The 272,018-nt window shown below is 43.7% G+C and overlaps 6 protein-coding genes and 2 long non-coding RNA genes across 14 annotated transcripts; 4 read left to right on the plus strand and 4 right to left on the minus strand.

The window, feature by feature from the left end:
• The first annotated feature begins 27,956 nt into the window (after window positions 1-27,956).
• CMTM8 (CKLF like MARVEL transmembrane domain containing 8) lies at window positions 27,957-64,162 on the plus strand. Its single transcript, XM_080975110.1, has 4 exons — window positions 27,957-28,379; window positions 58,311-58,484; window positions 63,298-63,414; window positions 64,052-64,162. The coding sequence occupies exons 1-4, from the start codon at window positions 28,194-28,196 to the stop codon at window positions 64,133-64,135; spliced, it is 561 nt and encodes a 186-aa protein (XP_080831236.1). The 5' UTR covers window positions 27,957-28,193; the 3' UTR covers window positions 64,136-64,162.
• On the minus strand, window positions 55,452-57,874 carry LOC308459629. The gene is made up of 3 exons (XR_013978241.1): window positions 57,742-57,874; window positions 57,148-57,268; window positions 55,452-56,331 (listed from the first exon to the last, which is right to left on the minus strand). It is a non-coding gene; the product is annotated as an uncharacterized lncRNA (long non-coding RNA).
• An 8,102-nt stretch (window positions 64,163-72,264) lies between the features above and the next one.
• Window positions 72,265-92,533, plus strand: CMTM7 (CKLF like MARVEL transmembrane domain containing 7). Its single transcript, XM_080975113.1, has 7 exons — window positions 72,265-72,499; window positions 76,395-76,568; window positions 79,140-79,238; window positions 80,715-80,796; window positions 82,659-83,944; window positions 86,955-88,163; window positions 88,421-92,533. The coding sequence occupies exons 1-5, from the start codon at window positions 72,338-72,340 to the stop codon at window positions 82,670-82,672; spliced, it is 531 nt and encodes a 176-aa protein (XP_080831239.1). The 5' UTR covers window positions 72,265-72,337; the 3' UTR covers window positions 82,673-83,944; window positions 86,955-88,163; window positions 88,421-92,533.
• Window positions 91,396-111,473, minus strand: CMTM6 (CKLF like MARVEL transmembrane domain containing 6). The gene is made up of 5 exons (XM_080975082.1): window positions 111,282-111,473; window positions 107,593-107,747; window positions 97,127-97,303; window positions 95,307-95,405; window positions 91,396-92,863 (listed from the first exon to the last, which is right to left on the minus strand). Exons 1-5 carry the CDS (start codon window positions 111,463-111,465, stop codon window positions 92,720-92,722), a joined length of 759 nt encoding a protein of 252 aa, XP_080831208.1. The 5' UTR covers window positions 111,466-111,473; the 3' UTR covers window positions 91,396-92,719.
• A 2,188-nt stretch (window positions 111,474-113,661) lies between these two features.
• DYNC1LI1 (dynein cytoplasmic 1 light intermediate chain 1) lies at window positions 113,662-137,443 on the minus strand. Its single transcript, XM_080974861.1, has 13 exons — window positions 137,088-137,443; window positions 136,133-136,206; window positions 129,124-129,240; window positions 127,422-127,652; window positions 123,497-123,666; window positions 121,796-121,889; window positions 119,823-119,958; window positions 119,242-119,353; window positions 117,741-117,800; window positions 117,582-117,626; window positions 116,630-116,750; window positions 115,643-115,804; window positions 113,662-114,272 (listed from the first exon to the last, which is right to left on the minus strand). Exons 1-13 carry the CDS (start codon window positions 137,249-137,251, stop codon window positions 114,160-114,162), a joined length of 1,599 nt encoding a protein of 532 aa, XP_080830987.1. The 5' UTR covers window positions 137,252-137,443; the 3' UTR covers window positions 113,662-114,159.
• Window positions 115,811-123,487, plus strand: LOC308459581. Its single transcript, XR_013978181.1, has 3 exons — window positions 115,811-116,270; window positions 120,294-120,449; window positions 122,806-123,487. It is a non-coding gene; the product is annotated as an uncharacterized lncRNA (long non-coding RNA).
• A 149-nt stretch (window positions 137,444-137,592) lies between the features above and the next one.
• CNOT10 (CCR4-NOT transcription complex subunit 10) lies at window positions 137,593-183,733 on the plus strand. 7 transcript variants are annotated; one of them, XM_080974734.1, is made up of 19 exons: window positions 137,593-137,758; window positions 162,453-162,547; window positions 163,021-163,182; window positions 163,539-163,689; window positions 164,162-164,304; window positions 164,734-164,820; window positions 165,566-165,649; window positions 166,594-166,711; window positions 167,098-167,247; window positions 168,126-168,328; window positions 171,464-171,585; window positions 172,560-172,736; window positions 173,178-173,255; window positions 179,476-179,589; window positions 180,541-180,671; window positions 181,149-181,184; window positions 182,641-182,768; window positions 183,143-183,218; window positions 183,491-183,733. In XM_080974734.1, the coding sequence occupies exons 1-19, from the start codon at window positions 137,608-137,610 to the stop codon at window positions 183,643-183,645; spliced, it is 2,361 nt and encodes a 786-aa protein (XP_080830860.1). In that variant the 5' UTR covers window positions 137,593-137,607; the 3' UTR covers window positions 183,646-183,733. The 7 variants fall into 7 exon arrangements, with proteins under 7 accessions (XP_080830860.1, XP_080830859.1, XP_080830863.1 ...); XM_080974733.1 differs by having other exon boundaries at window positions 172,560-172,735; window positions 173,174-173,255; XM_080974737.1 differs by lacking the exon at window positions 137,593-137,758 and adding an exon at window positions 158,659-158,883.
• A 1,552-nt stretch (window positions 183,734-185,285) lies between these two features.
• On the minus strand, window positions 185,286-242,023 carry TRIM71 (tripartite motif containing 71). The gene is made up of 4 exons (XM_080974659.1): window positions 239,858-242,023; window positions 203,404-203,571; window positions 196,897-197,031; window positions 185,286-192,594 (listed from the first exon to the last, which is right to left on the minus strand). The coding sequence occupies exons 1-4, from the start codon at window positions 240,812-240,814 to the stop codon at window positions 191,143-191,145; spliced, it is 2,712 nt and encodes a 903-aa protein (XP_080830785.1). The 5' UTR covers window positions 240,815-242,023; the 3' UTR covers window positions 185,286-191,142.
• Between the last annotated feature and the right edge of the window lie 29,995 nt (window positions 242,024-272,018).

The raw sequence follows: 272,018 nt of genomic DNA on the forward strand, positions 1-272,018 counted from the left end.
ATTTCCCATCAGCCCCAGCCAGCATGGCTGATGGTAAGGGATGATGGGAGTTGTAGTCCACAACATCTGGAGGGCTAGGTAATATACCAGGGGTTGCTCAGAATACCACACACCGATGAATGTGATGGCAATTCCCATTAGCACATGATTGTATAATAAGCGAACTGTGTTCAGTTATGACTGTGGTTTATTTCAGTGCCTGTTATGACTTCTCTGCCCAGCTGTTGAAATCTATTTAATAGTACCCGCTGACTTAAAATGAGAAATGTTTCTGGGCGTTCTTCCTCATCTAAACTGCCTTGACCTCCTTAAGCGTGTATAGGACTGTGGTCTTAAAGACTGAAATAATTACTTTATCTTGATTTAGAGCTGTTGAAGAATCTGATATGTCCCTCAATTCCCTTGTTATTTTTTGCTCTATAAGACTCACTTTTTCCCTCCTAAAAAGTAAGGGGAAATGTGTGTGCATCTTATGGAGCGAGTGCAACCCGCACAGCTATCCCAGAAGCCAGAACAGCAAGAGGGATCACTGCGTAGTGATCCCTCTTGCTGTTCTGGCTTCTCGGATTCAGAATATTTTTTTTCTTGTTTTCCTCCTCCAAAAACTAGGTGCGTCTTGTGGTCTGGTGCGTCTTATAGAGCGAAAAATACAGTAGTTCGCCTATTTATGTTGGAAGAAAAGATACCAAAAACCGGGGGGGGGATGTTGTCAGGTGTATTAATATGATTTCATAACCTGGAGATAAATGCAAGTATGTCAAGAACTAGAAGACAATCCTGTGCTGATTATGGAACTTTCAGCATGGAAGTTATTATGCGTTTATATCCCACTTTTCCTAAAAGGGATTGAAAGTGGTGTGTGTGGTCCTCAAGTTTAACTAACAACCCTGTGAAGTAGGTTAGGCTGAGATGCGATTTGCCTAAGGTCACCCAGTGAAGCTTCATGGCAGGATTTGAACTTGGGTCTCCCCAATTGTAGACCAGAATGCTCTCACCACTCCGGCACACTGGCTTTTTAGCTACCTTTACATACCCTCCTAGAGGGACGCGGGTGGCGCTGTGGGTTAAACCACAGAGCCTAGGACTTGCCGATCAGAAGGTCGGCGGTTCGAATCCGGGGTGAGCTCCTGTTGCTCGGTCCCTGCTCCTGCCAACCTAGCAGTTCGAAAGCACGTCAAAGTGCAAGTAGATAAAATGGTAAACGGCGTTTCCGTGCGCTGCTCTGGTTCGCCAGAAGCGGCTTAGTCATGCTGGCCACGACCCGGAAGCTGTATGCCTCAGCCAATAAAGCGAGATGAGTGCCGCAACCCCAGAGTTGGTCACGACTGGACCTAATGGTCAGGGGTCCCTTTACCTTTACCTTTTTACATACCCTCCTAGCCCTCAAAGGGATTGGGTATGGTTATTAAGGTTTTTCTTGTTGGAAGTTCAACTCCTATATGATTCAGAAGACCCAGAATAGTCCTGCCTTAAAGACTATGGAAGTGCCCCGAGCAGTTTTATTGTGCAGCCTTTTGAGGTTATATGTGTTATGACAAAATGGATGCATGGGAATGAATGCCTCACGTACAGTTATTTACACAGCTGAGATAGTGCTTAAAACCTGAGAATGGAGATACTTTCACACACCCCTCCCACCATGCAGGGATAAGGATGGAAACTAAAAATGCAGAGCATGATGTTTTTTGTTTGTGCTAATTGCATTTGCATGTATTTGCTACATAGGGAGCTTCTTTACACTGTGTTAGACCATTGATCCATCCAGTGCCGTAGTGTGGGGGGGGAGGCCACAGGGGCGCAAAATTGTTAGGGGCGCAAAATTTCAACACCCGGTGCTGCCTCGATACAGCTGTATGCTTCCATTACTGGGCTCCCCGTACAAACCAGGAAGTGACCTCTCCAGACAATGGAACGACCCTTCTTTTTTTATCTCTGCGGCTGCAATCTCCTGGGTGACACAGACGCTGTTAGGCAATTGAATGCACATGCATACTCCGTCCGTTTCCCTCCCACCCAGACCTGCCACGCGGCCCTAAACACTGGTAACCCATGTTACACCACTGGATCCATCTGGGTCAGAATTGCCAGGGGGTAGGGAACCTTTATTGCTCAGTGGGCCAGACCTTTATCTCTCCCTCCTTCTGCAGGCAAACTCTGCCAGGTGAGCGTGGTTTGGGGGAAATGATGTCACAGGCCAACTTGGACTCCCTGGTGAGCCATGATTGACCTGTGGGTCAACTAACTGGCAGACACTGTCCAGGATTTCTGGTAAGGGAGAGTCTTTCCCAGCCCTACCTTTAGATTCTAGGGATTGAACCTCTGACCTTCTGCAAGCAAACCAAATTCTCTACTGCTGAGCTATAGCCCCTTCCCCATAGTCACATAAGTGAATTGCACACCTTTCCCCCACCCACATGTAATAAAAGCACATGTGAAACAGCCTTTGCTATAGCAATTAAAAAAAAAACACGATTCTGTAAACATGTTTTGTTAACTCTCTACATCGCGAGTGTGCAGCTGCTAATTTTATGGGCTGCATTTTGCCTTCATTTTCTTGATTCCACTATTCTGTTGACTAGGAAAGATGGTCAGGACTTGAGTGGCTCAAATTTAATGTGGTACTGTGAGATTTGTTTAGAATCTCAGGAGAGCATGTTTGAAAGAATGGCTAATTCAACTGTTGGTGGTCTATATTGGGCAGAAAGCACACACTCCCCTATTGGGTCTTATGGGAAATTATGACATTTCTTTTTAATTTTTAATTATCTAGCTTAATAATGGACCTGCCTTTATTATTTTTTTAACATACAATGTGTATGTCCATTTATGTTTTGTGTAGTACATAAAGGGCTATGTAAGCTGAATGTAGCAAATTACATGTACTCTTGAATCACTTTAAAAGCTATTAACTCTGTTTAATGAATTGAATATTTGTTTTGTTTCTGTTAAGCCAGTTGGTTTTGAAATGCAATGGAAGTAACATTGAATGATTTCTCCAAGCTCCACTCATTATTGTTGTTGTTGTTATTGTTTTTTCAGTAAAACATAATAATCTATGCTTTGTGTTGTGTTTATTCCTGTAGGCATTTATTTGCCCAGCTAAATACTCCTATGTTACAAAGACTTTTTTCTTTCGTTGCTGTTTTCTGCTACACTTTAACAAGACAGAAGGAGGACAAAAGGTTAGAAAGGACTCGTTTCTTTCCCGTAGATTTCCTAAATTAGGCTGCAGTCCTTACGCCTCTAACTCTGGAGTAAACCCCATTGAATTCAATGGGACTTAACTTCCAGGCAGACATAGTTCGGATTGCCCACAGGTGGCACATTGGGGCAGTGCATCTGGCTGTTAACCAAAAGGTTGGTGGTTCGAGCCCACTGAGGGACAGCTGTGAGCAGGATTCCTGCATTGCAGGGGGGTTGGTCTAGATGACCCTTGGGGGGCCCTTCCAACTCCACAATTCTATACAGTGGTGCCCCGCAAGACGAAAAACTCGCTAGACGAAAGGGTTTTTCGGTTTTGCGTTGCTTCGCTAGACGAATTTCCCTATGGGCTTGCTTCGCAAGACGAAAACGTCTTGCGCTTTTTTCTTAAAGCCACTTGAAGAGGCGCAGTTGCGACGGACCGTGCTTCGCAAGACGAAAAACATCGCAAGATGAAAAGACTCGCGGAACGAATTATTTTCGTCTTGCGAGGCACCACTGTAATTCTAAAAGTTACACAACTAACGCACAAAATAATAGGTAGCTGCCTTGGTCGATTGAAGGGGAAGCGCAAAATCCAAAGTACAGCATGCCTTTATTAAGGTCAGACAAAATGACACAAAATAAGCAGCAATCATTTGAGTTCTTGAAAAGTCTCCTTTATGCAGCATATTAAGCAAAACAGTGGGGTGGGGGGAAGACAAAATTGGCATGATGTTAAAAGTCACCGAAGCCTGCAGTTTGAAGGAACACTATGCCTGCCACTAAGTATATTGGAATGTGCCTCTAAGGTTGCAATGCTAAGTATGCTTACAAGAAAGTGTTTGCTCCTACGTGAACTTGTTTAGGATTGAACTGCATGCTAGCCTTTATCAAAAAATGATACACTACAGCAAAGGGATAAACATTAAATTTTTTTAAAGGAAAAAAAAAGCTGGTGAACAGAGCTCTTTACCTTCAACCATGTAGTGTTATGTGGGTAGATATTTTCGTTAAGTCACAAATGAACAGCAATTCAGCCATTAAGAATTTTTATTTATTTACTTATTTTACTGTGGAATGGCTTTGCTGTCTAAATTCAATGTTGTTGTTTTTTGTTTGTTTTAAATGTGGCTTCCTCCACAATTAACAAAGCAGGATTCAGTATTGACTATGTGTATTTGGGGTGCAAAGGCTTTCAGTGAGCAGCCACTGCTGCCCTAATGCACAGCTCCATGTGCGCTTCAGTGTGCATATGAAGTTCCTGCACATAAGCCATTCTGTTTATTCCACATGTGAGAGCATCTGCCAAGATGAATGGGGCCCTGTGCAAGTGGTAGAGCTCCCACGTTGGTAGCAAAAAAATCAGAGCAACACTTACAATTATCTTTATGAAACGTAAGACTTTCACCTGTGGCATACCATCCAATTTCTATTCCTGTTTATTCAACCATTGCACAGATTACTGTACACCAACACATTTCATCGCAATAATGTGAAGCTCCACTAGAGGGCACTGCTGTGCAAATTGCTATGGTGGTGACCCTAGCATTTTCTCTGAAATAGTTGCTGGATTATAGAATTATAGAATAGTAGTTGGAAGGGACCACAGTAGGGTTGCTATGCGTCTGGACATAGCCAGAATACAGCAGTCGGAACCAGTGTCTGGGCGGAAATAGCTGGAATGTCCGGTTAAATCTGGACCCATGTCAGAAGTCTTGATTTTGGTGAAGTTCCTAAAAAATAACTCAAAACTTTTTTTCTTTTTCTTTTTTGAGATTTTGCTAGTGCTTTAGGACAGGGGTAGGCAACCTAAGGCCTGGGGGCTGGATGCGGTCCAATCGCCTTCTCAATCCAGCCTGCAGACGGTCCGGGAATCAGCGTGTTTTTACATGACAAGAATGTGTCCTTTTATTTAAAATGCACCTCTGGGTTATTTGTGGGGCCTGCCTAGTGTTTTTACATGAGTAGAATGTACAGTGGTACCTCGCAAGATGAATGCCTCGCAAGACGAAAAACGCACAAGACGAAAGAGATTTTCATTTTTTGAGTTGCTTCGCAAGACGAATTTCCCTATGGGCTTGCTTCGCAAGACGAAAAACGAAAACGTCTTGCAAGTTTGTTTCCTTTTTCTTAAAACTCTTAATACCCTATGGGAAACCGTGCTTCGCAAGACGAAAAATTCGCAAGACAAAAAAACTCGCAGAACGAATTAATTTCGTCTTGCGAGGCACCACAGTATCCTTTTATTTAAAATGCATCTCTGGGTTATTTGTGGGGCACAGGAATTCGTTTTTTTTTTTGTTTTTTTTTTGCTTTTGTTTTTTGCCAAAATAGTCCAGCCCACCACATGGTCTGAGGGACGGTGGACCAGCCCACAGCTGAAAAAGGTTGCTGACCCCTGTTCTTGACTGATAGGGCACGTGTGACAGGACCCCTGGTCTACCCAGTGGCGTAGCGTGGGTTGTCAGCACCCGGGGCAAGGCAAGTAATTTGCGCCCCCTAACCCGTGGATTTTAGTAGGGGCAGAGAGCTGTGAGTGCGAGTGTGCCCCCCCAGATGTTGCGCCCAGTGCGGCCGGCCCCCCCTGCACCCCCCCACGCTACGCCACTGGATCTACCTGGTGCTCAGAGGCATGACTGCATGCAGCTCATTGCGATGGAAGTGCTGAGTGCATGCAGGGTTGTCCTGTTAATTGGGACAGATAGACAGGTCACGCCCTGCTTCCTCAGTGTCATTCAGTAATCTTTTTTAAATAAAAAAAAATGGGCTAGGGTTGGTGTTCCTCCCATACACTTGCCTTAGAATCCAAATAACAGACTTTCAGAAACTAAAAAAGGTAAAGGACCCCTGGACAGTTAAGTCCAGTCGCAAACGACTCTGGGGTTGCGGCGCTCATCTCGCTTTACTGGCCGAGGGAGCTGACGTTTGTCCGCAGACAGTTTTTCCGGGTCATGTGGCCAGCTTCTGGCAAACCAGAGCAGGGCACGGAAACACCATTTACCTTCCTGCCACAGTGATACCTATTTATCTACTTGCACTGGCGTGCTTTTGAACTGCTAGGTTGGCAAGAGCTGGGATCGAGCAACAGGAAGTCATCTTGTTGCGGGGATTCAAACCACTGACCTTCCGACCAGCAAGCCCAAGACCCAGTGGTTTACATCACAGTGCCACCCAAGACCCCAATGATATATATACCGGTATATATAGAGAGAGAGGCAGCAAGCGAGAGCATAGTGTAGTTTTAGCTTTTTCAGTAGAAGTCCAAAGGGCGCCCACTCTATATAGGTGAGAAACAGCTGGAAAAGTCCTGCCCACAACTCCTGTTTTTTTTAACAAGGCAAGTTACATATATGCAATTAGGGAACTAATTGCATACATTGTAGCATTGTTATATGTATTATATATAATGATGGTTGAACAGCTTTTCATGTTCAAAGGACTAAATCCCAGTTTCCATTTGTTCCTTGTTAATTATAATTTCTATTAAACTCTTTAGTTAGCCCAAGACAACATCTTTATTCTAAAAGGAGCTGCGAGCATTGATTTCCTGTAGGTGCTACAAAGCACAGTTGTTAAGTTTTTAATTCAGCTCTAAGCTCTGTATTTGAGTGTATGTGTGTACTGTACTTGCAATTTTGAGGCTACTCTTTTGTAAGCAGTTCCTTAAAATCCAAGGTATTCAATCAACACAGAAAGAAAGGCAGAAATTATCCAACAAGCATGTATAAAACCAGAAGTTTGCCAAGGGTTCCTTTTTCAAAACAAAGTTACTCAATAATTTCATGCTAATAGGGCAACAGCAGAAAGGTTATGAAAAAGGCAGTGTTGGGGAACGCTGCCAGGACTTCTTAAAAAACAAACCCATAAGCTGCCACCTTCTGCTGCCCTGGAGAGATTATACCGCATGGTGGAAAACAGGCTCTTCGAATACAACCTTCATCAATTTATCCTTCAGCAGTATCTCCCCTTATCCTAGCGTACAAGGAGTTCACATTAGAGTGGTCCACACAACCTCCTTACGTGCGCATGGGATGAACAGAATTGCACCTGCAGCCAGCATGTTTGATGCGTGTGTGAAGGGGACAGGTCTGCATGATGACTGATCCTGAACTCTCCCAGGATTCCCACTCGTGTCAAGGATTCCTTCTGTGTGCAATTGTACACTTGCATGGCCCTTTCACACAGGTGCCAAGCATGCAGGCCGTCATGTGCAGGGCCGATGTGCATGTTGGTGCTTGGGGGAAGGGCCAGTAGTAAGTGCATTCCCACTCCTACATCACATACATGAACAGGTGAGTTTGGGTGGGGTGTGTGGGTGTGTGTGTGTGTGTGTGTGTGAACCTCCGTATAGTTTCTTAAAGTGGTAGGAACAAGCCACAAGCACAGTGGACACTCGGGTTGCGAACGTGATCTGTGTGGGATGCACGTTCGCAACCCGCAACATTCGCACCCCGTGTCTGCGCATGTGCGGGTTGCAATTCGGCGCTTCTGCGCATGCACAAAGCGCGATTTGGCGCTTTTGCGCATTTGCGACCGCCGAAACCCAGAAGCAACCCGTTCTGGTACTTCCGGGTTTCAGCAGTCCACAACCCGAAAAAATGCAACCTGAAGCGGCTGTAACATGAGGTATGACTGTACTGTACTTTTCCGTGTATAAGACAAGGGTTTTTTTTACTTTAAAATAAAGTTAAAAATCTGGGGGCATCTTATACATGGATAGTGCATATGCCCATTTTCTAAATTTGGGGTCCCTGAAAGTAGGGGGCGTCTTATACACGGAAAAATACGGTAAGTCGAGAACCTTGGAATATAAACAATGCAATGCAAACACTGAAAGCCAGCAGTTTTTCAAGTACAGGGGGAAACACACGTTCTCTTTCATGCTATAACTGGCTCTTATTCATTTTGTTCTTTGATGTTCATGGGGCAGGGGCAGGAGAGAGAGAAAAGGTAACTGAAGTCATTCCTGCATGAAACTCAAGAGTTGCCATATACTTGGTTCTGAGGAGAGATCTCTTTGAGAATTTCTGTCCCCCTTTTGCTCAGAAAGTAATCAAGCTAGAGCAGAAAGTGTATAATAAGCCATTCCATCTTGTTGATTCAGTTTCCTATACTGCAGACAGAAGGGGCTGCCAGTTCTAGCAAATATTCCGCCAAAGGAGATTGCAGGTAGCCCAGAGCTACTTTAGGATAGACAAATTATTCAAGCAAGCACATACAGTTCAGGGCTGCCACTGTGTTTTTGGCAGAGAGAAAAACCTTGTTCAAAAATATCTAATTAAAGCGGCCGAGTACCACCTGAACAATTTTATCTGAAGAAGTGTGCATGTACACGAAAGCTTATACCAAGAACTAACTTAGTTGGTCTCTAAGGTGCTACTGGACAATATATTGCATTTTATCTTCGTTTTTGTTGTAGCCTGGTTCAGGCTAAAACAGGGGTCAGCAACCTTACCTCGCCTCGGGCCAGTGTCTCCAGCGCTGATCACGCGGTGGGCTGGAGGGCAGGGGAGCGCGTGCCCATACGTGTGCACACACGCTATTTCTGGCACACTTCCAGGTTGGAGGAGCACTGGAAATAGCTTGTGCGCATGTGCACGGGCCTCCTCCGACCTGGATGTGCACCGGAAATAACGCTTGCGCATGTGCACAAGCTATTTCCAGTGCTCCTCTGACCCAGAAGTAGGCAGCTGTGCAGGACAGTGCCGGTAAGAGCGGGCGGCGGCAGCGGGCAGCGGGGATTGCCGCGGGCCGGATAAACGAGTCCCTTGGGCCTAATCCAGCCCTTAGTTTGGAGACCCCTGGGCTAAAACATGACCACACTTCATTCACCTGAATTTCTCTCTTTAAAATATTTAATATGCTGCCTTTCAGCCTGACACAACGTCTAAAGCTGCTGAAAAATCAAATTAATGCTATTCCACTGTTTAAAACACATGATTGTGTTCTAAAGTCTACTTTCTTAGACCCTCCAAGCGCCCCTATTTTCCAGGGACAGTCCCGGATTTACAGAAGCCGTCCTGGTTTCTGATTTCATCCTGGAATGTCCCGCTTTTCCTTAGGACACCCCTACAGTATTTCCATCGGAGAAATGTTGGAGGGTAAAATTATCATTAGAAACATGATTAAAAATGCTTTTGGGCTTCCCATCTGGTTAGCCACTGTGAGAACAGGACAGTGGACTAGATGGGTCCACTGGCCTGATGTAAAGATAAAATCAATAAAAGTTTTAAAACAAACAAAAGTTTTCAACAGGCATCTAAAACAATACAGCCAAGGCATCTGCAATGTAAATAGGCAAGACATAATAGAGACTTCTTAATCAAGTCTTAACAGAGATTTACTAGAAATAGCCAGATTATTTGTTTTTGCTTCTGACCGTTTGGATAATAAGTGGCTAGTCCTCATCACACTAAAAGGGCATTTAACCTGCTGCCTCTTTGCTTGCACACCAGATGTTACACCTTTCTTGTATTGACCTAGAGGCACGGACTTGTGGGAAAACTGGTGTAAACGCTAATGAATCATTCCTCAAATTGTAGCTCTCCTGTTGCTATAGCTCAGGCCTCAAACATGCCATCAGAAGTCACATGTGCACTTGACATGGTGATTTACTTGAGTTCCTGCATAGCACTTAGCTCTTCATATTAGTCCTGTTGCTAAGAGCTTTAATACAATGTTGGTTTGGTCAAAGTTTACATTACACAGTTGGAGCTATTCTTCTCGCTGATAATATTACAAGTGGATTAGTATTTGCTTCAGGCAAATTCCCGCCTTCCTATACCCGTACCTGCCATCTGTATGTCGCCCCCGGAATTCAAACACGTGAAGCAATAACATGGACATGCTAATCTATTGTAAATAAATACCTGCACAGGGTGGAGGTAAGAAGTACCTAGTAAATTAGGAACTGAGGTGTAAAATAGTGTATAAAGGTGCAATCTTGTGCATATCTAATCAGAAGTAAGCCCCACCTAGAAGTTTCATGGAGAGACTGGAAAGGCTGAGATGGAATCAGTGGCGTAGCGTGGGGGGTGCAGGGGGGGCCGGCCGCACCAGGCGCAACATCTGGGGGGGGCACGCTCGCACTCGCAGCTCTCTGCCCCTACTAAAATCCACGGGTTAGGGGGCGCAAATTACTTGCCTTGCCCCGGGTGCTGACAACCCACGCTACGCCACTGGATGGAATAATGCATTGCTCTTCAAATTCTCCCTTTGTAATATGTAAGTAAGAACAATGACACAAAGGTAAGGATGTATACCAGACCAATCAAACCAAATAGGACTGTTATATATTGCATTTTTAATATGTTGCCATCATATATGAAAAATATTAAGTTTTTTCCCCCAAAAGAGAAGTAAGCACCACTGGGTTGCTCCCAGGTTGGTAGGCACCATATAGGGAAAGGTAAAGGGACCCCTGACCATTAGGTCCAGTCGCAGACGACTCTGGGGTTGCAGCGCTCATCTCGCTTTACTGGCCAAGGGAGCCGGCGTACAGCTTCAGGGTCATGTGGCCAGCATGACTAAGCCACTTCTGGCAAACCAGAGCAGCACATGGAAACGCCGTTTACCTTCCCGCTGGAGTGGTACCTATTTATCTACTTGCACTTTGACGTGCTTTCGAACTGCTAGGTTGGCAGGAGCAGGGACCGAGCAACGGAAGCTCACCCCGTCGCTGGGATTTGAACCGCCGACCTTCTGATCGGCAAGCCCTAGGCTCTGTGGTTTAACCCACAGCACCACCCGCGTCCCTGGACACAGTATAGATTAAGAAAATTCCCCAACACCCTTAAGATTCCTGCAGGGGAAATAACTCTCTCCCTTCCAAATATCCCTTCCCTTCTCCCTCGCCCACAAAGCTTTAAATTAGGCTCTCTTGCTGATCAAGGGGCTCTCCATAGAAACAGTTAAAAGAGAACTCCATAGGAACAAATCAGCATTTCTATAAAGAGTTTAAAGAAAAGAGATTTGGAAAGATTTATTTAAAGGCGCCCCTTTTTGAATCATTCCAAGTGACATAAAGAACACAATGCTAATGAACACAGCTGTTTTCAAACTGTGAACAACCATTGCACATCCATTTATTTTAATTATTACACACACCTAAGAAACCCATTTTTTCCCTCTCTAACCTGGTCTTGATTAGGTTATTAGGATAATCGCTAAGATGAAGCATCTCTGGGAGAACTGTCTTTCTGACACAGGTCTTCCGTTCCTGTTCTAAAAGGCAGCAATAGTGAGCATTAGGAGCAGGAATATACTGCAGTGCAACTTCATAATGTGAGTGTTTGCAGTGTTCTTATAAGGTAAAGTTAAAGGGACCCCTGACCATTAGGTCCAGTCGTGGCCGACTCTGGGGTTGCGGCACTCATCTCGCTTTATTGGCCGAGGGAGCCGGCGTACAGCTTCTGGGTCATGTGGCCAGTATGACTAAGCCGCTTCTGGCGAACCAGAGCAGCGCACGGAAAGACCGTTTACCTGCCCACCGGAGCGGTACCTATTTATCTACTTGCACTTTGACGTGCTTTCAAACTGCTAGGTTTGCAGGAGCAGGGATCAACGGGAGCTCACCCCGTCGCAGGGATTTGAACCACCGACCTTCTGATGGGCAAGCCCTAGGCTCTGTGGTTTAACCCACAGCACCACCCGCGTCCCTAGTGTTCTTATAGGCAAGTGTAAATTTGAGGAATCCCCCTCTGTGTTACCTGCAATTTGTTGCCTTTAAAACAGTTAGGTAACTAGAACAGCTGTCATGCCAGTAGATATTTGATGCTATTGATGATAGCAACCCCAACGAATTCCAAGTAATGCAAAGGGGCTTGATAACAATAGGAATAAAACCACGAGATAAAACAATGGAATGACCTGTGTCAATAACAAGATATAGGGGCATTAAAACTATGGGGTTTACAGCAAAGATTCGAGGTAAAGGTTATTTTAAAGCTCTGGTTTAGACAAGTTGTCTATCTAAGGAAGTTCCAGATGTATTGGGGTTGCCCTGTAAAGGTCCATTTAGAGAAGGCTTCCTCAACCTCGGCCCTCCAGATGCCTCGAGACTACAATTCCCATCATCCCTGACCACTGGACCTGCTAGCTAGGGATCATGGGAGTTGTAGGCCAAAAACATCTGGGGGGCCAAGGTTGAGGAAGCCTGATTTAGAGGCATTAGTTGAAATAGCCTACAAACAGGAAGTAAAGCAGCTGTAGAATGGCATAGAAAGGAGAAACTGATACTGTAATGCAGAATTTTTGCAAGGTGTGCTAAGTCTAAACTGAGCTGCCATGCCCCAAGGCTCTTTGTTTTAGCAGCAACAGAGTAACACAGCGCCCTCCCCCACAATGTTTCTGTGTTTGCCATTGGGATTTGTCTTGAATAGGCTGCACAATTCTGAAGATAACTGGAAATAGCACTTGGTGCGATATGATGAGAAGCCCCTCTGATCTTGGAGTATTTACCTACAAACAAATGTGCAATTTTCAGCAGCTGAAAATAGATTCTCCACCCCCACAACCACACAGCTGCTTGATAAGCACCCAACCAACCAACCACTGTATGGTAAACATTAAAAATGACCTATTTATATATATAGCTATCGTGTGTGTGAGAGAGAGTCTGTGTAAGGAAATAAAGGAATAGGATGTTTCTATACCCAAACACTATACAGTGGTACCTCAGGTTAAGAACTTAATTCGTTCTGGAGGTCCGTTCTTAACCTGCAACTGTGCCACTTTAGCTAATGGAGCCTCCTGCTGCTGCTGCACCGCCGCCACGCGATTTCTGTTCTCATCCTGAAACAAAGTTCTTAACCCGAGGTACTATTTCTGGGTTAGCTGTGTCTGTAACCTGAAGTGTCTGTAAGATGAAGAGTCTGTAACCCGAGGTACCACTGTAAAGGTAAAGGGACCCCTAACCGTTAGGTCCAGTTGCAGATGACTCTGGGGTTGCGGCACTCATCTCGCTTTACTGGCCAAGGGAGCAGGCGTACAGCTTCCAGGTCATGTGGCCAGCATGACTAAGCTGCTTCTGGTGAACCAGAGCAACACACAGAAATGCCGTTTACCTTCCTGCCGGAGCGGTACCTATTTATCTACTTGCACTTTGTGCTTTCAAACTGCTAGGTTGGCAGGAGCAGGGACCGAGCAACGGGAGCTCACCCCGTCGTGGGGATTCGAACCGCCAACCTTCTGATCGGCAAGCCCAAGGCTCAGTGGTTTAACCCACAGCGCCACCCATGTCTCTATACCCAAACACTATCAATTAATTAACCAGATTTCTTACTCAGTGGGGCTGAAAGCACTACTTCACCCTACCTAAATCCCACATATTAGAAAACAACTGTTGTTTATAGCTATTGACTTCATGGTAACTAGCAAATACAAATTACTGTTCCCAGGATTCTGTTGGGGGAAGACATGTGATATAAGCACATGACATGGATGTGGCCCCCGTTGATGGGGATCAGGGACAAGGATGAGATAAGTAAGACTATAGAGTTGTACCCTGGTTGCCAAACGCCTTGGAACTCGTACGTTTCGGCTCCCGAATGATCGAAAACCAGAAGTGAGTGTTCCAGTTTCCAAACGATTTTTGGAAGCTGAACATCCAGCGTGGCTTCCTACAACCAATCAGAAACCATGTCTTGGTTTTCGAACAGTTCCAGAAGTCGAACGGACTCCCGGAACGCATTCTGTTTGAGAACCAAGGTACGACTGTATATGTGTGTGTACGACTGTACCTGGTAAATAAAGACATCTTTTTGGCATGCTTTTTCGGCTGTTCTCCCCCATACCAAGAACGGGATTTCCTTATCACTGTTTTGGTTTTGTCAAAAGCTGTTGTCAGGCTTCTATTCCACAATTTATTTCTACCTCATTATTTCAAAACAGAACCCGCGTCAGAGTTTCTGGGGGGGTTTTTTGAACCTTAGTAGATGCTTCTTTGCATAACCTTTGTTCCTGCCAGCTGAGGCTGGTTTTTTATCAAAAGACCACATCAGCTTGCTTGTTGTTAGAGAGTTATCAAAGCCCAGATCAGGCTCACATTAGCAAAGATAAGTTTCTGCATTGTACTACTGCAGTCTGTTTTAAGGCTCTGCTAGAAATCAGTGTGTCATATTAAATTACTTGGTTTGTTTAAGGGCTGCATTTAATGCTTTCACATCAACAGGAGCATACAATTAATGTATACTCTGTGAGTGTTTGTGTGTATACACACACACACACATATAAAGTGGAGGTACACAATGGGGTCCTAGGTGACACTCAGCAGATTCCATAGCCTGCTAGCATTTTGGACCTTAGCATGGGATAAGCATTTTGCTGAGTAGGTTGTAAAGCACTGGCTCATTGGAAATAGTGACTTGCACACGTTGTCTTCACAATGCAGGGACGTGGGCGGTGCTGTGGTCTAAACCAAAGCCTCTTGGGCTTGCCAATTGGAAGGTTGATGGTTCAAATCCCTGCAACGGAGTGAGCTCCCGTTGCTCTGTCCCAGCTCCTGACAACCTAGCAGTTTGAAAGCACGCCAGTGCAAGTAGATAAATAAGTACTGCTGTGGCGGGAAGGTAAACGACGTTTCCGTGCGTGCTCTGGTTTCAGTCACAGTGTTCCTTTGTGCCAGAAGCGGTTTAGTTATGCTGGCCACAAGACCCAGAAAGCTGTCTGTGGACAAACACCGGCTACCTCATCCTGAAAGTGAGATGAGTGCCACAACCCCATAGTTGCCTTTGACTGTTCAGGGGTCCTTTACCCATTTTTTTACCTTCACTATGTTCTCCTTCTGTGCTTGTTCTATCACAGAATGTGTGGACGGGAACAACTGTCAGAAGCTGCTAAGATTTTTATACTCTTCAGCAGCCTCTGTTACACCTAAAATATAGGCAGATATATGCTGGTTTTTCTCTTCCATCCAGCCATTGCATAATGCACTGGAAGCAAACATTTCATCCAGGCTTTTGCTAAAATAGGGTAATTGGTGGGGGAAGGACCAGTCAAGCCTCTGTTTGAGATGAAGATGAAGCAACAGACATATAACCAGGTGATGTACAGGCAGCCATAGAACTCTTGATGAGATTTTTATTTTTGGAAGCAAATATTATTATATACTTCAGGTGTACATGATGTATTGGTAATCATCTGGAAATAATGCTAAAGTGTACTGCTCATCAGAGTCAGTATGATAATTTTGCTGTTATTAAGATTACAACTGGGACAAATCCTTCCTTGGCATGGGATCCTTTGGCACAAAAATCCTTTGTGCACTTAGGCTCAGCTCAGTGCTGCAATTAGGTGATTTTAGACAGAGGACTGAAAAGTCTAGTGGGGACCTGCCTCTTTAGATAGCAATGGGTATTCATTACTTCTTGCAAAAGGTGGCAATCTGCGCTGCACTTGCTCTGCTCTCTTGCTGAATAGGGCCCTAGAGTGCTGCCCCCAAGTCCTATCCTGATTGCACCACTTGCCCCCATTTGTACAAAGGAAAAATAGTATGGTGTCGGAAATGACTGCAAAGCACTTTGTGCACTAATAATACTAACATTGCATTGTTCAGGAATCGCCTCTCTTATCTCCTGTGCTCTGGTAACTTGTTCTCATGCGTTAATCTGTCTGTAAACATTTCTAGTCTACAGATAGCAAATTCTCTATAAGTGACTCCAGAGTACAGTGGTACCTTGGTTTGCAACCGCTTTGGATTACAACCATGTCAAACCCGGAAGTGCGTGTCCCTTTTTTTGGATTGCAACCCATTTTTTATTGGATTACAACCAATTTTTGGGGGGAGGCCCCATTGGCGAAAGCGCGCCTTGGGTTACAACCTGTTTTGGTTTACAACTGGACCTCCTTAATGGAAATGGATTATGGTTGTAAACCAAGATACCACTGTACTTAACCATGCATATGGATTGCATCCTTCAGGGTTCAGAGTTATTCACCTGCACTCCATATTATTTATTAAAACCACGTGATGCTCTCATCCAGCCCTGGGTTAGAGCTCATAACCACCTAAGTCTCTATCAGCTGCAGCTTTCAGTGCCTCCTGTTATGCTTTATTTCCCTAAATTAGGAGTTGAGGCTATTGTCCTCTGCACTACCCTGGCCTGCTGGCGTAGCACATTAGATGAATCTGTAATTAGGGTGCATGATGAAGCACAGCTGTCAAACTCAGGTTCCAAGTGTTGACTGAAGTATCACAGTGACCTGGCTTGCACTCTTACTTGAAAAGTTCATTATAAAAAATAAGGTAAATGGGCTTCTTCTTCTGACTGCACAGCTATAGAAGGGTGATTGCATCTGCTCCATCCCCCCCCCCATTTTTTTGCAAGAATTGGTCTGCTGGGGGAAAGAACAACCCTGCAATTTAAGAATGCCAGATGGCTACCTAGAGGTACAATTTTAAAAGAACTGCAAGAGAGCTATAGTTCTTGTGTTGAATTTCAGCAAACTGAAATGCGGCACAGCGAAACGCTTCCTGCTGGAATAATTGTCTTGATATGTTTAAAGAAAGCTACATTAAGCCTCGTCAAGTTGAGAAAAGTGATGGCTATACAAATAATGTCTGAAATGTCCTAATGGGAGAAAACACAGGATAGCTCCTCCCCACTACTAACCCTCCCCACACCCCAAAGCAATTTATTTGTTGTTGTCTAAAAGTAAAGAGCCCTCAGCACTCGAATCACAAAGCACAGACTGTGGGAAGCACATTACTTCTGCAATGAAATTCTCGAGAGGGGGGCGGGGGAAAAACTCAAGGAGGTTGAGCTACGCTTTGAAAATGGGATTAAACCCCATCAGCTACCTTGCATAACCCTCCATCTGCTGTTGGGCTGCCAGTTCCCATGATCCCTGAGCGCTGCCCATTATGACTGGGACTGATGGAAGCTGCTGTGCAACAACTTTGGTTAGCCACCCCTTCGTTTTCGGACGTGCGGGTCCTAGCTCCTTCATCTCAAATACAGTGGTACCTCAGGATAACTACTTAATTCGTTCCGGAGGTCCGTTCTTAACCTGAAACTGTTCTTAACCTGAAGCACCACTTTAGCTAATGGGGCCTCCTGCTGCTGCCGCGCCGCCGGAGCACGATCTCTGTTCTCATCCTGAAGCAAAGTTCTTAACCTGAAGCACTATTTCTGGGTTAGCGGAGTCTGTAACCTGAAGCGTATGTGTCAGGGCTGCCTCAAGTCTCAGCTCACAAAAGACCAACGCCTTTCTTTTCTTATATACAAAAGTGTTTATTGCAGTTCATTGTTTGCTTCAGATCCGAGGCGCGCAGCCCTACGTCTGCTAGGCTTAGACCGCTGAAGTCCCTTCTGAATCTGTCCCCGCCCTGCACCAGTTTAAGAGGCTTGCGCTGCTCCACCTCTTTCTCTCTTTCCTTTTCCGCAGGGTCTTTCTGCCCGCTGGGGTTTCGCCCCTCCTGGATTCCTCCGACGCGGAATCAGACTGCTCTTGCCCCCTCCTGCGGGCTTTGGGACCTGGCCCCTCCTCCGGGCTCCCTGTACTTCCGCGCGCCTCTACATTTGAACTTGGCGCGCGCCCCCAACCTCTAACTTTCCTTTTGACAGCTACGCTACTCCCTTCACTACTCCCCTCCCCTTCCGGGAGGGTGGCTTGCTCCGACCTCCCTCCTTTCTCTACTGCCGGAGCCGCCTCCCCTGATACACTGGAACCTCCACCCCCTTCGCTGCACTCTGGCGGGGAGGCTGGTCCTGATGCCCAGCTGCCACTTTGGGATCCCCCGCTGGCCCCCTGCTCCTGACAAGTCCCCCCTGGGGCTCCCCTGGCCTTGACCACCGGCGCCCCCTTCTGGGAATCCTCTGATTCGCTGGAAAGACTCATGGAATCTCTAGAGTCATTGTCATCCTCTTCCTCGCTGTCCTGGGATTCATCCCCATCGCTCTCCATCTCCTGCCTACCCTGTGCCTCTGTCCCTGAACCCCTGACATCCATCCCCCCCTTGAAGCCCCCCCTTCCCCCCTCCCGCTGCTCGGGCGCAGGTTCCGGGAGCTCCGTTGTAGCGGGGGTAGACGCTGGATACAGTTCATCGACGTCGATCTCCTCTGCTTCCAGTTCAGTGTATGCGTGCTCGAAACCGGGGTCCTCCCCCAACACATCCAAACCCTTCCCTCCCCCTGTTACTTCAGGCGATGCTGCTTGCCAAGGCCCCCTTCGCCACCCCACTTCTGGTTGATCGTCCCACCAATAAGAGCGGTCCGTGTCCACCCCCGAGCACGATCCCCTTGGAGGGCTCGATTCCGGCGTGGTCTCCTCTGCGGAGGAGAACCCCCGGAAGGTGCTGCCTGAAAGTGTGGGCGTAAAAAGCCAGTCATCAAAATACTCCTCTGGCATGGGCCTGTGTGGGAAGAGTGCATGGAACTCGTCTTTAAGAAGAGGTTCCTCCAGAGCATAATCTGGCACCCAACTGTTGGCGCTGGCCGGGGTACCTTCCCTGGCGAGGAGGTATTCCACTCCCTCCTCCCCCCATCTCGAGTCCAGAATTTCCGTGACCTCGTTGAGTGTCGGGGTCCTCGGTGACTCCCCCCCCCCTGGTGATTCTCTACGTGGGTCTGGTGCCGTCCCTGGCTCCTGAAATCTGTGTGGGGCCTTGTAGGGTGTAAGCACCGACCTATGAAAGACCGGGTGCATTCGGGAACCTTCTGGGAGGGTCAACCGAAAAGCTACGGGATTGATCCTGCCCTCAACTTGGTATGGCCCTAGCTGTTTGTGTCCTAGCTTCTTCTTAGCTAACGACTTGGCCGGCACCGCCTGGGCTGCTAACCATACCCAGTCCCCCACCTGGATGTCTTCTCCTGCCCTCCTGTGCCTGTCTGCCTGCACTTTGTAGGCGTGTTTAGCTAGTTCCAAGTGCCGTCGTAGCTCCTCGTGGACCTCCTGCAATTCTGCTGCTAAATGCTCAGCTCCCTGCGACTCCCCCTGCGTCGTTGTCTCCAACGCCGGGAAGGTTCTGGGATGTCGCCCATTGTTGGCGAAGAACGGTGTCACCCCCGTTGACGCGTGCTTCGTGTTGTTGTAGGCAAACTCGGCCATCGGTAAGTAGTCCACCCAAGTTGCAGGCTTTTGATTGGCGTAACATCGCAGGTACTGCTGCATGATGGCGTTGACCCTCTCCGCTTGGCCGTTGGTTTGCGGGTGTCTCGCCGACGCTAAGTTGATCTTGACATTCAGGATGCCCAGGAGCTTCTGCCAGAAACTGGAAATGAATTGGCGACCCCGGTCGGACAGGATGGACCGCGGTAAGCCGTGCACCCGGAACACGTGGTCTATGAACAGCTTGGCGGTCTGTTCCGCTGTTGCCACCTTCGCGCAAGGAATGAAGTGCGCCATCTTGGTGAACAGGTCTACAACCACAAGCACCGCCGTCTTGCCCCACGAACTGGGCAGATCAGTAACAAAGTCCAGCGCCACCCGTTCCCACGGCTGTAGTGGCGTCTCCAGCGGTTCCAGCAATCCCGCTGGCTTCTTGTGCACTGGCTTGGACCTCTGACAAATGTCACACCTGGCGACGTAATCCGCGACCTCTCCCCGCATCTGGGGCCACCAAAAGTCTCTGGCTACTAAGTCCGCCGTCTTTTCTTTGCCGAAGTGACCCGCGCTGGGTGCGTCGTGTAACTGCTGTAAAACCTTCGCGCGGAGATCGTCTCCGGGCACGTAGAGAGCACCTTTGCGGGTCAGCAGACCGTCGCGTATCTGGAATTCGCCGTCCTTTGCTGTCCCCCTTCGCACCTCCTCCATCTTGGATTGTGCGAACGGATCCGTCTGTAGCGCGCGTCGTACCGCGTCCAGGTCCACGGCGGCGGAAGCGCACGCCCACGCTTGCGGTGCGAAAATGTGCCTGGCTGCCACTGGTGCCGCTTCCTCGAGATACTGCGGTTTCCTGGAGAGCGCATCCGCTATGACGTTGTTGTCTCCCGGGATATACTCTATCCGGAAATCGAAATCCGCAAAGAACTCCGCCCATCTCATGTGCCTCTGGCTCTGGAGCTTCGCCGTGCGCCAATACTCTAGGTTCTTGTGGTCCGTGCGGACCTGCACGGTGTGCTTGGCTCCGATAAGGAAGTGCCGCCACGCCTTGAAAGCCGCGTGGATGGCCAACAACTCCCTGTCCCAGATGGTGTAGTTCTGTTCCGACTTGCTGAGCTTCCGGGAATAGAAAGCGCAGGGCCTCCAGTTCCCTTGCGGATCTTCCTGCAAGAGGACGGCCCCCACTGCTCTGTCAGAGGCGTCAGTCTCAACCCGCATGGGCCTGCCGGGATTCACGTGTAGCAGCTGGTCTTCGGACGCGAAGAGACTCTTAAGTCTCCTGAAGGACTGCTCCACCTGGTCCGTCCAGGTGAACTTTTTCTTCTTGGAACTGAGGGTGTCCGTGATAGCTGCCGTCTCTTTCGCGAAACCCCTGATGAACTTGCGGTAAAAGTTGGCGAAACCGACGAACCTCTGGACCTCCTTCCGATTGCGCGGACTATTCCAGTCCAACACCGCGCGGACTTTGGCGCTGTCCATGGCTAGTCCCTTGTCGGACAGCCGGTAGCCCAGGAAATCCACCTCCGTCACGTCGAACTGGCACTTCTCCAGTTTGGCGTAGAGCCTGTGCTCCCGTAGCCTCTGCAGGACCTCCTTTACGTCTCTCTCGTGAGTCTCCTGCGATTCTGAGAAGATCAGAATGTCGTCGAGGAAGCATACGCACTTCTTGTAGAGGAGTCCTGCTAGCACGTGGTGCATGAATGCTTGGAAACAGTGGGAGCCATTTTGGAGACCAAACGGCATAACTCTGTATTCATAGGTGCCCAGCGGCGTGAACATGGCCGTCTTCCACTCGTCACCTTCCTTCATGCGTATTAGATTGTATGCTCCGCGTAGATCCAACTTGGTGAAGATCCTCCCCTTCCTCACCGTCGCGAGCAGGTCGTCAATCTTGGGCATGGGGAAGGCCTTGGGCTTTGTCATCGAGTTGATGGCCCTATAGTCCACAATGAGCCTTTTTTGGGGCGTGTCCTTCTTCTTCACGAAAAACACAGGACTGCCCCCCACGGCCTTGGATTCTCGGATGAATCCCCGCTTCAAATTGTGATCTATGAACTCCCGGAGTTCCTGCATTTCATCTTCAGACATGGAATACAGCTTCGCAGTCGGCAGCGTCGCCCCTGGTAAGAGGTCAATTGCACAGTCGTAGGGCCGGTGGGGTGGTAATTGGTCAGCTTCCTTTTCACAGAAGACCTCCAAAAACCCCTTGTACTTGTGGGGCACTGCCTGCACCATGCCTAGATGCAACTGCTGCCCTTCCTCCTGGCCCTCCTCCTCCTGGCCTGTCTGGATGCAATGTTGTGCGCAGTAGGACGAGCCAAAGGTGAGCTGCCGCTGGTACCACGCTAATGATGGGCTGTGTCTATCCAGCCAACTCATGCCTAACACTATAGGCGTGTCTGACAGTTGGGTGACATTGAAACTGATGACCTCGCGATGATTCCCAATTTTCAGCAGCATGGGTGGCGTCTGTTGTACCACTTGCCCACCCAGCAACTTTCTGCCATCTACCGTGACGACGTTCAGAGGCAGCGTGGCTGGTAGTAGCGCTATGCGATGCTGCTTGATGAACTGCATCCCCACGAAGTCTGCGTTGCTCCCTGAGTCAATCGTAATGGGGACTTCCAGGGTGAGTCCATTAGGTAGCTGGAGAGTAGCAGTGAGCTGCACCACTGGCTTGGGTGGTAAAGGGTCTGTAGGCTGCAAAAGCGCTGGGGACTGCTTCACTGACTTGCCTGGTGGAGCCCCAGCGTCTCTGCTTCCATCCAGGCATTCTCGTTTCCCTGAAACTGTTCTCCTTGGAACTCTTCCCCTGTTACTGTTGCTAAGGCTGCAGTGTGCTTCTGGAGCCTCTGGGGACACTCTTTAGCCATGTGCTGTGGGCTGTCACAGATGTAACACTTCCTGGTCCCTCTAGGAGGCTTCGCCTTGACTGCTCCGGACGCTGAGGCTCCGGCAGCTGACTGAGCCTTTGCACGACCCAGCTCCATTGGCTCCTCCCCTCCCTTCAGCATAGGCGAGGGATTTGTACGTCCCAGGTCCCTGGGAAGAAGAAAAGGAGGCGCTCTAGCTGGTGGGCGGACGTGACGCCCCTCCTCACTGTGCCAAGGGCGTTCTTCGTGGCGCACCCCTATCGTGAGTGCCCTCTGGACGACGTCTGCTAGGGTTTGAGGTCTGTCTCCCCTAGCCAGCTCATCTTTTACTGAGCCATGAAGCCCCTCCCAAAACAAGTCTCTCACTGCCAGGGAGTCTTTTTCCCAGCCCAGCACATTCAGCAATGCAAAAAAGCGAGAATGGTACTGACGCGCTGAAGTCCCTTCTGAATCTGTCCCCGCCCTGCACCAGTTTAAGAGGCTTGCGCTGCTCCACCTCTTTCTCTCTTTCCTTTTCCGCAGGGTCTTTCTGCCCGCTGGGGTTTCGCCCCTCCTGGATTCCTCCGACGCGGAATCAGACTGCTCTTGCCCCCTCCTGCGGGCTTTGGGACCTGGCCCCTCCTCCGGGCTCCCTGTACTTCCGCGCGCCTCTACATTTGAACTTGGCGCGCGCCCCCAACCTCTAACTTTCCTTTTGACAGCTACGCTACTCCCTTCACTACTCCCCTCCCCTTCCGGGAGGGTGGCTTGCTCCGACCTCCCTCCTTTCTCTACTGCCGGAGCCGCCTCCCCTGATACACTGGAACCTCCACCCCCTTCGCTGCACTCTGGCGGGGAGGCTGGTCCTGACGCCCAGCTGCCACTTTGGGATCCCCCGCTGGCCCCCTGCTCCTGACAAGTCCCCCCTGGGGCTCCCCTGGCCTTGACCACCGGCGCCCCCTTCTGGGAATCCTCTGATTCGCTGGAAAGACTCATGGAATCTCTAGAGTCATTGTCATCCTCTTCCTCGCTGTCCTGGGATTCATCCCCATCGCTCTCCATCTCCTGCCTACCCTGTGCCTCTGTCCCTGAACCCCTGACAGTATGTAACCCAAGGCACCACTGTACTGAGTGCGGCATTGCATGCCTAAACATTAAGGGGGGCAGATGCAGAACAGATGACAAGCAACAGATGGTCCAGAGCAGCGGTCGGCAAGGTTTACCTCACCTGGGCTGGTTCACTCCAGTAGAGATCCCTTCGTGGGCCAGATCGTGTGCACGCATGAGATTTCCGGCATCTGCGTCTGCGCAGACACGGTTTCCAGCAACTGCGCATGCGCAGATGTGATTTCCCGCACCACGGAAGCGAGTCCCTGCACTGCGCTGTGCCAGTTTAGAGCATGTGAGGACTTGCTGAGCGGGCAGTTCGGTTCGGGGGCAGCTCATGGGCCAGTTAAACAACCCTCGGGGACCGCTTGTGGCCTATGGGCCTTAGGTTGCTGACCCCTGGTTCAGAGGCTTTTATAGAATCTTAACTTCTGTGCTCACACATGCATGGAGAAGGACCACACCTTAGGCCCTTGGCATTGACAACATCCACATGCCATGTTGATGCACAAGCCTCTGAGCACAAGCCTATGAGTAGGTCCGCACTGCATCATCTATCATCTATGCCTTCCAGTGTTGCAATGATCCAACTTTAAGCATAGTTGGCCTATGCAATACAGATTCCTATGTAGATATAAAAGTCCAGAAAGGAAGTCTGGTACGGTGAAGATGTAAAAGCAGCAGCCACAAAGAAGTATAACCCCCTTCTTACAACAGTAAATAATTATTATTAATAATATAATTGTTATTGTTATTATAGCCCGCCTTTTCCCCAGACGGGGGACTCAAGGCGGCTTACTCAAAACAATGTAGATAAAATGCATAAAACTAAAAACATACAGAAACAAACTGTTAAAAAGGAATTAAACGGTAATAGGATCAAAACATAAAACAAATCCATTAAAACACAGTAAAAAAACATACACACTATGAAAAGCCCTTTCCTTAAAAAACAAGCAAACCAGTCAGTTCCCAAAAGCCTATCGGAATAAAACAGTCAATGGTTTCAAAACTGAGGCCAGGCTCTACACATTTAGAAAAAGCATGTGGCATAGCTCTCCCGGGGGCACTGTACCACTTCAGAATGCCAGCAAGGAAAAACCATGTTCAGCCCACCCATTCACACATTAAAGACTCCATGGGCACAGAAAATTAGTATGGGCAGGGAGAAATCTAGGTGTGAACCCTCCCCCATCATATGCTAGCTCCCAATAAGCAAAGGGGACCTGGTGTGATGAAGGTGACAGCCATGCAGACCTCTATCTGTATTCCAAAATTGTAAATCTCTGGAGGACTGCAACTGTGTGCGTGTGCTTGTTACTTAATGTAGATTAGCCCTGAGATGTAATTGTAGATGAACGCTTTTATGCAGACTCCATGCTGCCTTATGTTTCACATTTGCCTGACAGCATCCCCGTGCGAAAATTGCCACAATTATAAAATGCATTTGCCACATCAGTAAGAAGCCTTGGTTATTCATATGAACTTTGCCAGGGCAATCTTGCGACCAGAAATCCTCCTGGGTAGTCAGTCCTTGCCATTTACTCTCTCCCACCATGTGTGCTGTGCACGTACTGTTATTTTGCTGGCTTTGGAAGTGTGTTTTTCATGCAAAACAATGACATCCGCAGTCGTCGTTTTGCATGCGGGTGCTCCTTTACATTTCAAACTTGCATGTTAAAAAGCCAGTGACATGCTCCAGTTTCTTATACAGTGGTACCTCGGGTTAAGTACTTAATTCGTTCCGGAGGTCTGTTCTTAACCTGAAACTGTTCTTAACCTGAAGCACCACTTTAGCTAATGGGGCCTCCCGCTGCTTCCGTGCTGCCGGAGCACGATTTCTGTTCTCATCCTGAAGCAAAGTTCTTAACCTGAAGCACTATTTCTGGGTTAGCAGAGCGTGTAACCTGAAGAGTATGTAACCTGAAGCGTATGTAACCCGAGGTACCACTGTATTGAAATGTGCAACTTACCTTTCAAAAGAAAGAAACTAAATAGGTTCGAAATGGTTCAGATTATTTTAAACTAATACAATCTGATAAAAAAAGGGCTGCAGTTTCCTAAAAATGAGAATTGGCTAGTGTTTTCCAAGCAAGTGCTGCATTAATCCTTGGCCGACCCAGAAGTGGATCGGGTTGTTCTACAATCTTGCGCACACTCTCACACGCGTACACCAGATGTCATCAGCACATAGGCAGACAGCGAGGAGGGGTGGGGGATAATTGCCACCTCTGAGCTAATCAAATGCTCAATCTTATGACCAGGAAGATCAAGAACTGCTCCCTGCCTTGCAGGCCTTTTCCCACCTGGCCTGGGAGGGTTGGGCTCTGACTGACTCCAGCTACAAAAGCTGAGGTTGCTGAACAGATTCTTGGGCTGGGGTCTTGTTTGGGGGAGCAGGGTTGCTGCCATTTTTGATACTGTCCAGATCTTTAGATTATAATTTATGTGAAAATTGTTTAATGTGGTTGTGTACTTTTGGCTGTTTTATTTATTGCTTATGTAAGTTTGTAATTATGCAAAAAAAAAATTATGTTGTAATCTGCCTTAAGAATGGTTTTAACTATGGAAAGGCGGCGTACAAATAAAATTATGTATGTATCTAGATCAGGATTATGTGCTCTGCCCACCCCCGAATTGTGTGCACTTTTTTAAAAAAAGGTTGCCGCTGCCAGAATCACTAGAGTGGCATGGAGCACACCCATAGCCCAAATGAGGGGTTAGCTAGAAACAAATCCCATTGAAGTCAGGGGGGGCATACAGAATTGTACTATTAACCAAGTGAAACTTAAACACGGCACTGAGAAGCAGCTGTGTTATTCTTTTAAGCCTGTCACCAAAAATAGGCACTTTGCAAGTGCATCTAGACATTCTTGCTTTCCCTAGCACATGCTAAACTGCGCAAACTCCTGCATGGCGTCTGCACATCTGAAACACGCTGCTTTTTAACCAGTGCTGTTTTTTCTAGAAAAACAAAACAAGGTGTTGGAGCTCATCTCCCTTGTTCTCTTAGAATGGTAATGATGCCCATCTAAGAGGTGGCGGAGCTGAGCTCCGTCTGGGGAAAAAAAAACCCTTTAAAAATAATATTTATATTTGCTTGGTTTTGCTCATTACAGGGAGGTTCTGTAAGCTCAGTCGGTAGAGCATGAGGCTCCCAATTTCAGGGCTGTAGGTTCATTGGGGATTGGACTTGGTGACCCCCCATGGTCCCTTCCAAATCTATACAATTTAATGTTTCTTCGTTTTACTTTGAAGTAGCTCCAGCTGGCTTCGGTGGAACTTTACTCTTGGGTGGCGTGCGCATAGGACTGCAGCCTTCATGTCCCCTCAGAAGCAAGTCCCATTGAACTGAATGGCCCTCAGTCAAGGGCTGCAGCCTAAACCGCTCTTGTTACAGGGTAGTAATCTACATGCTCAGGGCAACATTTCCTGCCACGTCAGGCCAGGGGTGCCAACTTGAATAAAATATGGCGGGTGGGGGGTGGCAGGCAGTGCCGGATTACCGAATAGGCAGAGTAGGCATCGGCCTATGGGCCCCATGCCTTTCAGGGGGCCCTCGAAACAGATCAAGATAATATTGTGTAATAAAATTGGTGAGTTAAAATTCTTGGTTGGTAAATATCAAAAACGTATTAGGAGATCATTTGCGGGTAACATGCTGTGCATTTTAAATTACACGTTGAAAGAAAATTATATGAAAATGATGTACCGTTGGTATTTAACTCCTAGTAAATTAGCAAAAAAGGATAAAACGGGGTCAAATGTATGCTGGAAATGTAAGGAAAAAGAAGGCACCTTTTATCATATGTGGTGGGAATGTAAGGTAGTAAAACAATTTTGGGAAATGATATATAATGAGCTGGAAAAAATGTTTAAAATAACATTTTCTAAAAAAAACCCCAAAACCCAAAGCATTTCTTTTAGGAATTCTAGGTGCCAAAATCCCAAAGGAGCAAAACATATTATTTATGTATGTGACCACAGCTGCGAGGATGTTTTTGGCCCTGAGATGGAAAGAAGATAAAGTCCCTACCAGAGAAGAAAGGCAGATCAATTGATGGATTATGCCGAAATGGCCAAAATGATCAGAAGAATCAGAAATCAGAAAGAACAAAATTTTAATAAGGAATGGGGGGAAATTGTAACATCTTAACAACCATTGTAAACAGTTAAAAGTCGTTAGTAAGATTTGGAATGTCACTTGTCGTTTAATGGCGAATTTTGAAGAGGTAAAAAGATTTTGGATTATCATAAAAGATGCAGGAGGAAACGATTAACAATAGGACCCACATAGAGGAAGAGGGAAGTCCATGCCATTCTTTGGAATCTTGTTTTTTACGTGGCATGCTGGATATGTGACTATAAAATTTTAATCTGAAAAAAAATCAAATAAATAAATTTATTTTAAAAAGGAGACCATTCGCAAGATTTCGACTACCTAGGGGGGCCTCCACAGGGTTTAATCCGGTACTGTCCCGAGGTAAGCCCTGCCCCACAAGATGTGGCGCACACAACACACACAATTTGAATGGAAACGCTTATCAACTTTTTTTGGCGGGGGGGGGGGGTTCAAAATATTCCATAAGGGAACTCGCCCCCTAGTAACCGGGGGCAAAATCCTGAGGCGAAGAGGGAGCAGAGGACGCCACTTCAGGGCTTGGCGCGCGCTACCGGGTGTCTCCTTCCCTTCTCCCCAGCCAGCCCGCGCGCCCCGCGCCCCCCTCCAGGGACCCGGCTGCAGCCTCAGGCCTCGCCCCCTCCCCGCGCGCCCGGCTCCTTAGCTCTGCCCCCTGGAGTCCCGGCGACGGGCTTCCTCACAGGCGCCGCACAAAAGCCGCCGCTTCCCCCTCAGGCGCTTCGTCCCCGGGGCTGTTGCGCCGCCTTCGCCGCGCGCAGTCCGACTCAGGCGGGCAGCACCGAGTCCGGAGCGGGCTGGCCTGACTTTGCGGGGAGCGGAGGCGCCCTGGCTGGGGCGTCGGCCCTCCTCCTCCGGGAGCCGAAGCGACGATGGAGCAGCAGCAGCCGAACCACGAGCCGCACCGCCACCCGGCGCAGGAGCGCTCGCGCTCGCACACCGTCACCACCACCGCCAGCAGCTCCTTCATGGCCAACTGGTCGTCCGCTTCCAGCACGCTCGCCTACGACCGAGAGTTCCTCAGGACGCTGCCCGGGATCCTCATGGTGGCCGAGATTGTAAGTAGCCCAAGCTGAGGAGGAGCAGCAGCAGCGCGTCTCGCTTGCTCCCGAGGAAACGCGCGCCGCGCAGGAGCTGCTGCCGCCGCCGCCACAGCCCGCGCTCGCTGGGACCGATCACAACCCGGACCTCCCCGTTTATCCGGGAGGGAGCCCCACTGAGTTCAATAGCGCTTACTTCCGAGTAGACACGGTTGCGATTTCCGCTCTTCTTCTTGTCCGCACCCCCCTCGCCAGTGCATTTCTCTCTCTCTCTCTCTTAAAATAATAATTTTTATTAGTTTTCCAAATTTTAGCAAATCTATCCAAATTATTAAACTTAATACAATTTTTTTTGAAAAAAAATATAATTAGATTTCCGCTCCTGTTACAAATGCTTCCTGATGTTGCCACTTCATTCTTCTAGCCAGTGCATCGCTCTTTCCCCGCCCCCAGGCAGAAGGGTTCAGTTCCCAGGGCAGGTGTAAAGTAGAAAATGCAATAAAATCAAATATCTGAAGCCTCTCTCACATGGAATTGGCTTTGTTTTGGAGTGTTTTAGAACGGGATGTGTTTATAAAATAAAGCTTGGGTGCAAGGATCCATCCCTGCACTCCCCTGGAACTTGGAATATTTCATAGAATCTGAGTGGGAAGGGATCTCCGAGGGTCATCTAGTCCAACCCCCTGCAACGCAGGAATCTTTTCGCCCAATGTGGGGCTCGAACCCATAACCCTGAGATTAAGAGTTTCATGCTCTGCCGACTGAGCTATCCACGTGTGCGGCTTATAGTGGATGGAGGAAGAGAGAAGAAAATGACTTTATACATGCTCAGAGGCACACCCATTGCTTTAAAAGTGCCAAGACTTGAGCATTGTAAGCTAGTCACAAACCCTGCACCAGTTAATAAGAACTGATTTGGATATAACTGAACAGGTGTAGTGCTCCTTTGGAGATACCATTTGCAACATGGAAATAGGATATGACTCCCTGGGCGTTTCTTCATTGTAACTCCATGCTGTGAGCAACCTCCTAAAGGGTAGAAGAAAACAGGGGTGGGAGAAGGAGAGGGAGTCATTCATTAAGATCATTTTAACTGCTAAGTGACCTCAATTCCTTTATTTTGTTACGAGAGATCTGGAAGATACAGACGGTTGCCTTCAAATCTGCCAAAGAACGGTTTCCTCTCTCCATTTCTGTTTCTTACCTGAGATTTGCTCTCCACTGACTTCTTAACATATCTCTCCCAGCTTGTTGCAAATTCATTCGAGCCTGACAGATCACTTGGACAGCAGAGAGTTAGACAAAGAACCTATGCCCTGGAGTAAGGGGGGGCTCCTTTTTCCCAGCTATCTGAATAATAGGCTTTTTCGGAAGCTCCTTGGGGCCATTTCCTCTGGTTGTTTTTTTGTGTTGTTGAAATGGAGGCGCTAAAGTGGTTGTAGGCTGGACAGGTTATTGTTGCCCCTAATAGGTCACCTGAGGCGAGATTAGAATCCTGGTGTCAGGTGAATCCTGAATAACTCAAGCTGGGCTCATTCACAACAGTCTTTTATCTCCTGTAAGCACTTCAGTACCTATGGTCAGAATGGCATTCTGTTAAGCCTTTGGTAGTGAAGAGGAAGAAAGCTGCCCAGGAATGTGCCTAACAGCCTAGATATCCGCTCCCAAGAATGTGTGCTGTAGGAGAGCCCAGAGATGGGAGCCCAGAGGTGCCTTGAACAACTCCCATTATCAAGGTGTGTAGTATAGTATTATACTATAAAAGGTGAAGGTAAAAGTACCCTTGCCCGTTAGGTCCAGTTGCGGACGACTCTGGGGTTGTGGTGCTCATCTCGCTTTATTGGCTGAGGGAGCCGGTGTACAGCTTCTGGGTCATGTGGCAGCATGACTAAGCCACTTCTGATGAACCAGAGCAGTGCACAGAAATGCCGTTTACCTTCCCGCCAGAGTGGTACCTATTTATCTACTTGCACTTCGGGCTTTCAAACTGCTAGGTTGGCAGGAGCAGGGACCAAGCAACGGGAGCTCACCCCGTTGCGGGGATTCGAACCGGCAAGCTTCTGATTGGCAAGCCCTAGTCCAACCCCCTGCAACACAGGAATCTTTTCGCCCAATGTGGGACTCAAACCCATAACCCTGAGATTTATAGTTTCATGCTCAGCCGACTGAGCTATCCACCCACCCGTGCCCCTTATATACCTTATATACTATACTGTGGTCTAATCCACTGAGCCCCTTGGGCTTGGCGATTGGAAGGTCGGCGGTTCAAATCCCCGCATCGGGGTGAGCTCCCGTTACTTTGTCCCTGCTCCTGCCAACCTAGCAGTTTGAAAGCACACCTGTGCAAGTAGATAAATAGGTACTGCTGCAGTGAGAAGGTAAATGGCATTTCCGTGCACTCTGGTTTCTGTCACGATGTCCTGTTGCACCAGAAGCGGTTTAGTCACACTGGCCACATGACTCAGAAAGCTGTGGACAAACGCCGACTCCCTCGGCCTGAAAGCGAGATGAGCGCCGCAACCCCATAGTTGCCTTTGACTGGACATAACCATCCAGGAGTCTTTTACCTTTTACCTTAGTATAGTATAGTGAATTGGAAGTAGACTACAGCAGCAGGTGTTTATGTTACCCATCTTTTCTTTAATTTTTTTTAAAAGAAAAATATCTATATGCTGCCTTTCTGTATTGAGCAGGTAGCCTGAAGCACAACCCAACAATAGAAAGGTTTTTAAATTGTAATACAGTGGTACCTTGGTTTACGAACTTAATCTGTTCCGGAAGTCCATTCTTAAACCAAAGCATTCTTAAACCAAGGCGTACTTTCCCATAGCAGTGGGGGGCTCAGTTTACAAATGGAACACACTCAACATGTTCTGCTTCCAAGGCAAAGTTCACAAACCACAACGCCTACTTCTGGGTTTGCAGCGTTCTTATTCCAAGTTGTTTATAAACTAAGCTGTTTTTAAACTAAGGTACCACTGTACAGGCAACTCACCTTTGACGCGGGAGTTGCGTTCTGAGGCACCACATATTTTAAGTCAAATTGCCTATAATACAGTGGTACCTCGGGTTAAGAACTTAATTCGTTCTGGAGGTCTGTTCTTAACCTGAACTGTTCTTAACCTGGTTTTGTTTTGCATTAAAGTACGGTAGTTGAGAGGGATGCGGGTGGCGCTGTGGGTTAAACCACAGAGCCTAGGACTTGCCGATCAGAAGGTCGGCGGTTCGAATCCCCGCGACGGGGTGAGCTCCCATTGTTCGGTCCCTGCTCCTGCCAACCTAGCAGTTTGAAAGCACGTCAAAGTGCAAGTAGATAAATAGCTACCGCTCCCAGCGGGAAGGTAAACGGCATTTCCGTGCGCTGCTCTGGTTCACCAGAAGCGGCTTAGTCATGCTGGCCACATGATCCGGAAGCTGTATGCAGGCTCCCTTGGCCAATAAAGCGAGATGAGCGCCACAACCCCAGAGTCGGCCACGACTGGACCTAATGGTCAGAGGTCCCTTTACCTTTACCTGTAGTTGGTGCAAAAGGTTGAAGCACAGTATCTTTTTTGAGGACCATGTTGAAGGCAGAATAATGTTTGGTTTGGTTTCAGCATGCCTGATGGCATGGGAAAAGGGCTGCTTAAAGCCCAATGTTTTATTTCTTTAGAATAAATAAAGGCATTTAAATTTATCTGAAATGGTATCAAGAATGCTCCTGCAGGGGAAATGTTACTTCATGGGAACGCCGTGTGAGACTGAAGATCTGCCCACATGGATCAAGGAGTAACTGTAACTGTTCTGTTTTGTTTTCGTCCTGGGCCTTTGTTGAACAGGTTATTTACATATTCAGAGCCTCTCTTCTAAAGCCTGTTCCATAGTGTACTCAAGAGGTAGCTCTCTCTCTCTCCTGCCACACTTATTAGCTGCCACGCCTTCAGTGCTGCGTTCTGCCAAAGTTCCTGAAAGTTATTAGAGAGACCAGAGTGCTTTTTGTTCGAATGCTTTCAACATATACTGTACTTCTGACATCTCGCTACACAAAACGGAAATGTTCAGAATAGCAGAAAATGCTGTTATTTGCAAACAGCGATCCATAAGCTAGTTAAGTCAGGCTGTGTAAATATAAAGTCAGAAACATTCCTGCTATGATCTTGACCGTTGGTGCTTCAGCTCATTATAAAGAGTGCTGTGTGGGTTTTGGGTGCTCACCCCTAGCACAAATTAATTTTAAGTGGTTAATGATTAGGGGATCTAAAACCCTTTGTTCTGCTCCTCTCTCTTTTTTCTGCAAGTCCTCCTTTATAGCTTTTATGAATTGTTCTACTTGACTGTTTGGCTTTGATGATGTAAATAGGCTGTTTGCTTGATCACATATACCTTGATGCCTTGGGGGTGGAAAGCTGCTGTTGGCTTTGCAGATAAAACAATGGATTGGTGGACGGCTCAACTCACTTCCTCATGGCTTCCAAAACAAAAGCGTCCTGATAGGAAACAGAGGCATTTTAGAACTTTGGGAATAGGACGGGTGAAGAACTATGTTACAAAATGTTGACTAAAGCTGCAATTCTTATGCCACACAACCAGGGAACAAGTCTTGATAGAATTTACTTCTGAGTAGCGATGAACCGGATTGCACTGTAAAATGTGCTGTTAGCTGTAAGGAGTATTCATAGCTGGGGCTGTGTGTGTGTGTGTGTGTTCCTCGTCAAGTACACCTTTAAAATAGTTTAAAATAGTTCAGATACCAAGCTTTGTTGTTTTGTATTCCCCAAAGCACTCTCCTTCGAAGTGTTCTCCTAACTTACGGCTGAATTCTCAAAGTTGCTTTGCTCTTCTTTCATACCTGTTGTTTGCAGGTAGTTATTATTCATATTTGCAGCACATAATGGCTGCAATCTATAGGAATTGTTTGCAATATTTTGATTTGTCTGTGGGATTCTTTTGGAGCAGGAGTCCCATCTTCGCCAATTTGGTTATTTTGCATAGCTGCTTGAAAGGAAATCATAAGAAATGGATGGGTAAAGATTCTCCTTGATAATTACGGCAACAACAAAAAACAACAACAACAACAACAACACACATTTGATTCCTTGCAGCAAAATAGAAAATAGTCACAGAGAGTTAAGAGGGATGGTTGCTCTGAAATTTTGAGATAGCTCAGTTGATAGAGCATGTGACTCGGGATCATGGGTTTGAGTCACAAGTTGGAAAAAAGAATCTGGCATTGCAGGGGGTTGGACTAGATAGCCCTCGTGGTCCCTCCCAACTCTACAATTCTATGATTCCATGCCAGTGTTTGTGGTCACCTTCACTTTCAGGCCTCAATGAAAAAAATGACCTGAAGAGGGCTGAATATATGCTTCAACAGGCAGACAAACTGGGCTGCAAACAGTTTGTGACTCCTGCTGATGTGGTTGCAGGCAATCCTAAACTTAATGTAACAAACACTGATAGTGACATTAGAGAATGATGAATAATGCTCAATTATTTCATATTGGGATGTTCAGAATTTCCTTGATATTTAGCCAGTGTGGTGTAGTGGTTAAGAGCGGTAGTCTCGTAATCTGGTGAACCAGGTTCACGTCTCCGCTCCTCCACATGCAGCTGCTGGGTGACCTTGGGCTAGTCACGCTTCTCTGAAGTCTCTCAGCCCCACTCACCTCACAGAGTGTTTGTTGTGGGGGAGGAAGGGAAAGGAGATTGTTAGCCACTTTGAGACTTCTTTGGGTAGTGATAAAGCGGGATATCAAATCCAAACTACTCTTCTTCTTCTTCTTCTTCTTCTTCTTCTTCTTCTTCTTCTTCTTCACCACTATGCTCTTTCTTGCAGTTATTGCCTATCTCTTGTAAAGGATAGAACCATACACTAAGCTACCTTCAGCAACAGCATTCCTCTAGGTCAGGCCAGTCCAACTTTTCATACCAAGTGGACTGCAAGAATACTTAAACATGGAATTCATAGCTGGGGCTGTGCGTCTTCCTTGTCAAGTACACCTTTAAAATAGTGCCTTATAGTGAAGCTGAAAGGGAAATAGGTGTGAGGCTCTGGCAGGGTCCTAGAGCCCTCCTACCTTCTTCCCAAAGCTGGGAAAGTTCTAAACTTTGGCAAGGAGATAGGATGACTCTGGGACCCTGTTAGAGACCTCATGTCACCTTCTGAAAGCCCAGGAGGGCTGTTGGTGGGGAAGGGGGTATCAAATGTTGCTGAGAGCGCCAAAACAGTCCTTGAGGGATGTCTTGTTTGGTGCCATTATTGTACCTTTAGTAACATGTTGTTATCTTCTTAGTTAAAAGAGTGAAAGTTAATATAGAGCTAAGAGTAGTGTTCGAAATTCGCCAGGTGCCAGCTACATTTTGCATCTGGCTATTGGCCACTCGCAGCCAAGTGAAGATGTCTGGGCACCAGGATGTCACCGGACGCCTCCACCTTCTGGAGGTGTCATAGCTGAGGATCCTTGGATCTGGACTGTTTTAACACACTAATACCCCATCCTGTAGAATTCTATATTTTATCTGCAAAATCAGAATGAATTTCAGGAACCAAAAAGTCATGTTTTTCAATATGGCTTTCTAGCCGCCTGATCCCAAAATGGCAAGTAGGCATTTCTGTTTTGGTGGCTGCAACCCTCTTCCTACACTTGAGTAGGACCCTGGCAGAGACACATGCCTGACTGGCATGTTCTCTCCCTCCTGGTCTTCCTTCAAAAGCTTTCTTCAGCCCGAACATCACAGCGACCAATGCCAACAGACACCGGCACACTCGGGGATCCGCAGAGTCTACGCAGCTTGTGTAACAGACCTCAGCAACTCAGCATTTTGGCTAATCTACTTTATTTACATATAAGCACACATGGAGCACTGCAACATGGCTCCCTCTCTCTCTAGCATCAGACAGCAAAGAGAAAGGACAAAGGACAATAGTCCCACTTCACGGAACACAGTAACACAAACATCATGTCTCTGTCACTTCCCACTCTGTGGAATCAAAACATACACCGTCATGTGATAGACAACAATCCTATGACTGCAATCACGGAGCAGGAATTCTAACAGTTTATGCAGCCATTTGGCACCTAGCTTACATATCTGAGTTTCTAACACTGGCTAAGTGTGAAAATACTGTATTTTATTTTATTTTTTAAAAATTGGATCATTGCTACTGAACACAAATTAGGGATTTTTCTGAGGGCAGGGACTGTTTTACTCCTGATTTTTGTAATAAACTCTGGGGGCCTTTTGGATAAATGATTTGAATACTATATAGGGCAAGCTCTCTCCATCCCTCTGTCTATTCCCATAAAGCTTCCCTTGTTTATTTTTTCCTGTGATGCAGGTGGTGCCTCTCATAAGGCATTATGTTTTTCTTTCCAGTAATCTTATGATTAAATAATGAGACACTTCCAAGCTGTTACAGATCCTGTTGCAGAATGTTCAGGTTGCCAAGGATGTGGTCCATGTGTTTACTTTCTGTACAGGACGTTTGAGAGGACACACGTTTTACTAGTAAGCTTAATGTTCAGAGGCTACCAAAACCTGACTGTAGAATTGTTACAGGAAAAAGCAGAAGATAAACCTGAAGCTTGACTAATTTCTTGCCAGAGATTGCATTGGAGTTCCATTGCTACCCTTTTTAATGTGGAATTTTAAGATGAATTTTTCTTCTTATCTCAAAAGGGGAAATATTTACAGTGGTACCTCTGGTTACGTACTTAATTTGTTCTGGAGGTCCGTTTTTAACCTGAAACTGTTCTTAACGTGAAGTACCACTTAAGCTAATGGGGCCTCCCGCTGTGCCGCCGCCGTGCGATTTCTGTTCTCATCCTGAAGCAAAGTTCTTAACCCAAGGTACTATTTCTGGGTTAGCGGAGTCTGTAACCCAAAGCGTATGTAACCCAGGGTACCACTGTAATGGCATTTTGGGTGAAATCATGTGCCTTTTGCAAATCCTATCTGGTTTTTGTGGACCTCTCAAGGGGGAGCGCTGTGGAGACACGGGTGGCACTGTGGATTAAACCACAGAGCCTAGGGCTTGCTGATCAGAAGGTTGCGGTTCAAATCCCCGCAACGGGGTGAGCTCCCATTGCTCAGTCCCTGCTCCTGCCAACCTAGCAATTCGAAAGCCCGTCAAAGTGCAAGTATGTACCGCTCCAGCAGGAAGGTAAACGGTGTTTCCATGTGCTGCTCTGGTTCGCCAGAAGCGGCTTAGTCATGCTGGCCACATGACCCAGAAGCTGTATGCCGGCTCCCTTGGCCAATAAAGCGAGATGAGCGCCGCAACCCCAGAGTCATCCACGACTGGACCTAATGGTCAGGGGTCCCTTTACCTTTACCAAGGGGGATGCATGAGGGCAACTGAACTACTTCACTTGGCCCAAAAGAGCAAATAGCTGCAGCTCTTCCAGCAGTGAGACTAGTGTTTCAGCCATACTAGTGTTCCACCCCCAAACCAGTTTTATTGCTGAATGTGAACTGCAGATTTTAAGAAGTAAAATCTTCCCAAGAACATCTAGCAACAGAGTGTTGAGGACATCGACCTCCTGATTGCATCTGTCCTATACACTTAAGGTCACTTCATTTTTGAAATCTTTGTTTTATATACACTAAAAGTGGAGGAGGGGAGCAAAGTACTCTGTGAATATTTTACTTAGCATCTACTCTTCCTGTTCAGGTAAAATTCCCAGTGTAGTCAAATTTCAAAAGTTAGCAGATCTGTAAATTTTGGGTGAGTTGTTTGTTTCTTTTCTTAACAAGGTGGCTATTGGGTGGTATTTTAAAAGAAGTTACATTATTGTTATCTTTTCTTCATAATAATCAGAACTCTGCGTGAGCGTGTTCCATGTTGTGTTTGTGTGTGCATGTGTGCATACATATTAGGTTGCTTTGAAAATGTACAATTCTTTTAAACTCTGTCTTCTGACAGACCTATAACTGTCCAGTATGTTTCCTTGAGAAATATAATTTGCTGTGCTTTATTGTGGGCTGTGGTTTTTTTGGGTGTGGGTCATAAAAGCGGGAGGTTGGTGGTGTCAAAAACAGGGGAAAAATGAAAGGTGAGACATGGAATGAGCCCAGCACATCAAGAAAATGATGGAGAGATTGACAAGGGAATGAATGATCATTCAGTTCACATTTGGATTGAATGAAGGGCTAACGAAACAAAAAACACCAAGACAGCAATATGTACTCAGTGCTCATATGGAGGAAATTCTCTGGTCTTTTAAAAAAGGGTGTGTGTGTGTGTGTGTGTGTGTGTATGTGTGAACAACCCCTGACTTGCAGCGCCCACCTATGCAAGCTTATTTAAAGGTAAGCCCCAGTGTGTTCAGTGAGATTTATTCCTAAGCAGTGCTGTTTTTCTGGAAAAAAGGCGCGCTGGAACTCATCATGAATGCCTCCCTTGTTCTCTTATAATAGCAATGGCGCCCACCTGAGAGGTGCGGGAACTCAGTTCCAGTGAGTTTCGGCTGAAAAAAGAAGCCCTGCTGCTAAGTAAATGTGTAGTCTTAAAGTATTCTTCCTATTTTGTTTTTGGCTTCCGTCATATGCAGGTAGAGGCTGCTATAACTGAAACTAGCAAATGTCAGTTAGTGTGATGGATAATCCATCCTTTGATACGCATGACTGAGACCATAGAGACAGACAGCAGAAATAAATGAACAGTTGTTCTTAATACATTTTGTGAATCGGCACCTGTGATTGTTTGCCCGCCTCAAGCCTTCTGTTGAACAATCGGTGCCACATAATTGTGAATGACTAGTTTAATTATTAAAGGACATATAACCGCAAAACATGTTGCTACGTATAAGTGCACTTGTATAACTGTGTGCATAACTTGCTCAGTCAAGGGAATTGTACAGCAGTTAGGGTTACAAATCTCACAAAGTTGCTCCTTGTCTTGATCCCTGAGAAAGACGTTTCTGAATTCCTATCTGCTGATTAGTCAAGACATTTTAGCCAAAGGTAAAACCTATCTACCTCTTTAGAGATACTCATAAGCATGAGACTTTTAAAGTGGCCAGAGCTCTTGGCCTATTCTGTGCCTTTTTGTTTATTATTATTATTATTATTGTTGTTGTTGTTATTATTATTATTATTATTATTATTATTATTATCTGCAGTTGCACAGTTTTGATTAGATTCAAGCCATCCAACTTTGCATTAAATGCATTAAATGTACTAGGGGTACCTATGCATATGAATTTGTACTTACAAATTTTTTATATGTGCAAATTATTATTATTATTATTATTATTATTATTAAACAAATTGCTTCAAATTGCACTGTTTTTGTGAGATTCCAGCCATCCACCTATGCATTAAATGCGTAGGTACCAGAGGTATCTATGCATATAAATTTGTACAGTGGTACCTCAGGTTAAGTACTTAATTCATTCTGGAGGTCCGTTCTTAACCTGAAACTGTTCTTAAACTGAAGCACCACTTTAGCTAATGGGGCCTCCTGCTGCTGCTGCACCAACGGAGCACGATTTCTGTTCTCATCCTGAAGCAAAGTTCTTAACCCGAGGTACTATTTCTGGGTTAGTGGAGTCTGTAACCTGAAGCGTATGTAACCCAAGGTACCACTGTACATACAAATGCAAAATAGCATCATGGGCTGTGTGCCCCAACTCTTTCACCTATCTAGCAACTCCTCCACCCCACCCAGTGGGTGAGCAGCCAAGATTATTGGCATGTAATCTGATATTGATGGATAGTGTAATATCCTTACGAAACTTTATTTGGTTGTTTGATCTGTCGTAAGGCAACGTTGCTGTACAATAACGGCTTGATACAAATTCATTATTCCAGTGGGTAACAGTTATGATATGCAACAAAAGCCCAGGAAGTCTTTTGACACCTGGGAATTTTATTTGTTTATTTTTATTTTAAATCTTGTAGGATGGGCTTCCATGGGCCACAGCCCACTTCATTAAACACACTAAAGTCTTGCCCTCAGTCAGTCTGCATGGGAGAATGATGGAATAGGGAGCAAAATGTTATTACAAACGAGACCAGAGGGCCTAGCAGCCCCAGTGTGATGGCCTGGGATTTGGACTCAGAGGCTGAACCTGAGGAATCCCAGCCTGCACAGAAGTCCCCGCCTCCAGAACCAGCTGAGCCGGGGCTGGGGCCTGAGCCTGAAGAGTCCTCACCTTAGGTGCAGGCACCAGCTGAGTCTGCTCTGGCTCCTGAGGTGATGGAGGACCCATTGCCTGCAGGTGCTCCACTCTCAGCCCCATCAGGGGAAGAGGAGGTTGCTTCTGGGTCCGGTAACCCTCCAGCCTCTCCTGAGCTCCAGCCTCTCCAGAGGCTCAGGGCAGAGAGGCGGAGGGAACTAAGTTCCTACAGGAGGAGTGCTCACCTCCAGGCCAGGAGAGGCGAGTCACCTGTGGACTGGGGCCGCCCTATGCCTTGGGGCAGATAAAAGCCAGTCAGCCCCAGTCCCAGGTTGCGGGAGCAACATTGTTGGTAGCCATTGTTGTCCTGCTCCTCTGCCAGAGTTCCTGACCTCACCTGACTCCCTGCCTTGGACCCTGCCTTGCCTTTGATGGACAGCCTCCATACCGGACCCTTGATCTTGGACTGGACTCATACCTCGCCACACGGTTGACCCTCGGGACCAGCACACCTAGAGCTAGTAGCAGATGTGTCAAAGTATTATTTAGAGCACTAAGGACAAGGAGAATCAGTCAAAAAGAGTAAAAGATCCAATGTCCTGAGTCTTCGCCTTCCTGTTTATAAAATATCAGCTGTTAACCCCATGATATTTTATATAAAAGGGGTAGAGGGGTAGTTTTGCTGGGGTGGCAAGGCGGGATGAAAATGGTGAGATAGGGATTGAGAGAGAAGAGAGAAGGTGGGGGCAGAAATAGGGGGCTGCCCTCTGCCTGCCACCCCCATTTTTATAAGGACAAATTACCATTACAGATTATATCAATTGATGCATGTCTAAAGCTTATTTTCCCTTTCTCTTAATAGTAGAAATGTCTAAGAGCAAGAAGTCATTGATTCTTTCACCTGTTGGGAATGATCAAACCAGACAATATGCAGTGAGTCACACAATACTTTAATGAGCTTGTTGGGGATTTATTTCTAGAATCTGGTTATCATCAGACATGACCAGACGCATTGTGCAAAACCCATTGGCTTGTCTCTTTGTCCAACGGAAAAGGGCTGTAGTGGCAAATATTTGCAGAGCAAGATAATCTCTGGGAGGTAATGGCCCTGCTTTAGAAAGTGCCATTGTTGAGACCAGTCAAAACTCACTTCATCACTCACAAGTGATTAATGAAGCCAAATTCTTTAAGTTAGTTACATGTTGGCATTTATGTTCTCCTTATAAGATTACGTGAAGAAGTAGAGTTTCAGAGGTGATATGACTATGTACTGTCTTTTGTTTCAATGCTTGGTAAGATCTCAGAAGCCATAGGAATTTCTGGAGAAGTTTTGGAGTGGTTTGAAAGGATCACAGTGTTCAGGTAGCATATTGGGTCTTTCCAGAAGTAGGATAAATTAGGCAAAATAGTTAAAATGGCAGAATAAATTAGACAAATTTACCCAGGGAAAGTTAAGCACTTCTAAGACTTTGTGGTTTCAACAGAGCATTAAGCACATCCTTCAATTTCCCACAGGCTTTTAAACTTTTAACTTTGCATGAATTGTGTCCTTGGTTTCTAAAACTTGTAGAATTCAGTTCTTATTTTCACAATTTTGGGCATCTTTGGTGCAGAAACTAGATCTGAAAATAAGCAAGCAGATAAATTTTAATGGTTTCAATTTTAAATAGTAATAGAAAGTCTTACTTTGCTGTATCAGAACATAAGGAAAACTGAATGAGGAGAGATGAAATAGGGGAGAGTCCCTTTCTCATGGCTGTTCCAAACCTTCTCCAGGAATGCACAGTAGAGTTTGAGTTCCAGGAAAGATGGGGTCATGAAGGAAAGAGACCCCCATGTTCTAAAGCTCCCATAAATATTTCAGAGGTACTATAGCCAACTGGACGCGGGTGGCGCTGTGGGTTAAACCACAGAGCCTAGGACTTGCCGACTGGAAGGTTGGCGACGGGGTGAGCTCCCATTGTTCGGTCCCTGCTCCTGCCAACCTAGCAGTTCGAAAGCACGTCAAAGTGCAAGTAGATAAATAGGTACCGCTCCGGCGGGAAGGTAAACGGCATTTCCGTGTGCTGCTCTGGTTCGCCAGAAGTGGCTTAGTCATGCTGGCCACATGACCCGGAAGCTGTACGCCGGCTCCCTCGGCCAGTAAAGCGAGATGAGTGCCGCAACCCCAGAGTCGTCCACGACTGGACCTAATGGTCAGGGGTCCCTTCACCTTTACCTTACTATATTCAACACACATTGTGGACTTCCAAATGTTCCCAAAAACCTGGTTTATCTTTGAAAGCTTTAAAGGTTGGAAATGGGGGAAATCCTTGCATCTGCTCACTGGTCATAGTGGGGAGATAGAGGTTGTCGTCCTGCCACGACTTGGGAAGGCAGGTAATGTTTGCATGGTGATTAATGCAAAAGTACACTTTTTAAAGAAAGGGATGGGTTTTTGGTCATAGTTGGTATAACTAAATCATATTTGATCAGCATTGCAATTTCAATGCAATGATTAGAGAAAACCCTACAAAGCCAAGAAATGGGAAGCTAAGGCTGATGATGCCTTAACAAATGCAAATACCGTATTTTTCGCTCTATAACACGCACCCGACCATAACACGCACGTAGTTTTTAGAGGAGGAAAATCCGTAGGCATGCCACCCGTAGGCATTCCCTCCATAACACGCACAGACATTTCCCTTTACTTTTTAGGAGGAAAAAAGTGAGTGTTATGGTGCAAAAAATACGGTATATTTTGCAACGTTGTAATCACAAGCTGTGCTTAATTACAACTTAACCTTCCACAACAACTTTTCCTTGGTCTTTCAGACCCAAATCCAGATGAGGCAGATGAAATGTCAGGAACCAGCAAAGATGCACTATGTTGCTTTATGCAACATCTGCTGCTGTACTGTATTGCTAGAGGAAACCTCCTGTGTGTTGACTTATGTCTGTTTGTCATTTACATCAATAATTAACAGGATGGATTAAACAGAGGGGGGCAGGTGCCCTTCTGTCACTTTCCCCCCATGCTTATCCTGGCTCACGGCAGAGGATGTATTTGTGTGGCACCACGAATGTGTGGGGAACCTGTTCTGGTGGTGGCTAGAGGGCCACGTCTTTATTCCCCTCACCCATGATGGGCCAAAGTTAACAGGTGAGCAGGGCTGCCTACCTGCCAATCAACTGACATCATAGTGACGTTACCCCAGAGATGCTACCCGGTTGTCAGGACTTGAAAAGCCAACAGCAGGACTGTCAAGCGACCCTTTGAGAGCATACCAACACAGGGAAGTTTACAAAGAAGGGCCCCACATTGCTTCTTTAAACCATGGGTATTTTAAGAAGAGGGATGAGGGTGGCGCCGTGGGTTAAACCACAGAGCCTAGGACTTGCCGATCAGAAGGTCGGCGGTTCGAATCCCCGCAACGGGGTGAGCTCCCGTTGCTCTGTCCCTGCTCCTGCCAACCGAGCAGTTCGAAAGCACGTCAAAGTGCAAGTAGATAAATAGGTACCGCTCTGGCGGGAAGGTAAACAGCGTTTCTGTGCGCTGCTCTGGTTCGCCAGAAGTGGCTTAGTCATGCTGGCCACATGACCCGGAAGCTGTACGCTGGCTCCCCCGGCCAGTAAAGCAAGATGAGCGCCGCAACCCCAGAGTTGGCCACGACTGGACCTAATGGTCAGGGGTCCCTTTACCTTTACCTTTACCTTTATTTTAAGAAGAAGCCGGGAGAGTTTGAGGGATGCTCTCAGCTACCCATCAGTTGATGGGACAGAAGTGTGCCTTAAAACACCCTCTACAGTTCAAAGAAGAAGCAGGGAGTGAGGCTGGAGGCAGCAGCATGCCTTTCTTGATCAGTGGAACAACTTTTAAATCTCACTCTTGCCTTTCCCACACCTGGTGTCTTTTCTGACACCAGAGGGGTGTGTGTGTGTGTGTGTATGTATGAAGGCTACATTTGGTCCATGGGTCAGATGTTCCCGAGTCCCCCACTACAGGAAGATTAAATGTAACAAGAAGCTTCTTATTCTGGATTTGGAACTGCAGCACAGTGAAAAGAGAAATCTTCACCTGCTCGCATGTTGATATTTTTGCCAGCAGTTATATACTGCAAAGCATCTTTGGCAGCTGAGATTCTTGGTGGAAAGAAAACAGGCTGGGCAATAAAACCACCCTTTTCCAGCAATGCTGTTTCTTTATTTTAGACCGCACCTCCCAACACCACTTCACAACAGAAAATGTTTGTATGCCATGGTTTGTGAGCTTGGCTGTCTAAACCAGTGTTTTTCAACCACTGTTCCGCGGCACACTAGTGTGCCGCGAGATGTTGCCTGGTGTGCCGTGGGAAAAATTGAAAAATTCGAAAGATTTTAAAAAAAATAAAATTCAAATTTTCGCCCACTAGGCGGGGGCCGGACTGTGTCCTGGGTATGGGGGGGTGGGGTTTTTGACCCCACCCTTGGGCAGCAGGGGCGCTGATTGGCGCTCCTCAGGGGGACACCCTCCACTTTTCTGATGTCCGGGGTGTGATTGGTCCAGACTCCAGCCTGGACCTATCACAGTAGGACATCATCTTCCGACTTCCTTCCCGCCCGAACACAGTGTGTGTCTTTCTTCGATTCCAGCCAGAATATCAGCTTTGTGTTCAGCCAAACAGGCCCAGGTTTCGCACTGAATGAAGTATTTTATAATTTTTCATATTTGTGTTTACTTACTATTTCATAATAAAGTAATTATAAAATACTTTCTTTGTGTTTATTTGATTCCTATTCAAGAGAATTACTTTATATATAGTCAATATAGGCACAGAGTTAAATTTTTTAACATTTTCTAATGGTGGTGTGCCTCGTGATTTTTTTCATGAAACAAGTGTGCCTTTGCCCAAAAAAGGTTGAAAAACACTGGTCTAAACTATATGCAGGGGTGGTGAGCAGTGATTTTGAGCAAGTACAGGTTGCTTGGTTTATATTACAGTGCATTTGAAGGCCAGTACCTCTCCCCCCCCCAAAAAAAACCACCCACCCACCCAACACTCACAATAATTGTGGGATAAGAGAATAAATAATTCAAGCTCTGCGTAGTGTACTGTGCTGAACAATATTGGACTTGACAGTCTTGACATATAGTGGCTTTTAAATGCCAGAAAAGGTCTGCAGGTCTTGCAGTCAATGGAATTGCCTTTAGATTCTCTTGCCTTGCATTCCTTTTGCAATTTTCCTATCTCGGCACTGGAAACCTTCTCCAATGTAGATGGAGCTTCTTTAGCTCTGCATTTTCACAAGGTCCGCTGGAAGCAATTACAAAGCATTTCCATACAAACAACAACGCTAGTTTATGAGGTCTTCAGGTTGGAACTAAATTATCATGTTATTCTACTTAAGAGCTGGTTTGGGGTGTTGTCGCTAGCTCCCTTGTGCATTTAATAATAATAATAATAATAATAATAATAATAATAATAATAATATCTTTATTGTCATTGCCCCCTTCGGGGACAATGAAATTACTTGACTGCTCCATAAAAACTCTAATTAATCAATACAGTATAATACAGCAAGGGAGATTAGATGACTTTCAAAGTCCGGGCTTCCCATTCAGGGCCGAGATCGCTCTGGAGAAGAAGCTGTTCTTAAGACGGCTCGTTCTTGTCTTCATCGTCCTGTATCTCCGTCCCGACGGCAAGAGCTCGAAGAGACAGTGACCAGGATGCGATGGATCTTTTACTATGTCCAGTGCCTTCCTATGGCACCTTGTGGCATAAATCTGCTCTAAGGTGGAGAGTGGGCAGCCAACAATGCTCTCTGCTGCCTTAACAACCCTGCACAACCCTATCCTGTCCTGGGTAGTACAGCTTCTGTACTCCTCACATGAACAGCGTAACACAGGGGAACAGCGTAACACAGGGAAACAAAGGAGGATGTGTGCTATTTTGCAGATCTCCTTGGCTGAAGAGGATGTCCAGTGAAACAGCCGATTAAAGTTCTAAGAAGCTTGTCCACCAATGTTACATTGTTCATGGGAGTGGATAGAGGTGGACAACTATTTCATTCCATGAAGCCATATGTGATGGTGGGTGGGACTTGTACTGGGTGGGGGGTAAATTCATAGACATTCATATAGGCATACCTCCCCATTTGTGTACCATTTTCTCTTGACAAAATTACATTTCTCCAGTTTGCCAAACAGCTTTTGGGCAGGCTGTGGAGAACATAACTTTTTGTGGGTGCATTATTATTAATAATATTCCGCCTATCTAACTGGATTTCTCCAGCCACTCTGGGCGACTTCCAGCAGTTAAAACATTAAGCACAGTAAAATATCAAACATTAAAAACTTCCATATACAGGGCTGCCTTCAGATGTCTTCTAAAAGTCAGATAGTTGTTTATTTCCTTGACATCTGACTGGAAGGCGTTCCACAGGGCAGGGATGACTACTGTGAAGGCCCTCTGCCTGGTTCACTGTAACCTCACTTTTTGCCATGAGGGAACCGCCAGAAGGCCCTCGGAGCTGGACCTCAGTGTCTGGGCTGAATGATGGGGGTGGAGACGCTCCTTCAGGTATATTGGGCCAAGGCTGTTCAGGGCTGTAAAGGTCAGCACCAACACTTTGAATTGTGCTCGGAAACATACTGGGAACCAGTGTAGGACCGGTGTTATTCAGCCCTGGCAGCTGCTCATTCTCTGATGATCAAGCAAATATGTATTTATGGAGGCAGGCACCTGACCTTATAAAAAGCTGAATGAATGACTTAATGAACGATGTTTTGGCCGCTGTCAATATGTTGCCATTTGTTCAAGCAGATTGCTTGATGGCTGTTGTTAGGGATTTTTCTACCTGCCTGGTTTTAGGTGTTTAATTCTCGCTTGGTATTTTGGTCTCTCTTTTACTGTCGTCAGCCACCTTGAGCACCTTCTGGTGGGATTGAAACTGAAAAAGGAAACAGAGAATCCTGTGTGGGTGTGTATCAAGAGAGAGAGAGAGCTCTGTGCACAGGCCTCAATTATGGCTCCTCTTTTGACCTTCAAGGAATGCGTTTTACCTCTCCAAGGACTGTGCGATAAAATGACAAACAATGCTGGGAAAGCAGATGGGGAAAAGTGTTCGTTCCTCTTAAATATTAAAACTCAGTGGCATTAAACGAAGCTAAACTTTGGGAGACTCGGGACAGATGAAAGATGCACAGGACATAGTTGAACTATAGCATTTGCTCCCAGAAGAGGCAACGATGTCCACCATCTTGGCTGGGTCTAGAAGAGGATTAGACAGGGATAGTGGGTAAAGACCTGTAAAACATATTTTTATGTATGCGACAACGGCGGCAAGAGTCTTAATAGCACAAGGATGGAAGAATGAGGAAATCCCGACGAAAGAACTGTGGCAAGAAAAACTGATGGATTATGTGGAATTGGCAAAACTGACACACAAACTACGTGATAAGGATAACTGTTACTCCAAAGACGAATGGGAACCTTTTATGAAATATTTGAGGAAGCAACAAAATGAACTGGACTCTTTGGCAGGTTTTGAATAAACATTCGCAAACTGTTTATTGTAAGATATAGATAGACAACTTGAGGGTTTTTACAATTTTATAACATGCAGATAGAAATATGTGTTGAGAAACCAGAGAAAGGAGCTGAGGGAAGTCCGGGGCTGGGGTGGGAGGTTGGGGGGGGGTTGTTTTGTTTAGGGGGGGAGGGGGAAAATGGAGAGGAAAATAATAATAATGTGGATGATGTATTTTTGATAAAACTATTGTGTTGAAGGGACGCGGGTGGCGCTGTGGGTAAAACCTCAGTGCCTAGGACTTGCCGATCGTATGGTCGGTGGTTCGAACCCCCGCGGCGGGGTGAGCTCCCGTCTTTCGGTCCCAGCTCCTGCCCACCTAGCAGTTCGAAAGCACCCTTAAGTGCAAGTAGATAAATAGGGACCGCTTTATAGTGGGAAGGTAAACGGCGTTTCCGTGTGCTGCGCTGGTGCCGGCTCGCCAGAGCAGCTTTGTCACGCTGGCCACGTGACCCGGAAGTGTCTCCAGACAGCGCTGGCCCCCGGCCTCTTAAGTGAGATGGGCGCACAACCCTAGAGTCGGACACGACTGGTCCGTATGGGCAGGGGTACCTTTATTGTGTTGAAATTTCCAATAATTAAAAAATAGAAGAGGATTAGACAAATTCATGAAGGATATGTGTATCAGGGCTTCTAACTGATGACTATGCTTTACCTCTGCTACCTGAGGCAGTTGGCCTCTGAACACCCTGAATTCTGGGAACTGTAGATGGGAATAATGCTGTCCTGCTTGAGTCATGATTGAGGGCTTCTCATAGGCATGTGGTTGGCCTTATCAGCAGGCGTTTCTTATGTGTATCCTAGAGCAATATGAAGTCCATAATTTTTAGGGTTCATCGGAATTGCCTGGAAATTTGAGTTGAGGAAAACAGGAGAGCTGGACATAGATTGGCGCTCTTCTCTGACAGGCAGTGCCCAAATGCACGCTGCTTGTTCCATAGGCAAAGAATCTAAATAATTTGTTTGCTTGTTTTTAATTTATTTAATCATTTTTTCAACAACCGCAAAAGACACATACAACAGAAACCATAATAACACTACTAACACAATTTGACAATTCAACTTTGAATACTGATATACCTATGACTACACCTTTTAAACAATATTTCCCCAACTCTCCTCCTCCTATTTCCCACCATTGTCTGCCTTATCGCTTAAATATTCCTTCCAGATTTCTTCATATTTATACATTCTTAATTTGTGTTGACATGCAGTTCGTTCATATGTAGCTAGTCTGTCCATATTATCAATCCATGTGCTCAATGGAATCTTTTTGCGGCTCTTCCAATTCATCAAAACAAGTTTTTTTTGCTTCTATTATGGCACGGTACATACATTTTTTTGACCCCTTGTAATCTCCCACGTTTCCGGAATATAATTTAGAATTCAATTCAATTCCCCTAAATAACAATTTCTTTTTATTACTCTTGCTATAACTATCCTCACCTCACACCAAAATGATTTTATCATCGGACATTTAATCATCATACGTACTAAGTTCGCATTTTTACTCCCACATCTCCAGCAGTTGTCTGCACTTGTTATTTTCTTCAGGTATAGTTTTGCTGGAGTCCAGTGGACTCTGAATATTATTTTCTGTTGTATAAGTCTTATACTAAGAATCTAAATAATTTGTTTCCAAATTGGCCCATTGGGTTATTTGGAATAACAGGTCTGATGCAGCAGTGAAAAAGCTAATGCTATTCTAGGTGGCACCAACAGAAGGATAGCGTCCAGATCAAGGGAAGTAATAGTACCACTCTATTCTGCCTTACTCAGACCATACTTGGAATACTGTGTCCAATTCTGGGCACCATAATTTAAGAAGGATGTTGACAAGCTGGAACGTGTGCAACCAAGAAGATCAAGGGTCTGAAAACTAAGCCTTATGAAGAGCGCTTGAAGGAGCTGGGTATGTTAAGCCTGGAAAAGAGGAGACCAAGAGGAGATATGATAGCCATCTTCAACTATCTTAAGGGCTGCCACATGGAGGAGGCAGCATGCTTCTTTTCTCCTGCTCTGGAGGGTAGGACTCGAACCAGTGGCTTCATGTTACAAGAAAGCAGATTCCAACTAAACATTTGGGAAAACTTTCTGACAGTAAGAGCTGTTCGGCAGTGGAACAGACTCCCATGAGAGGTGGTGGGCTCTCCTTCCTTGGAGGTTTTTAAGCAGAGGCCGGATGGCCATCTTTCAGGGATGCTTTAGCTGAGATTCCTGCCTTGCAGGGGGTTGGACTAGATGACCCTTGGGTCCCTTCAAATGCTATGATTCTATGGAGTTTGAGAAGTTAATGTTTGCACTGCTTGATCTATATACCCTGAATGTGTTTTGCTGCAAATTGTCTAGAGAATGTTCACTCTTCTGTTGGATTATGCAGAGTAGCTGAAAGTACTTTACTTCACAAGCATAAATGAAGGTTCCAGTCTTCTGATTTAAAAACATGAATAGTCTTGCGGAAGGGATTTAGAATTTTGTTTTGTTTTGTTTTGTTTTTCACTTTGAGGTTATGGATTGAGTTTTGTTTTCTTGTTGCATTTATCTCACTTTTCAGTTTATGTATTCATGTTTCATTCAAATTGTTTTCATACTTATTTCTTGTAAGCTGCCAAGAGAACTTGTGGTGCAGCATGCAAATGTCATAAGTAAGATGTACAGTACAAAAATTTAGAATTGTTCTTAAATGGTTTCTTTGAGAATATGTTAATGCATCTGTTGTCTGGTTGGACCATGTTTCCATTCTGTCTCTGCCTTGTTTTGATGTTCAGCTTTTATTGCAACAGGAGTCAATGCAAATCTTGTTTCTAACAAGCGTTAGGGAAAGCTTTTTCTCATGTTAAAAACAGATTCACAGAACAATGATGGTGCCAGCTGTATATAGATGGCGTAGCAGGAAGGTGGAGATTCAAAAAACAACAAAAAGCTTGCCACTGTTAATGAAGCAGATGTATACAGCATTGTTCTTTTGCAATGGTTAGAAACTCTTTAAACAAACCAACCAATGTAAATAAATCTTTGGTCAGGAGTTGTTAACAGCCACTGTTAGACATTCCTCAACAGAAAAGAAATGGGGGGGGGGGGGAACGTCACTCAGATATTATTTAGGCATAGCACTGGCTCAGTAATACAATGGGATATTAAATCTGAAGCCATTAAAAAGACAACTCTTCATTACAGTGTATTTGCATTTAAACAATATCAATGTAAATAAAACCTTTTAATATTAAAGGGAAAATTTTAGGACTGAAGTAAAAAAAGAAAGTCCCAAGTTTCTTTTTCAAAGGGAATATTTTATGCAATTGCTTATACAAAGGGCATACTTAATCTAGTATTTTACATTCCACACATTTTTCCCCCATGTGAAATATGAAATGTTGAAAGTCTCTCATAGGTTGATGATCCTCATCCTGTTTAGTTGAAAGTGTAAGTCCCATGAATTGGAATTCATTTATTTATAAACTTTTTTATATGTACTGTACTGCTTTTTGGCTCTTGCAAAGGGGACCCTAAAGCCGCTCATTTAAAAGCAAAAGGGAAATGGAATGAAAACAATCAAAATACAATGAAACTGAGAAACAGGATGAGACGTGCATCCAAGTAAGTGTAGTTGGAGGTAAGATCAGAAAGAAGCTTGTAGCACAGTAGTTCTCAAACTTGTTTCTCTAGACCACAATTTCAGAATAAAAATCTGTTCGCGCCTCACCAATTTTTTTACTGATACAAAATACTGTATTTTTTTGTGTATAACACGCCTCCGTGTATAAGATGACCCCTATTTTGGGGGATACCAAATTAAGGAAATGGGGGGAGATTGCCCAGAGTTGTTGACCCATCGTCTGCCCGCTTGACGCAAACAGCCGCCAAAAATAATAATAATGAATAATTAAAAAAACACCGTCTTATTCATGGAAAAATATGACACGTTGGAAAACAAAGTAGAAGCAAGTTGAAACAGTGAAGGTCTTCATTTGTTTTTGTAAGTCTGTTCCCTGGTTTTATGAAGTTATGTACCCAATGTTGAGCCAGTTGACAAGATGCAGCCTAATTGATAAGTTTATGGTGGAATATGGCTGGTTCTCTGCAAGCTCCTTTGTTAGTGTGGAAGACGAGGGGGATAAACCTGGTGCCAGCTTCTGAGAAAAGTTATTCAGTATTTTAAAATTAGATTCAGTTGAGGAAAGAAATGTGGCATCAAAGTTGTTGTTTCGTACGAGTGCTTTTCAACCAGTGTGCCATGGCACCCTGGGGTGCCTTGAATGATGGTCAGGGGTGCCACGGGCAGCACTAGCCTCTCTGCTTCTTTCCTTCCCTCCCTCCTCTGATGCCCTCTCCTGTCTCTGCCTCCCAAAGGCTTGGACAACTGTTTGTTGCAGCAGCTGCTGCCCAGAGGACTCCCAAGGAAAGGGGAGAGGAGGCTGAGGGACCACTCCACAAGGGAGCGTGCGTGCTCAAAAAAGGGTGAGAGGCTGCCAGCTCTGCAGGCAAGGGGTGACGTAACTGGGCTCCTGAGCCCCACAGGGGTGCCGCAGAAAGAATGTAGTTGGTCAAGGGAGCCGTGGACTCAAAAAGGTTGAAAACCGCTGGTTTATACCATAAGAGTTCCCACAGCAGTGATCCACATTTTGTTAGCTTACCTATTAAAAGATCTGGCTCATGAAAGTGTCTCTTCCGCCTCTTTTTGTTTCAGAAAAATTGCAAGGGACAGTATTTCATTTAAAAATAATAATTGCTCTTTAAAAAACCCACAACATTTCCCTGGTTGTATGGTTGGGTAAAAGAGGCTTTTGCCAGATCTCTGAGAACAGACTTGTAAGTTCCTGTCTTGTATGTGTGTGTGTGTAGATATATACAGTGGTACCTCGGGTTAAGTACTTAATTTGTTCCGGAGGTCCATACTTAACCTGAAACTGTTCTTAACCTGAAGCACCACTTTAGCTAATGGGGCCTCCTGCTGCTGCCGCACCGCAATTTCTGTTCTTATCCTGAAGCAAAGTTCTTAACCCAAGGTACTATTTCTGGGTTAGCGGAGTCTGTAACCTGAAGCGTATGTAACCTGAAGCATATGTAACCTGAGGTACCACTGTAAACACATCAAAGTCGGAGCGGAATTACTTTCGCTCGCTTTCCAGAACAATAGCTGCATTGCTCTCTGGTACTGAAATAATTTTTTATCTACCCATTTGAGAGCAAATCTTCCAAACCTGGTGGGGCTTACTTCTGAATAAACTTGCATAAGCCTGGGAATTTTAATTTGAGGTTGTCATGATGAAGATTGAAGCATCCTTTATTTTGAATTAGTTTAATCCATAACACCTTTGCCTGTGGCTCTTCCCACCACCAGTATTCATCCCCTAACAGATTACTCTTGAGGGAATATAGCCCTCAGCAGAAAAAAATGTATATACTTCCCGATCCTGCAGTAGAGTTTTAGCTGTATTAACTGCTGGTGAACTCAGTTGTATTTGGACATGTCATCAGCCTAACAGCTGGAGATACTCAGAGTACCTTTGCCCAAGCGAGTTGCCATCTATTTGCATTTTGCACTAGCCGCTGCTACTTAGGGAGTCCAGATTTTATCTGCAGTTCAGTGAAATTCAGACCCATTTGTTCTCGTGAAACCTAAGTATGCTTTGGTGTGTACTGAAGAACAATACTGGTGCCAGTGAAGATTTCAAGGAGATTCATTTCAGCAAGGAGGATGGAAGAGGGGGGGAAAGGAGGAAAGCTGTGTTTCTTTGATCTGATTATGTCAAAACTGTAAGAGAGCAGAGCAGACAGTCCCTTTTGTGTAAGGTCAAGCGGAGATCCTTGCAAGGATGGAGGCCTTGGCTTTCTGAAATTCTGCCAGAAGCAAACTGGGACAAGGCTTGAAAAAGGAAAACCAGAGTCTTTTCTCCCCAATGGATCTGTGAGATCCTGTTGCATTGCACTCCGCTGTAGGAAACGAACATTCTTAATTGAGTAGGAAAAGTACTGGAACATTAAAAAAAACACTAATGTGTTACAGCTTTCCATTGAGAAATTTTGTTGTTTAGTTGTGTCCAACTAGGCACTCCTGTCCACTAGGCACTCCTGTCTTCTACTGCCTCCTGCAGTTTGGTCAAACTCATGTTGGTAGCTTCGAAAACACTATCCAACCATCTTGTCCTCTGTCGTCCCCTTCTCCTTCTACCCTCCATCTTTCCCATCATCAGTGTCTTTTCCAGGGAGTCTTCTCTTCTCATGAGGTGGCCAAAGTATTGGAGCCTCAGCTTCAGGATCTGTCCTTCCAGTGAGCACTCAGGGCTGATTTCCTTAAGAATGGATAGGTTTGATCTTCTTGCAGTCCATGGGACTCTCAAGAGTCTCCTCCAGCACCAGAATTCAAAAGCATCAATTCTTTGGCGATCAGCCTTCTTTATGTTCCAGCTCTCACTTCCATACATCACTACTGGGGAAAATTTCTCCATTGAGAAATAGGCATCTGTTTATTCTAGTTTAGAAGGGTGCAGTTTAAACCAGTGAAGAGTCTTCTTTGAGAAGGAAGAACCTTCCTTGGAAGTTTTTAAGCAAAAGTTGGATGGCCATCTGTTGTGGATGCTTTAGCTGAGATTCCTGCATTGCAGGAGGGTGGACTAGATGGCCCTTGGGGTCTGTTCCAACTCTATGGGTCTATGACATCTATAAGACTTAACAGTCTTATTGTGGCACATGCCATCCTGGGCCGGTGCCCACTTTGACAGTTGTATGACGTGTTCTTAGTTGACGGGTTAAGTACAGTATATTCATGAGTACTAAACAAAGCAGAGCAGAAGGTGGAGAAAAATTATTACAAGCCAGGAGGCCCAGCAAAGCAATGAGGTGCATGTGTCTTTTACTTTATTGTGCAGGGCATAAATGATAAGGAGAACTAGTCAAAATGAATAGAAGCCAAGTTGGTGCAGCCCACCATCCAACCAGCGATGAATTTGCAAAGCCAGATAAATATTGTGTGAACAAGTCTAGATTGAGACAATTGCTTCCTGCTCCCTGCATTGAGCCTAAGTCTGATAGTGCACATGAATTCCAACTTTGGAGCTTAGCTTCCTTAAATACCCTTGTGTTGAAGCACAGCTGCTTTCAAGTCTGTTACAGCATGTCATAGAATTGAGGAGTCGGAAAGGGCACCGCGGGTCATCTAGTCCAAACCTCTGCAATGCTGGAATATCAACACATGGTCCCCCATCCAATTTGAATCCATACTGAACCCTGCTTAGCTCTGCAAATGTGCTAGCAGTTTTATTTCTGCGCCACTAGGTTTTTGAGCTTTGCCATATGTAATACCTGATTTTTGTCCATTTATTCTGTTGCACAAAGATGTTCCTATTTCATCAATATGTGCATTGCTGGCAACAAAGTGATTGCACAGAGCTATTTTTCACAATGGATCTCTGAAATATAGTCCACATGTATTTGATTATCCAAGTTCTATGTTAGAGTCTGAAAACATAAACCTTTTGGGGTGTTTATGGTTTTTTTTTTGTGGGGGAGAGTTATGTCTTAACAGGATCCAACACTGCTATAATAAATCAAGGTTTAGAAACTATCACACCAGCAATAGATTTGCATGCATCATATCCTTTATACGCTGCTACAGACTTGCTCTTTCCTTCATAAAGAAGTATCTCGGCAGAGGTTCAAGAATTGCAGGTTTATGGACACGAAAGTTCTTTATTGTGTTACTAACTTTCTCCTACTTGTTATTGTGATAACTTCTGAGATCCTTCAGTAAACAAACTTGGCTTGACTGTTCATCCCTCCACCTAAGAAATTGCAGAGGAGCCTATAGGATGTATTCCCATTTTATCATTGTAGTAGCTTTATGAAGCAGATTAGATCAAGAGATAGCAAGTTGCATCTTGTTGCTTCTGAAGACAGGGTCTTTCATAGATGCAATGACCTGCTGCGTCTGAAACGTACTTGGCCCAACAAATGGTGATGTCCAAAACCCAGCACTGCAAACCATTGTTTGCAGGAACCATGGGAAACTGTAGTTTAAACAACCAGAAAGTATCCTCTCAAGGCAGGTGTGTGAGAGAAGGGGGAGCACCTCAGCTCATGACTCGCTCCCATTCCAACAAACCACAATTATTGAACTGGGGACATTTGAAATCTGTACCAGGCCATTATGTGAATGAGACCACACTCTCTATTGAACCAGGCAAAAAGTCTATGATCTCTGGGCACATCAGCAGGAGGGGCTATGGATATGCAGAATGCAAAACCCCTCCTCTGTTCTTCTGACATCACACCATGAAAGATAGCAATAGCAAGGGTTGCACCAGTTGACATACTGTACTTACTTTCAATACTTACAAATGGTGACCGATGTCTCTTTAAAAGGGAGAAGAAAGGAAAGATTCCTCCCCCATGTGTGAGGCTGGCAGTGCTTTTGATTGAGGTTTCTATGCCACCCCCCTTCCATCTAGGATTGCTCTTTTAGTTACATTGCAAATCACTTTGAGATGCCTAATGGGAAAAGATTAATAAAAGCTCTGGGATAGCTCAGTTGGTAGAACGTGAGGCTTTTAATCTCAAGGTTGTGGGTTCAAGCCCCATGTTGGGCAAAAGATTCCTGCATTGCAGGGGGTTGGACTAGATGATCACAGAGGTCCCTTCCAACTCTACCATTTTATGATTCTCTGAAATAAAGAAGGAATATTTCTAGTCTTCATCCATAACAAAAACATTTATTTCCTGATAAAGATGATCAACAAGATGTTCTTCTAGGCTCCGTGTGAGCTTTGAGGCTCACTTCATTAATTTTGGTCTCAGCTTTGAGATATAATGGGTTCAGGGGTGTTTGACATTTTCAGCTGTTTCAGGAAAGCTGAACACTGTATTTTATTGAGCCTGACAAAACTCCAAAACAACATTACACATTTCTTGATTACAATTTTGAAAAGGTCAGGCTGGCTGTTGGCTGATGACTTATGCTCAATCCATATCTGTATACTTGTGTGAAATACAGCATTTCCACAGTGTTAAAAATGTCTCTTGCAAATTGATTTAAATATTCACAGGCCCAGCCAGCTAAGAAAATATATGAGGCTGTAACACACACACACACACACACACACACACACACACACACACCGAGAGACATCTAGCGGACTTATCAGAATAACCCATTCATTATTTGCTAGTTTGGTGTGTCAAAAAAGTTGACTACCACAATTAGGCAAGCCTGCCTCATAATATCCTGTTTGCCCTGTGTGTTACAAGCCCTTTGCCCCTTTCGTGGTTTGTAGAATATGTTATGATTTCTTCTTGTCGCCTTGCTTGCTGGATACTCAAGCCTAAAATAAATAATGAACACTTATTAGCCTATGTGGACAGGTTACCTCTAAGCAATGGTTAAGATAAACAGCAGAAGGGAGAGCAAAACGTGTCTGGCTGCCAACTTGCAAAGCATCATTTTATTATTTAGGAAGCCAGTGTTAAAATCTGCAACTGGACCAATGAGAAAACTAGACCAGGGAAAGCAAAGCTAGCACCATGGGAAAGGAAAGGCTACAATAAAGCTCACAACTGTTTTTAATGCAAGAGAAAAGAAAAAAGAAAAGCAGTTGCACCCTTATGTGGCTGTGGCAGTTAGAAGTACTTTAAGTAGATACTATTATAGATTCATTAAGGACGCAGGTGGCACTGTAGTCTAAACCACAGAGCCTAAGGCTTGCTGATCAGAAGGTCAGTGGTTCGAATCCCCGCGATGGGGTGAGCTCCCATTGTTTGGTCCCAGCTCTTGTGCACCTAGCAGTTCGAAAGCACATCAGAGTGCAAGTAGATAAATAGGTACCACTCTGGCGGGAAGGTAAACTGTGTTTCCGTGTGCTGTTCTGATTTCGCCAGATGCCGGCCACATGACCCGGAAGCTGTCTGCGAACAAACGCCGGCTCCCTCGGCCTGTAGAGCGAGATGAGCGCACAACCCCAGAGTTGTCCGTGACTGGACCTAATGGTCAGGGGTACCTTTACCTTTATTATAGATCAATTAGAAATTATAGTTATTGATCATTAATGGAGATTTGAAGAACTGGATAACTCAGTGATTACCACTGGTTATTTCAGAACTGGAGGTTGATCAAGGCAAAAATCACAACCAAATTCTATCACCTGTTTTTTAGAAACTGCTTTAATACCGCAGAAGACACATTTCTATGTAGAACAATGGTGACCTCCAGTGGCAGAAGCAGCTGACTGGTACTAGAAATGATAGTCTGCAACTGATGACAACCTGTATAAAAATATAACAATGAATATTAATATGGCCTGTTACTAAATTAAAGAAATCACGCGTCAATTATTTAACACGCTTTTCATTTGCATAAAATATTCCTACATATAAATGAACAAATATAAGATTTAAGGGTTTGGATAAGCGTGCCCGAAATTATAGTAGCCCCTTTCTCTTGTTCCTCTTAAGCGTTAATTACAATTAAGAAAAATGAACATGTATGTAAGATGTGAAATATTCCTAAAATTCTATGATTGCGGTTTAAGTTAGCATTGCATTGGGATATATCCTGAGCAACGCTCAGGAAAATATAATAGTAGGTCCTTAAAAAAGCCAAAGTAAAACGGCTTACCCTCTTTCTATAATATGAAAGTGTATGTAAGTTTTGGTTTTAAGGCCTGTTAAATATGGGCATTTGGAACTGATATAATCCTAATGATTTGGAAAGATAGATTAAAGCTATTCAGACTTACATTTTCCTCAAGGTCATAGCCAGGGAGAGAGTAGACGATTCCATACATTACTTTGAATGTAGAGTCTCTGCTGAGTTGACAAAATGAAACTCTCACTAAAGGATTCCAATCTTTTTTTTGTCATCCTACCTTACTATAGAGCTGTTTACCTGATGTTACACATTTTGCCTAGCTTTCATTATTTTAGATTGTACAAGCAGTCTGTCTACTGAAATTGCCTCTTGTTTAACCATGGATGTTTTTGGGCTGTGAAATATTATTTAAATTGCTTTGGAAACAAATCTGTTGCGCTAACATTTGTACAAATCCTTTTCATATAGAAATGCCTCTTACGACAGACCTAGATGTGGTAAAATCCTGACTACGCCAAAGTCAAACCTTATTCCCATTAACTGTGATAGGATAGGAGCTCTATCCCATTCTGTGATTTCTGTGCCAGCAAATAATTGCTTAGAGTTGGCCTTCTATTCCAGTAACCCATTTTCATGAAGCAGAACAATACTTTGTGCATGTACATATCATGCCTTTCTTCTGGGTAACACTATTCTGTTTTCTTTGCATATTTGCAGGTCTTGGGGTTGTTGGTATGGACGCTGATTGCTGGAACAGAATATTTCCTATATCCTGTCTTTGGCTGGGTAATGTTTGTAGCTGTGTTTTACTGGGTCCTTACGCTGTTCTTCCTAATCATCTACATGACAATGACATACACTCGGATTCCCCAAGTGCCATGGACCACTGTAGTGAGTATCAGCTTTCATCTAATTTGGAACATGGGAATGTCATGATAACAGCATACAGTGGTACCTCAGGTTACATACGCTTCAGGTTACACACACTTCAGGTTACATACACTTCAGGTTAAAGACTCTGCTAACCCAGAAATAGTGCTTCAGGTTAAGAAGTTTGCTTCAGGATGAGAACAGAAATCGTGCTCCGGCGGTGCGGCAACAGCAGGAAGCCCCATTAGCTAAAGTGGTGCTTCAGGTTAAGAACAGTTTCAAGTTAAGTACGGACTCCTGAACGAATTAAGTACTTAACCTGAGGTACCACTGTATCCTTGTGCATTTAGGAAATTCCTGTGGGTGTACTAAGCTCCCCACCCTCAAAAGAACTTTCCATTCATTTCATTGGAGGGCCTATTGTTACAGAATACTGAGGACCATGCAGGGTTTTCTCCTCGACCTCTCAACCTCGACCTCTACCTCTTTCCTTTAAAAAGTCCAAAAGCCAGAAAGAGTCAATATTTCTGCCACTGCGACAGGTGTTTGAGCCCCTATACAAATGTAGAAGTTCTCTTTTTACAAGAATCCCTTCAATTTTTCAGTATTGGATGGTAATAATGATAATCATTATCATCATCACCATCATTTTTTATTTGTATCCTGGCCGAGACCGGGCTCAGGGCGGCTAACATCAAATATAAACATTGATATAAAATCAACAATAATCAAATCACCTCTTAAAAACAAGTCAGGATAAAATTAAAATCTGAATGGCCGTATTTTTCGCCCTATAGTACGCACTTTTTCCCCTCCAAAAATGAAGGGGAAATGTGTGTGCGTCCTATGGGGCGAATGCAGGTTTTCGCTGAAGCTCTCTGCAAGCCTTGGGAGCCCGCGGGAGTTCCTGTCGGGCTCCCAAGGCTTGTGGATAGCAGCCTGCATCCCGAAGCCTGGGGCGCACTGCACAGCGCGCCCCGGGCTTCGTACAGATATTGGGCAGCCCCACAAGCTCGGGGGACAGCGGGGAGGCGCAGCGCCGCCATCCCACTGTTCCCCGACCTGGTTTGGAGGCTGGTGCTGGGGAGAAGCGCACTTCTCCCCACTGCCAGCCCCACAAGCTCGGGGGACAGATATCCGCAAGCCTGGGGAGACTGGCGCTACTTCCCGCCAGGCTCCCTAGGCTTGCGGAGAGCAGCCTGTTCTGGGGGCTGGGGTCGGGGGAAGCTTGGGCATCCCCCGCCCCAGCCCCGCGCCTGGGGGGGGAAATAAATTCCCCCCCCCTTTATTTCCCCCCAAAAAAACTAGGTGCGACCTATGGGCCGGTGCGACCTATGGGGCGAAAAATACGGTAGATGGCTTTCTGCAAGATTTTGGTTGGGAACAGTAAATGCTCATCCCAACTGTGTACGCTGATCTTATAAGGACCTGTGAGAATGCTGGGACGCCTCTTTCGTACTAGTTCTTATACAAAAAGGGAAGGGGAGTCATGCTGAACCCTGACCAAAAGCCTGGCACAATAACTCTGTCTTACAGGCCCTGTGGAAAGATGTCAAATCCTGCAGGGCCCTGATCTCTTGTGGCAGAGCGTTCCACCAGGCCGGGGCCAAGGCCAAAAAAGCCAGCCTAATCTCCCTGAGGCCCAGGATCTCCAGGATGTTATTGTTTGCAGACTGTAATTTATTATTTATACCTCGCCCATCAGGTTTGTTTCCCCAGCCACCCAACAGAATATTAAAAGCAGGATAAAACATCAAACATTAAAAACTTCCCTAAACAGGGCTGCTTTCAGATGTCTTCTAAAAGTCAGTTGTTTATTTCCTTGACATCTGATGGGAGGGCGTTCCACAGGGCAGGCGCCACTGCTGAGAGGGCTCTTTGCCTGGTTCCCTGTAACATCACTTCTCGCAGGGAGGGAACCGCCAGAAGGCCCTCGGAGCTGGACCTCAGTGTCCGGGCAGAGCGATCGGGGTGAAGACGCTCCTTCAGGTATACTGGGCCGAGGCAATAGCAAGTTTGTTGAGAACAGACAAAGGATAGAAATAAAGGAACAGTCCTGCACTGAAAAAAGGACATGGGTTTATTCAGTGCTATTTTTCTCGAAAAAGAGGTGCCAGAACTCACCATGAACGCTTCCCTTGTTCTCTTATAATGGCAATGGAGCCCAGGTGAGAGGTGCTGGAACTGAGTTCCTGTGAGTTCTGGCTTTAAAAAAAGCCTTGGGTTTATTTCAAACGAAAATAGAGATGGTAATGTCTCTCTATAAATAACTCAAAGCGGATAGGGGGAATTAAAAAAAAAAAGTTTCAAAATGGGTAATAAAAAAAGGAAGCTTTAATAGTAACCCATGAAATAATTAAAACAGAAAACGTTACCAGCAGGAGCGAAAATGAAAAAGAATACTAAAATGCTCCACAAATCAGAAGCCAAGTATGTACATAAGCAGAGATAATCAAGCTCAAAGACCTTCTTAAAAGAAGATAGATATAAAGTGTTTGGAATTTGGGGAGGACATTTCTTCCTTTACTAGCTGGCAGAAATGGGGTAGCAGGCAGGGCTCCCAGAACTCATGTGTCTCAAAAACCCTCTTGATTTCAAGCCACTTCAAAGGGGAAGAAGCCTTAGCCATCCTTGTGTGGATGGAATATTAATCTCTGACTGAAGCATGAAGAAGAAGGGGCAGGAGGGTTAACCCAGTTTGCAGTTCTAATTGCAAAATCTTCCTTGAGTTCTTGGAAGAGTGCAGTAGAAGGGATGAGCCCTTTGTCTTTAAAGCCCTATGCGGCCTAGGACCCACATACCTACCGGGCCGCCTCTCCTGGTATGCCCCGCAGAGGACCTTAAGGTCCACAAATGACAACACTTTGGAGGTCCCAAGTTGCAAGTGGTTAGATTGGTCTCAACTAGGGCCAGGGCCTTTTCAGTACTGGCCCCGACTTGGTGGAACGCTCTGTTACAAGAGACTAGGGCCCTGTGGGACTTGACATCTTTCCGCAGGGCCTGCAAGACAGAGCTGTTCCGCCTGGCCTTTGGTTTGGACTCAGTCTGACCCTTATGTTTCCCTCCCCTTATGGTTTTGATTTATGGGCTATTTTTAAAAGGAAGCTGCATTTTAAATTGCATTTTAACCTGTATTTTAAATTGGGGGTTTTTTCCTATTTATGTTTTTACTGTAATTTTACTGGTGTTAGCCGCCCTGAGCCTGGCTCTGGCTGGGGAGGGTGGGGTATAAATAAAATTATTATTATTATTATTATTATTATTATGCCTATGAATTCAAGTGATGAACAGCTGACGTACAAAATCAAACACAAAGCATACCATAGAGAGGCTTCTTGAGAGTGGGAGCTCTGACGTCCTTGAAAGAATGGATACGGTTGTGTTCAGTTGGCCACACTCGAGAAATCCAGCCAGCACACAGTGGTGTATGTGTAAAACTGCCGCTCTTACCTAAGTGAACAGGAAAGCCAGTGTGAATTACAAACATTTGATTTTTCTGGAATGTACAGTAATAACTTGTTCCCATCACACTTACTTTAAGGAGGAGGAGTGTGACATTCTTCCTCGTCCATTCTCCTTGCAGAACATTCTTTGTTACTCTTAGGCCTTGCGGACCTTCATTGAAGGTTTAAAACCTTCATTGGTAAGTTTTTAAGCAGAGGTTGGAAGGCCTTCTGCATTGCGGGGGATTGGATTAGATCAGGCATAGGCAAACTCGGCCCTCCAGATGTTTTGGGGCTACAACTCCCATCATCCCTAGCTAACAGGACCAGTGGTCAGGGATGATGGGAGTTGTCGTCCCAAAACATCTGGACTAGATGATCCTCGGGGTCTCTTTCCAACTCTACAATTCTATGATTCTGCGAAATGTGTGTCCAGAAACTGGAGCACGAGAAGCATGTGGAAGCACCCCAGTCTTGTGAACCAACAAATTGGGATTTCTGCTTATTGGTGCATCTGCAGGCAGAATGCTCCACAGCTTGCTAATGGGGAGTCTTTTTCCTGGAGCTCTTCATTTCAAGCAGCAGACTTGGAGCCTTTTCCCGCCAACTCACTTAATCCTGAGAAAATGGGCAGTGTTCCTTGAGATGTCCCATTAAGGCGCTTTGAGGAGCATCAAAAAGAAGTTAAGTCTTTCATAATGCGGTACAGTCATACCTCGGGTTGAATGTGCTTCGGGATGAGCGTGTTCAAGTTGCGCTCTGCAGCAACCCGGAAGTAACCGAGCACGTTACTTCTGGGTTTCGCCGCTTGCGCATGCGCAGACGCTCAAAATGACATCACGTGCATGCGCAGAAGCGGCGAAAAGTAGCGCGTGCGTGCGCAGACATGCCGACGCTGGTTACGTTTGCTTCTAGATGCAAACGGGGCTCCGGAACGGATCCCGTTCGCATCTAGAGGTACCACTGTACTTGCTTTTCCACCCAAAAAAATAATGCAGAACTGGAGCATTAACCAGCGACACCACCCAAGGTATTGGGGGGGGGGGGTCAAATAGGTCCTTCCTAACACCGGTTGTTACTGACCCAAATTTTGAAGACAGTGCATTAGTTGGCAGACTTAAAACAACGATGATTGTATGGAATTGTTCCTGGGGCACAGATCTTTTGACAACAGTTGTTGTAAAAGCAGAAGCTTCAGCTAGATGTCAGCAAACCTAGATGAGTTTTCAGTAGAGAAGTCCGGCAATAACATCAAGTCTAGGATTGTGGCCACAGGAGTAAGCTCTCATCTCTTGTTATTCACATTGCTTCCAGTTGATTAGGAAGCATCTATGGAACACTGTACATGGGGGGAAACCCTACCCTTTTGTCTTTCTTTGCCCTCCCTACAGGGCCTGTGTTTTAACGGGAGTGCATTTCTTTTGTACTTCATTGCTGCCATCGTAGACGCATGTGCCGTCACCAAGGAATTGGACAGCCACAACTACAACAGCTGGGCGGCTTCTTCAGTAAGTTAATTTTTAATCTTTGAATCATGAATAGTACTTGAAATATGGAAGTGGGTGGAGGAAGTTGTTTATGTGTTCCAACAAATTGGTATTAAATTGGTGCAGGTTGAAAGAGGGGTAATCTAGATACGTAATTATTGTTGAGACCATATTAAGAGACTGGCGCAGCATCTTCCTTATTTTTATTTATTTATTTCTTCTACACGAGATTTCAAAACCTCATGGGTTTATTAAAACACACTTTTATTCACCCCTGAAGACATCCCCTACATTGTCTCCCAAGACAGACAGGTGCCAATTTTCTTGCTACATCCAAAGAGGGAAATTGTGGTTTAAGCTCTGCTTACAAACCAGGATATGAAACCAAGTGGTTTCATTAAACTGAGACCATTAAAGCAGTGAAGGATGCTGAACTACCAGCACATTTTAACCACATGTGAACTGAAACCAAAAGAATTCCTTACATGGCAAGCTGAACAGAACAGGGGTGCTCAAGACAGAGTCCCGAAGGACAATAAAACAATGAGTGGTTATTTTAAAATCCTTTTCTTGTACCCCATGAATGATCTGGGAATACAAATAAATCTGCGAAATGGTTTTTACTATTTCCTAACAGCTGTTTTCTTTTTCCCCACAGTTCTTTGCATTCGTTGTAACTTCCTGCTACGGTGGAAATGCCTACTTTAGTTTTGTATCTTGGAGATCACGGAACTTGCAATAAATGTCCTCTTTAAGTTAAGAAAAAACACATTTGGGTATAATGCATCGTTTTTAAATTATCAGTTCCTGCAGTGGTTTTTCTTAATGCTCAGGCAGAGCATTTTACTCAAGAGAACTTCAATGGCTCATGGCTCACATTATGGCCAAACCATAGTTGACTGTCAGGAGGATGCTGTGGATTTTCATGCCTCTTCCTGTCTCTCCCTCATACAAGCTAATTCCATCTTCTTACTTCCTGAATTGTGGTAACCATTGTTTCCTGTGACTTCCAAATTGCAGGATACCATAAATGAAGAAACTGATTATGGGATTAGCATGAGGGATGGTGAGAAGAAAGCATGGAAGCTCATAGCATGTTCCCGATGGCCAAACCCACGGTATGGCTACGATACCTAAACTCAACCAGTTATCATGTTAGCATCTAATACTGAACCAAGATGAAGTACAATGCACTCTCCCTTTCTCCTGTGCGAGTTGGAGAAAGACATCAGAAAGTTTTACTTAATTTTCTTTAAGCAAGGCTTGTAGCATCTGGATTAGGGTTTACGCTAGAACAGTAACTCTGGCCAGTTTCAGAACAAGCAAACTTCAAACCATGGTTTATGAAGCTGTCTTGTTTAAACTAACCATAGTTGATATAAACTACAAACCCCAATTAAGTGTGATGTGACAAGCTGTGTTTGAGGGGAAACTAAAGCAGAGGTTTCTGAAGTCATCCTGGCCATGCAGGAGGAGATGAGAACATGTGAGGCCAAGGGGAGTCTTTGATCCGGAAACCAAGCCTTATGAAGAACAGTTGAAGGAATTTGGTATGTTTAGCCTAGTAAAGTACTGAGAGGAGTTATGATAGCCATCTTCGAATAGGGCTGTCACAGGGAAGATGTAGCAAGCTTGTTTTCTCCTGCTCTGGAGGCTAGGCCCCGAACCAATGGCTTCAAGTTACAAGAAAGGAGATTCCGACTAAACATCAGGAATAACTTTCTGACAGTAAGAGCTGTTTGACAGTGGAACAGACTCCCTCAAGACTCTCCTTCTTTGGAAGTTTTGAAGCAGAGGTTGGGTGGCTTATCTGTCATTCATGAACTAGCTGAGATTCCTGCATCACAGGTGGTGACTCTTGGGATCTCTTCCAACTCTACAAATCTATTATTCTAGTGTGAACCAGACTAATGAGTTTGATGGTGCCTACTTCCAAGTAAATATGCATAAAGCCCTAAATGGCCTTAGCCCCGTATAGCTGAAGGAGTGTTTCCACCTCCATCGTCCAGCCTGAGGTTCAGCTCCGACGGCCTTTGGGCGCTTCTCTCACTGTGAGACAGGGAACTGGGCAGAGGGCCTTCTTGGTAGTGGCGCCCATCCTGTGGAACACCCTCTGATCAGATGTCAAACAAATGAACAACTAAAAAATTGTCCTGTAGCACCTTAGAGACCAACTAAGTTCATTCTGGGTACAGTATAAGCGTTTGTGTGCATGCACACTTCTTCAGATACACTGAAATAGAAGTCCAGTGTTTCAGTGTATCTGAAGTCCTTCTGTTTCAGTGTATCTGAAGAAGGGTGCATGCACATGAAAGCTTATACCCAGAACAAACTTAGTTGGTCTCTAAGGTGGTACTGGACAATTTTTTTTTTATTTCGACTGCATCAGACCAAGATGGCTACCTACCTCAAATGAATAAATATTTGACTTTTAGAAGACACCCGAAGGCAGCCCTGTTCTGGGAATTTCTTAATGGTTGATGTTTTGTAGTTCTTTTAATATTTTGTTGAGAGCCACCCAGAGTGGATAGGACAGTCAGATGGACAGCATATAAATAATAAAATTATTATTATTATTATTATTATTATTATTATTATTATTAAGCAGCCTTAGTTAGATTTGATGGAAAATATAAGGGATTAAGACTGGAAACCTCCACCACCACCCCTTATGCTGGACTGGGGAGGATTTGTAGGGAGTGAAGACATTTCTCTCTCGCCTCTGCCGGTTCATCTCATCTCCTGCTGACTGATGCCAGTGGGGTGGTGTTTCTGCTATTCTGCCAGCACAGACCTCCCTCTTCTGCACATTGAAAGTATTCCACCCACTGGTTTCTCATCATTCTGGAAGAAAGCTCTGAATAGGGTGTTTCAAGGATAGGACTGAGCCAGCTTGGAATCTTACCCCAGTGGCGTAGCGTGGGTTGTCAGCACCCGGGGCAAGGCAAGTAATTTGCGCCCCCTAAACCGTGGATTTGTGCCCCCTAACCCTAACCCCCAGATTTTGGGCCCGGTGAGGCCGGGCCCCCCTGCACCCCCCACGCTACGCCACTGTCTTAGCCTGTGCTGGCCAGTCATGGGTGTGATCTGGGCCCAGTTCCTGCACCAGCCTAAAGCCCTATCTTCCTGTCCCCACACCAATGCCTCTGTGAATGTGTCTCATTTTTAGCAAAGAGCAATAGTGTCCTCTGCCTAATTAAGAAGTATTGTGAATAAATTTACATCAATTAATATGTTTCAGAAGGCAGTGTATGTATTCTGTTGTAGCGAAATGTGCCTCCCTTTATTTTTTTACTTTGTACATATAACTGTCACAGTCCGATTCTATATATATTGACTCAGATACACATAGGACTGCAGCTTTTAGAATAGGTGATGAGATATATATTAGAATAATTTATAATATTTTTATACATGTTTACTTTCTGTGTTTAGGAAAACTTTCCTGCTTAAATGCTACTGTACACAGTCTTGAAGATTTAGAGGTATAAATGAGATTCTCCTTGGAGCGCTAATGTTTTCTAAATTGGCCTGGAAGAAAATATTCAGCCTCTGGTTATTGTAACAAGACACATTCTGGCAATTGCTTACAAGAGTTAACCATCTAATGGTGCCAAAGGCCAAAGTTAATGAACTAATCTGAAGCTGCTGCAGTGTAAACATATGACTAGAATGGGAAATCTACAAGACTGTAGAGTAGATCCTTTTCAAATTAATATGGGTAGGCCAATCAGCTTTCATTGCTGGTAGATTGTTAGAAGCAGTGGGAACATTGTAAATTCACAGCTCAATTTTATATGTGTCTACTCAGAAGTAAGTCCAACTGAGTTCAGTGCGACTTATTCCCAAGGAAGATGTGTCTAGGATTGCAGCCTTAAAGAAATTACTTTCCAAGTAACTGGCTCATATTGGGTGGCTTATGTGGAAGAAACCGAAAAACATCCTCTGGAAGTTCACATTTTGTACATTCTGATCTCAGACATAAGTTCTTTTTCATTTGATTGCTGACAAACAAGTTCTTCCTTGATTATGGATTTGTCCAATAGCAATATCGGTGCTATGATATTACAGCAGAATCTATGTTGGAGATGATTCGATTTTTTTTTTTTATCTTTCAATCTGCGTATTACGATTACCAAGCTATTTTTTATATATATAAAAAGCATACCATTTCCAATCTGTGTGGTGCCATGATCTTCTCCTCCTCCTTCGTTGCACATTTTGTAAAGTATTGGATTTGTATTCCCTCGAACCATTTCAATGTACATAAAAACGAAAGTGTGTTTTTTTAAAAAAATTGTTGCAGTGTTCTTTAATTCACTTACTAATTCAAAAATTGTGGAATGTCAATCCAAGGAGAATTATTTATACCTTGATCTTTGACTCGGTAAGCAGGCCTTCTTCCTGTCAAAGGTCTCATTTCTTCAGAAGAAGAGTTTGGATTTGATATCCAGCTTTATCACTACCCTAAGGAGTCTCAAAGCGGCTAACATTCTCCTTTCCCTTCCTCCCCCACAACAAACACTCTGTGAGGTGAGTGGGGCTGAGAGACTTCAGAGAAGTGTGACTGGCCCAAGGTCACCCAGCAGCTGCATGTGGAGGAGCGGGGAAGCGAACCCGGTTCACCAGATTATGAGACTACCACTCTTAACCGCTACACCACGCTGGCTCTCTCAGGACCAATCTGTCCAGAACCAGCATGCTGGGCAGGCCTGAGAGCTCCAAACAAGGCAGAGCCACCCCTTCTTCTCTCTCTTGCTGTGAGACATGGAGTCACTATCCTTTTTGGGCCTCTGGGCACACTTGCAAACAATAGGTCCTGTCATCCACAACAGAATAATAGAATTGTAGAGTTGGAAGCAACCCCAAGAGTCATCTAGTCGAATCCCCCGCAACGCACACACACTCTACAAACAAGCATGCCCCACAACATATTATGTTAACTACAGCAGAAACCTTTCATGCCTAATTTCAGCAGGTGCAACGGACTGTTGGGGTATCAGGGAAAGCCTCTTGCAGCTGCATGTACATTGGCAATGCTCCAGTTTGGTCACTTGTTACAGAGCACAGGCTCTGGTGGGTTGAGTGGACGAGACCAATAGAGGATCCAACAGTCAAGGCAGTGATTTCTACACGTGCTATAGAGGGAAGGGAGGGGCAGATGGGGCTTGTCAACCTGGGAAGGTTGCCCTTCAAGAAGGAAAACTGATGCCTTGCAGTTACAATCATAAAGGTAAAGGGACCCCTGACCATTAGGTCCAGTCATGACCGACTCTGGGGTTGCGGTGCTCATCTCACTTTATTGGCTGAGGGAGCTGGCGTACAGCTTCCGGGTCATGTGGCCAGCATGACTAAGCCACTTCTGGTGAACCAGAGCAGCGCACGGAAATGCCTTGGGTTAAATATACCTTGGGTTAAATATGCTTCAGGTTGAGCATTTTCAGGTTACGCTCTGCAGCGACCCGGAAGTAACGGAACATGTTACTTTTGGGTTTCACCGCTCGCGCATGCGCAGATGCTCAAAATGACGTCATGCGCAGAAGTGCGACCCACGCAGACACGGGTTGCGTTCTACTCAGGATGCGAACGGGGCTCCTGAACGGATCGCGTTTGCATCCAGAGGTACCACTGTATACTCATTCATGAGAAAGAGGTTTCAGGAGTAAATCCTGAAGAAAAATCCATACCCTCTGCCTCGCAGGATACCTTCAGGGGAAGAAAAGGCAAACCCCTTCCTCCATTTCAGCAGGGGTTTCAATCACCCCTCCTGGACAGGAGAACCAAGTCACCTTCTGGACAGGTGGTAGAGGAAGGTGATTGATGGATAAGGACCTGGCCTGTGAAGCCAAAATACTTCTCTCCTGATTTAAAGGGGGGAAATGGTATAATGGTCTGGTAGGCTACCGTATTTTTCGCTCCATAAGACACACTTCTTCCCTACTAAAAAGTAAGGGGAAATGTCTGTGTGTCTTATGGAGCGAATGTGTGGTCGATCACTGGCTCCCTTTCTGGCCCCGCCCCCTTGCCCAGGCCTCCATTTTTTAATGTTCTGCAGATGGAGGCTGTTTGTTTCCCCAGCGACATGTGACTGGCTGATTAGATTATCTGTCTGGAAACTGTAGAAACGGCTCCCTTTCCTAAAGCTGCAGAACTGTGAGTTGAACCCCATAAAAACCCTTTGAAAGTAAGCGCAACAACTTTGAACTGATCCTCAGAAAAGGGGCTTTTCTCCCTTGCAAAAGAAGCTGCACAACTGAGCTGATCCCCCAAAAACGGGGCTTTTCCCCTTTCCTCCTCTAAAAACTAGGTGCGTCTTATGGAGCAAAAAATACGGTAACTCTTTTCTCAGTCTGGTCTCTGGGCTTGCTGTGTTACAATACTCCCACCCCCCATACATTTGAATAAGAGATTAATGAACCTCCATTGTGGTCCCTTGGAATGTTACGGTGAAGGTAAGATTTTTGTGGAGACCATGTGCACTATCTCTTTTTATATAATACATCCCTGCACACAGAAATTAGATAAACTACACCACGAAGAGAGGAAGAAATGCATAATACGGTCCTTTATTCACACTAGCAGGGACAAGTATTACGTATTCCTCCTGTGTATTTGGGGTGAAGCTGAAATTTCTGCTGATCTCAGCAAGCCCCTTTGAACTTTGACAGGTGGGCACTCTTGTTCCAACCTGTCAAAATTGGCCCATGGGGTATGGGCAAAATAAGGATAGAAGTTCAATTCCTGACATACAAAGCTATGGCTGCAAAGATCTCTGCCTGAATTCCTGGAGAGGTGCTGCTCACCATTGTTGTCAGAGGGTGGCCATCAAAGTTCTGGAAACCAAGCCTTATGAGGAACCGTTGAGGGAACTGGGTATGTTTAGCCTGGAAAAGACGAGACCTGAGAGGAAATATGATAGCCATCTTCAGATATCTAAAGGGCTGCCACGTGGAGGGTGGAGCAAGCTTGTTTTCTCCTAGCTAGGACCAGAACCAATAGATTCAAGCTAGAAAAAGGGTAGATTGCAACTAAGCATCAGGAAGAACTTTCCAACAATAAAGAGGTGTTGGGCAGTGGAACAGACTCCCAAGAGAGGTGGTGGACTCTTCCTTCCTTAGAGCAGAGGCTGGATGGCCATCTGTTACTTATGATCTAGTTGAGATTCCTGCATTGGAGGGGGTTGGACTAGATGACCCTTGGGGTCCCTTCCAGCTCTACAATTCTGATTCTTTGTGAGTACCAAGCCAAACAGACCAATGTTCTGACTAGCTTTAGGGCAGCACCTGTTTCCCAATGACATGCTGAGCCCATCTAAGTAGGCTGTGACAGCAAACTCCTTAAATTTAAAGCAGAGCTTAGGACTTGCTGATCAGAAGGTTGGCGGTTTGAATCCCCGCGATGGGGTGAGCTCCTGTTGCTCAGTCCCTGTTTCCTGCCAACCTAGCAGTTCGAAAGCACACAGTGCAAGTAGATAAATAGGTACCACTCCGGCGGGAAGGTAAATGGTGTTTCCGTGCGCTGCTCTGGTTTGCCAGAAGCGGCTTAGTCATGCTGGCCACATAACCCGGAAGCTGTACGCCGGCTCCCTTGGCCAATAAAGCGAGATGAGCGCCGCAACCCCAGAGTCGGCCACAACTGGACCTAATGGTCAGGGGTCCCTTTTTAAGTATTCATCAATGAAAGCTTATGCCATAATAAAATTCGCTGGTCTTGTAAGGCGCTGCAAGGCTCCCTGCTGATTTTGCTGTAACAGACTAACATGGCTCTCCCCCTGTAGAAACGATAAAGGGAAGTTGACATTCCTGAATTGTTGCCTACATTATCACTCACCTCAATTATATTCCTTATTGGGGAAAGTTGGCAATAATGAGTAAAAACTTCAGTTGAAACAATTGAGCAGTCTTTAAAAAAAATAAAATAGTGCCTTATAAAAGGAGAAGTTGACTAAAATGCTGAACTATTATCCCACTGTTTTTGCACAAGCAGCAGGAGACAAATAGGGAAGCGTTTTGGTTTTTCCCACCAGAACCTCCTGTTAGCATATTTTGTTCACAATCTACAGTTTTATTTGCTGCCTATTAAGATCTAATTAAAACAAAAAACAGTCCAGAGCTTAACCTTTGGAGAGAAAGTTGGCAGCATAGAATGGAAAGCCCATCACTTGCACCTCCGTGTAATTAACCACCTACTTTTATTAAGCAGAAGAGTGAACCCTGAGAGACCTTTCGGAAAGGAAGTTGCAAAGCTAAAAGACGACTTTCCAAAACACTGCCGGATATTGGGGGGGGGGGGAGGAAGAGAAAGACACCGTCATTGTTTTTAAAGCTTCTAAAAATGAACAGCCCAGCAGTCTTACGACACCTCGACGACTGAAATATTTATTGTGGACTTAAGTTTTCTAGAAAGCGTTTCCCTCAGTGACGGAAAAGGAGAGTCGGCCCCGCCGCCTGAGGCGGGATGGGCAAATAAAAGCGTTCGCCAGAGAGGCCTCAGGCCCGGGAGTCTCGTGTGAACTCTCGCACCGTGTAAACTCAAGTTTTTAAGAGTTCTTGTTAAAGAGGATGAGGGTCCCCTCCTCGTCCCCTGCAGCCGAGCCCCGCTGTCCCGGCTAAAGCTCTGGCTTGACACCCCCGCCGTCACTTTAGGAAAAGGTTCCTGTGTCAGGCGGCCGCCGCTGAGGCCCACCTTCCCTCTTCAGGACGCGCGCCACAGATTTCCACCAGGCCGCCTGGTGGAAGAGACTCAGGGGCGCCGGAGCCTCGCTCGTCCTCTCCGCCCCGCTCCAGCTGTGCAGAGAGGCGCTGCAGCCATCCAGCCAGCCAACCAACCCAGCCCGCCCCGCCCTGTCCCGCCTCCCGGAGCCCCATAGCGGTCCCAGCAGCGCTGAGGAGGAAGAAGAGCGCGCGAGGGAAGGGCCGGCCGCGCCGTCTCCTCGCCCGCCAAGATGTCTCGCGGGCTGCAGGTGGTCCGCACCGACGCCAGCAGCGGCAGCGGGGGCGCCGCGTCGACGTCCTCGGCGGCGCTTTCGGCCTCGGGGCCGGACTCCGGGCTGCTGGACAGAGGCTACGCGGGCTCGTGCTCCGCCTTGCTCAAAGGGGCCCAGATGGTAAGGGGGCGAGGCGGGCGGTCCAGGGATTCCGGGGCTCCGGGTTCCTTCTCCAAAGTTTTGGAGCTTGTTTTGCCGCGCGCCTTTTTCTTCCCCCTCAAGGGAGGACGACGTGGCCTAAATCTGGCGCTCCAATGAGAGGCAGAAGGCTTCTTGCACGTGTTGCTCTCTCTCCAGGAATAGCGGGCGCCACATTGCGCCGTCGAGCGCGCGAAGGAGAAGCGCGAAGGAGAAGCGCGGCTCTTCGCGCTGTTATCGCTCCACGCCGCCTTTGGACAACCCTGTTTGGGTGTTGGGAGGGAAGCTGAGCTGACTGCTGGTTTCAAAGTCTATGGCCTAGCAACTGTGACTGGCTATATTTACGCAGAGGCGTACCTAGGCTCCCTCGTGCGTCCGTGGCGCGGAGCTGTATCTGCGCCTCCGAAGGCGGGAGAGACCATGGACTCAAAAAAAGTTTGCTTTCCGTCGTCTTTCGCGCTCCGCCAGCGACTTCCTCCGCGGCCATGGGGTCGGCTCTGCTCTGCTCAGCCTTTCCGACGGCCCAGCTGCCTGCCTGCCTGCCTGCCTGCCTCCCTCCACTTACTGCTTTCCCTTCTGCCTCCTTCCTTCCTTCCCGTTTTCCTCGTCTTGCAACTCTCGCCTGCTCTCTGCATCTTTCTTCCCTCCCCGCGCACTTCTAATAGCGCCGCTTAGATGCCCTGGAAGAACTACAAAGGACTGAGACATAGAAGCTTGCCGTAACTGTTTGATAAATTAAGTACCTTGGGGCACAGGTGGGGCAGCTACACTTGTTAGGGTTTCTCCCAGAAACAAGCCTCCTTCGTGAGTGGAGGAGTATTTCCACTAGTGGATCCAGCCCTTTACCATTGTTTTGTGTTTGTTGTGTATGGTTCTCTTCTAGATCTGAAGAAAAAATAATAAGGGGAAGCTTTGCATCTGCATATAAATTGAAAACATGTCAACTAAAGATTTCTTTAGGACAGGACAGGATTAAAGCTCAAGATTGTTAAACCCTTTGTCTTTTTTAGCTTGGAGGCTAGCTCTGGAAAGACTGCATTAAAAATCATCACTTGCTAGAAAGAGAAACATTTTTGCTGTAATCTTTTTCCCATGTGAAGGCTCTCTATTTCAGCTGCAGCTGAATTTCCTCCGATGTTTCAAAATGTAAAACCAATTCAGTATGGCATTTTTGTTTGCTTGTTTTTTAAAAAAGGCGGGCTCTATAAATATTGAAAGATTAGCTGTGATTTGAGGAGCATTGTAAAGAACTAGTAATAGCAGATTCAGCTGAGTCAAAACAGGAAGACACAAAAAATGTGTTTCCTGTTCAAAGAAGACCCTGGGAATTGAGGTGTTTTACTGTCAACTACTTTCTCTAATCTTGAAAAAAAAAAAGCTAGAGAAAGTATTGCACATGGTAACCCCGACATCTGAGATTTAGAAAGGGAATTCTGCTCAAATGTGTAACTCAAGTTACGGCTTATTGTATCAAATCTCTTATCTTGCACACACTTGTTGCATTGCACAGTGGGGACTGGAATCCATCTTTCACTGAAGAAGGTGCATGAGTTTTCCAGGATCCCTTCCCTATCCCTTTCCTTACTATTTTTTGATGATTTATCAAGTGGAATTGCATTACCCCCCTAACAGAGAGAGGGGGGGGAAATGTGGTCTCTGAACTTTTACCTAGAAGGAATACTCTTTTTTTACAGATTATTAATTCAAAAATACATATTGATTGAGAACTGGTAGACTGGTGTGCTCTGGGAGATCAAGGTTTTGTATGCACTTCAATGAAGACAAGAGACACGGGTGGTGCTGTGGGTTAAACCACAGAGCCTAGGACTTGCCAATCAGAAGGTCGGCGGTTCAAATCCTCGTGACGGGGTGAGCTCCCATTGCTTGGTCCCAGCGCCTGCCAACCTAGCAGTTCAAATGCACGCCAGTGCAAGTAGATAAATAGGTACCGCTCCGGTGGGAAGGTAAATGGCGTTTCCATGTGCTACTCTGGTTCGCCAGAAGCAGCTTAGTCATGCTGGCCACATGACCCGGAAGCTGTATGCCAGCTCCCTCGGCCAATAAAATGAGATGAGCGCTGCAACCCCAGAGTCGTCCACCACTGGACCTAATGGTCAGGGGTCCCTTTACCTTTACAATGAAGATAGCCACTTTTTCTGGAGTTTCCTTTTTTGCATGAAGAGCTACCCTTCATGGAAGCGAAGGTTCTGAAATCTGCATCTGTGCAGTGGAATTGTTTATCTCCATGAGGGGTTGCTGAATTGGTTTGAAAGAGCAGTTCAATTCGGGCATTATATGGATGAGTAAGTAGAATATGTGGATGGGGAGGAAAGTGCTACTTCTGTTCCACCTGTCCCTGTCACCTTGCACGAGTTGAAGGACAACCATCTGCAGTGAGGGACCTCTGGTGCTTAATGGAAACTTCCCATGGCAGTGTAGAGCCAGGATTTCTCCAGTATTCTGCATCTTGTGGGGAATCTATAGGAGCACAATGCCTTCGCTGCAGACACTCTGCCTTCCAGCTCTTGTACAGTGATGGGGGCAGAGGTAGCCTGCTCGTCCCTGTTTGCATATTGTATGTAATGTTGAGTTGTATAAAGCCAGAATGCAGCTAATCAGAAGCACCTTCATTGGTTGTAGAGCTTCCTAACCTTCCCAGTATCTAATCCAAATGCCTTCCCCAGCACCTATGGGGTCCTGTCCTCCCCCACCTTCCATGCTGAGATTAGTTTTGAAAGACATAGTCTTTTGCAGCTGTTAAATGGAATGTCTGGCAGGGGAAGAATAAGTGTATTTGTGTGTTGCGTCTGTGTTCTGATTATGTACATGGTGCCCAGAACAGTTTCTCTGGTTTGCAAATGTACTCACAGGCCCAGAAAGATTGGCGGCCTCTGAAGTGTGTAAATAAGGCTGGACGTCTCTAAATGTGGAGGATCTTGGAATTTCGAAGCTTAAGGAGTCTTATGTGTACTGTACTTCCTTAAGTACTGAAGGTCGTGGGTGTTTGGATATAATTTGCTGGGTAGCACAAGAGGAAGGGAAGGTGCTATTGAGTTCTGGTACACGTTGCAGGCTTCTTACAGGCAATCTAGTTTGCTCTTGTGGGGAGAGGATACAAGACTAAATGTGGTGTTTTCATATTTAAAACAACTGTAAATTATTCTTAAATGCAAGGTTTTCCTCTTTTAGTCTAGAATTAGAGAGTGTTATCATACAGCATGGGTAGGCAAACTAAGCCCGGGGGCCGGATCAGGCCCAATTGCCTTCTCAATCCGGCCTGTGGACGGTCCAGGAATCAGCATGTTTTTACATGAGTAGAATGTGTCCTTTTATTTAAAATGCATCTCTGGGTTATTTGTGGGGCATAGGAATTCATTCATTTTTTATTTATTTTTTCCAAAATATAGTCCGGGCCCCCACAAGGTCTCAGGGACAGTGGACCGGCCCCCTGCTGAAAAAAATTGCTGACCCCTGGCATACAGTCATTGTGTTCTGGATCTCTGTTTGCTGATGACCTAAGCCCCCACTTAGCAAAACAGTAGTAACTGTTGCTGTCCTTAGAAACCTGCCCTCTTGGCAGCTTGAACCCAACTAAACATTTACACCGAAGTTCCACTGACTTCAAACTGAGTTGCATGCTGTAAGTTTGCTTAGGTTTGTACCCCAGTGTATTCCCTCCCCCAATATACTTTTGTAATCTAAACTTTTAAGTTTTATTATCGTTACTTTAGTTGGAATTGTTTTCCTCTGTTTGACTCTTCAAGAAGTGGTTTTTCCTTTTCTTTTCATTTTGAGCATTTTACTGCGAGTTGGAACTTGGGAGTTTGTTTCTTTTGCTTTCCTATTCACTCACGCTCTTTTGTCTCTTGCCTTTCAGCTATTGCTCCTGATCGGATTTATTTGCATCATTGCTTCGCCAGTGGCCGGTCACAGTACATATACCTACTTCAAAATTGTCTCCATGTTTGACTTAGTTATGATCTTCATTTTCTACGTCGTCTATATCTTCAGAATTTACCGAATGCTGACTTGCATCAACTGGCCACTTGCAGTAAGTTCCTGCTCATAGTTAAAATCGCTTTTGTTTTTAATTTCGGGGGGGGACGACAAATTACTTTTAATAAATTGCCCCATGGCACTTGTAAAGACAAACAAAAGCTCCCCCCCCCCCCAAAAAAACGTTAGTAAGACAGTGGGACCAAAAAGCCATAAAATGTGACAGTGAGATCTAGGCAAAGTCCAAACGTAAAGAGAATTAAATCTTAAGTGATCAGCTCCCAGTCATCAGTTTTCACAGTAAGAAAACTTACATTATCAGAACATAAAGAGGAACCTCAGGGTTTCCCCCAGCACACTTTCAGGCCCTTTTGAAACAGCAGGATTCCTGTGACTCCTAAGGTAAAGGTAAAGGGACCCCTGACCATTAGGTCCAGTCGTGGCCGACTCTGGGGTTGCGGCGCTCCTCTCGCTTTATTGGCCGAGGGAGCCAGCGTACAGTGGCCGGCATGACTAAACCGCTTCTGGCGAACTAGAGCAGGGCACGGAAACGCCGTTTACCTTCCGCCGGAGCAGTACCTATTTATCTGCTTGCACTTTGACGTGCTTTTGAACTGCTAGGTTGGCAGGAGCAGGGACCGAGCAACGGGAGCTCACCCCGTCGTGGGGATTCGAACCACCGACCTTCCGATCGGCAAGTCCTAGGCTCTGTGGTTTAACCCACAGCGCCACCCACGTCCCCTCCCGTGACTCCTAGCTATCCTAAAATGTGATGGGCTCTGCAATCTGCATTTGCAACAAGCAAGTTAGAGGGGATGCATGTGTGTCGGCTGTGCTGCTCAGCTGCCAGGATGTTTCAGTTTCTGCAGATGGTTGAAGACTATACTGTAGTACTTGCATGACAATGGCATTTCCCCACTCCTGATTTGACCTAGCCTTCTCTGCTGCTATCGCTGCATACAGCATCCACAGGAGAGATGAGTCTGCTCTGTCTCTCTGACTTGCTATTCAGGGACAAGAGTCAACTGCTGCAGGCCCTCTCCCACGGGGAAGGTCAGACAGTTGGAAAATTTGCTGCAGAATGTTCATAGCCCATGGAGGGGCAAAGGAGTGCAAAGTAGCAGAGCAAACTCTGTGTTGGAGTTTGCTCTAATTAGTACCCAAGAGAATAAAAACAACATCTTATGCAGTTCGGGTCTTCCTGGGAAAGACAGAGAGAGGTGTATAGGTGACATTATCACTTTCCTATTGTACTGTAAAGTCCCGGTTTCAGAAATATCACGTAGTTCAAACCTCCTGGGACCACCACTGTACCACTTTAGAAATGCTTATCAGTTTTGAAATGCTTCTTCTTTGCAGATCAAAAAGTAGGATGGGTGTGTGGAGACTAGACCCACCTCTGTGATATGCTAACTTTCCGCAGTAGCCTTAAGACATGTGATTCTATAATCTGCTTTTTAGTGGCACTGTGGGTTAAACCACAGAGCCTAGGACTTGCTGATCAGAAGGTCGGCGGTTCGAATCCCCGTGACGAGGTGAGCTCCCGTTGCTCAGTCCCTGCTCCTGCCAGCCTAGCAGTTCGAAAGCATGTCATGTGCAAGTAGATAAATAGGTACTGCTCTGGCGGGAAGGTAAACAGTGTTTCCTTGTGCTGCTCTGGTTTGCCAGAAGTGGCTTAGTCATGCTGGCCACATGACCCGGAAGCTGTCTGAGGACAAACACTGGCTCCCTCGGCCTATAGAGCGAGATGAGCGCGAAACCCCAGAGTCGGTCACGACTGGACCTAATGGTCAGGGGTTCCTTTACCTTTACCTTTATCCCTCGTTTGGAAATGTAGTTGCAGCATCTCTGTTAAAGGCTTTAAAATCAGGTGTATGTATTATTATAGTTTTATATGCCACTTTTCCTCGCAGGAGCTCAAAGTGGCATTGAATCCACGTGCAGGTGTCTTCCTATGCACAGCCCCAGTATTAAGCTGAGAGTTAGAACATGCATCTGTTGTGAATTTATTTATCCTTAACCTTATGCCCCTAGAAGCTCACACCAGAGGAATAAAGAAAAGTTGGTTCATTTCTTGAAACGGAAGTGATAGCGGATATGAATGCTGCTTCGGAAAGCAAAGTTGCAAATATAAACGGGCAGCAAATCATGCCGCATTCACACTATGATTTAAGGAGCAAAAAGGGATCCCTGTGTATTCCAAAGCCTAAAGAGAGAATGGCAATTTGGCCACAGATGCACACTAAAAGTGAGGAAGGGAAGCAAGCAGAACCCTCAGAGATCAATAGGGCTTTGCCTTTCTGTTTGGGAGTTACGCTCTCCTCATTAATACATGCACCAGCAAGTCTACAGCATCTCTCTTACAGTTAACTATTGTGCAATCTCGAAAAGAACTTGTTTGTTTGTTTGTTTTGGCGGGGAGTGGGAAAAGCAAGGGACAGCAACCGTATCTGTTTCAGCAGAACAGTGTCTTTCCTCCAGGAAATGTGATTTGGCAGTCCCATGTTTCCTTTTTCACAGGTGATTTAAAGCAAAAGAATCTCATTGGCTGGCAGTGTTGTGCCACATTGAAATGCTCCTTTTATTGGGTTGTCTTCAAAGTTGTTCTGTGCTTGTTTCTTTTCAGGAGTTTCTCCATTACCTAATAGGTACCACCCTTCTTCTCATTGGATCTGTGGTGGTGGTGGCCAGAAGCTCTGGGTCAGCAAGTCTTACAGCTGGAGCGGTGAGGCTACTCCCCCCCCCCATATCAACAAGGAATTGCTTTTACATCGTTACTGCTGGGGCCTGATTTTAGTGCAGATTCCAAGTTTTTTCTGCATAATTACTCTTTGTATGCATGTAAGGTAGAGCTGCATGTAAAGTAGAGCTGCAGTCTATACCACAAGTCAGGATTTGTCCCTTGTGTGTGCTCTGTACCCTGGTTGGGTTGAGTGTTGGAGGGCCTTTGACAAAACCTTGTATACATACAGTGGTACCTTGGAAGTCGAATGAAATCCGTTCCGGAAGTCCGTTCAACTTCCAAAATGTCTGGAAACCAAGGCGCGGCTTCTGATTGGCTGCAGGAAGCTCCTGCAGCCAATCAGAAGCCATGTAAACCATGTCAGACGTTCAGGTTCCAAAGAATGTTTGTAACCAGAACACTCACTTCTGGGTTTGCTGCATTCGGAGCCAAAACGTTCGACTCGCAAGGCGTTTGCTTTCTGAGGTACTTGGCTTGGCTCCCGAACAAATCAGCTCCTGAACTCCGCAAACCCGGAAGTGAGTGTTCCGGTCTGCAAACGTTTTTTGGAAGCCGAACGTCTGATGCGGCTTCCTTAATCAGAAGCTGCGCCTTGGTTTTCGAATGGTTTCAGGCATCAAATGGACTCCCAGAATGGATTAAGTTTGACAACCAAGGTACCACTGTACTAGACTTTCCCCTGCAATAACAAGGGCTGTGTAAGCTTTGCCCACTTTAAATTATAATTAGGTTCTCTAAAACTCTGCCTCTGCAGCCAGATTCCATACTATATGGCTACATCATGCGGCCATTGGGGTCATGCAGATTTCAGAGTTTCTGGGTTGTAGCTGCTAATGGTCACTCTTTTGGCTGCATAATAAGCTGGCAACATCGAGTATGTTAGTCCAACAGAGTTCATGAAACAGCACTTTAAACTAGAAGCCTAATTTATCCTGAATAAAGGTAAAGGGGTAAAGGGACCCCTGACAGTTAAGGCCAGTCACAGACGTCTCTGGGGTTGTGGCGCTCATCTCGCTTTATTGGCCAAGGGAGCCAGCGTACAGCTTCTGGGTCATGTGGCCAGCATGACTAAGCCGCTTCTGGCGAACCAGAGCAGCGCACGGAAATGCCGTTTACCTTCCCGCCAGAGTGGTACCTATTTATCTACTTGCACTTTGACATGCTTTCTAACTGCTAGGTTGGCAGGAGCTGGGACCAAGCAACGGGAGCTCACTCCGTTGGGGGGATTCAAACCACCGACCTTCTGATTGGCAAGCCCTAGGCTCTGTGGTTTAACCCACAGCGCCACCCGCGTCCATTTTTTTTTTTTAAATCCTGGATAGGATCTGTCAACTGGATGCATGCAGGTGAACAGAATCCTTAGTGGATAAATCTTAAATGTTGGTATAGGGTATATTGGATTCTCTATAGTAGAAGGTTTAGTTATGACATGGCTCTTTTTGTTTTGTTTTTAAACAGGTATTTGGCTTCTTAGCTTCATTTCTGTGTCTCTTAAGTATATGGCTATCCTACAAAGTATCTTGTGTCACTCAGTCAACAGGTAAGTATCTAATCAATTAAACTGCACCGACCATAGCTAGCTTGCATTATTTAAACATGGAATGAACAATTGGTGGTCCATCGGCAGAACTGTCTGAGCGTAGGTGAGGATGACAAGCAAGAGCCTCTTGGACAAGAAAGATAAAGTGATTCTACCCAAGACATTGTCCTCCCCCAACCTGTCAGTAGCATCATGGATTGTCTCGGACATAAGAAACAGCCTTGTTCACTTGTGTTCTCTGACTCTTGCAACCTAGATTGTAAACTGCATTATAAAGCCGGAGGGACCAAGATACTCCATTCCTGTTGTAGCTGCAAGGTTCAGCAAATAACTCAGCAATATGTTTGACCCAAGCCAGCTCACATTTACGTAAATTATACTGCAGACTGACACCACTAGAGCTTCCTCCATTGGCTCCCTTCATTGTAAGATATTCTTGGCCTGCTAAGCATAAGCTTGGTACCTATAAAATTCCATCTCATGTGCAGACACCTCTGATTTTATTCATGCCATCCCTTCAATAAATGACTCATTATATAAAGGAGTGGATTAAAAAAAAGGTGTACCTGCTCATTAGCTGCTTTGAGCAGATGGAATAAAATATTTTAAATAAATACAGTTAACTATAATTTAGCTGGTGACCTTTATCAAGGATAAAAACATTTGAACACACTTGCTTACATTAAAAAAAAAAAAATTATTCATGCCTGAACATTTGCACTCTCATTCCGTATTAATTTCTCCCTGTTCATGTCTATATTTAAAAAAAATTAAGACAAAAATCTTCTGGTTTGGTACTGTTTGTATATACCGTATTTTTCGCTCTATAAGATGCACTTTTCCCTCCTAAAAAGTAAGGGGAAATGTGTGTGCGTCTTATGCAGCAAATGTAGGCGGGAGGCTCTGCGCAGTGCTCCCTTTAAAGAGCCCCATGGAGTGTGTGTGCGGCTCTTGGGGGCTTTTCCCTGAGGAGCCTTTATCCTGCTGCCCGGAAGAGGCTACGTGCGGCTATCCCATAAGCCAGGACAGTAAGAGGGATCACTGCGCAGCGAATAATTTTTTTTCTTGTTTTCCTTCTCCAAAAACTAGGTGTGTCTTATGGTCTGGTGCATCCTATAGAGCTAAAATATGGTCATTCAGCATTTAAAAATATTTATTAGAAGCTCCTGCACCTGTTCGCTCCATGTGCCACCCCTACCTGCCAATCCCTTTGCTCACCTCTTTCTCCCACACACCAATACCATCTATGCATCAACTCTTTTGTTTACCAATGTACCCCTTCACCTATTTCCTCACAGCTCACCCAAACATGCCCCTTTCCTTCTAGGTTGCCCAAACACCTGCCCTCTTTTAAAGGAGGGGAGAAGCATTTCAGAATATGGTTTGGCCAACTGCTCTCTGCATCATCTCCCACCTTCTGTTTAAACAGCTTGACTTGGCCTCTCGCCACCTGCATTGCTTCCTCACTCATCTGCCTGCCTACTCTTCTGTTGCCACACTGGAATTAGCATAGTTGCCTGCTGAAGGTCACGCAAACTGCAGTGTGATGACAGCCTTACATTTTTATGTATATAGGATGATATCACATCTACACTGAGAGATGGGGTCTTGCTGTAGAGGCATCAATGCAGACAGAATGGATATTGGGTGGTTCCAAGTCACCCCTTGCCCTCTTAAGTATGTGACAAATCTACCATTACATCTTCATGTCCCAAACACTTACAAAGCTCTCTCCTCTTTCATCGGATGAAATTGTTTTGTGAGCTTGCCTAGAAAATTCATGTTTTGGAGCAGCTATATAAATTGTGTCTGTAATTTGCTTGACAAGTTTATTCTAGTCATTCTCTCTGTTTCTTTTTCAGATGCTGCTGTGTGAAACTTTTGGCACTTACAATGCACACACCAAACTGAGGATTTCATAGGCTAACAGACAGCAAATGTATGTAAGATGGAATTTTGTTCTGGTGATGTTCTTGAGGACTTGCTTTTGTAATGACTCCTGAAACCTCTTACTAAGTGAGCTGACCACCAGATGGCTCTGGTCTTACACTCCTCATATTCATTTGTCCAGATTGTTAGTACCAGCAGTCTCTATTCTGCATTGTCTTAATACCAAGATTCTTGTATTAGGGAATCTGTTTTTTCTTTCTTTCTGCAAACAAAGGGAAACCAGGATTGAAATTCTTAGCCATGATCTGGGTGACCAGATGTTTTCCCTCAGCCTAACCTACCTCACAGGATTGTTGAGGATAAAATGCAGAGGTTGATGGAGAACTGTGTATTCTGCATTGAGCTCCTTGAAGGAAAAGTGGGGTGTAAATGTAAAAATGAGTATTCTATGTCACGATTTGGTAGGAGCTAGCTCCCCTCTCTTCATGTTGTTATCATTCAAGCTACCTGAGTGATCTGAACTGGGACCTGCATATAAAGGTTGAAGGTGGGAAATTTACTGTGTTTCCTTTCATCTGCAGCTGGAAAATGCTACATTTTACCATGGACCAGCAGCTGCTTTATATTAAGTTATACATGCAAAGTCTCTTGCTTAGCTCTGCCTTTCCTGGCTTTTGGCTCCCGGTGCGAGAAAAGGCATTTGATAATTTATGTTTTTACTGGCTTACTGTGAATATGTCTTCAGAAGTGAAACAGAGTTTCCTTTGTGTCCTAGTGTTTCTTCTGTTTTTAAGTATTTTTATTCATGACAAAATAATTTTAAATAAATTTTATACCTCAAAAACACCACTCACTTCCATATCCATACCTGTTAGACAAAACCAACTCCCCTAAGTTTTCAGTTTTGATAGTATGTTGCTTGGCATTATTAATAGTTAACTTTGGTCTCTGTGAAGATCAGCTCTTTTGGCTGGAACACCCCAGTTAAATACAATCAAATCTTATTTTGTGTTGCAAATGAGCAGTTCATGGGGAATTCTTATGGCAGCTATGTAAAAAAAAGAAGCAGCAAGTTTTCTTGTTTCATTATTTCAGTGTTCAACATGCTATTTCGGTTTATAGGGATTCTATTGCTGATGGTTTGTTGTTTTGTATTCCCCTGTTGTCTGACTGCAATACATTGGACAGTATTTTCATTCTAAGGTAGCAGCAAGCTAATAGAATGCCCCTCTGTGAGGATTAACTTCATGACCTTCAGGTACCAATTTAGGAAAATTCACTTCCAGAGCACTTTTGAGTCCTAGATGGTCTTAACATTATCATTGCAGGTTATTCTCCCGGTTTATGTGAAATTGTGTGTTTTATTTTGTTTCATTGTGCTTTTAATGTTTTTAGCCACTTTGCAAATCTACAGGAAACAGTGGAGTGGAAACATTTGAATAAACAAATCTACAAAAGGGTTGGAGCCTTTCCACAAGATAATCTAAAACAGTTTAGCTGAGAGCAAGTCCTGTATAACTCAGTGGGGCTTGCAGCAAAATCCTATGCTTGCCTACTTGGAAGTAAGCATTTAACCCAGTGCTTTCATTTCACAGCCTGACAGCGTCTCATTGCTGTTTCAGGATAACAAGGTGGGCAGTTTGGGGTGGGGATTCTGTAATGTTTAGTTAAAGATCAGTCAAGTAATTTATGCTGTTAAGTTGCTAGCACTATTAGTGAGAAAAAAACAGGACAATGCATGAATAGAAGTACGCCTTTCAAAAAGGCTCTAGGTAACCAGAGATGGTTCATGTGATATGCTGTCTGTTGGTGACTTGCTTTTGCATGATCAGAGGCCAGAGCAAGGGTGCAGAAGACTGGCCATTAGTGCTACAGGCTCACGGAAAACCGTCATTAATACTGCATGCACAGCAGTTTATCATGCATGACATCAAAGTAATTATGCTCTTGGCAGACTCGGGCTACACAAACTGTAAGCAAAAACAACCCCATTTCCCCTCAAAGCAAGGGTTTAATTTATCATCGTTATCTTCATCTTTTATATTAAAAATTACTTAAAAAGAAGCAGAACATGCAAGCGAGATAATAGGACATGGCGAGAAAAAGCTGGTTAATGGAGAAAAACAAAACAAGGTAGAGAAAAGTAAAGGGGAAATTCAACAGCCGTTGAACTTGGAGAATATGTGGAATCAGTAGTCTCTGAGAGCCTTGCAGTCAGACCTGTAGCTAGGTGATCTTGCACCCCTGGCAGAACCGTCCAGATTGCACCCCCAGCAACAGACAAATTATTTCTTCTTTCTGCCTCTCCTCCACCCCGACCCTCCAATTCAATTCATCCTCTAAAACCATTTCTTATGAAGCAACAATCAATATTTATATTTATAAACTTGTTTTTAGCAGATTTTGTGCCCCCCCAACGCCTGCGCCCCTGTTGGGGGCCCACCTCACCACCCCCTAGCTACGGCCCTGCTTGCAGTATTCCAGTAAAGGTGTCAGGGATATCCTGCAAATAAGTGCCTCCCTGCTTTAGCTCAAAGACGCAGCATATAGCTAACTCTAGGCTCTACTAAGGTGGGGAACATGAGACTTCTGAGTACGGCTGCCAAAGCAGCTCTGAATCCATATGACATATTTAGGGAATGGCCAAAGAACTGATGACTATTCCAGAGTTTAAAGTACTGGTTCAGTAGGGAAGTCAAGATTAATCCTAGCTCCCACATCTCACCCAAATCATCTAATTGTGCATCATCCCAAAAATATCACACGCCAAATTGGCATTGGGTTCACAGCAATGTCAACAGGTGGTCTTGCTTACAAGAATAATCCAACAGGCTTCCAAACCGTATATTAAACTTAGAAATGGACAAAAATGCAGTGCTGAGCAAATTAATACTGAATGAAGAACACAATGGTTATAAATTAAACCTGCACTTTACACCTTTCCTGTTTTACCTGAGCAAGGTGGCTTACAAAGATACCAACGTAACACAACAATTCACAGTGAAGACTGTCTAATTGCTTTAAACAACAGCAGAATACTTTAGAAAAATCACTTGAGCCAATGGAGTAGAATGTCTGACTTAGACCAGGAAGAGCCAGATGGAAATCCAAGTTTAGCCATGATGCACACTGGGTGAACTTGGGCCAACCCTCCTATCTAACCTACCTTGTTGTTGTGAGGATAGACAGGGGTGGCAGAACCTTATGTGCACTCCTTGGAAAAACAGAATGTAATTAGTAATTTTTTTCAATAAAAATAAAATGTACCAACAGCAGGAATGTACAGTGGTACCTCGGGTTACAAACGCTTCAGGTTACATACGCTTCAGGTTACAGACTCCACTAACCCAGAAATAGTGCTTCAGGTTAAGAACTTTGCTTCAGGATAAGAACAGAAATTGGGCTCCGGTGGCGTGGCGGCAGCAGGAGGCCCCATTAGCTAAAGTGGTGCTTCAGGTTAAGAACAGTTTCAGGTTAAGAACGGACCTCCGGAACGAATTAAGTACTTAACCCGAGGTACCACTGTATCTTTTTTGAGGACCACGTTGAAGGCAGAATAACTTTTGGTTTGGTTTCAGCATGCCTGATGGCATGGGAAAAGGGCTGCTTAAAGCCCAATGTTTTATTTCTTTAGAATAAATAAAGGCATTTAAATTTATCTGAAATGGTATCAAGAATGCTCCTGCAGGGGAAATGTTACTTCATGGGAACGCCGTGTGAGACTGAAGATCTGCCCACATAGATCAAGGAGTAACTGTAACTGTTCTGTTTTGTTTTCGTCCTGGGCCTTTGTTGAACAGGTTATTTACACATTCAGAGCCTCTCTTCTAAAGCTGTTCCATAGTGTACTCAAGAGGTAGCTCTCTCTCCTGCCACACTTATTAGCTGCCATGCCTTCAGTGCTGCGTTCTGCCAAAGTTCCTGAAAGTTATTAGAGAGACCAGAGTGCTTTTTGTTCGAATGCTTTCAACATATACTGTACTTCTGACATCTCGCTACACAAAACGGAAATGTTCAGAATAGCAGAAAATGCTGTTATTGCTTGGTTGAAGGGGGGGGGGGAATAATCCATAGAGCAAGAACAACAAGCAGTGTACGAAGCACTATGCAGGGATTACATCAAAATGCAGGCTGCACTATAGCTGGTGGAGCATACCTAGAAAACAGATTACGTCCTGAGTGCCTGGAAGTTTTAATGACTTGTTTCTGTCAAGCATACTTTTTTTGCTCTGCATGCTTAGAAATCACCCACATTTTTCTTTGCATAGGATGCACCAGAAATACAACCTTGAAGCTTCCAGTCAAGAATCCTGCTCTAACACTTTTTGTGGCCCTAAAGAATGTAATATATAGCAAAACAAGTCTTGCGTTGTGATCTGTAGGAAGGGTTGCATCAGGAAGAGTTTAGTGCACCATGGGATATTTTCAGGATGGTTCATGAGAGATTTCTCTGAGAAAACGCATCGGAAAAGGAAGGCTCCAGAGTGCTCCCTTGTAACACAGGTCAATGGTTCAGCCCTCGGGGGGGGGGGGAGGACATTACCATTTATCCCTGTTTCTTCAGGAATAAGAGGGTTCTTGCTGCCCAGTTACCAACAGCAGAAAAGAGACATACTCCAAAGCAACATGCTTTCTACAACTTTTTAATAAAAACATAATCATTTCGTAATCAAGTGATTCCAATGAAGATAAAAAATAGGTAGTAAAAAGGCCAGGCTACAATAGAGAAGGTAAAAAAGTTGACATAGCATACAGTTTACAATAAGAATCTATACAGTAACAGTTTAGGCAACAGTTGGTTTGTCATTACACATTTCCAAAGTGAAGACAATGCTATAATTCACAGTTCAAAATCACCCAAACCTTTTTCACGAAGCATATGCTGTTAGAAAAGTTGGCGCCTAGCCTACATTTAAAAACCCCATTATAAATAATTTCTCAAAACCGCTGAGTGTCTTCCCATCTTCACAGTGGGCCATTCTTCAAAGCGTTTCCTGTATTATGGATGGAATGCATGTGATTATACAGGGGCTGAGATCCAAAGAACAGCACCCTTCTGTGTGTCCTAGGCACCATTAAGCTTATCCAAACAGTGGCTCTCCGTGTCATGTGGGAAACCACTTCCGAAACTAAGGGGACTTTCCTACTTTCTCTCCTGGGAGAATGGGGATCTGCTGTATGAAACAGGGAAAGTTAAAAAACAATCCCACCAAGTGAGCTCATACACTTGGCGGTGCCACAAGTAGTTGTTTCGATCTTGACCTGTGCCCCTTCTACTCAAGGACACCGCAAACACAATGGGTTGGATCCAGTCAGCCAGCCTTCCTTTAGGCGAGGGGCAGCTGACATTTTTTGGGGGCTGACGGCTGCACTGAGCCAAGATTAATTTTTTAAGTGAAAATGTTTTGGAGGGGTCTAGAGGCCACCAAAAAACCTTTTGATGTCATGGCGTCATAGAGGTGGGTCCGTAGGTAAAGGTAAAGGGACCCCTGACCATCAGGTCCAGTCGTGGCCGACTCTGGGGTTGCGGCACTCATCTCGCTTTACTGGCCAAGGGAGCCGGCGTACAGCCGGTCATGTGGCCAGCATGACTAAGCCGCTTCTGGCAAAGCAGAGCAGTGCACGGAAATGCCGTTTACCTTCCCGCTGGAGCGGTACCTATTTATCTACTTGCACTTTGACGTGCTTTTGAACTGCTAGGCTGACAGGAGCTGGGACTGAGCAACGGGAGAAGTCAATTTTTAATTTTTTAAAAAAATAATTAAAAGGGTTAATATTTGGTGGATCCTAGGGGATCACAAAAGACAGCTTGGGAGAGGCTGGAAACAGCCCATGAGATAGCTACCCCTGCTTTAGTCCTACGTAAATCTATGCAACAAGTTACTCACTACTTAACAAGTCATTTGATTTAAATGGGACTAAAGTGTGGCAAGCAGTCTGGATCAAACACAGTATGTTCAAAGGCTTTCGGTCTTATGGCGCTGAACTATTGGTATAAAAAGGAGACCATTGAATGGGGGGAGTGATTCTTCTGAGCCACCAAGGAGTGTGTTGTGTGCACATGCACATTAAGGACGGAAACTTAGAAGGCCGCATGATCAAAATCTGCATAAGATTTTGAAGCAGAAAGTGCAATAATAATAATAAAAACTGGCAATTCCAATTTAATCCCAAAACAGCTTCACGCACACTGGAAATAAGCTAGTGTATTTCCAGAGACACCACAGTAAGTTGCTTAGCGGTGCAACCTTCAACAGATTTACTTGAAATTAAGACCCACTGGATCCATTCACATGAGCAAGATTTCAGCAAGTCTAATATAGTATCTGGATTCTTTAAGCAGCAACAAAATTAAGAATGATAAAATGTTCTAAACTTGGAATGAATATGATATGGGGGCAATGGGGGAGGGGACGGGAACACAGAGGGGTTTTTTTTTGGGGGGGGGACCTAGGTCATTACCATTTGTGCTGAAGGAAGTGAGAACAGTCCCGTAAATAAATATCTCTTTAGTTCACCTCTTAATAGTTCATCTATCCACAGATATTTTAAAGTTCTAACACTCACAACTTGGGGGAGCGGGGGGGGGGGGGCGGGTGACACTAGCTTTCTGTCTACAAGAGCTTTCCTGCCAGATCACTTTGAGGCTATCATTACTCTCCATGGAAAACCAGGCAAGGGAATATTTCCAAACTTACATTGTTAAGCAATAGCTGCTGTGTACCTTTTCTTCTATGCGAATTCAGCCTGAACAAGCAAGAGGCTCTAAGCTGTCGCATTTTCTGGCATTGCCCAGCTATGTGGAAAGATTACCAGTCTAGCTTGCTTGAGGTGGTGTCAATTAGGGCATCTCATATTTCACTGTTTTGCAGAAACTTACTATGACAGCAAACAGAAATCTACAGCACAACCCTATGCAAATTTACTCAGAAGCAGGCTCCACTGCGTTCAGTAGGGTTTACTCCCAGGTAATTGGGTACAGAATTGCAGCCCTAGTTTCCCTTTATATGCTTAGTAGAAACAAGCTGCCTCCTAATAGCTTTCACAATTCTTCCCCCAAAAAACCCATAGTTTAGGGCACCAGGGAACTATATAAAGGAAACGGCATATTTGCATCCCAGCCCCTCAAGATAACTCCCAACAACACAAGCGTCGGAAAGGGAATATTTGACAAATGAAGCTTGAGGTCAGTTGCCTGTAACTCTTTGCTCAAAGACAATTCCAATTTATACATGAGAGATTGTGCAGGACAGAGCTATCAATGGCTACCAACTGTGACAGTTAAGTTCTCCCTCCACTGTCAGAGGTATTTTGCATCTTTATACCAGTTGCTGGAAACAGAAGGGGAGAGAGCTGTAATGCTCAGATCCTGCTTGTGGGCTTCTCACTGGTAAAAAGGTAAAGGACCCCTGGACAGTTAAGCCCAGTCAAATGTGACTATGGGGTGCAGCGCTCATCTCGCTTTCGGGCCAAGGGAGCCGGCGTTTGTCCACAGACAGTTTTCCGGGTCATGTGGCCAGCATGACTAAGCCGCTACTGGCGCACAGAGGGCCGTGACGAGTGCCAGAGTGCACGGAAACGCCATTCACCTTCCTGCCACAGCCATACCTATTTATCTACTTGCACTACTTGTGCTTTCGAACTGCTAGGTTGGCAGGAGCTGGGACAGAGCAACGGGCGCTCGCTCCGTCATGGGGATTCGAACTGCCGACCTTCCAATTGGCAAGCCCAAGAGGCTCAGTGGTTTAGACCACAGTGCCACCTGTGTCTAGTTGCTACTGTGAGAACAGGATGCTGGACTAGATGGGCTACTGGTCTGATCCAGAAGGTGGTTCTTATATGCTCCTATTTCACTGTACAACGCAAATACTCTTCCTTTAAAAACAAGAAGTCCTATTCTATTCAAAAAATACCACAAATATGTCACAACGGCATCCCTTTTCTACTTTCAAGGCTGCATCAATGTGCAAAACATGCAGGCTCTGTCCTGGCAGAGTAGGGTGTGTGGGGGAGGAGTTGTATTAGCATTTCACACCGGGAAGATGTGGAAACCTCACCAGGTTACAGTCATACCTTCAAAGTCGAACGGAATCAGTTCCAGAAGTCAGTTTGACTTCCAAAACATTTGAAAACCAAAGTGAGGCTTCTGATTGGCTGCAGGAAGCTCCTGCAACCAATCTGAAGCTGCGGCAGCCCCATTGGAAGTTTGGCTTCCAAAAGAACATTTGAAAACCGGAACAGTCACTTCCAGGTTTCGATTGTTTGGGAGCCAAAACGTTCGAGAACTAGGCTATTCGACTTCCAAGGTACGACTGCATTGCCTCGCTAGCTGTCACATGTAGGCTGATTTTTATTATTATTACTTGCAAAACAAACAAAAGCCAGGACGCCTCAGAACATTTCACTGCATTCTTATCCCTATATGGGCATTATGTGTGGCCTGCTCGGAGACTCCCTAAATGAAGTCACATTTCTGGGCTTTGATCATCATGCACCACCTTGACTATGATTCCTTCTACACATCAATGAAACTCTTGGGAGTCAATGTGGGCTGCAACACCTTGAGCAGCAGCTATTGGTTAACTTCCTGTCACCAACAGCACACCCACCCCTGCCCCAAAGTCTTCCACAGTCTGCAATATTTCATTCATAAACAGAAGAAGCTGCACACGCAATTGACTACACAAAATAAATAGCCCGAAAGCATCACACTATTAAATGTTTTATGAATAAGATTGGAGGCGACAAGTGTTGCTCTTTATACTTCCTCAACACATGAGCCAGCCAAGCCCTTTTTATATTAATACAATCTCCTTTTAAAATTTCAGGCAGCTTGTTACAGTTTTAAAGTTGTTTCCTCTTGGCTGACTGCTTCTTTGTGTCTGCTTAAAATTGTAACAGCTCTTTCAGAGTCCTGAACACACAGCGAATGCAGATGCCTACATACTGCATTGTACATAATTTAAACCTGGACTTAAAAGACACACAGACAGACAGAAATAAAATAAGCTGTATGTACTGCTATGTTACAAAATGGTATAAGACCATATGGACAGTATTGATTATTACTATCATGAAAAATCATATACATCAATAGCAACATGAATTAGGCAGTCAGAAAAAAAACCACCCACACATGCCAGGGAATCCCATGATTTTCACATGTATAAAAAAAATATTTAGAGGGGAAAAACCTTCAGTAGAGAATGCTACTCCCCAATGGGGTCAGAATGCTGATTAACTATTGGGGTGGGAATAAAATCAAACAACTGTAATCCTGAATAGAGGACACTCTATGTTGCAACACTACGTTGATGAACATATGTTGCAACACTATGTTGATGAACTATGAGATGAACATGATTTTAAGAGGGGGAAACAATGATCCCCTAGGTAAAGAATTGGGACCACATCCTGGGGTGTGTGTGTGTGTGTGTGTGTGTGTGTGTGTGTAAGAGAGAGAGCCTACTGATTTTCACACGAGGCTACTCCATAGGCCACACAATATCTAATTTCCTGTCTTTATTTCTCAATTTCCTATTTTTTCCTATATAAAAACATGAAATGTATCCCTTCTGCAATTAATACGGGGAGAAACCTCCCACTGTCCCTTTCTCTTCAGCTATTATCCCATCCCCTTCATTACCGGGGCCTTTTCCATACGAAACTAATTTTATTCTGAACTTGAACCGTTTTTCACCTGTCGAAAATTTTCTTCTGGAAGAAGCAAAACCCAATTATTTCATGATCCTATCACAAGTTTCCCTTGCTTACCAGTGATGTACAGTCACATACAAATGAGTGTGCAATTGCATAAAATCGAGTGCTTATTGGAGTGTGTGGGGGGGGGAAAGAAGCCCACAATTCTCGAACTATTTATGTGTGGGAACTGTGCAAAGACGCAGCACTAGGACGGCGAGTTGAAAACTGAAACGAAATTTAACTATCTGGGCATTCTTTAAAAGGCGGAATCATTCCAGCTTCACTCGGCATCTGATAATAACAATAAGGGATGGTTTAAACCTCAGACTTGCTAGTTATTCAGTGGCTGATTCTCTGTCGGATTCAGCGTATTGGCTGGGTTTTCTGTCTTCCTCTCTTCTTTTGCCTTACGCCTCTTCAGATACATCAGAACAGCGTCCACACAAAACGTTATCGTTGCGAGAAAGCCAAATACCTGTTAAAGTGTGAGAAGAGTCTATATAAACAAACTTCAACTGAGATTCAAAAGTATACAAGAATAGTCTGATTATCTCCAGGTACATTTTCCTGTTGGTCTCTATAAAAAAAGGGGTGGGATTCTGGCCCTGATGACTCTTCCCCTGCTCAGCCACACCCCTCCCTGGCCCCTCTTTGCACCCTCCTTAAGTGCTTTTGCCTGGCTGGATTGTGCCCTTCAACTCTGATAATGCTTGCCTAAATGAAGGATAGAGAGGGATGTGTGAGTTTCTACCAGTCACCTGTGCAAAACATAAAGCATTCATTGCTCCACCCACTTTGGCTCTGGCTCCACCCACCACGGACACATGGGCCACCAAAACGTTGCCCAGAAAAGGATGTAGCCCTTTTCCCATCCCTGCTATAAAACTTGCCAATGACGAATGCTGAAAGGCACTTTGCGGCTTTTGAAAAACGGAAGTGTTTGGAACTACTGCCAATAGGCAGTGCAAACTAAGAGAATGAGATGAGAGCAGGAGGCCCGGTAAGACATCCAGGAACAAAACAAGAGGAAACCAGCTGGTCCTAATAAAAGGATCATAAATGTAAGCTGGTGCCATTTTAACTGGATTTTTTTTTTTTTTACAAGACCACCTGCAATGAAGGTAGATCTCCCACACAGTGAGCCCCAAGTACGGCACAGGTTTCTCCCCTTAGATTCAGAGACGACATGCTTGCCCCATCTCACTGAAATTTATTAGGCCTACTAAGTCACAGTTTTGTGGCAGCCCCAGCTTTGGCAATCCCTGCACAGCCATATGTTGCACTGTCTGATGAAGTGTGAGCTGCAGAAAAGTGTTGTTATCTCTATGCTGCCGTAAAGACATTGTGCGATTTGGAAGCTCTTGATCATTAGGTCCAGTCGTGACTGATTCTGGGGTTGCGGCGCTCATCTCGCTTTATTGGCCGAGGGAGCCGGGTCATGTGGCCAGCATGACTAAGCCACTTCTGGCAAACCAGAGCAGCACACGGAAACGCCATTTACCTTCCCGCTGGAGCGGTACCTATTTATCTACTTGCACTTTGACGTGCTTTCGAACTGCTAGGTTGGCAGGAGCAGGAATTGAGCAACGGGAGCTCACTCCGTCGCGAGGATTCGAACTGCTGACCTTCTGATCGGCAAGTCCTAGGCTCTGTGGTTTAACCCACAGCGCCACCCGTGTCCCTAATGCAAACACTACTAACTTCCTAAAGCAGCGTACCAACCCTCCAACTCACCAGCACAGTGCGTCTGGCGTATGTTGAGCTAGTCTGAAAGCATTGGGGTTTTTTTTTTGCTACTGCAGTGCTGCATTTCCACTTGTATTTATTTCCACAAGTGCATTCTGTGCTTCTGCCAGTGTACCTCCCTTCAACACATTGTTTCATTTGGTTTATTTCCTGGCTTTTCACAGTGCAGCACCTGTCAAAAGCTTTGTGCATCCTGTCTGCATTATCATCTTCTCATGATGATATGCACTTTGGGGGCAAGCTTAGATTTAAAAGCGTGGTGCAGCAGTCTGGCACACAGCCAGATGGGTGTGCACTGGTTGTGGGCTGTGGGCAATTATTAAGAAAAAGAAAGGGGAAGAACCATTAAAAGGAAAGTGCATAAGAACATCAAGGCTAAACATTTTATTTAAATGGCAAGAGGAACTAGGAGGGAATGACCTAGTAGAAAATTTATAACTAGCACAACCTTTGTTCAAATGGGAACCATCAGTAGCACTGAAGGGAAATCATGGCAATTGTAATAACTATTCTCAGAGGTCCTCATTTTAGCACAAGAAAACAACTGGGATCAGACATGATGTTGCGGTGCAGGCTGTACAAAACAGCTAGGGGTATTCATCATTTCACACACAAAATCCAGATGGGGTGAATTTTCCCCTAGCATCAACAAGCCCCAATCTAGACTTTAGGATGTCTGAAGAAATCCCTGCCCAAATCTTAAGTTGTCAGCCCTGGATAACATAACTCATAAAATGACCTGAGGCACTGATATTTTTCTTTTGTTACTAGATCCCCTGTAGAAAGAAAGGCTGCAGAGAGCAAGAATAACCCGTCTTTATCAAAAGACAAGTATGTAGTGAACACCAAATTTAAAAATAACACCCAGACTACCCAGATAGACAAGATGCACAAGAGGTTTTCTTCCCAAATGGGCTAATAATCAAAGGCTTCGGGCAGAGGGGAAGCCACATGCGAGGAATGAAGCAATTTTCAATTGACTCTTAAAAGTTATTCCGCAGCAACTTTTTCACTAGGTCTTAACAGCCCCAGTAGCAGCAGCATCCTACTGCGTTCTTTTTGCATCACCTGTGCCACATCTTCCTATACATACAGAAGGGAAGGCCTGAAAATGCAAAACTGATTCCACACATGAGATATTGAACACAAATAATGAGGAGAAAAGTACTTACAATAGCAGCGGTTTCAGGGGGTGTATTATCGTTGGTTGCAGCAAACACAATTGAAGCTAGTAGGAAAAAGACCGCCACTATTGAAACAATCAAGAAATCCTACAAAAGAAAAAAAAGTGAAAGGTAACTTCAGAATTATTATTTATTCTTTGTTTTTTTGCTCCTTTTTCCTAGCACACAATAAAAATTATAACGCATAAAAATATTTCTATAATCTAGTACTACTGCACTTTTGATGCACGAAATGCCTCATCCTTTACCTTGTTGTCCCTCAAAGATACCTGCCAAGGGAGATCACCAATATTCCCATTTTACAGATGGAAAGTGAAGTTGGGAGCTAATGGCTTGCTCCGGGCAACTCAGTACATTTGTGGCTGAGTGGAATTTGAAACTGCATTCAGCCAGCTCAAAGTGTGCCACTGTGACCAGTTTGCCATGCTTGCTTTCAAAGTGAAGCCCCTCTTGCCCTCCAACTATTTTAACTATAAATGCTCAACATAATTTCTTCTACCAACTTCAAAGGTAAATATAGACACCAAAACCAAGCTGAGAAAATTAGGAAGCAAAAACTTCAGTGCTGATGGTATTCATTAGGAAAATGTCAAAAGGAAGCTTGGATGTGAAAAATGTGTACTAGTGATGCATGGTAGTAAAGCATACTACTAAAGGCTACTAAGATGCTTTAAATGCATCTTAACTGGTAACCTCTGGAGATATAAAAAGCTTTTGCAAACCCATGCAAACAAAGGAACATGACACATGCTTGGCTTGTAAAGCAGAGAGTAGAGAACCTTAGGTACGGGTCGTGAAATGAAATGCCTGCTTCCCAGACCATACCCCCTGTCCTCTCTAGTTTTCCTGCCCGCCTTTGGGGCTTTTGCCTGGTTGGAATGTGTTTTTGAACTGTAACAATAATGCTTCTTGCTTGTAGGAATGAAGGGTGGCGGTGTGTGCATTAGAAGCCCCTGGAATGTCGCCAACTGTGCAAAGGCCACATTGGTTGCTCCACCCACGGTTGTCTCTAGCCACGCCATCCACTAACATGTAACCCCTGGAAGATTAACCAAGAAAGCGAAGTGGTCCTTGATTTGAAAAAGGACCCCCACCCTTAATATAGGCACTGCTACACATCTTGCCTGGGACGCAGGTGGTGCTGTGATCTAAACCACTGAGCCTAGAGCTTGCTGATCAGAAGGTTGGCGGTTCGAATCCCCGTGACGGGGTGAATTCCCATTGCTCGGTCCCAGCTCCTGCCAACCTAGCAGTTCGAAAGCATGCCAAAAAGTGCAAGTAGATAAATAGGTACCGCCCCGATGGGAAGGTAAATGGTGTTTCTGTGCACTGCTCTGGTTTCACCAGAAGTGGCTTAGTCATGCTGGCCACATGACCCGGAAAAACTGTCTGCGGACAAATGTCGGCTCCCTCGGCCAGTAAAGCGAGATGAGCGCCGCAACCCCAGAGTCGTTCTCGACTGGACTTAACTGTCAGGGGTCCTTTACCTTTACCATCTCGCCTACTCGTCCTAGCAGCGTCATTGTTCCACAGGCAACCCCCTGGGGTGGTGGCAATAGACCCTGTAAACATGAGCTGCCATCACTGTTCCTTGTCGGACAGGTTCTATGCCCTGCCAACCAGCTGACATTCTCAGTAAATTAGCATGACATGTTTAAGTTGCCAATACACGTTTGGATTTTCCTAACTGCAACTTTTCCAGACTCCTCTAAGTGCTGAGGCAAGGCCATGTTGACTAATCCTGAGCATGCCTATGGCTGTTAAAAATTATGATATTCATAACATATATAAAAAGCGGCTCCCTTTACCACAGTTGCTACTTTCTCCTTCCCTGTCCTCTCGTACAAAGAAGTGCAATATGTAACCAGAATCGGGATACTCAAGAGGAAGGCACTGCAGCTGACAAATTCGAAGAAGTAAAGGCCACCGCAACTGCTGCAATGTTGCACGATTTCTTCACACAAGAAGGCTAGGAAGGACAGGACCTGTTGGAGAAGAAGAAGAAGAAAACCACTGGCTGTTAGAACATCCCTTCAGCAGGAAGGCAGTTACCATGACTCAAGCACTATGTTTATGAAAGCACTTTTAAGATCTAGAATGCTTTATAATCTTATCTCCTGCAACCTTGTGAGAAATGTTCTTTAAAAGTTCCCATTTCACAGGACTTTAGCTGAACCAGAGACATTTGAGTCACACACGCTAGCATGCTTCTCGTTTGCATTAAAGCGTCCATTTCCCCGGCAACTGTAGGGGCAAACTGCAAAGTACCTCAAAGGTGCAGAAAACTAAATATGATGGCATGTGATTGCCAGCCAGTTTTGCAATGCATGTTCTTGGGAATAAGAATCTCCACTGCAGGCAATTCTTGGTCTGAAGACTATTTTGACAATATTTATAAGTCACGGGAGAGTTTCTAAGATTCCCTGCTTTATCTGAAAACAAAGGAAAATGACGTTCATGTGTCTTTCCAAGAACACTTGGGTAATGCCACACTGCTCCAGATTCTCATTTCCAGAAGTCAGCTGCATATGAATTCTTCCACTTATTGTCTATCTCACTGCAGTCCATTTCCTGACTGCCTCTTGCCTTTGTTTCTCAATTGCTGAGGGAACAGGGGACAATATGACTCCTGCTTTGTTTTACTTTCAGTTTTTGCACTCTTTGTTTAAATACCAGCAATCACTGCTGCACAACAACAAAAAGAAGCACGTATAAATTGTCCAACAGCTCTGCCTCAAAACAGATTTACTGTAGGTGATTAAATCCAAGCCTTACACAGAAATAACATCAATTGGCCTTGCACAATAAATGTGCAAAGTAATCTGGAATCTGGTGAAATTCTAGAATGGATCAATTCCTTCTACTTGACACATATTTCAATGGCACAGAAGAGGACATGAAAATATCCATATCCAATTTCTACTAAGCATCAAGTTTGTAGTATCAAAGTAAAATACTCCAGCATAGGACTGACATTTTCCCAGCCCTGATTAGTGATGCTATGACTGAAGCAACAGCAGATATTCTCAAGAAATCAATGCACATGGATGATTGCTCTCAACTGTTCTTCCTAGAATGCAAGCTTCCAATTTCTTGTTCGTTAATGTGGCTGAAAATTAGCAGCAGCAGTGATATAATTAATACACCTTTGTCCATGTAGATAGAAATGGAACTGATGAAGAAGCCTCGTGCATCAGTACAGATCCTTCCTCCAGCAGTATACTTGGAGGCTGCCAAAACTACCTGCCAACTGTAAGCTCAATTAAGCTTGTGAAAAGCACAGATGCTGACTACTAGGCTCTTCCAGCTAAAAACTCAGCTGTCATGTATATTATCCACCTACCAGCTGAGCACTGCCTCACAAAGAGCCAGGGCTCAGTTGTAAAGTACAAGCTTGAAATGCAAAAGGTCAAAGCTTCAATCTCTGGTATGCCCATGTAGGGCTGGGAGAGGTGCTGGCCATACCCTGGTGAGGTGTTGCCAGTCCATGTGAATGATACAATGCTAGATAGACCAGTGGCTTGACCTCATATGGCACAGCTTCCTATATTCCTCTCCAGTATGCCAAGCCCATGCTTGATGTACAGTTCTCTGTAGTCAAGTTTTGGCTTTGGAAGGGCTAGTGAGAAGTACAATACCTACCAATTCCTGCTAGGAAGCACTGATATGGCCACACATCACCATACACCCATGTGTATGATGCAGAAAATTTATTTCCTGGTGATATGCAAACAGTATTGGTTACAGAAATGCATTTGCATGTACCACGGCTGTACCGTGTGCAAAACCAGTAACACTTTCATACCACCAGATAAGAAGTGATTACACCATATACAGTGTCAATGGCTTTTCCTCCCCGGTAGTATTCAGTCTTGCAATTTAGAACAGAATTTATGCTTGTGAAAGCAAAGCAAAAACCCAATAAGTCATCAACAACCAAAGATTGTTGGGAGACAGTCCTGTTGACAGATAGTGTCACCCAATGTAGAGTCAACGTAGAATCACAGAATCGTAGAGTTGGAAAGGACCATGAGGGTCGTCTTGTCCAGCCCCCTGAAATGCAGGAATCTCAGCTAAAGCATCCATGGCTTAAAAACCTTGATGCAGCATCCTGTAGCGACAAAGAAATATAGGGACAATATTCCACATTTAGGAAGTTTGCACCTAGGAGGCCTTGAGTGACAAACTGCCCAGTGTAACTAATTGGCTGAGTTGCTGCTAGTTAGGAAGGTGTTCTTTAGGAGCCAGGAGATTAGGCTGGGTAGGTGTTAATTTTAAAAAATTGCTTGGTCTATTGCTGCTAGCTGGAGTATGGTCTGCTCAGAGCATTGTGAACTGTGGGGCGAGTTCTGTAGTTTGGTTGCTTGGAAGTAAGGGCAACCAGAGAGGCTGTAAGTTTTAAAGTGACATACCCTGGAAGGTGGGGATGCAGGTGGCGCTGTGGGTTAAACCACAGAGCCTAGGACTTGCTGATCAGAAGGTCAGCGGTTCGAATCCCTGCGACGGGGTGAGCTCCCGTTGCTCAGTCCCTGCTCCTGCCAACCTAGCAGTTCGAAAGCACGTCAAAGTGCAAGTAGATAAATAAGTACTGCTCCGGCGGGAAGGTAAACAGCGTTTCCGTGCGCTGCTCTGGTTCGCCAGAAGCGGCTTAGTCATGCTGGCCACATGACCCGGAAGCTGTACGCCGGCTCCCTCGGCCAGTAAAGCGAGATGAGCGCCGCAACCCCAGAGTCGTCCGCGACTGGACCTAATGGTCAGGGGTCCCTTTACCTTTACCCTGGAAGGTAGATATACACTGCTTTATACAGTGTATATGTCATGGAAAACAAAGAATATTTTTCCTTACAGTCTGTGTCCAAAGGTAGCAAATACTTTGCATTTCATGGTGAAATGACCGCGGCTTACCTGCACTAAATAAAAAAATCAAAGTGAACACAAAGTTTAAATCTGAAACCACCACAGTATTGTGGGATTATTGGTTTCTTAAGTCATTTTGATTCTGGTATCTTACTGTAATGGGAAATATTCCATTCTCTCAAATGTGATTTAAAAAACACACAAAATCTAACAGATGGGTTTCCCCTTTCAAAGTGGACTGTTGGCTTTCATTTATTTACCTTGTAAGTCCTCACATTTGGAAAATGACCTCCATCTACCAATTTCCTCAAAAAGGCAGCTATATTGAGACCATGCAAGTTTATTTAATATTTAAGCCACAGAAAGAGGGACATGCAGAAACACCACGGCTGTGTGGAGGCAAATGCACTAAGCAAGACCAGGAAGCAGGGGTGTGGGGTGGGAGGAAAAAAGAGATGCATTGTGTAAGCCGATTAGTTAGAAAACACCAGAATGAACTGGTCTCTTAAATTGCCTAATAACCACATTGCAAAATGAACCACATGCCAACACTATTTATCTACAAACAATTGCTGGTGGACAAAACAGGGCAGCAAAGAGTCACCAGCAACCAATTGTTCAGAAGCCAACAAACCAAATTCAAGTTATGAACACTGCACAGAGCTGAAGAAGCAGTTCAAATTTTTAGGCACCAGAACCACATTTTTAGGAGGCAAGTAGGTCAGGCACTTAGCATATTTCGACACTGGGGGACAAGGGTGGGCTGCATTTGCCCTGTACATAAAAGGGTTTATGTTAATATATTTAGGGTGGGGAACCTCAAGAGAAAAGGGTCATAGCTTTCGTCAGAGCTCCTGAAATGTTAACGTATGGTATTAAGTTGCTTCACACAGGTAAAACGACTAGCTTCTTCATCACAAAAGCGGAACAAGTCACTTGGAGGAATATTCCTGGAATATGTGGGGTTGGATTTGCCTAGCTTTGGGGTGCATGGGAGCTTGGTGTTTTGAAGTTTAAAAGAAGTGTCCTTGGAGACACACCTGAAATCCCCAGAGCTGGAAACTTTGTCATTTGTACCGCACTGTGTAGCCTAGTGCTTCATGACAACTGCGAATTTCCCAGATGATATCCAATCCCTACCCTCCCAGCTGTGGTCTCGAGGGTGGGGTCTTGCTGCAGAGGAACATAATCATGTGGTAGAGTAATAGCCTTCCTATTATTTCCAATATTCACTTATGGAAGCCTTCTAATCTAGCCTGGTTTCAGAACTAGATCAGTCTTAGTGCAGCACTTCTTTATCCTTTTGATACCACTGACCCTGGTATCTTACTGAACCAGCTTCTTGATCAGGCATAGGCAAACTCTGGCCCTCCAGATGTTTGGGACTACAATTCCCATAATCCCTAACCACTGGGCCTGTTAGATAGGGATGGCGGGAGTTGTAGTCCCAAACATCTGGAGGGCCAGAGTTTGTCTATGCCTGTTCTAGATCTATCACTGTGACCAGAGGCCCAAGTGGCCATGGTGACTAAAAGCGTCTTCCCTCAGCTTCAGTTGGTGGGATAACCTGGCACCGGTGGCCCAAGCACTGGTTACCAGTTGGGATTGCTCAGTCAGTAGAGCATGCGTCTCTTAATCCTGCATTGCACGGGGTTGGACCAGATTACCCTTGTGGTCCCTTCCAACACTAGAATTCTATGAAGACTAGATTACTGTAACATACTCTGTGTGGAGCTGCCCTTAAAAGTAGATTTGGAAGCTGCAGGAACTGCAAAACGCAGTAGATGAGGAGGGCCATCTTAATGCAAGCATGCATTATCACTTCTGAAAGAACTGCACCAGCTGCCAATTTATCACCAAGCCAAAGTATGAGGTTCTTTTGTTTAAAGCCGTAAACAATTTGGGAGCTGGATATTTGAAAGAACAACTTCTCCTATACAGACCTGTCCTTATTGATTTACAAAGCATACTTAACATATCACGATTTCGGGGTGGGGAGAATATTAGAGCAGTTCACAACAATTATATATACAATAAAAACCACATAAAGCTATTGTTGCAGATTACCAGCTAGCTATTACAGAATTATTATTTTTTCCTTAATTGATGGTGGTATTAAAAAGTTTTCATCAAATATTTAAGATGAATGCAGAAGCCGTGTACTTAATCTCTCCTGGAATAGCATTCCACACAAATATGCCAAGATCTCTGCATGAGGCCCTCTTGGTAGAAAACCCTGGGGAGGAGCTGTTCCACTTTGGTGCTCCCAGCCTTTGTTGGATCACCTCCCCTCTAAAATAAGCATTTTGATGTGCTTTGGATGATTGCTAAAGACCCTTCTGTTCACCCAGGTATTTGCAGGCTGTGTAGTATCTGGGTGGTCTGCTGTAGATTGTAGTGGATCAATTAAGGCTGGTATCAAAATGTTTTAAATTCATAGAATCTTAGAACCTTCTTATGGTTCCCTTGCTGCGAGAAGCCAAGTTACAGGGAACCTTTCTCAGTAGTTGCACCCGCCCTGTGGAACGCCCTCCCACTAGATGTTCAAGAGAAAAACAACTACTAGACTTTTAGAAGACATCTGAAGGCAGCCCTGTTTAGGGAAACTTTTAATGTTTAACAGACCACTGTATTTTAATACTTTGTTGGAAGCCACCCAGAGTGGCTGGAGAAACCCAGCCAGATGGGTGGGGTATAAATAATAAATTTATTATCATCATCATCATCATTATTGAATTTGAGGGTCATCTAGTTCAATGTCCTGAAATGCAGTAATCTTTTGCCCAACATGAGGCTCGAAGCCCCGACCCAGTGATTAATAGTATCATGCTCTACTGACTAAGCTATATCTGTATAAAATACAGAAGTTACTGTGCTGGCCTGGAGTTGAAGCAGAATGAATTTCCCCTGTGACAAAAGGTGTATCAAGTGATGAGGAAATCTGCTTTACTTGTATCAGAAGTGCTGCCTTGAAAAGAAACTTCTCACTTCCAATTTAGATACTAATTTTAATAAAGACAAAAACTGTACTAAGTAGCAACTTCCAAAGGGTGTAGCCATATTAGTTGGTAGCCATGAAAACAATGTAGAGATTTGTGGCAATTTAAAGGCTAATGGATTCATTATAGCATAAAAGTCTGTAGAACAGAGAGGACTTCATTCGATACAAGAGGTGTTATCTTTAGGTGGCAGGTGCATTAGGCATGCTTGTGTGCATATATAATATGCACCCACATGGGCATGCGGGGGGGGGGGACGACGACAACAATGTACAGTCGTACCTTGGTTGTCGAATGCCCCAGAACTCATACATTTCAGCTCCCGAACGATCGAAAACCGGAAGTGAGTGTTGCGCTTTTTGAACGATTTTTGGAAGCCGAACATCCGGCGCGGCTTCCCATTGGCTGCAGGACGATCCTGCAGTCAATCGGAAGCCGCGTCTTGGTTTTCGAACAGCTCTGGAAGTCGAACGGACTCCCAAAACGCACTCTGTTCAAGAACCGAAGTACGGCTGTATATGTGTGTGTTATTACCTGCCATCTGATGAAAACAGTTCCTGCATCTGATGAAGGGGATGGGCTCACTCTAGTCCACAGAAGCTTATGCCATCATAAATGAGCCTTCAAGGTGCCACAAGGCATTGCTGCGCATAGGAAGAGTAGCAATTAAGAAGTCAAGCACTACTGCGAGAACAAAAAATTTTTTTTGTTGTGGCTTTCATACAGACCATGCTACATGTCTACCAGACATTTCAGGTGGGGAAATGCATGCTAGTGGGGAGGGCTGTAAAAATCTCCCAGCTTTCCATGCTGTGCTTTGAACAGCATACCACTCTCTGAAATTCAGCTAGGGACGGAGCAAGCAATCCTAAGCAGGCAAATATGTCAGGGGCTGCTTTACCCCCGTATCTCCTGCGTAAATTAAGCTGCAGCCTAACTGCTTCTGGTGAGGGTGTATTCATTGGGGAGGGGGCAGTGTAAACCTTCATTTCCTGCCCTTCCACTGACTCCTATGGGGCGAATATAGTTATACCTGCATTCCTGAGCTCTGTGTGTAATGGGTTAGGATGCAGCAGAACTTTGCTTATCCCTCTCCCTGCCCACAATATGCCAATTCCCTGGCTCTTGATATACACCTTATTGCATAACTTCCACTGGTTTAACTTCCATCAGCAGGGTTTCCTCTCACCCAGTGTAAGTAGATACACCATGGTAAGTAATTTATTATTGAGGTCAACTCGGCCAGGGCAGGGGGGAACGGACGGGCACCATATCTTAAACTCTCCAGCCACCATATATGGGGGTTACAATTCCTCTGCAAGGCTGCAGCCGGCGCATAAGCTTATGTAAGAGTACAGGTGAAACTCAGAAAATCAGAGTATCGTGCAAAAGTTCATTTATTTCAGTAATTCAGCTTAAAAGGTGAAACTAATATATGAGATAGACTCATGACATGCAAAGCAAGATATGTCGAGCTTTTATTTGTCATAATTGTGATGATCAGGGCATACAGCTGATGAAAACCCCAAATTAACAATCCCAGAAAATTAGAATATTAAATGAAATCAGCAAAACAAGGACTGCAAAACATGGCTCCCCAAATCTCTTTTCTGATGAGAGCAGCTTTTGCATCTCATTTGGAAACCAAGGACCCAGAGTCTGGAGGAAGAATGGGGAAGCACACAAGCCAGATGCTTGAAGTCCAGTGTGAAGTTTCCATAGTCTGTGTTGATTTGAGGAGCCGTGTCATCAGCTGGTGTTTGTCCACTGTGCTTCATTAAGTCCAGAGTCAACACAGCCATCTACCAGAAGATTTTGGAGCACTTCATGCTTCCTTCTGCAGATGAGCTTTATGGAGATGCTGACTTCATTTTCCAGCAGGACTTTGGCACCTGCCCACACTGCCAAAAGTACCAAAACCTGGTTCAATACCTATGGGATTACTGTGGTTGATTGGCCAGCAAACTCGCCTGACCTGAACCCCATAGAGAATCTATGGGGCATTGCCAAGAGAAAGATGAGAGACATGAGACCGAACAATGCAGAAGAGCTGAAGGCTACTATTGAAGCTTCCTGGTCTTCCATAACACCTCAGCAGTGCCACAGGCTGATAGCATCCATGCCACGCCGCACTGAGGCAGTAATTGATGCAAAAGGGGCCCAAACCAAGCACTGAGTACATATGCATGCTTCTACTTCTCAGAGGTCCAATATTGCTCTATTTGCAGTCCTTGTTTTGCTGATTTCATTTAATATTCTAATTTTCTGAGATTGTTAATTTGGGGTTTTCATCAGCTGTATGCCATGATCATCACAATTATAACAAATAAAAGCTTGACAAAGAGTAGCGCTCTGTAATACTATTGTTTTTGGATATGTAAGCCAGGCATAGGCAAACTCCGGCCCTCCAGATGTTTGGGACTACAATTCCCATCATACCTAGCTAACAAGACCAGTGGTCAGGGATGATGGGAACTGTAGTCCCAAACATTTGGAGGGCCGGAGTTTGCCTATGCCTGATGTAAGCTATTTCTAGAATCACTTTATTATAGGAGTACCATGATAAATGTAAAAGACACACACACATTGGACATAATACTCCCATATTTGGGGGAGTTTTTTTGCTGTGATCCTACTGTATGTGCATTCAATTACAAAGGCAGTGCAAACAAAGAGAATTTAAGTCAAAATGATATTTTGAATCCACCTGCCTAGAAGGATATAAGCCTCAGTTCCCACACATTTTAAACTGTGTTATAGATATTCACACTTGCATACCAAGGAGCATGAGAATTAAGGGTTTCTGGTAAGGAAAGAACACACTGTATCTCTATGTTAGAAGACCTGCTTTGCATGCAGAAAGACCCCAGGTTCATCCCTGGTATTTCCATGTGGGGCTAGACAAAACACTTTTTCTGAATCCCTTCAGAGCCACTACTGATCAGCAAAGAACAATGAGATACATACCAAGCCAGAGCAATGGGCCCAAGGCAGTTTCTTCTGCTCTTAAAAAGCCCCAAATTAAGCCACCTGCATTTAGGTGACAAATATAACTTCTGCTCATACAGCCGTGTTTCCTCATTATCAAATCAACAACACACTTACACGTGAACCCTATACGAAAGGTGCCGAGGCTAGCTCAGTTGGTCAGAGCATGGTGCTGATAAAGTCAAGGTTGCAGGTTTGATTCCTGTATGGAACAGCTGCATATTCCTGCATTGCAGGCGGTTGGACTAGATGATCCTCAGGGTTCCTTCCAACCCTACAATTCTATGACTGTGATTCTACTGCTGCTGAAGTTGGTAGAGCATGCGACTCTTAACCTAAGGGACGCGAGTTCAAGCCCCACGTTGGGCAAAAGATTCCTGCATTGAAGGGTTAGATTCCTGGGTTAGATGGCCCTTGAGGTCCCTACCAACACTGCAATTCTATGACCCTATAGATGTGTGTTTGTATGAAAGGTGCCACACTACACTCCTCCCTGGGCATAACCGGGCGGGGCAGCTGCCCCTCCCCAATTCAATAAATAAAAATACTTAACTAACTGACCAATCACATCACAGATAGCTCCATTCTGCTCTCCCTAACATAAATCGAGGCTGTGCCCATGCATTTCCGCCCCCCCAGCCCCGTGCCACAATAGGAGAGTTTGCCCAGTGTTTCTCAAACCTGGGTGTTGTTGGACTACAATTCCCATCATCCCTAGCCAGCGGTCAGGGATGGTGGAAGTTGTAGTCCAACAACGGGAGGACACCCCCCCCTTTAAGAAACACCGGGCCAACAATGTTGCACTACAACTCCCATCATCCCTAGCTAGCAGGTCCAGCGGTAAGGGATGATGGGAGTTGTAGTCCAACAACGGCAGAAGACTCCCTTTGAGAAAACCCTGTTGCACTACAACTCCCATCATCCCTAGCTAGCGGGCCCAGCGGCCGGGGATGATGGGAGTTGTAGTCCAACGACAGCCGGCGCCCTGAGCTGAGAAACAATGGCATGAGCGTTTGCGGGTTCCCCTTCCAAGCACGCCCCGAGGACCCTAAAACGCCGGCAGCGAGCGAGCCAAGGGCGGAGCTCGGAGGACGCCAAGCGCCAGGGCCGCTCTCCCTTCCTCGTCCGAGGCGAAGAAAGCGGCACCTGCTGCTGCTGCTGCTGCAGCGCCGCCATGAGGCCGGGCGGACTCTCCTCTCGGCTCCGCCGCAAGACCCGAGCTTGGGAGGCGGGCTGAGAGGCCGGCTAGTAGTCCCAAAGCACCTCACGGAGGCTGCTGTGGGCCTGGCCGTGCTCGGCTCCCTCCCTTTCCCCAGCGTGTTGTGTGTGTTTAATCCCTCCCTCCCTCAGCCTCGGCTAGGCGGGAAAGAAGCCCTGGCTGAGGGGAAAGGGAAGAGGAGGGCCGCCATCCCGCCCTCCCTCCGACTCACCAGCTGCGAGGCCTTCAGCGCCAGCCGCCGCGCTCCCAAGTTGTCGGCGGTGCAGCCGGTGCAGCGGGGGCCCTTCCCCGGCGGCTGCTCGGCGGGGACGGTGGTGTCGGCGTAGACCGGCGCCCCGTTCTCCATGGCCGCGAAGGGAGTAGGCCCTGCGAGGAAAACGAAAGGGAAAGGCGGCCTCCGCTTCAGCTTCAGGGGGGAGTTGTCCCCAGACAGGGCCGGGCGCCAAGGCCTCGAGGAAGGAGGAGGAGGAGGGCCGTCGAAGTTTCCCCGCCTTTTTTCTTCTCCTCTTGCGGAAGGAGGTGAATCCGGTCGCCTATCAGGAGAAACGGGGCCTTTGCCTCAGACCCGGCGGCCAAATTCACCTCACGCCGTTTCACCTTCTTTATTTATTGCCCAGAAGCATTGAGGAGCAGGCTCCAAGCGCCGCCCTCTTGCCGTTGGCAAGCCCTCCCTGCATTGCCGAATAAATTGGCTTTTTTTTTCTTTCCTAAGAGACGAACCCGCCAAATAAGTTGCATTATTAACATAAAACTGCAAAGCCCAGCTGCCACATAATAGGCAGTTTTTCTTAGTTCCTCTGAACTCTTCATCAGGCTGGATGTTAAGCAAAGGGAGGGGGGGAGAGAGGAAAAGGCTGGATTTTGGTATTGAGGCCATTATAGCTGTTTTGGTCAAAAAATCATTTTTGTTGCTTAGTCTTAGAAGGGGTGTGGCTTGTGTTCAAGAAGCCCCACACTTAAGAATTCTCCCACTACATTTATTGCTTGTAATTATCAGTTTCCAACCCACACTGACCCCCCAGAGCAAAGGTATTTTTAAAATGGATAGAGCAGGTTATGTAAGCAATGGCAAAGTGTGTTTCAGAGGACAGACGGTACGCACCGCTAAAAAAACAGGGTGTTGTTAATAATAATAATAATAATAATAATAACAATAATTATTTATACCTCACCCATCTGGCTGGGTTTCCCCAGCCACTCTGGGTGGCTCCCAACCGAAAATTAAAAGCACGGTAAAATATCAAACATTAAAAACGTTTGAAGAGGTTTGAGCCCCTGCATTTGGCAAAATAGAGCTCTATCCCCACAGTACCCACAAAAAAAGTTAAGCAGCAAATGTCTCCAATGAAACAGCAACAATTCTATATTTTTAGCCTCTATCAGAACTTATGCCTGATACTGACATTGCAGTTTAACATGACTCTTCCTCTTTCCATTTCATAGAATCGTTGAATCTGAAGGGATCCCGAGGGCCATCTAGTCCAGCCCCCCCCCCCCCCCGCAGTGCAGGAATCTTTATGCCCAATGTGTGGCTCAAACCCAAGACCCTGAGATTAAGAGTCTCTTTAAGGGACCCCCTCAGGCAATGGCTATTTCTGCCAGTGTAGCTAAGCCTCATGCACAGAAAACCTGGGTGGGAAGCCTGGGCCCTCCATATGTTGTGATCTCCAACTCCCATAATCATCCTGGAACATTGACCATGCTAGTTGAGGCTGACAGGGTGAGAAAGTCCAATAACCAGTGTTTCCCCCTCCTGCTTTAAGAGGTGGCACAGATGTTAAAGAGGGTAAGGGCTCCAGATGACCTGTTTATTGTGTGTACTTCTGTACAATAGAGTGTTGAACTTTTGGAGCTGGCAGACTTGGATTTTAGTTCTACTGGTTCACCTTGAGCAAAGCGCTCTTGCACTTATTACTCAAACCAAAAGCCTCATTAATTTCAATGTGATTTACTTTCAGGTAAATATGTGCAGAACTGTAGCACTAGAAGATTAGTGGCATACATCACAAAGCTACGGGGATCAATGCATCCTTCCAACTCTCACAATTATATTTGAATCCTGAAAACATGCTACAGGAAACCTAATCTACATTATTTGACCTTTACTATTTTTTTCTTTAAGCCTACTCAAAAGTGTGCTACCTCCCCCTTGTGGACATCTATATGAAGTACCAACACATTTTCTTTCCATATTTTAATGTATGTCAATTGATACCCTAGGGCAGGGGTTGTCAACCTGGTCCCTACCATCCACTAGTGGGTGTTTCAGGATTCTAGGTGGGCAGTAGGGGATTCTACGGCACAAGCTGAATCCTCCTTCCATCGAGCACTGGTGGGCGTTAAGGAAATTTTACCATCAAGAAAAATGCATTAGTGGGCAGTAGGTATAAAAAGGTTGAGTACCCCTGCCCTAAGGGGTATGGGGCACCAGGCCAAAATGTACAAGAGAAGACTGAACTTGTACATAAAGAGAGTAAAGCAAGTGGTAACACCTTCCGTGTAGTTATCTCTCATACTATCTGAGCAGCTTATTTTTGTGTGGAAGTTGTTGCAACATTGGGTCAAAACGGAAATCGCAGGATGTTTAAGAAATAAATGCAGAAACTTGCTGCAAACAGAGGGAAAAGTTGTTTAACACACACCCCCCGTGAGTGGGGGATGTGTGTGCATGGGTTTCCTCCAGCTTAAATACTAGGTGAAAAACTCTTGTTTAGCATTATTTTAAATTTACATTTAAATAATAAAGCTTCCCTTTCTTGATAGGGTGTAGTGTAAACAAGGAGATGACAAGTGTGTGAGAGAAGAATAAAATATTAAGTCATGATATCTGCCAGAGAGCTCAAATTAATGTTAGAGTCATTACATGATTTAGGAATATAAACTAATGACTAAGGCTGTAATCCTATACCTTAGCAGTGGGCCTCCAGCCCATGGGTCTAATTAAGTCTGCCAGCCCATTTCCACCAAACCACACTAGCTGCCTTACATTTGATGCCATATATGATGATAGCAATGAGACAGGAAAAGATGCAGCTGGACCAAAACTTCAGGCACAGCTGACCCGCAGTGGCTACAAAGCCCTGTGCAAAGCAGATTGTCAGGTCTTGTGGAGCTCCATGCACAGTGCTTTGCAAGACTCAACAATTTGCAGGCTGTACCTTTGCCTGCATGGCTTGATTTCAAACCATAAACAGTAATTGGGCACTGCAGGTATTTCTAAGAAAACGTCATTCTGAGTACAGGAATATGCTTTGGGGAAAATTCCAGTAGTTAAAAGAAATACTAATTTAGATGTTATTTGTCGAGTGCATTTTCTGTTACTAAGTAGTATGTCACACTGTTTCTGAATTTATGTGTATATTTATGCAACAACTATGGTTTAATGCAAATTATTAGTGTGCCAGTTCATGGTGCTCAATAGGGTAATATTCCCCACTCCTCCTCCTGCTGTGCCATAGACAAAACAAGCCAGGTCTGCTTATCATGTCATTCAAACCCAAGCTAGTTTGTTTTCCCGAAATAAATCATGAGCAGCAAGCTAATAACAAACCTTGTTTACTTCTCATGACTTCTTGGGGCGGGGGGGGGGGGGAAACAGAACTCAAGCCCAAGATCAGACAAGTCAGACACCTGCTTGTTTTGTCCACAGTGCAACAGGAGAAAGAGATGAGTTATGGGAATTTCTGAGCAGTGTGCACATTAAGCTATGGTTTAATGTTATGTACAAAAAGTTGGAAGGGAGTTTCGTGTCAGTACATGAATAAGGGGGGGGGGACCACTGTATGTTTTTCACCTTGCAAAATATGGACCTAAATTTTCCTGTACTTTTTCTACAATGCAAGATGCTAATGATAATGAGTAAAAAAAAACACTGAATGCAACAGTTAGACTCCAGCCTACCTGAAAAGATGCTTCTGCCATTATATCTCACTGTGATCTTTGATTCTGAACTATTTGACACAAACCACGTGCAAAATTCAAATGAAGAGGGAATGGATAATGACATTTTCAGTGATGGTTCCACAATTATATTTTCCCCTGGTAACTCCACAATCATCTCTTTCCCTGGTAGCTCCACAATCATCTCTTTCTCTGGAAGGCAGATAGAGCACATTCTAAAACTATGCTAGGGTTGACCAGCACTTAGTGTAGACAGCTAAGCTTAATCTAGTTTACATTTGTATGCTACCCATTTTTTTACTCATTTCATGATGTTGCTATCTGCATCATGCTCCCTCATATTTCCTCCCCTCCAGCTTCTTGTGTAGGATTGGTAGCTGACAAAGTAAAAGTGCTTCTGGCACCTTTTTGTCCTTTCAAAGCTTTTATTGCTATTAAAAAAGCACTTTACACCAGCAGAGAGAAATATATCTGCCTATACTTTTGTGTGCAAGAGGGATACTTTCTTATGAACTCCACAGTGTGTAATATATATCTTAAATCATTTGTTTAGTGTCTTTAGATAAGCCATTTCATATATTATTATGTGAACAGTAAAGATACCTTCTACAACGTGTAAGAATTACAAATATATTAAACAAACAATTCAACTCTAGGATACAAAGTAACTGAAATAAAGATACGTTACTTACCGCATCAGTAGCATATACTCATGCACATCTTAAATACACTCAAATAGTTCGCTGTGTTACATAGTAGTAATCTGTTCAAAAGTAAAATTTGTGCCATGCATGTGATTGGAAATGAAAAGCTTTGTAGAGTTGCTCCTTTCATACAGTTGCTCCTCGTCATGTTAAGCATTCAGTCAAGAAAGTTAGATCTAAATGATGTAAAATACTACAACCATCAAGTAGTTGTGGAATTCCTTAAGGTCTCAGAAAGGAACTTTTTTTGAGGGGGGGCAGAATTTCAATCCAGAGCGCTTTACATTGATAAAACTATTCTTTAAAAAAAAAAACAATAATATGGGAAATGCAAAGAAGAATGCCCCAAAGTAGACTACTAACTTTTCAAGCAACGTTGGCCCAAGAATGTAGACGTTCTACACTAGAGAAGTTTTCTATTTTCTGGAAGTTTTAAAAGCAGCACTTTCAAGTTTGCTATACTGTTCACATATTCATGTTTATTTTCTGTTCAGAGAAACAAGCCCAAAGTATTCATAAACACATGGATCTACTTACAGATCATTGTTAGTCTATGTGCAAGAGTGTTTTGGACTTGTTTCTTTGTTCAGCATCCTTACATGCTACATGGCTTTTGAAAGTGAGGGGAATTGCAAAAGCTGTTGCATATGCCATCATGGCTGAGTATTTGAAGGAGGGGGTGGAATCTACTGAGGACACACAAGACTGTGGACAATTCTAAAGTAGCTGTATGGCTCCCAACCCATGTATATCTATATGAAAACTACCAGTTAACTGCTCATTGTCATAAAGTGTAGGGTCTTGTGGCAAAGGTTCCTCTCTGAAAGCAAACAGAATCTAACCTTTATGAATTACAGCATTTCATTTGCAATTACATCTATGCATTTGACAGGCGTTTGTTAGAAATTCTGGTTTGGAGTCCAATGATTGGCCTGGAAGCGTCAAAGGCTGCAGAATCATTAAGGATAAGCAGGTACTAACCTAATCAGTTTCTTGGTGTGAGACAATTGGGAGTCCTATAAGAGAACAGTTTTGTTTTGTTAAAGGAAGAAATATTACTTTGAGCAAGAAACAGTGAATACAGCACTGTCTTACAGAAGTATTAACACTTATTTAACTGATCCGGAAGACAGTTATTTAAGAGGTACGTGTGAAACAGATGTAGGCTTTATCAAAGGCAAAAATCAGCACAGCCTTTTGTTAAATGTATTGAGAAACAACTTAGATCTTTGTAAGCCACTTTGAGGGTTTTTTTTTTTACAATCAAGTAGTGTATAAATTTTATGAAATAAATAAAAATATATGTTGAGAAGAAATTGCTTGATTATGGATAACTAATATACCCTTAAAAATGAAAAGTATGGTAGGTCTATTGTACATATATATCTGCAGGTGATTATACTGTTTAATTTGAGAGCAACCTTTGCTATTTTCAACATACATCCATGCTCCAAAAAGGTTTTCCAGCAAATTTAGTTTCAGGACCTTCTCCAGTTAGACTGGAAACATTTATTATTAAATTCCAAAATTTATTCAGCTTTAAGCCTAGTAATATAAAGACCACACTGAGCTTGGTAGGAAATCCTCAATAGAACAATATGTTCTTGTTTAAGAGTTCACGTTTGTTCAATACAGTTTAGATTTCAAATGAGACCAGCACAGTCTGAAGTCATATTCAAATGAAGTGTTAAATTTTATTTGAGTTAGTTTATTGATGATGCACAAAAGAACAACAGTTGATCCATCTCTTTCCAACAAAAACTAGTAAATCCTCTCGAGGTTAATTTGCAAAATTGCATTAAACTAAAAAGTTTGGGTGATCAATATAAATTAAGTGCCCATGTTGAGTATCACCATTCCAACTCTTCAAGCAGCCTTTTGCATTACAAATGATTAAGTGGACACTTTCAATTTTACAGAATTACACTGACTTAAACAAAATTCAGAATTCGATATTTCTGAATGCCACATTGTACTGTGAACAGCAGTCTTACATTGTGTGATAATTTTCCATCTGTACAGTTCCCTTTTACAAAGTTGGGCAACACGAAAGACATCAACTGCTTGTCCTTCTCTGAACGTGTTCAGCTCCCTAGTCCCAGTCACAGAAGGAAGAGGCAGAGGCAAGTTTAAATTATCCCAGAAAATCGAATAAATGGCTATATTTGGTGTCTTCAAGATGTTTCACCTTCTGTGGGGGATGTAGGTGTTGTTGGAGAGGCCAGATCTGGTTTTCGTGACATTCTGTCCAGTTCAGCTTGAACATCCGTTAAGACAGGCTTCTGGCCTATACATAAAGGAGGGCACATAACACAAAATTTTAAGTTAAATGTTTTTCACAAGTAGCGCACACAAAGGCAGGCCAAAACTAAGGTGAAACACAACACAACAGGTTCAGTCCCACTGTGGGAGGTCATGTAATTCCAACATTAATTACTACAGTACTCTACATTCAAGGCTCTTGCTACCATTAGCTAGATTGTCTTAGGATAAGTTTGATAGGAAAGTGTATTTGCTTACAAGTCTGCAAAACAAGTGTCACAATCAAATGGATCTACACCAACACATGAGACAAAAGCAGTTTTGGAGGGTATAACCCCCCACATTTAGCCACCGTGTATGCAGACACAGTGTACCTACAATATATGTGAACAGCCATATGTTCTGTGTGTGTGTCATCAGCTCATACAGGTACAATGCCATGAATGCAGGACAGAATTTGAGCTGAACAATGATGTGACATCCATGGCTTTCACCTCTGGATCTGCTTCACCTTCCTTACTTAAAGGCCCCTAGCTTGTTCCTCATAGCATACAGAAAGGACAGTAAGGAAGACCAATATATCCCATATATATGATATGCAAGTAAAACTTTAGAGTTTGTGAAAGGTCCAGGTTTTTACAATGGTAAACCTAAGGTTTTTCCTGGCTACCCATTATGTGCCTTGTGCATACCTCAGTGCCACAACTCTATCCAGGGGTTACGTGATGCTCAGGTTGTGTATTCCAAACCCTGGTGCAATACGAGACAGTTTCACCCCAAGTTCTCTAGCAACCACAGAGGACTCGAGAAAGGTGCAGGTTCAGAGATTGCCAAGGCAAACATTTGTGAATGCTTTCCCTTAGGCATATAATCAACTTGCTCCTTGATCAAACAAGGGCTATCTGCACACAGATATCATTACAAAGGGGCCACACATGCAAACGAAGGATAATGTATTTCGTATGCAGGACTGCTCACATAGTGATCCTTCTTTATCAGGTTCACACACACACACATCCAAAATGGTTTTGACAGGATCCATCATTTGTTTTGGGAAAATGACAAAACTCAATCCAGTCCTGCGCCCACCCACTCCCCCATAGCTGAGTGAGACTGTCAAAGGGGAACAGCACCATCTATCTCTGGAATTCAGAAACAGTACACAGAATACCACACAATCCAACACGCACAGGAATGTATGGATCCTGGATCCTACCCAGCACCTAACATTATAAGGTGAGAGCAGATAAATTACAGTAAGTAATATTTTAAATGATTTTTTTATGTCATACATTTGGCAGTACTGTATAAAGACTCTTGCTTCAGCAAAAAATTGCATCTAGCTTGGAGTGTCCATTCTGTGTAATACCAAAATGTTTTATATACTGTTCTTACCTGACTTTTTTGCAGATGGTGGCAAGTTGCTGCCACCCCCACCTCCAGGACTCCCTACTCCTCCAGGACTACCAACACTACCAGGTCCACCAGGTGAGCCAGTTTTCTTACTCAGCAAACTGTTGAAAAAGTTAGCCAGCACTCCTTCGCTTGTGGCTCCAGCTGAAAAGAAGTTACCGCCCAGATATTTTGATAATGCATATTAATTGTATTTGAGTTCTTAAAACATGAAATGGCAATACTAAACACACAGAGTTGGATTCAGATGTAAATCAACATCTGTTACATTTGATTTCAGTGGGATCCAAAGAAGAAGAAGAAGAAGAAGAGTTTGGACTTGATATCCCGCCTTTCACTCCCCATAAGGAGTTTTAAAGTGGCTAACAATTTCCTTTCCCTTCCTCCCCCACAACAAACACTCTATGAGGTGAGTGAGGCTGAGAAACGTCAGAGAAGTGTGACTAGCCCAAGGTCACCCATAAATATGACTATCTGGTCTCACGTTTTTAGGGGACTCCAGTTCAATTAACTTAGTCTGGATCTAACCCACTGAGGAAGTCAACTACATCAAAGTGATTACCTTGCATGCTGAACATAAATGTCAACATCCCGGAGTACATTAGAAACAGTGAGTCACTGCTTAACTACCAGAACAGTTTTTCTTCAACAGACCACATTTCTAGTGTTTACTTAATAGATCAAGCTATTTCTTGCAAAATCTTAAATAGGGGAAATACGCAATGAACTAGAACTTCTGTTTCGTTCAATTCACAAGAACGCTTCCTATTTTTAAAAAGAAATCCTCAAAATTTCAGCAAATTTAATCCAATTAAAGTATAAGTAATTGCTTCCCTTAGTTTGAAACTTAAAAGTTATCAATACTCCATAGAGTAAAATTATTTTAGAAAGGGGGAAGTATGCAACACTTTGCTACTAGGATGTCAATGTTTAGAATATTTAGGTTGCAAAACTATTATTATGTTTTACCTTTCATACTAGGATCTATTTTTTTGGATCCGGCAGGGATGGTTGTAACACTGGCAACATTGGAAGTAACCGATCTGTTTGGTGTCCTAGGGGATCCTCCAGGGACTCTCGGTGAGGTATCCTACATAGAATTAGAAAATACAATGAAATACTTAGACTGAAATGCTGAGCTGTCAGTTCCATTTTGAGAGGGACATTTCTGAATTATGAGATATTCATAGCAAATAAAAAAATTAATTAGCTTTAGATTAAGAAGTGTCTGGTAAAAAGAAAGCAGTTATAGACTACTTAGTCTATAAAAGCAACTATAAAAATACTTATTTAAAAGATTATGGAAAAATGCCATGCCACTGCCCCAAACACCCCAGTTTTATCAGATGAAGGGCATTACACAAAAGGCAGGCACAGCCTATGGCAGGCTTTTAAGAAACATTTTCTAGGCTAGGAAAATACGTAATAATTTCTATTGGGAAAGAAACAATCCCCAAATTTACTTCATGGCATTCACATTTAGAAATTGGCAAAGTTTTGAAATGCACACTTAACAAACAAAACAATGTTGACTAGCACTGTTTTCCATGTCCCCAGAGAGTAACTTGAAAAGTCTGCACATTATAATATATGTTTTGGGAATTTTTTCTGCAAAACACTCTTAATACGAAAAGCTGATAAAGGCACTGAACTGTACCCGGCAAAGTCGTGCAAACAGGATGACTTCACTGGATACAACCCATTATCAGCCCAACCTTGTACATATCTGAGACGTAAGCCCCATTTTGTTCAGTGGGGCTTGTTGCCAGGTAAGTAGGTACAGGACTGAAGCCTAATAGCAGCAAGCAAGCTTTCAGCTACAGATATCAAAGTATTAAATACTTCACCAAAAAAGAGCACCAAAATTGGATCCAAATAAATGTACTGCTAAGTTATTAGTATTTAAGTATTTACTACTAACCACTGGTCTTCCAGCTGCAGTAGGTGGCTGTTTTGCTAACAGAGACTGAAAAACAAAATGAAAGAGAAATTTTGGAACAAAAAGTTGTTGGCAAATTCCATCACAAATTTAATTTTAGTTTAAATGAAATTAGATTAAATGAATATGCAGAATATACACCTGTTGCTTCATAAGAAATACTTGGTCATCTTCTGCTACTATCTCTTTCTCATGTACAAACTGCAATAAAGGGGGGAAAGCCATTAAGAGATGTCCAACTAATTTTTTTTTTCAAAATAACACAATCACAAATATTTACTGGAACAAATGGATGAAAAGCTCATGAAGATGGTTCAAATGTTGCAGCTAGTGCACAATGCAGCAGCCCATTCATTTGGCTACAAAGGACACATTAGTTGGCTCACCTGGGCTGGCTGCCTATGAGCTACCAATCCCAGTTTCCAAGTATTGATTATGACCTTCAAAGCCTTGTACAGCTTGGACCCAGTCTATCTCTGAGAGTGTCTCTACCCATGTGAATAATACATTTTTCTTGAGATCTGCTAGGGAAGCCTTGCTCTTATTCTATAATAATAATAATAATAATAATAATAATAAATTTTATTTATACCCCGCCCTCCCCATTATAAAATGCTCTTGAGTCAGGATAGGTCTTGTCAGGACTGGTCTCTTCCCTGACAGGTCTCCACCTCACAATGGTGATTTAGCTGTTGAGATGCTTATCAAGCTCTGCCATTCAGCTTGATTACTAAAGAGATCTCCTATGTTCAAGATATTATGTCTGAATATGCAGCACCACCACAAATAGGGTTCACAGGCATATGCACTGTCCCTGCCTCCAATATCGCTGTCCCATATTGAGTGGGAAGTCTGAAGGGGGTTTCAAAACACATTCAGCAGAATGCACTTAGAGACCTCTGTGATCAAGAAACCTGTGTTTTCATGATTCCTGATCACAGGGAGGCTTCTAAGCATGTTCAACAAAATGCACTTAGGAGCTCCTTTCAGACCTCCTTATTCAAGGCAGGAAAGTCAGGGACTGGGCAGGTGGGTCTGGCACATGCAGACTCACACCCCCTACTTGTTTTCTCTTCAAACACAATGTCTGATTGTGGACCGTAACACTGAATACCCAGCTGCTGGAGACAAATGAGGGTGAACTATTGCTTTTATTCCTGTTGAGCTTCCCTGGAAAATGGTTGGCTATTGTATAAAAAAAGATGGAACAGATGGACTACTGATCTGATCAGCAGGACTGTTCTTATGTCTGTAATTCAAGATCTTTGCACTGAGGCTCATTATAATATATTATTAGGCAATGGCATTTTGCCTGCTTTATTGTGTGCAGATTTTTTTTTAGCTGGCACAACTCCTTAAAAACTGCATCTTTGTTGTCATGTAGTGTGAAGGCACATAATAAATGACCCTAATTTATTTGACAACCCTTATTACACATTTAGATCAGCTATGTAGACTAAATTAATATAGAGATGGCCAGTTTATAGTTAGTAGTTACGATGTTGTTATCAGTGATAAGCTTCCTTGAGTTGTTGTCACTGCACTGAGCAATCAGTGTTAGAAATTCCCGCCACCCCACCAATCACTAACAAGGCAATGTGTTAAATTAAAGGTATTTCTTCTAAACACAGGAAACAGTTACCTTTCTGACCGGAGGCTTTGTTATTATATCCTCAAAATTGTCACCCACTTTTAAAGTCTGGAAGTTCTCATGTAATATTCCTATCTTCTTTTCATTGTCCCATCCTGCAGGACTGAAAGCAAACACAGTGTCACATCTTGAATTTCAGTTGTTCAAGGTTTGGTTCACCTTCTGTCCAATCCCATCTTATACAAAGAACCCTGTTTCTTAAGGCAGAGCAGGAATTTTATTTTTCATTTTAAGTCCAAGATGGATGCTCACCATGAGGTTAAAAAAAATTCCTCCTGAAACATAGGAAGAGGTTTCTTTTCTTTTTGCAAACCTCACCCAAAATATAATAATAAAGCACTTTAGTTTGGAATTGAAAGTCCTTAGCACAGCAGGGAAGAAAAAAATAAAACAAGTCATTTTTCCTCTTCCACCTCCTGAAATTTTACCATACCATTGAACTACAAACATTGTTACAATACTCTTATTTCAGACACGCTTGGTTCCTGAACAGAAGCACTCTTATTAGGGGTTAGGGATACAATGAAACACATTTTTTATAATGCAAGACACCCAATAACTAAGTAACTTACATAAATACTGCATCTTTTTCCACAACAGAAGCAGATATATTGAAGGGGAATCCATATAATTTCTGGACAATAAATTTATACACGTAATCAATATTCTTATTTTCCTTTACTGAAGTGTAAATAAGTGCTGCACCATCTGAGTTATTTGTTAAAGAAAACGTGGGTGTATTTTTCTGCTCGGCAGTGGCAAGAAACTATTCGTGATACTTTAATACTTCTGTAACATTCACCCAGCGGCAAAGTGTTATAACATTAAGTGTGTGATGACATACTTTAAAATATCTGTGTGTATTACCTCCTCTTGTAAAACATGCACCAGAGTATAGAAGCCAAACATTGACACATAAACTGTTAGGGGAAAGCAGGCTTGCCCAAACTCTCAAGCGGAAGAGCAAATTCATTTCATCAACAATTTCTGTTAAAAGACAAATTGGGTGCCTTCCTAATTTTTGTTCTGTTTTCCTACACAAGCCGCACTTCCATGTAGGTATGAAGGCTTCACACCTACACCACATTAGCAGTGGGAACTACTGGCGGCCCCCAGTCATCTTCCGGGCCCTAAAGCCTCTCCACATCTGACCCACCAATGGCCCACTTTGTCTTCAAAGCCCAGCCCCAAAAGGAGAGGTGAGGAAAGGAACTTTGTTGAAATTGCTGGTTTTGTGATGTTCTACTACTTGAGAGTCTTCTTCCCCTCCCCGTAGCTCCATGTTGCCTTTTCTCATTGGGAGGAGCTAAGGACAAGAAAAGCCAGTTCTCTTAAGGGTTTTCAGGTGGTTCTTAACAGACTTTTGAGATGGAGAGGGGAGGGCAGAATTGGTTGTTTGCATTTGTTTGCGTCTGATAGTCAGCTCTACCTACCTAAATGCAAGGGGTTAGTCATAAGCTGAAAAATGTTCAATCACCCCTGTGATGGACAAACATGCTGCTATCTACATGGGATACAGCTTTTCCTTCACTTTGATATCCTTTGCATAAAGCACCCATCTTAACTTTCAAATAACTAGGCGCTATCCAGCTTCCCATCTCGACTTATAAGGCACATGCCTAGCTGTGTTTATTTCCCTGAGAGTCTTGGAAGCAGAACAGGATACCAGTAATTATTGCTGTGCTTAATACTGTAATCACCATGTTTCAGTTCTGGTGTGAATGCCAATTACTGAAGAACAGCATTTGTATTTGCTTTGTCAAAACTAACTTTGAACGATATAATTGCTATGAAATGGTAGTAACAGGGTCAGACTCCAAAGAACAGTAAAGCTTATTCTGCATGCCCAGGGGATGCTTTTGCATTGCATTTCTCAAACAGCAGCTCTTCATACCACACAGATAGCCACTTTGGAAATAGACTATTTAAAATGCAGTTTCTGATATAGTTTCTGATATAGATCAGTTTCTGATATTTGAAGTAAAAAATTCCCCTAGGCATGGCCAGGTCCTTGGGCATCCCTGAAATAATTCTGGGCCATGGCACATAAGTGCACCACCAAATATGCTTTGCTTATCAACTCTCAGAGCCATTGGTTCAGACATTATAACCAGGCTTTGTGAGCTGAGATAGGAAGTTTTTGCCTGTATATTAAACTCCTACACTACTCTAACAACCAAACCAGGAAGCCTTTAACTAACCAGTTTGCAAAATGGGATATTATGGGTTCAAGAACAAACCAAGATATTAAACCAATTCAAACTGTACTTTAACCTAGTTTCTTGGTTTGGATGAAATTGGAAACTATGGTTGATTAGAGGTTTATTGGTGCAATTACAGAGGGTCTGTAAAGGCCATTCATATCTTAGTTTAGTAAACAGAGGGATGATCATCTAAACTCAGCACTTATCACTATCATTCAGATTACATGAGAGTCCAAGGCTTGCAGTGACTTGATAAAAGATGACCCAGCAAATCATGGGGCTTCTCAGATTATCTGAATCCAGTTGTAATTTTAATAATAAATCTACATTTTAAAGGATACATTGTAAACAAAACCGTCGGATGTGCGACTGAATGAAGTCAAAGTGCTCATCTCTGTAATCATGCTCTTTTTCCAGCAGGCTAATGGCATCACACTGTGGAGTAATAATAATAATGATAATGATGATGATGATAATAAATAATAATAATAATAATAATAATAATAATAATGCAATTTTGATCATGATTGCATCTGTAACTTACCATCACTGCAATTATAGAAATTCCCACTGTTCATATTAGCTATGAAATATATAATCTTTGCATTTTACTACCTCCAATGTGAAAAACTTCTATAGAGATATCTTAATATTTCTCTTTTTCTGGAATCTATTCATGAAGGCCAGGATCCAAAGAGCTACTGCAGCACATTCCAGGCTACAATGCACTCAGCAGCATTTTTCATTCTTTCTTTTTAATGGCAATCTCTCACACACTGTTGCCTTGATGCTACATTAGAAACTGAAAGTCTCCTCGGGATGGCTTTAGGAATTCAGGCTTCTTGGGACCTGTGGAACTAATTTATGGTTCTTGGGAACTTAGCCCATTAAGATTTAGAACATAAAAATTTGAAATACAAGAGATATAAATAAAAACCTGAACCAATATTCGGCATTTGGTAAAACTTGTTAAAATATTTATAGGATAAAATATATTCTAAAGAATTTGTTTAGTATGCATTTTCTTACTGCATGGGAAGATTGATCACCCTTCTCTGATATTGAGAAGACAGGTGATAAGATATAGAGAATAAACAACAGAATATTGAGGGGGGTTTTCCTCCCGAAAAATTCCAACGAAGTTTTTAGTTTAAATAATAACTTAGCTGCACTCCTTGACCCACTTACTAGAGACTGATGGTTCTTCCAGACAACTTTACTCAAACCTCTATCATAGCTTAAAACTGCCATTTTCCTCCCAGTGCCTTTCCATAACTGCTTTACTTCAACCTCTGACACTGTTTAAAATTATAGCTAATTTTAACTTTTCAGTGTCCTTCCCTCCTTGCAGAACTCAAACTTCTCCCTCCTTCATTCCTCAGCTGCCTCATGTAAGAGAGATAAAGAATGTGGAGCCCTCAAGTATTCCAGTTTACGCAAACCTCTGCCATTTTCCTCAGTTCCTTCTATCCCTGCTTCACTCAAACTTCTGCCATTATTTTAAACCATGAGTTTTCCCCTCTCAGTGGTCCTCCCTTCTCACTTCCATGCCATTGTCTTGCAACTGTGCAACCTGCCTTCACTTTTGTTCCCCTACTCCACCCACGATTATGATGTGGCACTACAACTCCTCCAATGGATGCTACGCAATGACATTGTTACATTTTTGTTATATGGCAAAAAATGGTTAAAATAACTTTATAATTTTTAATATAAAGGCTGCCATCCATTATACAGTCTTGCGGAATTCAGGCTATTAATTAAAATCTATACCTGCAGTACAAAGCATCTCTGTTCAGTTGCTCAAACAATGTGTTAAATATTACACTTGAGAAAGTGAAGAATACTTAAGCTGATGGAAAACCAATATGCAGTATTCAAAATGGTTTTATTTAATAGAAGCTTTCCCACCCCCACCCCATTTGAAAAAATATTCTGTAAGCTCTGTTTTCCTTGTATAGCTATGTCTTGTTACTTGAAATTTAAAATCATTTTTAAAAAATATTCTGATGTACAAACATAATCTGAAACATGAAACAAACCTTTGTACAAACTACTACTACAGGAATGCCTAAGTTGCATGTTAGTGTATCGGCACCCAGCGGTAAAATGACACTGTCATCTTTGTCCTCCTGTAATGAAGTATTTCTCCTCTGTGGAGAAGCTGGAAAGTCTTCCCCTGGTTCTGTGTATTCCTGAAAATCTCTTACAACTGAAATAAGAAAGAAAAAAATGAATCAAGCAAGTACTTCGTTCCTGGGAGTCTGTATTTGTACCAAATATTTTTTATTCTATTTAGCTTTGCTAGTTTTAAGATGTCAATTTATGTTTTCCTAAGTACTCAAAGAAGTATTATTATTATTATTATTATTATTATTATTATCATCTGTATACCACCCTTCATCCAAAGTCCACATGGTGGTTCACAACATAAAAATACAAAATGAATACACAAAGTACATAATAAAAACAAAAACAAATCAATAACCCCTCCCACAAACACAATTAAAAGGACATAGGGATAGACAAACAAACAAACAAACAAACAGGGATTCAAGGAAGCTGCAAAATTTAAAAATCAGTCTTTCAAAAGAACAATGTTAATTCAATTAATAGTTCTAAACATTTTGAAATATACTCTACTTGTAACTAAGTTCTTCGGCACAAGTTTATACTGCACAATAGACAGCAAAAGTTAAGAACTAAGGCAAGCTAGTTAATAGATAAGACATATATAAATATAAGTAGATATAAAGCGGCAAACCCAAACATTTTAGGGTTTTGTTTTGTTTTTTTAACCATGAGGGCAGCAGTAGTTATTTTATTTAACCCAAATTCTGTAAGGTTTATGTCAAATACAGGATGTAATAGGTTATCGAATTTATATTCCAAATGTTTCAGTGAAGACTGGTAAATCTAGAGTCTGGCATTTTAAAAAGATGCTAAGTTACCCAAAAAACAAAACTCTCAACAATACTGGAATTAACTTACTTCTGGACCCCAAACTAAAGATACATACAGCAAAAAAATCCTCCCATGCAGATCTTTTAGGCACCTTAAACTCCCTAAATGCCAGCTTTATTACTAATTTGTTTGGCTTTAAGCCAATATTGTTTTGTGCTGGAAATTCCAGAATTTAGATTGTATTCAAGAAAGAAGTGACAAAAGCTGTTGTTTTGTTGTTGCTGATTTGTACGTTTGTCAACAACGCCTATTAGTTTCAGTGGATGGTATATTGATTGGTAAGTGAAAAGTAGATGGTAAAAAGACAATAGAAGCATATGGAAGGGAAGACAATGGGAGCATTTTGCAGCAAAGATGCAACGCTTATAAGACCTCATAAGGCCTCTTCTGACAACACATGCAAGCTTCCACTATCATACCACCACAATCTTCTTTTGGGACTAATCTAAGAAGGATTTGTTTGTTTTTTAACTTTAGAAAGCCAACTTCTTCTCAGCAGCTGGAATGTTAAAAATATTTGTATTACAGTTTCATACAAATTATCAAAGCAGTTTGCAACAATTAAAATACAGGAAGAACACAAAAAGAGATCATATTTATGAAATGTGTACAGATAGTAGGGCCATATAGTAGAGCCCATATAGTAATTACAAGGAACTGACTAGTTACATTAAGAGGCTCAGTACACGTTATGGGCCAAAGGTACATGTCAAAGCACAAACAACATTTTATGAACCACCTCAGAAAGGTGTGATTTGGGAAAAGGAGCTGGTGGGGACAAAGCACCTATTCCTTCCTAGTATTTATCCAAGTCTGAGTAATCTTCTCTTGAAGCTGCTTTGCTTTAAAATTAAAACAGAGGGGTGAAAAGACGAGAAACTCCGTTTTGGTACTCTTATATGCATATTTGTATGTAACATTTAAACCCCCCAAAATATTTATTTCAAAGATCACTCCTTTCACTAGCTTGCAATGAGGGCTGTGCTAATGCAATGTGTACTTCAGATACCTGCTAGATAATGCAGAATGTGTACAGCAGGGGCAAGGAACCCTCACCCATCAACAGAATTTCAGCTGGCCCTCTAAATATCCTCCTAATCATCAGCTGTTGAGTAGGGAAGTAAAGGGGCTGTGTTGTGATGGTGTGTAAAACATACAAACAGTTCCTTCCTCTGCAAGAACATCAGCTGCAGAAGGGAAAACATATTGAGAGAGTGAGTGACGGGCTTCCTGCAAATATACAAAAAGTGCCCAAGTAATTTGCAATTGGATGCAATTTTTGTGATGCAAGAGCATATTGAAGTTGGTGACTCTGAACAGTTCACAGTTCAACTGTATTTTGATGTTATTTTAATTCTTGTGTTGCAACTGTGCCTTAGGTAAAGTCAGAACAGAAAAAAGCTCACCAGCACACTTTAGCAAACGTTATAAAAACAAAAGTCTATGGAGAAAATTGAAAATGAAACCCGAGTAAATACTAAAAATTAAATATATACTTCCATCTCCAAGAAGAAAGACTTTTGTGTGTGAATGTTATGGTGTGTTAACAATGTGTAGGTCTCATTAAAAACACTATTGAGGCTGGAATGCAGTTCCTGTCAGCTTTCCACTAGAGTAATGTGGTCCTTGGCCTGAATTTAGTTCTTCACCCCTGCGTGTACAGGGTACACTGAATTTAGAAGGCAAAGCATTTCTATTTTTTTTTATACAGGAAATTTCTATCCTAGGAAGCTGCTTAGAAGAGTATGAAAAAGGTATGAAAGCAGAGCCTTCCGAAAAGTCAAAGCAAAGGTGACAGTGGTAAGACCTCTGCTAAATAAAACTGCTCTTCTTACTAATGCATAGAACTTATTCTTCTCCTTCACCATTTTCTACAAAAATAAACAAATACCCTGAACTATATGAGAAATAACTATATGAGAAATAAAAATATTGCACTCAAAATGATTAAATTGAGTTACTATAAAATTTGTTGAGCACAGGTTTTGATCTTCTAGGTGAAGAATTTGCATTCCACAGAACAGAGAACACCCCCGCAATGCATCCCTTCCAAGCCCACTAAACTTAAGCATTACATCTTCACAGTTCATTCTTCCAGCTGTTGTTTATCATTTTAAGAATTGTTTATCAATTTAAGAATTGTTGTTAAATACCATTGATGTGCATTGCACTTTATACCTCCAGGTATAGGGCGGTAAAGAAATTCTAACAACAACAACAACAACAATGATAACAACAACAACAATAATAATACACAATATGGCAGGGCCCTGTCTCAAGGAGCTTACAATCTAAACGTTGGCACAGGAGACTAGACTACAAAAGAAAAAAAGAAAAAAATGGGATCAATTTCCATAGATATAGCAAGCCACTGTTCATGATTCTGCATGAGTAAGGACTTCTCTTTTATTTGTGTATCAAAAACTATATAGAGAAGCTCTCAACAGCTCCATGCATGCACAAAATGAGCTGCTGTAGCAGAATAGATTTTAGTAATATTTGCTTTCAGAAGTTTTGAGCCTACCGAATCACCCTATCCACATGACTAACATTTTAGTGCATCCAAGCCCAGATAACATTTCCGCATTATTAAAGCTAAAAGCTAAAAACTATCAGAATTAAAAGGATGTAACTAACTTTTTTGCTCTGGCACTGAATTTCATATAACAAAGTTTTACAATGGATTAAAAAATCTTATGTTGACAACAAATATTCAACAGAATCTATTATCATGTGCTAAACCATGACATTCCCAAGACAGGTTGCAAAGATAATGCTACATACATTAGATACTATAGTTATATTATAATGAGAATTCACATGGTCAAGAGAAACTCCTTATAAAACTGTTATAAAGCATAAGAGTGAATATAGTTAAATCTGCTGACAAACATGTTGGCATTACATTTCCTGTAATAGACAAACATATCACAAAAGCGTACATTTACACAAAGATGAATTCAATAAATATTTTTCTAGCATCTATAAAGTGTATGTACTCACTTTTTTGCTCCATTTCTTTCATTTCTTCAGGAGGGATTTTTAGTTTGTCAATATGCTCCCTTACAACACTTGCCCATTTTTGTAAAGAGTCTAAAGCAGCCCATGGCTTAGACATGTCCACCACCAACATAATCAAAGTGTCCTTTAGAGAGATAGCTTCCAATGCAAATTTAAGTAGACCTTTATGATAGAGGTCACCATCCAGTATCCATACATTACATCGTGTCTGATCTGTAAAAAAACATAAATAAGGTGTTCTTAACATGTACCATAGTTTATTATCAGTGGACAATATCCAAATGAGTTATTTTCACTCATTAAAAACAATGAACCGATTTAAATGGCTCTTCTTGAAATATGACTACCATTGGTACTCACTGCTAGTATTTATAAATATACTATTAGAATGATAATGGTTAAAGGTCAAAACTCTTGAATGAATTTGGATAGCAGATAGTTCTCAAGCACGGTTTTTAAATCTTTTGACTAGCAATATGCCCGGTGAGACAATTTTGATGTTGATCAGGTTTCTAAAGCTTGCAGTATTCTAAGCTACACAATATGGATTCTTATGTGTATTTCAGAGCACAAAAAAAGAAATTTTAGAGTGGAGAAAGGAGGGCGAGAAGAAGAAATATAAAAGGAAAAGGCAGGAAAACTAAAGGAAAAATAGGTTGGGAAGATTTAGGATAAAAGGGGAGAAGGGAAATGGGAAGTAGAAGGTGAGAGACCAGAGGCAAAATTAAGGAAATATTACAAATTGAGGGCTTTTTTAATTTAGAAAAGGCAAGTAAGGGAAAGGATATACAGTGGTACCTTGGGTTACATACGCTTCAGGTTACATTCACTTCAGGTTACAGACTCCGCTAACCCAGAAATAGTACCTCGGGTTAAGAACTTTGCTTCAGGATGAGAACAGAAATCGTGCTCCGGCGGCGTGGCGGCAGCAGGAGGCCCCATTAGCTAAAGTGGTGCTTCAGGTTAAGAACAGTTTCAGGTTAAGAACGGACCTCTGGAACGAATTAAGTACTTAACCTGAGGTACCACTGTAATAGAAGTGTGCAAGTATGGAGAAAGTCAATAGACAGTTTTCCTTCCTTATCTCATAACACTAGAGCTAGGGATCATCAAATTAAATTGAAGAACTTCACACATTGTGTAGTTAAACGATGGAATTCGCTCCTAGAAGATGCTCTGATGGACCGCTTTAAGGGAAGGTTATACAAATTCATGGGTATCTAGTCCTGATGACTATGCTACTTCCTATATCAAAAGCAACATGCCTCCAAGTGATAGTTGCTGGGCTTCACAAGCAGGTGAATGTTATGCTGTTTGTGATCTTACCACAGACATCTGGTTGGCCACTGTGAGAACAGAATGCTGGACTAGGTGGGCTTTTGGCCCGATCTAGCAGGGTCCTCTTTCAGTTCTTATTCCACTCTGGTATTGTTAACATCACTCACCACCACCACCCAAAACCCCCCACTCATTCTCCCTGAAGGCACCCTCCCCATACCATTCATTCTCCTTTGCCTGCAAACTCCCTTCCCTGAACAGAAAACAAGGAAATGAAGTGATAATCAATTGGAGATAGAATCTGGAAGTTGCTGACTAGTGAAAATGCCATACATTTTTAAAATCTGGAATATTCCCAAGCAATGAATAATTACTCACTGTTGTTGTTATCAGAACTGGTACTTACCATCTCTGTCTTCATCGTGTACATTTAAGTACAAATATTCCATTCCTCTTCCTTTCTTGTATTCAGCAATTCTCTGAAGTTTTCCAATTAAACTTGTTTTACCTGCACCATCTTCCCCTGGAAAAAAGTTTAAAAGTGGACTTTATTAATAACATATATGAAATATATTTCTTGTAATATTTCCATTTCAATCTATGAAACTTACCGGTATTTTGTTTTAGGACACTTGACCCAAATAGTAGTCTGTAGCAAACATTGCCATGTAGACTCAAGCTTCTGTCATGCGTACTGCATTATTAGCAAGAAAAGCACATGAACAAGTCCTGTTGCTGCTATCTTATTTGTAGTTTTAATCATTCATATGGGGAGGTATGGTGGGCCCCTCTGCTGCCACGGGGAGGTACAGCAAGGCCCTCTGCTGTTTTGGGGAAGCACAGTGCACCCTCCACCACCACAGGGAAGTATGGCAGGATCCCCTGCGGCTGCAGGAAGGCATGGCAAAGCCCTCTGCTGCTATGGGGAAGCGCAGCGCACTCTCTGTCACTGTGGGGATGTACGGCCCCGTCTGCTGCCATGGCGGGGCACGGCACACCCTCCACCGCTGCAGGGAGGTATGGCTGGACCCTCTGCCCCCGCAGGGAGGCCCAGCAAGGCCTTCCACCCCCGTAGATATATATCATGATATATTGAGATATTGTGATATTTTGGTGGTAATATGTCTAAGAAATGTGGGTTTTTGGAAGGCAAGCAGTCAGTTTCTGAGTGGTCAGAGAAGTCTGGCAAAGTTTCCAGAAGCTTCACTGTCATCCCCACATTTCAGATCTTTTACACATTATATATGCAAATCTTCTGTTTTCTAGGTGCTTTTTGCATATATTTTCTATAACATTAGTAGGAACATACAACCCTTAGAAGACACTGACTTTAACCTTTCCCTACCCCCCAAAAAATCTCTATCAAGTTAGTCTGTATTGCCCAATTGGGAGGTGTCACTAACCTAGAAGCAGAGCAACAGACACTTTTGAATATATTTTATAAGGTATTCTCCACAAAATATGCAATTCCTAGTGTTTTTAAAACAAATTTGCACCAGTAAATTTCAGATAATAAAGTTTTAGTATCACAAATATTGATACAATGTTTTGGGTACATAACATTTAAATAAAAACAAAGAATCATTTTTAAAGCTAGCTGCAAGGCATCTCTGCTCAGCTGAGATGTAAGCAATTTAGGCTGCTAAACCACCGTTTATTGGCCCAAGAACACATACATTCCTGCATGTTCCCTTCTAACCCCTTGCCTCAGTTCAATGCCATGTTAGGAAGCAGGGATAAAATCACAGTTTCTCAGTTAAGATGTAATGGGAAACAGTGGCTTAAATAAACCAAAATGTCAGCACTGAATCTTGGAACACAAAGAACATGCAGCCATATAATTAATTCTTGGACAGATAAAACCATGGTTGATCAGTTTGAGATTGTTACATCTGTGCTAGCCATGAACAGATTTCCAGTCTGTGCCAATTTTACATGTGTTTATTCATGAGTCCGATCTGTCCCATATCATCTTTGACCTGCATTTTTTAAGGTCTGTGCAAAAGATTGCATTTAAATTGTACTTAAATACATAATTTATCTTAATGTACATATTTCATGCTAAACTATGCATTTAGGTACTTTTTTGAGCTGAGAACTAGAGAAAAGCAAACTCTGAAGGATAACTATGGTCTAATTTATTTATTAATCCAGGATGTGTGAATTGGGTCAATTCATTTAAAAATGCAAACCCAATGAAAATCTCCTCCATCCCTACTCTGCCCTAGGCCTTAGTGTGTAAAAGAAACTTAAATATCAATGGCTATCCATGGCTACTAGTGTCTCCACCCCCATCGTTCAGCCTGGACACTGAGATCCAGCGCTGAGGGCCTTCTGGCGGTTCCCTCATTGTGATAAGTGAGGTTACAGGGAACCAGGCAGAGGGCCTTCTAGGTAGTGGCGCCTGCCCTGTGGAACACCCTCCCATCAGATGTCAAGGAAATAAGCAGCTATCTTATTTTTAAAAGACATCTGAAGGCAGCCCTGTTTAGGGAAGTTTTTAATACAGTGGTACCTCGGGTTAAGTACTTAATTCGTTCCAGAGGTCCGTTCTTAACCTGAAACTGTTCTTAACCTGAAGCACCACTTTAGCTAATGGGGCCTCCTGCTGCTGCCACGTCGCCAGAGCACGATTTCTGTTTTCATCCTGAAGCAAACTTCTTAACCCGAGGTACTATTTCTGGGTTAGAGGAGTCTGTAACCTGAAGTGTATGTAACCTGAAGCGTATGTAACCCGAGGTACCACTGTATTTAATGTTGTATTGTTTTTAACACAAGACTGGGAGCAGCCCAGAGTGACTGGGGAAACTCAGCCAGATGGGCGGGGTATAAATTATTATTATTATTATTATTATTATTATTATTATTAGGTGGCTGTGCTCCACCTCCACAGTTGGAGGCAGCATGTTTCTGAATATCAGTTGCTGGACATCAAAGGGGGGAGAGCGCTCTTGTGCTCAGGTCCCACTTGTGGGTTTCCGACAGGCATCTGGGAGAACAGGATGTTGGATCATTGGCCCAATCCAGCAGGCTCTTCTTATGTTTTTATGTCATAAGAGTAGCAGCAGAAGATATGCCTGCTGGTATTATGTAGTGCTTATAACAACCTAACCTATCCTCATGTAAATAAAAATTTCAGTATAATCAGATGCTAAGGGGAAAAAGAAGTCAAGATAAAATGCCTTTTAACAAAACAGGTTCAATTCTGAGGCACATACACTTCAAAAATAAACTTTGTGCTCTCCTATAATACATCATCTTATTAAAAAAACAACAACCCAATACAATTTGATGAGCATGAATCAAAAGAAAGAACAATCATAAGTGCCAGTGTAGACATGCTTTTCTACTTCACAAGCACAGTTAAGTGATTGGGAATGAGCCATGAAATTGCATACTCCACCACCAGATCCCTCTCTATCACTTCATTCCACTTCTCTTTATTATGGTGAAGCTTTGCACCGCCGCCAAAACTAAGCACAAGGATAGCTAGAGTTCCCTGTTAATACAACTAGGGTAAAGTGGGAACCCTGACAAGCCCCCCAAAGTGGCTTGCCTGGTGGGGTGGAGGTGCAGCAATAGCCTCCTGTGTCAGCAGAGTTGCTGCCACTTACCAGGCCAGAGAAGGGAAGGGGCAAGATGGCAGCAAGGTTGGGCCACACTGGCCAACCTCATCCAGTACTGCCTCCAGTGCATCCACACAGCCCAAACTACACCTTTCCTTCTGGTAACGGCAGTGACATCGCTGCTGGGAGGCTACTGTTCTGGTTGCACCTGACAAGCTCCATAGTTAATATTGCTGCCAATAAAATACTTAACTGAGGGGTATGGATAGAGAAAGAAAATGCTCCCAATACAAGAGGAGCCTTGGATGACCAGTTTTTGAGCATGCTTGCAATAGTGAACATTTTGACTACACCAGACCCTGGTTAACTAAAGCAGGCAATGCTACCATCACATTGCATTTTACAACTTCACTGGCCATCCTATAGTCATGCATATCTAACAAGGATCTATAATGATAAAAATAATTAGTACCTTTCTCATAGAAAAGATCTTAATTTAAAATTTAAGACAAAATAATGGTCAAGTAAATGGTTTAATAAAGTTAAACGTAAGGTAAAGAACCCCTGGACAGTTAAGTCCAGTCAAAGGCAACTATGGGGTACGGCGCTCATCTTGTTTTTCAAGCCAAGGGAGCTGGTGTTTGTCCACAGACAGCTTTCTGGGTCATATGTTCAGCATGACTAAACTGCTTCTGGTGCAACGGGACACCGTGACGAGTGCCAGAGCGCATGGAAATGTTGTTTACCTTCCTGCCACAGCGGTACCTATTTATCTACTTGTGGTGGTTTGCTTTCAAACTGCTACGTTGGCAGTAGCTGGGACAGAGCTACAGAAACTCATCACCATCATGTGGATTCGAACTGCTGACCTTCCAATCGGCAAGCCCAAGAGACTCAGTGGTTTAGACCACAGCGCCACCCACCTCGCATAAGTTATAAATAAACATTAAATGGCTTAATAAAGTTATAAATTACTGAGAGTATAAATATAAAACTTAGGATGCTCAGAACTAAATTTCCAATGAACTGACAACCCTGCTTGACCAGACCTATTTAGTCCAGCTTCCTGTTTCTCATAGTGGTCAATCACATGCCTTTAAGAAGCCCATAGGCAAGACACGAGTGTGATAGCCCTCTACTGCTATTGTTTATCAGTGATTGGTATTCAGCAGCATATTGTCGCGGGTGGCTATATACTATCTCCTCAATCAAACTACTGCCCATTTATAGTCTTATCCCCAATGAATTTGTTTAATCCCCTTTTAAATTATGCAAGCTGGTGGACATCACTACATCTTGTGGTAGCAAATTCCATAGTCAACCATGCTCACTTTTTTCCTAGACTAAAAAGTCCCAAATGCTGTCACCTTTCCTCATAGGAGAGTTGCTCCAACACCTTGATACTTTTGGTTGCCCTTTTCTGCACTTTTTCCTGCTCTTCAATATCCTTTCTGAGGTGCAGTGACTAGACTATTCTAAGTGTGGTTGTGCCACATATTTATATAAAGGCATTATAAGATACAGTAATTAGATTCCTTTACCTAATGGATAATTTGCCCTTTTCACAATGGGTAAAGGCGAGCTACTTACCATGACGCCCCAAATCCCTTTCCTGGTAAATCATTGCCTGCCTCCCCATCAGTGTATGTGACATTATAGTTTTTTGCTCCAATGTGCATCACTATACACTGAACTGCATTTTCCATTTTAATGCCCATTCACCTGGTCTGGAGATGTCCTCATGGAGCTCTTTGCTATCCCTTTTTGCTTTTACAGAATAATGCTGTGACATCAGCAAACCTGGTGACCCCACTGCTCACCCCTAATATATCATGTATGAACTTACTAAAAAGCACTGGTCCCAATACAGATGCTTGTGGGGCTCCACTTCTTATATCCTTCCATTGGAGCACTATTCATTTATTTCTGTTCTCTGCTTCCTATTCTTTAATCAGTTACCAACCCATAAGATATAGCTGTGGGGTGACATCATATCTTATCCCATGGTTGTTTATGCATAACTAACTCATTGAATTCACTGCCGCATAAAAAACTAGCACAAAAACCAGTATTTTAAAAAAGTTAAGTTTATGGGAACATCAGTCTGTCAATGGTTACAGCAAGGCATGATAGTTACAAGTGCAATATCAATATAAATCCAGTGTATTATCATGCTTTTCCACTATGTTCTTTTTGCAAGTTTCCCAGAAGCACTTGACCAGCCAGTGTTGAATACAAACCAGTAGAATGTTTGGATCTTTGATCTAACTCTAAAAAAAAAGAGAGTTCATACTATGTTTTTTATGAATGAAATAATGTAAATAATCCATGCTAAATATCTGTCATTTTGATTTTTAAAAATCTCTCTGCCACAAAAAACTTGTAGTGCAAAGTAAGAGGGCTATAGCATGTTATTATGATTATGAAACTTTATGTATTTTTAGCTCTCTCTATGGCCTTGTCTACAGTCCTTTCACATTCTATACTCCATGTTTTGCAGAACCATGTGTTTCTCTCAGTTTTTAACTTTATTATTTACCTTCATAAATTGCCCCCCTTTTCTCCCATAGAACCTCAGGGCAGTAAAGACACATAATGAAACTATGAAACAATTAATTTAAACTTCATTAAACCAATGAAGTGCTCTGCAGCAGCATAAAAAAGTTATGCCCACTCAACAGATTTTCCTCAAATGCCTGTGCGAAAGTATGTGTTTCAAGCGGTTATATAAAAACTATCCTTGAGGGTAACAGCTTTTTCTCAATAAGAGAAGATCCTACCTCTGTATCACCTCTCCTTCCTAAGTTTTTCTAGTAAACTAAGAGGTAAATTCCTCCTTGTCTTTGTACACTGCTGTTCTGTAATATCTAGTAGTACAGTAGTGTGTTTATTTACAACCAGGACTGCAAGTACGTAGAATTTCAAGTGTTACAGTATTCTCATCAACGTCACTCCCAAAGTGTGAAAACTAAACCAGGAGTTGCTTGAAAAAGCCAGCTGGAAGGATTACCCACATGTGGGTCTACTCATAAACATTTTAAGATTACTGTTTCAAGCAACAAGCTTATTGAGAGCACCATGTTGCAGGGGAAGCTAGTAAGAGAACTAACTTCCCCAACAACAAAACCCAGAACCTATTCAGGGGCACCAGTCAGTACAAGATGCAGATAGCACAATACATCCCATCAAAGAAACAAAAATAAACCAGCTGATGCAGCAGATGTACCCTAACACACCCAATTTTCCGTTTCTCCCAAGCACCCCAATGAAAGCAACACCTCTAAGTGCCAAGAAAGAAAAAAACAGAAGGAGGTGCTATCCATATCAAATGGGTGGAGCCATGAGGGTATAAGGCAAGCCAGCAACAGAGAGGCAGGCTGATGCTGACACATAATGTGACAACAATGCCTTTGGCAGGCCTTATGCATATGGGCAGAGCTCATTCCCCTAGCCTGCCAGCCAACAAACAGTAGAGGCCTCTATGGATTTTGGAAGTCAGGCTTGAAGTACCACACAGCATGCAGCTGCAACCAGAAACAATAAGCAGAAAAGGGATTTAAGCCCTGTGCCGATAGTGCATTTCCAGTTCTGCGGAAGGGAACTGCCAGTTTCTGCACAAGGCTGGGGGTGGGTGGGAAGGCAACAGTGCGATCAATGAACCACTGCGGATGCCCCTCCCTCCTGCACAGCTTACAAACACAACGAGGTCCATGGCCAGCAATTCGGCGCGCACACCCTCCGCCCTCATTAACAACAAGTGAAAACGATCGCAAACGGGAAACGAGACGTGCAGGCAAAAAAAACCCAAACAGAACAGAAACAAGGCGAGGAGAAGAAAGGGCCGCTTACCCAGCAGCACGACGTTTTTCCCCGGCGGCAATTTAGACCTGGAACGAGTCGACACCTCGCTGAGGATGCAGGACCTGCAGGGGCAAACAAGAGAAACGAGGAAGGCAGTGAGGAGGCAGGAGGGAAGGTCCAGCAGGAGAGAAACAAGCTCCTGTCAAGCGGAGGCGAGGAGAAGCAGCGGGAGAAGAGGATGGGGGAGAAATTGAGGAAATGGGGATAGGGAAGTGGGGAGAATTAGGGGGAGATGGGAATAGGGGGAGAGATGTGGGGGGTGTTGGGGGAAGATGGGGGAGAAATGGAGGAAATGGGAGTGGGGGGGAAGATGGATTAATTGAGGAGGTGGGGAAAAGGGGGGGGGTTGAGATGGGGATGGGGTGCAGGGGGAAGATGGGGAGAGATGAAGGAAATGGTGGTGGGTAGAATTAGGGGGAGATGTGGGGAATAGGGGGAGAGATGTGGGGGATGGGGTGTAGGGGGAAGATCGGGGAGAAATGGGGGTGCGGGAGACATGGAGGAGATGGGGAGGTGAGGGAAATAGGGGGAGATGTGGGGGGAAAGAGGGGGAGAGATGTGGAGGATGGGGCGTGAGAGATGTGGGGAAAGAGGGAGGAAATGGGGAGGTGGGGGGGAGGAAGAAGAGACAAACCTCCCCCGCCCACCTCAGAGAGGGAGGACCAGCAACATGGCGGAGGGGGCATTAGAAGGTTTTTTTTTTCCTTCCCCCGTTCACGGGACGCCCCACTTAAAAACAAACAAAAGGCGGGGTGTGAAGGGAAGGGATTCGGGAATCCGCCAGGTGCGGGAAGGAGGGCGAGGAAAGCACCTTTGCCCGCAAGGACTGGAGTGCAGGTGGGAGGGGGGGATAAGAGGAATGGGGAGGAGCTACCAGGTAGTAACGGTCCCTCTCTGAGGAGGCGAGGCGACCGGGTGCGGGGGGGGGGGCGTCCTCAATTACCAGAGATTCTGCCCGTCGTCCTCGTCGCCACCCGCTCGCGAGTCCGCGCCGCCTCCGCCGCTACTCGTGGCGTTGAAAGCGGCCGCAGCCCCGTAGCCTGAGCCCAGCCCCGGCGAGGAAGAGGAACCGTAGGAGCCGGCTCGCCCTCCTATCGCCGCCGCCATCTTCGCTGTACACACGCGCGCGCGCACACACACACACACAGAGTCGCAAGAGCGCGCAGAGGGCAGGCGCGCGCCCCTCCCGAGGAAAGCTGACGCCGCCCGACGCCTTCCCTTTCTCTTCAATGAGGGAGAAAGAGGAGCGGGGCTGGGCGGCCGACACCCGGCGTTGCCGAGGGACCCGGATGTAGGCGGGCCTGCGAGGCGCGAGGGAGAAGCGGCGGCGGCCGCCCCCACCCCACTCCGGCTGCCTCTGCGCAGCCCACCCCCCTGACTGGGACGTTGTTGTTTGTTGTTGTTGACGTTGACTTGGCGCGTGACGAAACCCCCCCCAAAAAAAAACCCCGGAAAAGGCGCGCATGGCACGTTGGGCGGAGCTCACAGTCGCCTCAGCGACCTGCCACACACACCTTTTCAGGTGTCTTCGAGCGGCCTTGCTTTTCGGCCAGGTGAGGGCTAACGCCGCTGTCAAAGCATCCCCTGAAGTAGCTGCTACGGCGGGAAGCGAAGGTATCGATTCCGGCGCCTGAAAATGGCCTTGAGAAGGGTTGGGCTAGATGACCCCCGGGGGTCCCTTCCCTACTGTGATTCTGAGAGAGGCGCCACCAATGACCAAGCCCTGCCCTCTATGGAAACCCGCCGCCTCTAGCCTGAAAACACAGGAATCTTGGAAGCAGTGCTTTTTTCCCTAAAATAAATAAAATGTTTAGGGGTACTCTCATTTTCCTACTCATATTGAAATACTGCCCCTCAATGAGGCCAAACCTCGATTCACAAAATGTTTAGGGGTATGCGTATCCCCAGAAAAAAGCACTGCTTGGAAGTACCTTCCATCCTGTTTCCAGAGAGGAAGCTGTGCCAAGTCTCCTTTGCAGCAAAAGCAAGGAAGAGTCTTTTTGGCTCCTTTCTGACAGATTCATTACCGCATGATCTTTTGTGGAACAGATTCCAATTCATCAGATGCATGTGTTTGAGATTACACTCCCTGGTCCACAGACACGTATGTCCGTAATGAAATTTGTGAGTCTTTAATGTGCAGAGGGACTCTTTGTTTTCACGATACCTTAAGCTCAGCAGGTTGCTTGTGGCACATTTCAACCAACACACTAAATATTTGCATGGGTGAAATGGGCTTTAGCGTATGCTACAATAAATCTGTTTGTCTTTAAGGTGCCATCCACAAGACTCTTAAATATTTGCTGTAACAACTGCTGCCCAACTGGAATTTATAATCATCCAAACCTGAAAGTCTGCCTCTCCTCTAATATGTGAACCTTGCCATTAGCCTGAACCTGAAACATGTTGATGTCAGAGGTGAAAAACCCAAATGGACCAAACTAATAATTCTCAAGGGTCCCATGCTCTACCACAACTCATGTTTAATAGATCCACGTTCCCACCCTTAATGACAGCGAAAAACTACTATGTAATAAAGCTGTCTCGCCTTGCCTCATGGAAGGACTGCTGCTCTGACAGACTAGATTTGGTTATTCAAGAACAGTTACGGTACACATGTACTGTATCTTGATTACCAAATTGACTACTGACTTAGATTCATAGAATTGCAGAGTTGGAATGGTCATTTAGTCCAACGCCTCTGTGATGCGGAAATCTCTTGTTCAGGGCATGCACACATGTGAGTGCAGTTCTGGTGCTTTTTTCACAGTTGGAACACTGGCATCTGCTGGAGCGGTGTTTGCCAGTGGCATAAATTTGGAGGGTGAAGGAAGTTCAGGTCCAGCGCATGATCTTTTTGTTAGGCTAAGACGGTGGCTGGTTCAAGCTGATCAGCAATATGAACCCAGGTCCCCTCAGCCAAAGTCCGACAAACTAACCAATACCCTACACTTTTCCAGTTCACTATTCTACTGTCAGCTGACACTAAAGCAGGAGTGGGTCAACACAAGACAATAAATGGGTTAACACAACTGTCTCCATTCTTGCACTGTGCTTGGGGGCATAACTATAGACTCTATGGTGGTGTGACTATGGGGCCTGTCATGATGAGTTCCTACACTTTAAAATGCACCACTATGCCACTGGGGATGTATATAAATTAAAATATCCACAGAGAGAACCTTCCTGTCATGTTAAACACAGTACCATCGCATATATATAGTTTGTGCCGCACTGTAAGTTTTAAACTATTCATTTATTAAAATTGTATGTATTTCTTTAATTAAATTTATATCCAACCCTTTCTCCCAAAGGACCCTAGAGTAGCAATCTCAAATGGGAACCCTATGTTACTGCTTTCAGCAGATAAAATGACATGGAGAGATGCACAATTAGTTTGATCCTCACTCTGCTCAGGATTGGGCAAAGCAACTACCGTATTTTTCGCACCATAGGACGCACTTTTTTCCCTCCTAAAAAGCAAGGGAAAATGTGTGTGCGTCCTATGGAGCGAATGCAGGGGGGAGGCAGGCGGGAAAAGCCCCCAAGAGCCGCACACAAGCTCCGTGCGCTCTTGCGGGCTTTTCCACAAGAGGGAGAAGGGACTGACTGGCCCATCAGTCCCTTCTCCCACCTCCCAGGAAAGCCAGGAGAAGCCGCGATCTCTTTAAAGGGGCTGCGCGGCTTCTGCGGGCTTTTGCGAGAGGTGAGGGAATTCTCCCACCTCCCAGGAAAGCCAGGAGAAGCCATGTAGCCCTTTTAAAGTGTGCACGGCTTCTGCCGGTTTTGCGGGAGGTGGGGGAATTCCCCCACTTCCCAGGAAAGCCAGGAGAAGCCGCGATCTCTTTAAAGGGGTTGCGCGGCTTCTGCGAGCTTTTGGGAGAGGTGAGGGAATCCCTCCACCTCCCAGTAAAGCCAGGAAAGCCCTGCGCAGCATCTCCCGGCAAGGAGAGGCTGCACGGGGCTATGGATTCTTTAGCCCTGCGCAGCGTCTCCTGGCAAGGAGAGGTTGTGCAGGGCTAAAGAGGAAGCCAAAACAGCGAGCGGGATCCATCCTGCTTGCTGCCTTGGCTTGTGCCATAGCCCCGCTCAACCCCTCCGGCAGGGAGAGGTTGTGCGCAGCCTGTACGCTGCTCTTTGGGGCTGGGGGGGAAATATTTTTTTTCTTGATTTCCCCCCCTAAAAACTGGGTGCGCCCTATGGTCCGGTGCACCCTATAGTGCGAAAAATATGGTATGTCCAACTTCATGCATAGAGAAAGTATTGGAGGGTGAAAGCTGAAAATAATTGTGGATTTGAGAGCAGGGATCCTATTCTGACAAATTTTGAAATATGCTGTGATTGTGCATGCTTCAGTATGCTGACTCAGGATTGTCAAGAGATATTTTTGGACACATTCCAAAATATGCCAACACGTTAAGAAATTTATAGTCTCAGCAGCCATTCTGTCCTTCATTATGGAATTGCAACATTGCTAATCCATATTGTAAGATGCTCTTTATATGGTCTTCCCTAAATGAATGTGCATCACAGAAGACTTCTGTGTTTTCAGGTCTAGTTTGAAAATGGTAAGCAATGTTACACATTATTGTAGAGTTTTATAGTTAAAAGCCTCTAAACTGCATGTTATTTCATATACTCTAATCGGGGGGTGGGTGAAAAAATTATGCTGAGGGCCAGGATTCTGTGACAAGGTGCTCAGTTTAAATAGAATCAGTAGCTTTATTAAATTAAATGTGATTAATTTTAATTTGTGTTGCTCTGCCGTAGTCAAAATAAATTAAAACAATTCTTTAAAAAGATAGTTTAAAAGACTCTTCTTTAAAACCTAAAAACTCCCTTAAAAGAATCAAGTCTTCAGAAAAGTTATATGATCTAAGAAAGTCTTTAAAAGAATCCTTCCTTTTGGATTTTTTTTTAAAGTCCTTTTTAAAGACTTTCTTAGATCATATAACTTTTTTGAAGACTTTATTCTTTTAAGATTGGCCCCGGTCAATATTTATTTGCATCTGTAGTGTTTATTATGAGTTTGACCAAACTGCGGGAGGCAGTGGAAGACAGGAGTGCCTGGCGTGCTCTGGTCCATGGGGTCATGAAGAGTCGGACATGACTAAATAACTAAACAACAACAACAACAAGTGTTTATTATTTGCAGCATATGGGTTAGATCCCCCATCCATGTTGCCCTTTTGGGAACCTCATAAAAATGAAAAATGTATCTGGTGAGGCCACTATAAGAAGCAACTTTAAAAATAAATGAATAGCTAAATCAGGGTGGAGGCAAAGTATGACGGATGTAGAAACCTTTGGCTGCCTGAAGTAAAGACATATAAATATGCCTGGAACAGCACATGATGATAATAAAAGAATCACTGGAGGAAAGAGCTGTGCAGAGAAATGCTGTTTCTAGACTCTTGTATCCTTACAGGCCATTATTCCTTCCTGAAAATATATAGCTAGTGACAGACCTGCCAGATTTCATTCGTTTTGCTAGAGGCATTATCCCTTTTCTCGCCTTTCCTTCTGCATCTATTTATGCTATATTTTAAAAGTTATTTTTAATTGCTTGGCCTTTTTGCAATGGAAGATTTTGCTGCGGTTATCACCGATTCCTCTTGGCTATTTATATATCCTGTCACACTGTTGTTCAGATGGTCATAGCCTTGAAATGTCACTGTTTGCCATTAATGCTTCGGCTTCCCACACACAATCTACTCCCAGCAGAAGCCGAAAAGGGAAAAGGTTTGGCCATTTGTGCTGATTTAGGAACCACCGCACAGGCTCAGAATCAGCAGAAAGCAGTAAAGGAAAGCAGTGCCTTTGCTGCACATACATTTGTGTCAGAGAGAAAAATGATAACAGTACTCATAATGTTCCTTCTGTGTGGTACGGAAGTGCTATACTAAAAAAGCAATGGTGGAGGAGGGCAGCCACACTTGGAAAAAAGGCAGGCAACTACCTACAGTTTAATCCTTACCTTACCCATATTCAGCATGTCTACATTTAAGAGAGACTTAGTAACCAAGCAATTCCATATGCACTTTCCTAAAAGTAACCCCAATGAATACAAGGGGATTTATTTTGAATAAGAATACATAGGATTTTTTGGTTAACAGCACCATCATATACATGCCTACCCAAAATAAGTGTAATTGAGCAGGATTATAGCCTAATAGTCATTGCATCTCTCTAGAGGCTTTTGGAAACTATAGTTATGTGAGGCGAGGGGTGCCTTTTTTATTATTTTAAGGATCTCTAAAAGAATACACACACACAGAGAGAGAGAGAGAGAGTAGTACCTTGGGTTAAGAACTTAATTCGTTCTGGAGGTCCGTTCTTAACCTGAAACTGTTCTTAACCTGATGTACCACTTTAGCTAATGGGGCCTCCCGCTGCCACTGCGCGATTTCTGTTCTCGTCCTGAAGCAAAGTTCTTAACCTGAGGTACTATTTCTGGGTTAGCGGAGTCTGTAACTTGAAGCGTATGTAACCCGAGGTACCACTGTGTATATATATAAAATTCTCACAACCCCACAATCTTTATATGTGCAAGGCTCTGTGTTCAGTCCTTGAACACTACCAAGTGAATTAGGGATTGATGGATTGAGTTTACTTACCATATATGCCCCTTTTCCACAAAACGCTGTGCCCAAAGCGGCTTAAAGCAAACATTCAAAACTTTGAAATACAGAGTATTGGAAATACAAATATACAAAATATATGTCGGTAAATTCAGAAATGACAAAACCCAACAATTTGGCAAACACAAAATTCAGTATTACAAAAAAATTATTATCTAGGCTTAATTACATAAATACAAAGCAAAATAAGTGTTAACTTGCAACATTTTTGGATGGAGAGCCGCAGGCCCAACCAGGCCTCCCAATTTGGCTTGCAAAGCCATTTTGTCCAAGCCACACCCACCTGCTGCACACCTGATATGACATCAGATGTGGGGCGGATAAAGACCTGGCTCAGCCAATCGGTGGCACCTGCAAAACCCTGTACAAAGTGCTTTGCAAAGACCAGTGATCAGCTGATTGTTCGGTCTTGCAATGCCCCTTGCAACTCCTGTGTTTTGAAAGGTGCTTCCCAGGCTGTGCCTTCAATGGCAGTGTTTGGTTCCTGTTCATACTAGGGGGCAGGAGGATCACTAGACATCATTGTGACACCAGGTGATAGACAGGTGGCAGCCCGACCCACCTGTCAAATTAGGCTGGCCAGATCTAGTTCTCCATCCCTGAATTAGATCCTGGGTAAGTGTGATGGAAAATAAGTTACTACCCAATACCTTGAAGGGCTGTTTCTAGCCAGGAGAAGCCAATATGCTGTTCTCCAGTTGCTGTTGGACTCTGGTTCTGATCAGCCCTAGGCAGCATGGTTAATGAGTAGGAATTATGGGAGTTGGAGTCCAGCAATATTTGGAGGCACCATGTTGGCTGCTCTTCTGCTAGACTGTACTGGGCTAGGTAGGACCATCTGAATCTGCAAGTGGTTGCTTGCCACCAATTTAATTTAACCAAGAAATATTTATTTTACGGTTTAGTATTGTTTTTATTTAGAGTTACATATGTTGGGGGCACAACACCACAATATTTTCAAGTGCTTAGGGCCTCTAAAGGTCTTAAGATGGCTTTGGGCTAAACAGCTACCAGTGGACCAGCCTATCATATATGTACCTATCAGCTGCAGTCTTCTAATACAGAATTTGTGGAAGTGTTTCAGAGACAGTACTATATGAGCACATATAGTGAGCTGCGGTTTCCTGAATCTCTTAATTCTCCCTACCCCTCCCAAGCTTAATCAGAGAATCATAGAGAAGCTTATTTACTGAACACTGTTTAAAGTGCCCTGTAAATAGAGAAGTAAGAGCACAACTCAGGTTTCAGAATCCTAAATAAAAGCAAACATTTTAGAAAATTGATTGCCAGGAGGTGGATGTACCTCAATAAGTTAATGATCTGTGAGATATAAAATGATGTGTATGCTTGCATTGACCAGTCCTAACAGTCCAGTGATTTATTTGCATAGATGAAGAGGTAAATTAACTACTAGACACTTAATACAAACACTCCACTTATAAACATGAAGAGATAAACCAAAGACAACCCATTGAATTTGCACTCTGACTAGTCTGAATAACTGGTTGTCAATTAGCTCTTTATAACTTTATATGGTTGTATACCAGCGCAATTAGTCCTCTGTGTTGAGAACTTTTCTATGTTACACCAATAAGCTCATTCACACACCTCATCCTTAACCTCTCTTATACAAAGCAAGTTCCTAGCCAAAATCAATGACTGAAGGAGCATCAGTTCTATCAGTGTCAGGACACCTGAGGCATATTCTCAGTGTGTTGTTGTATATAGCATCTTGTGTAATGTGCTTGTGTAACACACACTCAAGATACACAGCATTGATGAGAAACAGCTTTCCTGACTGCATCGGGATTTTAAAAAGGAAGTGTGAATGAGGGTAGCTAAAAGTTGTGTATAAAGAAGGAAGTAACTGAGAAATCAAACAACAGAAACCAAGAGGTTGTGGGTGTTAGCTCTTCCTTGCTCTTGCTCTTGCTCTTGCTCTTGCTCTTGCTCTTCCTCATCCCATTTTCTCCTTTAGTTAAACTAAGGTATTTGAAGCTGAACACAATTACAATAAATTGGCCCCAAGTACTGAAATATCATCCCCACCAACTAGGCACCAGCCAAACGTGTTGCGCAAAACATAGACAATTATTTTCTGCTTCAGTCAGCTTTTCTTTCATGACCTCACCTTTTAAAATCCTGACTCCACCCTTGGAAAAAAAGAGCACTTCTCATTCTATAACTGTGTTCTTGCCTGTTACTATTTAATTGGCTGAAAGTACAGAACTGTTTACAGATCCCAGCTCTTGCTCTTAGGCATTTTCTCTCTTTTTTCATTCTCTTCTGCATGAACCACATTTGTACAAGACACACATACACAAAATGAGAGCTGGTTCAAACATGCTTCGAAGTGCCACGTATGAAAGTAGCTTTGGAGACTTTGGTCCTAGAGCTCTGTGAGGAGCTCAGAATCCAGGGCCGGCCCACTCATGAGGCTGGGTGAGGCAGTCGCCTCAGGCGGCAGGCTGCGGACAGCTGGGAGAGGTGGCAGATTTGGGGTCCCCAGGACAACACCACTCCCTGCCTCCTGAACTTGTCTCTCCCTGCTGCAGCCATTGTGAAAACAGGGTGCTGGACTAAATGGGCCATTGGCCTGATGCAGCAAGCTCTTCTTATGTTCTTAAATAAATTATTCAGACCAGAACGAATGCTTTGTTGTATATTTTTGCATTAATTAGATTATTTTCACTCCACTTGTCATTTTACCTACCACTAAAGCATGGCATGTTTTTATTAGCCCAGCCGGTTCAGTTTTAGTCAGGGGCAACTAAAAATTGGTGGCGCTGGCTGCCCATGTGCATCTCTGTTTGTGTCAAACAATATAGTCAGACATCGGCTTGGATGAGCATCGCAGTGCAAAACGGATGCTCGTGGAGAAGGATGTCTGCCTTCACAGCACACGTTGGAAGCTAATGACGCACACAGATTTCTCTGGGTCACTAGGTGTCTGCTGCCAAGAGGACAAAAAAAGGCTGAGATGGTTTCAATGGTGTTTGCTCCTGAAGCATGTTTCTTGGAAATGTGAAGAAGATGCAAGTGGAATTGCCTGCTCAAAAAGATAAAAAACATCAAGTGTGTTCGTGTTTTTTTAAAATATGTAGAGCAGGGTTCTTTTAAAAGTGTGTCAGTAGAATCAGTCTCCAGCTATTTTTAACAGCCTCTGAAAGCTTATCAGGCAGATACAGTTAATCCATTAAAGGATTTCCAGGTATTCATAGCTTAATAAGTGAGCATGATGGAATTTAACCAATAGAAGATTGCTTTTACTTTGTGTACACTGTAGCAAAAATCTCCATATTTTAATGACTTCTGACAATCAGGTTCATGTCGTGGGTGACAACTTAATATTAAAGTGTTATGATTAAATAGGTTTACTATACTTAAGATGTATTTTTAACTGGAAACATTGTCTTCAGTACTAAAATACATTTTCTTCCCTCCCCCTCACTAACTACTTTCCATTCTCACAAGATGCTAAATGGGGTCTAACTAACAGGAGGAAAAGAAGATTGTAAATAAGTTGAGTGGATTCGTTGCATCTGTCTTCATTCACTATGGAAGAGGTAGGGCAGATACCTTTTCCTGAACAAACTCCCTTAGGAAGGGAGCCTGACAAATAGAAGCACAGTGGCGTAGCGTGGGGGGTGCCAGGGGTGCCAGCCGCACCGGGCGCAACACCTGGGGGGGCGCGAGTCCAGAGGGAAGGGACATGCAATCGAGGCTTGGTTGGGGTGGGGGGTCGTCGTCTCCGCCACTGCTTCTGTTTTCCGCTGCGCTGAGGCGAGCTGGGCGCGGCCAGGCATGCAAGCGCAGCGCCTGGCCAAGCGCTGCAGCCTGGGGAGCCTTAGCGCCTCGCCGTCGGCGGCGCAGCCGTTGCCCAAGCTCGACAACTCGTGGAGGGCGCCTCTCTCTCTCTCTCTCTCTCTCTCTCTCTCTCTCTCTCTCTCTCTCTGCCTGGAGGGGAGGGGCTTTCCCTGCTCTTTGTTCCGTTTGAGCAAACACAGCAACGAAACAGAGCTGGGTGGGCAGTAAGACCATGAGGCAGAATGCAGGAAAGCAGCCACTTCCTCTTTTCAGGTTTCCCTTCTCTGGTACCTACCCACCCACGTTTATTGCGAGGGAAATCTAGCTGACTGCAGGGAAGGGGTTGGGTGCATGTAATGTGTGACAAAGGCATCAGGTGTACGTCTTGGGTGGAAAGGGTATAAGGGTGGGGAGGTAGAGTGCATTTAAAAAAACCAAAACATTGTGGATTTAAACAAGGAAAATGTAGCATAATCTACTGTTTGTAAGGGCCCTTTGGGATTGGTTTTACCCATCTCAGACAGTTAGCTCATAGTGTAAATAAAGATGGCTGTTGTTTACATTTTTTTAATAAAAGCATCAACAACGATCCTTTTGCACGGTCTGTTGTGCTGTGTTGCAGAACTTTTTGCAGTTGCAGGATTAGGGATGGTGTTCTGTGCTACAGTGGCGTAGCGTGGGGGGTGCAGGCTGGGCTGGCCACACCGGGCGCAACATCTGGGGGGCCGCGCTCCACGGGTTAGGGGGCTCAAAATCCACGGGTTAGGGGGCGCAAATTACTTGCCTTGCCCCGGGTGCTGACAATCCACGCTACGCCACTGTAGAAGCAGACAGTGGTGACAATAAGTTTTTAATGTTTGATGTTTTATGATGTTTTCAATATTCTATTGGGAGCCGCCCAGAGTGGCTTGGGGAAACCCAGCCAGATGGGTGGGGTATAAATAATAAATTATTATTATTATATTATTATTACAAAATTCTAGGCCTCACTGACAAATTTAAAACTAACAGATTGCTGGGTCCTGATGGCATCCCCCCAAGGGTTGTTAAATAAATGAGTTGTAAAATTGCTGGACTTCTAACAAACTATGTAACTTATCCCTAAGATCAGCCTCCATACCTGAGGACTGGAGAGCCCAGAAGGTAATATAGCCGTTGGTCTGAAAAAGGTTCCCAAACCCAGCTCTACAATTCCACCTTTTCCAGGCCACCTGTGCTGTGTTGTTCAGCTATGACTTTAACAGTTTACAGCCTTGAACAATTTCTCCTGGTTAACTAAATCATCATGGGTTCAGATGGAGTGTACTGTTGGACGATAAGTAGATTTGAACAAAACCAAACAAATATGATTTTGTTATTATGACATTTCTATACTGCCCTTCATCCAAAGATTACAGGGTGGTTTACAACATAAAAACACAAAAACACATACCATAATGACAGACAAACAACAATAACCCCCACGTCACACACAGTTTAAAAGGCCATACGTTTAATTAGCCAAAGGCCTGGGAGAAGAGGAAAGGTTTCGCCTAGCACCTAAAGATATGCAACGAAGGCACCAGGTGAGTCTCCCTGGGGAGAGCATTCCATAACCACGGAGCCACTGCAGAAAAGGCCCATTTTTGTGTTCCCACCCTCTGAACCTATCGTCTCAGATAATGATTGCTGGGTCCATATTGTTTTTGTTTTTGTTTTAAATAATTTTTATTAAAGTTTCAATCAAAAATTGAACAACGAAGAAAAAAAAACATAAAAAAGATGCACAAATACACAATACAGATCCCAGAAGGGGGAAAAAAAAAACACAAAGAACAAGAATCAACAATAAAAAGAAACATAACAATTAAAAACAATATCTCTTTTCCATTTCCGTTTTTGAATTTACTTATTTTCTAGACTTCCTCATACCTCCCTCTTTTGTATTCCAATCCAAATTGTTTGTCCAGCAATTTCTTTTCCACTTTTTTAATCCCAATCTTTAATTTTAATATAATATATAACTTCAACTTCTTTAAACCTAATCTTTGATCTTAATGTAATATAACATTGAAATTTTACCTCTTAATTGTCTTAATTGTCAAATTTCCATTTCCTTAAACATCTTTAACCTAATCTTTAATCTTAGTCTATCATTAGCTTTAACCTGTGCAGCTGGAAACCGCTTATAAACAGTCCAACATCACTCTAACATTCTTTAATTTTGCAATGTTTCTGAAGATAGTCTTTGAATTTCTTCCAATCTTCCTCCACCAACTCTTCTCCCTGGTCACGGATTCTACCAGTCATTTCCGCCAGTTCCATATAGTCCATTAATTTCATCTGCCATTCCTCCAGCGTGGGAAGTTCTTGTGTCTTCCAATACTTTGCGATGAGTATTCTTGCTGCTGTTGTTGCATACATAAAGAAAGTTCTATCCTTTTTTAACACCATTTGGCCGACTATGCCCAGGAGAAAGGCCTCTGGTTTCTTAGGGAAGGTATATTTAAATACCTTTTTTAATTCATTATATATCATTTCCCAGAAAGCCTTGATCTTTGGGCACGTCCACCAAAGGTGAAAAAATGTACCTTCAATTTCTTTACATTTCCAACATTTGTTATCGGGCAAATGATAAATTTTTGCAAGCTTGACTGGGGTTATGTACCACCCGTATATCATTTTCATAATATTCTCTCTTAAGGCATTACATGCCGTAAATTTCATACCTGTGGTTCACAACTGTTCCCAGTCAGCAAACATAATGTTATGTCCAACGTCCTGTGCCCATTTAATCATAGCCGATTTTACCGTTTCATCCTGAGTATTCCATTTCAGCAGCAAGTTATACATTCTTGACAAATTCTTAGTTTTGGGTTCTAACAGTTCTGTTTCTAATGGGGAGAGGTGGTCCTTGAGGTATTGCGGTCCTGAGGTGTTTAAGGCTTTATAGGTCAAAACCAGCACTTTGAATTGGGCTCAGAAAGCAGATTGCAGGTAGTGCAGTCTGCTCAAAAATCCGCCTTGCCTCTGGCTGCTGAACTTTGCACTACCTGAAGTTTCCAAACTGTATTCAGGGACAGCTCCACATATAATGTGCTGCAGTAATCTAGCGTAGAGGTTGCCAGAGCATAGATGACAGAAGTCAGCTGAAGCTGGTGGAAGGCACTCTGCACCACTGAGGCCAGCTGATCCTCAAGCGACGGCAATGGATCACTGCAGGCCCAGTTCCCTGCACGTAGGAAACATTTGCAGTTTAATCCTTTGTGATGTGATAGTGAGTTCTGATTAGTACTCCCATTTCACGTGGAGATATTCTTTCCCTGTTGCACTTGCAGCAGCAAAATATATTGATGAGCCCCAGCACTGTGGAGATCATGCTTAGGGAGAGGATAAAGGAACAACTATTTCAGGGCTCCAGATCCTAAGCTGGATGCCATTTTTATGTTATTCTTAAACTCGTGATACAGTAATTGCTGTTTTATATAACAGTCATGCCACTTAGAATGATAGCCCTAAAATGTTATAAAAGTTGTGTTGTTGTGAGAGAGAAGCCTTGTTTATTTTTAGCCTAAGGATAAAATACCACCATTTGGTAAAATTTATGTTTTGTTTGATGACATATGTGCAATGCAACAAGGAATTAAAAACTTTACTATCTGAATATCTTTGGATTCTTAACTAGGGTAGGGCAGGAGGAGAAACCTCTGGCTGGACACTCGTGGTCATAGCTGATGCCCAGCAGGTTCTCCACTTGTGACTAGAGCTTCTATTAAAAGTTGTTTTAAACTAAGTTACCAGCTTAGTCATAATGATTGTGTTCCATAATTTGATTAGCCATTATTGAGAAAGAGGTATTTGTTATTTCTTATGGCATGAAAAAGGGACACGGGTGGCGCTGTGGGTTAAACCACAGAGCCTGGGACTTGCCGATCAGAAGGTCGGTGGTTTGAATCCCCATGACGGGGTGAGCTCCTGTTGCTCGGTCCCTGCTCCTGCCAACCTAGCAGTTCGAAAGCACGTCAAAGTGCAAGTAGATAAATAGGTACCGCTCTGGCAGGAAGGTAAACGGCGTTTCCGTGCGCTGCTCTGGTTCACCAGAAGCGGCTTAGTCATGCCGGCCACATGACCTGGAAGCTGTACGCCGGCTCCCTCAGCCAATAAAGCGAGATGAGTGCCGCAACCCCAGAGTTGGTCACGACTGGACCTAATGGTCAGGGGTCCCTTTACCTTTACCTTTACCTATGGCATGAAAATACAACTGAGAAAGCCAATTTGATATTTATGTTGTAAATTTGTGGGTAGCTCTACAATCCCATACTCAAATCACACTGGCTGATGAGCTATAGGATTTGCATCAGCAGGTACACCCTCACTATAATGACATATAGGGAGCAAGTTCAGGATTTTCCAAATGGTGGGTTTCTTCTCCCATCCTGGGCTGAAGGAGCATAGGATATGGCAGCCATTCTGCTGGTGTAGAGGTATTATGTCTCCCCACCTGCTCCCAGTGTAACTGGTGTTCTGGGTTTTTTGGTAACCCTTTTATTAGAATAAGTGGAACACAAGCATGCTTAATGGGGTGGGATTGTGCTGTTTGTGTTTTTTATATACGTTAGCAAGTTTATTTTAGAGCCATATAAAATTTTACACTTGTATAAATATAGTTTTATAGGGTTACATTTATTATTACGGGCTGGAGCAGAACAACTTTAGGCTTTTATATCCAGGTTTTTCATTACATTTCTGTCCAGTGTTATTCGAGCAATAAACAGCCTGTTTTGTAGGCTTTCAAATAAGGTGAGCAGAAGGGTTTTATACACACACACAGGTGCCCCAATACATTACTTCTCAATTTCTACATTTATTTACTTGCCTCTTCAGCAGGCCCACAAGTACTGAATAAAGTCGCATATTTTCCTACAACATTTCCAGTATTTATCGCTGACATTTCCATAAGAGTGTTGAAAGCCGATACCTGTATTATACCATTGGACAACCTTTTTGCAGCAAAGAAGCTATAGCTCAGTGGCAGAGCACATATCTTAGATGAAGGTCTCTGATGAATTCCCTGGCATCTCCATATAAGACTGGGATTGGGAAAGATCTTGTATAAAACTGTAAAACTATACTGCCAGTCGGTATACTACAGTTAGATGGTTCAATATTCCCTGAGGGTATAGGGCAGTATATAAAATCAATCAATCAATCAATAGTCTGAATCTCTATATGGCTGCCTCCTTGTTTATCCAGAGGCTCCTCATTCAAAACCTGTTAACTAATTTAGTAAATTGTACACAGGTTCTTGTTTCTGTTTAATAAATAGCACCATGCATTGAGCTCATTAAGTCATCCAAGGAGGACTTGGTTTTCAGCCAGCTCTGGAATATGCTTTGTGTGGCGCCATTTAACCCTGCATTTCTGAGGACTGACTATGCTTGTGGAGATTGATAGGAGCTGGATACCAACAGCATCAGGAGGCCCACAGGCTATTCTGTTGGTGCTATAAATGTATGAGAGAATTCCTGGATGTCAAGATGCAGGGGCAAGCATTCTTCGGTGAGAAAGCCCTAGCAGAGATTTAAAGTCACAAAACATGAAACAAAGAAAAGAATGGAAACGTAGGCCACTTTAGACCTTTATAATATACCGTTCCAAGTGAGCACCAAAATGTCCCCTTAAATAGTTTCTTTCCAAACTTTCCCTCTTATCCCAGTATAGGAAAATACCACGTTTGGTAAGTTAAAAAATGGTTTACTTACAAACTCTACAAATATCAGATTCATGTGCTTCAGAATAGTTGCACAGGCAGTAAAGCACAGCTTAGTTACAGAGTGGTGAAAGTTCCTAAATTATTGGTGTAGGACAGTGACTCCCAATTAGGGGTCTGGGGACCCCTGGTGGTCTGTGGAATGTACCCAAGGGGTCCACTGCCCCATTCCTTGCCTCCCTCCAACTATTTTTTTTGTCATTTTTGCATGGTGATATCACAAATTTTATGGTCTGTTTTAGCGCTGTGTGAGTTTTCAATATATTGGCCAAAATTGGTTTTGAAATCACACCATGATAACGATTTTGACCTGGCAATACGCAGCAATATATGACTCCTCTTGTGAGGGAGAACAGGGCAGCCGATTTCAATGCACTGCTGATCTCAGCTGATAATGCTGCTGATCTGGGCTGCCTTCCCTCATGCTGAAGGAGACCAGGGTAGCTGATCGCTCTCACTTCATGGCACCGTGTTAGTACCTTCCCTTGGCACTGAGACAGAGCAGCTTTTCCTCTCCTCCTCCTACCCATCTGAACTCTGCAGCTGCTTCTTCCCTCATCCCCACACCTGATCTCTATTATTATTATTATTATTATTATTATTATTATTATTTCCAATTTCAGACATTGTGATATATTGCAATATCGCGATGTTTAGCTGCTGATACATCACAATGTTGAAAGACAGATATCGCTCAGCCCTAGTTTTTTAGTATACCTAAAATCCTTTGCTTATTAGGGGCTACCCCACATTTTGTTCAAAAAATTGTTTTGCAGAGGTAGGGGGTCCATGGCTTGGCTTTTGAAAAAGAGGGAGTCCTCAGTAATTAGCTAATTGGGAACCACTGGTGTAGGAACTTGAGTGACTTGTGAGAGCCATGCTGTTGAGCTGGTTGTTCCAACCAGCTTAAACCTCTTCGCACGCTGAGCTTCTCAGGTAAAAAAGAGAGGTGGAACAAATTACGTAGAAATTGATTACTTAGTTCCATGGAGAGGGGAAGTGGACATAGCTAAGCCTGGCAGGACAGCTTACTCTATAGTATTAACCCCTTCATGTGTTAATTAGACTTAATCATGTTGTTTATATGCGGAGGGTTATTCCACATACTCCAGCTGAACAACTTTGAGAGTACCACTGAGCATGTGCAGAGAGACTTTTACTCACCGCTGATTATTTTGAGACCAAACACATCTGGGATTAAGAGATCACAGGGTTCCGCTGTCTGGCGCTTCAGTATGTCAAGCAAAAGCTCATGAGCAAAATTTAATTGTCCATTATACCAAAACCTAACCCACATTCTACTCTGCTGGCATGCACTGACAATTTACCATGCAGAAAGTTACCGTGAGGTTTTTTTTTAACTCACTCCTTGCCTCAGCTTGCAACGCTTATAAAACAAGGAATTTCATGATTCAGTTGCCTTGTTTCCATCAGTCCTGACATAAGACATCTTTGGGAAAAGGAAGAGGGAAGCTTATTGGTTGTCTGAATCAGACACAGAGCCCAGGAGAATTCCTTCTTCAAGACCCATTAGCTGAGCTTTGCTTAAAGCTGCCTTAAAGCTTTGCTTGGAGCTGTCTTGTGGTTACTGTTGACTACTACTCAAGTGCTAATTGTGCTTTCTGGCTCATTTGCAACTTGAATGGGTATTTTGTTTTTTTTGTGTGATGGCTAGAATTACCTGCTACTTATGCTCTGAAACAGCAACTGAACTGGCAAACTGGTATCCCAGGCTTCATATAAAGGGAACCCTGATAAGGAACAGTAAACCAAATAATCTGGTGTCCCTCTCTCTTTGTTCAGGTGGTCTCCTGCCTTCTCTAGTGAAATTTGAAGCACAAAGCTGCTTTCAGGCAACATGGCTCAGTAGCTCACTTGACTTTACTACCCTTGTCACAGTTAACGGGATTTGTGACATCATCCGATGTTTATTTCTTGACTCCTCTTTCCCAACCCCACCCTTCTGTAATAAACATATATTCAGGAAACCCAGAGCCTGACACCCCAAAATCACAGGTGTTTTAGAACACATATTTGTGTGTGGCATGTGTAGGTTGTCTTAGTACACATGCCACGCACAAATATGTACGAATGAGCCGTTAAAATACAAGTACAGTTAGTTGCATATTTGATATGTTATGTTCAGCTATAATAATAAAAAGCTTTTATTTACCTGTTGGTTGTTACAATTTAATATATTTTTTTTAAATCATATTTATTAGAGTTTCCAATAATATAGAAATATAACAGAAAAGAAAAGATAGAATATATTTAGAGCCTTACTTTCGTTATCTTCTTTCTAGGACTCCCTCCTCCCCCTCCCGACTATATTCCCCTTTCATTAATTTGGTTCCACAAGCTCTCACTCCCAGTTTAAAACTTAATATGTTTGACCCATTAACCAATTTAAATTATACAATCTTACCATCATCCCTCATCATTAACAGAAAAAGAAAAAAGATTTTTCCCCAAGATCTACCCCAATTTCCTTCCACGAATTCCCTTTTTTTAAACATGCCAAATCAAAATACCATGATATACAAAAGTTATATAAAGAAATAGAAGATAAAAAATATAAGAAGGTTCAAAAAGATGGTTACATAGCCTTTGGATTCCAAAACTCCCCCCTCCCTTCCCCGGTTTGAATTCCCCATGTCCATCAGTCTATATGTTGTCAGCCTGGAGGTCTCAAGTCCATGGCCAGATTTTTCCCATTCCACCTTGCCGGTTTTCTTTTAATTTATTTATTTTAATAATGTTTAACTTCAAAAATCCAGTCTAATAGAGGCCTTTAATTTCCTTGGTCTTTGCTGCTCCTCCCATTGTTCTTTCCGTGTCGTAGTTAGTCCTTTGTTCTTTTTATTCCTTACCTTCTCAGGTTTCTTGTCTTGTTCAGCTGCTAAAACGTTCTTATTCCGAGATCTGGTATCTCTACAGAGGTTTGTTGTTCAGGAACAAAAACTTACGTCCAGTCCCTTCCTTTCTTCAATAGAAAATTCTATTGTCTCCTTTTAATGTAAACACCTCTGTAGACAAAATACTGTTACAGTTTTGCAGCTTTCCCAGAAGATAAGTCCTGTGCAAATCCCAGAGTGATTTTCCACGTACGACCACTTGTAATGTCCCGAAACCCCTCTAGGGGGATTGTAGTAACTTTATATCCTCTAATCCAAAAGTCAAATTGTTGTTCCTTATTTTCCGACAGTTGGTTGTTACAGTTTAAATGGTATGTTAGTTATTTCGCAGTCCGAAGCATGCACCTTGACAAAAAAAGTATTGGAATAAATATGTGAGGGGTAGATCTTACATTTTCGGGATATACAGTACATATAAAACAGAGGCTCAGCTCACATGCACACACCATCCATTTAAAGCATTTGGCTGTTCCTAATGAATCCTGGGAATGATACTTTACTCCTTTCAAAGTTACAGTTCCCAGCACCCTTAACAAATCACGGTTCCAATTATTATTTGGGGGAAGCCATGTGTGTTAAATGTATGGTTTAGATGGGAGAGGCGCTATGAGAAAGTGAGAGGAAGGATAAGGTGGTAAGCAGAGGAGTGACAGTCACTTTACTACCATGCTGGTTATGCACCTGTGTGTTCCGTATGGAACTAGGAACCAATAACTAGCATTGCATTACAGACCGTGTTTGGTGGAACATATTTCCCCTCCCCCCATATACATTACTGTTCACATGGGTGGACCTACATAAACATGGACTATGATTGATCCATCTGGGAGTGGGAAGAAAGATGAGCTACTGGAACCCTGTTGTATAAGTGGTTCTTCACGAAAAGACCTTTGACACACTTCCAGTGTTGGATTGCCAAAACATGTTATGCTCCCACTTTTGTTTCGGCGGCATGGTTTCTATATTGGAAGTGAATTCTGTGTCTACACATGCAGGATTTCTCAGCAGTCACATGGTGTGGGATTTCAACTCTGCAGCAGCCTAGATGCCAGTTATCCTGTTCAATTTTATAGACACCATTGGACACAGGGGGTTGGGTTGGGTTTTTTTTGCACCTACCCATGTATGTCTTTTAAGACAAGCAGATAAATGCCATTGGCTACAAATGACGTTCAGATAACATTCAGATAGCATTCAAATTCATACCGATGTTAACATTAAAAAGGGTTGTTGCAGTGCATTAAGCTGCAGCACAATGCCACCTAGTGGCAATAGTCTTTAATAAAACGTTGCAAATGCGCAGTTCAATACAGTGGTACCTTTGCTTACGTACTTAATTCGTTCCGGAGGTCCGTTCTTAACCTGAAACTGTTCTTAACCTGAAGCTCCACTTTAGCAAATGGAGCCTCCTGCTGCTGCCGCGTCGCCAGAGCACGATTTCTGTTCTCATCCTGAATCAAAGTTCTTAACCCAAGGTAATATTTATAGATTAGCGGAGTCTGTAACCTGAAGCGTATGTAACCCAAGGTACCACTGTAATTTATTCATGGTTTTGTAAGCCATGAAGATAATATTATCTGAATAAAGCACTGTGTATCAAAAAACTGACTGAATCATTTCAGTTAAGATTTTGAGTTTGGGGTCTCTGGTAATGTATCCTAGAAGTAAAGTGTCAGTTCAGATGCAGATTTAACCACAAGTACAGCTGTTTTTGCAGTTACACTGTACACAGTTTTAGTGTGTACAGACAACACACACTGAGACCATCTTGCTGCTGGGGCTCAACCCTACCTTAAAAGCTATATGCTCTGTTTGGGGTCAGGACTAATACTAATAGTGGGAGGCATCTAAATAAACCGGTGTGGCTGCATAAGGAGCTTAAAGATGAGATGAGATGTAAGAAGGGTGTGTATAAGAAATGGAAGGGGAAATCACAGAGGAGGAATATACCCGAGTAGCCAACAGTTGCAGGGTGAATGTGAGGTGGACTAAAGCTCAGAATGAGCTCAGGCTTGCTAGAGAGGTTAAAAATAATGTTTCTTTGGCTATGTTCGAAGCAAGAGGAAGAAAAAGCAAATCGTCTGCATGGAGAAGATAGAGAAATGCTATTGGATAGAATTGCTCAACACCCACTTTGCCTCTTTCTTCACCCAAAAGGAAAGCAACGCCCAATCTGGTGATAACATAATAAATTATGTAAATTGGGAGTTGCAGCCCAAGATAGGAAAAGAGGTAGTAAGGGAACACCTAACTACTTTAAATGAATTCAGATCTCCCAAGGTCTGATGAGCTGCACCCAAGGGTACACTAAAGGAGCTTGCGGATGTAATCTCAGAGCCTGTCTATAATCTTTAATAATTCCTGAACAGGTGAGGTCCCTGCAGACTGGAGGCAGACACAATGTCCCCATCTTCAAAAGGGGGGGGGGGGAGAAAGACTTGGGTGACTACTGACTGGTGAGCTTGGCATCGATACCTACCAGAAAGATCCTAGAACAGAAAATTCAACAGTCTGTGAGCATTTAGAAAAGGATGCTGTGATTACTAAAACTCAGCATCACTGGGCTTCACTGGATGTGCTTGGTCTCACTTGTCCTCTTGTGTCCCAGGTAGGGTTGTCACTTGCCACCATTATTCTGGCAAGATACAGGGCAGGGTGGGGCAGTTGGTGGAATTTTTTTTTAATCCGGTTCTGAAGTGACTTCAAAGCAATCCATAAGGGATCTATTGCAGCCTAACAGGGTGGCCCCTCTGGACTTGCTACGCACGTGCACATACAAATGAAATTTGTAAATCTGTCTACCCAGAGCTTAAATACCCTTTCAAACACATGCATTTGGAGAGGGTCCCTAACGGGCGGCAACCCTAGCCCAGGCGTGAAGAAGTCAGGCTACGATTGTGAGATTGTTACAGGAGGAGAGTGAGTGCTTTTCACGGAAACTCGGGCCTGCCAATGCGTCCCATAGAATTGGGAGGGACCCCAAGAGTCATCTAGTCCATCCCCTTGCCATGCAGGAATCCTGCCCACAGCTGGCCAGGGGTGGACTCGAACCAGCACCAACCTCCTGGTTGTGACCCACTGCGCCACTGATGGAGTAATTTAGAGCAAAAGAGAGTCAGGAGGTAGGGCTAAACTCTGGCTCGAATTTCCTGGACACGGCCGCCATATTGACTCTTGCGCGCCCACAACCAGATGAGTCACCGCCCCTCCTCCTCCTCCTCCCTCCCCATGGCCCCACCCTCTTATGCTCCTGCCCGCCAGGAGACGTCGCAGGCGTGCGTGCGTGACGCCACCAAGCCGCGGCAAACGAGAAGACGCCACTGGCCTAGAAAGGCCCCCTCCGCCTCACCCGGAAGCGGAGAGGAAGAGAGCGAGCGCTGCTCGGCGGAACCTGAGGTGGGGAGTATAAAATAGACTCGCCCCCCCCCTCCCCTCCGCTCCTCTTCTTCTAGCCCGGCGGTGCTGTCGCAGGAGGCGGTCGAGTCCACCTGAGACTGCGGGGGTGGAGAGAGAGAGAGAGAGAGAGAGAGAGAGAGAGAGAAAAGACGGCGTCTTTTTCCTTCCCCGCCTTTTAATAAGCCGCGCGCGAGTCTTGAGCAGCATCCATGGCAGCGGACAAAGGCGGAGGTGAGGACAAAGCAGGCGCGGGCTGCCTCTTCGGGGCTGCCTCGGTTGTTTGCGGGGCTACTTGTTCTTCCTCAGGCGGAGGGGGGGGGAGGGAGAATAACCTCCTTTGCGTGGTCGTGGCGGAATGATTCCCCTTTCAGCCGCGGTTCCTCTGCCCTCATTGGATGGGGCGGGAGGGGTGCTGTGTGTACCTCCGCGCGGTTCTGGAATGTAGGGCCGGCGGACGGGGTGAGGCGTCGCCTTCTCAGGAGCGGGGATGCGAGGGGCAGCTTCGCCTAGTGGTCGCTGCCGCCTGGGGAAGAGGCTCAAGTTGCGGGTTTTATCCCGCCTCCTCTTCCCCAGCCCACAAGGGGAGTAAACAACAACTAAAACATGAGGGGGCCCAACCTGACAGTTGAGGTTCCTGCATTGCGGGGGGTTGGGGGGGTTGGACTAGGCGACCCTCTGTGGTTCTGTACTGTTACAGAGGGTCCCTGCTGTGTGGCCTAATGGTTAGAGTACAGCCTTGGGAGGACAAATGCCTCACTCGGCCACAAAGCTCTCTGGGGTGAGGCTGGAGGCCTAGCCTACCTCGCCGGGTTGTTGAAAGGATGAAACGGAGAGGAGGGGCACCGTGCGCACCACCTTGAGGTCCTTGGAGGGTAAAGGTGGTATGTAAACGTAGTAAATAAAACAGAAATAAATGAAAGAGCTCCTTGTGAGAGGGTGCTGGCAGGTGCGCTTGATTGCATTTATATTCTGCTTTTCTTCCACTATGGATGTTCAGGGGGCAACTAAAAGGGCTTCTCAGGCCCATACTCCAAAAGAACCTGCTGCCGGGGGCTATGCTGCTGCCCCTTCCCAGAGAAGTTGTGTCAGCTGGTGGTCAGCAGCTATTTCTGATACAGTGGTACCTTGGGTTCCATACGCTTCAGGTTACAGACTCCGTTAACCTAGAAATATTACCTCGGGTTAAGAACTTTGCTTCAGGATGAGAACAGAAATCGGGCTCTGGCGGCGCGGCAGCAGCGGGAGGCCCCATTAGCTAAAGTGGTGCTCCAGGTTAAGAACAGTTTCAGGTTAAGAATGGACCTCCGGAACGAATTAAGTACTTAACCCGAGGTACCACTGTACATATATATATGTATGTGTGTGTGTATAAAACATGTTTGTTTTGAACTGCATTGCATATCGAATTATGGTTGGTTTGTTTTTCGCTTCATATGCTCTTGTGTTTTGTATATATTGTATTGGTAGAAATCTCATTTGCTCATTTTTAATTATTATGAGCTGCTTTGAGCTCAGTGTTGCTGGAAAAGCAGCATGCGGGCATTCAATCAAATCAAAACAAAACATGCCCTGGGAGTTTCCCTGTACATCCTCTGTGCAGTGCAGCACTCTTGTACCTTGGGGGGCATAATGTAAGGAACACAATGAATTAGCCTGGGCTCCAGTGCTGTTTCTCTTGTGGCTAGTCAGCTCTCTATCTGAACTGATAAACGTGCCTGAGAATCCTCTGACAGTGCAGTGAGGTCAGTCCCTAGACCCAGTTTGAGGACTCGGTTGAGGTAGTGACAAGATGTAATAGGGAACAGGGTATTCTGGCAGGTGCCATCTTCCAGAGCTATTGTGCTATAATAAAACAATCATTTATTTTTTTAAAAAACTACTACAGTGCTGCCTCGCAAGACGAAATTAATCCGTTCCGCGAGTCTCTTCGTCTAGCGGTTTTTTCGTCTTGCGAAGCAACCCGATTAGCGGATTAGCGCTATTAGCAGTTTAGCGGCTATTAAAGGCTTAGCGGCTTAGAAAAAGGGGGGGAGCGAAAAAATCTCAAGACTCGCAAGACATTTTCGTCTTGCGAAGCAAGCCCATAGGGAAATTTGTCCTGCGAAGCGCATCGAAAAACGGAAAACCCTTTCGTCTAGCGGGTTTTTCGTCTTGCGAGGCATTCGTCTTGCGGGGCACCACTGTAATAGCAAAACAGCCTCTGGGAAACCAGTGAAATGGCATCAAAACCAGTGAAATGGCATCAACATGGGCAATCAAATACTGTATTTTATTTATACCCCAGGTTTCATCACCAAAAGATCCACAAAAAGGTACAATATAGTAAGAAGAGGCTTGGGATTCAAGCTTTTTTTCCTGCAGGTGAAAGATACGAGCTGCAGTTGGAATGGGACTGACCAATCTACAGAAGCAGCTGTTTCAATGATCTATAATAGAGAGAAGAGTTCTCTGTGACCACACAGTTCAAACAACTTTCAAAACAATAACATATTGATCTGGCACCTACAGGCTGGCATAAGAGGAATCTAGACAAGTTTTCTTAAAGCCTGGATAGAAGCACTGTTACACCACTATTTGATATGCAATGTGGTAACACAGAGGAGAGCCTCAGCTGAAGACTTAAGTATGCAAGTAGGTCCCAACTAGGATTTGGGAGGAGGTGATCCCTTAGATATTCACATCCTAAAACTTTTAGGTCTGTAAAGGCCAAAACCAGGGTTTTGTATTTGAAGCTAATGAAGCTGGTATAATATCAGTATACAAAAATAAAATAAAATTGCTAATATGCTTTCCATCAGTTGGAAGTGTCAGAACACTTCAAAGGCAGCCCCAAATAGAACACATTGAAGTAATCTAATCTGGTTGTAACCAAGGAATGTGTAATAGAAGCCAGAATGGCCTTTTTCATCAGAGTTCAACCTAAACTGGGCAAAAACGCTGTAAAGGTGAACTTGGATTTTCTTGTGGACTTTGTAAGGGAAGAAATGTCAGACTTCACTTTTTATTAGAACTCTGAGGTCCACGAACTCGAGTCTTTTGCAAAATACAGGCTCAGGTGTATGCATGTGTGCTAGGAATTAAGGAACAGGGTTCCTCTTTGCACATGTCGTAACAAAATAATAAAATTCCTTCCAGTAGCACCTTAGAGACCAACTAAGTTTGTTATTGGTATGAGCTTTCATGTGTATGCACACTTCTTCAGAATACAGTAACAAACCTAGTTGGTCTCTAAGGTAGTACTGGAAGGATTTTTTTTATTTTGTTTCGACTACAGCAGACCAACACGGCTACCTACCTGTAACTAGATCTTTGCATATGCTTACTCCAGAAATTTGTGATCCCTACCAGAACCAAGCTGACAAGTGCTTTCACTTAGGGAAAACTAGGAGTGTATTTCTAAGTTTTCATTTTCAGCAGTCTATTGCAAATAGCTTTTTCGTTGTTTCGGCTGTTGATGTGTTGGGAGTTCGATATGCTTCTCATCTTAACTGCAAATCACCCATACATCTCCCAGCAAATCTGATCTACATTCCACCAAACCCTTCTGTAAGGTGCCAAGCAAGCCGCACTGTTTACCCACATACTTAAGTTTCTCATTGACTTATTTATTTCAACCTGCTGTTCTTAATGACATATACCTGAACCTTTAAAAGCAAGGATTCAAAATTACAGAATTCAGTATTCTCTCAGAAAAAATATGCTTGGAGCACGAGCATGAACACAATATGATTTAAGCTTTGCTTAGAATGGTTTGAAACTATGCTTGGAGTTAGCTGTTGTTTGAAACACTTGTGTTGCAGATCAGGGAGCAGAAAAACATGAAGCAGCAGGGACATCATCTGGGATTACTGATCAAGAGAAGGAGCTCTCAAACAGTGCTCTGCAAGCATTCATGGTAAGGCAATTCTTGAGATAGCAAATATGTATGTCATACACATGTAGTGTGATAGATAGTTTTTGGAAGCAAAGTGTGGAGCTAGTATGATTTTGAGGAGCAGCTTATTTCACATCATAGGCACTGCTTCTTGTAAAGAATAAATTCAGACATCCCAAAAGGTATAGAATACCTCCAGCCTTTAGTCTGACGTTTTTGCAGGGGAAATTTGATAGATCTTTCCACTCTAGCAATCCTTTTAATATTTTGGTTTCTGCATAGTTCAGGCTGCTAGCTAGGCAAATATTTCCCACTGAGGTAGGAAAAGGAGACGGGCGGAGGGATTGCACACATGACTTGTTCCAGATTGGAAAATGTGACATCTGCCTGTTCTCCTCTGTAAATTAGAAGCAGTGTTTTGGAATTCTAAGTTGGGTTTTGATTTTTAAAATGTGTCTATTTAAACATTGCCTTTTCAACTGTGATCCTTGCAGGCTGGCAACTATGAAGCTTGTCTACAACACCTTAGCTGCTTGCAAGAAATTAACAAGGATGATTACAAAATAGTTTTGAACATGGCAGTAGCAGAGTTCTGTAAAAGTAATCAGACGACAACTGACAACTTGAAACAAACACTTAATCAGCTGAAAAACCAGGTATTGCTTGCTTGCTTGTTTGTTGTTTCCGCCCTCTTTTTTGTAAAGGGTTCCTTGTGATTTGCACAGATATTTCTCGTCCTTCCATAATCCTGCAAAAAGTCATTTCCAAAAGGCAATGGAATCTTGAAGACCAGAGTAGGTACTGCAGGAAGTTCTTTCTGTTCTTATTTCTGTTTGTAAGTAAACTATCATCTTGTATTTGGTACACTCTGGGGTGCTTTGGGAAATGGCAATAGCAAGTTACATTTTCACGTAGACCAGTCTGTAGCACATACTGATTTAACAGTAGTTTTTTTTATTTGGTCATAAATGGAGGAGTGGGTAAAAAAAAGGGCTGTGTTTTTATCCCCCAGGTTCATTCAGCTGTTGAGGAAATGGATGGATTAGATGATGTTGAAAACAGCATGCTTTACTACAATCAAGCTGTTATTTTGTACCATCTTCGGCAGTATACTGAAGCAATAATAGTTGGAGAGAAGCTTTATCAATTCATAGAACCTTTTGGTAAGTTGACAGAGGTAAAAGGCGCCTGTTCCTAGTCTCCCCTATCTCAGATTTCATGCAACTTTTGCTTGAGAAAGCTAATTTGTATTCATTATATTTAAAATTACATACCTAGTCAAGAAAATAGTTCAAAACCAATTGAACATATTTTTCTCTTATGCATATAACAATAGTATAATCACAGGAGCAAATATGTAGCTGCCTGTGTTCAGATACCTCTTCATATGCACAACTTCAGAAGTTTGCAGAAGCTGCTGTCTAATTATGTGCACTTGTATGACTAGCTTTAAACTGAAAGCATTAACAAAGTCAGTATTTAAATCAGAAAAGTATTGTGGTGGTTGGTTTTCATAAGTAATCCTTACTGTAAATGTGAAAATCACCTGCATTTGGGACAGGTTTAGTATCCTTGAACTAGTTTTAGCGAACACGATCAAGGAGAGGACTAAATGTTTGTTATTTTGTCTTCTAGAGGAGAGATTTGCCCAGGCAGTGTGCTTCCTGCTTGTAGACTTATACCTGCTGACTTGCCAAGCTGAAAAAGCCTTGCATCTGCTTGCTGTATTGGAAAAAATGATTTTACAAGGTGGCAACAACAAAAATGGGAAAAATGAGGTAGGTCTAGGAGAATATAGAGGAAATGTAGTAATTTAAGAATGCTTGTCCAGCTAAACCTTAATTGGCCTTTTGAAACGATAGTGGAATTTCATATAGTTCGGATTTGGAAATGTTCACATTAATAAGTAAACTTATTTTTAACAGCATAGGAATCCTTTATTGTAGCCAAACTGTTTTCTGGTGGCCTCTTAACAATTTGTGTTTTGTTTTATTTTCACACAGGTGTTGCTTTTGAGAGTCACAGCTGCCATCTCATAGGCTTTTCTCTGTGACTGTTTTTGTGGCAATGCCTTCATTAGGTTGATTTGGGTTGGAGGGCTACTCCTTCATGAGATGCTTCAGGAATTATGAACTATGTGTCATGTAACACCCACAATCATCTGCTTTAAAATCTGACAATTGTTTCATCTCTCAATTTGTGATCAGACAGGTAATAACACTAGTAAGGAAACTTCCAATCACAAAGCTGAAAGTGGAACCCTGACAGAAGCTGCTAAGTCTAAAATTCATCAGGTAAGACTAAATATAGGGCTTTTTTTATTCTATATGACACTTTAGAAGGTACTACATGCTGTTTTGCATTTTTCAAGTGACCCAAGGCTAGGACATATGTGTAATTATTTCCATTCCACAGTCACTCCAATGTATATAACTGTAAGAGTAGCTTTGTTGTGTACTGGCCTGTGTTAGATACAGCTCACAGCAACTATTTTTTTCTGGCAAACATTGTGCTCAATCTAGTCACTCTGATTGTGGAAATAGTTGCTGTCCTTCGTTATCAATATCCATGTGCGGGTCAGTTCACAGCAAGTTTCTCGGCATAATTATGTACCCAGAAGGTATTATTACGTGGACAAAATAGGCAGCCACTTAGATGTGTGAATTAGTCTTTAGTTTCAGTATTTCAAATCGTTACGCCTATTTTGCAAGCATATAATACAGTTCTAACCTTTTGCTTTGTATATCCTTTACTAATGAAATATACTAAAGTGTAGTATGGATTTTCTGATGACCCTTAAACAATGTTGGTGGGCTATTTTAATTAGCAATTTAGTTTAGTACACAATTCCTCAACTGTGTTAAGGCTTCAATTTATCTTCAAATATTCAATTTTGAACATAAACATGTTTTAACCTTTGTTCAGCAAATTGTGTATCATGGCATGTCACTGTATATTGTTCCCCAAATACAATAATTAATTTCTGAGTAGCAGTCGTAGTTTTATTTCAGTTTCATGAGATCACTTATTCATTAACAGTATAAGGTGCGAGCCTATATTCAGATGAAGTCTCTGAAAGCATGCAAGAGGGAGATAAAGTCCGTTATGAACACCGCTGGAAATGTAAGTAACCATAACTGTTGGTTTAAGTCACATGTTTGTATTTTTAAAGAATCATTCATTCATCATAGCATTTGATGGACAGATTGTAATGTGGAAGGGAGACATTGAAAATAAAGATTCTCTTTTAGGATTTGAGAAAATGACATAGTTGGGACTTCTAGAGTCCCAACCTGATTCTGGATTGTTAATGATATAACTATTCATCTAGTTTATACATCTGTGATAGGACTTGGCAGTTTAAGATACCGTAGCTTTATAGGTGATGATTGATTTTGTAGATTCTAATGTTTCATTTAAAGATTTGAACTTGTACTCGGTTGGGTTTTAGCAGCAGAATAAGAGTTCTAAAAGCCCCCCCCCCAATCACATTTCTTCAAAGAGGTCAGTGCCCCAAATACCTTCCGTCCCAGTTCTTCCATTACTACCAGCCAAGAAGGGGTCGGGGCACCAATACAGGACTGGTCTCCTGGTGCCATTGTCACTGCTGCTTAGCAGGGCAGAGCAACAACAAGGTTGGGTGGTATGAGTAAACCAATGAGAGCACCTGATTGGCTCAGCTGGTCCCCCTTCCCTTGCAGCCTCCCTGCCTTGCACCCATAGTGGTGCTGCTTGGGGGACATGACCTTGCAGCTGTCTCTCCCCACTGGCTGCTCTTGCTTCCAGCTTCACTTCCCTGCACTTCTGAATTCCTTTGGAGTAAGTTTCTCTGTTGTAGCTATTTCTCTTAAGCAGCCTCTCAGTTTTATGACCCCCTGCTTATGTCAGCAGTCCTTCAGGCCACACTGCAAGTCCTGCTTGGACTGGTAAGTGATGGCTTTCTGGCTGATGGATGTGCAGTCACTTCTGAGCATACTGTTTCTCTCATGTAGATAACTGGAGTATCCAGCCACACTAAATTTCTCCCTTCAAAGTACGAGTAACCATGGATATTGTTCTCTTTACAGTCTGCTCCTTCTCTCTTTCTGAAAAGCAATTTTGAGTATTTAAGAGGCAATTATCGGAAAGCAGTAAAGCTGCTGAACAGCTCAAACATCGCAGAACATCCGGGATTTATGAAAACAGGTACCTTAAACTTATATGTTTGCAAAAACGGGGCTTCATTTCACATTATAATTCCCTTTCCTTGAATTGGTGTAAAATGCTTGTGTGGACAGGAGTATCTCTAGTAGATTTCTTCCTATATACATAAAAATGCAAGGCTGTCATCACACAGCCCCCATTGGAAAATTTGCATAAACTCATAGGAGGGGAGCAAAAGAGAGTGCGGGTTTTAAAATGGCAGTTTTGAACAACAGCAGAGGTTTCAATAAAGCAGGACTAGAAGGATACAAAGGTGCTATGAGGAAATGAGGGCATTGGCGAGCAAAATGAGCAGCGGTGGCAGTCCCTGTGGGCCTTAAAAAAAAAAAATCAAAATCCAGAATTTCATTTATTTATTTTTTTCTTAGGTGAATGCTTACGGTGCATGTTCTGGAATAACCTTGGGTGCATCCATTTTGCTATGGGGAAACACAACTTGGGAATTTTCTATTTCAAAAAGGCCTTGCAGGAGAATGACAACGCCTGTGCACAGCTTGGAACAGGTGGCTCCGACACAGGTAAGGTCGACTAGTAATAAAACACGCTGCAGCATTGGCAAATTGTATTTTTATGGGCCTATAATATAAGCATGAAATGGCTCCCTCCCACAATTGAAATACTTCAGTATCGAAAAACTACTTAATATGTGACTTCTTAATATGTAGAATTGTATTTTCCAACCTATTTTTCCAGCTAGACCACATAATGCAAAAAGCAGAGCCTCAGCTCTTCCAAATGTTTAAATAGTAATCAATTTAGTGCATCACCTAAATTTATAAAGGAGTTAGCCAGACTTTATATGTATTTTAAGTACCAGATAGACTCCTTACAAGAACTGCATGAGGAAAGTGGGAGGTTGCACTCATTGGCCTCACCTCTCTCATATCTCTGGTGGTCATGCTACTGTTGCACATGCAAGCTGCTCCCTAACATTTTGAGCCCTTATCTAAAGTTCTCCCTCCAGCAATCCTGCTTACCATAAGTGAATAACTTTGAGAGATGCAAAGCTAGTATGTATAGAGTGCACAAGATATATTGGGTTCCTTGAATTGGAAAATTGTCATGGCATGAAGAATTGACCACATTAGTGCAGCCTCAACTCAAATAAAAAAGAGGGGTTTTTTGGGAGGGGGGAGAATTTGACTTGGTCTTAAGTGACAGGATTCAGATCCCTACTTTCGCTATAAAGTAATTTGTGCATCCAAGTGCAAGTCACTCGTTAAAATATGATTATCTATGTCATGAAGAGGTTAGTGGCCGCGGTAAAGCAGTGATTATATTAATTCTAGTTTTGGTTAGCTCCAGCGTGACTTGTCTTTGGATACAGGTTAATTAACCTATTCCTTTTCCAGCAGTGTCCTTTTTGCACTTAATGTTATCTGATTCTTTTTCACAGGTAAAAAGTTCTCAGGACGACCAATGTGCACCTTGTTAACTAACAAGCGTTATGAGTTGCTGTATAACTGTGGCATTCAGCTCTTGCATATTGGGAGACCGCTAGCTGCTTTTGAATGCCTGATAGAAGCCGTCCAAGTTTATCATTCGAACCCTCGTCTCTGGCTGAGGATAGCCGAATGCTGTATAGCTGCCAATAAAGGAGTAAGATGAATCCTACAATTTTTTTTTCTAATCAGAAATAGTTTAATAGCACATACATACAAAAATGCAGTTCTGGGAGTTTAATATTTTTTTAACCCTGCAGTCCTTTGTTACGTCCACAGTATTGTCAGCTGCTTCAGTATCTTTGTGGAACAACCTGAAAATCCTAGTGAGGAGCCAGGTCTTTAAATACTCTGGGAAACTATTAAAGAGAGTTATCACCATTTTCTTCAGGTTGTTGAAAGGAGCCATTTTTGATTACAGTGGTACCCCGCAAGACGAACGCCTCGCAAGACGGAAAACCCGCTAGACGAAAGGGTTTTCCGTTTTGGAGGCGCTTCGCAAAACGAATTTCCCTATGGGCTTGCTTCGCAAGACGAAAGCCCATAGGGAAATCTCCGGGACAGCGGGGAAGCGCAGCGCGTCTTCCCCACTGTCCTCGGACCTCCTCCCCCCGCCCGGCATCGGAACGAAGCTCCGATGCCGGGCGGGGGGAGGGGGAACACTTCCTCCCCCCCCCCCGGCATCGGAACGAAGCTCCGATGCGGGGGGGGGGGGAACGCCTCCTCCCGCCGCCCGGCATCGGAACGAAGCTCCGATGCCGGGCGGGGGGGGAACGCCTCCTCCCCCCCCGCCCGGCATCGGAACGAAGCTCCGATGCCGGGCGGGGGGGGGGAAACGCCTCCTCCCGCCGCCCGGCATCGGAACGAAGCTCCGATGCCGGGCGGGGGGGGAACGCCTCCCCCCCCCGCCCGGCATCGGAACGAAGCTCCGATGCCGGGCGGGGGGGGGAAACGCCTCCTCCCCCCGCCCGGCATCGGAACGAAGCTCCGATGCCGGGCGGGGGGGGAACGCCTCCTCCCCCCCGCCCGGCATCGGAACGAAGCTCCGATGCCGGGCGGGGGGGGGGAACGCTTCCTCCCCCCCCCGCCCGGCATCGGAACGAAGCTCCGATGCCGGGCGGGGGGGGAACGCCTCCTCCCCCCCGCCCAGCATCGGAACGAAGCTCCGATGCCGGGCGGGGGGGGGGAATGCCTCCTCCCGCCGCCCGGCATCGGAACAAAGCTCCGATGCCGGGCGGGGGGGGGACGCCTCCTCCCGCCGCCCGGCATCGGAACGAAGCTCCGATGCCGGGCGGGGGGGGGGGACACCTTCTCCCGCCGCCCGGCATCGGATGGCTTTCCTGAAGACTTGGGGTGGGAGGAGGGTTTTCCTTCCCACCGCCAACATTCAGAATGCTGTTCTGAATGTTGGCGGTGGGGAGGAAAAACCCTCCTCCCACGCAAGCCCCGGGAACAGAGGGAAAGCGCTGCGCGCCTTCCCCTCTGTTCCCGTACCTGTCCTGAAGGCTTGCGGTGGGGAGAAAAGCCCTTCTCCGCACCGCCAGCCTGGCAAGCGGTTTCCCTAGGAACGCATTAATTGATTTTCAATGCATTCCTATGGGAAACTGTGCATCGCAAGACGAAAAACTCGCAAGAAGAAAAAACTTGCGGAACGAATTAATTTCGTCTTGCTAGGCACCACTGTATAGGAAAACAACTGCACTTCCATTTTGTTCCTTGTGAGCCTCTTTGGTTGATTTGCATCATCTGCATATTTCAGTTTCTGATTTTAGAAACAGCTTCTGTGTTGTGCTGTATGGTATGCTAGGCTTGGTTTGGACATAATTCTGGACAATTGCTTACCATTACATCCATGAGCAGCAGCAAAGTTTAGTATCACATGGTTCTCTCTTCCCCTTGCATACCCATGAAGAGATTATAAGCTTCCACTTTTAAGCTGACCAGTTACTCTTTATATCCGAACTATGGGAATGATGGTTTGCTAATATGCAAGGATCATGGGCTAAGGTTTGGTGTGTTTGAACAAACCATAGTTTAACCTAGTTTCAGTTTCCGAAACTTAGTTTAAATGCAGAAGTGTAAGCATTTAATATTGCAGCAGTGGTGGAAGAGAGGGAAGTGGAAAGTTGACGAGCCCACAACACTGAAACGTAGTTTAACGTGATGTCGAAAAAGGATGTTGGTGTTAATGCCCAATTAGGTGGGTGTTTAAATAAGAGTGGTTGAATTTGGTCGGTGAGCTAGCAATCAATCCTGGAATAATCTTTGTATTATTCAGGTTTAGATTCTGTGTCTGCAGAGTTGGCTTTCTGAAAGTGGGCAGAGACCATCTACTGAGTTGCAGCCTGACCTAAATTGGTTCACAACAGCAGTACTACCATCATACAGTAGCAAATAATAATTAAGAACGGGGGGTTAACACTTTTGGTTTTGAGAGATGGAGTGTTATTCATGCTTCATCTCTGAAATGTAGCATGAGGTCAGGGAGAAGCAGGAGGGCCTTTGCCATATCCTCCAGCTTAAAGCTTGTGAGCGTAATAGCGGTGTGCTGTTGTTTTTTTCTGCTCTGGTTTCTGTTGGCTGCCTGCTTTCATTCAGCAAGCATAGAGCTAAAACAAATCACAGGCTCCCTCCCATGGCCGGCTCATGGAGAAGGTGGAGATCAAGACTGTTGGACCCTGATTAAGGTGGGACCCCAAATATATGTTGAGAAAAGTGGCTAGCTGGTGTATATCATATTTCCACTTAAGTTAATATAGTGTTTCAGACCCGTTAAAAACAAATATTTTCTAATAACACAATGGAAACCATTCAGCATGCTCAAAAGAGCCTGGTAGAATGATGGCGATATAGGAGTACAACTTAACACCTTGAGTTGAATCAGGCTGGTGGTGCAAGTGCAAACAAGAGTTTTATGGGCTTTTATCTTTTTCTTTAAAAAGAGACTTAGATTTCCAGGCAGGAAAGGACATTGTTTGCTCTTCCTGGGACCATGTTAAATTGGTTTGGGACTGATTGCTTTTAATGCCTGCGTAGATTCCTGCAATGAATTCCTGAGTTGAGGTCTGACCTTAGTATTGGCAATCTTTTTTGTGGGTGTAGTCTGCATGTAAACTGGCTTGTAATAAGTACAATTGAAATTGCTATTGTGCCTAGAAAAATGGGAATATAATGCAGAGTATAAAGATGCTATGGAAAGAAGGAACAGAATACTGAATAGCAGCAGCTAGAGAAAATGCCAGCCTTTATCTAATAAATATTCCTCTTGATGCCTTAAATGTTTGTTCCCTAGAGTTCAGAACAAGAAACAAAAGGACTTCCAAGCAAAAAGGGCATTGTACAGTCCATTGTAGGTCAAGGATATCATCGTAAAATAGTATTGGCATCCCAGTCTGTACAGAACATTGTTTATAAGTAAGTTGTGCAATTTTACATTGCTGTTATCTGAAAGGGAAGTTGCTGGTTGGCTGAAAACATTTCCAAAGTGCCCTTTCTTGGTGCTATTCTTTTATTTCTTTAAGTATTAATTTTCAGCCAATCATGTGAATGGAAATGCTTTGCATTGCAACGTTTACAAGGCTGCTTTGTGTATGAGAAAAGTTATGTTGGCTGGCCCTCTTTGCATGTCACAGTAAACCGCAGTTAATGATTTCCCATGAATACGCAGGTCCCTCCCACTTTGCTCCTGTAGGGTGAGTGAGAGCAACAAACAGCAATCCCTGTGTTTTGTCCAAACTGGGGGCTGTGATTGAACACTATTGTGTTTTGTTGCTTCCACTTGTGCAGCATGGGTGAAGCAGGAGCAATCTGTATGCTCATGGGAAACCATGAACTATGGTTTGCTGTAGTGTGCAAATGCTGTGCGCTATGCCTCAAATTTGAGTTCCTCTTGCTTACGGAACACACTTCTTTATAATTGGCTATGTGGCATGAAGTGGAACCTGGACGGGGAATCTAGTCAGATGGGTTTAGTAAACACTTTAGCACAATTTGTATAGCTTTGTTCTCCAAGGGCGCAAAAAAAGCAAAATTACTACTTTGCTAGGTTATGGGATTTAAGGGACCATCTTAAATTTAGTGGTAATAATCCTGTACACCTGTACTGTACTGTAAACCTTCAAAAAACGAGCTTGATGCTTTTTTTCTTGACTTTAAATCATCTGGGAGTTTATTTACACAGGATTCTTGAAACTTCTCTAAGACATAATTGTGTTTATTTCTTTATAATATAGTTTATTCAGAAACAACTTAAAACAGGAATACAGTATTTCATGTAAACCCAAGATGCTGTAGATTAAGAAGAAGATTTTGACTTCCTGACTCATAATCCTTGCCTATATTAATGTAGTACAAAGAGCATCAATATACTTTTTTTTCCTGTTTTCAAGTGATGGCCAGTCTTCAGCTATTCCTGTAGCTAGTATGGAGTTTGCAGCAATTTGTCTAAGAAATGCCTTGCTGCTGCTTCCTGAAGACCAGCAGGAGCCAAAGCAGGAAAATGGATCTAAAATTGGCAACCAGTTAGGAGGTAATAATGAGAACAGCGAGAACAATGAAGCTTGCAGGTGAGTGCTGCGTCAGATGTTTCTATTGCTTGTTTCACTAAGTGTCTTGCCCACAACTCTAAAAAGAAATTTTGTGGCTGCTAACAGAGTTAGGATAATTGAATACGGAGAAAAATGGGGGTAGTGAAAAGTGGTTTGAAAACAAATGTGTTGCACGTAAATAAAATCTAGCAAACCTAAGGTGTTGCTGAAGGTGTTGTAACTATACTATTACTCTTCCTTTTTTTATGTTTCTATTGGTGTGTATTCCAGATACTGGCCTTTTCCCCCAGATATTAGCCTTTTTTCCATGGAGGCCCTCAATAGCAGCCCCTTTCCTGTTCCTCTTTTTTCCTAAGGCCTAAGCAAATGTTACTGGCTGTTAACTTTCCAAGCCTCTCATCATTTCACATTTCTCAAGCTGTTAGCATTGCTACTCACTCTCTGTCTTTGTTTCCGTAGCAAAAGCCACGAAGGAGACAAATTCGTTCCTGCTCCACCATCTTCTCCACTGAAGAAGCAAGAACTAGAAAATTTAAGGTAGGTGCTAAGATTTCTGGATGTGCTGCCAGACAGCGCAGTTACAGTATTCTATGGACTTTGTTTCTGAAAGAAAGCAATCTAAGTTTGCTTTCCCTAATATAAGAGAAATCTCGAGTACAAATTATTTTAATGACATTTTATATGAACGTATGCTAACAATACCTTAATGGAGGTTCTATACTTAATTTAGACCGTTTATACAGATTCCTGGCTCCATATATATCCACCATAAAAGTTTTTTCATGTAGCTATTAATAAGCAGTAAATTGATTGAGCAGCCTCAGCCTAACTTCATGCTGTGGAAAAAAGGGGAAGCCTGGGGTGGCCCCCACTATGGACTCTGGCCCGCCGGTGTGTGGCCTCTCAACAGATAATCCCACTCTAAAGAAAAAAGCTCAGAAGAAGAAAACTTCCCCACCCTTGCAGTAAGTTGTGTCACCTCCTAGAAGCTGGAAAGCGCTAATTAAATTTAAACTAATTATAATTGGGAGAAATGTACTTTTTTCTAGTATGTTCCCACAATGCAAAACAAGAAGAACAACAAACCTGTAGTTATGTGAAACATACTCAATAAGCACACAAGACGTAACCGGCTGTAATTTTTGTTACAGTTCCATACAGTCCTTTCACAGGACCACTACTATGCTGTAAGATCCACTGTCCTGTAATATTACATATGAGCCTGTTCTACTGAAGAAGCCTAGGATGGTGAAACAAGGCTAATATTCTGGAAATCCTTGTCTTAGACTCTGTGAAAGGATTCCGTGGAACTGTAACAACCCTTCATGTGGATAATCGGACTCTATGAACAGACAGGTGGAATAGACACTTATACATGTATGGACCTTATGCATGAACTGACTAGAGAATGAACTGATCTACTAGGTCTTCTGCTTTTTTCATTGAACTTTCTGAAACTTCCGTTGAAATCTACAATTTGATACAATGAATACCTTATTTATTCAAAAATACATCCAGTCACGTCTTGTGTGTTTATTGAGTATGTTCCTATAATGCAGGCATAGGCAAACTCAGCCCTCCTGATGTTTTGAGACTACAATTCCCACCATCCCTGACCACTGGTCCTGTTAGCTAGGGTTGCAACTGCAGAAACTCCCCCTCTCATTCTGTAATTGGTGTTTGGCAGTGTTGATAAAGATGTTAAACCTGGGTCTCCTCCCAGCACTAGCATCCTCTCCACTTTCTCCCCAAAATATTTTCATTGTGGTGGGCGTGCATGCAGGTGGAATCTAGTAATCCTGAGTACTAGTTAGAATGCTCAGACCCAGATAGTCATCGGGACAAAACTTCTGCATTGCGGGATAATTGGTGGCATGAGATTCAAAGGAAAGCAAGCTACCTATGAAACATTACTGTGGTAGGTTTCCACTGGTGTTCACATGCAGTTAAATATTTCACTGGAAATGGTGATTATCTGAGAGGCGCAAGAGAGAGGAAGTTAAAATTTCATTATGCCAACGTAGTACTCCTTTTGTCCTAGCTTATTATATAGGCACAAGTTTCATCATACTGAGCATCCATATATAGGGGAATCATGTATATGCTGCATTTCCTTGCAAAGAGGTACATCCTCCTACATAAATCCATGCACTTTCCTAAATGTGGGAATAGCTGCATTGGTGTGTTTCCAGTTTGTTTTTTGCTTTGATCCATTCATTTTGGGTACATGTATGGGAATTAACTTCTGCATGGAAATACCAGGCATGGCCATTCTCACACTATAGCGGATGTGTGCCCTTGAATGTGAATTCAGACTGGCATATCTAGAAATGTAATGTGGATATGAATTCTTCTTGCAGCATTTAAAGGAAACTGTATTTGGACTAAGTTTTTTCTCAGTTACCTAAACCAGGGGCGAAACTAGGCTTTAATTTACCCACGTCAAAGACCCAGTTTGGCACCCCTCTGGAGGTTTCACCCAGAGCAGAAAAACAGGCTAGCCCCCCCCACCCCACCCCCAGTTACGGCTCTGCTTAAACATTACTAATTGGTAGTTACTATGAATGCCATTAAACCAAGTTTTACTAAAGAGTAGGCCTATTGAAATCAGTGAGCCTAGCATAGATGTGTTCATTAATTTTAGTGGGCCCCTCTGAGTGAAACTTAATTGAATGCCACCCCACAATCCCGCAAGTGGAAGGTTTTGGTGTAAAGGAAGTATACAGTGCCAAGGCTGTGAAAACAATCTCACATTTGACATTTCTTGTGCTGTAAAGGAAGGAAAATAATCTTTCACAATCCACTGTTGTTCTCAATTGATGAAACTTGACAGCCTGTCAAGAAAATCCTGTCATTATAACAAAAATGATTGTACTTCTACTAGAAAGGGGGGGCGGGGAGTGGGAAGCGTGACAGGAGGGAAGAGAAACATTGATTTTAGCTTCTGTAAGGCTAGCTCCAGATAGTTAGGCTCCCTCCGTTTTTTCTTTATATCTCTCTGTTTTTAATCTTCTGCACAAGATGACTGAGAATAGAAGTGTGTTGTTGTTTCATGGGAAATAATAATTTTATCACTCATGCAGGCTATCCATGCCCTTTGGCAGAAAGGAGTTTTATCTGAACGTGACCTGTGAACCAAATTTTACCTTCAGTTGATGTTGTCAGCATGTTAAAAATTCTATACAGAGTGGTTGTCATGGCCATACATCAAAAACTTGTAATGGCAGAGAGTAGCAGTCCCAGTGTCAATGGATTCTCTTGTTCCATATCTTGAACCCGGCTTAGTGGCTCACCTGTCTGTCCCATACTTCTCCTAGTCTCTGTCCTCAGCAAGTGTCCTTGGAGGGGTGGCTGGTAGTAAACTCCTGCAAATTGTTTCACCTGGTCTCATCCTGTGTAAGCAGTATTGCTTGCAAATTATACATTATTATTAGTCATCACTTACACTTGGGAGTTCAGTTTTGAGCTTCTCTAGTATTTCGAAAGCACATTTGTTTCGGGGAGGGAATATGGGTCATGTAAAGTGTTTCAGATTAGGACTGTAATCCAAAAGTACCCCTTTAAAGGTAAAGGGATCCCTGACCGTTAGCTCCAGTCGCGAATGACTCTGGGGTTGCGGTGCTCATCTCGCTTTACTGGCCGAGGGAGCCAAACAGTTTTTCCGGGTCATGTGGCCAGCATGACTAAGCCACTTCTGGTGAACCAGAGCAGCACACAGAAACGCCGTTTACCTTCCCACCGGAGCGGTACCTATTTATCTACTTGCACTTTGATGTTTTCGAACTGCTAGGTTGGCAGGAGCAGGGACCGAGCAACGGGAGCTCACTCCGTCACGGGGATTCGAACTGCCGACCTTCTGATCAGCAAGCCCTAGGCTCTGTGGTTTAGACCACAGGGCCACCCGTGTCCCAAGTACCCGTTTAGGCTCCTGCAAAGTTTTGATGCATAGTAAAGGGTGCCAATTCTTTGCTTTATATCTTTTAACAGCTGCCAGTCATGCTGAAGTATAGCAACTGTAAAGATTCCCTTGCTGGAAAAGTTTCTTAATACTAGTACACTGAGCTTTCTTAGTCCCTCCCTCCCTCCTGCAATCGCTGCCCCTGTGGCAACCATTCCTTGTGCTTTATTGGAGACTACTTCCAAATTTCTAGAGCTCATAGTCTCTGCCCAGCTGCATGTGGAATCATAGAAAACACTGTAAAACTGCAAAGGCATTAGAACTGTGAATTTGAGGAGTTCAGGTCACACTGAAGTATTAAAGCATTTTGCCCCTTTGGTTTTGATCCTGGTAATTGCCAGAAAAGAATACTTCTAAAGAAAATTGCAGCTTGGTTTCAAAGCTTTATGATAAAACTATTTCCCCCTCCCCCTGCCAAGTCACTTCAAATTCACAACTAAACTTAATTCACTTTCAGTCTTGCGCAGAAAATTGTCAGCTTGGGGGTGCCATTCATTTGTTTTAGGTACCTTCTGCATTTAAAGTTGTACCACAGTGAAACAAAGTGTTACTTCTTAGTGATCGATTACTGTATTTTTTGCTCTATAAGACTCACTTTTTCCCTTCTAAAAAGTAAGGGGAAATGTGTGTGCGTCTGATGGAGCGAATGCAGGCTGCGCAGCTACCCCAGAAGCCAGAACAGCAAGAGAGATTGCTGCTTTCACTGCATAGCAATCCCTCTTGCTGTTCTGGCTTCTATGATTCAGAATATTTTTTTTTCTTGTTTTCCTCCTCCCAAAACTAGGTGCGTCTTGTGGTCTGGTGCGTCTTATAGAGCGAAAAATACAGTACATTGATATCTTTCATGTGGTGCAGGCTTAATTCATTGTGTAGATGAGAGTGAGTAAACTTTGTGGACTAATAGATCTTGTAAGAAAACTGAACAGGCTGGTTGATATAAAAAGGCAGCTTTTTCTTTTTTAAAAAAAAGCTTTTTCAGACAAAAGGGAGGAAAAGAAGCTCAAGAATACAGAGTCATTAAAAGGCAGTCTGTGGAGATGTGTCAAAATTCTAAAGTGGGGTTGGGGACAGTTTATCTTTCTGTGGGTTTAGCTGCAGATTGTCTGAGTAGTTGGCAGCCTTGACAGTGTTTGGAGCAATATTGTAAGCTGGAGGCAAGCTACTTGAGTTCAAGTTGCCTATAAGCATATTCTCTTGGTTGCATTAGCATGCAACATTAAGCCTAGTTACACCTGGGCATGAATGAGCAATGTGCTAGTAGTGTATAGAGAGAAATGGGGGTTGCTTACCCCCCCGAAAAAAACCCTGTTCCTGCTGCTGTGGTACCAGGAGCTAAGCCACAGTTTGGTTGGGCTTAGCATTACATCCCAACTCAGGCTCATGGTTTGTGTCCATCTCCAAACCAGCAGTAAGCAAAAACCAACTCGTGATAAGCATGAGCCCATGTTCCGACGTAACATGAACACATGACTTGGTTACTGGTAGTGCTGCAGCAGCAGGAGAGGGGGAAGAGGAAAAGTGACTATTCACAGTAGTGCAAATGGATTTCACAATGTTTGTAGACATCAAAGCCTTGCTTATATACTGGGAAATGTGGGCATGATCTCTTTTGCATCAATTAGCTTACGAGCCTTTACAGCCAGCTTAGTTAAGAAGCAGCGCTTCCCCATACAAGTAAGATAGTGGCAGTGTTATTAGACTGCCCTTGATGCACAGCACCACCCTAACAGTTGCAACTGCAAATGGATTTTTTAAAAAGCAAAATAAAATTTTGGGCTTGAAAGGATGCCTGCTTTCCTTGGCAAGCTTTTCCCCCTGCGTGTTGGGATTTGATGTGACATCTGGGCATGGAACAGAGGAAATGGGGAGGAAGCAGCAGAGCGATTTCTTACCCTGCTTGTGTGTAATTAAAGGGCATGCCTCCTGGGACACAGGCATAAAGGAACCCCAGGCCCTGCCATGAATTAACATGGCTTACTGCTGAACCAAAAGTGGGCTTGACAGTTGCCAGAAGGCTGCAGCCGTAATAGCCCACCTACTGGCTAGAGAGTTTAATGGACTCCTCTTGCAGCTCCAAAACACCAGATCTGTCCAAGACGATCCACTCACTCCTCCTCTTTTCTGCCATGCAACAGAGTTGGATCTGTTCTTGTAGCAAGGCAAGCAAAGCTGCCTCCTGCCCTGAAGCCAGGAGAGCCTGCCTTGAACTCTGCTTTGTGAAGTGGAAAATATCCCAAAGTGCTGTGTTAAGAAGGGAGGGAGGGGTGGAATTACAAGCTGTAAAAGCCTGACCTAATACTGACATCCTGATGTGGGCCTTTTGTTTGAAGCTGTGGAATGCTTGGCTCGAATTTCAGGGAAAGAATTTCAGGACCTACTTGTGCTTTATTGAGAGGCTGGAGGGACAGCAAGGCCAAAAAAGCATTCCTGCTGAGGTGCCATGAGTGCCAATTGCGCAGAACCCATTTTTCTTTTTAGAGATGCTGGAAAAGCTTGTTTTCAATATTTTCCTTTAGTGCACATAGTAAAGTATGTAACAGCTTTATTTTATGCGATAAGGCAGTCTACCTTTCCTCTTTAAAGTTCTCTTAAGTTTATTTATTAAATTTGTATACCACCCTTCATGGGCAGTTCACAGCATAAAAATACAAGATTAAAAACACAAAATACATAAGAAGAAGAACAAACCACCACCCCCATTTATAATAGGATAAAGGGTGTCATTCAGCCAAAGGTCTGCTTGTGTGGATTTTCTGCATGTATCAACTTTCTATGTGTGTTTCTATTTTTGTTTTCTAGGTGTTCAATACTTGCTTGCAGTGCTTATGTGGCTCTGGCGCTGGGGGACAACCTTATGGCTTTGAATCATGCAGACAAACTTCTCCAGCAGCCCAAACTGTCAGGATCCCTTAAGTAAGCTTGCCCTGGTCAATTTCTTTTACAGCACTTTTACATTTAGTTTCTGTATATAGTGTGTAGGCATGTATGACCTCAAGTTATGCCATAACTGCTCACATAATAGTTGGGATTCTTTTCATCTATGAAGTGCCAAAAAAATAATATTATTCTCCTCCCCTGATCAGTGGAAAAAATAGACCACCACATGATAAAGCGAGAGACAATTTATATTTACACCTGGCTTTGAAGATGTTTTGCAATTCTGTATATTACTGTTTTATATATATATATATAATATACGCGGGTGGCGCTGTGGGTAAAACCTCAGTGCCTAGGACTTGCCGATTGTATGGTCGGCGGTTCGAATCCCCGCGGCGGGGTGAGCTCCCGTCGTTCGGTCCCAGCTCCTGCCCACCTAGCAGTTCGAAAGCACTCTTAAGTGCAAGTAGATAAATAGGGACCGCTTTATAGCGGGAAGGTAAATGGCGTTTCCGTGTGCTGCGCTGGTGCTGGCTTGCCAGCTGCAGCTTCGTCACGCTGGCCACGTGACCCGGAAGTGTCTTCGGACGGCGCCAGCTCCCGGCCTCTAGAGCGAGATGAGCACGCAACCCTAGAGTCGGTCATGACTGGCCCGTACAGGCAGGGGTACCTTTACCTTATATTACTATAATACTAAATTGATGAAAGAGGTTCTCAATCCCTTAAGTTTTGTCGTCTTGCCCCTTCAGATTCAAAGGAGTACGGAATGGCTTTGGAAGTTGCGAGAGCTGCAATTAGGCACCTCCAGCTCCAAATGGTCCAAACAATTACTATTTTATACAAGTATCCTCTTATACTTAATTTTTAATGTGGGGTTTCTTAGCTGCAGTAGGGCAGTCACTCAAGAGAGAGACATCCATGCAGTAGCTTGATGTGACTTGTTGCCAGATTGACCTTTGCAACTGTGCGCGCTCTTGCTTTCTGCAGGTTCCTTGGGCATTTGTATGCTGCAGAGGCTCTCATCTCTCTAGACAGAATCTCTGATGCCATTACTCACTTGAACCCGGAGAATGTCACTGATGTGTCCCTGGGGATTTCTTCAAACGAGCAGGATCAAGGTTAATGAGTCCATACTTGATTAGAACCGGTCATGCTTTCAACTGCCTTCCTGCTGTAACTTGTAACAGCTCTACATTTTAATGCACTGTTATAAAGGCCATAGCCGCTTGCAGAGTTCCTAGAATCTATATATTTCAGTTTAAGTGCCCCTAGAATGCTGCTTCCTTTTTCTCTAATCTTAATATTGTTAACTTCAATTTGGGCTGTGAACTCTTGGAATCCCCAGCTATGCCTTAACATTGTATGCACTGTCCGCAATGCAAAATACATGTGGAATGCAAAAACAGATTTCCAAGTATGCCTGTATCTGTATTCGTCATATTTGCACTGAATGTTGATGAAATATTCAGTAACATAACCAGATTGACTGGAATGGGGGTCATGAATGATCTTTAAATTGTTGTTTGTCTAAAGCATATGTTGTGTTAAAATGTTGATTTCACTAAACGATGCGTTCCTGCTTGTATTCTCCGCAGGATCTGAGAAAGGAGAAAATGAAGCAATGGAATCCTGTAAGTACTCACCTCCCTGTTTACTCTGTGTAATTACATATGTGAAATTATGCCTTAAAGTGCAAGACTGGATAAAAGACTTTGTCTCTGTGCTTCCTTTACTGAGGAGCAGTGTGAGCTATAAATCCAGTAAATGCTCGTGTCCTTTCTGCAGTGTGTTGCATGAACCCGTCAACATTGCTGCTTAAGTCCCTTACCTAATAAAGCAGCTGTTGTACCTAAGAAGTACATTTTGTAGAAGAGTTAGAGGGGAACCCTTCCTAGGGCTCCCTTTTTATTTCTGGCATCACCTGATTTGTTACATATTTTAGCCTAGAGATCTTTTATTCCAGTTAAGGAGCTACTTTTAAATTAAAACCATGGGGACCGTCACTCAGGGCATATGACTCGTGGGAGGGCTTGTATAATGAATGGGAAGTTCATAAATTCAGCTCTGCCACAAACGAGAAACCATGCGTCCATTAGCTCACCATATAACCGCCTTCCTCCTTCCGGCCTTTATTATATATTGCATGTTTTCAGAGCAGAGTAGCTCCAGCTGGTGCAAGCAAGTGATCCAAGTTCCATACCAAAGGAAATGGCTTTGATACTCTGCTGCTGAAAATACTGATGGACACTGCTGTGCAAACACCTAAATGCAGTTTTCCTTTCTGCATTGTAAATATGCATCTTGGAGCTGTTGCTAATAGAAGCTCCCCAGACAAGTGGTTGTAAAAGTTTGAGATGCATATCCCCATTTCTAGCTTAAGTTTAAAGCCGTACTTGATACACTAAGCATTGTTTTTACTTAGGTACATGGTAAGCCAATGGGGGCTTCCCCCAAAAGTGTAAGCACACAGGCTCCAGTGAAGGAGATTGTATTTGTTTTACTTCTCCCCAGTAGTTCTGCTGTGCTGCAACTTGTCATCCAGACCCAGACTTGAAGTTTAGCTCTCAGCAGTTATATATATAACAAAGGTGATTTTCCCCCTGTGGCTTATGGTTCATGGTTTATCTATGACAGCTAATCCATGAGTCTCATTTTGGATGGCGCACTAAGCTAAATCAAGCCACGACTTCCCTTAGTGTTGCAGCAGAACAACTAGGGTAGACCAGGTTGTGATCTCTTAGCCAGCAGCTCATGCATTTGTGCTAAGCTATGTGCAGACTGGGCCATTGGCCACTGGTAATTGCAAACAATCTTAAATTGAATTACAGTGGTGCCTCGCAAGACGAAATTAATTCGTTCTGCGATTTTTTTCGTCTTGCGAAGCACGGTTTTAACAGTATTAACGGTTTTAAGAAAAAGGAAACAAACTCGCAAGATGTTTTCGTCTTGCGAAGCAAGCCCATAGGGAAATTCGTCTTGTGAAGCAACTCAAAAAACGAAAAACTCTTTTGTCTTGCGCGTTTTTCGTCTTGCGAGGTACCACTGTATTCATCTTGACAAGTAATGTGTTTTTGCATCTTTTGTAAGCTGGCAAGCAAACCCCACAATGTTACCCCAGTTCTGTCACATCTGCGCGGACCATGATGCTGTTCAACCTTGGAAGCGCCTACTGCTTGAGAAGCGAGTACGACAAAGCACGGAAGTGTCTGCACCAGGTGAGTCTTGTGGCATTTTCACTAGGGGAAACCACCCAAATACAACAAACTGTAATATCATGGTCCCACAAGTTGTTCTGATAGTTTTCCTTGTCGAAGCACAAGGTTTTCTCACCCACGGTAACCAAACGTTAACCTGTGATGGACTGGAAAAACAACACTTTTAATCATAAAAAGGAATCGGCACCAGGGATTTTTAAGTTGGAAAAATCCTTTGTCTCCCAAATGACAAAGCAATGCTTCGTTCAGAAGACAGAAAGCCACTGCCTCTAGCAAAGTTTTTTTGCATTTGCAATAATTTAAGGCACAGTCTAAAGTGGAGGGCTTTCTTTCATACATTAATTCAACTTTTTATGTTTTTATTTTGGTATAAGGCTGCCTCACTGATTCATCCGAAGGAGATCCCACCCGAGGCCATCTTGCTGGCTGTATACCTTGAACTTCAGAATGGTAAGTTGCAAACCCAAATCTTCCTGAATGTACATTGCTATTTCTTGATATGGCTTCATGTGGAAGAAAGTCTGTAAAACAAAAGGTTTAGAAGTCGTGTGTGACTTTCAGAACCCCTACCACAGCCCAAGCACCTTGGATTATATTCGCCTGACAGAAAGGCTCGTCTGTGGAAAAGGGAGGGTTGTTTTTGGCACTCACTCCCCTAACTCTGTGGAAGGCTATTTAGAGTAACACAAAATCTATATTTTAAGTCTGAAATTGTTTTCTAGGAAACACACAGCTGGCACTGCAGATCATCAAAAGAAACCAGCTTCTTCCTACAGTGAAAATGCTCTCTGAGATGCGGAAGAGGCCTGTGTTTCAGCCAACACACCTGGTCCAGCCTATTCAAATGCCTGCATTCACCTCTGCTCAGAGGAAGTGAAGAAGCTGCGGTGAAAATTGGCCCTTTGAGGGACCACTTGGAAATTTTGTAATTATATATATATATATAAACATTTGTGGTACCTGCATATGATGTTCTGAAGTGTGTTGGTTTGAATTTTTAATTAAAACAAACAAAAAAATATCATACTGTAGATTCTTTTTATCCCTTTCTCCAGCATTCGTTCTGCTTGTCAGTTGCGTGGCTTGGCACTTGTGATGCTGTATAATTAAAAGATACAGAGCAGACATACAGATCTCAAAAGATTTGGCTGCACTGTATGTATAGAGTAGCTCTTTGGACCTTTCCCCCCCCATCTACTTAGGAGGCATGAAATACACCTTTTCATGCTTTTGCTGCATGCCTAAGTAGGTTTACCTTGTATATATGGTATGAGCCCACGCAGATCAAGGTGTTAGCTCTGCTCTGTTAGCATTGCCTTGTTGCATTCAGGAGGATTAAGTTACGGTATGACCAAACTGTACCTGCAGCTAGCTGAATACCCCACCACATTGGGGTGCCTGCTGGTAAAACACTTTCCATCATAGAAGTGCAGGGCTTTTCCTAGAGAGGATGCATTAAAGCACATTAACTAGAAAAAAAACATCAGTTCTTCAAGAGTAGACTGTTAGCAAGAGGTAGCAAGTAATAGGCTAACCTGCTTTCCAGCGTTGAGTCCATATGAATTTGCTGATGTGAAGCTAACACTATCCTTGTTGGTTTTTGGTATACATGCATTTGAAAGAAGGGTGGGGAGAAATGGAAGACAAACCACAATTGAAGTGAAACTCACATTTATTTGATTAAACAAAAATAAAATAAACTGCATAGAAACATTTTAAAGTCCAGAGAGAGAATGACTTTGTTTTAAGGCTGCCAGTAGCTGATACATTGTCCCCTTGCTACATCCTTCAGCCTTCTCCATGGACCACAAAGATACATTCAGAAGCCTCCATTAAAAACACGCAAGTTCTAACTTTATTTTTTTTAGCCCGTTTAAACAAAGCTTGTGCCTCACCTGTTCTGCTGAGCTCTGCAACTTTGGAGCTCAGAACACCAGCTGACCGAATCTTAAAAAGAATACAGGGCTTCAGCTGAAGGAAGGAAATAATTGTCTCGACCAAATCAAGCTATACACAATGCCCATATTTGTATTGTGGGACTTTAGCTAGGCTGCTTACCTGGAAGCAGACAGCAGAGATTTATTAAAAAGCAACTGGCTCTAGGACTGGTGTACTTCCCTGCTCTCATTCGGGGGGGGGGGGGTGTCAAATCCCATGTATCCAAAGCCACCCCTACAGTATGTAATAGCACCGGTGGTTTTTGCACCCACAACAGGAGGGTTTGCAATTCAAAGGTAAGGCCCCTTCTCGAGCTGAGAGTGAAATCTCTATCCTACGGACCATGGGGTGCCCTTTAAAGGGACCATAGGACTGTCCTAAAATTAAATTTCTTGCTTGAGCAAAGATTCACAAAGATCAAGGTCTACTATATAGCCAATGGAGGAATTTAGTCTGCAGAGGGTATGTCCCCGTCCCCCCCCCATACTGATTTTTTTTTAACATGTTCTCTTTGGTCTTAGACCACCCACTTTGTGTTTAGGCATAGAAAAAAACCGGACATGCTTTAAAAAAAAAATATTATCAAGGACCATTGCCTTAACTGTTTAGAAATGTACCACCATCTAAATAGATGCACAACAGGTGAGGCACAATACAAGAAATATCACATAGAGTAAGAAGAGTCACCCCCACAAGCTTGGGTGACTTTGCGCACATTAACTATTTTTTTAAAATGTCATAAGGGGAAGAGACTAAAACCAAGAAGCTCTCCCTGGGAAAGAATCTACATAGACTTGAGAAATATTCTGTAACGCTACAAAAGAATTTTTCTAGTTTGGCGGCTTAAAGAACGCCATCTATTCTACTACATACACTTAACATTCAGTCACCAAAGCTCTCTTGACAAAGGAGCTACAAACAAAATTAAAAGGCAACCTGAGTTTGTACGTTGATACAATCATTGAAGAGGTCTAAGACCATGCAGGTACAACAAAGCTTTCTTTATTAAAAAAAATTCTTCCTGAAGAACCATTACTGGTTAAACAATGATGGGGGGGGGGGGAGAGAGAACCAATACCATCCCAATCTTACCAAGCTCAACATAGCATGATCTCTAGTGGTGGTCTGTACCCACTGGAGTCATTATCCAAGTCTCATTTCTCCAATCCCACTTATAAGAAAGACAGAGGAAGAGGCAAAGATTTAGGAGATGCAATCACAGCAATCCATCGTGTGCTTCTATTCTAGCTTTGCTGTTAAATATGGAAAACAAGGGAAGAGACAGTCCAGTCTAAACTACCTTTGGTGTGAGCATCTTAACACTGCCAAAATGTCCTGTTCCAAAAATTAACAGAATAACCCACAATCTCATTCCCGTCCTGTCACATATAATCATTTTGAAATGTAGGAGAGTATTACTTCCTTTCATACATTCTCAACGGATAATGAGAGTTTTCCTGGCAGGCGTATCAGGTCTCCACAAGATTGTTTTCTAACAAACTAACCAGTAGATATCAGCAAACAGAGTTTTTCCCTCTAGCAGAGAGACCTGTAATCACAAGAACTATGCAAGACCCAATTTACTGACCAGTCCACTGTGTCTTAATACTGAAAGATGGGGAGGGATTGTGACTTATAAAGACCAGTTAATGGCGAAGGGTTATCGGTTTGTTTGCCTGAGATTTCCAAAGTGTCTCTTATACTTTTAAGTGTGGCCATCGGGGTGGGGTGGGGGTTGTACCACCCTGGTTTAATGCTATTTGTGGTCAATCCCTTTTCTCCTCGTGGTGGAAAACCATTTTCTTCTATGACATTCTGGTGCTAAATTTGAGGTAGATACTGTGCTTCTTTCATCAAAGTGAGGTAGAACTTTAAATTCTACTTTTTTAGGCATCTAGTACCACAGCAAACTGGGTTCTGCTGGTTTCCTGAGGACTCAAGGACCAAAAACAGTGTTTGTCTAACGCAAGTACCAGTGTTAACTTTTTACACAGTCCAAACTGTGTGTATGTCTAAACATCATCTTTTCTTACTTTTTAATACCCTATTACCTTTTGGCACCTTTGGATATGCTTACGTAAAAAAACAACAAACCACACACACACACACAAAACACAATTCCACACAAAAAATGCTTTGGCACTTCTTAATTTAAATCAGAACTAAACATAGGAATCTCCTGATCTTCAAAAGAAATCTTGAGATATGGCTAAAATCAAGCAGAGACCTCTCCTCTTTAATAAATTAATATTGGCTTAACTAACTAAAACAGGCCACACCAATCTCTTGCAATGCCGTAAGGAAATGTCCCCCTTGATCCCAGATCTCATTAGGTTTAGGGAGAACATATTTTTAATATATTTTAGGTCTCCATGGCAACCTCCACTTATAGTATTCCTTTGATGGTTTCCCCAAATAAGTTATACTTAAGGGTACCAAAGTTTGCCACCTGAAGTACTGCTGCTCAGCACCATGACTTCCTACTGGGCTTTCAGCATCAACTAAAAAGACTATTTAGCAGGATATTTGATTCATAAAGCTTAATCAGGAGTGTAGCGATAATTTGATGGAGAATGCATTTGGGACGGGGGGGGGGGAGGGAGTTGCAATTTATAACAGCTCAAATTCAAGTGTTTAGTGCACAAAATTTAGAAAGCATTTAAAAAACATATTTTGCCTAAACCAGGTTTACTAGCTCAGAAGACTTATACAAAGCACATGTTTGTAGCTTGCAGCTTACGCACTTTTTGGTAGCCCTGCTTTGTACTTGAGTTCTGTGTCTGGATTGCTGTATAAAGCCCATGAACATGCAAACAGATGGAGTTTAAATCCTGTCACTTATATACCCAATAAAAACCCAAACCCCTAAGGGGCATTTTATGTTGGCATTAAATGTTTCCTGTATTATTACACTACTTAGCTTCATAGCGTTATAAACACTCCTATGTCAGAAGTACACTAATACTTTAGGTGAGGTAACATGTGCTTAGCACTACACCAACTGCAGTTACTGACAGGAGTCACTCAGGGTAGCCAAACAGCAGCATTTTAAAAATAAAACATTTCGATATGCAAGCTGAATGTGTTTATCAGATGCTTCCCCCCACCCCACCCTGGATGAACTGCGGATATCTTGATCCACCAGTAGAAGTAGTGTATTTATGGAAGAACGACACACCATTTCTTTCCTACAAGTAAAGAGATTTCTGGCTTCTCCAAGCTTGTGCAGCAAATAACATACAAAAGTCACAAAGCTCAAAACACTATTCCGCTACCTAACAGTTTTACACAGCAAAATGGGATGGCACAGCACAGAGAACTTTTACTCAACAAAAAAAGTAGCTTATTTTAAGAGAAGCCCATCCAAAAGCAAATAGGGTAACATTAATAGAAGGAAGACAAACACTTGCCTTACAGACACACACACACATGGGATTCTGCCAACTCAAAAATTAAAGCTTTTTAACCAGTTATCTTTGGTAGCTAGATCAGGAAGGCTAACCTTACTTCTCAACTTGAGTCCCAAGTAAAATGCTCTAATCTGCAATGCCTTCGAACGTCATACGCCAGCCTCATGTGAAGCACGAAATCAAGCATGAAATCTCCAGCGGCACTGCATGGAACCAACACACCTCCAATTTAGACAACAATTTCTGACGTAATGTGATGAGCAGTTAAATGGCAAGTCTTCTATTAAAAGCACACAGATTACCCTTTTCCAGACGAAAACATGGTATTTTGGTGTACATAGAGGGGGCAGAAAACCTTCCAAGCATGATGCAAGGGATTCTTGAAGAAGTGGCACAAAATGTACAGTTGTGGTTACAGTGCCACTGACAGATTGCTTAGTCCATGCCCCCATCTCCACTCAACTATGCTTTGCAACTAACCAGCTACGTAGTGTGTGGACATCCTCAGACGTCACAACATCAGGCCCACTACAAAAGAGGAGGGGAGGAAATGAGAACCAAAGTAAATTTCACTGCCAAGGATGCGATGGTTCTCAGTGACTGTAGAGAACAGTTTCCCACTTTAAACTATCTCAGCTCTTTTTTGAAAAAACAACCCAGTATCCTAACAGGCTTTGATGCACTCTCTTCAGAGATGCTGGTATTGGCTAAAAGGAAAGGCAATGTTTCGAACTAACCTGATTAAACCTATTATAAACATTAGAGTTCAGACACTCACCAATTCTACATTCTTCCTGGACCATCCAAATTTGCTGGGGGAAGGGATGCAAGTTTTCTGAATTTTGTCGGCTACAGTTCAATGGAAAGACAAAACTCAAGCTTCCTGTTTCTAAAAGTTAGTTTCTAAGAAAATACGCAAAGTGCAACTCACAACATCTTTGTTAGTACTGAAATCCCTAGAAAATTTTAATTATTTTTTTTTAAATTGCCAATAATGGGCATATGGTAGAGCATTCGTATACAATAACTGGACCACATTTCAGCCTTCATGTGACATCAGTACAGCTTATTTCTTCCTCAGTAATAACGAAGGATAGATACAAAAAAACTACAAAGTCTCGTCACTATGCCAGAAACATCCACCTTATTAATATTTTGGATTTCCAACTAGGATTCTAGTTGAGACACAAACGAAACAGGACAGATATGTCTCCTGAGATAACCTTAGCAAAGGGAATAGCTACAATCCCACCACACACTTGCTCAAGAGTAAGCCCCACGGTGGCCAATGAGGCTTGCTCCCAAATATCTGTATATAGAGGAATGTACAGTGTTAAGGTGAGAACTGGAAAGTTCAACAGGACAACATGGAGGAATTGCATTCCTATGGTTCGGTACTAAACCTGAAATCTGGAGCTTATTGGAGAAGTCTAAGAATCTCACCTCTCTCAGTGCTAAATTTTGTGGCTGATTAAATTCAAGGAACTCGTAGTTTTGCTTTAAGATACTGCACCCCATTTCACATGGCATTCTTTGGCGCTGGAACAAATGAGGTAGGTTTTAGGGTGGTTCTCTTTCTGTACACTATCTTGTCCCTGAGAGAGGGAGCTACATGGGTGTCCTGGCAAGATGAATTTCCAAGAAGAGGAGCTTTATGAAAAGCTCAGATTTTGTTACTACAGTCTCTCTTCCTTCACCCAAGTGCGACTGAAACACCCTGAATCTCCAAAGTTCCGTTGTTTATATCTGAACAATTATAAATGTCTAGAGGCACGAACTAGGCTTGGTTTCTAAAAAGTAAATTCTTCCAGCGCATGCCTTCAAAACACAACATTCGGCCCAAGCTCACTGCCTTTCCATGTGTATTGTAACAGAGAGCTATGTCTATATCTAGAGAGAGAGAAACAGAGCGCACAGACAAAAATATATCTTTTTATAAAGAACTGGGGGGGGGGGGGGGAGAGAAAGGCTATGAGAGAAACACACGGTCAAATGGAAGCCCTCGCGCACCTTTCGAGAATAAGTGGCACCAAAGCTACGATCCAGAGATTTTGACAGAAGCCACTTTCCCTCGAGGCTTCCCCCACACACATTCACCCGCACACCCAGGCAGCACCTCCTCATGCTGCCTTGGAGGTAAAACTTCTAAATGTTTCCAAGTTTGGAGAGCAGCTTGCCCAGCAGTGAGGAGGGAAAGGAAGGCTGCTCCCAGAGGTCCCACATACAAGGAGGACATTTACCACGTGCGTCTTTGGACCCGTGTCCAAAGCCACCAAATAAAGAGAAGCTAAACATATTCATAACGCCTTGTGCATTTTCCTAAGCAGCTTCCTTTTGTGTTGTGGGGTTACTGCATTTTTCTTTTACAAAAAAATAATAATACATGCAAAACAGCGAATACCAATGAAGAAGAACCTGGGCTTCCCTCCCTGGCCCAGGGAATCCCATCCCACTTGCAAAAAAAAAGGCCAAAGCCTTTTGGAAACGACGACTCTTTTAACGCTGAACAGTATGTCAAATGCACTGAGGTATTAAAAAGAAAATAAACGAGAACATGGAACAAGTTCTCTGCTGCAGCAGCATCTAAAAACAGGACCCCTTCACCGCCGCCATAAAACAAAACAACTCCCCACAGTATGGTCAGAACAAAAAAATTAAAAATACCTAAAAACTACCGATTTTCTTTCTTTCTTCTTTTTAAAGATGAGAGTGTGTGCCTTTTTGGCAGAGTCTACAGGATTTGCTGCCCAAACCAGCTAGCGTGCACAAAACCATGAATGCCCCCACATCTGGGGGTGGGGTGGGGAGTAGTAGTAGTTTAATTTTATGCTGCACTGTGTATACTGTGGAGGTAAAAGGAACACAAATATAATGAGGTAGATAAAAGTACATTCATCTATAAAAAAAATTAAAGATGAGGTAGGTTTGAAACTAACGTTGCAATTTGTGTGTGTGTGTGTTTGTGTGTTTTCTTAAAAGGATTTTCCCTGAGACAGTTTTCTTCTTAAGTATAGATTAAAGACAGATCAGAAGACGAGTATGCGATTGTTTCCAAAGTCAACCACAACAATCATGCCATCTGGGGTGACTGTTATACCTGAAGGACGGTCCATCTGACCAAAGCCACTTCCCTGAGTGCCAAATTTGCATAAAAAGCTGCCATTCGGCTCAAATATCTGCACGCGGTGGTTCCTGGAATCTGCCACAATGATTCGGCCTTCCTGGTCCACGGCCACACCTTGCGGGCGCAGAAACTGGCCGTTGCTTGTGCCTTCGGAGCCAAGGAAGCGGGCCGACTGACAGTCGGGGTGTATGACCAGGAGACGGTGATTGTTGAAATCCGTCACGACCAGGTGGCCTTCGTGATTGAACGTCACTCCTCTCGGGGAATCAAAGTGCTTCCAGAGTGCCCCTTCAAAACCGTACTTGTTCAGGAACACTCCGTCAGGCCCAAAGAGCTGAACCCGATGGTTCCTCGTGTCGGACACCAGGATTTTGCCCTCGGAGTTCACTGCCACATCCCACGGGTAATTGAACTGCCCGTTCTTGGTTCCTTTCTCCCCGAACTTCAGAATGAACTGGCCGTCAAAGGTGAAGATCTGGATGCGATGATTGTCCTTGTCGGCCACGACAATCCGCCGCGAGGAGTCGGAGGCCACGCCGGCAGGCCTGTCAAACTGGCCGGGCCTGGAGCCCAAGGTGCCAAACTTGTGGTGGAAGGCGCCGCAAGGCTTAAAGACCTGGATGCGGTTGTTGCTGCGGTCGGCGACGATGATGTAGCCTTCCTTATCCACACTAACGCCCCAGGGGCGGCACAGCTTGCCCTCGCTATCCCCCTCGCTGGCAAAACAGAGCCCCGGAAGCCCGATGCCAACATAGCTGCGCCCTGACTTGACGGTGACTTTGAACGGGCTGTTTTCTATGTGCTGGTTGCACATCATGACCGAAATCAGGTGCTCCCCTTCCATCTGCGGCCTGTAATTGACGATGTAGGTTCCATTCTGCTGGTCGCTAATATCTGCCCCAAAGAGATTTCCATCCGGCCCCATGACCACGGCAGAGATCATGTCTCCCCCAGAAAGACGCGTCTCCCCGTCGTGGTCATAGCCGATCACTGTGAAAGAGGCCACTTTGCCCTGCAGTGCCCGCTTGAGACCTTCTCCAGTGGCTTTGGTCAGAGGAGCGAAGGCCCCGCTGCTGACAAACCCCATAGACTTGATGGCCATATACAATGCCTGATCAGGAGGAGTGAACATGACCCTGTCGTCCTCTTGGGGCTGCAGGAAGCCTCGGACGTTCTTCAGCTCCTGCACCTGAGCAAGCATCCGGTCGCGAGCCAGGAGGATATCCATGCTCCGACCTTCCTCAAGGACCTGCTGCACTGCGCTGATGGTGTTGTCCAACTTGTTTAGATTCTGACGCAGTTTCTCAACCTGCAGGTAGAGGGACTTGGCTTTCACTTGGCGGATTTTCTCCACCTAAAACGAAGGTAACACAGAGACACAATTTGTACGCTGTTTGAGAAGTATCTGACAAGTTTGTTAGAAAGCATGTCAAATTTCTGCTCAAATAGATCTAGGGCTGCTCTTTGGTCCAAGGCCAGGGCCTACCTTATTTTATTAATGTACTCCTCTGAGTCTCTGTCCTCCTCCATTATGGCAGCCACTTTCCCACCTTTGTGGGTTTTCATATTGCCTTTGGTCGTGTCGGTGTCTGAGGCCTCCTCTGAAGCCTCAAACAAAGCTCCATCTATTTCCTGAAGATCTAAACTTGCAGATTTACTTTTTGGTCCCCATATTCCTTGGATCATCACCTTACCTAGGCTGTATAAAACTTTTTGATTAGATATCAATAGGATCCACTCTGCTTAGATTTTGTCTTGGGGCGATTGGAGACACAGAATTATGCCGCCATTTTGTTTTCCAGCTAGCTATGCCCCCCGCCCAGACACAGTTATGCATCCTTTGTCTCTAGGATATCATAAATGCTGTTGGCAGCTTGAGCTGTGTATTTAAGATGTTAAAGGAAAGAAGAATTCTGATGTGTTGACAAATGCACCTCGGTTAACAGAAATCATCTCTTTCTCTGCAATAATGGTAGGCATGATGGTGAGGAAAATGTTTAGGGGGTTGCTGAATGTTTGTGGCATTCCCGCCTCCAGACACTCAAAAATATCTATATTGTCCCATTAAAACTACCCCCTCATGTAGATGTGAAAGCTCAGGTACTTGAGAGAAAAGGACGAGATGGGTACACTCTCAGATTACATTTATGCCTATTATGTGTAACATATTAGATGTTGCCCCAGTTAAGACGTAACATGTTAGATATGTTACCACAAAGATATACCTAGCACGCTGTGTATTTAGGGAAAGAGAAAGACATTTTAAAGTTGGGTTGGGGTAAAATTACTCTCCTACCTGCCCGAAGTCACTATAATCAGGAAAATCACCTATACACAGCCCAGGGGTGCCAACTATAGGGGGCTCTGAGCACCCACAAAAAGTTTGTTGTGGGTGCTCAGCCTCCTGAAGCACCAGAAGTCATATCTGAGGCCTCGAGACACGTCAGAGATGCTGTCTGTGAGGCCTTGCAAGACCTCAGAACCTGATGTCTGGTGCTACCAGAATTCAAGTTCTGAGGCAGGGGTGGCACGTGTGACATTGTGATGTCATGACGTCACACTCACTGGGCACCCATAACCTGGGGCCCAAGTAGATTCATTTGATACAGCCTAATATGATAGCCCAAAATAGAATTTAAAAAAAAATTTCAGCCCTGCTAGTTTTATTTACAAGCCACGCAAGGGGCTTAAAAGGAAAGTTAATTACACAGGGTTTCACACTCAAAGAACAGAGAAGTAGTTTGTCTGTGGCAAGAATACATGGCTTTGTAGCGTTCAGAATTTGCTGTAAAAACTAAAGTACATTTCACATTTTGGGGGCGGGCTATAGCTCTATATACCGTATTTTTTGCTCTATGAGACTCACTTTTTCCCTCCTAAAAAGTAAAGGGAAATGTGTGTGCGTCTTATGGAGCGAATGCAGGCTGCACAGCTATCCCAGAAGCCAGAACAGCAGACTTCCGGGTTGGCGCCATCGCCGAATGGCGGACTCCCTCCGAGCTCCGGAGGGAGTCGGCTCGGCAGGGGCTGGGTCCTACCGCGCCGGCGACGCGGGGACCCTTAAAAACCACGGGCACGGGGCCCGTGGACATGGGGACTCGGCTGGTACCGTCAGCGCCCTCCCGACTCGTGAAGGAGCCTTTTTAAAGGCTACGGATCGGGTGCCTGGGAGTGGCGTGGTACTTTGAGTCTATCGCTTCCCCTGCCGAGTGCAGCCGCATGCCATTCGTCGGAGAGCGCTGGCTTCTTCCATTTGAAATTCGGACATTTAACAAAAACCCGTGAGTAATTGGGTAACCGGGTACAAAAGGAGGAAAAAAAAAAGGAATTTTTTTTTTTCGGATTCGGCACGAGCGGGGGGGATCTAAAAAGGAAGTCAGTCCCCTCCCTGATTGTAAACATGCTAAAACAAGGACTGAGAAACCAAGATCAATTCAGAAGTTTATTGCTGATTAAAAATACCAAATTCCACGATGGAATCATTACAAGAATTGTGCTGGAGGAGAGTCGAGGGTGAGAGGGAAAAGGCAACCCCCCCCCCCCCGGGAACCGGGGCGATTCAGAGAACCTGGTGGAGAGAGATGGAGAGTTTGACAGCTGTCAAAGTAGCTGTCAAATCTTGAGAATATAAAGAGGACTTTGCTACAAGTATTTTGCTGGTTAATTTTGATACAATTGGATATAAATATGGATACAAAATGTCGGGTGGAAAAAGAAACAACAATTTGACTTTTGGATGAGAGGACACAAAGTTATTGCAATCCCTCTAGAGGGGCTTTGGGACATTACAAGCGGCGTATATGGAAAACTACTCTGGGATGTGTACTACTGGTCTTAGCTCCTGGGAAAGTAGCAAAACTGAAATATTTGTTTTGTCTACAGAGGTGACAACACAATAGAATCTTTCTATTTAAGTAAGCTCCTGAATAACAAACCTCTGTAGTGATACTAGATTTCAGAATAAGAATGGTTTTGCAGCTGAACAAGACAGAAACCTGAGAAAGTAAGAAACAAAAGAGTAAAGGACCAACTACGCCACGGCAAGAACAATGGGAGGAGTAACAATGATCAAGGGAAATTAAAGGCCTCGATTAGACTGGACTTTTGAAATTAAACATCATCAAAACAAGTAAATTTAAAGAAAACCGGCAAGATGAATTGAGAAAGTTTGGCTGTGGACTTGAGACCTCCAGGCCGACAACATACAGACTGATGGACATAGGGAATCTAAACCGGGGAAGGGAGGGGGAATTCTAGAATCCAAAGGCTATGTAATCAACTTCTGGAACCTTCTTCTATTTTCTATCTTTTAAATTTTTTTTTTTTTTTTTTTTATATATAACTTTGGTATTTTGATTTAACAAGTTTTGGAAAAAAAAAAGAAAAGGGGGAATTCGTGGAAGGAAACGGGGTAGATTTTGGGGAAAAAAATCTTTGTTCTATTTTGTTAAAGGTGAGGAGTGATGTTAAGATTGTAATTTAAATTGGCTATTAGGCATAACATATTAGGTTAAATTGGGAATGAGAACTTGTGGAACCAACGTAGGGAAAGGGGAATACAGTCGGGAGGGGAAGGAGGGAGTCCCAGAAAGAAGGTTATGAAAATAAGGGTTTAAAATTGGTCTCTTTTCTTTCTTTTCTTTCTTTATCTTTTCTATTTTCTTTATTCTGTTATTATTGGAAATTTTAATAAATATGATTAAAAAAAAAAAACAGAAGCCAGAACAGCAAGAGGGATTGCTGCTTTCACTGCACAGCGATCCCTCTTGCTGTTCTGGCTTCTGAGATTCAGAATATTTTTTTTCTTGTTTTCCTCCTCCAAAAACTAGGTGCGTCTTGTGGTCTGGTGCGTCTTACAGAGCGAAAAATACGGTACTTCCCGTGTTTAACTTATCAAGGACTGGATGATAGCCAGTTTGGTCAAGCAGAGAATAGGCTGGTTCAGATAGAACATTAAAACCATAGTTTAGCTTTGCATGAATGAACCCAGCTTCTCCCAAGCCCTCTCCTCCTTCAGCACAGCCACACACAGTTCAGAAAGTTTCACTTCCATCTGAAATTAGCCACAACTTGCTGGGTCATCCAAACCTTAACAAATCAGAGTTGCATCTAAATTACTGTTAGTGGAAACAAGACAACGTCAAACTACGGTTTATGCACCTGGCTGGTTTCCATGAACAGTTGAGATCAGTCAGACTTTGCCAAGATTTGGATGACAAGAGAGAAGTAGATCAGCTCATTCATCAGGGCAAGCCTAGCATCATTCCTGCAATACTAACCTATCTTTAATACAGGTGCAGGCAACATGGTGCACTTCCAGAAGTTGTTTTGGACTACAACTCCCATCAGCCCCAGCAAGCACCGGCAATGCTCAGGAACGATGGAACCTGTAGTCCAGCAATGTTGGCATGGCACCATAGTTTAGTGCTTTGTCTGAATTCAGCTACTCTTTCACCGAACTTTTTTTCTTGTTCCTTTTATAGATGGGTAACCATAACACATGTTTATTGTGAAGACAAACAAGAGAACCAGCTGTTTAAACAAGACACAGATCAGCAGGGAATGCCCCGTCCCATTTGCCAAGGGACAATAAAGTGTGCCATTGTGGTTCATGAACCAGATGGCATGCCCTGTGTCTTTTTTCTTTCTTTTTTACCTTCCATAGCAGCTCACATTCCCTTTCTTCTAGGGCCTTCTTGTGTCTAGATGTCACTGCTTTCACTTCAGATTGTACCATTTTTGCCTTCATCTCAACTTGTTCTGCTACAGCTTGGGCCTGCTCAATGCTGAGCTAAAAAGCAAGAGGGAGAGAAAGAAAAAAATAACTTTTAAGTCAATGTGATTCAACAGTAGCACACGGTGGATTTCTCATGCAATACAACTCTTCTAGAACTGAAGCAGAAAGTGACCAATACATCACCAATTCCCACAGCATGGGGCAAAAAGTTCAAGGTTAGTGTGTTCAAGACTTGACCAAGATAACCATCAGGTTTGTCAGTGGAAGAGGGAGGGAGCTTCTACCCATGACCGGGCCAGGCTAGCTTTCTCCAATTCAACACACACACACAGCAAGCAGCTACACACAATCCGTCAGCAAGAAGCTAGTAGAAAGCGCACTGTCAAAAACTGAAAGTCTCGTTTCTTTGGAATGTTTGTAGATTCTTCTTCGCTTTTCAAACTTTTTAAAAGGCGTTGTAGAAGGGGGGGAGTACAAATAGGGCACCATTAGTCTAATTCAGTGGGTTTTTTAGACCTAGGCTTTAACATCTCTTTCAGCCCTCTATCTCCTGCTGTCATCCTCCTCACCCCCCTCCAACTCAATAGCAGCAAGCTGTTTAAAATTGAGAATTGGCTCTCCAATATTTCTTAGGGAACACCCCTAGCCCAATACTACATCAGCTTACAAGACCACCATCATTTTGACAAATGGCAGGCTTCTTGATCTCCTGGACATAATGCACGTTTCCTTCCTTCATTTTCAGAAGTGATTTGAAAACCAGTAGAGAGGTTCGGGTGCCAGAATAGAGCTGGCGGAGAGCCCTGGGTTCAAATCTCCACTCAGACATGAAACTCTCTCTGGGTGACCTTGGCCCAGTCATTACTTCTCAGCCTAGCCTACTCCACAGGGCTGTTGTGAGGATAAAAGAAAGAGAGGAGGACCATAAGCTCTTTGGTAGAAAAGACAGGATATAAACCATGGGTAGGCAAACTAAGGTCCGGGGGCTGGATCCGGCCAAATCGCCTTCTAAATCTGGCCCGTGGATGGTCTGGGAATCAGTTTGTGTTTACATGAGTAGAATGTGTCATTTTATTTAAAATGCATCTCTGGGTTATTTGTGGGGCATAGGAATTTGTTCATTATTTTTTTCAAAATATAGTCTGGCCCCCCCACAAGGTCTGAGGGACAGTGGACTGGCCCACTGCTGGAAAAGTTTGCTGACCCCTTATATACCGTATTTTTTGCTCTATAAGACTCACTTTTTCCCTCCTAAAAAAGTAAGGGGAAATGTTTGTGCGTCTTATGGAACGAATGCAGGCTGCGCAGCTATCCCAGAAGCCAGAACAGCAAGAGGGATTGCTGCTTTCACTGCGCAGTGATCCCTCTTGCTGTTCTGGCTTCTGAGATTCAGAATATATTTTTTCTTGTTTTCCTCCTCCAAAAACTAGGTGCGTCTTGTGGTCTGGTGCGTGTTATGGAGCGAAAAATACGGTAAATGGTTGGTTGTCGTCCCCGTCCCCCCAATTAATAGCCATTACTCAGCAATGCTCCAAGTGCACTGAACAACTTAAGCAACAAAGAGAGCATGAGCTCAGTGCAATGTTTGCTTCCCGCTGCCCCCCGTCCAAAAGAGACAATAATAAAGCTATTATTAATTATTATTATTATTATTATTATTATTATTATTATTATTATACTCCACCCATCTAGCTGGGTTTCCCCAGCCACTCTGGGTGGCTTACAGCACAGCAAGCAAACCATGTGCTTATATAGTGCATTCTTAAGTCAGGCATCTAATATTAACCTTATAAGAAGCGACTGGTGGTTTCAGGTTAATTAGGTACTAGCACTAATTTGAACATTCACACTCTAAGCCTGATGCCTTCTTAGCAGCTTCAGGATCGGGAAAATTAGCCCTAGTCACTTTACTACCAACCCCAGTGCTGAAGATGCAGCTACGCTGACATTTGTTCCTTTGATTATTATAAATTTAAGCTTTAGATTTACGAGCAACGCATGATTAACAAAGGTAGATAAGTAGAATTCACCTGAGGGGAAGAAAGGGTTGAAAACCTACAAGTTCATACCCTTGGGTCTTCTATTGTTTAAGGGGAGAATTTTTTCCAAAGAGAGTGATTTATTGGGGCAGCAACATATCTATTTACATTGAGATAGCTGTAGTTTTGCAACAAAAGAGAGAGATAAGATCTCTCCATGAAAACTTCCCAGTTGCAGAGAGTTGGCGCGTAAGCCTCCAGCAGCAGCATTCGGTGTGCTGTTTCCCCTTGCAGATGTTTCTTTACAAAAATGGAAATTCCGCATGTTCGTTTCATTTCTCTTATCCAGAGGGCCCATTGAGCAACTAAGCACTGGCCTTTGTCGCAAAAGTGAAGCAGAAAATGCACCGCCACCATTCCAAGGATCAAGGCTTTCTTTTAAAAGGCTCCATCAGGAGGAGAGTTATGGGGTTTTCCAAGAAGCCTTTTTCAGATCCCTTCCCCCTGAAGTCCCCTCATTGATATACAGCGACTAGCAAGCAGTGCTGCTGCTATAAGTACAAAGGGCTGGCCACTTGCAACCAACGTGGCAGATCTCTTTCCCTCTAGCCCAGGCATGTCCAAAGTCCATTTCAGGGGCCTAATCCGGCCCCCGTGGCAGTAAAAAAAGCTCAAAAACTTTGGGGTAAAATTGTAAAAAACGCTCAGCAACTTCAATCCTTAAAAAAGCTCACCCTCACACATGTTCACTTCATCAGATCTGGCCCTCTTTGGAAAAAGTTTGGGCACCCCTGCTCTAGCCTGTTTTTCAAATACAGTGGTACCTCGGGTTAAGTACTTCGTTCGTTCCGGAGGTCCGTTCTTAACCTGAAACTGTTCTTAACCTGAAGCACCACTTTAGCTAATGGGGCCTCCTCCTGCTGCTGCGCTGCCGCTGAATGATTTCTGTTCTCATCCTGAAGCAAAGTTCTTAACCCGAGGTAATATTTCTGGGTTAGCGAAGTCTGTAACCTGAAGCGTATGTAACCCAAGGTACCACTGTACAGGCACCGTCACCTATACATGCAGCAAGAGGTTTTCTGTGCATACCACGTCAAGATGAAAAGCAAGAAGGCACATGTTTAAATGTTGCCTTGCACAGCAAATGAATGAATGAATGTGTCATAATAAAGGGCAGCTTCTAGGAGACGTGAAATAATGTTCAAAAACCATACAGAATTTGCTTAAAAACTATCAGCAATTTAGCAACAAATCAAACACATTAAATAGCAGCCTTCGCAGGAAAAGCAAAACCTTACCTACAGCACACCAACATGAGACTTCTTCTATCATATTATATCAAATGTCTGGAAGAGGAGGAAATTCTTAACCTCACACTTGAAAAATGTCAAGTGTCGACACCCGTCTGGCTTCACTTTGGAGAGCGTTCCATGGGGAGTGGAGGACAAAACTTCTTGCATGTAGAAAGCTAGGCTGAACCATTCTCTTGGCATGCTAACCTTCTTCCTTGCATGCCTTACTTCTGCATGTAGGGTAGTGTTTAAACGTGTAAATCTTTACCTCCAGCCTGGCACAAACCCTGGTACAAATCATAGAATTATAGGTTGAAAGGACCCTGAGGATTATCTAAGTCCAGCTGCCTGCAGAGCAGGAATATGCAGCTGACCCATACGGGGATCAAACCTGCAACCTTGGCGTTATCAGCACCACACTCTAACAGGTTGAGCTATCCATCTGCTCCATGTATAAACCAAGTCACTGTGACTTAAGAGACATTAAAACACGCAGAGTTGGGGGCAAATCAGCCACAGATCAACCTCCAGGCTAGTTTTTATGTTTATTTCATGTTGAGGTTAGAGTTTGCCGATGGGCTCGTTGCTCAAGTGAAAATAAAGCCTTAAAATAACTAGGAACTGACACAGTAGCTGCTGTCATAGCCTCTTCTGGATTGGGAATGCACAGATTCTTCTCTAACTGCCTACTTGCTGTCCCAGTTGAGCATTATGGGAATGCGCCATGGCAAACATTAGACTTATTCCTTCCCACTCCCTACTTCCTCAGTACTTGAGGGAAAGAAGTTGAAAACACCCGCTTCTTCAGTTTTGAATAAAGCACAGCACAGTTTCCTGTTATACTCAAACTTGGGAAACTCTGGTTTACTCTTAACTGTGGTTAGTTCAAGCAAAATAGTACCAAACCATAGTTTAGCATAGGGATGCGGGTGGCGCTGTGGGTTAAACCACAGAGCCTAGGACTTGCCGATCAGAAGGTTGGCGGTTCGAATCCCCGTGGCGGGGTGAGCTCCCGTTGCTCGGTCCCTGCTCCTGCCAACCTAGCAGTTTGAAAGCACGTCAAAGTACAAGTAGATAAATAGGTGCTGCTCTGGCGGGAAGGTAAACGGCGTTTCCGTGCGCTGCTCTGGTTCGCCAGAAGCGGCTTAGTCATGCTGGCCACATGACCCGGAAGCTGTACACCGGCTCCCTCAGCCAATAAAGCTAGATGAGCGCCGCAACCCCAGAGTCGGTCACGACTGGACCTAATAGTCAAGGGTCCCTTTACCTTTACCTATAGTTTAGCATATCAGAACTTAGTATCAAGCTTAATTTATAAACATTTGAGGTTTCCCAAGTGATGCTACAATAATTTGCAACTAGGTTTCTGCAAGCTAATGCCATTCATTGTTTTAAACTATTCTTCTCTGAAAATGCAGCACCACAATTAAAGGAAAGGTCTTCTCTCCCTTACATTTAAAATAAAAAATGGAACCTTCACATCCCCATAACTTTTAAATCAGCAAAAAGCAATTTAAAAATGGATTCTTATGAGCTCTAGTGCCACCAGGTGGTGCTATTTAGTGAGAGTGCCTTTTCCTCGTGAAAACAGTTTGAAATACAGTACTTGTACGTATCATTCCAAGTCATTTATAGTGCTTCTTTGAATACCAAAGATCCAGGAAATAATGCCCCTTGCATTCCAGATGGAAGAACCAGAGCAATACCACCCATATAAAGTAAGAAAGTGTTTCTGGAGAGGTGAGCTATACCTGTTTAACTAGTTTTGTGGCATCAGTTTATAGCAGAAAGAGGAGTGCCCAGAAACACTACTCCCCATACCTTGTAACATAATATAAAGCTTTGTGCCATTTTTTCAGATGGAAAAGAAGTTATGGCATACCAGACCTTGAGGCCTTAATCCTAATATTTATTTATTGTATTTATGTTCAGCCCTTCTTCCCTAATAATTAGCCCAGTGGTTTTCAAGCAGTGTGACGTGGCACCCTGGGGTGCTTTGAATGATGGTTGGGGTGCCCTGGGCAACACTGGCCTCTGGCCTTCATTCCTTCCCTCCCTCGTCTAATGCCTTCTCACGTCTCTTCCTCCCAATGGCTTGCACAGCTGCTTGCTGCAGCCCTGGCTACAAGCTCCGCAAGCGAAGGGTGCCTCTGGGGCTGGCTAGGGGGTGCTGGTTGCCAGGAGCTGAGGCGGCCTTGGAGTGAGTGAGTAAGCAAGCAAGGAAGCAAGCGGACGAGGGAGCCCAGCCAGCCAGTCCACCAGCCCTTGCTGTTGGGAATGAAGAAGAAAAGAGTTTGGATTTGATATCCCACTTTATCACTACCTGAAGGAGTCTCAAAGCGGCTAACATTCTCCTTTTCCCTTCCTCCCCCACAACAAACACTCTGAGAGGTGAGTGGGGCTGAGAGACCTCAGAGAAGTGTGACTAGCCCAAGGTCACCCAGCAGCTGCATGTGGAGGAGCAGGGGAGCGAACCCGGTTCACCAGATTACGAGTCCACCGCTCTCAACCCCTACACCACTGGAATGGACAGACAAGTCCCAGGCCCCTGTGGGGCAGTGTGAGGAGGCACCTCTCTTTGGGGCAAGGGGTTACTCAGAGACCACAGGCTGCAGCAGAGAAGGGAAAGGAGGCTGTGGGAACACTCCACAAGGGAGGGTCTTCGAAAAAGAGTGAGAGGCTGCCAGCTCTGCAGGCAAGGGGTGAAGTAACTGGGCTCCTGAGCCCCTCAGGGGTGCCGCAGAAAGAATGCAGTTGGTCAAGGGAGCCGTGGACTTAAAAAGGCCAACAACCTCTGGATTAGACAACTATTACTTTCAGTTGATTATAGAAATTGGTCGCTGGGTGTTCAAGGAACAGCCACAATATATGCAGCCCGCCATGCAGCTTGTACAGTGGTACCTCTGGTTGCAAACGAGATCTGTTCCAGAGGCCCGTTCGCAACATGAAAAGAGAGCAACCCGCAGCGGCGCGCCTGTGCACATGTGGGTTGCGATTCGCCGCTTCTGCGCATGACGTCCTTTTGCGCTTCTGCGCATGTGCGAGTGGCAAAACCAGGAAGTAACCCTTTCCGGTACTTCCGGGTCGCCGCAGGACGTAACCTGAAAGAACGTAACATGAAGCGGACGTAACATGAGGTATGACTGTACATTTACCTGAATGGCCTGGCGACCCTGTTGAGCATCGGCTAGTAGCTGGATGGTAAGAGTTCTGGAGTCCTGCAGAGCATCTTGGAGGTAGATAAAACTGTGGCCCACGTGACGTCCCATGCTGCACTCCCGGCAGATGGGGACAGAGCAAGTGTCACAGTAGAAGTGCAGGACCTGAAAGAGAGGTGGTCCAAGGAGACATGGGTGAAAAGCTAGCCCAGAAGTGGGTTTTAAAAACAATGGTTAGCAATGGTCACCTGTAAGAATAGTGAACAATCACAGGGGTTCCTCTGATGTCAACGATACGATGCCATCTAAGGCACTCAGATACAGAAACTCAGATATATACCGTATTTTTCGCCCTATAAGACGCACCAGACCACAAGACGCACCTAGTTTTTGGAGGAGGAAAACAAGAAAAAAAAATATTCTGAATCTCAGAAGCCAGAACAGCAAGAGGGATCGCTGCGCTTGCTGTTCTGGCTTCTGTGATAGCTGCGCAGCCTGCATTCGCTCCATAAGACGCACACACATTTCCCCTTACTTTTTAGGAGGGAAAAAGTGAGTCCTATAGAGCAAAAAATACGGTAAGTTGATCACCAAATGGCCCCTTAAACCTGGTCGCCACAATGTAATGTCCAGGTGCGCCCTTTCCCCCCTCTGTGGTGGGAATTGTTATTATTATTACTGATTTCATTTCTATACTGCTTTATATTTTAAAGGGGGAAAAACTCATCGCCATTTACAACACGATAAAGCTTCAAATATAACCATCTAGAATAAAATGAATTCAAGCTTCAAACTGAAAATTCAAGCTAAAAACATTTCAGATCCTTCACTGACATTTTGCTTTCCCCCTGTTTATTTACCTACTTAATTCATAGAGCTGCCCCCCATAGGAGACATACTGTAGGAAGCCAGTGTGGTGTAGTGGTTAGAGCAGGGGTCAGCAACCTAAGGCCCATGGGACAGAAGGTCATTTGACCGGCCCATGAGCTGCCCCCCGGACTGAGCTACTGGTGCAGCACAGCACGGGGACTTGCTTCCACGGCGCTGAAAATCGCGGGCACGGGCACGATCCAGCCCACAGAGGGATCCTCCGTGGGACTGATCCGACCCAGGCAAGATAAACCTTGCTGACCCCTGGGTTAGAGTGTCAGACTAGGACCTGGCAGATCAGGGTTCAAATCCCCACTCAGTCGTGAAGTGCATTGGGTGACCATGAGCCAGTCGCATCCTCTTAACCTACCTCACAGGATCGTTGTTGGGATTAACTGGGGAGGGGGTGAACAATGTACTCCTTGGAGAAAAAGGTGGGATATAGATGCAATGAACGGGCTCTTCAGAAAGCTGGAAGGGCCAGTCAGATGGAGATGTCTGTAGCCAACCTAGCATCCAGATATCTCCATGTGGTCTCAATTGGACCTGCACGAGTCACAAAACACGCCTGGAGAATTTCTTGCACTGCTGAGATGGTGTGTGTGTGTGTGTGTGTGTGTGTGTGTGTGTAAATGTAAAGGGACCCCTGACCATTTGGTCCAGTCGTGGCCGACTCTGGGGTTGTGGCGCTCATCTCGCTTTATTGGCCGAGGGAGACAGCGTTTGTCCGCAGACAGCTTCTGGGTCATGTGGCCAGCATGACTAAGCCGCTTCTGGCGAACCAGAGCAGTGGACAGAAACGCCATTTACCTTCCCGCTGGAGTGGTACCTATTTATCTACTTGCACTTTGACATGCTTTCGAACTGCTAGGTTGGCAGGAGCAGGAACCGAGCAATGGGAGCTCACTCCATCACGGGGATTCAAACCGCTGATGTTCTGATCGGCAAGTCCTAGGCTCTGTGGTTTAACCCACAGAGCCACCCGCGTCCCTTTGTGTGTGTGTAGATCTCCCCAATTTTTAAAACATTTTCTTCAACTTCTTTAAAAACTTGCAATTCTGTCATTAAAGGGGCCTACAGTGAACTTTCTCAAAACAAAGCATCAAGAGGGTTAGTTGAATTGTCCATCAGTAAATCAGAGAGCTATTTTCACATTCCATCCAGCAGAGGGAAGTAACAAGAGACCCTGTGGCATGGTAGCAAACTTTTAACAATCCATTCAAGAGAAAATGGCAAAAGCCATTCCTAGCACCAGACCTGTTCCTATTGATTCTGCCTGGAAAACACCCTCTAAGAACTCAAGTCAGGTTGAATGCATAATCCCTGAACCTATATATCAGCTTCAAATTTACCTCTTGGAAACACATGAAGTTCAAACAGCACAAATTACGTTCAAACAATGGGTAAGAGTCAATCAGCAAAAGGGATGGGCAAGTGATAACAGGATCAGACATTCCTGTGTGTCACTCTCAACATTTAAGTTCAAACAAATCCAGGTGGTCAAGATGGTTTCTTCAACACTACAGGGCCAAGAGGGATAATTTTATTTAGGGATTCATTCATCTTTATTTACACCCACTTTGCAGTCTAATCCCCATGCTTTCCCTAAATGCCTGGACCACAATCCTTTAAAATAAAAAAACTGTGAATATTTCTGTCTAAGAAATCTCTTGTTATGTAAAGTTCAGTACTATTCTTTGGGCAAAACATCTCTCAACAACAGGATTTATCATGGTGTTGCACGGAGTACAGAAAAACCCTCTTCTACTAGTTTTAAAGCAGTAAGAAAGCAAAAAACTCGAGGCAGGCCAACTAGTGAGTCACATGAATATCACAATTCGCCTGCTTGTTAAAAGTATCCTCCTTCCCCCCACCCCTTTCTACTCAAAGGGGCCATCTGAAGAGAAAATGGCGTCAATATGAGCAAGGGTTCAGCTTCAAGCTAAACCTACTATTAACCCTCTGAAACAGTTAATGCCAGAAGCAAAGCTAGGTCAAAGGCCAGAGAGCAGTCCTGTCGTGCAGATCCAGATGCTACTTTCTGCAAGAATACAAGGCACAGTGTAGGAGTCATTCAGGCACACAAACTACAGAAGAAGAGAGGGGAAAGCAATCAAAACAATTCACAGATTTTATTTTAAGAAAGCCTCTAGTCCACTAGCATATCAAGAAATGCTAGCCCAGTAACAATAGTTCTCCAACATTTTGTTCCATGTCAAACAGGTTCCTTTTTTTAAAAAAAAGGCTTTGTATATAAAGAAAAATGTTTTTTAAAAGTCTTCAGTACGAAACTGGTTTTTCAAGTTAGCCTATGGAGACTGTGGCAGTCCTGAGCCTAGCTACTGGAAGTGTCTCAAGCAATAATTCACAGTTTCTTTCTTTTCTCTCATCACAGAAGGTGGTAATGTGTCAGAATACTGCAGGAGTGCTGGGGTGGGGGAGAAGAATTGCCCCAAATTGGCAATTTACAGATTTTGGCGTTTACCAAATTGGCTCAAACACAAGTTTTGGAGCAGTAACTGCTTTGAGCGCTGCTCTCTCGCCCCGAACAAAGGCTACAATATACCACTCAACTGCTTGTTGGCGGGTGGTTTGACTGGAGTTTCTTTGCAAAGGTTGCATTTGTGCCTTTCCAAGGGAAACAAAAACAAAATTGCACCGACCGCCTTCTTCAAAAGGTCCCTAAGAGTGGTTGGAATACCATGCAACTTTCTGCTTCTGGCGCAAAAGTGCATGGCAACATTTGCCAACAAGTGCCCCAAACAAATATACATTCATTTGTCTATAAAGTTCCCAAATTCTACAGCAAAGAAAGATGAATTGAAAGAGCACACCCAGAGGCATGTAATCACTCAAGCTGTGTGTACACACTTCAGTCTTGATCTTACATTAGCCGGTAAATGAAAATCTTTTTAGTGAGGGGAGAAAACAAATTAACTGATCCATTTCTCATTCCCTCATGGGCTTCCTCAGAATTCAACATACATTGTTTTACCCTCCTCCACCACCACCTACAAAGGGATGTGGGTGGCGCTGTGGGTTAAACTACAGAGTCTAGGACTTGCTGATCAGAAGGTCGGCGGTTCGAATCCCCTCGATGGGTTGAGCTCCCGTTGCTCGGTCCCTGCTCCTGCCAACCTAGCAGTTCGAAAGCACATCAAAGTGCAAGTAGATAAATAGGTACCGCTCCGGCGGGGAGGTAAATGGCATTTCCGTGCACTGCTCTGGTTCGCCAGAAGCGGCTTAGTCATGCTGGCCAAATGACCTGGAAGCTGTATGCCGGCTCCCTCGGCCAATAAAGCAAGATGAGCACCGCAACCCTAGAGTCGGTCACGACTGGACCAAATGGTCAGGGGTCCCTTTGCCTTTTTACCACCACCTACACCAATAAGGTAGTGGGTAGGAGATCAGCCTCCCCACCCTTATTCCATGCAAATGCAACAGGAGCAAGATCAGCCCAAATCTTTCTTGCCTAAGGCTGGGGGGCCAATCCACCAGAGGTAACTAAAAACTCTACAACAGGAGTCAGCAAACTTTTTCAGCAGGGGGCTGGTCCACTGTCCCTAAGATCTTGTGGGGGGCCGGACTATATTTTGAAGGGGGGAAATGAACGAATTCCTATGCCCCACAAATAACCCAGAGATGCATCTTAAATAAAAGCAGACATTCTACTCATGTAAAAACACCAGGCATTCCCCAAAAATAACCCAGAGATGCATTTTAAATAAAAGGACACATTCTACTCATGTAAAAACACACTGATTTCCGGACTGTCTGTGGGCCAGATTGAGAAGGAGATTGGGCCGGGCCTTAGTTTGCCTATCCACGCTCTACAATGATGAGCACAGACTCATGAAGCTCAGAGCATGCAATGATTTAAGATGCCAGCTATATTTAACATGATAATATGAAACTAAGATGCCAGCTATATTTAACATGATAATATGAAAACTTTGGTAGATCTTCAATCTGCAGGAAATGATTTAACAAAATATACCATAAAATCGAAAAGGTACCTTTAGCAACTGCATTTCACTGGGCTCTTAACAGCTGGGTTTTCATCTTTCATAGATACCAATAGGAGCAGGGGCTGAAACAGGTTTAATTGACCATTACTCAAAGTGACCGGGGCCTATATTAATTATGTTTATGTGTGGAAATGCCAAGGCTTAATATGCCCTCAAGCATTATAAACACAAGTACCTCTCCATTCAAAGTCCACGGACACTCTTTTGGGAAGAAAAATTGTGTGTGTTGTCAGGAAGGGGACCCTGGTAAGATGGATACAAATTCATGAGGGTAAGAGTCAAGAGGAAGTAATATAATTCATATAAACAACAACAACCCCAAAACTTAACGCAACATAATGAAGTTGAACTTGGTGCAGAATTATAATTTTTGACCACAGGAATTTCAGATTATTTAAAAGTGTTAAGTGGAGGTTTCAAGGTGGCCCGCAACCCTCCACACTTCTCCTGGAGTTTTCATAGCTCAAGTGGGAGGGTTAGAAAGGTTGGAAGTAATGACAAAGCCATGTCATGCAGCGGACCTCAAGCACAGGTTGGGGTGGTGGGCAAAGAGAGGCCTGGGCTTGAGCTTTAAAAGGTAAATGGACCCCTGACCATTAGGTCCAGTTGTGACCAACTCTGGGGTTGCGGTGCTCATCTCATTCTATAGGCCGAGGGAGCCAGCGTACAGTTTCCAGGTCATGTGGCCAGCATGACTAAGCCGCTTCTGGCAAACCAGAGCAGTGCACGGAAACGCCGTTTACCTTCCCGCCAGAGTGGTACCTATTTATCTACTTGCACTTTGACGTGCTTTCGAACTGCTAGGTGGGCAGGAGCAGGGACCGAGCAACAGGAGCTCACCCCGTCGCGGGGATTCGAACCGCCAACCTTCTGATCAGCAAGTCCTAGGCTCTGTGGTTTAACCCACAGCGCCACCCGCATCCCTGGGCTTGAGCCTTAGTTTAGGATTAATAATAAAAATTAAAATGTTATAATTTTATTATTTGTGCTGCCGCCGCCCCCACCCCTACCTGCCCATCTGCCTGAGTTACATCTACACCGGTGTTATGGGTGGCGTCAAGTTACTTTGCATGGCAAAGTGCAGGGCTTAGGGCTCAGTCTATGTCAGTGTGGGCTCCATGACTTGCTGCTAGACCTGCAGAGTAAGCTGCGAGGACCATCCACCACTCATCCACCTTCACCCAGTGGCAAATGCCCAAATTAACATGGGAGAGGAAGGAAAGAGAAAGAGAAAAGAGAAAAGAGAAAAGAGAAAAGAGAAAGAGAAAGAGAAAGAGAAAGAGAAAGAGAAAGAGAAAGAGAAAGAGAAAGAAAGGAAGGAAGGAAGGAAGGAAGGGGCAGGACGGCAGGGTTTTTACAACTGTAATATGGCACGAAGTTTAGGAAATGGTTGTCCAACTTGCCATCCCTTCCCCTGAAGCAACAATCTCATCTGTTCCATATGCAGGGAAAATGCCACCACACAATTGCACAATTCAGGGATCACATTATGAGCCAAATCCTGACATGGCAGTGGCAGACCCGAGTGTCAGGATTGCTTCACCACTGCTGAATACTTACAAAGCATGCATATGGTGTAGCATTTTAAAAGCATATGAATGGGTGGAACTAAACCAACCCCCAATCTCATACCTACCCACCCGCCTGAAATTTCATCACAATTACTGCCCTGCCCCAGGCTATTTTCTATCTAGCACAGTATCAAATGAAACCCTAAGAGGGGGTTGGGGGTTGGAGAGAGAGCAAGCTAAGGAGAAAACCATGGGGTGGTGTTGAAAGGCTCGGCTCCCCATCTTCTGGCAACTTAGTTTATTCTCCTCCCAAAACAGGAATTTAAGGTAACAAGGACTCAGTTGTGTTCCCCCAGCCGGGCACCCTCCAGATATAGTCAGGAACCAGAAGGCACCAGTCTGTTGTGTCTCTTATGTTTCTCTGTTGAGAATTATAATGTTTGATATCTATCATACCACTGGAAAAAGTGGAGAACAAAACTCTCCAAGGTTTAGGAGCATTTGTAAAAGAGGCAGCTGAACAGATTCTGGGGGCTCCATGAATCCAACACTTTCATGTATCTAGCTTTTGGCTTCCTCCAGCTTCGGCTGGCCTTGGACTTTCCCAGTCATGTATGCCCTGGTGACCTCTAGATTACTTAAATCAGGCATGTCCAAAGTCCGTTTCGGGGGCCTAATCTGAACCCCATAGCAGTATATGTCCTGGGGTAAAAGTGTAAAAAAAGCTCATCAACTTCAATCCTTTAAAAAGCTGAACAAGTTTTGGGTTAAATCCTTTAAAAAGTTCAACAACTTTGGGGTAAACTTCAATCCTAAAAACTTTGGGGTGAAATTGTAAAAAAAGTTCAACAACTTTGGTCGGCCCTCACGCATATTCACTTCACCAAATTTGGCCCTATTTGAAAAGGGTTTGGGCACCCCTGACTTAAATGCACTCTATGTGGGGCTGCCATTGAAGAGCATTAGGAACTTACAACAATGCAATAAGCCAGGGAGACCCTGTGTCTTATTCAGGCCAGTTTTGTGTGACATGCACCGATTGCCAGTTCAGTTTCTGGGCTCAATTAAAAGTGTCGGTGTTAACCTTTAAAACTCTAAACGGCTTGGGACCTAAGGATCCCTTTCTTCCGAATAAGCCCCACTCTGTATTCCAGTAACCATTCAAGGACTTGCTCAAAACAGTGAGGCACACTTAGCAGACACCAAGTGTAGGGCCTTTTCTGCAGTGACCCCAAACGCCTTACCAAGTGAGCTACGTCAGGCTTCTTCCCTACTGTTTTCGACAGCTATTGTTAAGAGTCGTGACTGTTCCAAAAGGCATCAGGCTGAATATTTCCTCATTTTGGTATGCTGTTATTTTACCTCTGCTGGCTCCTTTGCAACTGTCCTTGTGGTCTTGGTTTTTACACTAACATTTTTTATTTATGATATGGTTCTCAACTGTGGATTGCTGCAATGGTTCTGAACTGTTAGCAACCTTGACTTCCGAAGCACAGGTGGGATGTAAATTTTTTCAACAAACGAAGGTGGAATTCTATTTAAATATTATGTTGAGAATGAGAGAAAACTAGAGCATAAAACACAGAGCAGCACAAGTTTGAAAGCCTTTTTCGTTTTGTTTCTGCAACTGCAATATAGTTTTAAAATATTCCAAGATTATATAAGGCATATTCCAGAGGGGGACACAGCTATGCTTGTTGATGGTTATTAAGCTAAATCAAGCTCAGTTATTAAGCTTTATCGGTATTCCAAACCAGCCATAATGAAGTTCTTTTGGGAACGTCTGAAAAAGCAACATGGCACTTTTACAGGGTACACAAGACACAAGGAAATTGGGAGGTGGAGAGAGAATGGTTAGGGGTGCTTAATAGCAGTTAGCATTCAAGAGAGGCACTGAATGCAAGTGAATTGATAATTTCCTTTTAAAAGGGAAACATTTCCTGATCACACACATTTTGAAAAATTTCAGTGCATATACATGCACACACACACACACACACAAAATCCCAAACCCAGACACACAACAGGAACCTTCCACAAGTTTCAGAAGCTGGCGAAGAACATCACAGGGCTATTCATCTTTTATAGGCACAGTGGGCCAAAGCGTATCAGAGCAAGGTCATAAACCTGATTGCTCTAGGAAAGGGCTTTACAGTGCACTGTAAAAAAATAAAAAATAAAACATTTTACAACACCAAGAATTCCTGGGTGTCATGCTTCCACCTCCCCCCTTTTTTTGGTCCATTTGTTTTCAAAGAGCAACGTGGAGGATGGGCAGGGATTCGGTTAAATGTCTCCTGGGATTCCATAGAAAACCAACCAACATCTGATGAATGGCTGCTAAAGTTAAACTCTGACCTGACCGGACAATTCCTACAACCAGCTCCCCTCCCCCCAACCCCTCTCTGTTGGTCCGTTCTCCAGTACGCCCCACCCACTGGCCTCCTCTCTCCCAAAAAGTTTCAAGTACCAGGCAGAGTTAACAAAAGCAAAGGAATGCGGGGTTCTCCCTGCCGCAGCTTCCAGTGAAAGCAGTGATGCAAAAGGGGCTTAGGTTCTCTGGGGAGTCGACGGCGACTTGGCTTGCAGCTTATGCTCATCACCCTTTGCCTAGTTATTCAGGTATGGATCCGGGAGAGAACGTGTTTGACCAGTGACCATTAATGCCACCTGTGGGCATGACCCTAAAATGGAGCATTGTGGGGGAGGGTCTCGTAACTGTAAAGACGGAAGGGACACCCAGGGTCATCTAGTCTAACCCGCTGGCAGGGCGCAATGGGTGGAGAGTGGAGAAGCTTAGTACACACGCTCGGATTATTTGCTCGTCATGATGCAGCTCAGTGTCCTGCTCTGCTCCAACATCTGAGGGGGCGCAGGGGGTGCTGTGGTCTAAACCACCGAGCCTCTTGGGCTTGCCGATCAGAAGGTCAGCGGTTCGAATCCCCGCAATGGAGTGAGCTCCCATTGCTCAGTCCCAGCTCCTGCCAACCTAACAGTTCAAAAGCATGCCAGTGCAAGTAGATAAATAGCTACTGCTGTGGTGGGAAGGTAAACAGTGTTTCCGTGAGCTCTGGCTTCCGTCACGGTGTTCCACTGCACCAGAAACGGTTTAGTTATGTTGGCCACATCACCTGGAAAGCTGTCTGTGGACAAATGCCAGCTCCCTCGGTCTGTAAAGTGAGATGAGCACTGCACCCCAAAGTTGAATTCAACAGGAATTAACCGTCCAGGCGTCCTTTACATTTACCTTACCAACATTTGCAAACTTGAGAAACTTGTTGCCAACAAACAGCAGAGTGGAACCTATTCTACGGGCTACAATAAAGGGCTTCTTTCAAATCTAATTTCAGCAGCAGGAAGGGACCCCGTTGATGCCACTGAATACTTTTTTGGGTGCATGTGGAGTTGCAGACACCATATTAGAAACCTCATTTTGGGGATTTAAGGGGGAAAGAATTTAGTCTTATAAAACTCAGTACTCTTACCTTGCCTACAATACTGATATCCAGGTAATCATAAACCTGCCTGAGATTTACGGGTAAAGGGTGGTATACAAATTTAATCAATTAATTAATAATATTTCTCCACCAACACATGATCCCTCCCAGGGAGCTTCTATTACTGAAATGGAAGAAGACATATTGGCAAAAAAATTAAAACATTAAAACACCAGAATTGTGGTCAGCTTTTGTGAGCATAAAATGGTTTCATAAGCTGTTTTTTGACATACAAGAGTATTAGCTTTCTTAGGGAACTGTATTCCTTGTTTATTCTTTTTCATCGTATGCAGAAGTGATCTTTCCTACCCTTGAGTTGGGCGCAGAGGCTTCTCCTCCCAGGCCCTCAGCTCAAGCAATTTTATTCTCGAGTCTCTTTATTCTCGCCCATACATGGCGACAAGACTTCTCAGAGTGCTCACATTCTGGCTAATTTTGAATGCTGCTTCGAATGATGGGTTTGAGGTATAACTGGATTGCTCTTATGCAGAAAAAAAAGCTCAGCCTTTTAGAAACTACAAAATTAAGTGAGTAAGGTGCTAATTATAAAGAGAATTCCCAGCCTTTCCCTACCTGACAGAATACCTCAATGTTAGGGCTCACGTTATATATGCCAAGGGGCAAGAAGAATGTGAGTTGAGATAGCTTAGTTGGTAGAGTATGTGACTCTTAATCTCAGGGTTGTGGGTTTGAGCCTAATGTTGGGCAAAAGATCCCTGAATTGCAGGGGTTGGACTAGATTACCCTTGTGTTCCCTTCTAACTCTACAATTCTATGTAGGCATGCTTTGCAAAAATCAAAAGCTTGGCCAGGGCAGATCTTCATGTATATAATGTACATTCATGTCCCAGTATCAAAAGCTCATTGTACAAAAATTCACTTATCCAAACATGAGGAATTAGTACCCAAACCTCACTATGCACACCACAGATTCAAATATCCAATAGCCAGGCCTGCATGTAGTACTGTAAACAAAGGCCTTAAACGAGCCTTTGCGTTTTTGCTGGTCCACAGCAGCTGTTTCACCAGAAACCATGGTGGAAGGAAGGGGGAGAAATCAGACCAATATAATCAAGCTGGTTTACATTTGACCATTTATCACTGGTAAGCCTCACTTCAACAGTTAATGTTAAATTATATTCAGACAGAAAACTGCCTCTGTCCTAATGAATGGTTTCAGGGTTAAGCTCCCATGCTCCCAGGACTGCCATGTTTCTCAGATAGTCACTCAGGTAATAGTCATGGCGGAAATACAGTCCTTGTTGGCAGGCAATTACCCTATTTTTCGCTCTATAAGACGCACCAGACTACAAGACGCACCTAGTTTTTGGAGGAGAAAAACAAGAAAAAAATATTCTGAATCTCAGAAGCCAGAACAGCAAGAGGGATCGCTGCGCAGTGGAAGCAGCAATCCCTCTTGCTGTTCTGGCTTCTGGGATAGCTGTGCAGCCTGCATTTGCTCCATAAGACGCACACACATTTCCCCTTACTTTTTAGGAGGGAAAAAGTGAGTCTTATAGAGCAAAAAATACGGCAATTGATTCTTAAGGCTCGCATTTTGAAACTGGCCAAGGACTGAAAATCTGGCAACATGGGGTCTGCCCAATGACTCATTTCTCACACCACCTAAGGCTCAGGCAAAAGACTCTTCCAATATCTTGTCCTTCTCAAGAGGAACCATAAACAAAAGGCCTTGGGCAGAGTTCTCTCCTTAGACATCTGGAGAACCAATCCCTAGGAACAGAGCTAAGGCACATAGTATGGGAAGAACTCTCTCAAAAGCTCTGCTTCCAATTCACACCTTTTGCATGTCAGCTCACATTGGAAAAAGCTGTTCAGATGCGCTATAAAACATGCAGATTTTTTGGCACGTGTGTTTTCCTGCATGCATGCAAGTGCTCATCTTCTATGCTGCGCACTCTATAGAGACAGACAAGTGTACTTTTGATGCTTCCATTGGCTCCAGCAGAGTCATCAGTCTTAAGTTTAATTCTGTCTTGCGGTCAAGACAAGTCAATTATTAACAAAACACAACTACCTGTACTTGAAAATTGTCCTCTCTAGAGTGGAAGCCACACATTATTAGCATAAGCATGCGTTCATAGAAGTGTACTTTCAGTATTTTCTAGCAAGGATCTTGCTCTGGATATATATAACTTGACTTCATTCAGCAGAAGATAAGCCATCTAATAATTAATTAGCAAGGGAGAAGCAATACACATTTTTCTTCTCAAAATAACTGTTGCATATCCGTCCAGCACAACATACACTGCTATAGCAGCAGAATAATTAAAGAGATTAACGTTAAAGCGAGTGTGTGTTAAAGGACCAAACATCTTATGCATGCACAATGTGGGAGATCAGGTAACCACTGCTTGAATTCTATGCTACACTAGCAGACAAAAAACTAGGTTAAGCACCTTCTGTTACAGGGGGTCAGAAGAACTTGCAGGCGACTTAGATATACGGCTTTATAAAAACTTTATTTTTCCTAATTTGCAATTCGAGACCATTTTACAGTGGACATACCATTATATACTCTTTAGAACAAATAATTCAACACTAGCAAAAGGCAGATTTGCTTTTATTTGTCTGGGCACACAATGTGTTTTCCGTCTAGCAAAATATTATCACAACACTCAGGTTGTGTGTACAATTAGAAATATGCAAAATGAGGATTCAATTATTTTATTAACAGAATTCAGCAGGGAAGAACATTTCACTGTTTCGGTAACCGTGATGAGTATTTCCCTCCAACACGCAAAACCATTTTAAGTATGGCATGCTTTTTAGTTCTATTGTCCATAGCTTTGGGAGTACAATAGACTTTGACTCAAGTTATTTTTCTTTCCTTATGGAAAAAAGCTTAACATGGCTTAGAGCCCTGTCTCCACCTATATTTTAAGATACACTTTCCCTCCCCAACCCACCTCACTGGGTGGCAGCACCTTTGTGATCCTAAATCATTCAAAGACTCACTCTGTGAAAACCAACTCCAAATATTCTCCCACTTTTGTTTCATCGACCCTTTAGAAGTGTCTGGTGTAATAACTGAGGCTAACAGACTTGAGAGTCATGTGTACTCTCTTTCCAGTTCCTGTGCAAATCATCCTCTCCCTGCAACCCCTAGTTTGTATTAATCATGTTGCACTACAGTGGTGCCCCACAAGACGAATGCCTCGCAAGACGAAAAACTCGCTAGACGAAAGGGTTTTTCGTTTTTTGAGCTGCTTCGCAAGACGATTTTCCCTATGGGCTTGCTTCGCAAGACGGAAACGTCTTGCAAGTTTGTTTCCTTTTTCTTAACACCGTTAATACAGTTGCGACTTGACTTTGAGGAGCAACTCATAGAACGCGGTGTGGTAGCCTTTTTTGAGGTTTTTAAAGACTTTGGTGATTTTTGAAGCTTTTCCAAAACTTTCCCGACACCGTGCTTCGCAAGACGAAAAAAATCGCAAGACGACAAAACTCGCGGAACGAATTAATTTCGTCTTGCGAGGCACCACTGTATTCGGCCAATACACCAAATCTAGCTTGTGGCGAATGTCAACAAGGGAAGGAAGAAGGATAGATTTGTATAGAAGAAAGAAGGGAGCATTTGAACCATGGGCCTTTCCCACAGCTTTAGAAAGCAGAGTCCAGAGTCCTTCTTCCTCCTTGGTTCCAAACAAATAAGCTTTGCTTGATTTGCAAAACCTAGAGGATGTAGTAATGTGAAAGATTTTCCATTTTAGAAATGGCTCCCATATAGCGGAAGTCACAGACAACACCGAAAAATTATGATATTAAATTATAATGAAGTAGAAGGGAAGTTAATTCTCAGTAAGTGTGTTCTCACCATAAAATACACTAACTTTCTTCACTCTACTTATTCTCTTATCGCCGCTTTTCACACATCGGTGTTAGAAATTCAGATACTGTATAAAAGATAGGCACCAAATGGCTCCTTAAACAAAGGTTACAGTGCCCAAAACAGAAAGTCTAGTTGCCATTTTGGGGCAAGACGGCTCTAACGTCTTATTTTTCAAGTGATGCACTGACCGTGATGGATTATCTGGCTAGTTCAGATGGCAACCTTGAGCTAGGTTAATAACTTTTGAGAACTTAAAGAAGAAAAGTCAGTTGGTATGTGGAAGACAGTCCACGTATGTACTGACCTATTCCTACCTGTTTCTTAATGGTGACATGGACCATTTACAACGGTAAGAATATGTTTCACAACTGTGAGCAGGGCAGTGGGGTGGAGTAAGTGAAGACAAGCTACAACTATTAGCTATAACGTTCACTGCTCCTGCTCAGGCTGCAAAGAAAAAGTAATTTGGTTGCTGAGATTCATTCTGGTCGTGCAGATAAAATATAACTCATAGAATTCTACAGAACATGGTATTACTGTGTGAAAACCAGGGTTCAAAATTAGCGCATTTTGCGCCTAAAGATTCTCCATTTGCGAGCACGTCAAAAAGGTCTGGGTGCCATTTTTTGCACCTGTCTGACACTCAAGGATTACTGAAATGTATGTGCTTTGAAGCCTCAACGAATATGTTAAGGATAAGCAATATGTTAAAGGCTTATACAATAAAGAGTAGAATGTTTTGAAAACTGAAGCATGGTACCACTATTTTCATTGCAAACACCAAACTAAACACGTATTAACAATTTCTGCTAAAAATGTGATATTAACAATAGGTCACGTATGTGAATTGCGTATTAGTTCATGCTTACCAAAATAATAATAAAAAGTGTTGCCAACCCCCCAACCCCCGGTGGTGAGTGGACATTCTGTTTTGGCGCCCACAACCCAGGTCCCTGAAGCCATTTGGCTCCTAGCTTCTCTATCCCAGTTTCTAACACTAGCTGAAAACAGTCAAGATCCAGTGAGTCCCAGGCACGCAGCTCCAGTTGATGGAGATGTCTGACACCATCCTGCTGCCCAGGCATCTTTACTTGGCCGCAAGAGGCAGATAGCCAGGTGCAAAATACGCCTGGCTAATTTCAAACACCGTTCAAACATTAATCTCAACATTTCTAGTAATTTTCCCTTCGGACAAACAAACCAAATCCAGAATCACCTTAGCGGTGAGGTAGTATCATAGCTGTCAACGTTTCCCTTTTTAAAAGGGAAATTCCCTTATTCCAAATAGGATTCCTCGCAAGAAAAGGGAAAAGTTGACAGCTATAGGTAGCATCTTTTAAACGGGATACGACTGCATGCTGACTAACACTAAGGTCTTCACATTTTAAAATATCATGGCAATAATGTAACCAACTTCTGCAACTAATTAGTGCTAATGCAAACTAATGCAAGTAAAGGAACTGTGATTTAAATTACAGCCTTCTTTTACTAAAGTTACTAAGTGTTTTCATTTCTCCTGGTCTCATCACACTGCGGAGAATTGCAGAAGAGTTCTATGCCTCCAGTAAGGTCTTCTCATAAGATACAAACTAATCTTGGAGTTTTAGAAGTGCTTTGCCATGCAGCAGAAGGGGTTGTTAACTAGATATATTTTTATTTATTTATTTATTTATTTACGTCACAAGATATATACACCATTTGACTGTAATAAAACCTCAAAAGCAGAAAGAAAGAAATAAACCTTTTACACAAGGTATGGGCACAAGGTATTCTTCCGTACCTTTTCTTTACCAGTGTGGAACAAAAACGAAACGCCTCGAAAGGGTCCTGAGGCACACCTCAACTACCAATCCCTGTACGTATAGCTAAGGCATGCATAGGTCAACTCTGCCCAAACGCTCTGTGTTTCTGCTCCACACCCATTCACCATGTCAGATGGAAAACGCTGTTCAGATGCACTATAAAACAGGTAGCCTCTGACATGTACGTTTCTGGCAAGCATTCTTGTGCAGAGTGCGTTCCCCACAGTACAGTGGTACCTCTGGTTACGTACTTAATTCGTTCCGGAGGTTTGTTCTTAACCTGAGGTACCACTTTAGCTAATGGGGCCTCCCGCTGCCGCCGCATGATTTCTGTTCTTATCCTGAGGTAAAGTTCTTAACCCGAGGTACTATTTCTGGGTTAGCAGAGTCTGTAACCTGAAGCGTCTGTAACCCAAGGTACCACTGTATTGTGCAACTGTAGCCTCCCCCTCCCTCCCTCACACACAACAGAATTACCGTATTTTTTGCTCTATAAGACTCACTTTTTCCCTCCTAAAAAGTAAGGGGAAATGTGTGTGCGTCTTATGGGGCGAATGCAGGCTGCTCAGCTATCCCAGAAGCCAGAACAGCAAGAGGGATCGCTGCTTTCACTGCGCAGCGATCCCTCTTGCTGTTCTGGCTTCTGAGATTCAGAATATTTTTTTTCTTGTTTTCCTCCTCCAAAAACTAGGTGCGTCTTGTGCGTCTGGTGCGTCTTATAGAGCGAAAAATAGGGAATTCAGCAGCAGGCATTACAGAATAAGAGTACAACTACCTCACAAAATAAAGCCCCAATGCCTTCATCTTTTCTTTTCTGTTTTAAAGAGGAAAGGAAAGAACTGGCCCTGCCTCCATCGACATACTGTACTTTTCTGTCTATATAAGATGCCCCCCATGTATTAAATTCAAATTTAAGAAAATGGGGGGGGGGGAGAGAGATGGCACAGAGTTGTTGAGCTTTTTTTTAGGGGGGATCGCCGAATATCGCTCACCCACACACATCACTAAATCCGCCTTCTGTCTGCCCCATCACCAGCAGAAGCTGCCAATCGCCCGCCCAGCTGCCATAATGTCAGCCAATCAACACCACCCTTTGATGCAGCAACCAATAACATGCACAGCACAGCAGCAACCAATCAAACGTCCACCCTATGCACTACCCATGTATAAGAACGACCCCCAATTTTTAGCATGATTTTTTTTTTTAAAAAAACATAGCCTTATACATGGAAAAGCACGGTAAACTGCAACCAAGAGTACACAAACATTGTGACAATCCACATTAACTATATATTCTGATTTCCCCCCACTCATTTCCCCTCCATTTACACTTAACAAAATATGTAATGTTGCCACAACTCTTCTTTATGCATGTTGTAGAAAATCTCTCTCTCTCTCTCTCTTACACCCCCCACCCCCCGCCCGAATATATATCTTCCTAAGCAATCTTCTTCCTAACACACACACTTACGAATTCAGGAGCAGGTTCCCTCTTCTATAGTTTATTTCTACAGCCACTGAATTACAACATATATAAAGTCACAATTCTTCCATCCAGCCTTACGGGTCAGAAGTCCAGTAAAAATCAAATTCAAACGATAACCAGTATCTCCCACACAACATTTTCAAGTGAAATAGCCTTGCTCTGGCATGGAGCAAATGGGATTCTCTGCATCAGCAAAGTCCCACTCGATATGATTATTGCCCCCAAGATGATCCGTTTTTTGACATTTCACATCCCCCTATGGTGGCAAGCGGTCTTGCTCCCATTAAGATCTTGCCTGCAATTACGTATTAAGTAAGTGTCCCAAATGTCACATACCCAAGCAAAACAACCATGCCTAAGCACATGCTTACCCGGAGGCTTTCAGTACAGTAGTCAAGATGTCTATAAGATGCACAACCTCCAAGTTGGGATGCAGCTTGCCTTAAAATTAACAGCTGCTGGGAACAGAGGGGGGGCTGCTACTGCCCTTGTATCCCGCATGTGGGCTTTCCATTTGTATATAGTTGGCCACTGTGTGGAACAGAATGCTAGACTGGCCTTTGGGCTGATCCTGCAAGGCTCACTTGTGTGGTTTTGAGCTAAAAAGAGAATTTTCCTTCTTACACCTACCTAGCTACACACATCTCCATGTCTGGTTTTCTATGCCCTTTGAATTTCCATCCCTTCAGCAGCTAGATTAACAAATATTTATTCTCTCTCTCTCTCTCTTTATATTCAAAGTTACTTATAGAGTGGAAAGCAGCACATTCTCATCTCCGAAGGCCAATGTTCAAAACTCCCATTCTTCTGGGCACATTATGCGACAGGGAATTTCATAGGCGCAAACCTTTTCTGAGCTTTGGGTACAGAACTGCACCTAAGATTTTGGGTTAAAACTGCAGAGTGGAAGGGAAGGAGGGCCTTTTTCTGCCCACTTCCAGCTACTCTCTGAAGACTGGAGAAGAGACCCTCTTAAGAATATTAGAGGGGTGGGCAGGGTAAGGACTAGACCATGTGAAAAATGAACATAATGTTTTAGCTGCAGTTCATTCATTTTCAGCTTTGTATTCTTGTCATATTTAAAAAGCACCTAGACATTCTGTTGTTGCGCCCATAAACTTGGTTTAAGGTCCCATTTAGCGCCTAGCTTTTTGTATCTCTATTTCTAACACTGCTAAAAGCTAAGCTTCCCTTAGTTTAGGAGTAACTAAGCAGTAATAAAAGCATCTAATTTGCATTTATCACTCAGAATTTAGGGAGGGAAATTCATAAGTGGGTGGTATCCATATTTTAATTTAAAATAACTGTGCCTTTTTTTTTTTACTTTTGTCTTGCTTCATTGATAATTTAGTTATGTGATCAGCAGAAGGTAAAGAATACCAGTAATATCGAGATTTATATACAATAACACTATGATGGGTAGCTTCTTTTTGATGTTCTACCTTAGGAATCTTCTGGAATTGTGTCCGAGGAAGGGGCATGGTGCTACCTGTGTTAGCCCCACCCGTGCACAAACTGGGTCTATGTCTTCAGGTGTTCCATCGCAATGTAGGAAATTTTGGGGTGGAGGAACTGGGCTGGCACACACACTGCCTAAATAGGGCTTAAGGAAGAGGTAAAAGGTAAAGGGACCCCTGGATGGTTAAGTCCAGTCAAAGGCGACTATGGGGTTACGGCACTCATCTCACTTTCAGGCAGAGGGAGCCGGCCTTTGTCCACAGGCAGCTTTCCGGGTCATGTGGCTAGCATGACTAAACCACGACAGAACACCGTGACAGAAACCAAAGCGCACAGGAAACGCCATTTACTTTCCCACCACAGTGGTACCTATTTATCTACTTGCACTGGCATGCTTTCAAATTGTTAGGTTGGCAGGAGCTGAGACAGCAATGGGAGCTCACCCGTTGAGGGATTCGAACCACCGACCTTCTGATCAGCAAGCACCAGAGGCTTAGTGGTTTAGACCACAGTGCCACCCGTGTCCCATAAGGAAGACGACAATGTATGGAAGGAGAGAATGCTGCTTCTTTAAAAGTGGGTTGATTAGAGAGCAGAATCAGGACATTTTGAGGATATGTTCCGGCTTGCTAGTAACCTTAGACCTTTGTTGCTGTGGCGGTGAACATTGTGTGTATAAAGTGCCACGATTCTCTCTCAGATAGCAAGTGGTCTGGAAAAGCCCGACACAGCATATTTCTGAAGATAAGCTGGTGTGGAGCCCTTTTGACTGCCCAAGGTAGGAATCTGGATAATAAGTAATTTGAACAATGCCAGCAAGCTAAGGAAACAGTCGGCAAAAGAGGGTGGATTAATTTGGGAGGTGTGATAGTGCAAGATCAATGAAGATATTCTAAGGAAAGTAGTGTCTGTAACTTTCATATGAGTGGCGCACACGCCATACATTTAAATCACAAGTTGTCATCATCATCTCCAGAGTATCATAGGAACTGTAGTTTGTTAAGGCTGTATAGCACCGTAGCTCTGTGAGAGGCAAACTACAGTTCCCAGGATTATTTGGAGGTGCATACAGTGTGTATGAAGTCAAGCTGGCTGGCAGGAGCTGCTGAAATCTGCCCCTTATGGTGAGTGTCTGAGCTGTAATACCTTTGCAGTTAGGAATCCTTCAAACTCGACTACTGAATCCTTCTATGCAGGAAATAATTTAAAGAACTTCCTTTCCTGGCTGACCCTTGCCTGAGCAACCAAGTCCTCTCCAGCTCTTGCATGCCCCTCCACCGTCGTTTCCAACCTCTTCCCCCTTGATTCTGGCTTTTGGTTTGTCCTTTGATCCTAAGGGGCTCTTTGGTCTTGGCTCCCCACAGCTGCTGCCCACAACCCAGTCCCCAATGCTGTGTGACCCATAACTGCAGAAAGACAGAGCCACAATAACTTCCATTTATCTCTTACTCTTCTTCATTCATTAATCAGAGCAGCAAGGTGCTGACATAATACACAAATTACAAATGAATACAATCCAAGGCACCATTCAAAACACAGAGATACAATTAAGAACGAAGCTCGATAAGTTTAATCTTAGGCTGAAAGATAGGGATTGGCCCAATCTTCCTACCTTATGTGTTTGTCGTGAACTGGGGAAAATTTTGTGCACAACCACCGTGGGATAAAAGTGTAATAACTAACATTTTATTCAGTAGAAAACCTCTCTCTCACTTTCCTTGAAAAGCTTCTATTTGAAAGTGAAGTGATTTGTTGGAAAATTTAAAATGGGAAATGTGGATGATTTGGTTGCAAGTTTCATCCTGCCCGGAAGAAAACACTTAAAATCTCAAAATTAAAATTAAAAAAACCCAGATTGTCTAGGAGCACCCGATGTCTGTGATCATCAGGTCAAGACTGCCTAGTCATGAGTTTTGTATATTGCATCAAGCTTGTGTGTTTATTATTGCTATCTATTCATCCCTAGTGAACAAAAACACAGAACACCCAATCTGTTTGTCCCTTTCAAGTTTAAAGGTTTTTCTGGCATGGGGTGGGGCATCTTTAATTTAGTAACAAGCCTCGAGGTGCAAGATACATCTGGAAAGAAACAAAAGCCCAGGGCCCAGCAGTACTGGGAAATTAAAACACTGGGTCATATTCAAACGGACTAGGAAGTCAAAGGTCAAGGCAGCATTAAATCATTAGTTTCCCAGCTGCCACCATGGCGTGGTGTTGACCTTTGATTTTGCAAGAAGTGGCCCATGCAATTTTCTGGTGGCAATCTGGCAAGAGTTGAATTTTCTACTCACACCATAACACTTCCTGCTGTGGAGTAACAAGTAAAGCATCCAAAAACATGCAAGCACCAGCAATTCCAAGAGGATTAAATTAAATTTGTTAACTTTTGAATTTGTCAATAAAATATATTGATAATTATGTTATCGCTGGTATGCTGGAGCTTTTACAAAACACACACAGCTGAATTTGCTGGTAGACCACTGGAATTGTGGAAGCGGGGCATCACTGCTAGTTCAGCAGCAAGAGACATTTGAGTTCTGAAGCTATGAACTTCATATGTTGAGTTCCACTTTGTACAATATATGAACTATACGCAGCAGGTTGCCTGAACCGAGCTCAAAATAGATCAAGCTAGAATACTGTTATACATTTCTCCCCTCTTACTAAGATAAAGCTCTTCAAATGGAAAATAATATCATGTGCAAGATTTCTTTAAAATCATGCTAGACTGAAACAATTTTCGAAGAGTTTAATCCCTCTGTTTCTTGCTAAACAGCAATGTTGCTTTACCAGCTTTGCCTCTTATCAATAGCGACAGGCAGCCTATCTTGGTGTCAACAGAGCAAAAACGCAATTTTTAAAATATTGAGATGTTTCAGATGAGAATTATTCAACGTTGAAATTTAAGGGAAGCATCCTCCGAGAAGCAACTGAAACATTTGGGATGCAAAAGGTAAGGCAGAGTGGCCAAAAAGTACTTCGCTACAAATATCTGAGGTAGACAATGAAGGGTCTTAAATAATTTCTCCAGTTCTCTCCACAAAAGGAAAGCAGGCAGCAAGCCGGAGTACTAAACAACAATGATCAATGCAACAGCTAGAAAAGGGAGCAGAAGGTCAAAGGAAATGATTAATTCTGTGTAGATCATCAACAGGATGGGTCCTGGACTGGCTCACAATACCCAACTACCCCAATAAGTGCATCTGTTGACCGTCTTGGGAATACAAGGCTGTGTTAGAGAGGACTACCCCCCCTCCCAAACTATACTCACTCACGAGGGCCAGGTCCCATTTTGTCTCAGTAAGTAAAAAGTAAAATATTCCAGGATTGGGTCTTACAATTTAACCAACACCGGTACTCATTCGTTATAATAATTCTTGAACTCATGGAGCCCATCATTATCCTATTTGCTCTCTCATTTTACACATATCTTACTGCACTCCTGAACGTCTAACATTAGAATAACATACCCTTGCTTTTCACAGCTTCTTGTTTGAATATCCATTGCTGAGAGGAGAGTCAGACTGTGCTGGCCCTGAAAGTTCCATTTTATTTAGGTTTCTAATGTTGGGTGTGGTCCCTCTTCTGTTGCCCATTTTCTTAGAGATGCACATATACTGTTTAGCTATATGCTGTGATTATTGTACGTTGTTGGTTTTCGGAGTGGGGAGATTTAAAAAGGACACACAACTGGATCAAGCTAAGAATGTCACCTGACTTCTCCAAACAAGTTTCTCTGCTAATGTAATGAAGCATAATCTTGAATACCAATAGACTATGTTATATGCCCATAAGATCTCTCTAGTCTAGTATCTAGCAATTCTTAACCTAGCTTCAGATAACATGAATGCAATTTTTAGCACAAAGATCTGCAGCTTTCCAAAACACACTTTTTGGGGGACAAATCTAAAGTCAGATTTATCGCTTTTGGTTTATCAGGACTCATTCCTCTTAGCTAATAATGGTTTGCCTAGCAACCAACCCTACTAGGAAAAAAAAATAGATGTATAAACTAAGAACTGCTAGAGGTAAAAAAAAGGGGGGGAGAGGACAAATTACTTTTTGGTTGGTTATGTTCTGCATTATTAACATAAACAATGAAATCATACCAATCTCCACCTGCCCCCTGGACTTATAAATGCCTGTGGATAATAATAATAAAAAAGTAGAAATACATGCAGAGCTTCATGAACTAAGGTTTGCTGGAAATGCTGCTCATCTCCCTGGAAAATAAGGGATAATCCATGTCATAGCTGTCAACGTTTCCCTTTTCTTGCGAGGAATCCTATTTGGAATAAGAGAATTTCCCTTAAAAAAGGGAAAACGTTGACAGCTATGATCCATGTCAATGGGTTGTTTTATAGCCTTGCTATAATTTCTATTATATAAAAAATCAGGAATGTATTACTGATGTCTCTGCCCCCCCCCTCTTTGTCTCTGCTTCAATATTTCATGAACATTTTCTGTGGTTTTGTTATACACTTGGTTCTGCATTTTTAATTAAAAAATAGTAGCAAAAATTGTTTCCTTAGCTTTATTCAAAGCAACCTCCTAACTCAGAAAGAAGGGCCAATTCATATGTGCACTGCCAAGCAAGTGGCCAGGTAGTTATTTAATTTTAAGCCATGTGCATCTGAATCCATGGGCACACTGAACTCTTAAGGGTGCCAGAAGCATCCTTGGGATGCAGGAAAAAGCTACAGGAAGAGGCCTTCTCTGTGGCTGTGCCCAAACGCTGGAATTCCCTTCACCTGAAAGCTTGTTTGGCACCCTCTCGACCTTCCATTGTCTGAACAAGATATTTTTGTTGCAGCAGACATTGGGCCTGTTGGGTTGAGTGGTTTTAATAGGCCAATTTCCTGCTTAGGTGTTTTATAAGCATCTCTGTGGCTGTTGAAAGCTTTACAGTAGCAATTTTTGATGCTATTTTTGAAATAGAATAAGAGACCCCTCAAAAGCACGCTCAAGAGTTGTTATCGCTGCTGAAACTGACGACTGATCAAGATAGTACATATGAGCCATTTTGTGGAACGTGGGGACTTGTGACAATATTTGTCACATTAAAATGTAAAAGCATAACAAATACACCATGTAGCATTCAATACAATTACTGGATTGAAGATAAGTTGCTAAATTAGTGTTTGTACAAGTTTCCTATAAAATATTTAGTATGGATTGTTACAATATGTGTATTCATGTATGAAACAGTTGTGTATATTTGCAGCATGGCAAGTATTTTTAAAGTGTTCCTTTGTGTTTTTGGTGAAAATTTGTGTTAAGCCACCATGAGCCTTCTGGCCACAATGGAAGGGTGTGGAGTGAAGATTTTCTAAATAAATGGCCATGCAGAGAAACAGTGTTAACCATTGGTGTTCAGAGACGCTGCCATTTCTGTGATCGTGGCTGCACATGGCATATGGTCATGTACCCATACACACAATAATTCTGTTGGTTAATATATTAGCCCCAGCATTCTCTTTGAGTAGATCCCAACCATTTTTAATAGAAAAGTCAGTAAAACATTTGGATTGCTTCCTAACACAGGCCAGAACTCCAGCAAAAAGCAAGGTAAGCCACTGTACTGTGGGAGTTCACTGTACAGTGGTACCTCAGGTTAAGTACTTAATTCATTCCGGAGGTCTGTTCTTAACCTGAAATTGTTCTTAACCTGAAGCACCACTTTAGTTAATGGGGCCTCCTGCTGCTGCCGTGCCGCTGGAGCACAATTTCTGTTCTCATCCTGAAGCAAAGTTCTTAACCCGAGGTAATATTTCTGGGTTAGCGGAGTCTGTAACCTGAAGCGTATGTAACCTGGAGCGTATGTAACCCAAGGTACCACTGTATTCCTCACACCAGGGTCTTGGGAGGGGAGAGTTTGGGAGGGAGCTTTAGTCGCTACCAGAAACATGCAATTTTGCTCCCAGAAGGCTGGTGATTTTTACTAGAGTATAATGAAAGCTAGTTTAACTGTATTATCGCTGCATGTGCCACCAAAGAAGCTTATCCTGAAGTGTAGTTTATATACATTTTATAAGTTTCCTAAATAAATGCTTATGCACGCAGTCTGCCATTAGAAAACGCACACCTTTCTGAAGAGCTTACTTCTTCATGTCAACACACATGCCAAACATTGACTAAACGGCAATAAAATCTTCTTTAAAAATGATCCCAAATTGCTTCTTTTATTCAGACAGGCAAGATCAGGTCTGTATTCAAAGAGTGATGAGGAAGTATGTTGCATTCCCAGTTAGAAACTGGTATCAAGAATGATAAAGGCTCATAAATACCTGAACTTAACCAGTCTGAGTTTGCATAATCTTCACAGTAAATGCAAGGCGGGGGGTAAGAATAATCATCCAGTCAGCTGAGTCACCTCCCAAGCAAGCATGCCAGCAGAACTCAAGTCTACAGGTCTAAAACTGTCAATACTTGTTAATGCTATCAATTTGTTCCCTTTTTTTAAAGGGGGAGCAGAGGGGAGAAAATCAGCCTATGTACTTCTAGGAGAAGGATGATTAACTTTTAAATCTAATGTAAGCAGGATCAGCATTTGCTTCAAAAGGCACGTGTAAGAGAGGTGTCCTTCACAGTCTACTTGAAAGGAAGGTGGTATCTCTCAATAAGCCCAATCAATGGCTTTCTATCCCAGGCATTTATATCGGTCATTTCCCGCTTGCACTATATCTGTGTAAATCCAAAGTTGTAGCTTGGAAAGGGGCTGGGGGTGGGAGTGAACCTGGAATTTCTTGAGTGCTTGTAAAAAGGCACAAGAACCATTGTGGAGATGAGTAGGGTTACAAGTTGCCCTTATATGAGGCTCCACTATCTTGCTATGTAAAAACTTTCCAAAATAGTGCAATAACCGGATTTAGAACATGCCAGGTCCACAACAGCCTAACAAGGACTGCATTAGCCATTGGGAAAGCAGCATTCACTGTTCTTAATATGGAGTGTAGGAGATCAGGGATAGGATGGGAGGAGCCAAAAGCCATTAGAAGCCAAGATCAGGAAGCCAACACACCAAAATTCACCTCCTCAAATATTCATCTCCATTCTAAGATGAAGTCGAGGAGAAGAGATCTTCAGGTTAATCAACAAATCTGCAACAACACAGAAAATACAGAGAGGAGGATTCAATCCAGGAGATGTTGCCAGTATAAAAGGTAAAGGGACCCCTGACCATTAGGTCCAGTCGTGACCGACTCTGGGGTTGTGGCACTCATCTCGCTTTATTGGCCGATAAAGCTTCCAGGTCATGTGGCCAGCATGACTAAGCCGCTTCTGGCGAACCAGAGCAGCGCACGGAAACGCCGTTTACCTTCCCGCCGGAGCGGTTCTTATTTATCTACTTGCACTTTGATGTGCTTTCGAACTGCTAGGTTGGCAGGAGCAGGGACTGAGCAATGGGAGCTCACCCCGTCGCGGGGATTCGAACCGCCGACCTTCTGATCGGCAAGTCCTAGGCTCAGTGGTTTAACCCACAGCACCACCCACGTCCCTCACACTTCTCCAAAACAGTGTTTATTGGCTGGGTGTTGCCAGCTTCAGCACAAACGCAACTTTCATTGAAAGAGTCTCCCCTCTTTTCTACACAAAAGCTTTGATAACAGGGAGGAAATACATCTCCACCTATTTGGCTCGCTTTTTCCACACAGTCCACGGAGGACAACAGAACCAAATCCACTCCCTTCCCCTTAAGCTTGAGTGGCAGAGTACATGCTCAATTGCAGACTTCACCTGGTAGGGCTGGGAAATGTCCCGTCTGAAACTTTTCAAAGTTTCTGGCACAGAATATCCTTCTGACTGAATTGCCTCTACAGGAGAAGCACCCACTGCACATTACTGATTGGTGGTTGCTGCCAACACAAAACTGATTGGCACACAGTATTTCATTTTAACGCAATATTGACAATATTGACTCTGGAAATGCAATGCTCCCGACATATAGATATTTTAATGGAATGATACTTTGCATAATGAAAGATACTTTTTATTGGTTTTTCTATTCCTCGCCCTATGTTAAAAGTTAGAAATCTTACCATCTGCTAAGGTCAAATAATCAACCTACAGAAGGACAGGGGGTTGGGAGGGAAATCTAACCAGCATGTGCAAGCTTAGAATTAGAATTGGTTCTACCAGAACTACATACATCTAGATCATGGGTAGGCAAACTAAGGCCCAGGGGTCGGATCTGGCCCAATTGCCTTCTAAATCTGGCCCGCGGACATCTGGGAATCAGCGTGTTTTTACATGAGTAGAATGTGCCCTTTTATTTAAAATGCCTCTCTGAGCTGTTTGTGGGGCCTGCCTGGTGTTTTTACATGAGTAGAATGTGTCCTTTTATTTAAAATGCATCTTTGGGTTATTTGTGGGGCGTAGGAATTCGTTCATTCCCCCCTCCCAAAAAAAAACTGTCCGCCTCCCACAAAGTCTCAGGGACAGTGGACTGGCCCCCTGCTGAAAGTCTGCTGGCCCCTGATCTAGATCAATGTTTCCTTCCTCTTCTGTTCAAGTCCCTAAGAAGAACTACAGCTTTTAAAAAATCTCATTGCCCCACCCCCACCTCAAAATTCACACGTGCAACATAACTGGATGCATTTGACAACCACTGGTATTCATCATTGCCACTACTTAACTTTCTAAGGAAATGCAGCTTCCGGGTTTCCACTTAGTACACAGTTAAGATGGCAGACATTTAGATTGTGGAAGTATACACAAGATACCAAGGTGACACAGCAGCAAACTTATTCACAATTTCAAGCTTTTTGTTTGTTTGTTCAGGAACTAAGCTCTCTTGCTATGAACTTATAGTGTTGCATGAGGCAGGATCAGAATACAGTACAAGGTAACATTAAAGCCAGCTACACATCAAAAGGTGCAGGGAGCTGGGAGCCAACCCATCGCAATACTTGTTTTAGTGCAATTAGCATACATTCAAGAGGCACAATTTCAGCGAAGATGCTTGAGCCAGTCCATTCATAAGTTTAAAAGGTCACAACGGCTCTGGTCCAAGCAGGGATATATACATTCCAGGAAGTACGCGAAGAGGAGAGCTTCCATTGTTTTAAAAAACACACAGAGAGAACTCACTTCTGTTTCTCATTTTTAAGGGAAGGCTAGAAGAACGAAAATCCATGTCATTCTGAGAGTACAGCTTTTCTCAAGAATTGGCACACAACAGGGGTTTTGCACAAGGTATTTGATGAAGTGCGTGTAAGACAGCTGAAATGGATATCTGACACAGATAAAATTAAACAGGTTGCAAAATCCAAGCAATACACAATATTTTGCCCTAATCCCTGCTGCCATCGGGACTTTTATATGTTTCTGACCGATTTTTGCTCCTTTATACCTCAGAAAACATGCCAGCTTTTTCACCTCAGGAATAGCATAAAGCTAATGCTTATATGGGACATATGAGAGCCTGGACATTATTGGGAGTTCACACTGCAATCTAAAGCAACACAATGAAGAGCATGGGGAAAGCAAAAAAAGAAGAAGAAATGGCATATGGCCAAGACTAACAGAGCATCCCACAATAAAAATGATACTAACTCATTTCCAATACAGTCGTACCTTGGAAGTTGAACGAAATCCGTTCTGGAAGTCCATTTGACTTCCAAAATGTTCAGAAACCAAAGTGTGGCTTTTGATTGATTGCAGGAAGCTCTGCAGCCCATCGGAAGCTGTGGAAGCCCCCGTTGGACGTTTAGCTTCCAAAAGTAGTTTGCAAACCAGAACAGTCACTTCCGGGTTTGCGACGTTCAGGAGCCAAAACGTTTGAGAACTAAGCTGCTTGAAAACCAAAGTACGGCTGTATTTAACACAACGGGCTGTGTTCAAATGAGATCCCTTCTTTTATGAAGCTAGACAGCAAACTTTGCTAGCATGCATCTTTGAAAATACATCCTTCCTCCTCCATGCAGCCTACTTCCATTTTTCCCAGAAAGCTGTGGCATTATTTACAGCTGCCTCTTCCCCCGTCACTCTAGGACCAAGAAGAGGTGGCAGCAATGCTACCAACTCCGCCTCTTTCACACTAAAAACACCATTTATATGCAGAACCTGAAAAATATTCTAGCACAGCCTGGTGCTCTGCAGCTGTTTTGAACTACATTTCCATCAGCCATGGGTGGCGCTGTGGTCTAAACCACTGGGCCTCTTGGGCTTGCCGATCAGAAGGTCGGAGGTTCGAATCCCCGCAATGGGGTGAGCTCCCGTTGCTCAGTCCCAGCTCCTGCCAACCTAGCAGTTTGAAAGCACACCAAAAAGTGCAAGTAGATAAATAGATACCACTCTGGCAGGAAGGTAAATGGCGTTTCTGTGTGCTGCTCTGGTTTCAGTGTTCCGTTGCACCAGAAGCGGCTTATGTCATGCTGGCCACATGACCCGGAAAAACTGTCTGTGGACAAACACCAGCTCCCTCGGCCTGTAAAACAAGATGGGCGTCGCAACCCCAGAGTCGTCCGAGACTGGACTTAACTGTCAGGGGTCCTTTACCTTTACCTTTCCATCAGCCCCAGCCAGCACACATGTTAGCTGAGGGATGATGGGAGTTGTAGTCCAAAATAGCTGGGAGCCCAGCAGGCTGCCCAAGGATATACAAGCAGTGTAAACCTTTTAATCTTCTCTTTCACAGTTCAGCCAACTTTTCTCCAGAAATTAAGTTCTGCATCCAATGTAAAGGTAAAGGGACCCCTGACCATTAGGTTCAGTCGTGGCCGACTCTGGGGTTGCGGCGCTCATCTCGCTTTATTGGCCGAGGGAGCCGGCGTACAGCTTCCGGGTCATGTGGCCAGCATGACTAAGCTGCTTCTGGCGAACCAGAGCAGCGCACAGAAATGCCGTTTACCTTCCCGCAGGAGCGGTTCCTATTTATCTACTTGCACTTTGACTTCGAACTGCTAGGTGGGCAGGAGCAGGGACCAAGCAACGGGAGCTCACCCTGTTGCGGGGATTCAAACAACCAACCTTCTGATCAGCAAGCCCTAGGTTCTGTGGTTTAACCCACAGCACCATGTAGTACCCATCTAAAAAGAGGATTAAAAAGAGAGTATAGAGGAGAAATAGCATAACCTAGAGTTAAGTAGAAATATCACAATGGGTGTTAAATTCACAAAGGACAGGCCCTGGCTTCCCAGCAAAAGAAAACATTTTTTGGAAAGGGTGCAAGTTTCCAGTGGGAATATTCTTCCACATTGCAATGTTAATTTTAGATGCCTTGATTATGTGTTTGAAAGACAGGGTATAAATCTAAGCGATTTTTTAAAAATGATCGTGAGGAATAAATCTACAGAGAAACCATGAAAAGAAACAAGGCTTGGTGTGCATATTAAAAACCGACCCTGTGACTACAGGGCCAAAACTGGTTACTAGTTCCCAGTTACTAATCTGAAATAAGGCTAGGAGCACAGGAAAGTTAATTCACCTTAATAAATTTATGTGTCTCTGAACTCTAAAATAAGATTTGGTCTACATCCTAGCTCCATGATACAGGGTAGGAACGTGCAGACACAAGCTGCAGTTGCTTATTCAATTTGCTGATTAAGCTCCATTTTAAAACTTTCAGGCAAATAAGGAACTAGAAACTATGAGCCAACTTTAGCTACATGTTGTCGCTGGAAGATCCTCACTCAGAATCTGATTTACCAAGACAGATATGAGGCTTACTCTTTGAGCCCGAGGGAAATGTTTAACTCTCTCGTTTTACACTCTATATAATCAAATTGTTACTTTTTCACTAGCTCTTGTGGCTCTTGGGGTCACTTGCTATGATAGCTGGCACCATGCAGTCTGTTGTTTACCTAAAAAACTTGCTTGTTCTTGGGGGAAAGTTTGAACAATTCTTAAATTCTAGCGTCATGGTTTATGGCAAGCTGTTTCAGGAAGCAACAGTGCTGGGTAGGCATCCTTGCGATACATGTTGATCAAAAATGAAGGAGGTGGCACAAGTTATCATAGCAAAACTGAAAAAATAAAAATCCATGCTCATGGATTCAAACTCTGCAAACGGAGCACAACAAATTCTGCATGGGACTTCTGAGATGTCTGTGCCCAAAATAATGCGGAACCCGAGATTCAAAACACTGGCACAGTAACTCCATCATGCAACACTTCCATGAGAAAATATCAGAGGGTGGGTGCAAGAGAGCAAGCCATAAAGAAATTTATTCCCCCTTCTTTGCCACTCCACTCCAACAAGAAAGGAAGAGAACAGGAGAGTGTCTTTCCAGGGAACATCTCAGGTTTTTATTTTGAGACAGAAACACAGCCCTGCGTAGACCCAAAGCTCTGTCAAATCTAGTTAAAAAGCATTTGAAGACACCACAACTAGAACACATCTACATTTAGCTAAGCCACTGTGCAAGAATGCTGCTTAAATAAACAACATTCTCCTCCTCCCTCTCCCCACCTTCACTGTTCAAGCTCCCTTTTAACTTACCCAAGGCAATCAGCACAACTTGAGATAAATATGTTTGTCCCTTGGATTAAAGGTATCCTGTTAAAGGATACTTATTCCGTACCCACTGGCAAGCACAAAAATAGTAAGAAATGGAAACACTGTGGATAACAGTCACGTACTACAGACAGAAGCTCTAGCAGACTGGCCAGGCTTTCTTATTACATTAATATCCCATCTTTCCTCCAGTGACCTCTCTTCTCCCCACTATTTTATCCTTACAACAACAGAGGAAGAGAAATTAGAATGAGGGCTAAATTATGCACACCTGGGCTAAGGTTGCCTGATGAGCTCCACAGCTGGGTGGAGATTCGCACCTGGGTCATTGCAGGTCGTAGTCCAGCACTCTCTAACCCACACCCCTGTAAAGAAGAGTTGCAGACATTGTACAGAGACCAACAAAAGTCACAAGCCTAGAGCATTTGGAAAGTATTCCTGGTCCTTTTGTGCTAGTATCAATTTTTTGTTACCTTCTCTGACAGACTTACTAGGGAAGAAGCCTTCTATAGACTTTCATCTTGAGTAGACACTGATAGAACTGCAGTGTTAAGTAAGGAATATTTCCAACTCAGGCATTTAGTTGTGGTATTTTGAAGAATTGCCTTAGCATGTTTGGGTTTTTTCTACTCTATATTGCAAACTTAATGGCTGAATTCTGCAATTCTTATTATTTTTAATTCTAATTAAAATTTGCTCCACAATTGTTCATTTGGTACAATGAAAACAAGCTGTGAATTTACCGTAATCTTTCTCAACAATATCAAGCATTCTCTAGGGTTTCGCTTTTGGTATTCAGAGTCATCTCTCTCCAAAAAAAAGTTTAAGATAGACGGGATGTACGTCAGACGCATTTGTAGAACAGGAAAATGCTTCCTTCCCCCAATGCTGTTTTGATTCTCCCAAGTATTCCAAGTTTTAGCTCACCCCTTTAGCTCTGGATAAGGAGGTCCATCAGGATAAGCAAAGTATTTAAACTGATCAAGCAATTTCTCTCTATTGCCCCTTGAAGACATGGCAACAAATGGTCAGTGTTAAGAATTTTTAGTGTTGTTAGCCGCCCTGAGCCCAGCTTCGGCTGGGGAGGGCGGGATATAAATAAAATTTATTATTATTATTATTATTATTATTAATTGTCAGCTCCATGCTGTGAACAGCTGCCAATGAACAGATTCTAAAAACTGGGCTCCACATAGCAGCTGTGATGGGAGCAGTGGCCCATCATAGGTTGTTTGAACATTAGATGGGGAAGGCCAACCTTAAAAATTAAAGAATGTTAATATCAGATTTGTATTGTGCTCAATATGCAACACAGCACATTCAAGTGTGTTTTTTCCACTACAGAGTTAAAATCCTCTTTTAAAAATAAAATTCTCTACATGTTTACCTGCAAAAATCTAACTGTATTTAGGGGGTGGGTGAGCATAACCTTCAGAAAGTGTGTTTAGGACTGCAACTTTAAAATATGACAGTGACAAGAGTTTACATCACTTATTCACCGATTATCTGCTGCAATTATTCTAGACAAGGTCTGAAAATCCAGAAATGGGACTTTTGCAGGAAGCAGGCAAGAGGAGCATGAACGCAAAGCAAGATGCAATGCAACTTAATTTTTCAGCATGGTACAAGATCTCAGTATCATTTGGAACCTAAGCTTCCAACCTAAGGTTCAGTTACAACTTCACATTCAAGAAACATGCCCAATGCAGCTATAGCAACAAGTATTTCCAGTTTCTTACTGTGTGCCCTTTTTAAGGTAAACCAGTTTAAACTGAGAAGGTACTGAAAATATTTGCTGGGAAGAAGTGGGAAGAAGACATCAACAACTATCAGCAGAAATACTCCAAATACTTACAGCAGTAAGGAATGTTATTCTTGGTTGAGCTTTGCAGGCTTAAAAATTTGCATTTAAAGTTCCAAATGCCCTTCAGAGGCCCACAAAGAGACAGGAGTATTTGTTAAACATTAGAAAGCTCTGTGGGAGAACCAAGTGCTAATGAGGAGATTTTTGCATTTCCTCAAACTCTTTCTGAAAAAAAGCCTTCCTAAACGGTCCTTTTATTTACCAAATTCAGGCATTCTTTCTCATTTCCCCCCCTAAATAACCACACATAGAAATGGTAAAAAGTCACCCAGTTTCTTGGTATGAACAGGCTTGACCCTGCTAAGAACCAGTCCTTTTAAAAATACATTCAGATGGGGGGGGGGGGTTAAGCCTAAGTAGTGCATGTACATAGCAATAATCAAGGGAAAACTTTGCCCACTCTGTCCTCAAGTCATGACTCTTATCTCCAAAGTAGTCAGGACCAGCTAAGAAGTTTGCTGGGAAGCAAGCTATCTTCTTAACAATGAAGCCAATGGAAAATTCCACTGTGGCACTACCGCCAACCAAGAGGAATGTCGCAATGAGGAATGTCCGCTCACAAATTGAACTTCCAGTTCATGCAGTTGCTACTAGAATCTAGATTGTATTATTTGGGGATCAGAATGCCTACTTAATTACGACAGTAACAAATTGTTAGACTATAGATTTATGCCAAGTACGATTCTCTTCTTTTAAATAAATAAAAAAATGCTAGTACTTGGAAAAATGGCACTAAATTGAGATTATCAATGTGCTGCAGACTTTTATTTATACATTTAATGCAACGTGATTATATGCCTATCCTTGCTTACAGCCTACAGGTGTAATTTTAAAGCATTATAAAAATAAACTTATAGCAATTTGCTCTTGCTTTCTTATTTTGTTCCAACTACTGCTATTTTATGTTATGTGACTAATGGGAAGCTTGCCAGAATTCAAATTTAAGGGCATTTGGGTCTAGATTTTGGTTTAAATGATTAGTTTATTAGGAGTGCAATTCTAAAAGTTATGTTTTCCTTTCATTTTATTAAGTGTTTGATCCTTCTAAGAAAAGTTTCTTCATGAGCAGCATAAAAGTCTCTCATCTCACTCAATATAGGAACTTCCAAAACAGCATGTTACTGGGTGCTTTTCAACATCATCAGAAGTGAGAACTTTGACACACTACACAGCATTATATTTTTATAACAGGAAATTGATTTTAGGTATTATCCAGTGCTTAAAGTTGAGGAGACAACAAGCTCAAAAGCACCTCTCCTGTTATGCAATAATCTCAGGATCATTTCATTTTCATGTTTCCTTCCCAATCAAATAAACTCAATAGTGACTGCATTATTTTTGTTATTTTTTTTCCTGCCCAGAGACAACCTCTAGACAACAGTGACAGGAATATTTTTGGAAACTGTGAACACTCTATAAGTAGCATGATTATTATTTGGGGGGCGGGCTGCAACACAACATACACACCAAAAGAAACTCACATAACTTATATTTTCTTTAACTAAAGAAAAATTCAAACAGCGAAGAGTCTTGTTTAAAAATGAAAAAGAGCAAAAGTTGAATCACCATGAGAGAGAGGGGGAGAGACTGGGCTTCAAAGCCATCTTGAAACCACATCCTCTGACCATGTAAGCCTTTGTCTATATCCCACATGTGCAAGCTCTAGCTGTTACGCAGCAGCGAGAGAAAGGAACTTTACATATGCTCAGAGGCATTTGGTTCCATAGGTCAGCCTTGGGTCGTATTACACCCTGGCAAACTTCTAGAAGCTACACATTCGGAGATTTATTTGCATGCCACAATCCTCCACAAAATCCACAAGCTAAGAGATGGTGAGCCTTATTTCCTATTTCCATAACTGTGGACTTGTAGCATTCCCATTTTAAGAACCCACAGTCTAAACTGCAGAGCGTAGACTGGCAAAGTTATCTGCTCATGTAAACCACTATTTTCAAGAAAACAAATGGGGAAGGGAATCCTGAAGGAGCAGGTTTAGTCCATCTCAGGAGACAATCTTGCAATGCTGGGAAGAGACATGGAAGTCACAAAAAGGAACTTGCAACAAAGTGAAAAAATGTGTCCTGTTTGCAGAGTTCACAGGGCTTCAATTGTCCGCTCTCGCACTTGATTCTGATTTCAGTACTGTGTGTTAAACTTGTTAAATTCATGCCCCCCCCAACCAGAACACACACATCACTTGTTCTTCAGCATCCCGCGAAGTTTTGCTCTTAAGAACCATCCTCTCTTGCCTGCAGCACATGCCCCCCCCCCAAAGCAGCTCTACTGCTTTGTACAGCATTATGGAGATTTACTCCAGTTAAGCGTGGACAGCTCCACGTGAACAAAGCATGCAAGACGCAGGAACAGGGCTGGAAGCAGCAAGCACACCGTGTAGGTGTAAAAAGGGGGAGAATTAAAGGAAATTAAGGTTGCCAGATGTCCTGGAAAGGAAGGGCAAACGCTCTTTTAAAAGGCGCGGGGAGGGAGGGGAGGAAACTGACAGCCCTATAGAAAGATAAATCCCATTTCAGTACAGCTACAAGACAATATCAAGAGGAATAAATGAAGCTATACAATAAGGGGAATTGCCAAATGTACGGAAAAAGTATACATTTCCTGCAAAAGACAAGCGGAACTTGTAAGAACCGCTATAAATTCTTAACAGAGCAACAATTTGCACAGGAGGGACGCCTTATTTCGCAGCATTCCTCTTGAGGCTCTTATGGGCACAGATTCAAAAATAATTCCAATTAACACAAATCGGTTACACCTTAGCATCTTTGAACCACCTTCATAGAAACCACAAGGCAGATCAGAGGGTAATTTGTCTCCTTTGATTCTCTCAGTGCACACTTGTGAACAAAATCCGGGTTGATAGTTAAGTACAGAAACAGGGTCCTATATAGTAATAGCTGTGAATTTAAGTCATGCAACCTAGTGCTGTTAACCAGCAAAACCAAAACGGTGTTCAAATATGCCTCTTCTGTAGGTGCTCTTTAATTCAGATCGCTCCACCCAGGATGGAAAGAGCACAGCCGCACATGATATAAGCAAAGAGTAACACGTTTCCACGTTACATTATCTTCCGTTTTAAAAAAAGACCTCAAAAAAATCCCAGAACAAAGCAAGCAGCCATTTGAAGCTGATTTGGGGCAGGACTCCGGAGGGGGTTCTCAGATCAAGAAGCTGAATACACGCGGTTCAGAGACTTTATTGCTTAATTTAACCCAATACCGTTATTGCAAGCTGCTCTCTATCCAATGCAACTTACAAAGCCCCAAACATCAGGGCAGGCGAGGGCAGTTTGCAGTACCCCCTTGAGCCCCGGCTCCTCTCTCCCTGTTGAACTTCAGAGGCGGCTTCTCTCCCCGCCTCCCCACCCGGTCCAACATCACTCCCACAAGGCGATTCGGATCAAGGCACAGGAGCCAACTCCTAGGGCTAACCCAATAAAATATTTGAGGATGCCAAACCCCCCCCCCAAAAAAAAGTTCATAGGCACTGCCATTCAAGTGGTGTCTTGGGATCAATTAGGTGAGGCGAGGATTCCCTCCCCCGCCCCCCAAATGCTCGATTCCATTTGGCACGCCTGATTCGGATCAAGGAGTCGAGGCGAGCCACTCACCTCGTCGTCGTGGTGCTGGCAGTAGTTGACCCGGTCGGAGAAGACGGAGGAGAGGATGGTGTAAGGCGCGGCGGAGTAGGGCTGGCTGAGGGCGAGCTGCGCGGCCGCCGAGGCGGGCCCGGCGCCGGTGGAGGCGGTCGGGCCCGGGCCGAAGCGCTCGATGAAGTGGTCCTTGGTGAGGCGGACGCGCTGGTGGGCGCGCACGCAGTTGTCGCACAGGTGCTCCTGGCAGTCGAGGCAGCGCGAGCTGGCGGCGTTGCCTTCGTCGCACGAGCTGCAGCGAGGCTCGCCCTGGCGGCTGTGCGGCCGTCGGAGCAGCAGCGACGAGCCTCCGCCGCCCCCCGACGACGCCGAGCCGGCCACGGAGCCCGGCGACGAGCCGCCGCCGGCCGAGGCGCGGTGTTGCTGCTGCTGCTGCTGTTGCTGCTGCGGCGCCGGCTGCTGTCGAGGGTGGTGGTGGTGCCGGTTGTTGGTGCTGCTGTTGCTCCCTCCGACGACGCCGGGTCCGCCGGGGCGCCCGTTGTTCTTCTGGTCCTCGGCAGCGGCCGCCACGACGACCACGTCGAGCAGGTTGCTGAGGAGGAAGTTGGACGAGGGCAGCGCGTCCATGCCCGACGGCTCCGAGATCACCACCTTCTGGTCGCAGATGGGGCAGCGCAGCTTGAGAGAGTCCCCCGCGGCAGGGTGGCGCTGCGCCTCCAGGCACTGGCGGCAGAAGGCGTGCAGGCAGGGCAGGACGTGCAGGCGCCTCGACGGGGCGCACGAGGAGGACGACGAAGACCCCCCGCCGCCGCCGCCGCCTCCTCCTCCTCCACCACCCCCTCCTCCTCCAGACGAGGTGGAAGTCTGCGAGGACGACGACGAGGTGGACGAATTGGACGAGACCGGAGCCGGCGAGCCGCACATCTCCTTGCACAGCGGGCAGATCTGGAAATCCGACTCGGGGAACGAAGCCATTGGGGATTGCGGGAGGGGGGGGTCCGGGGGAGGAGAGAAGAGGGAGGGGCACCGGGCTAGCAAGGAGGCCGCATGAACCCCGGCGAGCTGCGGAGACCCGCTTGGCGAGCCCCGGTGGGTGGCATCAAGGAGGCGCGGTGTGAGGGCGCTGCTCCGAGCTTCCTCCTTTCGGGTTTGGCGGGCCGGTGGGTCTGGCCTCTCCTCCCTCCTGGCTTTCCCGTCCGCCGCCCTCTTTTAAGCTCCTTCAGGGCCCGGGTCTCTTTCCCTGCCGCGCCCCGCGACTGGCTGCGCGCTGCTGCTGCGTCTTAAGCCGTTTCCGAGCCGCCGTCGCGCCTTCCTCCTTCCCTCTCGGCGCAGCGCTTCTGGGACGGCGGGGCGGGCGACCGAAGCTTTCCTGGTCTGGAAAGTGCATCGGCGCCCTCGCGTTGAAATCCAGCGCGGAGTGGACGTCGCCGGGCGATTATTCTTCCTCCTCTTCCTCCTCCTTTGACCAGGGAAAAAAACAACAACTAAATAATGGGGAGGGGGGAAGAAGTCTCTGAACCCAGGACCTCTTTCCGCCGGTCTCAGAAGATGGGGAGAGCTGGGCCGGGGGGGTGGTGGAAATGTCGATGGAGAAGAGGGAGGGAGGTCTTTGGGTTCACTTCTTTCTTGAGAGACTCCGGGAAAGGCGCAAGTTGTTGCCCAGGCAGGCTTCGCCGGCCCCGATCCTCGCACGCCGGCCCCGCCACCGCATGTCGGGAGAAGCTGGAAGGAGAGAGAGATGGCGATCCGGCTGGCGCAGCAGCTTCTGGGCAGGCGGGCTCCCCAAAAGAGAAATGGTGTGCGCGCGCGCGGAGAGGAGGGGAGGGGTAGTTGCGAATGAATGAAATGAATGAATGGAGCGGAGCGCGCGATCTTACGCTAACGAGCTTGGCGTCTTGCCTTTGGTCCACGCCTTCCGCAGGTCTCGGGGGAGATCGGGCGATCGCATCGATCAGGTCCTCGCTTAAGATCTCCCGGAAAAAGAACACAAAACCCCAGCAACCGCCCACGCGGTCTCTCTCGGTCCTCTCGGGCGCACACGGGCTCAGACCGGCGAAAGCCGGGGAGGAGAGCAGCAGTAGCGGCAGGTCCCGGCCGGCCGGCCTGAATTATTCATGGGGGGCGTATTATATTCACTCGCGCAAATTGGAGCGGCGCTGCAATGCTATCCGAGTGGCCCACGCTCACCCACCCCCTTCTTCGTCTCCTCTCTCGTGTGTGTGTGTTTTTTACGCGCCCGAGCCTCGTCAGTATCCAAGATCACATTTCCTTTGTCATTACGCCCCTTCGCGTGGTCTTCTGAGGGGTGTGTGTGTGCTTAAAATCCTCTTTCTTAAAATAAAAATAAAAATGGTGCTTTCTGTCCTCAGAAACTCACGGAAACAGAAAGGGAGAGCCGGCAGCGGGTTTGAATTAGCAGCAGTTACGCAGCAGCATGGAGGTCCCGCGATTGAGAGACCAAACGCATTTGATTCCAACAGAGCCAGCGCGCTGGAGAATGGGTGGTTTCTCTCTCCCCCTCCTGTTTTATTATATTTATTACAGTAGTATTATTATTATCTTCACCACCCGGTGGATTTAGGGGAACAACGTGGTTCTTGCCGGGCGCCGATCTGCTCGCATTCCTGGTCCGCCTCTTTCAGGATGCGTGTTATTGAAACTGATCCAGAGTTCGGAATCCTTTTAATCTCCAAAGGAGCGAACTCACTTCCGCCTGAGCGCAGAGGGGGTGGCTAGAGGGAAAGGAGGGGGGGGGTCTCAAAAGCAAACAGGAAACATTAACCCTCTTACTACCGCTGCCTTTTGTGTGCTGTTGGCTCTTTCCAGGGCAAACGGGGAGGTTCTTGAAGCTTCTAGTAGCCAGGCGTTGCTCCTCGACTGGAATAAAACTTGCCTTGTTTTAATTCGCTTTTCCCTAATTTTTTTTTAACTGATAGCCAGGATGGGAGGATTAGGAGCCGGCATCAAGGCGTTAGGCTAAATTAGCTCTCTCCTTCCCCGTCCAATTTTACATTTTTGTTCTCGGTTTTTCACCCACCCACACTTTTATTAAAAGTTGACGCCACACTCATTGTTTACTCGGAAGTAAATCTTGTTAGTTTTCCAGTAAACTTAGTCTCAAGTAACAGTGCACAGGCTGCAGCTTAAAGGCACCAAGGAACCAATTTTATAGAGGGTTTTGTTTGTTAAATGGAAAACAACACCTTTTAAATCCCTTCCATGTGATGATTCTGCCCTTTCCAGTAATCTATAGATATAAGTTTCTGAGGAAACTCCTAAGAGCTACAAAATAGCTAGCATTTATGAAATACATGAGTAAGATCTCATATTTTGTTGGGGGGGCAAGGGGGGTTAATAATTCAGTCAATTCCATGCAAGAAGGCTTCTGCAAATTTGTGTTATTCTGAAATGAGGTCTGTCGTCTGATTAAATAAATCTTACTGGGTTGATTGATGAATTTCTGCAGTTATTAATACAGTGAATTTGCTTGTGAATAAAAACATTATTCTGAAAGAGGGAGAAGCATTTCCTGACAGATGATATGCACACATATCACAACCACCATCTTAGAAGAGGTATTCCCTTCTCTATGAGAGTAAATGAGGAAGTCTTCTTTCTAAAATGGTGCCTGCCAACTATGGCGTTTATAGGCACAGTACTTGTGTTAAAAATAAATAACTTTTTCTTTAAAAAATAAAAAAAAGTGAGTCATTAAGGGTACGTCTTAAAATATTTTCAGTTCATTAATTGACTTAACATTGTACCAAACCAATAACATTTGAGGGTTAAGGTATGCTTTACCAAACAAAGTAGCATATATTAATATTTACTTTTAGTACAGGAAATTAAGTTGGTTGACAGGAATTGCAAAAAACGGAATTCTTCTTTTCATAAAATGTTGACAAGCAAAAATTACAACCACTAATTAAAAAAGACCGGGACATTAAACGAAAACACTTTCAGTATGATTCTATACATGTTTACTCAGAAGTAAGCCCCACTGATTTCACTAGGGCTTTCTCCCAGGGAAGTGGTGTTAGAATTGCAGCTAAGTGTGTATAGGATTGCAGGGTTAGGTCCCAAGCCTGAAAGAATTTAAGGCTCTAATCCTGCACATAATCTAAAAGTAAGCACCAGTTAACTCTTCTTGTGAGTACGGTAGATATGAATCTTTGGCAATCAGTTGAAGCCGAGTAAGATTGTCTTCCATGAACACAGTCTTAACAGTGAGTCCTTAAGTGACTGTGGAGGCCAATTCTGGAGCCACACACCCTTCCATAGTGGGGACATAGGTTTCTGGACGGGAGTTGATCACGGTGAGGGTTTGTCAAACATGCCTTCCTCTTAGTTTGTTTCTCTTTTTCGTCCTGAGTTCGAGTGTCTTCAAAGTCCATGACGCCTTGGGTAAAGGCTGTTCTCCAATTGGAGCGCTCACAGGCCAGTGTTTCCCATTTATCAGTGCTTATACTACATTTTTGTAGATTTGCCTTGAGAGTGTCTTTAAACCTCGTTTGCTGTCCACCGGTATTTCGTTTTCCATTCTTAAGTTGGGAATAGAGTAGTTGCTTTGGAAGACGATAATCAGGCATCCGAACAACATGACCAGTCCAAAGAAGTTGATGTTGAAGAATCACTGCTTTGACACTGATGATCTTTGCTTCTTCCAGTACACTGGCATTAGTTCGCCTGTCTTCCCAAGTGATGTGTAACAATTTTCAGACACCCCGTTGATGGAATCTTTTGAGGAGTTGGAGATGAAGTTTATAAGTAGTCCATGTTTCACAAGCATACAGTAAAGTTGGTAGTACAATAGCTTTGTAAAAGAGCATTTTGGTTTCCCTGCGAATGTCCCAGTCCTCAAACACTGCGCTTCAACTGGGAGAAAGCTGCGCTCACAGAGCTCAGACAATGCTGGATTTCTTATCCCCATTTATATGAATAAGACGGTGCTGTGGTTTCAAATGCAAATATATGTAGCTGTCCATTAATTTTCATTATTGTAATTTACATTATGTCTTTAGAACTGAAGTACTGGTGCCCTGTGGCACAAAATAACGTGTTTGCTGTCATGTCTGACTTGGTATACAAGACAGCTCCTTAGGCTCCTATTTTCAGTACCGAAATACAAAAGAAAATAAGGGAGTCATTTTATTATTTTTCATAAAATTAATACTTTATTTAGTCACTAATTTCAGAGCTCTGAATATATGCTTGCAAATTGCACAAAGACACCTACGCTGTAGGTTCCACAGTACAGAATTCTATTGAATTAGCATTAACTTTTACTTGAAATCTATACTTTGATGACATGGGCAAGTGTGTCTAAGGTACCGTTAATGGATTGCTAATGCATATAGCATATATACCTCTCAGAGGTTCATCCAAGGGCTTGTTGTCCTGCATGATTGTCACCTGAAGGATTGTAAATGCTGTTCAGTGCCAAGAGTTATATTAACTTGCTCCAAACTCAGCCGTTGCTCAGCTTCGCCACTCGCTTCTTCTACAGCAAATGGAGAACGTACATGTTCATTATGATATTCAAAACACTATCATTTTCTTACCTCGGAACTTCAGGCAAGATGACGACCCTAAAACTTTGAATTCTGGAATTTAAATTTCACTTTTATTCATTAAAGCTCCCCCTCCTTATTTCTTTCACTTTTTGATCGGGTTAAAATGTGAACCCTAACACCAAAGGAATATACATTTGGAATCTGGCTCTCAAATGAGAAGGGTGTCAATGACACAAAATCTCATAGCTGAAGATGCCTATAAAAAGCAGAGGAAGTTGTTTTGGTCTGTCAGGAAAAAATCAAAACAGGCAGACAATTTTTTATTATTATTAAGACCAAAAAATAAGTCACAAAATAGCCTGATGAAGAGCTCTGTGAACTCCAAAGCTTGCTCATTATTTTGTGACATTTTGGTTGCTTGCTTCTGTGTTATCCTCATGCACTCGTCATCCTCTGCTTCATTGCTAGTTGCTTGATTCATTTGTCAGCCAAATTTTCCTCTTTCCTTCCTCATTAACCATGTTAGAGGCCACTGTAGAGGACCCAGAGGACCCTGTAGTGCCCGCCTAGGTAAGAACCTATTGCAACTCACAAGTGTCGGCTAAAAGCAAAATCATGCGCAAAATATGGTCTGAAGCTCAACATCAAAAAAACTAAGATCATGGCCACTGGTCCCATCACCTCCTGGCAAATAGAAGGGGAAGAAATGGAAGCAGTGATAGATTTTACTTTTTTGGGTTCCATGATTACTGCAGATGGTGACAGCAGTCACAAAATTAAAAGACGCCTGCTTCTTGGGAGAAAAGCAATGACAAACCTAGACAGCATCTTAAAAAGCAGAGACATCACCTTGCCAACAAAGGTCCGCATAGTTAAAGCTATGGTTTTCACAGGAGTGATGTATGGAAGTGAGAGCTGGACCATAAAGAAGGCTGATTGTCAAAGAATTTATGCTTTTGAATTCTGGTGCTGGAGGAGACTCTTGAGAGTCCCATGGACTGCAAGAAGATCAAACCGATCCATTCTGAAGGAAATCAGCCCTGGGTGCTCACTGGAAGGCCAGATCCTGAAGCTGAGGCTCCAATACTTTGGCCACCTCATGAGAAGAGAAGACTCCCTGGAAAAGACCCTGATGTTGGGAAAGATGGAGGGCACAAGGAGAAGGGGACAACAAAGGACGAGATGGTTGGACAGTGTTCTCGAAGCTACCAACATGAGTTTGACCAAACTGCGGGAGGCAGTGGAAGACAGGAGTGCCTGGCATGCTCTGGTTCATGGGGTCACGAAGAGTCGGACACGACTAAACAACAACAACAACAAATCTTACCATGTAAGGAAGATACCAAGGTAGAGATCGGGGGTGAGAAATAGCTCTTTTGCGACTGACAAGTCTGGCTTGTAACCACAGGGAATGGTTTCACCAGGGGAAGGATGCTGAAGGAAATCAAATTCCCTTCTCTCCCTTGTTTCTTGCTGTTTGCTAGTTCTGTCTCCCAGAAGCAGTACTGAAATACTTTTGTTGGATTTAGTTGGAGGCTTTTTCTTTTTCTGTGGTTGCTAAACTTGCATCATTTAGTTCATTCTAATCCTTAAAATACTCATTACGTTATTTACTCATAATTTCTTCCTGACAGTGTGTTTACATCTGTTTCTTAAACATGACTGTTTTAATTATCTCAAGTTATTATTATTCAGTCATAATTTGAGTATAATATAATTTCTTAACTTCCCTGTGTATCTTTCAAACACTCCCTATTGCCAGTTCGTGCTGTAGCGTATTGTAGTGTGCATTGCAATTGTGGTATATTTTTTACCTTATATTCTGTCTCAAGTAATTTTTTAATGTTAATAATAATAATAATAATAATTTTGTCTATGTCACTGTTTCTGTCACACACTATTGCCTGGTATTTCACTGTGTGTGAGCACTCACAGCAGTAAGAAGCAAAGCAGCACAATACTGTATATAGATCCTGCATTTATTATAATATTAAACACACAGTCATACGCTTAGCTCTCTTACATTGTTCCTGAGGCATGTACATTTTGCTGGGTTGTCCAGTGAAACAAGCTCTGGATTTCTCTTGTGACCTGTTCTCTTCAGTTCTGAAGACTACACTTGGCCAAACCAGTTTTAAACTGAGCTTGTTCTTCCACTGTTCCGTGGACACCTACCACATTTTTGTGAGATTCTATCAGCTGAACAAAATTCCGAGCTTATTGCTTTAGCAGAGAGAGTACAAAGTTTCCTCCTACATGGTAAAATGGATAGCCACACACCCGTCATTTAACAAGATGAAATAAATACCACCCAAGTGCCTGTCTCAATACACTCATTTCTTAAGACTTAGTCACTTTTTATGTGTGGTTGCCCTAACTGTTCACCCATAAAAGTAGTTTTTTCCTCCAGGGAATGGTAATAACCACAATCCATAGGTTTTTTGTTTTTTGTTTTTGTTTTTTTGGTATGGGCAATTTTCACCATTAAATTAGGTTGCTAGCAGATATCTATAGACTTTCTTTTGATATTATCATGATTGTGGTCACACATATAATTAGAACAGGGTTTTCCAAACTTGGGTCTCCAGCTGTTGTTGGACTACAACTCCCATCATCCCTAGCTAGCTGGACCAGTGGCCAGGGATGATGGGAATTGTAGTACAAAAGCAGCTGGAGACCCAAGTTTGGGGAAAACTCGAATTAGAACATGCTTTAGACATGACCTTGAATGGTTTCCATAAACCTCATGGGCCACACCTCTGGTACTGCCTCTGGCACATGGTGGCTTAGGCACCTCCAAGGTGTCAAATCTCAACAAAACATGGAACAGCTGCTCTCAATGTGCACTTTACCCAGTTTTTAAGGTCATTATCATGGCAGTGCAGTGGTGGCCCCTCAGAATCTTGGGCAAGGAAGATCTGTTCCCTCCTATGTCTGGGTGAATAAGTTTGCTATCACAGTCAAAGAGACCCACATCTCTTTAAGTGAGACCTTGGATTGAGTGGTAATAAAAGTACATTTAAGGCCAATATTCAAGTGCCTACACATAATTAAGTTTGGTGGAGTTCAATCAGACTTATTAGCCTCAGTATGGTACCAGCTTTATTCAGTTTGCAGCTGTGATGTTAACATATGAGAGTGCTGGAGGTGAAATAGTTAAACAGGTTACCCAATCAGAACCCAGGGGGGTGGAGTCAGAGGGACTATAAAACCAGCTCTGGGCGGGGCAAAGGGATGAGTTTGTTGGGAGTTGGGTGGTTGGAATGGGAGTGAATGGGAATAGAGTCTCTGGGTAGGTTGAGTTAGTGTAGCGAAATAAGCTGAGTCAGGAACAGTTAGGAGTTAGGAAGACAAGTAAATATCTGAGAGGTGGTTTAGTGAGTGAGAGCAGGTAGCGGAAGTTATAGGTCTGGAAAGGCACCCCATGGTTGTAATTGACCGATACCGTTTATGAAATCACATGCTTGTTAAACTGCAATAAATAAACAGAAGTTGATGTTCCAATTTAACCCTGACTGGACTCAGTATTGTACCAGGTAGGGCCTGGGTGGTGGCAGAGAGAAATAAAGTGGTTGCATAGGGATCAATAGACGGTGAAACATCCGGGGACCCTGTGTGATCACCACAACAGCATAATCCAATGCATGTACCGGAGTGCAGTTGGACTTACTAGTTTATAATCCTCCTATCCATGCTTTCCTGGGTGTAAACCCTATTACACTGACTGGGGTTAATTCTGAGTAGGATTATGCAAAAACTGTGCCTGGAACGGCCTTCCCCCAACCTGGTTCCTCCAGATGTTGTTTGGGTACAACCTATTATTCCTCACCATTGGTCATGCTGGCTGTGGCAGATGTGAGTTAAGAGTTGGAAGAAGACTTAGAACGATAGCATCTGCATAAACTGTGTTAGTTTTCCCAGCACAATTCTATGCACAATTACATATAAGTCCCATTGATTTCAATGGGCATTACTCCCAGATAAGTATGCATAGGACCAGCTTGAGTGAGTACATTGATCATATGCTTTACAGCACAATCCTATGTCTACACATAAGTAAGTCCCATTGAATTCCATGGGGCAAACTCACAGATAAATGAGGTTAGGTAGGCTTAATTAGCTTTGGTTGATTAATTAGTGGGACATATTTGAATAACTTGGGTGAGGTTGAAGCAAACACCTGTATGTTTTTAAGATGTTTTGACTTTGGTATTTTACATATTTATTCACATACATGAATGTCAAATATCACGGTACTACCATATGGAATTTAAAAATAAAAATAGTAAAAGCGGCTTTTCTATCTAAACATGAGTGGCAGCTTTTACTTATGCTGTTGTAAATTGTCATAGACTTCCTTCCATTTCCTCAAAAAGGCATTGCGCTTCTGTTAATATGCAAATTTCATTTATTTAAATTTAATCAGTAAATTGATTAAAAGACAGGTGATTAATCAACTTCAGATCTTTAACTGGTGGACAGCTCTTGTTAGTACAGTTATTAATTCATGTACAGATTGCAAAGTGAACAATTAGTGCTATAAAATCAATTTGTGGTCCAACGTCCAATAAATGATTATTTTCTCTGTGGAACAATATCTCTCGGAAAGGAATATTTTACCATTCCTTCTGTATTGTAAACTAATCCGATACTTTTACATGCAACTGCAAATCCAACTAAGAATGTGAGAAGAGAAGAGAAGAGAAGAGAAGAGAAGAGAAGAGAAGAGAAGAGAAGAGAAGCCTTTCAGGAAACAGAATTAAATAGCAAAATGGGCATTTCAGGAAACTTTCCCAAGCCTGGGGATCTAGTGCAGGTGAAGCTGAATAGAGAAGCAGGAAGCCAAGGAAACAGATGTGTTCCTTAAGGTAATCTTAAGGTTTGTGAAGGAAATCATGTCAACCGAGAAGGCAAAACGCCTGTCTTTCCCCCTTCCATAACATTGTATGAGGCAATGCATGGAACTTCAGCAAAACTCCTACCAGTAGCGTTGCCAACTAAGCAGAAATAAAGTAGCTTTAATAGAAGCTTGATTGGCAAGAATCAGGTTTTTGTTTACACAGGGAGAATGAATACTTATTGCTCACTACGTATTTGTTATTTCCATGCACTGCAGACACCAAGTTCCTGGGAAGAGAGAAAAGAAGGATGCTGCTTAGGTTGGATCTTTCTGGCTGTTGAAACACCTGCATGCTGAACATGTCTTCTACCACAGAATACTGTTAGAGACATGGCCAAAAGGGCAGGTTCAAAACCTGGCTACCGTTTGTTTGTTTTTTTGCAATTGGAACCTACCTTAATCATGGCTGCCCACAGCTCAATTCTCTGGAAGTCTCCTTGCAAGTTAGTCCCACTTGAGTTCTCTATGGTTTTCTCCAAGGTAAGGCGATAATGAGGATTTACGCTTCAGTACTGAACCCCAGGCAGGGATGCGGGGGGCGCTGTGGGTTAAACCACAGAGCCTAGGACTTGCCGATCAGAAGGTCGGCGGTTCAAATCCCCGTTGCTCGGTCCCTGCTCCTGCCAACCTAGCAGTTTGAAAGCACGTCAAAGTGCAAGTAGATAAATAGGTACCACTCCGGTGGGAAGGTAAACGGCGTTTCCGTGCGCTGCTCTGGTTCGCCAGAAGCGGCTCAGTCATGCTGGCCACATGACCCAGAAGCTGTACGCCGGCTCCCTCGGCCAATAAAGTGAGATGAGCGCCACAACCCCAGAGTCATCCGTGACTGGACCTAACGGTCAGGGGTCCCTTTACCTTTACTGAATCCCAGAGTCGTTTGAGACTGAACTTAACTGTCAGGGGTCCTTTACCTTTACCTTTACTGAACAGGGATTTGAACACCCACCTCTAAATCTAACACTGCAGCAGCTTCTGAACCACAAAGACTGTAAGCTTCATTCAGTTCTGGGACAGCGTGCACCATTTTTATTGGTGCCTTTTGGAGCCATAGTATGTTTTCCGGAAGTTGCCGTGACCCAGGCTTTAAAGTAGATCCAACACTGCAGGGCCTAACAAGATTAATTTGGGAAGCAATACATCAGTAGGAGATACCCCTTCGTTTACTTGCATAGGCAGGCGTACAATCATGGACAAGTTGCCATCAGCCATGTCCTAGGGGTCCTTGGTGCAGCTTATTTTAAGTGTGTGGGCAAACTTCAGGATTGCAGAATCGATATTGTCTCTTACTAGAACCTACAGATCCAGCAACAAGAGCCAGGTGCAAAAAACAACAACCCACCCAATAGATTGAAAATTAAAGAAAGGAGGCAGATTGGTGAAGATTAATGACGCTAAGACTGTTTTGACGTACGGAAGTGATGTTATATGGAAAACGTCTGGATATGGCTACTGGATAAAAAATAATAATATCCACGCAGGATTACAAACTGTTCTAACCAGCTTGCGGAGACTATCAGAGGTCACAAAGAGAAAGGAAAAATATATGAAAATAACAAGAGATGTGGAACAATAATAAGAAAGGACTGGATAGTACTGTGAACATCATAAGGTTAGATTTGTGGACATTAAAACAGCAGTAAGAAGCAAGAAGTTGATTGGATCCCTTCAGAACTTGAAATATGGGTACCCCCAACAAAAATTTAAAATTCGGCTGTGTAATTTGGAATTTATGTAATTTGGTTTGATTTGATGTGATTGGTCGGTTAATAAAAAAATCATACTTTAAAAAAAAGAAAATTAAAGAATTCCCAACCCAGGGATTGGTTTTGAGCCCCAGAACTGAACAGAGCTCACGGTTCTTCAGCACAAAAATCCACCCCAAGCTTTCTCCATTTCAGCAATATCACTTAAGGTCCAGTGGGGGAGATGTTGCTACCATTGTTAAACAGTTGAAATTATTGCTGATCTATTGCAAACCAGACCCAGAGCTATGTTTCAGGGCAATCTGACTCTTATCAGTTTGTTTTGGATACTTTAATGCTTTTCCTATTATCTCCCCTCTCCACTTTTCTGGTAATGATAGCTAAGTTTGCAGCTGGACCTTACAAAGCTTAATTAACTTGCAAAGGAAGAACAAGGTATATTGAAGAAAGCTCAGCTGTTCTTGCAAACTAAATGTCCAGTAAGAAACTTGACTGCAAGAGTGAGAACTTTGTGGCACTTAGTAGCAAATGTTTTCTATGCAGGCACCTTCTGGAGCCACCCTGTCTGATGAAACAGACAGCAAGAAGAAGAGTGAGATACAAAAAAATCCTGTTCAGGAAGGGCCAGTTAACACTCTTGCTGTTTATATATCCACACCCACCCACATCTAGTACAGTGGTACCTTGGGTTAAGAACTTAATTCTTTCTGGAGGTCTGTTCTTAACCTGAAACTGTTCTTAACCTGAAGCACCATTTTAGCTAATGGGGACTCCTGCTGCCGCCGTGCCACCAAAGCACGATTTCTGTTCTCATCCTGAAGCAAAGTTCTTAACCCGAGGTACTATTTCTGGGTTAGCGGAGTCTGAAGCCTGAAGCGTATGTAACCCGAGGTACCACTGTAGTGTTATAAATCTACAGTAGAACCTCTACTTATGACCGCCTCTACTTGGGCCCGATCCAAGTTGTGACTGCGGCAAACCTGGAAGTAAATACCAGGTTTGTCGCGATTCGCACACGCACAGAAGCGGCGTCTGCCCTTTGTGCACACGCAGAAGCGACTGCCGCCGTCTGCACATGTGCAGAAACGCGCTGCCGCCAGATGTGCCTTCTACCAGCGACCCGGATTGACTTACGGACGGAACTCCAGAACTTATTACGTCCATAAGTAGAGGTTCCACTGTATCTATTATGGGGTGCTCAATGCTTTTGGGCCTAGGGGCACATTTGAAAATATGTCACAAGCACCACAAAATACCCATTTCACAGAAAGAAAGATGGCAATGCTCACAAATACCCCTGGCTCAAAAAACAGGCAAAAACACCCACACCCCTTAATACAAAGCTCTGATTAAAGAAAGCTGGTGACATTCGCAAAGCAACCCTCCTCAATTTGTTCTGTGTTTTTTTAAATGGTAAAAGCAAATGGTAAATGTCAAGATGGGCATGTCAAGATCTGAGGGCACTGTGGTGTCTGAGTCTTAAGGACTGACCCTTAAGAAGTAATCATCATAGAAGGATCACATCGGTCCTGAGTGTCTGTCGCTGTGGTTTTGCACTATGACAGGGTTCAATCTACATTACGTGGTTTATGGCTTTTAATTCAGATACTCAAAGTAGCTGTTTTACTACAAAGGAATTTCAGAAATAGACTGGAAAGAGAAGCTGCTGAATTACAACTCATTACCAAACTTAAAACAATGGAGAAACCTGGTTTGAACAAAGACATTGGATTCTTATCTCATTATACATGACTAAGCCATTTCTCACCTTCTCACCCCTTGCCTTTTCCTGTAAGACCTATTACAGTCGTTAAGAGTCGTCAACAGGCTCATCTCAGCTATCTGCCAATCTCCGATTCCCACCACCCTTCTAAGTAATACCCCTCCCCACCTTCTCAATATATAGAAGGATCTGGTAACTTCTGTTTCAGTGTATCTGAAGAAGTGTGCATGCACACGAAAGCTTATACCAAGAACTAACTTAGTTGGTCTTTAAGGTGCTACAGGAAGGAATTTTTTTATTTCGACTATGGCAGACCAACACGGCTACCCATCTGTAATTCAGATACGGTTTTTGAAGCATGTTGTTTTTAAAGACAGAGACTTGTAGAATATTATTGGGAAGTTTAGGGAAGTTTGTAATGTTGGATATTTTATTGTGTTTTTAATATTCTGTTGGGAGCTGCCCAGAGTGGCTGGGGAAACCAGCCAGATGGGCGGGGTGGTATTATTATTATTATTATTATTATTATTATTATTATTACTGGTTCCGTATGTAAAGTAACCCTGCTTGCTTTGATACTGTCGCTATGAATTTTGGTCGCTATGAATTTATCAGATCTTTATACAGTGGTACCTCAGGTTAAGTACTTAATTCGTTCCGCAGGTCCGTACTTAACCTGAAACAGTTCTTAACCTGAAGCACCACTTTAGCTAATGGGGCCTCCTGCTGCTGTCGTGCCGCCGGAGCATGATTTCTGTTCTCAACCTGAAGCGAAGTTCTTAACCTGAAGCGCTATTTCTGGGTTAGCGGAGTCTGTAACCTGAAGTGTATGTAACCTGAGGTACCACTGTATTTGGAAAGGGCAGCCTGGAAGCCTAATTGTAATGAATGAATGAAAGGTGGTGTGCAAAATCCATCATATGTGCAGCTATTGGGCTAGCTGGAGCACCTGCTCATCATGATTGATAGCCAATGTTAGTCATATTCGGAGTAGGGTCTACTCCAAGTTGGCTATAACCCTGTGAATGTATAGACGTACCTCAGAAGTCAAACAGAATCGGTTCTGGAAGTCTGCTCGACTTCTGAAAAGTTTGGAAACCAAGGCACAGCTTCCGATTGGTTCCCAATTGCGCAGGTGCACTGGAAACAATAGTGGAAGCCGCACCAGACATTCGGCTTCCAAAAAAATGTTTGAAAACCGGAACACTTGCTTCCGGTTTTCGATCGTTCGGGAGCCAGAACGTTTGACTCCCAAGGCATTCAGGAGTCGAGGTACAACTGTATAATAATAATAATAATAATAATAATAATAATAATAATAATAATTTATTATTTATACCCCGCCCATCTGGCTGAGTTTCCCCAGCCACACTCGGCGGCTCCCAATCAAGTGTTAAAAACAGTACAGCATTAAATATTAAAAACTTCCCTGACAGCCTTCAGATGTCTTTTAAAGATAGGATAGCTGCTTATTTCCTTCACATCTGAAGGGAGGGTTTCCACAGGGTGGGCGCCACTACCGAGAAGGCCCTCTGTCTGGTTCCCTATAAACTCACTTCTCACAATGAAGGAACCACCAGAAGGCCCTCGGCGCTGGATCTCAGTGTCCGGACTGAACGATGGGGGTGGAGACGCTCCTTCAGGTATACAGGACCAAGGCCGTTTAGGGCTTTAACAGTCAGCACCAACACTTTGAATTGTGCTCGGAAACGTACCGGGAGCCAGTGCAGATCTCTTAGGACCAGTGTTATGTGGTCCCGGCGGCCACTCCTGTCACCAGTCTAGCTGCCGCATTCTGGATTAATTGCAGTTTCCGGGTTACCTTTAAAGGTAGCCCCACGCAGAGCACCATTTAGGCTAGAGCAGCATACTATTCAACACTATCGATGAAGACCCTCTGCATTTTTAGCTTCCCAATCTTGGAGTCTCCAGGTGGAGGAATTAAATATCAGGATGAGTAAATATAATTAAAGATGGAGATAGTTTCCCACAGGCCCAGTCCTCCCCTGTAAAATTTAACGCGTACAACTAGGGAAAAAGGGGGCATAATCTCTCCAGTTTCATTGTGTTACTCATTTTCTGTGGGGAAGGGGTAGCAAATAAATGTGGTAGACAGTAATGCAGGCTGAAATTAATACATATATATGAGAATTGGGAAAGAGGGCACTAATTTTTGCAGCTTAATGTGTTTCCCTCCCAAACCAGTTTCAATCCAAATTAAGGAAAAGAACAAACTAGCTACGTTTTCAACTGGCAATGTGTGTACACAGTGAGATGCTGCACTGGCTAATCCCTGTAACAATCAAGCTGCTGCAAAGGTGCAGATACAGAGAATGCTTGAAAAACTGGCACCTTTAGCAGAAAGTTAAGTCCCACCCACAGATACTTCCTGTAATGCTGCTGTTGTTTTTTAGTCTGAAGCCTGTCTTTGGCAACTAATGGAATTTTGCAACTCATTTCTACAAGGCCAAGATTTTTCTTCTGTACAGTATGAGGGCTGGTCTTCCTGGCTTGCTGTCACTCTCCTCTTATTTTAAATTACTTCCCTTTGTGCTATTTGTGGATTCTCACCGCACACCCCCCACCCCAGGGATGACTGTTAGTCCTTAGTCAGCAGGTTATTTTATTTGATGCCATTAGTTTTTCTGGGCTTTCAAGAATCAGTAGTCCAGGAGAATGTGCATTATTCCTTTGTTTGTCTCTCTGTCTGTCTGTCTGTTTGTTTGTTTCTCTCTTCCTTTTGGCCAGAAAGCCATGCAGGGAATAATTTTTATTTACCGGTAAATCTCACCCCTTCCCAAAACCCATTTACGGTGGAATGAAGGGTGGTGAGATTAAGAAGTGGAAAGGGCTCCCTTAAATAGTGTTCATGAAAGGGAATTTCAGCAGGCACAGTTTGCATGACAATGCACTTTCTTGGTTACCTGAGAGTAGACCCCACTGACTTCAAAGAGTCTTACTTATGAGTAAGCATGCATAGGTTTGAATTGTTGATGTATCAACTCCCACTCTTTCTCTTGTGAAAATTGATGTGTTTTCTTTAGAAGTAAAATTCACTTGGTTCAACTGGAGTTACTCCTAAGTAAAGGACTCCTTCCCCTTCATGGATCACCTTGCCGTAGCAAGGAGCTTGAATAACTCAGAGAAGCTATGAGCTATGCCGTGCAGGGCCACCCAAGATGGACAGGTCATAGTGGAGAGTTTTGACCAAACATGATCCACCTGGAGCAGGAACCGGCAAGCCACTCCAGTATCCCTGCCAAGAAAACTCCATGGACATCAACAGGCATCAACAAAAATTGATGCTTTTGAATTATGGTGTTGGAGGAGACTCTTGAGAGTCCCATGGACTGCAAGAAGATCAAACCTCTCCATTCTTAAGGAAATCAGCCCTGAGTGCTCACTGGAAGGACAGATCGTGAAGCTGAGGCTCCAATACTTTGGCCACCACATGAGAAGAGAAGACTCCCTGGAAAAGGCTCTGATGTTGGGAAAGATTGAGGGCACAAGGAGAAGGGGACGACAGAGGACGAGGTGCTTGGACAGTGTTCTCGAAGCTACCGCATGAGTTTGATCAAACTGCGGGAGGCAGTGAAAGACAGGAGTGCCTGGCATGCTCTGGTCCATGGGGTCATGAAGAGTCGGACCTGACTAAACGACTAAACAACAACACCACAAGGACCCCTGGATAGTTAAGTCTGGTCAAAGGCAACTATGGGGTTGTGGCGCTCATCTTGCTTTCAGGCAGAGGGTGTATGTCCACAGACAGCTTTCTGGGTCATGTGGCCAGCATGACTAAACCGCTTCTGGCACAATGGAACACTGTGACAGAGTGCACGGAAACGCCATTTACCTTCCTGCTGCAGGAATTTATCTACTTGCACTGGTGTGCTTTCAAACTGCTAGGTTGGCAGGAGCTGGGACAGAGCAACAGGAGCTCACCCCATCGCAGGGATTCGAACCACCAACCTTCTGATTGGCAAGCCCAAGAGGCTCAGTGGTTTAGACCACAGTGTCACCTTGACCACCTAGCCCAGTTTTTATCTCATTGGTAGCAGATCTCAAGGTAGAGGATTTTCCTGCTACTTGAGAGCATTTAAACCAGGGTTGTGGAACCTGCGGCTCATGGGATGCATGTGTCCCTCAACTTGAATTCAGTGAAGAGAGGGAAGGAAGAAGAAAGAGGATGGCAGAGAGAGAGAGAGATATATATTATGGGTCCCTCTTCCACTTTTGGCTCTGGCCTCTTCCACTCTTGCTTCAGCCCTCCCCGCTGACCCTGACAAATTATGCCTGAAGGAACATTAGTTTGGGCAGGAAAAAAGGCTCCTCACTCCTACTTTGAGATTGAATCTGAGATTTCATCCAAGCAAGTCTTGGGCTCTGTCATGAAATGCAGCACCTATTTCAAATTTTGTTTTCTTAAGTTGTTTCTCCAGAGTGAAACATCAGTTGCCTCCCAGTCTTGGAGGATAACATCAGTCTTGTCCGGACTCGCTATTTCAATGGAAGGTCATTGCGGTTAGTTACATAAAAGACTATTATCTTCCAGTTTAGCCATATGTAAACACTGGGCTCTCAGAAATATGCAAGACAAATCCATCTCACTCCTGTACGTGTTATGATGGGAATTGTAGTCAAGGATCAACTGGAGGGCACTATATTGGCTACCCCAACATAGACTAGTGCTACAAAAGGCAGTTCTATTTAATTTTCATGAGTTTCTGCTTCCAATTTGTATATTTTTGGCACTCTGGAGAAACTTAATTCAGCTCTCCTTCCTTCTGAGTTGACAGGGTCCTATCTTAGTGTGGACTTTAGTTTACCTGCGTTTTTCTGTTTTTCAAAATTTATCCTTCCATACTTATTTTGCTGTAAATAGAATAATCTTTTGATCCTTATAAATGTCTCATTTGGGATCCCTGGGCAAGAGAAACACTTTTTTATGATCAAAGGAGGAGTGGATTCCCTTATCATTCAGTGTTCTTTTGTGAAAGAAAGCAAAGAGATAAAAACAGCAAATATTAACAGTGGGGTGTTGGAAGGAGTATCTTCCAGTCAGCATTGACCGGGTGTCTCAGTCAAATGCAACATGGTTAAAATGCAGCCCACAGCTGGCTATTTAAATAAATGAGGGCTACAATCCTATACCAAGTTGAAGTTGGCCATCAAATAAATGGGGCCTGAAATTACTCACCTGAAAGTTAGCCCCATTTAACTCAGTGGGGCTTACTTCTGAGTAGACATATACAGTATTGCATTTTGCATATGGGCAATTGGTATTGCGGTACTTGAAGGAGATTTACCTGGATGCTCCATTTAAATCCATTTAATATGTTTAGGGTTGCAGGGTTTTAATCTGCTAGTGGTATGCAAGCACTTGTTGCCCATTGTTGAGGTTTCAGAATAGGGCTGAATGCAACTGCCAACCTGATGCTGACCGCAACTAGCATCCCAAGACAGAGGATGGGATGTCCATACCCAGGGCCAGATTTAGGTTTAGAGGCCCTAAGTTACTGAAGGTAATGGGGCCCTTTATATGTCCAGCTGTCCTTTGTCAACAGCAAATTGTCATTGTTTTTTGTGTTGAATATATACTATATGGTCATTTATGGACCTAAGGTAAAGGTAAAGGGACCCCTGACCATTAGGTCCAGTCGTGGCCGACTCTGGGGTTGCGGCGCTTATCTCGCTTTATTGGCCGAGGGAGCTGGCGTACAGCTTCCGGGTCATGTGGCTAGCATGACTAAGCCGCTTCTGGTGAACCAGAGAAGGGCATGGAAACGCCAATTACCTTCCCGCCAGAGCGGTACCTATTTATCTACTTGCACTTTGACATGCTTTCAAACTGCTAGGTGGGCAGGAGCTGGGACCGAGCAATGGGTGCTCACCCCGTCGCGGGGATTCGAACCACCGACCTTCTGATCGGCAAGTCCTAGGCTCTGTGGTTTAACCCACAGTGCCACCCGCGTCCCCATTTTATGGACCTAATAGGTATCTAAAGCCATTTGCACATGTTGCCATGCAACAGTCCATGCAGAATGTAGGCACCCTATATATAGAAATGAGCAAACCAGTGATATTTTAGGGAGCAGGCTAGCAGGTGGGGCCCATTACTTACATCATAGGAGCCTACACAACACAAAACACTGTTGCTGTATGTAGGTTTTATTTTATTTGTTTTTTATCTTATATTTTGGAAATGTACCCCCAGGTTTTTTTGTTCTTTTAAATTTTTGGGGGGCCCCCAAGAGATTGGGGCCCTAAGCTATAGCTTGTTTAGCTTATATGTAAATCCGGCACTGTGCACATCCCCTGCAGAGCAAGATTAAGTGGAAAGGCAGGTCCTCAAAACAATCTGTAGTGGAAATGGAGATCATATCAGATGTTATTAACTTTGACAGAATGGCTTTTTATGCTGTCCAGAGAGGAGGCAATGGCTTGCATCCAAAAGTGTGGTCTCATTGTAATAAATGGTAATGAATTACCAGTAGGTAGAGCATGAGACTCTTAAATCTTAAGGTCATGAGTTCAAGCCCCATGTTGGGCAAAAGATTCCTGCATCGCAGGGGTTAGAGTGGATGACCCTTGTGGTCCCTTCCAATTCTACAGTTCTATGATTCTACAATTACAGCCATACCTCAGAAGTTGAACGGAATTCGTTCCGGAAGTCCATTCGACTTCCAAAACATTCAGAAACCAAGGCGTAGAAGGTTCCAAAGGTTCAGGTTCCAAAGAATGCTCGCAAACTGGAACATTGGACTTCTGGGTTTGCGGCATTCGGGAGCCAAAACGTTCAACTCGCAAGGCACTCGGGATCCGAGGTACGACTGTACTAACTTGCCCTATTATAAAGCACCCGACTTCTTCCAAAGAATCTTGGGAACTGTAGTTTGTTTAGAATTGTAGTTCTGTGATGGCTAAACTACAGCTCCCATGATTCTTTGGGGGAAGTCATGTGCTTTAAATGCATGGTGTAGATCTGACATCAGTCTGGATTCAACCCTATAAATCTGAACTCTACTTTTTGGATTATTCTAATTTTGTAGTTGGTTTCTCATGACAATAAATCCACCCAGTCAACAACGGTATGCTGTTTGCGTGGTAGTGCGGTTTAAATTGCCAACAATCTTACGTTTTGGGCATATGCTGAAACTTTTTTGTTCACTGAAACATTTTCAGATTAGTGATATTGGTCATATATTTTAGTGGTCAAAGGGTAGCTGTAGAAATGTATTTTATGCTATTTTTATGTTGTTTTGCTTTGTATTCCGTGCCTTTTATTATTTTATTCACTTTAAAATATTAGGTGGTGTATCAGTAGTTTAAATAAAATATTAATAAATATATGGGACTTTGAACTCCCCTCACTAAAATAAGTTTCCTCTCTCACTCCTATTAAAATACATCTAATAGGTTTAGTTCTTGGGTAATCATAAAAGGTAAAGGTAAAGGTAAAGGTAAAGGTACCCCTGCCCGTACGGGCCAGTCGTGACCGACTCTGGGGTTGCGTGCTCATCTCGCTCTAGAGGCCGGGAGCCAGTGCTGTCCGAAGACACTTCCGGGTCACGTGGCCAGTGTGACGAAGCTGCGCTGGTGAGCAAGAACCAGCGCCGCACACAGAAACACCGTTTACCTTCCCGCTAGGTAAGCGGTCCCTATTTATCTACCTGCAGTTAGGGGTGCTTTCGAACTGCTAGGTGGGCAGGAGCTAGGACCGAACGGCGGGAGATTCCACCTAAACATTAGGAAGAACTTCCTGACAGTAAGAGCTGTTCGACAGTGGAATTTCCTGCCAAGGAGTGTGGTGGAGTCTCCTTCTTTGGAGGTCTTTAAGCAGAGGCTTGACAACCATATGTCAGGAGTGCTCTGATGGTGTTTCCTGCTTGGCAGGGGGTTGGACTCTTCCAACTCTATGATTCTATGATTCTATGATTCGAACTGCCGACCTTAAGATCAGCAAGTCCTAGGCACAACGCCACCAGTCATAAGCTAATGCAAACATTTAGTCACTACAGCCAGACAGCAAACAATCACAAAACCTTCACCACTTCAAACATCTGTATGTAATTCAACACAACAGCTGGAAGTTGCAACAGTATAATAGAATTACTTAGAATTAACACCATTTCCATTCCTACTGTTTAAGAATTCTGTGTAAAGCAGAAGCTTGTACTTTCAGCTTTCCTGCTAATCTTCTGACAGTGGCAAAAGCAGAGATTGCACTGTGCTTGAAAAGGAAATCTTATCTCGTTATCCTCCCCACACCAAAAAAAGTGGGACATTGTTTTTATCTAAAAAATCCAGGCATCACTTCAGAGTTTCTCTAGACAGAGCTTAAGCCTTAGAGCTTCTAATTGTTTGAATCCGCCAGAGTGGTACAACAGAGATAAAGATATGAAAATCACACTCAACAAAATCTGCAGCTTTTACCACCATAAGTTGGTCCATTTAAAACTTTTTCACTTTGTACTGGAAAACACAGAGGTAGGCTTTCATGGAAGGAGATATATTTAGAGTCTGGAACATTGTTCTCTAGCTAAGTGGGTCGAGAGGGATATTGTCAGATAATACTTGTGAGCAATTGGGCAGTTTTTAAACCTTTTCCTGACATTAGATTTACTACTAACTGTGATTAGAATGGCCACTTAATGCATCCTCAAAAAAAAAAAAAAGGAAGAAAACACAGGGGGAAAACACAGAGAAAGAACCCAAGAGAGGATGAAAGGGGCCACGGATTTGCATACAGTTTGCTTCTGCTAATTTATATGTGTCGATGCAGATTTAGAAACAATTACAGTAATTTAAAGAGCAATAAACTGCATCTCAAGACAATGGGGAAGACTGTGATGAGGTGACCAGGTATGTGCCTGTCGACCCTCAATTATTTTTTAAAATTTTTAAATTTATTTCCTCCAAGTAGCTCAAGGTGGCATACATAGTGTGGTTCTCCCCTCCCTCATTTAAACCTCACAACAGCTCTGTGAGGTAGGTTAGGCTAAGAGACAGTGACTACCCAGTGAGCTTCATGGTTGATTGGGGATTTGAATCCTGGGCTCCCATGTCCTGGTCAAACTCTCTAACCACTACACCACACTGCCTTACTAATTCTTCAAATCAGACTTGGCCTGGACTACTCTGCGGAAACAGGGCTCCTTCAGGAAGAAGTTTTCGTCTGCAAAGTGGGGATTGCACATGGCCACCATAATTTGAACAGGATAGTTCTCTTTTCCTTGTCAACATTTACTATGATTTGTTTTCTGGTTCCGTGGTTATCTGGGTGCATGTTGTTGACTGAGACTCTACCTGCCAGCGGACTGTCTCGCCAGAGTGGTGCATGCTCTAGTTATATCCTGCTTGGACTACTGCAATGCGCTCTACGTGGGGCTACCTTTGAAGGTGACCCGGAAACTGCAATTAATCCAGAATGCGGCAGCTAGACTAGTGACTGGGAGTGGCCGCCGGGACCACATAACACCGGTCCTGAGAGATCTGCATTGGCTCCCAGTACATTTCCGAGCACAATTCAAAGTGTTGGTGCTGACCTTTAAACCCCTAAATGGCCTCGGTCCTGTATACCTGAAGGAGCGTCTCCACCCCCATCATTCAGCCCAGACACTGAGATCCAGCGCCAAGGGCCTTCTGGCGGTTCCCTCACTGCGAGAAGTGAGGTTACAGGGAACCAGACAGAGGGCCTTCTCGGTAGTGGCGCCTGCCCGGGGGAACGCCCTCCCTTCAGATGTGAAGGAAATAAGCAGCTATCTTCTCTTTAAAAGACATCTGAAGGCAGCCCTGTTTAGGGAAGTTTTTAATATTTAATGCTGTATTGTTTCTAACACTTGATTGGAAGCCGCCCAGAGTGGCTGGCGAAACTCAGCCAGATGGGCAGGGTATAAATAATAAATAAATTATTATTATTATTATTATTATTATTATTGACTTGAGGCAAATTTAGAAGGAAATTCCACTTTATTGTGTAAAACTTTCTTTTGCCTAACAGTGCAATGATTCCAAGGACTATGAAGTCCCTATTAAGGCTGTTTACACAATCCTATTTACTCTGCATCCACTATGCTCCCATCACTGGTTTGGGAAGCTATGTACACACAATGTCAGCCACAGTCCATATCTATCCTGCATCTCTCTTAGTTTCTTAAGAAATACAGTGGTACCTTGGTTCTCAAATTTAATCTGTTCCGGGAGTCCGTTCGACTCCCGAAACTGTTCGAAAACCAAGGCAAAGCTTCCAATTGGCTGCATGAGCTTCCTGTACTCAATTGGAAGTTGCGGAAGCCACGTCAGACATTCGGCTTCCGGAAAACTTTCGCAAACCGGAACACTCACTTCTGGGTTTGCAGCGTTCGGGAGGCGATTTGTTCGGGAGCCAAGCCGTTTGAGTACCAAGGTGCCACTATACTGCATTTTCCTTTCATCTCCCCATCCCAAACCAGCTTCAATCCCGATTGAGGAAAAGAACCATCTAGCTGCATTTTAAGCAGGGAAGGGGTACACAGCTTAATTTAGGCAATTTTGCATTTGCAAATCTGCATCTAACAAGAGCCACAGAAAAACACCTGGTTTGATCACTGACTCTTAACAATTCATAGATGTGATAAATTGACTGGTTCCTGATCTCAGGACTCCAAACAACTACCCTCCTCCCTATTTTGCTTTATTTTAAAGTAAGGTCAAACTGGAAAGGTTCATTTGAGGGTATTTTAAAGACTCACAAGTCAAAGGGTGAATGGAAAGGACTTGCTTTATACGATCTAAGGATTCCCTGCATCAAATTAAGGCTCATATAGAAGATCTATGAATAGCTGAAGCCAGTTTGGATTGAGCTTCATTGGCAACAGCTGACCACAACTAATTTGAACCCACTCCTTCCCCTTATTATTTCCTTTGCTAAGCAAGCATTTGGATGGTGGAATCCTCCAAGCTGCATTCACAGCTCCCCATTTAATCCTACAAGGAGGCTGACATGCAAATAGATAACTTGGGAGATACCAGTTCTTGAAATTTGCATGTGCTAATGGGAACCCCAGGGCTTAATCTGAGCTCAGCAGGGCCCCAGGAATCTCTTTCCCCCAATATTATTTTATTTGTCCATTTAACATATTTCTCAAATCACCCAGCCCTCATGGAGAGGATTCTATGGTGGTATGCAAAGGTGTGAGTGAAGCTAGCCACACAACGTACAAATGCATTATTATTTTTAAAGTATGTGCAGCAAAAATAAGAGGGAGAATAAAGAATGGAGGAAGGCAAAATATCAACAAGATTGTCATCTAAATACCTGGGAAAAGAGGAAGAACCTGGCCACAGACCAAAAAGTTTGCAATGTTGTAATGTTGATGCGGGACGCGGATGGCGCTGTGGGTAAAACCTCAGCGCCTAGGACTTGCCGATCGCATGGTCGGCGGTTCGAATCCCCGCGGCGGGGTGCGCTCCCGTCGTTCGGTCCCAGCGCCTGCCAACCTAGCAGTTCGAAAGCACCTCCAGGTGCAAGTAGATAAATAGGGACCACTTACCAGCGGGAAGGTAAACGGCGTTCCGTGTGCTGCGCTGGCTCGCCAGATGCAGCTTGTCACGCTGGCCACGTGACCCGGAAGTGTCTGCGGACAGCGCTGGCTCCCGGCCTATAGAGTGAGATGAGCGCACAACCCTAAAGTCTGGCAAGACTGGCCCGAACGGGCAGGGGTACCTTTACCTTTACCTTTAATGTTGATGCAGGATGTGGATTTTTGAAGGGGGGTATTCCAAAGTTATGGTTTTCCCAGTAGTGATGTATGGAAGTGAGAGCTGGAACATAAAGAAGGCTGACCACCAAAGAATTGATGCTTTTGAATTATGGTGCTGGAGGAGACTCTTGAGAGTCCCATGGACTGCAAGAAGATCAAACCTATCCATTCTTAAGGAAATCAGTCCTGTGTGCTCACTGGAAGGACAGATCCTGAAGCTGAGGCTCCAATACTTTGGCCACCTCATGAGAAGAGAAGACTCCCTGGAAAAGACCCTGATGTTGGGAAAGATTGAGGGCAAAGGAGAACGGGATGACAGAGGACGAGATGGTTGGACGGTGTTGTCAAAGCTACCAGCATGAGTTTGACCAAATTGTGGGAGGCAGTGGAAGACAGGAGTGCCTGGCGTGCTCTGGTCCATGGGGTCATGAAGAGTTGGACACGACTAAACGTCTAAACAACAACAAATTCCAAGCGCAGAAAAGACCCTTCCCTTTTTGAATAAATTATGTAGTTCAGCTAAAACAGGGTACCTGGTGAATATCTGGTTCAAACCTGGAATATGTAAAGTATTCTTTAAAAAATAAACAAAAAAAGGTGAGGGAGCCTCTGCTCATATGCAAGATGTGTTTTGTTCACCAACAAGTAATGACATCAACTCACAAATATCTGGTGTTATGAGGAAAGCAACCTCACAGTATAAGCAATATCCGCAGCATTTAAAAAATATTATGGAAGCTCATCAGTTAATTCTGTGAGCACCAGAGACTTAGCTTGCCCTGGATCACTGCTATATTTTATTTTTGAAGATTTGTACTGCTATTTTAATGTTTTTTTAAAATGTGTAACTTACCTTGGAATGCTGTCTGAAAGGTGGTAAATTGAATACCTAAGTAAATAAATAATTGCTATATATCAGTGGGTGAATTTTAAGAACAGCCAAATGGGCAAAACATTTGTTTGCAACAAACAGAGGCATCCTGTTATCAGTGTTCTCCATCAAGATTCTTTTACTGCAATTAGCTACAGAGGTCATTTTCAAAAAAAGACTTTGAAATGATTTTAAATGTAATGAATGATGAAGGGCAATGGAGTTTTCTCAAAAGATAAATATTCACGAAAATGTTAGTTTCAGAAAGGGGTCTGCTAATAGAAGGAGTTATTTTTGCCTTCAGAAACATAATTATGTGCTTTGTTATTTTGTTTTAAACAAAATTATTCCCTTCCTTTCTATACATACACACACACAGTCAATGCAGTAGGTGATTAGGTACAGCAAATAGTCAGACCATTTGAAGATTAAGAAATATAACACTGATTCTAAGAGTTCACGGTCATCCAGTAAACATTTTAGTTACAAAATTGGGGGGGGGGGGGAGATTGAATCTAGATTAAGGTAGGCTTTGGCTCCACCGAAATCAATGGGACCAGAATATTGGAGCAGAATTGGGAAGAAAAAGCAGAATATAATGATTCTTAATCTTCCTACATTTAATTGGAACATGCTGCACAATTGTATTGTTCTCCTTTGTAAAATTATGATACTTTGGTTGAATCCAGACTCTGGACTTTATCCAATGTTTATTCATACTCGTGGGAGTGGAGGAACCTATCGAAATGAATGAATGTAATAAAGTTAGGTCCATTAATTTCAATAGGTCCATTAATTTCAATGGGTCTACTCTGAGTAAAGTTTGCTAGCTCCCACCCTAAGGATACAATCCTAGCTCCTGGCTGGTAGCGATGGGGCTTGATAAAGTGGTGATCAGTGTGCAAGCCAACCAGGACAGTAAGACAGGGGGTCTCAGGAAAACAAAATACTCCTTTGCTGTGCAAGCTCCAGGGCTGGTGCAGCGAAGAGGCCTGGATCAGTCTCACTGTTGTCATGAGGTGGCTGTAATGTCCACATGTGTTGACCAGCTACTATGCCAAGCCCCCAGACATCCCATTTTGGGAGGTTTTGCCATCTGCCACCACTGGGGATTGCACCAGTAGTAGCTCCTGGCTGCCCATCATTTTGGCAGGCACATTCAGTGCTCCTTGCCTATGGGGACTTCACTGACACCTCTGGAGCTCCCCAGCTGATGGATCCTGGCAAGGCAGGCTGGAAGGACACCGCTGCTTCATCTACACCTCCTCTAGCATGACACACTGAGGGTTTGGGTTGCTCTGTGCGTCTCCAGAAGCAGCTTATGTCTTCATTTCTCAACTCAGGAATTGCTCTGACGAGATGCTTGGCTTGATTTCATGCTAAATGAAATCATGCTCAAGGGATGTCAACTTGAATAAAATATGGGGGGGGGGCCACAGGTAAGCCCCGCCCGGCATAATCAATCACAAGATGTGGCACATGTACCATTTTGATGGCAATGCCCATCAGCTTTGGGGGTGCCTGTCCCCTTCAAATATTTTACTGCGGGGCAGAAAGGACCTCGGCCCCTAGGAGTTGGGACCAGTTAGTTAGCATCATATAATTGTAGAGTTGGAAGGGACACTGAGGGTCATCTAGTCCAACCCCCTGCAATGCAGGACTCTCTTGCCCAACGTGGGGCTTGAACCCACGACCCTGAGATCTCGTGCTCTACTGACTGAGCTATCCAGTCATCTTATTTGGGTTTTGTGACTATCTTTTTATGGGTCCAATCGAAAGTATATTATTTTTACATGGGTGTGCTAATAACAACAACAACAACAATAATAGATGTTATAAAACAAGTGAGGGAAGGGGAAGGAAGACATTAACTTCTACATTTGCTTCCCAATTCTGTAGCTTGTGAGAAGCCAATAGGAATATGTAGGGGTCAAAAATGTATAAGACAAGTACAAATACCTGCTGGAAACGTAAAGAAAAAGAAGGTACCTTTTATCATATGCAGTGGTTGCGAAAGATAATAAAAGCATTCTGGGAAATGATATATAATGAACTGAAAAAAATGTTTAAAATAACCTTTATAAAAACCAGAAGCTTTTTTATTAGGAATTGTGGGTTCTGATATGCTAAACGAGCAGAAAAGACTTCTTGTATATGTGACAACAGCCACATGGATGCTACTAGCCAGAGATGGAAAGAGGATGAAGTCCCTACCAGAGAGGAATGGCTAACTAATCTGATGGACTACGCCAAAATGGCAAAACTGCCCAGAAAACTCAGGAATCAAGAAGACAAAAACTTCAATAAAGAATGGGAAAATTTTATAATTTATTTAGGAGACCACTGTAAGCAGATGAAAACCTTGGCAGGATTCTTATAACACTTGTAATGTAGCAAATATTATGGACAAAATGGAGAGGTATAAAATATGGATTATGAAATAATATGCAGCTGAGAAAGTTGACAATAGGACCCATGTAGGGGAGGGTGGGAAGTCTGGAGATTCAGAGAAATCTCTAAATATGGATATGTATTTGGTTTTGTTATAACTCTACACTTGTAAAATCAAATAAAAATCATTTCCAGAAAACAAAAAAAGGATTATGTAGGGGTCACAGTAATGCACTCAGCCTCATGAGGATCAAAGGTGCACCACAACACAGTTCTTTTCAAAGGGAACAATACTTACGAGGCTAAGGGATGCAGGTGGCGCTGTGGTCTAAACCACTGAGCCTAGGGCTTGCTGATCAGAAGGTTGGCAGTTCGAATCCCTGCAATGGGGTGAGCTCCCATTGCTTGGTCCCTGCTCCTGCCAACCTAGCAGTTTGAAAGCACATCAAAGTGCAAGTAGATAAATAGGTACCGCTCTGGCGGGAAGGTAAATGGCATTTCCGTGTGCTGCCCTGGTTTGCCAGAAGCGGCTTAGTCATGCTGGCCACATGACCCGGAAGCTGTACGCTGGCTCCCTCAGCCAATAAAGCGAGATGAGCGCCGCAACTCCAGAGTCGGCCACGACTGGACCTAATGGTCAGGGGTCCCTTTACCTTTATACTTACGAGGAAGATCTTTTAGCATGTACAGTGGTACCTCAAGTTACAAACGCCTCAGGTTGCAAACGTTTCAGGTTACAAACTCTGCTAACCTGGAAGGGTTCCCTCGAGTTGAGAACTTTGCCCCAGGATGAGAACAGAAATCGTGTGCAGCAGCAGCAAGAGGCCCCATTAGCAAAAGCATGCCTCTAGTTAAGAACAGTTTCAGGTTAAGAACAGACCTCCAGAACGAATTCAGTTCGTGGATGCCTAGATGTATCAGCACACACCGGGGTCCTTAGCACAGCATTCCCTTTCAGCGTTGTTTCTGTAGAACAACACTGGCCTCCTGTGGCTGGATTTTTAATCACACAAGTGTTTCCCCATGACACAAGTTGTATAAAGAGTTTCAGTTTGTAAATACTGGGGCAGGATGGAAGCAAAGAGAAAATGAAATAACAAAAAATAGAGCTAATCCTTCATGTTCGGCCCTACAATGAGGATGCGCAGCTTTCTGCAAATCTTGCAGATTTGGGGGTAACAATGTGTGGAGCACGATACTCTTAATCTTGTGGGTTCGAGCTCCATGTTCAGCAACGTTTGGAGAACTATAGATTCCCCATCTGTGCTAAAGGTGGAGGTCAGCAAGCTTAATAGGTAAAACAACTGAGCAAAAGAAAGTGGGGTATTGAATATTTCCACCTTCTACAGCTGCACTGCTCAAGCTGTAGCCACCTCTCTAGAGTTTGCAGTATTGGGTTAATGCAATTTTTGTTGTATGAGAACAGTATGGGATCCAGAGAACCACAAGTCACTTTCAATTCATGCTTCCTTTAAGCTGATTTAGGTCATGCAGAAATGTTGGGTGGAATCTAACGTTAGTCATACTCTGAGTACACCCATTGAAATAATCTGATTATCAGACAGCTGGATTCCCAATTATTTAGAAGCAAATTTTTGCCCAGGAAGGGTACATTAAGAAAAAGATAACAACAGCCTCCGCTAGCAATAAATGTATTTCCACTACAAGTACTGGGGAAATGAACTTTTGCTCTACTTGTAGTAGCCTGGGGGGACAAAAAGTAGCCAAGTCCTGCAAGTTAAAAGTTAATGGATAATCTTGTAAAATAATCTAGTAAACTTTATTATGCATGTCTGAATTCTATTAATAGAGTTTGAAGTGTGTGTGTGCGTGTGGGAATCATATTTACTTTGGCAAGGTAGCCAGGCGCAGTAGGGGGTTTTAGAATGAAAGAATTAGATTTTGCAATGCTTTTTTCTTTTCAGGGACAGAACGGAAAATAAGCAAGCATATACAGTATATAAATAAATAAATAGAGGGAGGAAACGCTCACTTTGGATGTAGTTCAGCAATGTTATTTTCTGTGGGGGGGGGGACATGAGGCAGGGGTGGCAACTTGAGTAAAATATTAAGGGGGCCCAGGTAAGCCCCTCCTCATAACTGATCACATGACACAGCACACATGCACCATTTGAATGGAATGCCCATCAACTTTGTGGGGGCCCGGTCCCCTCAGAAAATTTACTGTGGGGGCTAAAGCCCCCGCAGCTTCTAGGAGTTGACTCCTATGACATGAGGCCACACTTGTTGCAAAATTTACTGTTTACCATGCATTCTTGTGCATGGAATACTTGGGAGTAAGTTCCAATGAGTTCAATGGGACTCCCAGGTACATGTGTGTGTCTGTATGTGACGTTTTTGAATAAAATCAGCACCTCTTTTGAATGGTAGGGCCAAGAAAAAAAGAAACTCCCTCCTTCTCCCAATGGATCTCTCACTTTGTTTCTATTTCTGGAGTCATTGATCATTTTATATCCCCCCCCCACTCCACCCCCCCCCCAATCCACTTACTCTTCCATAGCCTCTCAACCATGAATTCTCACATGATAAAAGATTCAACAAAGCATATCTAGTCATATTTTAAAAAGAGCTACTCAGTTATTAATGCAAGAAAATTGTATGAGATAATGGCACTGAGATATTTGAAGCACACTGCTACAAAAACAAATTGCAGTTTACAATTTGCCTGTAAAAAGGGGGTGAAACTGAACACCAACATTTTAATTTCAAGATCTATTCCAACTTATTCTAAACAAAGCTAACATATAAGAGAAGAACATTTATGGAGCAATTATTTATCCTATAATTATTCCCAATAATCTGAAGTGACCTACCAGTCCTTCCTGTCACGATGAACAGATTCCTTCCCCTATAATCTTGCGCATGCCATTCAGTGAGAATTTACTGAGTTCCATGGTAGTTTCCCAGCAGCCTTCTGTGGAGACATGATTAGGATTATGTTGTTAATTACTAACATAATTAACTTTTATAGTCATTTTAGGGAGCAATCCTATGCTCAAGAAGCTGGCATAAAGCAAGCCGGTGTAAATTAAGTCGGCGTAAAGTACACCAGATCCAAGCTCCTCGCCAACCGAAGCCTGGCAGAGGGAAAACAAGCCTTTAAAATAGTGTTTGAGTCACACCACTCTGTTTTTGCCAGCTTAATTTACGCAGGGTGTGCCAGATCGCATGACCAAGCTGAACGGGCTTAGGTGTCCTGTGGAGACATCTTGGAGGAGCTGGTCAGATCAAGCAAGGGGTGGGAGGAAGTTGAAGAGCTTGACTGTGAAGATCCTGGACAGTGGGATGTACCCCATGTTTCCGCTCTGTATCCTGC

This window comes from Podarcis pityusensis (genome assembly GCF_964106645.2).
Source record: "Podarcis pityusensis genome assembly, chromosome: 12".
Classification (NCBI taxonomy): domain Eukaryota; kingdom Metazoa; phylum Chordata; class Lepidosauria; order Squamata; family Lacertidae; genus Podarcis; species Podarcis pityusensis.

Bases quoted from the DNA above. Each gene is read 5' to 3' on its own strand.
- CMTM8 (XM_080975110.1), top strand. From the start codon at position 28,194: ATGGAGCAGCAGCAGCCGAACCACGAGCCGCACCGCCACCCGGCGCAG. The intron at 58,485-63,297 runs GTGAGTATCAGC...CCCTCCCTACAG, and splicing joins AAGTGCCATGGACCACTGTA to GGCCTGTGTTTTAACGGGAG. The intron at 63,415-64,051 runs GTAAGTTAATTT...TTTTCCCCACAG, and splicing joins ACAGCTGGGCGGCTTCTTCA to TTCTTTGCATTCGTTGTAAC.
- CMTM7 (XM_080975113.1), top strand. From the start codon at position 72,338: ATGTCTCGCGGGCTGCAGGTGGTCCGCACCGACGCCAGCAGCGGCAGC. The intron at 72,500-76,394 runs GTAAGGGGGCGA...CTTGCCTTTCAG, and splicing joins TGCTCAAAGGGGCCCAGATG to CTATTGCTCCTGATCGGATT. The intron at 79,239-80,714 runs GTGAGGCTACTC...GTTTTTAAACAG, and splicing joins CAAGTCTTACAGCTGGAGCG to GTATTTGGCTTCTTAGCTTC.
- CMTM6 (XM_080975082.1), bottom strand. From the start codon at position 111,465: ATGATTGTGGAGCTACCAGGGAAAGAGATGATTGTGGAGTTACCAGGG. The intron at 107,748-111,281 runs GTAGGCTGGAGT...TTTTCCTCGCAG, and splicing joins TGGCAGAAGCATCTTTTCAG to GGCCTACTCCCTTCGCGGCC. The intron at 97,304-107,592 runs GTGAGTCGGAGG...CTTCTCCAACAG, and splicing joins CGCTGAAGGCCTCGCAGCTG to GTCCTGTCCTTCCTAGCCTT.
- DYNC1LI1 (XM_080974861.1), bottom strand. From the start codon at position 137,251: ATGGCGGCGGCGATAGGAGGGCGAGCCGGCTCCTACGGTTCCTCTTCC. The intron at 123,667-127,421 runs GTGAGTACATAC...TTCTTATTTCAG, and splicing joins GAAAGAAATGGAGCAAAAAA to TTGTAAGAGATTTTCAGGAA. The intron at 117,627-117,740 runs GTGTATATTCTG...TTTGTTTTTCAG, and splicing joins TATTTCTTATGAAGCAACAG to TCTCTGTTAGCAAAACAGCC.
- CNOT10 (XM_080974733.1), top strand. From the start codon at position 137,608: ATGGCACGTTGGGCGGAGCTCACAGTCGCCTCAGCGACCTGCCACACA. The intron at 163,690-164,161 runs GTAAGTTGACAG...TTTGTCTTCTAG, and splicing joins TCAATTCATAGAACCTTTTG to AGGAGAGATTTGCCCAGGCA. The intron at 164,305-164,733 runs GTAGGTCTAGGA...ATTTGTGATCAG, and splicing joins ACAAAAATGGGAAAAATGAG to ACAGGTAATAACACTAGTAA.
- TRIM71 (XM_080974659.1), bottom strand. From the start codon at position 240,814: ATGGCTTCGTTCCCCGAGTCGGATTTCCAGATCTGCCCGCTGTGCAAG. The intron at 203,572-239,857 runs GTGAGTGGCTCG...CCTCTCTTTCAG, and splicing joins GCCAGCACCACGACGACGAG to GTCCTGCACTTCTACTGTGA. The intron at 197,032-203,403 runs GTAAATGTACAG...CTTGCTTTTTAG, and splicing joins AGGGTCGCCAGGCCATTCAG to CTCAGCATTGAGCAGGCCCA.